At 46.0% G+C, this 288,358-nt stretch overlaps 2 protein-coding genes across 4 annotated transcripts in view; both read left to right on the top strand.

The window, feature by feature from the left end:
- The window catches only part of LOC139275058 (protocadherin Fat 3-like), a 941,319-nt gene extending 932,623 nt beyond the window's left edge, over positions 1-8,696 (top strand). For 2 of the 3 annotated variants that reach the window (XM_070891992.1, XM_070891993.1), the window contains exon 26: positions 5,463-8,696. In XM_070891992.1, coding sequence (XP_070748093.1) covers positions 5,463-6,082 — 620 coding nt within the window. In that variant the 3' untranslated portion in view covers positions 6,083-8,696. Of the gene's footprint in view, positions 1-2,956; positions 2,993-5,462 lie in introns of all 3 variants that reach the window. The other variant, XM_070891994.1, reaches the window with a different exon arrangement.
- Positions 8,697-134,096: 125,400 nt separating this feature from the next.
- On the top strand, positions 134,097-285,731 carry LOC139274612 (melatonin receptor type 1B-like). Its single transcript, XM_070891290.1, has 5 exons — positions 134,097-134,286; positions 281,033-281,885; positions 282,380-282,405; positions 285,245-285,366; positions 285,588-285,731. The coding sequence occupies exons 1-5, from the start codon at positions 134,097-134,099 to the stop codon at positions 285,729-285,731; spliced, it is 1,335 nt and encodes a 444-aa protein (XP_070747391.1).
- Positions 285,732-288,358: the final 2,627 nt, after the last annotated feature.

Here is a 288,358-nt window from a genome sequence, read left to right as displayed (position 1 = left end):
TACATCTCTCCAGCATGTCCGACACATCTCAGCTCATCAGCTGCTAAAATCCATGCCTTCCTTACATCTAGACTCGACTATTCCAATGTTTCCTGGCTGATCTCCCACCTTGCACCCTCTGTAAACGTGAGCACACCCAAAATTCTGCTGCCCATATCTTAACTCGCATCAAGTCCCATTCGCCCATCACCCTATGCCGTTGACCTACATTGGCTGCCAGTCCGGCAATGCCTAGATTTAAAAATGACCATCCTTGTTTTCAAGTCCGTTCATGGCCTCACCCCTCCTTCTCTGTAACCTCCTCCAGCTCTACAACCCTCTCAGATTTCTGCGCTCCTCCAATTCTGGCCTCTTATGCATCCTTGATTTTCTTCGGTCCACCACTGGCGCCCATGACTTCAACTGCCTAGGTTCTAAACTCTTGAATTCCCTCTCTAAACTTCTTTGTCTCTCTATCTCTCTCTCCTCCTTTAAGATGCTCCTTAAAACTACCTCTTTGACCAAGCTTTTAATCACCTGTCCTAATACCTCCTTATGTGGCCCAGTGATAAATTTTGTTTGATAAGGCTTGTGAAGTGCCTTGGGGAGATTTACTACGTTAAAAGCATTATATAAATATGCTGTTGATCCTTGTTCGTGAGATTGCTTTGTCTGCTATTTCACTGGCAGCATTAGCCCATTTATTAATGCCTCTGTTAAAATACAGTGAAAAGAATTTCATGTGAATACGTTAATCATTTATATGCTAATATCAACAAAGTTATTTCAGGATTTTTCATACAATCATTTAGAACAAAAGGATGCCATTCTTTCATCCCATCATGCCTGTGCCAGCTCCTTTGCAAGAGCTATATAATTAGTCTCACTCCCCTACTCTTTTTTATTTTTATTTTACTTTTGGAGCAAAATTGAATAATAGTGGTTCCATCATTAAAGAAACCCCTGAAAATAGAATCTGATGATATGCAATGCAATTCCTTATCAATAAATCATATTGAAACTATTGCCTTAAAATTACTAGCTTCAGTTTCAGACAATTTAACTGCACTGAAGATTTGAAACAATTGCTTTTGAAAAATGTTCATAGTCAATAGATTTTTTAGAACATTATTGTTTTGTAATACACATCTTTGAAGCCTGTCAAAAATGTTTCCTTTTGTTTGAAAATTAGAGACACCTAGCAGTGCATCTCAGCATATGTGCCAGATGCACACGCTCCAAACCTCTGCCACTGACGCCATTAAAGTTTATGGGGTCAGATTAAAATCCTTTCAATTGGCTACACTTTGGTGGACACCGATGACACTAGGGGCACATCTGAGGCACCTGACATTGGGGTAAGCTGGAAAGTCTGGCATATATGGCCTGGGTGGGGGAGAGTGGTTATCTGGGCCCTCTTCCACAGAAACAAAGTACAGCAACCCATTTGTAAGGAGCCTGGTTTAATTTGTTTTTAATGATCCTATCTCCAGATAGTTTCCACATATGCCAGTGGGCCAGCTGGTGCACCTGGTCTCACCAAGCACACTTGCACTGACCATACACCGGGTCCCAATGAAGGCCTGGGTCACAGGAATTCTGACAATAGGAGTCCCCGACTTCTGCCCTCTTGCATCAATAGCTATTTTTGAGGTGGGCCAAGGCACGGTTCCATCAGATCATCCCAAAACCGACAGTACTAGACCAGGCCCTGATGTATCTGGATCTTAACCTCATTTTCAGCTGTTCCAACATACTCTTGCTGAAATTACAGTGGAAGAATGCTGGAACAGCTTTCTCATACAACAATATGAAAAACCCAGGGAAAGGATTTTTGGGGCAGTTTCCTACCTGATAAATAATCTTATGTTAGAGAAACAATTATAGGGAATTAAGAAAACTACAGCAAGATCTTTTTAACTGAACATAAGAGTCACGTTTCTATAAATGAAAATTGACAGAATTAAATAGGATGTAGTCTGAATGTCAATGCAGTGAGATGACTGAAGGGATGCTGATTACATGATACAGTTAAAAAAAAATACAAATGATGTGAACTTGCACTGATCAAATTCAAATATCATACTGTATAATATTTCTAGCAATTTAAGTTTTAAGTCATGTTTTTCAGAATGAACAGTTTAGAGACATCCTTGCTTCACTCTAACATTGCTAATATGGAAATATGTTTTACAGTTTTGGGAACACAGAAGTGTTTAAGCTAATTGTTTTCCAAACAATGGTGTAGTTGAAAATCATGGTGCCATCACTGTTTAAAAACCGACAGCAAACATGACCATTTCTGATTTCTGTATTCCATCAAATTTGATTCAACAAAGAAAAAACAAATTCCACTTTAAACTTGAGGAAAATTAAGCATCAACCAAATTAGCTATTTAGTAGTGACACACCACAAAGTACTATAGAAGGCATTTGTGCTGAAACCCAAGTGCAGCTTATTAGTGCCAATTTCCCTGGTCCTTATATTTATGGCACTAATGAGTTAGAGATATTTTTCTGTTCATATGGAGCAGTCATGTTGCAATGACACCAATACGGTATCCTTCATTTGCTCTAATTCCTATCAATTGGAATACTGGATTCTGATGCTGTACAGTTCATTAATGCATCATCTGATGAAGTTATTATTGACCTATTGATGAGAATCAATAAAAAATGTGCTTAATAAAAAGTACAAATCTGTGTTAAATATTTTCATACTACAGTAGGTTTACCTTTAAAATGGCAAATACAGGCCAAATTTGTAAGGGATCTATTATTTAACTTTTTAAAAAATTCTCAAATGCAGGTAGGAATAGGAGCACCGTCCTTCTTGTTGTTGGGCTAAATGTATGAACAATGTTTTTATTGTGCTGCATTTAAAGCTACTACAGTGTCTACATGCTCTATTTTAACTGATGAGCTTGAGGTATGTTCTTAACAAAACATTCACTTATTTTCACTTTCCACCTAACAGTGTCCCTTATGGAGGAGGGGCAGAACTACAATCGAGGTGACTCCTGAACACTTCCAATCTGCTTGATAATGCTACCCCAGTTCCTTTTTTTAAGTAGCAGTTTGTCTCACGTTTTTGTAACCTAATTCCCCTCTATGTATGCATGCATGCAACAGGAACTGTGAGCGTTACAGTCATTTTTAGCATATAAAATAATCTGCAAGGGCATGGATTTGCACTTGAATACCATATTGTTTATGTTGACCTTCAGGCTGAACTCATTTTGTTACAATAATGAATTTCAACCTTAGTAATTAATTTAAACCAGTGTGCAGCTGTTTAAACACAAAAGTGGTGACTTTAATATTGAAAGACATGAAACGTACTATGTACTTAAACATCAGTTATCACAACTGTCATTAGAAATGTGTAACTACATTGTTTAACTGAAAAGCATCATTCAACAATTTGCTGGTTCAGCCTTATTTTATCAATATGCCGCTTTTACAATAAGAAGTGATTGGCTTTCAAAATGCATGCTGATTTTTGGTTGGCCTTTGCATGAATTTGACATCCTACTTCATTCTGAAATGTGCTGTGATGTGTTCGCCCAGTCAATGTCTTTCTTATACATAAAGCCACAAATACATATACATAATGGGCCCAAATTTCTCCATGAGTTGCACCGTTTTTTCTGGTGTATCTTTTCAGTTGCAAATATGGCCATTTAATTTGCGCCAGTGTAAGTGAGTTAGTTAGGTTTTTTGTTAAGTCAGTTTTTTTTTCAAAAGGGGGCGTTCCCAGCCACTTACACCATTTATGCCAATTTGGCCAGAAAAAAGTTGTACTAAACTAACTTAGGGCAGCGTATGTGTCCACTTTTGTCCGCACAGAAAGACCTTACTTACAGTTAAGGAATCGGCGCAAGTAACTACATTTAAAGCACAACCAAGTGCCAAACAAAAAGTAATAAGCAATTAATTAACAAATAAAATATAAGGAACTCTGCCCCTAAAGTACCAAGACCAAAGTAATAAGCAATCAATAAATAAAAAATAAAAAAACAGAGGGAACCCTGCCTCTAAAGCACCAAAATCAATCAGTAAATAACAAATAACAAAAAGAAGTCTTACCTTAGGGAACGCAGCAGGCCGCCGATGAGGGAGCCCATTCAGCGGCAAGGGGGGGGAGGGGAGGAGGAGGGGGGGAGAGAGGAGAGGGGAGGAGAGGGAGGGGGTAGAGGAGAGGAGGGGGGAGGGGGGAGAGGAGGGAGGTGGGGAGAGGAGAAGGTGGAGGTGGAATTACCCTCCTGCGAAGCATGTCTAGACTGATGTCCGGCATGGCATCAAACACCCGCATGAATCCCCAGTTCATCTGGTCGCTCTTCAGGAGTTTTACAATCAGGTCAGAAGCATCACCACTGGTGGATTCAAGAACCATCATCACAGGCCCCTTCCATGCCAAAGTTCCATCTTGATTTTGTTAAAGTGTTTCCAATCTGTTAATCCCCTAATCCAAGGCTGAAAGGAATCAAATCATCTTTTGACATGAAGGGAAGAAAACAATCAGATGACACAGCCTGCAGAGCACACTCTGGCTGCTGATGAGGGAGCCCATTTGGCCAGGCCCCTCCCACACAGCCTGCAGCGCGCGTTTGCAGAAACGGCCTGCCAGGAGCTACTACACGTGCGCTCAGACTCTAGTGCGCATGTGCAGAGGACCCGGCACTGTTTTCAGCGCCGGGACCTGGCTCCGTCCCCAATCCATTGGGCCATGCTGCGTCATGACCGAGTAGAGGCTGGGGAGCGGCCAGAATATGAAGGTCTTTTTTCGGCGCGCTTGGAAGCGGACAAAAGCGACGCACCTCGAGTGAGGGCGCCAGAAAAACAGGTTAGGGAAATTCTAGCCCATAGTTCTGGGGATAGGCTGCTCAGAAGTTTAAAAAAAAACAACTTCGTGTTCAATATTTGATGGACAATAAATCATGTTTCAGTGCAACTCAAGCACTGATTTTTAATCACTTATTTGTGCAATTTAAAAATTATATAAATCCCGTACAAATTATACAATGGCCACAGAGCTTGTGTTAATTGACAAAGTTTTAATAGAAAGAGAAAGACAATTGTAGGATAAATCTAGAAAAGTTGCAATGCAGAAGTATCCTTTTAGTACTAAAAGGTATACTACCTGGACATTCAAAAACATTATACATACTAAGTAACAAATCAGAAAACTACTTTTGATAACTAGATCTGTGATTAAGTGTATGCACAGTTTAATTGAAAGCACAAATTTTCTAGTTTAAGTACAGGATCTATATATAATATATATGTCTCAACTGTTATCCAATGGGAACAATCAAAATGATCAATCAAATTCCATCATATTAGCATTTCATATTAGCAGCACTTACACACAATGTTTAAACATCTTTGAATAGCAGCACAAAGGAATAATTCCATTGATAGCCTATTCTCAAGCTGTTTGTAATAACAAATGTTACTGTAGCTTTTTCTTTCTATTGCAGCATATCATTGGGATACCTCAGACTGGATGCCAAGCACTCGACTACCTAACATTGAAGAAGTACCGCATTATGAAACAGCTGATACTGCCCCTGTCCATCATGAAAATGCAAGAGCACTCGATACTGACTACTACCTCGGTGGATATGACATAGATAATGACTTCCCACCTCCTCAAGATGAAGAATTCCTGAGCCAGGACCAACTTCCTCCTCCATTGCCAGAGGATTACCAGGATCAATATGAGGTCATCCCACCACCCCAGGCAGCATCCACATTGAACACTTTAAGCTCCAATGGCCGAAGAAGACCGCTCTTCCACCCCAGCCAGTATCTGCCACCTCATCAATTGCCAGCAGAGGGTGAGACTGTTGGTGCCCAGGGTGAGACAGACTATAGTGCATTTCATGCAGGTTCAAACCAAGACTTGGAGAAAGTGATTATTGGCAATATGTCAATGCCCATGCTCACATCGACAAATGCATCATCATCAGATATGTCAACGAGCTGTGGTTTCGATGACTCTGAAGTAGTGATGAGTGACTACGAAAGTGGCGATGAGCTGAATTTTGATAATATTCATATCTCTTTTGTAGAATCTCAATACCAGACACAAGTGTGATGACTGCTATATCGGCCACTTCAGAACGAAAAAATTAATGAACAGTCAAGCAACACTCGGAATAAAATGGTACAGTGACACGAAGTTGAAGACCATTTCATGGCGTATTTACATCCACACGAATTGATGAACAAAATAAATTAGAATGAGTTATTTTCTGCTAATTGGGTACTAATTTCATTATATTATACCCACAACAGACTCCTTCTACTAATATGGCTACAAATAAATGCCTTTTTAATAAATGAAGCCTTTCATGATAGCCATGATATGGTTTCAAGTTGAGTCAACATCGGAGCTGGAAGTGCAGAAAAAATTTCATTTATTATCATTGATGAAATTCTGAAGTATTGTTCCTGTGGAAATTAATTTGATAGTGTAGGTTTAAGTGATCTTCTGATACTATAAACTACTAATCAAACAATTGCAGTCTGTGTAGGTAATTCCAAAATGTAATGTCTAAGGAACGAAGTAACTAGTAATGGCACTTTCTTAAAATGATGATGAAGTAAATCACTGGATAGTCAACTGCATGTATATTGCTACAGTCCAGTAACACACTGATAAGATGTCAGTTGTCTATTCAGTCCTTCCAGGAGAACACGTGTTTAACAATCCATCTTGCATCATTTTAGTTCTGTCAGTTCACTTTCTTACTGGTTACAGTGTAATAATGGAATGTATATTTGTGCAGAGCCCTGAAGTAAGTGACCGACTGCAGTAAGTTAAAGCAATGCAGTGAAGTAGAACAGTTGCCAATAAATGCCTACCTAAAATACTTAACCAAAACCCCCACTCGGATTGTAATAAAATTTTTCCATGACTTATTCCTATATCAAAGATGTGAAACAACAGTCTGCTACATACGCTTGCGTTGGGGTCAGGTTATTTAAATTTTAGAACAGGCATGAAAGGGAGTGGGGGCTTTTAGCCAAGCGCATATATGAGTAAGAAAAATTGCACTGCAGGCTAGAACTGATGTAAATTTGGAATAAATATGCATCTTTTATTGATCTTGCCTAAGGAGCCATTTGACAAGCTTCATGTGTTTTGACTGTGAGGCAGGCACAGTATGAGGTGTATTTGTTTACTGAGAAAAACTAATAAGAAAATCTTTGAACATAATAAAAAAAGGTCTGGCTAGTATTGTGCCTCCATGCTCACAGGTAAAGCCTGCTGTATTTTATTGACAGCTATAACTTTAGAGTGATTGGTAATGTAAGTTCCAAATCTTATGGCATTTCCAATCTAGGGCTTCAAACTGAAATAGGCTTTGTTAGGCCAGAATTCAGGCTGGTCAATATAAAAATCACCTTCGAAAATCTCTCAATAGTACGGAATGCATTTCTATTGCAAATTATTTAAATGAAGCAACAGCAAAGCTGCTTTTTGCTATTTAATAATTGATTCATTTATGTTTTTGGTCTATCAGGGCTGAACATCATTCCCCATGAAGTATTGTCTCTGGTAATACAGTGTTAACCAGTTTGATTGAAGTGTTTTTATAAATGCAGAGAAAATAATTCTCACACAGATTTACAGCTGGACATTTTCACAACTGGGACTTTGATTCAGATCTAGCCTAAGTTATAAGGTTAAAGGTCAGTTCTCTCCATTGAATATCGGAGATCTTGAGTGAAACAAATTTGGTCTGATTCAATTCCTACAAGATGAGTGTACCTCACAAACCTGCTATGTCACAATTCATAACTGGAACAAAATATGAAGAAAATGTCATGCACCTTTACAGTCTGTCCCATGTATTCAAAAAGCTACAATATCATTGATAATCCAATAGTAGGGTTACAGCTGGACTCTCATTCATTCATTTGTATGTAAATTATCTTACAGCAGCAGTGGGTCTATGGCATTGCATTTTAGAAAATTGTGAAATTTGATAAGCCTCAAGATTTCTAAGCTTTTTGTAGTATTGTGTGAAACTGTCGTCCTGTTGTGTATTATTTTTTACCTGCTGTTAACAGGCTTTGTAAAGATGTAAGTTTATGTATTCAAAAAGTTTATACAAAGTGTACATAGATATAGATTGGGTTGTTTAAATTTTGCAAGCTTTTGTAGATATTTAATGTGTTCTGGGATGCCTTGAAATTTTTGCTGATAAAGGTGAAGTATCAATCTAAAACAGAGACTGATGTTATTATTGAAGGACTATTTCTAAAGTAAAGAAATTTAAATTGCTCAACAAAACCATTCTGTTCATTTTGATAACGCAAATACTACTTTTATTGTCACTGGAGTTTTTCAGTCTGGTGAAATCAGAACTGACATTTGCATAATTTCTTGGAATGAATTCAGCAAACCTAACTTTTCATGTATTTTGTGGTCACACAAGGCAATATGCTAAGGATCGTGTTTTTGAATAGCTATTGTGAATGTGCCAAGTCTTTGACAAAAATAGCTATATAGTGCAAAAGGATAAGATTGTTTTTTTTTAAGTGTTAATAAAGGGAAACCAGATGTCAGCAGAACTTGATCTGTTTCAATGATCAGCTGTGTAATTGATGTTATTGGCAGTATTAAAAACTGTAGTATTTTATGATGACTCAATTGTTGCCCATTGTACAGATTGATTTTTAACTGCCACTACATTTCTTAAGTTGATGTAACAATAAAATATGTTTTTAATTATCTATTTGAGTCTTCCACCAAAATACTCTCCTTTGCTGAACTCATCTTGCATAACATGTGCTGTACAAGGCCTTACATTGAACTAAGCCTTTGCATGGTTTAAATTCTGCCAGAACTTCTCAGTAATGTTTATTGTGATGTGGGATGTGGGGAATGTTCAGGTATCATCAAACCCAAGATGGTAAAGTAATAACAAACCGACTTCCACTCATACCATCACAAAGGGAAGTTGACCATTCGGAACGTACACTTTCCTCCTTGGGAACCAAGCATAATGTTGAATTTAATCCCAGGTATTCAAATTTAGAAATCGTGAATCCTCAAGCTGGAGGGCAAAGCATCAGGAGAGGAAACAACTAAATGCACTAATGTGTTGCCCTCATTTTAAGACTGGTGTACCTAATGTAATACAAGCACCTTTCAATCCCTCTACATCAAGAAAGAGATAGTTTGGGCTAGAGTCATATGAGACAGTACTTCCATTTCTAATAATTTCTCAACTTGTGTTGGTGGGTTTCAGCCGATATGAGAACCTTGATAGCATGAGTGATTCTGGTAATAGCTCTCCATGTGACTGAAGGCTTTCTAGCCTTGAACAAGCTAATTTAACACTCGTGAAAAATAATGTTTTTTTTTATCATTTATATGACCTGCTAACAAAATCTTGTGATTGACATCTTTCCTAAGTGCGGACCGGAAAATGCAATTTCATAAACCGCAATGGAAAAATAACTGCTAATCACAACACCTTTATAATTTTGATGTTGAAACATCTGATCAGCTATTTTACCACGGTGAATCATAAAAAATTTGAGAATTCAGCTGTGAATGTGTGAAATGGTTGAAAATGGCTTGAGGGTGGCAAAACAATGTCAGCTTTAAGGAGGGTATGGCAACTACTGATAAAAACCATTATGGAAAAATATGAGAATGATTTTGGTGAGGGAGGCTAACATAGAAACATAGAAAATAGGTGCAGGAGTAGGCCATTCGGCCCTTCGAGCCTGCACCGCCATTCAACAAGATCATGGCTGATCACCCACCCCAGCACCTCCCACCCACGCCCCCTCCACACCCCCCCTCCCCGACAACCCCAGCTGCAAGGACCACATCCAACTCCCTCCCGAACACATCCAATGAACTGGTATCAACAACTCTCTGCGGCAGGGAACCCCACAGGCCAACAACTCCCCATGTGAAGAAGTCTCTCCCAATCCCAGCCCCAAACAGCCCACCCCCCATCCCAAGAGCGTGCCCCCACCCGGCTCCGGATCCACCCAACACCGGAAACACTCCCCCTGCACCCAACCCGCCCCGTCCCGTCAGAATCCTTTCCAAATGCTGAACACCCCCGGATGTCGAGCCCCCAGCCCCGGCTACCCCGGAGCCACGCCCCCGCGATGCCAACCACACCACATCCACCAACCGCCATCTGCACAGTCAACCCGTCCACCCCACTCCGAACACTCCCCGCACCGAGGCACAGAGCCCCCAGGCCCGCCCCTTCAACACACTTCGCCCCCCCAGACCTTCACTGCAATGTGGCCCCTCCTGTCCCCCGCCCTGGGTTTCTCTGCCCCCCACCTCCACCACTCTCCCCTCCATTCCCCACCCCCGTTTCCCCTCATCTTCCCTCTGCCTCCCCGCACAGGCTCCCATCTTGGGGGTGGTAACCTTCTGGGGCAGGGAATTTTAACCCCCAGCGTGGAAGTCCTGCTCCCGCCACAGAATTGGCCTTACCACCCCTCAATGTAACCCCAATAGGTAGAGAAAACCTGAAGCATGACAACAAGCATATTAAATTTGCCATTATTTTGGCAGCAAAATTTGGGCTATTGTCTTTGGTCCCTACCACAAACTCTGTTCACTAGCCACCAATTCCATCACCACCTCTAGCTACTGGCTGAAGCTGAACCAGACTGTTTGTAACCTTGACACGTTATTTGATCCTGAGCTGAGTTTCTGACCTCATATCCTATTCATCACTAAAACATCCTACTTCCTCCTCTGTAATATCACATGTATCTGTCTCTACCTCAGCTGCAACCCGCATCCATGATTTTGTTACCTCCGGGCACAAGTATTCCAATGCTCTCCTGGCTGGTCTCCCATCTCCCATCTGCCGTAAACATAAGCTCATCCAAAACTCTGCTTCCCATATACTAACTCGCACCAAGTCCTGTTCACCCATGACCTCTGTGCTCACTGATCTATATTTAAAATCCTCATCTTCATGTTCCAATTCCTCCATGGCTTCACCCATTCTTACCTCTGTAACTTCCTACAACCCTCCGGGAACTCTGCGTTGCTCCAAATCTGGACTCTTGCCCATCCCACCATTAGTGGCCGTGTCATCTCTTGCCTCGTTCAGAATCTCTGGAGTTTCCTTCCTAAATTTGTCCACCTCGTCCTTGAAGACCCTCCTTAAAACATATCACTTTGAACAAGCCTTTAGTCACCTCTCCTAATATCTCCTTTTTGGAATTGGTGTCAATTTTGGTCTGATTACATTCCTGTGAAGTGCCTTGGGATTTTTTGCTATGTTAAACGTGCTATATATAACTACAAGTTGTAGTAGCTTTCCTCATTTGCCTTTTAATCACTCTTAGAATGGGGGAGATTACTTCCCCCTCCAAAATGCTGAGTAAATATTTCCCTCCTACCCCCTTTCTCACCGCAACCCCACTGATCAAATAGTCACCGATGTCCCTATCCTGCCCCCCCTCCCCCGAGTAATATTCCCCATCTCCCCACCCTGCATGAACTGAGGAAGATGTGCCATGAAAAATACATGCTTATGATATGAATGATAGCGAGTCCAACTAATTAGCGATTATGTTAGAGAAAACTTCTTATCCGGTACCCACACCTCCCCATCTGACCTAAACCCCTTCAGCTGAGCAGGAATCGTGGAACCTTGACATCCACCCAATTACACTGGCCTGAGAAACTGCTGCAGTGATATCCTGGGCTGAGGTACTTGACCAAGGCTCGCCAAGACTTCTTCGACAGCAACTACTTAGAAGGAGAAGGGCAGCAGGAGCAGGGATCACCACCACTTGCAAGTTCACTCCAACTAGTTAAACTATTCAATATAACTATAAATAATCATTGAATAACATAGAAACATAGAAAATAGGTGCAGGAGTAGGCCAGTCGGCCCTTCGAGCCTGCACCACCATTCAATATGATCATGGCTGATCATGCAACTTCAGTACCCCATTCCTGCTTTCTCTCCATACCCCTTCATCCTTTTAGCCGTAAGGGCCGCATCTAACCCCCTTTTGAATATATCTAATGAACTGGCCTCAACAACTTACTGTGGTAGAGAATTCCACAGGTTCACAATTTTCTGAGTGAAGAAGTTTCTCCTCATCTCGGTCCTAAATGGCTCACCCCTTATCCTTAGACTGTGACCCCTGGTTCTGGACTTCCCCAACATCGGGAACATTCTTCCTGCATCTAACCTGTCCAATCCCATCAGAATTTTATATGTTTCTATAGATCCCTTCTCATTCTTCTAAATTCCAGTGAATATAAGCCTAGTCGATCCAATCTTTCTTCATATGTCAGTCCTGCCATCCCGGGATGAACTAATTAAATAAATAAAATAAGACTAGACTAAGATATAGCAGAGCAGGTTGTGTGTCTGGACTGCAGTTTGTTGACAGCGAGACTCTCCCGATAAAACACTATGGGAGTTGTCTCTATCTCATAGAAACATAGAAACATAAAAAATAGGTACAGGAGTAGGCCATTCGGCCCTTCGAGCCTGCACCGCCATTCAATAAGATCATGGCTGATCATTCCTTCAGTAACCCTTTCCTGCTTTTTCTCCATACCCCTTGATCCCCTTTAATATATCCAATGAACTGGCATCAGCAACTCTCTGCGGCAGGAATTCCACAGGTTAACAACTCTCTGACTGAAGAAGTTTCTCCTCATCTCAGTCCTAAATGGTCTACCCCTTATCCTAAGGCTATGTCCCCTGGTTCTGGACTTCCCCAACATCGGGAACATTCTTCCCGCATCTAATCTGTCCAGTCCCGTCAGAATCTTATACGTTTCTATGAGATCCCCTCTCATCCTTCTAAACTCCAATGAATAAAGGCCCAGTTGATCCAGTCTCTCCTCGTATGACAGTCCAGCCATCCCTGGAATCAGTCTGGTGAACCTTCGCTGCACTCCCTCAATAGCAAGAACGTCCTTCCTCAGATTAGGAGACCAAAACTGAACACAATATTCCAGGTGAGGCCTCACTAAGGCCCTGTACAACTGCAGTAAGACCTCCTTGCTCCTATACTCAAATCCCCTAGCTATGAAGGCCAACATACCATTTGCCTTCTTTACCGTCTGCTGTACCTGCATGCCCACTTTCAATGACTGATGAACCATGACACCCAGGTCTCGTTGCACCTCCCCTTTTCCTAATCTGCCGCCATTCAGGTAATATTCTCGAATCTCCCTGGCTCAAAATCATTGAGCTGGAGTGCGAGTTGGAGACACTCTGACACATAAGATAGGGGGAGGATTTCATGGACAGTTTTATCCAGAATACAGTCACACCCCAGAGGAAAGCACAGGCTCAGGAAAGAACGGGTGTGACTGTTAGGTACCGTGGATTTAGGAGAGGTTGAGAAGGAGGTCCCACAGACACTAGTCTTGTCCAACAGGTACAATGTAATCTCTACCTGTGAGGACAAGGAGAAAGACTGGAGGGAGGACAGCCACAATGCAGACCAAGGCATAATGGCTCAGAAGGCCATCCAAGGGGCAGTCAAGAACGAGAATCCCGAAGGGTGTGTTGCCTACCCGGTGCCAGGGTAAGGGATATCTCACAGTGACTAGAGAGGACCTTGGAAAGGGAGGGGATTAATCCAGTTGTCGTGGTCCATGCTGGAACAAACAACATAGGTAGGAACAGGGAGGAGGTCCTGTTGAAAGAGTATCAAGAGTAAGGCTCTAAATTAAAAAGCAGGACCTCGAGGGTAATAATCTCTGGATTATTGCCTGAGCCATGTGCAAATTGGCATAGAAGCTGACAGATCAGGAAAATTAACATGTGGCTAAAGGGCTGGTGTGAGAAATAAGGGATCCTTTTCATGGGACACTGGCACCAGTTTTGCGATAGGAAGGAGCTACATCGATGGGACGGGCTACATCTAAACCGGGATGGGGCCTGTGTCCTAGCGGAAAGGCTAAATAGAGAGTTGGCAAAGGATTTAAACGAGTAAGATGGGGGGAGGGATCTACAAGAAACATAATCAGCCTGAATATCAACAAAATAGGAAAAGAGAACATAGGAAAGAATAACGTAAGGGAGAATATTGATGGCAAGGGAATAAATAGAGTTATAGAACAGGAGTCTAAAAAGGTGGTTAAACATAAAGTTAGAGGAAATCCTATTAAAAATGAATTAAACTGTCTGTACAGCAATGTACACAGTGTCCGTAATAAAACAGGGGAGCGGGAGGTAACCATGCGTTGCGAGGAACAAGACATAGAAGGGATTACTGAGACATGGCTACAGACAAATCAGGACTTGGAATTAAACATGGTGGGGTATAACATATTTAGAAAAGATAGAGAGGGAAACAGTGGAGGTGGAATAGCTGTTCTTATTAGGGATAACATAATGGCAGTAGAAAAAACTGACGCAGCTATCAACAAGACAAAAATAGAATCTATATGGATAGAGATAAAAGATAATAAAGGATCAATCACACTAATAGGTGTAGTCTGCAGACCACCTAATAGTGGAAGAGAGGTAGAGGAAGAACTATATATACCAATTAGGAAAATGAATAAAAAACATAGAATAATAATCATGGCGGATTTCAACTACTCTGATATTAATTGGATAGAAGAGGAAGGTATATCGGATAAGGGAATAGAGTTTGTTTAATGTGTACCGGACTCCTTAATATGTAAAAATCCAGACAAGGGAGGATTCACTATTGGATCCAGTAATGGGGAATGAACCAGAGCAGATAAGAGAAGTAAAAGTAGGGGAACATCAAGGCAATAGTGACCATAATATAATACGCTTTAAGATGATAAATGAGAAGGACGAAAACCAGTGTAATAGATTGGAGAAAAGCTGATTTTGAAGGGCTGAGACTAGAACTTGGGAAAATAAAATGGGCAACAATATTAGCAACAAACAATGTAGAGCAGCAATGGAAAACATTTAAAATGGTGCTCGACAGAGTGCAGAAAAACTTCTGTTATACTCACAATAGATGGTGAGACTGAGTATTGTGTGTCATGAGCAAGTGTGACCTTAGCTCCTTTATTAAGGTGCCAGAGTGCAGGTACCTCGTGGGTGGTCTGCTTATATACTGTGCTCCCAAGGGATGCTGGGATCCCTTGGGACTCCAGCAGGTACACCCACTGGTGGTCAGGTGTAATGCAAGTTACAAAGGGTTAAATACATAACATCACTCCCCCATGAAATCAACAGTACACTTATTTACAAGGTGAGACGATCTGGGGCTTGGCGCTCCCTTATCGATCGTCTTGGTACAAATGCTAGTGTGGGTGGGTTGGTCGGTTATTCACTTGCCAGGCTGCTGGGGATGATGAGTTCGTGGTCAACTATGATGTCAGTTGCCACTTGTGTGTGTGTTGGAAGGTCAAAGTTGGTGGTGTCCTCTTCGGGTTGTTTGTAGCTGTTGGTGAACTGCAATTTGATTTGGTCCAAATGTTTTCTGTGCGTTTGTCCATTGGTCAGTTTGACCTGAAACACCCTACTCCCCTCTTTGGCTGTGATTGTGTCAGCGAGCCATTTGAGACCATGTCCATATTTGAGCACAAACACAGGATCATTGATCTCAATATCGCGTGACAAATTTGCACAGTCATGTTACATACTTAATTGATGCCGCTTGCCATCCACGTGATCATGGAGATCAGGGTGAACAAGAGAGAGCCTTGTTTTTAGCGCCCTTTTCATGAGCAGCTCAGCTGGGGGAATCCCGGTGAGTAGGGTCTGGTGCGGTAGCTGAGCAGCATTTGGGACAACTGGGTCTGCAGGGAGCCTTCCGACACACGTTTCAAGCTTTGCTTGATGGTCTGAACTGCCCGTTCTGCCTGGCCATTGGATGCGGGCTTGCATGGGGCAGATGTGACATGTTTGATCCCGTTGCGGGTCATGAATTCCTTGAATTCAGCACTGGTGAAGCACAGCCCATTGTCGCTGACTAGGACATCAGGCAAGCCATGCATGGCAAACATGGCTCGTAGGCTTTCAATGGTGGCCATGGATGTGCTTACAGACATTATTGCACGTTCAATCCATTTTGAGTAAGCATCCACGACAACCAAAAACATTTTGCCTAGGAATGGGCCCACATAGTCTACTTGGATCCTCGACCACAGTTTGGATGTCCACGACCACAAACTTAGCAGTGCCTCTTTGGGTGCATTGCTCAACTGAGAGCAAGTGTTGCACTGGCGCACGCATATCTCTAAATCTGAGTCGGTGCCAGGCCACCACACGTGAGATCTGGCTATGGCTTTCATCATTATGATGCCTGGGTGGGTGTTGTGCAGTTCGCAAATAAATGTGTCTCTGCCTTTCTTGGGTAATACCACGCGATTGCCCCACAAAAGACAGTCCACCTGCAGGGACAACTCGTATTTGTGTCTGTGGAATGGCTTAATCGCTTCCTGTATCTCCACTGGGACACTGGACCAGCTCCCATGGAGGACACAGTTTTTTACCAAGGACAGTAAAGGATCCTGGCTGGTCCAGGTCCTGATCTGGCGGGCCATAACGGGAGACTTCTTGTTCTCAAATGCCTCCATGACCATGAGCAAGTCCGCTGGCTGTGCCATTTCCACCCCCGGTGGTGGGCAATGGTAGCCGACTGAGAGCATCTGCGCAGTTCTCTGTGCCCAGTCTGTGGCGGATTCCATAGTTGTATGCTGGCAGCATGAGCGCCCATCTTTGGATGTGGGCAGAGGCATTGGTATTAATCCATTTGCTCTCAGAGAACAGTGATATGAGTGGCTTGTGGTCAGTTTCAAGCTCGAACTTGAGGCCAAGTAAGTACTGGTGCATTCTTTTTACCCCGTAAACTCACACCAGAGCCTCTTTTTCAACCATGCTGTAGGCCCTTTCGGCCTTGAACAAACTCCTGGATGCATTCGCAAAATCCCCGAATTATTAACTTGTTGTAACACACACCCGACCCTGTATGACGACACTTCGCAACCTAACACCAACCGTTTACATGGATTATACAGGACAAGCAGTTTGTTCGAACACAATAAATTTCTGGCTTTCTTAAAGGCAGCCTCTTGTGAATTCCCCCATACCCAGTCGTCTCCCTTGCACAGTAGCTCATGTAGGGGTTCTAGCAGGGTGCTTATCCCAGGTAGGAAATTACCGAAATAGTTAAGGAGTCCCAGGAACGATTGCAGCTCCGTCACGTTCTGTGGTCGGGGCGCGTTCTTGATGGCCTCCTTCTTGGCATCGATGTGTCTGATGCTGTCTGCTGTGATTCTCCTTTCTAAGAATTCGACGTCCTGTGCCAGGAAAACACACTTCGAGCATTTCAACTTGAGCCCCACACGATCCAACTGACTAAGAACCTCCTCCAGATTCTTCAAGTGCTCCATGGTGTCCCGACCTGTAACCAATATATTGCCCTGGAAGACCACTGTGCAAGGAACTGACTTTAGCAGTCTCTCCATGTTCCACTAGAAGATCGTCACGGCCGACCGAATCCCGAACGGGCACCGGTTGTAGATAAACAGACCTTTGTGCGTGGTGATGCAGGTGAGGCCTTTCGAAGACTCCTTCAGCTCCTGTGTCATGTAGGCCGAGGTCAGGTCCAGCTTGGTGAACGTCTTCACTCCAGCCAGGGTCGCAAGTAGGTTGGGTAGCGGGTACTGGTCCTGCAGCGAAAAACGGTTAATCATTACTTTATAGTCCCCGCAAATTCTAACTGTACCATCCTCCTTGAGTACGGGGACAATAGGACTGGCCCAGTCGTTGAATTCCACCAGCGTGATGATGCCTTCACGTTACAGCCTGTCCAGCTCAATTTCCACTTTATCACGCCTCATGTATGGTACCGCCTGAGCCTTGTGGTGGATGGCTCGCGTACTGGGAACCATATGGATCTGTACTTTCGCCCCTGAGAAGCTTCCAATACCTGGCTTGAATAACAATGGGAACTTGCTGAGAACCTGGGTACATGCGGCGTCATCGACGGACCAATGCGCTTGGATGTTGTCCCAGTTCCAGCGGATTTTCCCCAGCCAGCTTCTGCCAAACAACGTGAGGCCATCCCCTGGCACAATCCACAGCGGGAATTCGTGTACTGCTCCATCATAGGAGACTTGGTTTAAGTCCTTGGTGTAAGTCCTTAGTTTAGGGTGAATGGGGCTGAGCTTGGGCCTGTGTGCCTTCTTTCCCCACAGTCTGTTGAAGGCCTTTTTAATCATTATGGACTGACTTACCCCCGTGTACAGCTCCATAGATACTGGAATGCCGTTCAGTTCAACTTTCAACATTATTGGTGGGCATTTCGTCGTGAACGTCTGCACCCCGTACACTTCTGCCTCCTCCGTATGAGTTTCCAACTCAGTCTGATCCACTGTGGATCAATCTTCCTCTGCAACGTAGTGGTTTGAAGGGTGTAAGGGGAAAATAGGAAGGCTTCTCCTCCCACGAGCGGGCCCCCTGATATAGAGGGTCGACGCTCGCCCCAACCCGCGTAACAGCCCCCGGAGTTAGCAGACAGAGACGAATGGCAAGGTATATCTTTTATTGCGAACATCCGGGAACACCTCTCATCACAGCTGCCTGTGAGTGGAGATGCTCTCCGAACAGCACAATCATACAACTTTTATACATTTCAAAAACCCCTCCGTTCCCTGGTAAGACCTCCCTAGATCTCTAATTGGACTACCTTATCAGTGCTACCTCTCTAATTGGACTACCTTATCAGTGCTACTTTGGATTGACAGGCCAAGACCCTCGTGACCACCTTAGGCCGTGACTAGAATGACTTCATTAGGTCAGAATTTGTTGATTCTCCTTGATGCCCGTGAGTCTGCCTCAAGCCTCTTCGCAAGGTCTTATCAATGTCTGCTTAGGTTCTCACATCGTATCCTGTCGGAATATTATTGAATTAATAACTTCTGGAGCCTTGGTACAAAGCCAAAGAGAGGCCTTTTACCTCCTTATGGGTCGGTGCAGGAACCAGCACTTTAACCCTTGTTCCGCTGGTACCCCTAATGCCAAATTTTTCTCTTACATTTCACCCCTTTTGGCCCTTGGCTATACGCCAAGCTGGCCATATTTCCCGATAACTATCTCCCTGTAGGCAAGTTCCAGATAGGTCCATTCACCAGGGTGGCCATCTCCCAAGCTTCGGGATCTCCTGAGACTTTTCCAGCAGAGTTATATAAGGTAAGTCCTTCCTGTAGGACTGCTTAAATTTTCATCCCTCATGGCCTTAATCATAGTGTGTGCCCTGACGTATCGTTTGGCCTGTTTAATTCGTGCACAGGTTAACCCTACCAGTACCATCAGGACCAGGCCTTGTATTACTACAAGTGCATGTGATATAATTCTTATCCATGGGTGGATCTGAATATTAAGTCCAATGTTCCACAGTTTTGAGTACCAAGGCTGGTTGGCCAGCATCGTGTTAGTGTCTCTTTGTAGGTTTGTCTATTTCTTCTATCAGCTGGATATTGCACCAATCATTCCTCACTTAATTCGGGTATCTGTTTTTCTTCCGGTTCCCATACTGCCTCCTTGAACCGTTCTCAGAGGGTATCCGTGACCATTCCGTGGATGATTTCCGTTGTCTCGGGATGTATGTGGTATCCATTTATGTCTATTTTTCCCATGGCCTGAAACAGAAGTTAGGGTTGGTGATGACACAGGGAGTGACTCCTCCCCTGGTCTTAATCATCGGGTTGGCTGCTCCTGTGCTCACGCACCAATCTCCATTCCCTTGTGGAGCAGCGATTGTTTCGGAATCGTGTTCGAGAGGAGTGATACTCAGCATGCATCCGTTTGTTTGGTGGAATCTGCAATCATCATTCGTCATTCGTGGCGTACCTCGACATAAAATCACTTGATTATTTTTATAGCAATCGGTTATGTCAATGCCTTTCGTACTAATTTTGGCACCCATGCGTGACTATTCCTTCGTACCTCGCACGTGTTATTCATTGTTAAGTATGCTGTTCGGGATCCAATCTGGTATGTCCCCATGCTGGAGTTGCTCCAAGTTATGTTGTACTTCACTTAATATCCAGGCCCCATACCCGGAGCAAACTATCTCAGCTTGTAATCATTTACTTATGTCGTTCCCCATTGCGTGGATCAAATTTATTGTCTTGGCATGCTTCTGTAATGTATGGGCTACCTGTAACAGTTCCCCTTCCGTGCCATCTCCCAACCGTGCTTGTAGGGCTTGGTTATCCATGTCCCTCCCCAGTAAACCCCTCAAGATTTGTGTTACGTTGTTAACCCGGTCGTCTATTGCATACAGGTCTATGGTGTTCATCATCGTAACCCCTGCCGCATAACCCGTGCTTAATGTTTCCAGTATTCTCCTTTTTGTTCGACCTTGTCCTGTTCCCTTTCTGACATTAAATCTCAGGGTAGTGGATTCCGGACCTTCGAGGATCCGTTGTGTCAGGTTCTGGTATAGACTTATAGTTTCATTCCCACAGAAGTTAGGAAGAATGAGTAGTCGCTGACACACCCCAAATGTTATCCTTTCTTTAGATTCTTTTATTACTAGCCCCCCTTTGGCTCCAGTCTTTATGGACGGGCTTATCTTTCCTCCACACTCCATCCGCCACCCCCCCTTTTTAGGTTGTATTCCTTCTTGTTTGCGCTGCGCACGATCAATACCGGCTTTTTCATGTTATTACCGTGTCACACTTCGGGACATACACCTTATATTCCAGAGACCTCCCTTGGTCTTCATAGTCCACCTCCCTTTGTGCTCCATTCTGTTCCCACCCTTCTGTTTCTCTTGTGGGGTGGATTTGGCTGCTTGTTTGCAGCTTCGTCTGCCCAGGCATGAGCTTCTCGAACTGAAATTCCATCCAGTTGGATTTCTGCGCCCTTCCCCTTTTGGTCCTATGAACTTGCTCCTGTCCTCGGAATCTACTGGCGCCCATGGCATCGGCAGCCTGCTGCATTACAACCTTACTTAATACACTATACATAGCCATGTGTTAAAATAAGTTCTGTCCTTGCTCCAGTCCTTGGCTGCTGAGATGCATATTTCGACAGTTAAATTAAACAAAGCTAGTTCATGTAGTTGTGTCTTTCTTGCGTGTGCTACATCTCTCGTAGTCCATCTGTATTATCCAGTGCTTGCGTGGGCCTTAAGGTTCCCAGTATCCTGAGTCTCCAGAGTCGAGGTAGCTGCTGCGGTCTCATCTCGGTGAGTGTTTTATCTGCAAATTTTAAACAGATAGCCTGGTCGTCACCAGGTGTTAGGTTCTGGTTTACTCATATTTTATCCATGCATGTCGAGGTCACTCTGTGAAATCGGATGTAAGGGTTAGGTTGGGTTTGTGGACTACACTTACCCACCATGGGGTACATTGGCTCTATTGCCATTGGTGATGGTGCTATGGCTGCGCACTGCACTATCCGCCTGGTCCCGTTTAAAAAAAAATCTCTTCCAGCTTATTTATCTTAGTTTTTAACTCTTGAATTTGTTTTGTTTGAGTATCTTTCTTTTATTTGTATCAGGCGAGTATTATTACATAGTCTAGTTCTGTTTTATTTTTATTCCGACTATCACACCATTTCCTCTATCTGTCAGATGAGTCTTTTTTATTCAGAAATCCAAATTAATAATGTCCAATATAAAACAGCTGTCAATGGAAAGGGTTAACTCCCTTACAGGTTTGTAAGAAGGCCTGATGTCATTACGTGACTTTGCGTAATCATCTGAAATTTTTTCCAAGTCTTTGTACCTTCAAAACTTGCTTAGAAATTAGGAATCCGTTAAAACAGCAGAAATCATTAGTAAAACCGTCATAATAAAAGTCTTCTCATCAGGAAAGACAGCATTTTAGATTAAACTCCAATTTTTTCTTAACTTCTAATTCGAGTAATTGCCAAAGAATTTTTTTTTAATTGATTTAAAACGAGACCACATATTTTTAATAGCTATTTTGTTTACTGAAATCCAATTTTAAAATTCAGTTAAGATTTTTTAATTCCCAGTTTTTTTCTTTCTGTGCTGAGTTCGCATAGCTTAGATCTTTTCTCCTTGTTATTTTCAAAACCCTCCTGCTTGTTTAGACTGTTCGGGACTTTTCTTGATAAACAATGTCCATTTTGGAAATCTTTCAAACTGGAGTGAAACTTTCTCGTAACTTAAAATCATTATCAATGGAGAGTGTCTTTTACCTCTTCAAATTCTTTTTTTTCCAATTAAACCAATATCTTTTTCACAGCCGATATCAACTAATATTTAGTAAGTTATGTCTTTTTCCATTGCGAACACCCCTTTTTCAGCACCTATTTAGTATGTTATGTCCTTTTTTTTCAGATCTCCTTTCTTCAAATTAGGTTTTGTATTTTACACGGAGGGCTCGTGTCTCCATAAATTTGTTAATTTAAAATCATCAGATAATTGAAGACACTTTTTCTTTCAAATTCGTTCAATTTGTTTTCTTTCAAAGTTGCGTCTTTATCTTTTTTTTTCATAACTAGAATGGAGTCTAGCATGTAGGCTTTGAGGGCTGCTTTTCGTTATCTCAAATGTTCCAGTTTCAAGGCCGTTACAATGTCCTTTTTTTCTAAACTGCTAAAGCTTGCCGTTTTAATATTTTTTTTTCAAAAGTCCCTTTTACACCTTCGCAGATAGCTCGCCACTCGCCCAGGAGTTTGACCTGATCTTTGAAGGTATTTCTAGATTGTTTCCAAACCTTTAAGTTTTATTCCTCCTTTTTTTTTTAAGAGATCAGATTTAATTTATTATTTTTTTTAGTTTGAATCCATCTCAGTATTTTGCTGTGCCTTCTCTTAATATCTCAAAATCCCAATTCAAATTTTGTAATGCCGTGTTTTCTGTCGACAAGTAAGTGAGCATGTCAAATAAATTCTATTTTTTTTTAAAACCACCGGGACCATGTATTTTTTATCTTTTGCTCAACAAACCTATCTGTGCATTTCCTAGCTCCGTAACTTAACATCCGAATAAATCCACACCTGCGTTTCTAACTTAAAATGTCTTAAAACTTCCGACATACAGGACAACACTACAAAGGGTTAAAAAAACTTTCACCCTGTCTGAAAAAGTGGATGGAACTAAAACAAACAGACAACTCCCCCATTTTTCCAAACAGGTTTTCAGACACAGGAAAAATTCATTCCACAGTCAAAAAATCACACAAGGACTCTCACTCAACGACAGACATTCACAAAAGTCTCTTTTTATTCAACAAAGCTTATTAATTCTTTGGCCGGCTCTATTTTTTTTTGGATCCATATGTCACTTAAGATAGTCACTATCAGCTTTTTTATGGCATTTCGTAGTTACGCAAGTTACAATTAATGATTGGTTTTATTCGTCTTTTTAATAGCCATGTTACCCATCTCCTTCGGGGCTATGAGGGTCTTGGGCACTCCCTTTAATTTGTGTTAGGTATGCAGGACATTATTTATATCTATATGTCTTCCCTTCGTGCCGTACACTTGTACTGCCACGCTTTGGGTCAATATGTCTCGTCCCTGCACCATGCGCCCGTACGGCTTCAGGTCAATAGACCTTCCTCTATATCTTCCCTTACGTCGTACCCTCGCACTGCCGTGCTACCTCCACGCGCACGTTTTAGGATGCACCTTTTGACCCCTTTCCACCCCTAGATCATCCCTGTCCTCTGTCTCCGTCCCTCCTGGACCTGTTACAAATGGTTCTTTGTACAGATGTCCTTCCCTTGCGGTTTGCAATGCCACAGCTCTAACTTGAAGGTGGTAAATTAAAACATACCCCAACAGCTGGGTCATTGTTCCGTTCGCGAAGTCCATACGCTGCTCACAGCGCCAAATGTAAGGGAAAACGGGAAGGCTTCTCCTCCCACGAGCGGGCCCCCTGATATAGAGGGTCGACGCTCGCCCCAACCCGTGTAATAGCCCCCGGAGTTAGCAGACAGAGATGAATGGCAAGGTATAAATGATCTTTTATTACGAACGTCCGGGAACACCTCTCATCACAGCTGCCTGTGAGTGGAGATGCTCTCCGAACAGCACAATCATACAACTTTTATATATTTCAAAAACCCCTCCGTTCCCTGGTAAGACCTCCCTAGATCTCTAATTGGACTACCTTATAAGTGCTACTTTTCTAATTGGACTACCTTATCAGTGCTACATTGGATTGACAGGCCAAGACCCTTGTGACCACCTTAGGCCGTGAATAGAATGACTTCATTAGGTCAGAATTTGTTGATTCTCCTTGATGCCCGTGAGTCTGCCTCGAGCCTCTTCGCAAGGTCTTATCGATGTCTGTTTAGGTTCTCACTTCGTATCCTGTCGGAATATTATTGAATTAATAACTTCTGGAGCCTTGGTACAAGGCCGAAGAGAGGCCTTTTACCTCCTTATGGGTCGGTGCAGGAACCAGCACTTTAACCCTTGTCCCACTGGTACCCCGAATGCCAAATTGTTCTCTTACAAAGGGTTTGCAGCTCGTCTGCACATTCGTTGGAGGTGTCCCATTGTTCCGCAGCCACCGCACGCATAGTGCTTAAAGCGGCATTGATGGGGCCGATGATCACCTCCGCAGCGCCAACAGGGTGTTAACTGCCTCATATTAACAGATGATGGCGGACTCTGGGTCAATTGAGGTCGGGCTACAGCAGCCGGCGTTTACATACTGCCGCGTACATTTCTGCTCAAACTGTACTGACCAAAACGTCTTTTTTCTGCGAAATCTGCTTGGTGTTGTCGCTGGTGGACATAAATGCAGGGCTATTGTTATGGCTTTACTCAGATTCGGAGTTTCTACAGTCAACTGTTTGCGAAGGATTGTCTCATGTCTGATGCCCAGTACAAAAAAGTCTCTGAGCATTTGTTCTAGGAATCCCTCAAACTTACAATGTCCTGTGAGCGCCTTAGTTCAGCAACGTAGCTGGCCACTTCCCGGCCCTCCGATCATTGACATGTGTAGAACTGATATCTCGCCATCAAAACGCTTTCCTTAGTATTTAGGTGCTCCTGGACTAGCATAAATATTCTTTGTAGGATTTTTCTGTTGGTTTTGCCAGGGCCAGGAGATTCTTCATGTGGCCATAGGTTGTTGCCCCACAGACAGCTAGGAGGATCGCCCTTCGTTTGGTGGCGTTCTCGTCCCCTTCCAGCTCATTGGCCACAAAGTATTGGTCGAGTCTCTCCACGAAGACCTCCCAATCGTCCCCTTCTGAGAACTTCTTCAGGATGCCGACTGTTCTTTGCATTTTTGCGCGGTTGTTCGTTACCTCGTCGCCAATTGTTATACTCACAATAAATGGTGAGACTGAGTACTTTGTGTAATGAGCAAGTGTGACCTTTGTTCCTTTATTAAGGTTCCATAGTGCAGGTACCTCGAGGGTGGCCTGATTATATACTGTGCTCCCAAGGGATGCTGAGATCCCTTGGGACACCAACAGGGGGCCCTCTGGTAGTCAGGTGTAATGCAAGTTATAAAAGGTTAACTACATAACATCTTCCTTCCTGGAGCGCTAAAGGACGCCGGCGGGGAGATAGTTGTGTAGCGCTGCACAATGGCTCATGCAGTGCTACCGTGTTCTGAGGCTCCTGCGCTCCCATAAAAGGAATGGCCATCACTCCAGGTTCTGCATTGGGACCATAGAGCTGGTTCTTGTAGGCAGTCACAATCCGGCTCAATAAGTCCAATGTACTGCAGCAGAGCGGGCTGCAAATGATTGATCGCAGCTGAGGAGAAATGAAGAAATTTGAAAAACACTATTGCAGAAATTTTTGTACTTACCTTGGCCACCGGCCTTTTAACTATCACCCCAGAAGCGCCCGGCTTCCCAATCAGCGCCTCCTGCAGCTGATGGTGTTTTGGACTGGCGATGCAGCAGGGGGCGAACCGAAGTTCGGGTCCCAGGTGCTACTGGGGCGATGTGCACGGCAATGTGCACTGCAGCGAAAGAGATCGGGATGCAACTTAGGGCGGTCTTGGGCCAGGGATTTCTAGGTGCTGGTGGGGATGGTGTGCTTTATCAAGGAGGCTTTGCAGGTATACTTGATAACCCTAAAGGGAATAGAGCGTTATGAGGAGCGGGCAGGGAAGTGGAACCAAGTCCATGATCGGACTGGCCACGATCGTGTTGAATGGTGGAGCAGGCTCGAGGGGCCGTATGGCCTACTCCTGCTCCTATTTCTTTTGTTCTTATTTTCTCTGCTCACCTGGAGTTTGCTTGCCGCGTAGGAGTTCCAAGTACAGTGCTTGCTTTGGGAGTCTCGTGTCGGACATGCAGACGATGTGGCCTGCCCAACGGAGCTGGTCGAGTGTGGTCAGAGCTTCGATGCTGGGGATATTGACCTGAGCGAGAACACTGACGTTGGTGCATCTATCCTCCCAGTGGATTTGCAGGAGCTTGCGGTGGCAGCGCTCGTAATACTTCTTGAATATAATATCTCCAAGATTGCAGATGACAGTAAGCTGTGTGGCAGTCTGAGCTGTGAGGAGGATGCTAAGAGGCTGCAGGGTGACTTGGACAAGTTAGGTAAGTGGGCAAATACATGGCAGATGCGGTATAATGTAGATAAATGTGAGGTTATCCACTTTGGTGGTAAAAACATGAAGGCAGATTATTATCTGAATGGTGACAGTTTAGTAAAAGGGGAGGTGCAACGAGACATGGGTGTCATGGTACATCATTCATTGAAAGTTGGCATACAGGCACAGCAGGCGGTAAAGAGGGTAAATGGCATGCTAGCCTTCATAGCGAGAGGATTTTGAGTATAGGAGTGGGGAGGTCTTACTACAGTTGTGCAGGACCTTGGTGAGGCCACACCTTGAATATTGTGTACAGTTTTGGTCTTCTAACTTGAGGAAGGACATTCTTGCTATTGAGGGAGTGCAGCGAAGGTTCACCAGACTGATTCCCGGGATGTCAGGACTTACATATGAAGAAAGACTGGATCGATTAGGCTTATATTCACTGGAATTTAGAAGAATGAAAGGGGATCTCATACAAACATATAAAATTCTGATGGGATTGGACAGGTTAGATGCGGGAAGAATGTTCCAGATGTTGGGGAAGTCCAGAACCAGGGGACACAGTTTTAGGATAAAGGGTAAGCCATTTAGGACCGAGATGAGGAGAAACTTCTTCACCCAGAGAGTTGTGAACATGTGGAATTCTCTACCACAGAAAGTTGTTGAGGCCAGTTCGTTAACTATGTTCAAAAGGGAGTTAGATGTGGCCCTTACGGCTAAAGGGATCAAGGGGTATGGAGAGAAAGCAGGAATGGGGTACTGAAGTGCATGATCAGCCATGATCATACTGAATGGTGGTGCAGGCTCGAAGGGCAGAATGGCCTCCTCCTGCACCTATTTTCTATGTTTCTATGTTTCTATGCAACGTCTTACTGCCTCTGCAAACCTCCCGCCGAAGTTAGCGGGAGCCGTACATCTCGCCACACCTGGTCAGTTAGTCGTTAGCACAGCGTTATTGCCCCCACCCGAGACAATAACGGGAGGTACTGAGGAGGCCAATTTTTAGGCCTATAGAATTAGACTTGTCAATCATCAGTTAATAAAACAACTCAGTCCATTGCAGTAATTAACATGTATTTATCAGTGAAAAATATGCACTGATTATTCAATCAAACTGTACCTGATTTCATTAGTGAATTAATCCATCACTTGTTTCCACCAGCATCAGATACTGGAACCTGAGCTGGCTGCGAAAAGATCGTTTTGGAGTGGGATGGAAAGGGGAAGGGTTGAACATGCATTAAACATCTATTCTCTTTCACCAAAGTATTTGTGGGTTGCTCATTTCAAAAAAACAAAACAGTACTTAAAATAATCTGTATAGGCCATGCAGCATTACAATCACTTCCCATTACCAATTAGTCTTGACAACCTGGTCTTTGCTTCCAAGTAATTTACATTAATTGTCCATAATTACTAGCTTAAAATGTTTGGCAATTCTTTGCTCCTAAAATTCAAAATTGTTCACAGTAATTTGACCATCATCATCGCAAACTTGAGAATATCAGACTCTGAATCAGATTGGACTCTTGCTCTTAGCTACTTTCCTCAGCCGCTGTCACAACTGAGTAGCTGTCTGAGCATTTTATTTCTGTTAATTCTGACTGTCCAATGTAGTTAATTGATTCTTTTATTATTTTACCATCCATGTTACTGTCTGAATTCATGTTGGGCTGAATTTGTAAAAAAAAATTTGCACATGAGCAACTTGATCACAGGTCTTTTTCACCTTATGAGGATTATAGGGCCCAAAATTAATGGCCTTACTGCCCACTACCACCCACTGCCACCGACATTCCGTCTTGAGTTGCGCCCAGTGCCACTTTCAATTTGGGCTGGAGTGGGCGGGAGGGGAGAACTGCCGGGAACTGCACACTGACTTAAGCGGACGGCCGAGTGGTGCAAGTGGATTCCCACCGGCCAAGATGTCATATTGTTGCGGGTGGGAGTCGGCACCAGAACAGGGGTGGACCGCTGGCTGGAGGCTGGTCTGTCCCCGACCGTGAGTGTGAAGATCTGAAAAAAAGGTGAGAAAATATTTTATAATTTTTTTCTTTACAGGGATTTACCTGAATGGGGTCCCCTGAAGATCTTCCGATGGTCTTTTTTTTTATGCTTTTCCTTTTCAGGACTTTGACCCTCTGTGGGCCCGACTCCATCCTCGGCAGCACTTGGGCGGCAAGTACCTTTGCCACCGAGATTGGGAGCTCCCGCCGGCTGCCACCCAAATTGGATGCATAAGTCCCTCTTTTGCCGTCCGTCGACCTTTGAAGGACCTTTTCAATGAAAATTCTGCCCAAAGTACTGTCAGGTACCTCGGTGGTCATCAGCAGTCCTTTGGGCAGCACTTGGGTGGGCAGGGGCCCTCACTAATTTTGGCCCCATAGTTTCCCACATTACAACAGTGACTACACTTCAAAAAGTATTTAATTGGCTGTCAAGCACTTTGGGATGTCCTGAGGTTGTGAAAGGTGCTATATAAATGCAAGTCTTTCTTTTTTCTCTATGTGAATAACCATACACATTTGAAAAAATATATAAACTTTCTATCCAGTGGATCATACTGGTGAAAGAAAATTATTCCTATTGGATGCATAATTATGCATATTCCTGACTCACAGCATTATTACTAATCGCAGATAGGAATGAAGATAGAAGTATAGAAGTATAGAGGTTTAATGTATTTTGTTGTTAACAAATTGAATGTGATATAAGGTCTAAAGTTAACAATAGGTGACCACAAAACACTGTTATCTGAACAGTCTTCAGCGGGATGATTCTTTCACAGTGACACTATTGATATTGCTGATTCTGCTCACTTGGTATATTAAAGCTAGTTTAAGATTAGCTCTGGTTAACAAATGTTACAACTATTCTGCTCATCTTTTTTCTGTTGATGCAATTTAGTATTCTGCTTTTAGTGAAGGAAAAAAAACATCATAAGGCATCCTGCAGGTGATTTTTGTTGTTTTTGAAAAATCCATTTATCGACAGCAAAAATAATTCCAGTGATAGTTGGATTTTAAATCATTACATTTTTGCTAAACACAAATACCTCATGGAATTTAGCAGCACATTGCTGAAAAGTTTTGATAGAATCTTCTTGTAAATAATTGATCTAGTTAGATTATTTAAAGAACATATAATCCACCATATCAATCCTAGATAATATGGAATGCATTTCAGTGTTGTGATACAAAATCATGATCTTAATGTTGTTAACAGTACCATTCTACATCTGTAGTAAATAGGCAAAGTGGTTAAGAACTGGTGCTAGTCTTGCCAAAATGATAATATGCTAATAGCATTAAAAATACAATTTGCATAAATAGTCACAGGCACTATCAGTCCTATGGTGTATGTTAGCAACAGGTGCTTTTATGGCAGGTAGCATAGCTCTGTACCTGTTTCTTTGTTTACTTGTTAAAACAGTCTCCCACAGCCGTTAGGTAGGTGTGGGTGTACCTGCAGATATGATGTATGGGATCTTGGCATCTGGAGCCAATCAAGTTTTGCTGTCTGTTGATCCCCTTGACAAGACTCTTTTGTACTATATGAAGTGTGACGTTCTGTAATTGGGGCAGGCAACTGAAAAAATCATTCAGCGTATTGATTAGACAGGGTTTCACATGTATCTGTTCCATTGTGACCTACCTGGAGTGTTGCTCATTCTCAACCAAATTTCAAAATCCTTAGGACATTGTGAACAATTTAAAATATGTAACGCTTCATTGTGCATACTGTTGTTTCAGTAACTACATTGGCACCTGCACTGATTATTTGAACAGAAATGCATGAAGACAGACTTGGGAGAGGAATTCGGTCGCGTCTCAGTTGAGGCAGTAACCCAGGCGGAGCTGTAATTTTAGCACCTTGAAAAAGTTTGCGCCTCCTGCCGAGAAATTTGTCAGAATTGGGTGAAGAGCTGAAGGTGGCGCAAAATCATCCGTTATACACATGACTTGAAGGTGCGCTAACGAAAGTTCTGCCATTGCGCATGCGTCAAACTCCAATTCAGGCCCCGGGAAAATCCGAGACTTAAAGGTAAGGCAAGGTAAGCTCCAGCTCCACAGGGTCTTCAGAGGGTGAAATGGAGGAGCAAGGAGAATGCCAGCTAGGTCCCCGCTTCTCATCCACCGCCCTTGATGCGTTGCTGGAGGCAGTTGAGAGTCGCTGGAATGCCCTCCAGCCTGGAGGGGGATGAAGGCCACCGCATAGGGTTTGGCAAGGTTGTGGAGGGAGGTGGAACACGGTGGCCAAAACAGTGATGCAATGCCACAATAAATTCAACAACCTTAGTAGGGTCGTCAGGGTGATTACCCTTTCCACTCACCTTCCAATGCCTTCATGTGAACCTCACTGTCTCATACAATGTAAAGACTTTGCAGTGCCTACCCCTTCGATGTCTACCAGGCCATGCTCCTCCTTGCTGAAGCCAGCCTGAGACCTCTCCATCGCCTCAGCAGACATGCCCTATGCCTCTCACCTTCTAGCTCCTTACTCAGCCGGAGTCTACCAGCAGCACCTTTCAATTCTTCATATGCGGTAACAGGCCTAAGCCTCATATTTACTGGTAGTTGCTTGTGCCCCAGACCCACCGTTCACACATCCACTGTGCGATGCCACGCAGGCTGAAATGCCGATATGCACACTTCACGAGTACCCTATTGCAGACACATGTGGCACACCAGAACCTACACAACCACTAACAACTTTTTGTTTTTGTCATTACAGGTCAAACCCATGCACAATATGCACGAGCTGCATCGTAGGGGTGGCGGTGAGGCCTACCTCCAGGACCTCACCAAGGTGGGCGCTCCAGTTGCGGTGGTGGAGGGCGGAGAGGTGGACATCTTCATATAATGGAGAAGATGATGAGGAGGTATAGAGCAGTGTGCCGGCACAGCGCGACACGTCCTCATTGCCAGCGAGTGGGGAGACCACCTCAGTGGAAGAGGCCGTCTTCCTGGGGTTGGTTGAACATAGAAACATAGAAAATAGTCACAGTAGTAGGCCATTCGGCCTTCGAGTCTTCACTGCCATTCTATATGATCATGGCTGATCCTCTATCTCAACACAATATTCCCGCTTTTTCCCCATACCCCTTGATGCCTTATGTTTCCAGAAATCTATCTATCTCCCTCTTAAATATATTCAGTGACTTGGCCTCCACAGCCTTCTGTGGTAGAGAATTCCACAGGTTCACCACCCTCTGAATGAAAACATTTCTCCTCATCTGGTCCTAAATTTCCTACCCCGTATCCTGAAACTGTGACCCCTTGTTCTAGACTTTCCATCCAGGGAAAACATCCTCCCCATATCCAATCTATCCAACTCAGTCAGAATTTTATACATTTCAATGAGATCCCCTCTCATTCTTCTAAACTCTAGTGAATACAGGCCTAGTCGACCCAATCTCTCCTCATACGACAGTCCTGCCATCCCAGGAATCAGTCTGGTGAACCTTCGCTGCACTCCCTCTTTGGCAAGTATATCCTTTCTTAGGTAAGGAGACCAAAACTGCACACAATACTCCAGGTGCGGTCTCACCAAGGCCCTGTATAGCTGTAGTAAGACATCCTTGCTCCTGTACTCAAATCCTCTTGTAATGAAGGCCAACATACCATTTGCCTTCCTAACTGCTTGCTGCACCTGCATGTTTGCTTTCAATGACTAGTGTACAAGAACACCCAGGTCCCTATGTACATCGACACTTCTCAACCATTTAAATAATACTTTGTCCTTATGTTTTTCCTACCAAAGTTATACTGCATCTGCCATGTGTTTGCCCACTCACTCAACCTATCTAAATCACCTAGCAGCATCTTTGCATCCTCCTCACAACTCACAATTGTGTCGTCAGCAAACTTGAACATATTGCATTTGGTTCTCTCATCCAAATCATTTATATATATTGTAAATAGCTGGGGTCCAAGCACTGATCCCTGTGGTACCCCACTAGTCAATGGCCGCCACCCTGCAAAAGACCCGTTTATTCCTACTCTCTGTTTCCTGTCAGTTAACCAATTTTCAATCCATGCCAATACATTACCCCCAATCCTATGTGCTTTAATTTTGCATGCTAACCTCTTATGTGGGAGTTCATCAAAGGCCTTCTGAAAATCCAAATACACTACATCCACTGATTCTCCCTTATCCATTCTATCAGTTATATCCTCAAAAAACTCCAGTAGGTTTGTCAAACATGATTTTCCTTTCATAAATCCATGGTGACTTTGTTTAATCCTGTTGATATTATCTAAGTGTGCCGTTATCACATCCTTTCTAATAAATTCCAGCATTTTCCCTACTACTGATGTTAGGCTAACCAGTCTGTAGTTCCCGGTTTTCTCTCTCCCTCCTTTTTTAAATAGTGGAGTTACATTTGCCACCCTCCAATCTGCAGGAACTGTTCCATAATCTATAAAATTTTGGAAGATGACAACCAATGCATCCACTATTTCCATGGCTACCTCTTTTAATACTCTGGGATGCAGGTAATCAGGCCCTGGGGATTTATCTGCCTTCAGTCCCATTAATTTCTCCAGTACTATTTTCTTACTAATTATCATTTCTTTTAATTCCTCTTGCTCACTAGACCCTTGGTTCCCTAGCATTTCTGGGACGTTATTTGTGTCTTCCTCCGTGAAGACAAAACCAAAGTATTCATTTAATTGTTCTGCCATTTCCTTGTTCCCCATTACAAATTCTCTAGTTTCTGTCTGTAAAGGATCTATATTTGTCTTCACTAATCTTTTTCTTTTTACGTACTTGCAGAAACTTTTGCAGTCAGTTTTTATGTTCCTTGCAAGTTTACTCTCATACTCTCTTTTTCCCCTCTTAATCAATCTCTTGGTCCTTTTTTTTTATTGAATTCTAAACTGTTCCCAATCCTCAGGCTTGCTACTTTTTCTGGCAACTTTGTGTAACTCCTCTTTGGATCTAATACTATCTTTAATTTATTTTGTTAGGCATGGTTGGGCCACTTTTCCTTTTGTGTTTTTACACCAGAAAGGAATGTATAACTGTTGCAATTCATGCATTCATTCCTTAAATGTTAGCCATTGCCTATCCACTGTCATGCCTTTTAAAGAATCTTCCCAATCTATCATAGCCAATTCATTCCTCATACCTTCGTAGTTTCCTTTGTTTAGATTTAGGACCCTAGTTTCGGATTGGACTACTTCACTTTCCATCTTAATAAGAAATTCAATCATGTTATGATCACTCTTCCCTAAAGGACCCCACACAACAAGACTGTTAATTAACCCCTTCTCATTACACAATACCCAATATAGGATAACCTGTTCCCTAGTAGGCTCCGCAACATACTGGTCTAAAAAACCATCTCATACACACTCCAGGAATTCATCTGCCACAGTATTATTACTAATTTGGTTTGGCCAGTCTATATGTAGATTAAAGTCACCGATGATTACTGTAGTACCCTTGCTACATGCATCTCTAATTTCCTGTTTGATGCCGTCCCCTACGCTACCACTACTGTTTGGAGGCCTATAGACAACTCCCACCAATGTTTTCTGCCCCTTGGTGCTCCTTAGCTCCACCCAGACTGATTCTACATCTTGATTTTTTGAGCCAATATCCTTTCTCGCTATTGCTCTGATTTCATCCTTTACTAACAATGCCACACCACCCCCTCTTCCTTTTTGCCTGTCCTTCCTAAATATCGAATTTCCTTAGATATTCAGTTCCCAACCCTGGTAACCCTGCAACCATGTCTCCATAATTGCAACTATATCGTATCTGTTTACATCTATTTGCGCTGTTAATTCGTCTACCTTATTACAGATGCTTCGTGCATTCAGATACAATGCTTTTAAATTTGTCTTTTTAACATTATTAGACATCTTAACATTATTTTGTACTATAGCCCTATTTGTTTTATTGCTATTTTATCTTACCTGGACCCTATTTGTTAGTGCACTCTTTTGTTTGTAGGCTCTGTCCCTTCCTGACATAATCTAGTTATCCTTACCACAATCACTTTCCTGCATTGCTTCCTTTTATTTTCTCTTTAGCATTCTAGATTGCTCTCTACTGTGACCACCCCCCCCCCCCCCACCCACCCCCATTATTTAGTTTAAAAGCCTATCTACCTCGCTAGTTAGTTGGTTCGCTAGAACTCTGGTCCCAGCATAGTTCAGGTGCAGTCCATCCCCACGGAACAGCTCTCTCCTTCCGAAGTATTGGTGCCAGTGCCCCACGAATCGAAACCCACTTCTCCCACACCAACCTCTGAGCCACGCATTCATCTCCCTGATTCTATTGACTTTATGCCAATTTGCTCGTGGCTCAGATAATAATGCAGAGGTTATTACCTTTGTGGTTCTGCTTTTCAATTAAGTCCCTAGCTGTTCAAACTCTCTCAGCAGAGCCTCTTTCTTAGTGCTACCTATGTCATTGGTACCTATGTGTACCATGACAACTGGATCCTCCTCCTCCCACTCCAAGTTCTTCACCAGCCCAGAGGAGATGTCCTTTACCCTGACACCAGGTAGGCAACACAGCCTTCGGCTGCAGAGAACCCTATCTATCCCCCTAACTATACTGTCCCCTACTACAACCACCTGCCTCTTTACTCCCCCCACTTGAATGATTTTCTGCACCAGGTACTTTGGTCAGTCTGCTCGTCCACATTTGTCCTCAAGGGTTGCAAGAACCTCAAAACAATTGGACAAGTGCAGGGACTGAGGCTCCTGCAATGCTACCTCCTGAATCCTGCCTCACTCGTAGTCACACCCTCCTGTCCCTGAAATATTTAATCTAGAGGGTGTGGCTGCCTTCTGGAGCAAAAGGTCCAGGTAACTTTCTCCCTCCCTGATGTCTCGCAAAGTCTGCAGCTCGGACTCCAGCTCCTCAACTCGGAGCCGAAGTTCGTCGAGCCGCAGACACTTACTGCAGATGTAATCGCCCTGGACCAAAACGTCCAGAAGCTCCCACATATTGCAGCAGCAACACATCTCCTGTTTCACTATTATATTATTTAATTAATTAGTTTAGTGCTAATCAAGTATTTACCCTATATAATTTATTAAATTCGTGGCCTGCAGCAATACCCAGCATGAAGGGAAGCTCGGGGGCCAGCTCCCTGGAGGATAAGTTGGCCCATGAGTCTTGCTCACAGACAGGAAGATCTGGACTTGGAGGCTATGTCCAGGGAGTCAATGCAGATGCACCGTGAGCTAATGGGTGCATTGGCGAGGATCCTGTAGAGCGGGGATGCACTTGCTTTGAATGTGGCGGAGCCCGCCTCAACCTTTGCATCTGCGACTCCGGGGCCCATCGAGCCCATCCTTGGTAGATTGCAATGGATGATGGAGGCCACAAGTGACCGTGGGGTCCAAGACATGGCATGGCCAAGGCTCACGTGGCAGTAGCCATTAAATGTCAGGCCGAGGTCACGCAATTCCTACATTCTGCCATGTCATCAATGTGTGGTGGCATCAATGCACTGTGTGCTCCGATGCAGGGGAAAATTGATGCCATGCAAGCTCTGAATGCTGCCATCGTGTCTGGGTCCCCATCAGTCCAACGGGGAGCTAACAGTGCTGAAGTAGGCCAGCAATCTGCACTGCACCAGATTGCTCCAGATGCTGAGGCTCCACCCCAGGGAAGTGGCAGCCAGTCGGTCGAGAAGGAACCTGATGTCCTCTCTCAGGAGGACATCATTCCGGGTTCCACCACTGCCATTCTGCCTTTGCATCCGCCACGGTCTGCACCACATCCATCCGAGACTGCTGCCACTGATTCTCAGGCAGTGCTGTCAGCCGCCAAGCCTTTCAGGACCAGAGCTGGTCCATGGCGTCCTGCTCGGCCTTCCGTCCTGTCTCCCTCAGCACACCTTAGGTGAGTGGGCAAATGCATGGCAGATGCAGTATAATGTAGATAAATGTAAGGTTATGCACTAGGTGGCAAAAACAGAAAGGCAGAGTATTATCTGAATGGTGACAGATTAGGAAAAGGGGAAGTGCAACGAGACCTGGGTGTCATGATACATCAGTCATTGAAAGTTGGCATGCAGGTACAGCAGGCGGTGAAGAAGGCAAATGGCATGTTGGCCTTCATAGCGAGAGGATTTGAGTATAGGATCAGGGAGGTCTTACTGCAGTTGTACAGGGCCTTGGTGAGGCCACACCTTCAATATTGTGTACAGTTTTGATCTCCTAATCTGAGGAAGGATATTCTTGCTATTGAGGGAGTTCAGCGAAGGTTCACCAGACTGGTTCCCGGGATGGTAGGACTGACATATGAAGAAAGACTGGATCGACTAGGCTTATATTCACTGGAATTTAGAAGAATGAGAGGGGAACTCATAGAAACATATAAAATTCTGACGGGATTGGACAGGTTAGATGCAGGAAGAATGTTCCCGATGTTGGGGAAGTCCAGAACCAGGGATCACAGTCTAAGGATAAGGGGTAAGCCATTTAGGGCTGAGATGAAGAGAAACTTCTTCACTCAGAGAATTGTGAACCTGTGGAATTCTCTACCACAGAAAGTTGTTGAGGCCAGTTCGTTAGATATATTCAAAAGGGAGTTAGATGTGGCCCTTATGGCTAAAGGGATCAAGGGGTATGGAGAGAAAGCAGGAATGGGGTACTGAAGTTGCATGATCAGCCATGATCATATTGAATGGTGGTGCAGGCTCGAAGGGCCGAATGGCCTATTCCTGTACCTACTTTCTATGTTTCTATGTTTCTCAAGCGGCCTTGCTGCCGGCACTCAGGACCCATTGTGGAGGAGCAGTAGGTGAGGAGTGGGGGCAGGTGAGGCAGAGGAGTAGGAAATGCCAGTGTAAGACCCACTGAGTAAATGTGTCCCCATGGGACGTTTGTACATATGTTGGAAAGTTTCAGCATCTGTTGTGTTTTTTGAAGGGACGGGTGCTCCATTTTGTTTTATTAGAGAGTGTGGGGTTTTTGGGGTTGTTTAAGGCATGTTTGCAAAATAAAGTGTTTGGTTAACTGTTTCCTTCAGCCTCTGGTGTCATGATCTGAATGGCTGTCAGCAGCCAGGCGCTAACGGTTTGCCTCCCCCGCTAAACCTGTAACGAATTTTCTGGCAGAGCGCTAAAAGCTGCACACCCGGTCACTAAGCTCTCATGCTCGCATTAACACTCCCTATTGGCACTAACTGAGGCTATCGACAATCAAAAATGCAGCTCAAGGGATTTAGAACAATCACTTGTGAACACTGATCCGATAATTCCTTCCTCTCCCTGGCAGCTAGCTGAGTGTTGAAAGGAATGTTAATAGAGGGGGAAAAAAGCACAAATCATCTGGCTTCTGAATACTGACTGGTATGAACTGAAAACCAAGGCGTAATTCCTGGTCATATCGTTTACAACATAAGAAATAGGAGCAGGAGTAGGCCATTTGGCCCTTCGAGCTTGCTCCGCCATTCAATAAGATCATGGCTGATTTGATCTTGGCTTCATCGCCACTACCCCGCCCGCTCCCCATAACCCTTGGCTCCCTTATCATTCAAAAATCTGTCTATCTCCACCTTAAATATATTCAATGACCCAGCCTCCACAGCTCTCTGGGGTAGAGAATTCCAAAGATTCATGACCCTTTGAGAGAAGATATTCCTCCTCATTTCCGTTTTAAATGGGCGACCCCTGGTTCTAGATTCCTCCATGAGGAGAAACATCCTCTCTGTATCTACATTGTCAAGCCCTCTCAGAATCTTATATGTTTCAATAAGATCATCTCTCATTATTCTAAACTCCAATGAGTAGACACCCAACCTGCTCAACATTTCTTCATAAGACAACCCCTTCATCTCAGGAATCAACCTTGTGAGCCTTCTCTGAACTGCCTCCAATGCAAGTATATCCCTCCTTAAATAAGGAGACCAAAACTGTACGCAGTACTCCAGGTGTGGTTTCACCAATGCCCTGTACAGTTGTAGTAGAACTTCCCTACTTTTATACTCTATACCCCTTGCAATAAAGGCCAACATTCTATTTGCTTTCCTAATTACTTGCTGTACCTGCATACTAACTTTTTGTGTTTCATGCACAAGGACCCCAGATCCCTCTGTACCTCTATCTCCTGCTCATTGATTTGAGCAACCTCCATGGTTCTTCTATGAAGACACATACCACTGCTGCATTTGGTGCTAGTCTTGATGCTTTCACTTTCTGGCATGGTCTCCAAACCATTCTGTTCAGGCTTGCCCAGTCGCAGTAGTTGATTTTCTCAATTATGCCCTTTCGCTTCATGCAATGTAAGTCCGCTGATATCTTTTCCTTTAGAGCATTGGAACTCTGAGCATAAAAAAAACGGTTTCACACCTTCCTTCACATTAAAGTGTGCCTGGATACCCTTTGCTCTACCAAGTTTCCACTGAGTAATGAGTACGCCCCCAGATCTTTCAGTGGTCAAATTGTTAATATTGACCCAGTTTACGCTCAGGTCGCCGTCTCCATAGGTCCAGTCAAGTAGGAGGCCCAGCCACCTTCGCCGATGGCTGATGTGGTGGGAAGCCTGAGGTAGGCCCGAATGGCCCGGACTCGTGGAACTCTCAGGGATGGGACTAGGGTAAGAGTTTAGGACCCCCTATTCGGATCTATTAGGCTAAGGGAAGTTTAGACAGCGGGAGGGGGGAGGTTGGGGGTGGAATGTTGCCGATAGCAGAAGGTGAGAATTGTTTAAAAGGGGAGCTCCCTAGGGAGCTGCCACACCGGCGACCATCTTGCTTATGTGGTGAGTACCCTGGCTGTGACCCCCCCTGCCCTCGCATCCTGACCCTCCCAATGCCTGCCCCAACCAAGCCTCGGACCACCGACCATCAAGGGCTCTACCCAGTGCCTAGTCTGCGCCAACATCTCACCGTTGGCAACTAGGCTTATATAGCAGTGCCTGGTCTGCAGTCATCTTGGATCCCCTTGCCACTGGATCATGTTATGTATTGTCCAGGTGCATTAAATGTATAAGTACAATGGTATGCCACAGAGGGCGCTGTGGTGGGAGACCTGAAAGTACCTACAAGACAGAGTATAAAAGGCTGCCCACCATACCTGAGAGGCACTCTGGAGTTACACAATAAAGGACTAAGGTCAGAGCAGTTACTACAACACCAGACTGTGTGGAGTCAGTGATTTAAGTGCTACATACATCACAGATCAAGACCTTGCTCAGCTAAGCCCATGTGGTAGCCGGTGTGCAACGACCACCCCACGTTAAAAGAACTCACACACAGGCATCTTCCACTCTTCTAACATGAAGTTCGGGACCTGGAACGTCAGGACCCTCATGGACAACTCCAACAGTGACAGGCCGGAACGCAGCACTGCCATAGTTGCCCGGGAACTTAGACACTTTGATATGAACATCGCCGCCCTAAGCGAGACCCGGCGGGCAGGGGAAGGCCAGCTCAAGGAACAAGGTGGAGGTTACACCTTCTTCTGGAAAGGGAAATCAGAGGCAGAATGCCGCTTCCACGGAGTCGGCTTCGCCATCAAAAACGAGCTGGTCGACCGCCTCAAAGACTCCCCATGTGGGGCTAACGAACGCCTCATGATTCTTCAACTCACCTTATTCCGGAACCAGTGCGCCACAGTCATCAGTGTGTATGCCCCGACACTCGATGCAACAGATGAGTCCAAAGAGGGTTTTTACTCCAACCTCAAAAAATTCTTGTTCTGCATCCCCGCGGTTGACAAACTGATCCTCCTCGGTGACTTCAACGCCAAGGTCGGCAAGGACACAGACCTCTGGGGAGGTGTGATTGGCAGAGAGGGGGTAGGAAAAGCCAACTCCAGCGGTAACCTACTCCTGACAAAATGTCGAGAGCATGAACTTGTCATCACCAACACCTTGTTCCGCCAGAGGAACAAATAAAAGGCATCGTGGCAACACCCTCGCTCCAAACACTGTCACCTGCTCGACGATGTCATCGTCCGAGCCAGGGATTGCAAGGATGTGCACATCAACCGCGCCCATGACAGGAACTGACGACTGCTGGACGGACCACCGCATAATCCAATCCATCATTGACATCAACATAGCCCCAAAGCGGAGGGGGCAGCAGAAGCAATGCCGCAAAAAAGTCAATGCCGGAGCACTTAAGAACCCAGGTAAGAGAGCCTTATACTGTTGTGTATCTGTAAAGCATGCACTCCCATGTTCCGCCACCAGGGAGTGCATCCCCTGAAGTCCCAAGGGATCCCAGCATCCCTTGGGAGCACTGTATATAAGCCGGCCCCTAAGGTCTGTTCGTCACTCTGGAGTGTCTTAATAAAGACTGAGGTCACTGTTACTTTAAACTCCCTGTGTGCAGCCTCATCTGTGTTAGGAACACAACAACTGGTGAGGAGTATATGAATCCAATGCAAAGATGCAGTAAACTGTGGGCATCCTGGAGAAGTTCTCGGAAGGTGAGGACTGGGAAGCCTATGTCGAACGGCTAGACCAGTACTTTGTAGCCAACGAGCTGGACGGAGAAGGAAGCGCTGCAAAAAGGAGAGCGGTCCTCCTCATGGTCTGCAGGGCACTGACAAACAGCTCATGAAGAATCTTCTGGCTCCGGTGGAACCCACAGATAAGTCGTATGAGGAGCTGTGTACACTGGTTTGGGAGCATCTTAACCTGAGGGAGAACATGCTGATGGCGAGGTATCGGTTCGACACGTGCCAGCGATCTGAAGGTCAGGAAGTGGCGAGCTACGTCGCCGAGCTAAGACAGGACAATGTGAGTTTGATGGCTACCTGGAGCAGATGCTCAGAGACTTTTTTATACGAGACCATCCTACGAAAACTTTTGACTATAGAGACACCGACACTCAGTAAGGCCATTGCGATAGCACAGGCGTTTATGTCCACCAGTGATAATACCAAACGAATCTCTCAGCACACAAGTGCTAGCAATGTTCATAAATTAACTGGAACTGTGTTTGCGAGCAGAAATGTACAGGGCAGAAACCATGAGTCTGCAACTGCCAGCAGGCCTCAGGTGACCCAGATAACTGAGTCCCCAACAAAGGGATGAATGCAAGGCAATTCTAACCTTGTTGGCATTGTGGATGCTTCCATTCAGCCGATTCATGCCGCTTCAAAGGGTATGTTTGCAATAGCTGTGTAACAATGGGGCACCTCCAACGAGCTTGCAGATGAGCTGCAAGCTCTGCAAAACCTGCTAACCAACACGTGGCAGAGGAAGATCGGTCCATGGTGGATCAAAGCAATTTCGAGCCTCAGAGAGGGGGCAGATGCTGAAGTACACGGGGTGCACACATTTTCGAGGAAATGCCCACCTATAATGCTAAATGTAAAATTGAATGGCTTACCCATAGCCATGGAACTGGACACTGGCGCTAGCCAATCCATCATGAGTAAAAAGATGTTTGAGAGACTGTGGTTCAACAAGGCACTCAGACCAGCACTGAGCCCCATCCACATGAAACTGAGAACATACACCAAAAAGCTCATCACTGTCCTGGGCAGCACCATGGTCAAGGTCACCTATGAGGGCACGGTGCACGAACTGCCACTCTGGATTGTCCCGGGCGATGGCCCCAAACTGTTTGGAAAGAGCTGGCTGGGCAAAATCTGCTGGAACTGGGATGACATCCGAGCGCTATCACATGTCGATGAGGCCTCATCTATCCAGGTTCTTAACAAATTTCCTTCCCTTTTTGAGCCAGGCATTGGAAACTTTTCCAGGGCGAAGGTGCGGATTCACTTGGTCCCAGAGGCATGACCCATTCATCACAAGATGCGAGCGGTACCTCACATGATGAGGGAGGGAGTGGAAATCGAGCTGGACAGGCTGCAATGCGAGGGCATTATCTCCCCAGTGGAATTCAGCGAGTGGGCCAGCCCGATTGTTCCCGTACTCAAAAGTGATGGCACGGTCAGGATTTGCGCCGATTATAAAGTAACTATCAATCGTTTCTCGCTACAGGACCAATACCCGCTACCTAAGGCAGCCGACCTATTTGCGATGATGGCAGGAGGCAAGATGTTCACCAAGCTCAACCTGACTTCGGCCTACATGACGCAGGAGCTGGAGGAGTCTTTGAAGGGCCTCACCTGCATCAACACGCACAAGGGACTGTTCATCTACAACAGATGCCCATTTGGAATTCGGTCGGCTGCAGCGATCTTTAAGAGAAACATGGAGAGCCTACTCAAGTCGGTACCACGCACGGTGGTTTTTCAGGATGACATATTGTTCACGGGTCAGGACACCGTCGAGCACCTACAAAACCTGGAGGAGGTCCTCCAGCGACTGGATCGCGTAGGTCTGCGGCTGAAGAAGTCGAAATGCGTCTTCATGGCAACAGAAGTGGAGTTTTTGGGGAGAAAGGTCACGGTGGACAGCATTCAGCCCACAGACGCCAAAACAGGAGCTATCAGGAATGCGCCCAGGCCACAGAACGTCACGGAGCTGCAGTCGTTCCTGGGACTCCTCAACTATTTTGGTAACTTCCCACCGGGGTTGAGCACCCTCTTAGAGCCCCTACATGTGTTATTGTGTAAAGGTGAGTACTGGGTATGGGGAAAAAAACAAGTAATTGCTTTTGCGAAAGCCAGAAACATTTTATGCTCCAACAAGCTGCTTGTATTGTATAACCCGTGTAAAATACTTGTGCTAGCATGTGACGCATCATCGTACGGAATCGGGTGCGTATTACAACAAGCTAAAGTTGCTGGGAAGTCGCCTATGCCTCCAGGAGCTTGTCTAAGGCCGAGAGGGCCAACAGCATGATTGAGAAAGAGGCATTGTGTTCGGTGTAAAGAAAATGCATCAGTACCTGTTTGGCCTCAAATTTGAGCTGGAAACCGATCGCAAGCCCCTCATATCCCTGTTTGCTGAAAACAAGGGGATAAATACTAATGCCTCAGCCTGCATACAAAGGTGGGCACACATGCTATCAGCGTATAACTATACCATCCACCACAGGCCAGACACCGAGAACTGTGCAGATGCTCTCAGTCGGCTACCATTGCCCACCACTGAGGTGGAAATGGCGCAGCCTGCAAACTTGTTGATGGTGGCGCAGCCCGCAGACTTGTTGATGGTCATGGAAGCGTTTGAAAATGATAAATCACCTGTCACGGCGCGCCAGATTAGGACTTGGACCAGCCAAGATCCTCTGCTGTCCCCAGTAAAAAACTGTCTACTGCATGGGAGCTGGGCCAGCATCCCCGTAGAAATGAAAGAGCTAATCAAGCCGTTCCAGCGGCGAAAGGATGAGCTGTCCATTCAGGTAGACTGCCTGTTGTGGGGTAAACATAGAAACATAGAAACATAGAAAATAGGTGCAGGAGCAGGCCATTCAGCCCTTCTAGCCTGCACCGCCATTCAATGAGTTCATGGCTGAACATGAAACTTCAGTACCCACTTCCTGCTTTCACGCCATACCCCTTGATCCCCCGAGTAGTAAGGACTTCATCTAACTCCCTTTTGAATATATTTAGTGAATTGGCCTCAACTACTTCCTGTGGTAGAGAATTCCACAGGTTCACCACTCTCTGGGTGAAGAAGTTTCTCCTTATCTCGGTCCTAAATGGCTTACCCCTTATCCTTAGACTGTGACCCCTGGTTCTGGACTTCCCCAACATTGGGAACATTCTTCCTGCATCCAACCTGTCCAAACCCGTCAGAATTTTAAACGTTTCTATGAGGTCCCCTCTCACTCTTCTGAACTCCAGTGAATACAAGCCCAGTTGATCCAGTCTTTCTTGATAGGTCAGTCCCACCATCCCGGGAATCAGTCTGGTGAATCTTCGCTGCACTCCCTCAATAGCAAGAATGTCCTTCCTCAAGTTAGGAGACCAAAACTGTACACAATACTCCAGGTGTGGCCTCACCAAGGCCCTGTACAACTGTAGCAACACCTCCCTGCCCCTGTACTCAAATCCCCTCGCTATGAAGGCCAACATGCCATTTGCTTTCTTAACCGCCTGCTGTACCTGCATGCCAACCTTCAATGACTGATGTATCATGACACCCAGGTCTCGTTGCACCTTCCCTTTTCCTAATCTGTCACCATTCAGATAATAGTCTGTCTCTCTGTTTTTACCACCAAAGTGGATAACCTCACATTTATCCACATTATACTTCATCTGCCACGCATTTGCCCACTCACCTAACCTATCCAAGTCACTCTGTAGCCTCATAGCATCCTCCTCGCAGCTCACACTGCCACCCAACTTAGTGTCATCCGCAAATTTGGAGATACTACATTTAATCCCCTCGTCTAAATCATTAATGTACAATGTAAACAGCTGGGGCCCCAGCACAGAACCCTGCGGTACCCCACTAGTCACTGCCTGTCATTCCGAAAAGTACCCATTTACTCCTACTCTTTGCTTCCTGTCTGACAACCAGTTCTCAATCCACGTCAGCACACTACCCCCAATCCCATGTGCTTTAACTTTGCACATTAATCTCCTGTGTGGGACCTTGTCGAAAGCCTTCTGAAAGTCCAAATATACCACATCAACTGGTACTCCTTTGTCCACTTTATTGGAAACATCCTCAAAAAATTCCAGAAGATTTGTCAAGCATGATCTCCCTTTCACAAATCCATGCTGACTTGGACCTATCATGTCACCATTTTCCAAATGCGCTGCTATGACATCCTTAATAATTGATTCCATCATTTTACCCACTACTGAGGTCAGGCTGACCGGTCTATAATTCCCTGCTTTCTCTCTCCCTCCTTTTTTAAAAAGTGGGGTTACATTGGCTACCCTCCACTCGATAGGAACTGATCCAGAGTCAATGGAATGTTGGAAAATGACTGTCAATGCATCCGCTATTTCCAAGGCCACCTCCTTAAGTACTCTGGGATGCAGTCCATCAGGCCCTGGGGATTTATCGGCCTTCAATCCCATCAATTTCCCCAACACAATTTCCCGACTAATAAAGATTTCCCTCAGTTCCTCCTCCTTAATAGACCCTCTGACCACTTTTATATCCGGAAGGTTGTTTGTGTCCTCCTTAGTGAATACTGAACCAAAGTACTTGTTCAATTGGTCTGCCATTTCTTTGTTCCCCGTTATGACTTCCCCTGATTCTGACTGCAGGGAACCTACGTTTGTCTTTACTAACCTTTTTCTCTTTACATACCTATAGAAACTTTTGCAATCCGCCTTAATGTTCCCTGCAAGCTTCTTCTCGTACTCCATTTTCCCTGTCCTAATCAAACCCTTTGTCCTCCTCTGCTGAGTTCTAAATTTCTCCCAGTCCCCAGGTTCGCTGCTATTTCTGGCCAATTTGTATGCCATTTCCTTGGCTTTAATACTATCCCTGATTTCCCTAGATAGCCACGGTTGAGCCACCTTCCCTTTTTTATTTTTACGCCAGACAGGAATGTACAATTGTTGTAATTCATCCATGCGGTCTCTAAATGTCTGCCATTGCCCATCCACAGTCAACCCCTTAAGTATCATTAGCCAATCTATCTTAGCCAATTCATGCCTCATACCTTCAAAGTTACCCTTCTTTAAGTTCTGGACCATGGTCTCTGAATTAACTGTTTCATTCTCCATCCTAATGCAGAATTCCACCATATTATGGTCACTCTTCCCCAAGGGGCCTCGCACAATGAGATTGCTAATTAATCCTCTCTCATTACACAACACCCAGTCTAAGATGGCCTCCCCCCTAGTTGGTTCCTCGACATATTGGTCTAGAAAACCATCCCTTATGCATTCCAGGAAATCCTCCTCCACCGTATTGCTTCCAGTTTGGCTAGCCCAATCTATGTGCATATTAAAGTCACCCATTATAACTGCTGCACCTTTATTGCATGCACTCCTAATTTCCTGTTTGATGCCCTCCCCAACATCACTACTACTGTTTGGAGGTCTGTACACAACTCCCACTAACGATTTTTGCCCTTTAGTGTTCTGCAGCTCTACCCATATAGATTCCACATCATCCAAGCTAATGTCTTTCCTAACTATTGCATTAATCTCCTCTTTAACCAGCAATGCTACCCCACCTCCTTTTCCTTTTATTCTATCCTTCCTGAATGTTGAATACCCCTGGATGTTGAGTTCCGAGCCCTGATCATCCTGGAGCCACGTCTCCGTAATCCCAATCACATCATATTTGTTAACATCTATTTGCACAGTTAATTCATCCATCTTATTGCGGATACTCCTTGCATTAAGACACAAAGCCTTCAGGCTTGCTTTTTTAACACCCTTTGTCCTTCTAGAATTTTGCTGTACAGTGGCCCTTTTTGTTCTTTGCCTTGGGTTTCTCTGCCCTCCACTTTTCCTCATCTCCTTTCTGTCTTTTGCTTTTGCCTCATTTTTGTCTCCCTCTGTCTCCCTGTATAGGTTCCCATCCCCCTGCAATATTAGTTTAACTCCTCCCCAACAGCACTAGCAAACACTCCCCCTTGGATATTGGTTCCGGACCTGCCCAGGTGCAGACCGTCCGGTTTGTACTGGTCCCACCTCCCCCAGAACCGGTTCCAATGCCCCAAGAATTTGAATCCCTCCCTGCTGCACCACTGCTCAAGCCATGTATTCATCTGCGCTATCCTGCGATTCCTACTCTGACTAGCATGTGGCACTGGTAGCAATCCCGAGATTACTACTTTTGAGGTAACGTGTAGTGCTACCCAAAAAGGACAGGGAGACGTTCATCTCGGATCTCCATAGCACCACCCGGGTATAGTAATGATGAAAGCGATAGCCAGATCCCACGTGTGGTGGCCCGGTATCGACTGTGACTTAGAGTCCTGTGTACAGCAATGCAGCATGTGTGCTCAGTTGAGCAATGCGCCCAGAGAGGTACCACTAAGTTTGTGGTCCTGGCCCTCCAGACCATGGTCGAGGATCCATGTCAACTATATGGGCCCGTTTCTCGGTAAAATGTTCCTGGTGGTGGTGGATGCTTTTTCAAAATGGATTGAATGTGAAATAATGTCGGGAAGCACTGCCACTACCACCATTGAAAGTTTGAGGGCTACGTTTTCCATCCACGGCCTGCCTGACATACTGGTCAGTGACAATGGGCCATGTTTCACCAGTGCCAAATTTAAGGAATTCATGACCCGCAATGGGATCAAATATGTCACCTCAGCCCTGTTTAAACCAACCTCCAATGGGCAGGCAGAGCGGGCAGTACAAACAATCAAACAAAGCCTTAAACGAGTCACAGAAGGTTCACTCCAAACCCGCCTGTCCTGAGTACTGCTCAGCTACCGCACGAGACCCCACTCGCTCACAGGGGTGCCCCCGGCTGAGCTACTCATGAAAAGGACACCTAAAATCAGACTCTCACTGGTTCACCCCAACCTGCATGATCAGGTAGCGAGCAGGCAGCAGCAACAAAATGTAAATGATGGTCACGTCACTGTGTCACAGGAAATTGATCTGAATGACCCTTTGTATGTGCTAAACTATGGACATAATTACAAGTAGATCGCAGGCACTGTGATAGCTAATGAAGGGAATAGGGTGTTTGTAGTCAAACTAGACAATGGGCAAATTTGCAGAAAGCACCTGGACCAAACGAGGCTGCGGTTCACAGACTGCCCTGAACAACCCACAGCAGACACCACCTCTTTCGAGCCCACAACACACACCCAAAGGATCAACGACACCACCCCGGACCAGGAAATTGAACCCATCACGCCCAACAGCCCAGCAAGGCCAGGCTCACCCAGCAGCCCTGCAGGGCCAACAACATGCCAGCCCAGTGAGGGCACAGCCAACACACCAGAACAGACATTTGTACCGAGGCGGTCCACCAGGGAAAGAAAGGCTCCCGACCGCCTCACTTTGTAAATAGTTTTCACTTTGACTTTGCGGGGGAGTGATGTTGTGTATCTTTAAAGCATGCACTTCCAAGTTCCACCACCAGGGAGCGCATCCCCTGAAGTCCCAAGGGATCCCAGCATCCCTTGGGAGCACTATATATAAGCTAGCCCCTAAGGCCTGTTCCTCACTCTGGAGTGTCTTAATAAAGACTGAGGTCACTGTTACTTTATAACTCCCTGTGTGTAGTCTCATCTGTGTTAGGAACACAATATATACGGTCAGCGCCTCACAGCTAACCTGGCGTGCCTTGATGACCCTGAGACACAGAATGCCCACAGCGGTTGGTCTGCCATCAGGCCTCCGTAACCAGTGCCTGCAAAGAGACGCTCGGTCACTCAACAAGGAAACACCAGCACTGGTTTGATGAGAATGATCAGGAGCTAATAGATCGCAAGCGCAAGGCATTTCTGAGCCTTAAACAACAACCCAATGTGGGATCAGCAAAGCAGCATTACAGACAGCTCAAGGCTGAGGTCCAACAAAAAACCCGGGACCTAAAGAACAGGTGGTGGCTGGAGAAAGCACAGGAGATGCAGCAGTTGACCAACAGCCATGATGTGCAAGGATTCTTCATCGCAGTCAAGGCCACCTACGGTCCAAACACCCAAGGCCCCACCTGGCTGCTGGCCAAGAACGGGGAAACACTCATCAAGGACACCGAGACAATCAGGGCTCGCTGGAAGAAGCACTTCGAAGATCTACTCAATCGAGACTCTGCCTTTGACGAGAGTATTCTCAACCCCATCCCTTAGCATGCTACCCACCACCACCTCAGTAAGACCTCAACACTGCACGAGGTAGAAAAAGCCATAAGGCAGCTTAAAAACAACAAGGCTACTGTGTGGATGGAATCCCTGCTGAAGCATTGAAGTATGGCGGAGAGGCACTATTGGCGCGAATACATCACCTCAAATCTCTCATCTGGAGGGAGGAGAGCATGCTGGGAGATCTCAGAGATGCAGTGATTGTGACCATCTTTAAAAAAGGGGAGAAATCCGACTTCGGCAAGTACAGAGGAATCTCTCTGCTATCAGCCACTGGGAAAGTCGTCGCTTGAGTTCTCCTCAACTACCTTCTCCCTGTGGCCGAGGAGCTCCTCCCGGAGTCAAAGTGCAGATTCCGTCCCCTACGGGGCACAATGACATGATTTTTGCAGCGTGACAGCTACAGGAAAAATGCAGGGAACAGCGCCAGCCCTTATACATGACCTTCGACCTTACAAAGGCCTTTGACACTGTCAACCGTGAGGGCCTATGGAGCGACCTCCTCCGTTTCAGATGCCTCCAAAAGTTCTTTACCATCCTCCGCCTTCTCCACGATGACATGCAGGCCGTGATCCTTATCAACGGATCCATCACAGACCCAATCCACGTCCAGACCGGGGTCAAACAGGGCTGCTTCATTGCCCCAACCCTCTTCTCTATCTTCCTCGCTGCCATGCTCCACCTCACAGTCAACAAGCTCCCCACTGGAGTGGAACTAAACTACAGAATCAGTGGGAACCTGTTCAACCTTCGCCGTCTCCAGGCCAGGTCCAAGACCACCCCAACCTCTGTGGTCGAGCTATAGTACGTGGACGACGCCTGTGTCTGCACACATACAGAGGCTGAACTCCAGGACGTAGTTGATGTATTTACTGAGGCGTACGAAAGCATGGGCCTTACGCTAAGCATCCGTAAGACAAAGGTCTTCCACCAGCCTGTCCTTGTTGCACAGCACTGCCCCCCCAGACATTAAGATCCACGGTGCGGCCCTGGACAATGTGGACCACTTCCCATATCTCAGGAGCCTCCTGTCAACAAGAGCAGGCATTGACGACGAGATCCAACACCGCCTCCAGTGTGCCAGTGCAGCCTTCGGCCACCTGAGGAAAAGAGGGTTTGAAGACCAGGCCCTCAAAACTGCCACCAAGCTCATGGTCTACAGGGCTGTAGTAATACCAGCCCTCCTGTATGGCTCAGAGACATGGACCATGTACAGTAGACACCAAGTCGCTGGAGAAATATCACCAACGATGTCTCCGCAAGATCCTACAAATCCCCTGGGAGGACAGATTCACCAACATTAGCGTCCTCAGCTAGGCCAACATCCCCAGCATTGAAGCACTGACCACACTTGATCAGCTCCGCTGGGCAGGCCACATAGTTCATATGCCAGACACGAGACACCCAAAGCAAGCGCTCTACTCGGAACTCCTTCACGGCAAACGAGCCAAAGGTGGGCAGCGGAAATGTTACAAGGACACCTTCAAAGCCTCCCTGATAAAATGCAACATCGCCACTGACACCTGGGAGTCCCTGGCCAAAGACAGCCCTAAGTGGAGGAAGTGCGTCCGGGAGGGAGCTGAGCACCTCGAGTCTCATCGGCGAGAGCATGCAGAAATCAAGCGCAGGCAGCGGAAAAAGCATGTGGCAAACCTGTCCCACCCACCCTTTCCTTCAACGACTATCTGATCTCCCTGTGACAACGTCCGTGGCTCTCGTATTGGACTGTTCAGCCACCAAAGAACTCACTTTAAGAGTGGAAGCAAGTGTTCCTTGATTCTGAGGGACTGCCTATGGTGATGATGATGATGATTACCCTCAGGCTATACACCAATTATGGCCTTTTCCTTAACTACAATTACAGACAATTGTTTTGTCTGATTTTTCATATATTTACTTGGACGTTTATTTTCCCAAGGACAAGCAATGGGTGTCCAGAATAACTTTTCCGTGAAATGTTTATTTTGCAGCGCAATATTTCCAAAACTTTCCCTCATATACGTTTGATGACATAATAGTTACCATAGCCCCAGTGTCTTATTCTAATTCACATTTATTACATACTTTCCATCTTGACAGGTATGACAAATTTGCAGTGCCCTTTCCTGCTATGGAATGTAGAGGAAAACATGTCTCTTCTTTCATCACACAACATCACATAGAGATTATCTGGTCTTTAACTCATTGCTCTTTGTGGGACCATGCTGTGCGCAATTTGGCTGCTGCATGTTTTACATTACAGCAGTGACTACAATTCAAAAGTACTTCATTGGTTGTAAAGTGCTTTGAGACATCCTGAGATTGTTAAAAGTGCTATATAAATGCAAGTCTTTCTTTCTTTTTAGCTAAATGGCCTGATTCTGTGTTGTTGGCATTTAACCTTCTGACAAAAACATTCGTCTGGATGATGATTATTTTTACTATGTTTAATGTTTAGGCTGGGCAGCAGTGATCAAATTTGTAATCAATGCATATGTTGGAAGGTTGCAGATGTTAAGCAAAATTGTTCTCTTTTTATCATTTATTGCAAGTTCATTTGCCTCAAAATAAAAATGATGTCCTTCTGCATACTCACTGGATAATGGCCTGTTTTGGAACTACATATGTCCGTGTTGAGTGAGAACAGGATAAGGCTCAACTGTGATAGATATCATAGTCGAATGGGTGGTTAACATTCACAATTGAGGCTGATGTTTCAATAATGGCCGTTTGGGTGAAATACCAGAGCAGAGGGAATCCTGGTCAACCTTCCACTCCATAACCCCAAAAATGCTGTGGCTAACTGCAGCATTCGACTGCCAGTCCAATTGAGAGACAGGGATTGACTCTGAAATCTTTCTGATCTGTATGGCTTAACTACTCATTAGATAAACTCACTGAGGCATTGGGGAGGTTTAGTTTTTAAAAAAGGAATTATTCAACAGTATTAATTATTTTTGCTAGTTGTTTATATATTTCCCATATAGGAAAAAATTGTAATTACTAATCGTTTTTTGAAATAGTTCTAAATAGACTACCATAATCTATTTTATCCTATACTCTTTAAAGACCTTAGGGTGGAACTTTCTCAAGCTCCTTCCATAACTTCGACAAAGGATTGGCAGAAACCCCAGAGAAACAGTGTAGGCTGTTTAACTGTTTCTCTGAGGTTTCTGCTGATATTCCACTTAAATTATAGCAGAGATCAGGAGTACCACCATAGAAATTCTACCCCCTTGATTATGTCCCCTATCAATTTTTCCCCAACCAAACAATGTTCAGTTCTATAAATTTCTATTTAGAACTTGAAATCTACTTTGTCATTTGTTTCTGAACCCACCTCATTGCATTAGAGTTGACTTTGGCTGCCAATTCACCTTCAAGTTTAGAATGAATCATTTTCATTCCTTGATTGATCAGCGAGTTAATGTTCTTTTATTGTGGTAGATTCTAACACCAATTAATTATAGCACTTTAATCACATCCCAGATCTTTGTTACATGAGCAAATTTCAATAACTTTGGCCTCAGTCTTCAGCTATGGGAAGTGATTATTATCCAATGTATTCTGTTGGAATGTGCATGTTTGTGGACTTCACACGAGGATAAACTCAGCCTCAGATGCATTATTTCCCACAGTAAAATATCCTGCTGACCTCACAGTCCAAAGGCATGCATTAAGAATTGATTAAGAGGATTGAGTACCAGTGGACAGCTGATGCCCTTGGAAGGGTGCTTTAGTATGAGACATGCATCTTCCGAGAGAAAGTTGATGCAAAAACTTGTTCTAAATTCTAATCCCATGCCCCAAGAGGAATCCTAATTCACAAGTATCTTTTTTGCTAAAAAGCTTTCATTGGACTGAGTATTTTCACTGAATGATTAATAATCATGCCCAAATCCTTTTCCTTTTCCCCTTTGCGAACGGACATCCTTCAATTTGTACACATAGAAACATAGAAACATAGAAAATAGGTGCAGGAGTAGGCCATTCGGCCCTTCGAGCCTGCACCACCATTCAATAAGATCAAGGCTGATCATTCCTTCAGTACCCCTTTCCTGCTTTCTCTCCATACCCCTTGATCCCCTTAACCGTAAGGGTCATATCTAATTCCCTCTTGAATATATCCAGTGAACTGGCATCAACAACTCTCTGCAGCAGGGAATTCCACAAGTTAACAACTCTCTGAGTGAAGAATTTTCTACTCATCTCAGTCCTAAATGGCCTATCCCTTATCCTAAGACTATATCCCCTGGTTCTGGATTTCCCCAACATCGGGAACATTCTTCCCGCATCTATCCTGTCCAGTCCCATCAGAATCTTATACGTTTCTATGAGATCCTCTCTCATCCTTCTAAACGCCAGTGAATAACGGCCCAGTTGATCCAGTCTCTCCTCATATGACAGCCCAGCCATCTCTGAAATCAGTCTGGTGAACCTTCGCTGCACTCCCTCAATAGCAAGAACGTCCTTCCTCAGACTAGGAGACCAAAGCTGAACACAATATTCCAGGTGAGGCCTCACTAAGGCCCTGTACAGCTGCATTAAGACCTCGCTGCTTCTATTTTCAAATCCCCTAGCTATGAAGGCCAACATACCATTTGCCTTCTTTGCCGCCTGCTGTACCTGCATGCCCACTTTCAGTGACTGATGAACCATGACACCCAGGTCTCGTTGCACCTCCCCTTTTCCTAATCTGCCGCCATTCAGATAATATTCTGCCTTCGTGTTTCTACCCCCAAAATGAATAACCTCACATTTATCCACATTATACTGCATCTGCCATGTATTTGCCCACTCACCGAACCTGTCCAAGGCACCCTGCAGCCTCTTAGCATCCTCCTCACAGCTCACACCGCCAGCCAGTTTAGTGTCATCCACAAACTTGGAGATATTACACTGTATTCCTTCATCTAAATCGTTAATGTATATTGCAAAGAGCTGGGGTCCTAGCACTGAGCCCTGTGACACTCCACTAGTCACTGCCTGCCATTCTGAAAAGGACCTGTTTATCCCGACTCTCTGCTTCCTGTCTGCCAACCAGTTCCCTATCCATGTCAGTATATTACCCCCAATACCATGTGCTTTGATTTTGCACACCAATCTCTTGTGCGGGACCTTGTCAAAAGCATTTTGAAAGTCTAAATACACCACATCTCCTGGTTCTCCCTTGTCCTCAAAAAATTCCAGAAGATTCGTCAAGCATGATTTCCCTTTCGTAATCCATGCTGACTTGGTCCGATCCTGTCACTGCTTTCCAAATGGGCTGCTATTTCATCCTTAATGATTGTTTCCAACATTTTCCCCACTACTGATGTCAGGCTAACCGGTCTATAAATACCTGTTTTTTCTCTCCCTCCTTTTTTAAAAAATGGTGTTACATTCGCTACCCTCCAGTCCATAGGAACTGATCCAGAGTTGATAGACTGTTGGAAAATGATCACCAATGCATCCACTATTTCTAGGGCCACTTCCTTGAGTACTTTGGGAAGCAGGCTATCAGGCCCCAGGGATTTATCTGACTTCAATCCCATCAATTTCCCTAACACAATTTCCCGCCTAATAAGGATATCCTTCAGTTCCTCCTTCTCACTAGACCCATTGTCCCCTAGTACCTTCGGAAGGTTATTTGTATCTTCCTTTGTGAAGACAGAACCGAAGTATTGGTTCAATTGGTCTGCCATTTCTTTGTTCCCCATTATAAATTCACCTGAATCCAACTGCAAGGGACCTACGTTTGTCTTTACCAATCTTTTTCTCTTCACATATTTATAGAAGCTTTTGCAGTCAGTTTTTATATTCCCTGCAAGCTTCCTCTCATACTCTATTTCCCCCCTCCTAATTAAACCCTTAGTCCTCCTCTGTTGAATTCTAAATTTCTCCCAGTCCTCAGGTTTGTTGCTTTTTCTAGCCAATTTATATGCCTCTTCCTTGGATTTAACACTATCCTTAATTTCCTTTGTTAGCCATGGTTGAGCCACCTTCCCAGTTTTATTTTTACTCCAGACAGGGATGTACAATTGCTGAAGTTCATCCATGTGATCTTTAAATGTTTGCCATTGCTTATCCACCGTCAACCCTTTGAGTATCCTTTGCTAGTCTATTCTAGCCAATTCACACCTCATACCGTTGAAGTTACCTTTCCTTCAGTTCAGGACCCTAGTTTCTGAATTAACTTTGTTTCTCTCCATCTTAATAAGGAATTCTACCATATTATGCTCACTTTTCCTCAAGGGGCCTCGCACAATAAGATTGCTAATTAGTCCCTTCTCATTACACATCACCCAGTCTAGGATGGCCAGCTCCCTGGTTGGTTCCTCGACATATTGGTTTAGAAAACCATCCCTAATACACTCCAGGAAATCCTCCTCCACCACATTGATACCAGTTAGGTTAGCCCAATCAATATGTCGATTAAAGTTGCCCATGATTACTGCTGTACCTTTATTGCACACATCCCTTATTTCTTGTTTGCATAGTTTGTTGCTCTAATATGCAAGATGTTACATTAATCCACATTTAAATCCATGTACATTTTCTGGGGATTGTTGTAGATCATTGGTGCAGTCTTCAACCATGGTGCCTTACTTACCATGCTCCTGCCTCTGCTCCTTTTCCCCACTGTCCATGATGGTGCAGGCTAGGGCAATGCCTGATAGAAATTTCATTGTAATTTGTTGACCCTCTGAACATGTTGAGAGGGGTTGGGGGTTCAGAAAATATATATTGCTTTCAGACACTCACAGGTCTCAGGATGACAGAAGTGGCAAAACAGAAGAGCTCAGTAACAGCAAAGCAGAAAAGAAATTTGACAGATCAATTCCAGACTGCAGACATGAAACTCCAAAGCTTCTTAGGCTGAGAATCCTGTAAGAGCCCTAAATCATGTTTTTACTAGGTGACCAAAAGTCCATTGCGTCATTATTTTTCAGTTTGAGCATCCATAGTGAAAAAATTAGCATAAATCCAGGAAATTCGCAATCACCATTGTTTTGGATAGCGGCAGGGCTATGTTAATTAACTCTTCACAGCTTGGGCGGAGCGTTGCAAAAGTCCCAGGAAATTATGGCATAGCGTGAATAGGGACGTGCTTCACTTATGCCTGGAAAACGCACTCAATAATGTAGATATGCTACTCCAATGGCTCAAGTTTCCAGGAAATCCCCGCTCATAGATTTGGTGTCAACATTGGTACCTCAGTCATAAAGTTGTGGGGCCCAGAGACTTTGGCCATTTTACTTACCTCGGCGAGCCCGGTGCCAGCAATGTCGGCAGCAGTTTGCTGCCCCCCCTTGCTGGCTCTATCCCACTTCCCTTGATTGGACTTGTTAAGCCCGCCCAGCGTGTTTCCTGGGCCAATTAGAGGAAGCGGGTTTGGTGACATCATTTCATGATGCATCATCAGCAATTTTCCTTAAAAGGACTGTTGACTATTTCGCTAAATGTTCGACTGGGTCTAACAAGTAGGTTTGCAACTAACTTATAAGGTTCATGGATTGGTCAGAACAAAGACACAAATGATTGTAAGTTAAGGCAAGCTAGTTTATTATCATTACCTTAAAGTTACACACATGTAATGCAAAAGCTGTATTTCTACTGAGTATTATATTACCCGGTCTCAGGAGTTGATCAGACTCCGCTCCGGTTGCTAGTTTCGAACTCCTAGCCCGAGGTCCCTCTGTCGGATGTTTCTCCCAGGTCTCCGCTAACCCTGTCTGTGGGGGTCCAATACGGGAAATAGATAGATTGTGTGAGCTCCTGCACATAATTCTGGTGCCTACGTGCAGGAGCTCACACAATCTATCTATTTCCCGTATTGCCTTATAGGTTTTACGGACTTGGTGCCTAAATTTATATCTGTCTTACAGCAGTTCTCACCTCCCTTTCATAGGTTTGGTTTGTGTCAACAGTCTCAGAATGCTCAGATTCAGCACAGTAGTGGTCTTGCTTTCCCTCCCCTATGTCTCCTTCGCAAGACCATGTTGTTTAGAACTCACAGGCTTTAGCCCCTGAAACACACCACCTGGTACTGTGTGATAACATTTAATTGCCTAGGTGGCAGTTGCTTAGCTTATTTCCACAAGGACCATGTTCATTTTATTTTGAAATTTGTGCTGTCAGTGAGGTGCTACAAACACTGACAAGCACTGCACAGAGGTGCAGGGCTGCAGCCAGATTCTCCCCTGACTCCCTCCATATGCTTATGTGGTTGCACATTGCACAGGAGGACACAAGCATGGATGTCATCAGGAGAACTTGGATGCATTGGCGCAAATCTTTCAATAATGTCATTAGATCACAAAATCTTAGTACAAAGCCACACTCACCTTCATCCTGCTGTGCCTCTCATCAGATCCCCATCACTCTGCCTTTCCTATCCTACCCCTGCTCATCCTTACTCACACCAACTTACCTGCACCTCCACCCATTCCTCTCTATCTACATTATCACATCCCCATCTCACTAGCCACCCCTCACACTCACCCGAGTGTAATCATACCAACTAACAACACACAAGAGTAGGCACTTGGGTGTTTTATGCAATGTTCATGTAAAGTTTCTATTAATATGGTGTCAAACATTGAAACCTTTATTTTCAACACTTTCTATTCTTGGACAAATTTGTGTGCACCTTTGAAAATGGCTTAGTGTGTTGCAGTGAATGTTGATACGTAACGGTACACCCCACAATGGTGGTGAGTGTGAAAGGAATGGCTTGGACATTGGTCTGGATTTTCCAGTCCTTTGCACACCGGGTTTCTCTCTGGAGCGGCGTGAAAGGCAGCGTTCAGGTCTCTTGTGCCCCTTTGCGATCTCTGGTCCGTTTTTGAGGCAGCGCAAGAGCTGCGCTGGATATGCAATGCCTCTCGTTGCGACATCATTCGAGTTTTGATTCAGACCCATACGCCTGTTATCGCGCCTTGTAATGACCGCCTGGGAAACCAGAGCAGTCCAGCCATGCCGGCGGTGGTGAGGAAGGTAAAGGTAAGTGCGAGTGTTTGTTCTCTTAATCTTTTTAGCGATTTGTGTTGTGCTGGTGTGGGCAATGTTTTGGGAATGTTTTTGTGGGTTTTTTTAAGGTCACCACCCGGCCCCCCCCCCCCACACCCATCAAGACCTCTATCAGAGCACACACGGCCCGGCACTTTAGTTCGCGAGTTTCCCATTTTTGCGCCTAGAAAGTTGTACAACACCTCCCTTCACGCTGCACACCCTGGCACAGGGCCCAGATGGTGAAAATTCCTTAATAGAGCGCAACCTATTCCCGGCCGGTAACTTTCCCACCCCACCCTTTTCACCCCGAAAACAGAAACGTTTAATATCCAGCCCAAAGTATGGCTGATTTATGGTATTGGTATGGGGTGGTGGCAACCTGGCGTATCATGTGCCAGCCAGGGTGTACTGCGTCAAGTGAAGTAAATGTGGTCATGGTGAGGCTATCCCTGGCCTCCCCGACAGCAATGTGGTCGGTTGCTGATGCCCTGTGTCCTGTGCAGCATCAGGTGATTGTGGAGCAGGTTGGTGTTGTTGGTGGTGCTGCTGGTGTTGGGGCTAATTGTGGCTGGAAGCTGAGGACCAAGGTGAGGCAGTATAAAGGGCACCCATGCTGGGAATAAATGGCAAGTGAAGTACAGATGGCAGAAGCATTGTCAATGGTGAGAGAGTTCTTCCAAAGAGGTAATCCTGCATAGAAAGTGGAAAGCGAAAAGCCTGCAGAATTTACGCTGGAAATAGATTGAGGCTTGTGGCTGAGGAAAGTGACCTGTGAGGTAGGAGCTTTTTCTGCATATTTGAAGCTGTCAAGGAAGCAGCTGGAGCAATGGCCACAGATCTCCTGCCTCAGGTTGATAACCATGGTCCCCGAACAGCGTGGTTCCCATGACCATGAAGTTTAAAAGAAAGAAAAGAAAGACTTGGATTTATATAGCGCCTTTCACGACCACTGGGCATCTCAAAGCGCTTTACAGCCAATTAAGTACTTTTGGAGTGTAGTCACCGTTGTAATGTAGGAAACGTGGCAGCCAATTTGCACTCAAGCAAGCTCCCACAAACAGCAATGGGATAATGACAAGATAATCTGTTACTTTAAGTGAAAAAGTAAATTTAAAAAGCCTGTTAATGATCTGTCAACAAGGCAATAATGAGCTTACTTAGGTCACATGCAGCTGCTTGTTGGTTCTGCTCAGCGTTGACAGACCTGACATTGGGAAAGGTGCGTGGCGATGGGTTGACAGTGGGGTTCTGACCTGCGAAGCTGACATTGACATTCGCTTGCGCTAGCCTCGCAGACCATGGGGCAATTTCCCCCGTGGGGCATTAAGGGGTCGGCGAGGGGTTGCCGTGCATGGCGATGACATCATCTCGGGATGAGCGGCGGCCCAGGGCACTAACAGGGAGCGGGGCGTGGCACTGCTGCAAACTCTCGGGCAATTTCCCAAGAGGCGGTAGCGCTCTCCTTTCCCGGGCAAAAACTGTCTTGCACCCCATTAGCACCCCCCGGTGGTGCTAACGGGGCTATGACAAGGGGCAATTTTGCCCTTGCTATCTTTTAAATGAGATGTTAAACCATGGCACAATCTGCCCTCTCAGGTGGTTGTAAAAGATCCCATGACACTATTTGACAAAGATCAGGGGAGTTGTTCTGGCCAACATTAACTCGTCACTGAACATCACTAAAACAGTTAATTTGGTCATTTAACTCATTGCTGTTTGTTGACCTTGCTGTGCGCAAATTGGTTTCCCCACATTACAACATGACTACCCTTCAAAAGTTACGTAATTGGTTGTGAAGCACTTTGGGAAGTTCTGAGGTTGTGAAAGGTGTTATATAAATGCAAGTTATTTTCTTTCTATTTATTGTAGTTATAACTGTAATTAACCTAATTTTCTATTGGTGTACAAATTTAACATGACTTTGTTAGAGGAGATATCATTTAAAAAAAACACACATGAAGAAAAAATAAATTTTCATGAAAAGTCAAATAACCCTCAAGAGTTGAGTTAGTACGGGAGGTTAGCTGTATCCCCATATCTTTCCTCCCTTCATTTCTCATATCCCACTTTCCCCTTCCCTCCCTTCTCCCTCTTGCCTTCCCGCTCTCCCCTCCTCCCCTCACCCCTTATCTTCGATCCCTCTCCTCTTCTCCCTCATACTCCACTCTTCCTTTCCCTCTTCCACTCTTCCTTTCCCTCTATCCCTTTGCTCTCCCCTTCACTTCTCCTCCTCCCTTTTCCCTTTCTCCCTTCCTGTGCCTGTTTGCATTGACTTCCTTTATTCTTGTCAGACTCAGATGAGGAGTAGGTCTGCTTCATTATTTTTGCTTCCTTTTTGTCGTTGATGGCGCAGGTATCCTTTGCCCAGGTATTTTGGTGGAGCTCTCATCATCTGCAGTCTGAGAAGCTCTGTGTGGTATAGCAGCGGAGAATGGTTAGCTATTGAAACATTGGCCTCAGCTACATCCTATGTGGGAGCATATGCAACAGGGTCTGTCGAGTGCAAGAAAATAGCCTAGTCAGTAAAGTACTTAGCGGGAAAAATTCGGGAGCACCCCATTTGGGGCACTAATTTTTAAAAGTAGAAAAAATTAGCCCCAGGTGCTAATCTTTTTCTGCTTTAAAAAAATTCGGGGGTAGCGCTCCAGGAAGGAATTAGAGCGTAAACTCATGCGCTCCACTTCCTTGCTGGAGTGCAATCTGCAGCAGATGAGGTGGAAAGTGGAGCATCACTTCACACTGGGCCATGCAGCGCTGCTGCATTGAAAGGCTCCTTCCCTCCCTTAAAGGGAAGGGCAATTGCTGCAGGCCCTGCAAAAAAAACTTACATGACGGCAGCCGCGATCCCGCCTGATCAGCCCAATGCACTGAAGCAGAGTGCGGGGCTGATCGATCATGGGCAAAGAAGACCCGCAAGAGAGAAGGTAATTCTTTTTTGCACTTACCTCAGCAACCTCACCTTTAAGTATCGCGCACGGCTTCCCGATGGACGCCTCCTGAAGCTGCCGGTGGTTTGCCCAACGATACTGCAGGGGACAGAATGCAAGTTTGTGTCTGGGGCACTACTGAGGTGATGTGCACGGTAATGATGTCTCAATCTCCGGGCGAAGGAGACGCAACGCCATACTGCTGCCGCAAATCTCCTGCCGAATATGGCAGGAGTCAATGTTAGCGCCACGCCCGGGCAGTTAGCGCCCCACTATTGTCCCCCCTGGAGGCGATAATGAGAGAGATTAATTTCTAGACCTTAAGATCATTAATCTCTTTCACTAACCTTGCAACAATTTGCTTCAGCATAGTCAGCTGCTAACATATTTATTGCCTCCTTTGGACTCTTTGCCTAGGGTCACTTAAAATGTATAAATACAGCACATTAGACCCTCCCGACCTGATCATTGAAAGTATGGGGTTTTGGAGGAGGTTAGGGGCTTAATAAAACCAAAAGAATATAATAATATGATTTAATTCACCCCAGTCCTAACATCCACAGCCACAACGTTCCTATTCTGCCACTTAGCAGAGCTGGTCTCCAGTCGTCTTGGTTAACCCTTGCCACTGGACCAAGACCGAGCTCTGTCAAGCCCGTGTGGTGGCTGGCGTGCAACGGCCACCACACGTTAAAAAAATCCACGCACAGGCATCTTCCACCCTTCAAGATGTAATTCGGGATCCGGAATATTAGGTCCTTCATTGAAACACCTGTGAACTCATCGCTTTTCGGCGTGGAAGCAAGTCATCCTCGTTTCGAGGGACTGCCTATGATGATTCTGCCACATTCATATATAAATATTAGTCCAAACAATATGTATAATTTTCATGGATGTCTCATTCACTATAGAAGCAGTTGACTGTTACCTGAGTTCTAATCCATTGTGGACAATTCTGTGCTCCAGTACTTCGAACAGGAAAGGACACTCTCCGCTCAAAGAGATCGCTCAAACTGACATTACAACAATTAGTGTCTGCTTTCTTAGAAAATGTAATAATGTAAACATTTCTCTGTCCTTCTTATCACATGACACGTTATAGTGGACAACTCACGATAATGGGATTCCAACTGTCTCCACGATTAATAGTGAAGTTAAAATGTTTGAAAGACCACCACGCTGGTAACTATATAAACAACATAGCTGGCGCATATATTGTGGGCTAGATATTGCTGTAAAAATAATGGCGTATTGACTACCCATGGATTTATTAATGTGCAGAGCAGAAAGCAGAAAGTTGTTAATCTCCAGAACCTTTTGGTTGGTTTTCACCCCTCCACTATTGCTTTGCACAAGCGACATCTCATCCTTAGCCTTCCCATTACTTTGAAGAACTCGCTGGATTTGCACATTAATTGCCCATTAAACTCATCACAGAAAGTCAAGTCTGGTAATTAAGAAGAGAACATCCGCTTCACGACTGATAATTGTCAATGCCATGCCAATCAACTTGTCTGGCCCCGAAATTGAACAACTTCAGGTGGTAAATTGTTCTTAGAGATTTAAAAATGTAATTAAAAAAAGTATTACTTTTCCTTTCTGTCTTTCTCTTAATCCAATCTTTTTATTCCTCTCTACATTGCCTTTTCTGTACTTCACCTGACTTTAATTCACAATTTTAAATCACCTTCTTTCTCACTTGTTCCTCTGTTACATAAGAACATAAGAAATAGGAGCAGGAGTAGGATATTTGTCCCCTTGAGCCTGCTCCGCCATTCAATAAGATCATGGTTAATTTGATCTTGGCCTCAACTTCATTTCCCTGCCCGCTCCCCATAACCCTTGACTCCCTTATCGTTCAAAAATCTGTCCATCTCCGCCATAAATTTTTCAATGACCCAGCCTCCACAGCTCTCTGGGGTAGAGAGAAGAAATTCCTCCTCGTCTCCATTTTAAATGGGCGACCCCTTACTCTAAAACTATGCTCCCTAGTTCTAGATTCCCCCTCAATCCATAAATCTCATTGATTAAAGAGATGCACTGTTGGTCCCATCATTTACTAAGGTCCCTGATGTCCTGAGGCCCTCGCTGCGCCGTTATCAGCTCACATTTCCAGCAAGTTATGGTGCAAAAAATTTTGAGCTGAAGGCTGCAGAAAAAAGTTGAACTAACAGGGCACACCTGGAGATTCCCCACTCCAACAACATCAGCCCTTTATATAAAAATAATAGTTGATCCGTTGTTTTATGGGCAGTGACACATTTGAACATGGAAAATGTACAAAAACGGTTTGCTAAATGATGTAACAGATCATCTCAGTCAAGTAATTTGATCAGAACATAAACATACTTACACCTTGTAATCAGCATTCTACTGCCACCAGAGCACGCATCTGTTGGAGTCCCAAGGGATCCCAGCATCCCTTCGGAGCACTGTATAAAAGCAGATCTCCCATGCTGTGCCAGCATTCTGGAGTCAGAACAAAGAGACCAAGGTCATACTTACTCAAGTCTACAGTACTCAGTCACATTGCTTTATTCGATACATAACACTCTTCAATTGAGTTATTTGCCTGGATTACAGCCATTGAAAATATGTGCACATAAATACATATATAAACTATTCAGTTTTAATCATGTTGGATGATATACAATGCAGAATACATTTTAGATATTCTTACTACAATTAGAAATTTAATCAACTTTGCAGTTAATTTGCTTTATCTTTAAAATGCTAGTCACAGCATTTGTTTTATTCATGACTGGACTTCCTTTTATTAACTAGGATAAAAGCCAAATTAAAAGTGAACTGAAGCACTGGTTAGTGGAGACTGAAGTATACAATAGGTGTATATGGGCTCGATTTCCACCCATTTATAATCAAAGGATGAAAAATATAGCCTTGATGATTTTAATGGTAATTAACTGAGGTTTGCAAATATCTACTATTCCCATTGCAAGAAATGGATGGAGATTTGAATGTGCCTACTTATTTTTATGGATATATTTATTCTAGATTATAATCCAATAATGCAATGTACCTTTTATTTGATTGGGTTTTCTCTTGTTCTCATTACCTGGCACTTATGTGGTTACCTGCCACTGTTAGCCCAAGTCTGAATGTTATCCAGGCCCTACTGTAGGCTGACATGGTCAGCTACATTATTGGAGTTCGTATGCAATTCACTGAACAGTTTGAAGTAAGATGTGCAATTTGTGTTGGGATTTGACAAAGTTATGGCCCTGAAATTACTGTGAAATTAACAGTAAGTCTAATGGTGCACACCGTTATTTGTGCACAAATTGGACAGCAACTTTAGACGAGCGCAGTGCAAATAAATGTGGAAATTCAGAAGTTGCTGTCTGAGATGTGCCACTCCACCATAAGCTGGGTGAAAGTGACATCTGGATTTGTGGTTCCCCATTCAAATGTATTGAATTATGTGAATTTCATGTATACGACATAATAGATACAGATTAAACTTGTCACAGAAAGATAAGGCTTGTCTATTTCAGTCTAAGTACCCTTTTTAAATGGCATGATAAGTCTTAATTACTGCCAAACTACCACTCTGGTACTAAAAAATGTACTTTTACAAGTGTCGAGACTCATTCCTTCAGATTATAATTGTTGTTGGTGATTTTTAATAAATGAAATGAAATTTTACTTTATCTTTCTGCCTTTCTTTTTCTCTCTCTCTTAATCCCATTTTTCTTTTCCCCTCTTTCTTAATTTTCCTTTCTGTATCTGATTTGAGATTGGATTCACTATTCTAACTTATACTTCCTGGTTCAGACCCTGCGCTGCCCATTAAAAGATCCCTGATGCTCTGAAGAGTGCAGCGCACCATTTTGATCTCTAACTTATACAACTTCTGGTGCAAAAGGTCAAGTCTGATGAATAGGAGACACCATTTGTTCACTGGCCACAGTAAATTCCGGTCTAATGAAAAATTGAATACTTAAATGCTGATCCTGTTGACATCAATAGTTGAATCTAAAAGAATTCTAGTTTCAATTCTGGAATTGTGTTGTACACAAGTATTGGATTAATGAAGCCAACAACCAAGGTTGATGGAAAATCAAAACTTCTGAACAAGAAACCTAATTAACAAATAATTTGTTTTTCAATGTTAAAATAAAGAGATATTGGTTGGCACAGAAAAAATGTTTTAAGTGCTAATCTTTTAATTTCATCATTTCAATTAAAATTTATGAATATTTGACCAAATAATAAACAACTAAAAAGAATCATTAAATGTGAAATTCCATCGGAGTATAGGGATAGATTTTACACTTTTTTTGCATGCATCATCATCATAGGCAGTCCCTCGAATCAAGGATGACTTGCTTCCACGTTAAAAAGTTCACAGGTGTTTCAATAAAGAACCTAAATTCCAGGTCCCGAACTAAATCTTGAAGGGTGGAAAATGCCTGTGCGTGGATTTTTTTAACATGTGGTGACCATTACACATCAGCCACAACATGAGCTTGACAGAGCTAGGTCTTGGTCCAGTAGCAAGGATTGACCAAGACATGTGGAGACCAGCTCTGCTGCACAGACCTAGTGCACACACATATCGCAGTGTGGACGGACCGTTGCTGTCCCTGGGCCCTCGCCTCTCTGGGCCCCGAACTCACGCCTCTCCTGGGCCCCGATCACGTCCCTCTACAATCTCTCACCACTTCTTCGCCCTGACCTCGCCACTCCTGCTGTATCTGCCCACGCTCCAATCACTGACTTGGATCTTGGTGATGTCCCTTTTTACTGCCGTTGCTTTCCTGCTCATTTACACAGTAGATTCAACTGTATATACAGTACAGCAAACTACACTTTTATGTTCCAACTGTTAATCTTTTTTTAAACTTCAGCAATGTCTTAACTGGTAAATAACTACATAGAGAGACAAACCAAAAATAAAAAATTTTAATTAGTAGGCATTCTGAAATTAATATTTAATACCACAGGTTCAGTCTGTACCTCAAGTTAGGATAATAATACATTGGAGTGTGTCACAAGACAACACCACATCAGGAAGCTCAAATGTTACTATAAACCACAAAAGTGAAGGCAAAGAGTTACATCAAGTGAACCCCAAACTGTTTTACATCCCTGAAGTATAGTCCAACCTGTATTGTTCATATGTAAACATATTTAGAGACACATAGTGTAGTTTGGGAGAGGATATACTTTATTCTGTTTCTAAACATGTTTTTGTTTTCTTTGTTGCTGCCATTGGCTCTCATGACTGACATCAATGGACATTAGGGTCTCACAATCGAATCATGTGATTTGAATTGAAGTGCTATTATGTCAAGTAATTTGAAATGCAATAAAATAAAACCTAATTGCACTGCATCTTATAGGAAAATAAGGAAATGTATATATTACAGTTGTATAATACCCACTGGATAACATTTTTATTCAGAATGGATCTCCCACAGGCACTGTACGATAATCAGTCCAACTGTCAGGAGCTGTGCAGAGCACCACAGCTGAAATCATTTCAAGACCTCACACACTATACCTGACTGAATCCCCTTTTAATCCAATTGTGCATACAAAATGTGAAGTGTGCACTACTTCTTCCCTCTATATATATTTTAACTCTTACACCACCTATGACTGCAGCAATGCTATATAGCTTACAATTTCACAAAATAGATTATTTAAAAAATCTTAACCATGATTGAGAAATTAATAAAATTAGTAAGACAAAATAGTAACTAGGTGATGACATAAAGATAGTGGTGTATACAGTTAATAGTTTAATACTTCCTGGACTATACAGTTTGCTTAAATTTAAACAAACATTTTCCTTTCACCAGCTAGCAAGTTAATAAGGTTCCTCAGAACTTTGATTTATATACAAAGCTAAATTTCCACTGAAGTGGTCCTTGACCTCAATTTATTCTCAACAAGTTATTAGATTTTAGTTATAAAAATATGTTGTATTAATCCTCACTTGATAGGATTTGTCTGTAAGGGGTAGTGAGTCAAGAAATTACTAATTGAAACTGCCCCTCTACCCTATTTTCCAGCTGGCAATCATGGAACTAAATTGTGCTGTGTGGTATTGTGCTGCTGTCAGCAAAATGACAGCGCCTCACTGAAAAATGCTGCACCTGTGCTGGCTATTCCTTTTTGCTGTCAGTTACCAAAGTGGGGGACTTTTTCTAAAGTCTGTGCAGCAGTGTTGCCATAAAAATGTAATTTTACACAACACTGCCTGGGTGATACCACGACAGAGTTTCTGAACATACAGAAGTCTTGGCTACGATCAGGATGAGATTAATCCAGTTACAAGACATCAACTATCAATTTTGTTCTTTTGTTCCTCAAGTGAGGATTATTAAGACTGCAAGAGCAATTTGTTATCTGTGTTTCTCGTGATCATGAGCAAATAACGACCATGTTGGTTGCCTGAAATGAAAGGCTTCAAAGTTATTTCACTTCTAATCTCAAACACTACCAGCTGCATAAATTATGTTTTCATCTCTTCAATCACAGTTTTTAGTACCACGGCATTCTGTTTATGCTCTGGTGCAGCTCTCCTAATAAATATGTGCACCTTTAACACAAGAGGGGGGAAAAATCATCTCGACACAGTGCCCCAAATACTCTTCCAGGCTAACCAATAATGAGCAGTTAGTAGTGTCAAACCATGTGGAAGGTAGGCAGCAGGGTAGGACAGTAGATTTGTAGCATTTGCCTCCTGATTGGATCAGATAGATTGTAGTTTAAGCCCCAATACTGTCAAGCACTCCAACCTACCTACCCCTTTGTCATGCTATTTTACAGCTAGGCAATTAGATGCAACACCTAAAACATTGAAGATAGGAAGGAAGGAAAGAAATTAATAACTGTCCAGTTTACCCCATTTTATTTGCACCTACCAGCACAGATCATGAATACATTCAGGTTGGTCTCACTCTCTCAAATAGATTAGGATACTCGATGTCAAGTAACCTGGAAACGAAACAAAGGATAGAAAACATACTTCGAGGAGCAATAGCTTTTTAATTTGAATGAATGTCATTCTTTTTTTTTAAATAATATATTTTGGTACATTATTTAGGACTTTGGTTAAAAAAAATGTATGTACAGGGTACAGATGAAACTTCGATAGCCGCAAGACAGAAAAATTCTGATTCAATGATTTCTTGAGGTAGCAGTTGGGGTCAAACAATTTGGCCTCATCAATATAGGCTTGTACAAGTCAGGAGCAGAGACGTTCCTGGAGGCTACTGGAGATTCTTTCCACTAAATGAAGTGGACTGTATGGCTTTGGATGTGCCATCATCATGTCAAGCCCTCTGCAGGTTAATGATTCTCCAGGCCCAGATGATCTAATCATAGAAATAATGACAGGTATAATGGACCCAAATTTGCCCAGGAGTGGCTCCGTTTTTTTTGGAGCAACTTGATTTTTCTGGAGTATCTTAAAAATCCCCATTCTGCACATTCAATTTGTGACTGTGAGTTAGTTAGGATTTTTTTAGTTTAGTTTTTCAAAAGGGGGCATTACCAGCCACCTACGCCCGTTTTGGCCATTTAAGACACTTTGCACAGCAAATAGTTGCTCCAAACTAACTTAGGCCAGCGTATCTGGCCACAAAAAACCCTTGCGGAGAGTTAAGAAATCAGCGCAGGTAGGTACTTAATGACTTGACTAAAGAATGTGAATGGGATCAAACAGCTATACAGGACATATGACAAACTTCGCAAAGTTAATTTACTATATAACAGAAGCATTCATGGAAGCTTAAAGTACAAAAATAAAAGAAGTAGAGACAAAACATATTTACATAATTTTTTCAAAATATCTAAATTAAAACAGTTATCTCCTCCCCCACAATCAAAACACTCTCCCCCACCCACTCCCCCGCCCAGGATCTAAACTCTTTCCCTTCCGCATCAAAATTCTCCACCTGCCCCCCCATCAAAACTCCTCCCCTATATCAAAACTCCCCCCCCCATCAAAACTCCCCTCCCCCCACCGATCAAAACATTCTCCCCCCCCCCATCAAAACTCTCTTCCCCCCCCCCCTCCCCAACTCCCCAATCAAAACGCTCCTCACTAAACAAAGCACAACCATGAATAAATAAAAAATAAAACTCAAGTCCTACCTCGGCCCGGGAAGCCAGTGGGCTGGCCGGCCGATGCGGGGCTCTCTCTATGGTGTACAGCAGCCCGGCACGTGTCGTGACGCCACTTGGCCTGGGATAGGGGCTGGACATCGGGTCCCACACTGCAGAGTAGCTACTGCGCATACACGAAACCTCCAGTGCACATGCGTTGAGCTACTGTCACTCTTTTGAGCGCAAGGCCCAAGCTCCGCCCCCGAATTGAATTGCCACGTCGCGCCAAGTCATGGGAGAGGCCACAGAGTTGCCAGAATGCAGGGACAACTTTTTGGCGCCATTTTTATCCTAGGAAGTCGGCGTACCTCGGGTGAGTGCACCAAAAATCGGCATTGGCCAATTTTGAGCCCTAAATAACTAAAACATAATCAGTAAAAAATAATGAAATACAAGTAACAACAGAAATGAAATGCGCTATGCAATGAGGAGGTGTTATGCACAAGGTTTTAACTATTAAAATTCTGGATAATTGGGAAGAATAACTGTAATACATTCTGGTATCCAAATGAATCCACTTTGATCACATTTTATTTGTGCAAGATACTCTGATAATGGGCCATAATTTGCTGTAGCAGTGAATCTAATGGCATCTGTCATGAGTTAGACTTGCCCTTGCATGTTAGGTTTTTAAATTTGGTGTGTGGCAAGTTGCCGATAGTGCAAGCTGCTAACGTGGCATCGAGGGAAATAGGGCATCCGGGATACGTGTGAACAGGTCAAGCAACTGTGTATCTCCTTAACCAATCAGGCTGAAGGATTGTGAAATTAACAGCACAAGGACTGAGAAGGAAGTGTAAATTAGAGTGTGAGTGAATTCAATGCCAAATCAGGTACAGAGAGAGATTGAATTGAGACAGAAAAACGAAACAGTAAAAAAAAACACTTTGGGCTATAAATTCGGAAAATATTGCTATTGCCGTTTTTTGGGCGATAATCACGGCTTTTTTATTTTTAGCGCCGGAATACCGCTATCGCTGGATGCTGCAAAATTCAACAAACAGTGACCAGCGATAGAGGTAAATCCGGCCTTGCACGACTGCATTTGTGCGCCAGAGCTGAATTCATCGATCTGAAAAAAAACCCGGACCTTCTGCGTATGCGTAAATATTTTTTTCCCGCTCATTTTTTCCTTACGATTTTATTTCCCCTCCCCCCAGGATTCTGGTCAGCTGTCAGGGTGCGCCCACGCATGCGCAGTACACCCACGCATGCGCAGTACACCCAGGTCTCAATCTGCCATTTTTCACACATAAAAGATGCAGCTTGATTATAGCAGGCAGAGAGCCAAGAAATTTAGTTCCGATGCCAATGAAGACTGATCACAGCAATTGAAAGTAAATAGGGGGGTTTAATAGGAGGGATCAAAGTAAACCTCCCCCCACCCCACCACCCCAATTATGGCGATTTTGAACCTTTGTTGCTGAGGAGGTTTCCTCAGTTGATAACATTCGCAGAGACTACACGCAATGCAGGAAAAGGTGGAATGACCATTCGAGGGTTGTGAAAGTAAGTAATATTTTTATTGATGCATTCCTTGATTACTTAAATTGTAAATCTGACACATGTTGCTTTAGATAGGCATTTAATGTTGCATCTTATTTTCTATGAAGGATCTTTACATATTATTTAGATGGCTATCTGAGATCTTAAAAGATGTTTCTTCGATGTCTTCTTCATGAACCATGTGTAGCTTCCAGGGCCATTAAAGAGAAGACTGTATTAAATGTACACAGTATGGTATAAGTGCTTTGATGGCTATCTGTTTGTGCCACAAGAACAGAAGGGCACTCTCGTAACCATTCCTATTGTCATTTTTTCAGGGAAAGATGTCCCACAACCGCCGGGAGCAGTGACAGACAGGCGGCGGTCCGCCCCAAACACATCCATTGACAGACTTGGAGGGGACAGTGACAGGTCTAATTGTTGCCTCCAGAATGTCAACTAACCATGCGGGTGCTGAGCCCATGTTCCAAACTGAGAGCAAGTCCTGTAAAATCCCCGGACTGGATTGGGACAATGTGATGTATTGTCTGTGGACTAGGGTTCGGGTAACGTGATGCAGTATTTCGACAACATATAATGCAGCAGTGGTGGTCCTTCAAATAAGCCTGCGCTCCGTGACCTTACTCATGTCACCCTGCCCCCTCCTCTGCTGCTAACCACTCGTCTGTTGTTTTCTATTTTGCAGATGAGGATTCTGAGGTGTCACATCCTCCTATGGAAGCCTCCACCTTAGCCCATCATGTGTGGGTCGAGGAGGCAGATGAGGGCCACGCTGAGACCCTCCACAGGAGGAACAAGATAATGAAGCTGTTGCGGGAGGGGGGGGGTGGTGTGATGCAGTCACCACCTCTTTTAGCTGTGGCCACAAGTTCCTCAGAGGAAGCCACATTCACAGGCTTCGCCCAATCCGAGGAAGCGGGTCCAAGTCATGTGCAGCAACGCACCCCCCAGGGTAGAACCCCGTATGCCGTCTCTTCAGATGTTGAGTCGGCAAAGCCGGTCTGCTGAAAGACAGGCAGACGCACACCTGGATATGGTGGGACTGTCAAGGGACAGCGTTGAACTCAGTTGAGAGCTCCTCCAGGCCCTGGATGGTATTTCCGGCAACATTGCAGCACTATCTGCAGACATGAGGGAGGGCATGTCGCAGATTGTAGCTGCGACCGAGCCTGTCAATGCTCAGTGCAATTGATGGTCTCGACTTTTGGCACTGTAGTCCCCAGTGTCATACCACCCAGACTGACAGCACCAGAGAGTGCTGAGGCTGAGCAAGAGCCTTCCCACCCAGTAGCCGGATCTTTCATAACGCCCACTTAACGTCCATTTTAATGCTGAAATGAGGTGTAACGCCCAGATATCGCCCATTTAGCCACAAAATAGAAACTGACGCCCATTTTTCGGACACCTATCGCCGAGTGTTACTTTCCCCATGTACATAACACCGGGAAAAAAATTAGACTGCACGCCCACTTTTTTTGGGTGGAATCATCAGAATGGGCGAAACCAACGCCCATAATATCGCCAGCGTTACTTTCCACATGTAATTAACACCGAGATTCAATAATACCGACCGCCCACTTTTTTTTGTCATACAGGTTACATTTGCCAAAACTAAAGCCCAGTTTATCGCGCAGCGTCACTTTCACCACCTCGCACACATATCGCCCACAATATTACTTGCCCAAAAAAACGCCCGAAAAAGTGGAACTGTTCTGAACTAATCACAGCGGTGTGGGCACCATTTTTCAAATCACAGGTCGCTTCATTCAAAAGGCTGCTTCAATTTCGGGGGAGTTTAGATTGATCTGGAGTTCTTCTCAGGTGAAGTGATCATCTCAACTTACATATTTTCAGAGTCTGGACGATTGGAGTTTACTGTAGGTGTATTTTAGTGAGGAAATTATTGCTTCTGATCAATCGCTATTATACTTTCATTGCAATGGGGCCAGCCATTTCTCAGCCTGCATCGATGAATACGCAGATGCTGCAGAGTGCAAATGGCTCAATGTCTAATGCACATCATTATGTGCCCAATTTAAGACGTGCCAGAATGAGGAGGAGGTCCAGACCATAGACACCCTGCACTTACAGGGAGACGAGGTCTTACCTCTACGAGTCCGAGCACACCTGCCTTCGGAGATTGCGCTTCCACAAGGTGGTGATCAATGAAATATGTGAGCTCATCAGGCCAGATATGCAGCCTGCCATCAGGACATCACTGTCGGTCGAGGTCAAGGTCACCGCGACACTGTCTTTCTACGTGTCTGGTTCCTTTCGGGCCTCCGCGGTCGAGATTTCCTCTCTGTCTCACCATGCCATGCATCGTTGCATTAGACACGTCACGGAGGTCCTGAATGCACGTAGGATGGACTTTATCAGCTTCCCCATGACCACGGAGGCTCAGACTGACAGGTTGGAGCATTCTACCACATTGCTAAGTTCCCCAGGGTGCAGGGAGCAATACAGTGCACTCACCTCGCCATGCGGGCACCTTCTGGGCCTTCATGAAGGAAGACACAAATAACCTTCCGGGGCATTGTCGGAGGCCTATAAAAAGGCCCAGCAGGCGATCGAGGAGGCAGTCAGTGAGGCGGGAGTACGGGGCAGTGTCAGAGGCCTATAAAAAGGCCCAGCAGGCAATCGAGGAGGCAATCAGTGCAGCTGCAGCAGGGTGAGAAGGCAAAAAAGAAGTAGAAAGAAATCGAAAGGTGACGTCACAACCAAGGGGGTAAGTGATTGACTGGTGATTGGTAAGTAGTTTTTCTTTTCCTTTTGTACATCAGTAAGTAACCTTTTAGCCTTGTTGTTGCCAAATTAAGTTTATCTAGGAGTCAAGTCATGGCAGAAGAGCTCAGACACGTGTTATGCTCCTTCTGTTCTATGTGGGAAGTCAGGGACGCTTCCAGTGTCCCTGACGACTACATGTGCGGGAAGTGCATCCGCCTGCAGCTCCTGACGGACCGCATTGTGGCACTGGAGCTGTGGGTGGATTCACTCTGGAGCATCCACGATACTGAGAATGACATGAATAGCATGTTTAGTGAGTTGGTCTTACCGCAGGAAAAGGGTACACGGCCAGATAGGGAATGGATGCCCAACAGGATGAGCAGTGCAGGGGTCCCCTGTGGTCAGCCCCTGCAAAACAGATACACTGCTTTGGGTACTGTTGAGGGGGATGACTCATCAGGGGAGGGCAGCAGCAGCCAAGTTCATGGCACCGTGGGTGGCGCTGCTGCACAGGAGGGCAGGAAAAAGAGTGGGAGAGCGATAGTGATAGGGGATTCTATCGTAAGGGGAATAGATAGACGTTTCTGCGGCCGCAATCGAGACTCCAGGATGGTATGTTGCCTCCCTGGTGCAAGGGTCAAGGATGTCTCGGAGTAGGTGCAGGGTATTCTGAAAAGGGAGGGAGAACAGCCAGTTGTCGTTGTGCATATAGGTACCAATGATAAAGGTAAAAAAAGGGATGAGGTCCGACAAGATGAATTTAGGGAGCTAGGAGCTAAATTAAAAAGTAGGGCCTCAAAAGTGGCAATCTCAGGATTGCTACCAATGCCACGTGCTAGTCAGAGTAGGAATCGCAGGATAGCTCAGATGAATACGTGGCTTGAGGAGTGGTGCAGAAGGGAGGGATTCAAATTCCTGGGACATTGGAACCAGTTCTGGGGGAGATGGGACCTGTACAAACCGGACAGTCTGCACCTGGGCAGGACCGGAACCAATGTCCTAGGGGGAGTGTTTGCTAGTGCAGTTGGGGAGGAGTTAAACTAATATGGCAGGGGGATGGGAACTGATGCAGGGAGACAGAGGGAAGTAGAATGGGAGCAGAAGCAAAAAATTGAAAGAAGAATAGTAAAAGTGGAGGGCAGAGAAACCCAAGGCAAAAAGCAAAAAAGGCCACATTACAGCAAAATTCTAAAGGGACAAAATGTGTGAGAAAGACAAGCCTGAAGGCTCTGTGCCTCAATGCAAGGAGTATTCGGATAAGGTGGATGAATTAACTGCGCAGATAGCAGTTAACGGGTATGATGTAATTGGCATCACAGAGACATGGCTCCAGGGTGACCAAGGCTGGGAACTCAACATCCAGGGGTATTCATTGCTGGTTAAAGAGGAAATTAATGCAATAGTAAGACAGGACATTAGCTTGGATGATGTGGAATCGGTATGGGTGGAGCTGCGGAATACCAAAGGGCAGAAAACGCTAGTGGGAGTTGTGCACAGACCACCAAACAGTAGTAGTAAGGTTGGGGACAGCATCAAACAAGAAATAAGGGATGCATGCAATAAAGGTACAGCAGTTATCATGGGTAACTTTAATCTACATATTGATTGGGCTAACCAAACTGGTAGCAATGCTGTGGGGGAGGATTTCCTGGAGTGTATTAGGGATGATTTTTGTCATGTATGTAACCTCTATGTAACACCACTGCAATGCTGTATATACTTAAGCAATGCACACCTTGACCACAGGGGATGAACTTGTGGGAGACACTCCTTACCTGGTCATCCAGGTATATAAAGGGAGGTCCCATGCAGGGTCATCATTTCTTGGTCCTGTGAAATAAAGGTTCAGGTCACAGAGTGACCTTGTCCATAGAAGGTGCCTCATGTGGGTTTTGTGCCATTGAGCAAGGACATTACATTGGCGACGAGAAACGGGAATCAACGACCCACGAGAATGGCCACTGGTAGCACAGAGGAATGGTACTGTGTTGGTGAGGACTGGGATGATTTTATTGAGAGGCTCCAGCAAAGCTTTATCACGAAAGAATGGCTGGGAGATGCAATGGCTGACGAGCGAAGGGCCCATCTGCTGACCAGCTGCGGACCTAAGACCCACGTACTCATGAAGGACCTACTAGCACCCGAAAAGCCGGCGGACAAAACCTTTGAAGAGCTGAGCAAACTAATCGGTGAGCACCTCAAACCGGTGAGCAGCATACACATGGCCCGACACAGATTCTATACCCACCGACGTCGTGAAGGACAGAGCATACCGGACTTCGTTGCGGACCTCCGCCGTTTGCCTCATGAACCCGCTGTAAGTTCACAGACGCCTGTAGGGGGGAGATGTTAAGGGACTTCATTATTGAGGGCATCGATCATGCTGGGATTTTCCGAAAGTTAATTGAGGCCAAGGACTTGACTTTGGAAGCGGCGGCGTTGATGGCTCAGACTTTCATGGCAGGGGAGGAGGAAACCAAAATAATATATGCGCGCAATTCTGCCTCTAATGCGGCGGGGGATCAGAGAGTCAATATCATAAGAACATAAGAACATAAGAACATAAGAATTAGGAACAGGAGTAGGCCATCTAGCCCCTCGAGCCTGCTCCTCCATTCAACAAGATCATGGCTGATCTGGCCGTGGACTCAGCTCCACTGACCCGCCCACTCCCCATAACCCTTAATTCCCTTATTAGTTAAAAATCTATCGATCTGTGACTTGAATACATTCAATGAGCTAGCCTCAACTGCTTCCTTGGGCAGAGAATACCACAGATTCACCACCCTCTGGGAGAAGAAATTCCTTCTCAACTCGGTTTTCAATTGGCTCCCCTGTATTTTGAGGCTGTGCACCCTAGTTCTAGTCTCCCCAACCAGTGGAAACAACCTCTCTGCCTCTATCTTGTCTATCCCTTTCATTATTTTAAATGTTTCTATAAGATCACCCCTCATCCTTCTGAACCAACGAGTGAAGACCCAGTCTACTCAATCTATCATCATAAGATAACCCCCTCATCTCCGGAATCAACCTAGTGAATCGTCTCTGTACCCCCTCCAAAGCCAGTACATCCTTCCTTAAGTAAGGCGACCAAAACTGCACGCAGTACTCCAGGTGCGGCCTCACCAATACCCTATACAGTTGCGAAACTCCCTGCTTTTGTACTCCATCCCTCTCGCAATGAAGGCCAACATTCCATTCGCCTTCCTGATTATCTGCTGCACCTGCAAACTAACTTTTTGGGATTCATGCACAAGGACCCCCAGATCCCTCTGCACCACAGCATGTTGTAATTTCTCCACATTCAAATAGTATTCCCTTTTTTTGTTTTTTTCCCCCAAGGTGGATGACCTCACACTTTCCGACATTGTATTCCATCTGCCAAACCTTAGCCCATTCGCTTAATCTATCCAAATCTCTTTGCAGCCTCTCTGTGTCCTCTACACAACCCGCTTTCCCACTAATCTTTGTGTCATCTGCAAATTTTGTTACACTACACTCTGTCCCCTCTTCCAGGTCATCTATGTATATTGTAAACAGTTGTGGTCCCAGCACCGATCCCTTTGGCACACCACTAACCACCAATTTCCAACCCGAAAAGGACCCATTTATCCCGACTCTCTGCGTTCTGTTCGCCAGCCAATTCTCTATCCATGCTAATACATTTCCTCTGACTCCACGTACCTTTATCTTCTGCAGTAACCTTTTGTGTGGCACCTTTGGAAATCTAAATACACCACATCCATCGGTACACCTCTATCCACCATGCTCGTTATATCCTCAAAGAACTCCAGTAAATTAGTTAAACATGATTTCCCCTTCATGAATCCATGTTGCGTCTGCTTGATTGTACTATTCCTATCTAGATGTCCCGCTATTTCTTCCTTAATGATAGTTTCAAGCATTTTCCCCACTACAGATGTTAAACTAACCGGCCCATAGTTACCTGCCTTTTGTCTGCCCCCTTTTTTAAACAGAGGCGTTACATTAGCTGCTTTCCAATCCACTGGTACCTCCCCAGAGTCCAGAGAATTTTGGTAGATTATAACGAATGCATCTGCTATAACTTCCGCCATCTCTTTTAATACCCTGGGATGCATTTCATCAGGACCAGGGGACTTGTCTACCTTGAGTCCCATTAGCCTGTCCAGCACTACCCCCCTAGTGATAGTGATTGTCTCCAGGTCCTCCCTTCCCACATTCCTGTGACCAGCAATTTCTGGCATGGTTTCTGTGTCTTCCACTGTGAAGACCGAAGCAAAATAATTGTTTAGGGTCTCAGCCATTTCCACATTTCCCATTATTAAATCCCCCTTCTCATCTTCTAAGGGACCAACATTTACTTTAGTCACTCTTTTCCGTTTTATATATCTGGAAAAGCTTTTACTATCCGTTTTTATGTTTTGCGCAAGTTTACCTTCGTAATTTATCTTTCCTTTCTTTATTGCTTTCTTAGTCATTCTTTGCTGTCGTTTAAAATTTTCCCAATCTTCTATTTTCCCACTAACCTTGGCCACCTTATACGCATTGGTTTTTAATTTGATACTCTCCTTAATTTCCCTGGTTATCCACGGCTGGTTATCCCTTCTCTTACCGCCCTTCTTTTTCATTGGAATATATTTTTGTTGAGCACTATGAAAGAGCTCCTGAAAAGTCCTCCACTTTTCCTCAATTGTGCCACCGTTTAGTCTGTGTTTCCAGTCTACTTTAGCCAACTCTGCTCTCATCCCACTGTAGTCCCCTTTGTTTAAGCATAGTATGCTCATTTGAGACACTACTTCCTCACCCTCAATCTGTATTACAAATTCAACCATACTGTGATCACTCATTCCGAGAGGATCTTTTACTCGGAGATCGTTTATTATTCCTGTCTCATTGCACAGGACCAGATCTAAGATAGCTTGCTCCCTTGTAGGTTCTGTAACATACTGTTCTAAGAAACAATCCCGTATGCATTCTATGAATTCCTCCTCCAGGCTACCCCCGTGCGATTTGAGTTGACCAATCGATATGTAGGTTAAAATCCCCCATGATTACTGCCGTTCCTTTTTCACATGCCTCCATTATTTCCTTGATTATTGCCCGCCCCATCGTGAAGTTATTATTTGGGGGCCTATAAACTACGCCCACCAGTGACTTTTTCCCCTTACTATCTCTAATCTCCACCCACAATGATTCAACATTTTGTTCATTGGAGCCAATATCGTCTCTCACAACTGCCCTGATATCATCCTTTATTAACAGAGCTACCCCACCTCCTTTCCCTTCTTGTCTATCTTTCCGAATCGTCAGATACCTCTATGTTTGATTCCCAGTCTTGGCCACCCTGCAACCACGTTTCTGTAATGGCCACCAAATCATACCCATTTGTAATGATTTGTGCCGTCAACTCATTTACTTTATTTCGAATGCTGCGTGCGTTTAGGTAGAGTGTTTTAATGCTAGTTTTTAATCCATGATTTTTAGTTTTGACCCCTCCTGCAGCCCCTTTACATTCAGTGGCCCTTTTTGTTTTTTGCCTTGGGTTTCTCTGCCCTCCACTTTTACTCATCTCCTTTCTGTCTTTTGCTTTTGTCTCCTTTTTGTTTCCCTCTGTCTCCCTGCATTGGTTCCCATCCCCCTGCCACATTAGTTTAACTCCTCCCCAACAGCACTAGCAAACACTCCCCCTCGGTCATTGGTTCCGGTCCTGCCTAGGTGCAGACCGTTCAGTTTGTACTGGTCCCATCTCCCCCAGAACCGGTTCCAATGCCCCAGGAATTTGAATCCCTCCCTGCTGCACCACTGCTCAAGCCACGTATTCATCTGAGCTATCCTGCGATTCCTACTCTGACTAGCATGTGGCACTGGTAGCAATCCTGAGATTACTACTTTTGAGGTCCTACGTCATAAACGCGACTCAGAACCCCGCTGGCAGGCAAGGGCAGTTCGACGCACCCCAGGCAGCAATGGACCCCAGAGTAGGTTTTCAACAGAGACAATGGCAGGCTGAACAGACATTTACGCCATCACAGTGGACAATGCGGTCCGGGATGGGGCTATTGACACCCACTAACAGGGTACTCAAGAGCAGTCAAAGGGGAAATCAGCAAGGAATGCCGGGTCATAGCTCCTTTGTTCACAATAATGGGAATCTCAGCTCATGCTGGAGGTGTGGGAGCAAACACTCTGCCAGGACTTGCAGGTTTCAACAATTTGTCTGCAGATATTGCAACCTCAGTGGCCATTTAGGTCGAATGTGTAGGAAGCCTGTAACCAGGCTATTTTACGAGGTGGATGGACCAGAAGAGGGGTCTGTGAGGCAGGATGACTCTTGGGGCAAATCAATGGAGCTGAATTTTAGCGCGTTCATGTGGCAAACATTCACAGCTCATATACCAAAATGCCACCAATGATGATGAAGATTTTATTAAATGGCATCCCTGTATGCATGGAGTTGGACATGGGGTCCAACCAGTCACTTATGAGCGTTCAACAATTCAAAAAGCTATGGCCACTCAAAGCCAGTAGATCCAAACTAGAACGCATTGAGACACAACTACGGACATATACCAAAGAAATCATTCCAGTACTAGGCAGTGCAATGTTGGCCATCACACACAATGGATCGGTGAACCGGCTGCCGTTCTGGATTGTCCCGGGCAATGGTTCCGCACTGTTGGGGAGGAGCTGGTTAGCTGAGATGAACTAGAAATGGGGGGATGTGCACGCAATGTCATCTGTGGAGCGAAGTTCATGCTCACAAGTCCTACAACAATTTGAGCCACTATTCCAACCTGGCATCGGGACGTTCAAAGGTACCAAAGTAGTGATACGCATCACCCCGGACACCAGACCAGTACACCACAAAGCCAGAGCTGTGCCGTATGTGATGCGGGAGAAATTTGAGAGCGAATTGGATCGTTTGCTGAGAGAGGGCATCATCTCGCCTATTGAATTCAGCGACTGGGCGAGCCCCATCGTTCCCGTCCTAAAAGCGGATGGTTCTGTCAGGATCTGTGGCGACTACAAGGCTACTATCAATCGAGTGTCCCTACAAGACCAATACCCGCTCCCGAGAGCGGAGGATCTTTTCGCCACACTGGCAGGCGGCAAGCTGTTTACCAAGTTGGATCTCACTTCAGCCTACATGACCCAAGAACTGGCCGACGAATCCAAACTACTGACCACCATCACTACGCACAAGGGACTGTTCGTTTACAACAGGTGCCCATTTGGCATTTGATCACCGACCGCGATTTTTCAAAGAAACATGGAAAGCCTGCTAAAATCCATTCCTGGAACACTCGTATTTCAGGACGACATCCTCATCATGGGTCGTGACACCGAGGAACACCTCCACAACCTGGAGGAGGTGCTACGCCGACTGGACCGGGTAGGCCTGCGACTCAAAAAGTCTAAATGTGTGTTTTTGGCTCCTGAGGTTGAGTTCCTGGGCAGGAGGGTTGCTGCAGATGGGATTCGGCCCACTGTATCCAAAACAGAGGTGATTCGACGAGCGCCCAGGCCCGGCAACACATCGGAGTTGCGTTCATTTCTGCGACTCTTGAACTATTTCGGGAACTTTCTGACGAACTTAAGCACGTTGTTGGAACCGCTTCACGTACTCCTGCGTAAGGGTTGTGATTGGTTTTGCGGGGACTGTCAAGAATGGGCTTTCAACCTACTTTGTCGAAATAAGTTATTGACCCTGTACGACCCCTGTAAGAAATTGGTTCTGACATGTGATGCATCGTCCTATGGGGTTGGGTGCATGTTGCAGCAGAGTAATGCTGAGGGCCAATTACAACCTGTGGTTTATGCTTCCAGGTCGCTCTCTCAAGCAGAACGGGGATATGGGATGGTTGAGAAGGAGGCACTCGCATGTGTCTATGGTGTAAAAAAAAATGCATCAGTACCTTTTTGGCAGAAGGTTCGAATTAGAAACGGACCACAAGCCGTTAACATCCCTGTTGTCAGACAGCAAGGCTGTCAACGCCAACGCGTCAGCTCGCATACAGCAATGGGCTCTCACGCTGGCTGCTTATGACTACTCCATCTGGCATCGGCCTGGCACCGAAAATTGCGCTGACGCGCTCAGCGGGTTTCCACTGGCCACCACCAAGGGGGCAGCGGAACAAAGTGCTGAGATGGTCATGGCCATTGATGCCTTTGACAGTGTTGGCTCCCCCATCACAGCCCGCCAGATCAAAATCTGGACAAACAGAGATCACCTCCTATCTCTGATGAAGAAATGTGTCCTGACTGGGGATTGGGCGCCCGCACACGGAGCCTGCCCTGAGGAGGTCAGACCGTTTCACAGGTGGATGGATGAACTCTCCATCCAAGCTGACTGCCTACTATGGGGCAGCCAGGTAGTCATGCCCCAGAGGGGCAGGGAGGCATTCATCAGGGAACTCCACAGCGAGCATCCAGGCATCGTGCTGATGAAGGTCATTGCCCGGTCACATGTTTGGTGGCCGGGAATTGATTCAGACCTGTTCGCAGGTGCACGACGTGTGCCCAGCTGGGTAATGCCCCCAGGGAGGCCCCGCTCAGCCCGTGGCCCTGGCCCACCAGGCCATCATCACGTATTCATGTAGACTACGCGGGCCCGTTCATGGGTAAAATGTTTCTCATTGTGGTAGATGCGTACTCGAAATGGATCGAGTGCATCATTTTGAATTCATGCACGACATCCACCACTGTGGAGAGTCTACGTGCGGTCTTTGCAACCCACGGCTTGCCGGACATCCTTGTTAGCGATAATGGCCTATGTTTCACGAGCTACGAATTCCGGGAGTTCATGTCGGGCAATGGCATCAACCATGTCAGGACAGCACTGTTCAAGCCGGCCTCCAATGGCCAGGCGGAATGTGCGGTCCAAATCATTAAACAAGGCATGCTCAGGATTCAAGGACCCTCCCTTCAATGCCGCCTATCGCGCCTCCTGCTGGCCTATAGGTCCCGACCGCACTCGCTCACGGAGGTCCCGCCCACTGAGCTACTTATGAAATGAACATTCAAAACTCGGTTGTCCCTCATTCACCCAGTCCTGACAAACATAGTTGAGGGCAAGCGCCAATCCCAAAACGAGTACCATGACCGAAATTCAAGGGGGAGATGTATAGAAATAAATTACCCCGTATTTGTCCTCAATCATGCCGTGGGGCCCAAATGGCTTGACGATACTGTAATAGACAAAGAGGGGAACAGGGTCATCGTGGTTAAACTTAACAATGGGCAGATATGCCGTAAGCATCTGGACCAAGTAAAAAAAAGGTTCAGCATGGACACTGAGGAGCCCGAGGAAGATCATGAGATGGTGCTCACACCACCGCCAGTGAACGAGGAACAAGAACATTCAGCAGCATGCACAGTCCCGGCGCTCAGCCCGGACAGGCCAGAATCAGCACAGGTGACAGACACTCACGCGAAGGCTCAACAACCAGAGCCCCAACTGCGGCGCTCCACGAGGGAGTGTAGACCACCTGAAAGACTTAACCTATGATCCCAATAAGACTTTGGGTGGGGGGAGGGGGGAGGTGATGTCATGTATGTAACCTCTATGTAACACCAATGCAATACTGTACATACTTAAGCAATGCAGACCTTGACCACAGGGGGTGAACTTGTGGGAGACACTCCTTACCTGGTCATCCAGGTATATAAAAGGAGGTCCCACGCAGGATCATCACTTCTTGGTCCTGTGAATAAAGGTTCAGGTCATAGAGTAACCTGGTCCATAGAATGTGCCTCGTGTGTGTTTTGTGCCATTGAGCAAGGACATTACAGTTTTCTAGACCAATATGTCGAGGAACCAACCAGGGAGCTGGCCATCCTAGACTGGGTGATGTGTAATGAGAAAGGACTAATTAGCAATCTTGTTGTGTGAGACCCCTTGGGGAAGAGTGACCATAACATGGTAGAATTCTTTATTAGGATGGAGAGTGACACAGTTAATTCAGAAACTAGGGTCCTGAACTTAAGGAAAGATAACTTTGATGGTTTAAGGCGTGAATTAGCTAGAATAGACTGACAAATGATACTTAAAGGTTTGACGGTGGATAGGCAATGGCAAACATTTAAAGATCACATGGATGAACTTCAGCAATTGTACATCCCTGTCTGGAGTAAAAATAAAACGGGGAAGGTGGCTCAACCGTGGCTAAAAAGAGAAATTAAGGATAGCGTTAAATCCAAGGAAGAGGCATATAAATTAGCCAGAAAAAGCAGCAAACCTGACAACTGGGAGAAATTTAGAATTCAGCAGAAGAGGACAAAGGGTTTAATTAAGAGGGGGAAAATAGTGTACGAGAAGAAGCTTGTCGGGAATATAAAAACTTACTGCAAAAGCTTCCATGATATGTGAAGAGAAAAAGATTAGTGAAGACAAGCGTAGATCCCTTGCAGTCGGATTCAGGTGAATTTATAACAGGGAACAAAGAAGTGGCAGACCAATTGAACAAATACTTTGGTTCTGTCTTCACGAAGGAAGACACAAGTAACTTTCCAGAAGTCCTAGGGGACCGAGGGACTAGTGAGAAGGAGGAACTGAAGGATATCCTTATTAGGCGGGAAATTGTGTTGGGGAAATTGATGGGATTGAAGGCTGATAAATCCCTGGGTAACGGTTTGAGGCATGAATTGGCTAGAATAGACTGACAAATGATACTTAAAGGTTTGCATCCCAGAGGAAGTGGCCCTAGAAATAGTGGATGCATTGGTGATCATTTTCCATCTATCGACTTGGGATCAGTTCCTATGGACTGGAGGATAGTGAAAGTAACACCACTTTTTAAAAAGGAAGGGAGAGAGAAAGGGGGTAATTATAGACCGGTTAGCCTGACATCAGTGGTGGGGAAAATGTTGGAATCAATTATTAAGGATGAAATAGCAGCGCATTTGGAAAGCAGTGACAGGATCGGTCCAAGTCAGCATGGATTTATGAAGGGGAAATCATGCTTGACAAATCTTCTGGAATTTTTTGAGGATGTAACTAGTAGAGTGGTCAAGAGAGAACCTGTGGATGTAGTGTATTTTGACTTTCAAAAGGCTTTTGACAAGGTCCCACACAAGAGATCGGTGTGCAAAATATACTCACGTGGATAGAGAACTGGTTGGCAGACAGGAAGCAGAGAGTCGGGATAAATGGCAGGCAGTGACTAGTGGAGTGCCGCAGGGTTCAGTGCTCAGACCCCAGCTCTTTAAAATATACATCAATGATTTGGATGAAGGAATTGATTGTAACATCTCTAAGTTTGCAGATGACACCAAACTGGGTGGCGGTGTGAACTGTGAGGGGAATGCTAAGAGGCTGCAGGGTGACTTAGACAGGTTAGGTGAGTGGGCAAATGCATGGCAGATGCAGTATAATGTGGATAAATGTGAGGTTATCCACTTTGGGGGCAAAAATGCTCAGACAGAATATTATCTGAATGGTGGCAGATTAGGAAAAGGGGAGGTGCACCGAGACCTAGGTGTCATGGTTCATCAGTCATTGAAAGTTGGAATACAGGTGCAGCAGGCGGTAAAGAAGGCAAATGGTATGTTGGCCTTCATAGCAAGGGGATTTGAGTATAGGAGCAGGGAGGTCTTACTGCAGTTGTACAGGGCCTTGGTGAAGCCTCACCTGGAATATCGTGTTCAATTTTGATCTCCTAATCTGAGGAAGGACGTTCTTGCTATTGAGGGAGTGCAGCGAAGGTTCACCAGACTGATTCCCGGGATGGCCAGACTGACATATGAGGAGAGACTGGATTAACTGGGCGTTTATACATTGGAGTTTAGAAGGATGAGAGGGGATCTCATTGAAACATACAAGATTCTGATGGGACGGGACAGGTTAGATGTGGGTAGATTGTTCCCGATATTGGGGAAGTCCAGAACCAGTGGACACAGTCTTAGGATAAGGGATTAGCCATTTAGGACTGAGATGAGGAGAAACTTCTTCACTCAGAGAGTTGTTAACCTGTGGAATTCTCTGCCGCAGAGAGTTGTTGATGCCAGCTCATTGGATATGTTCAAGAGGGAGTTAGATATGGCCCTTACGGCTAAGGGAATCAAGGGGTATGGAGAGAAAGCAGGAAAGGGGTACTGAGGGAATGATCAGCCATGATCTTATTGAATGTTGGTGCAGGCTCGAAGGGTCGAATGGCCTACTCCTGCACCTATTTTCTATGTTTCTATGTTTCTCAGGACCCAGAGCTTTTTCGTAAATCTGAAGGTCCAACTAGTTGTCGCCCACAACCAGATCATAATGGCAGTGAATACCAAATGTTCGGGCAGCTTCGATGAGGCTCACATCCTGAGTGAGAGCAGTGTCTCTGACATGTTTAAAAGTCAGCCACAAGGACAATGCTGGATGCTTGGTGCCAACCGATATGGCCTAGCCATCTGGCTGATGATCCCCCTGCGTGACACCCATACCGAGGCCGAGAAGCGATACAACCAGAGCCACAGAGACACACGCAATGTGGTCAAGAAAACAATAACTGTGCTTAAGCAGCGCTTCAGATGCCTGGAGCACTCAGGAGGGGAGTTACAATACAACCCTGAGCAAGTAGGTAAATTCGTGGACGTGTGCTCCATGCTGCACAACCTGGCTAACCGGAGGTTAGAAGAATTGCCAGAAGGGACTGATGGTCCACCTCAGGAGAGAGAGGAAGAGGAGGACGAGGGGCTGGACGCTGAGCTAGTGCCAGACAATCAGGCTAACTACGCAACCATGCCCACGCCCCCCCTCCAGGCCGCAGGAACGGGCCTGTGGTGGCTACCAGACTCTTATGTCAGGAGTTCATAACTGAACGATTTGCCTGAAAGAACGTTGCTGTGATTGACAATGCTGATACATTGCTGTGGGTGTGCAGCTCAGACATCAATGGTAGGCACCACCTTGGTGCCAGTTAAAGTTTAAGTTGATTCAAGTTAAGTTTTATTTCACCCTTTGATGTTAAGTGTGTAACGGTCCAGCTATCCGAGACAATGCGCAACAAGGTTATATTGAATAAAAAACATTTTATACGACCATTGGTCTGAAATCATAACTATCACGGGCAAAAATAGCCCACCCTCACCCCTACCTCTCTTTTTCAACCATTGACATCAATCAAATGGTCGGCATGTCCAGCAACACGGAATACAAATGCAAAGCAGGAGGGTGGCCCCCGCTCCCCATACATTACAACAAATTGCATACACCCAGACGGAGTTATAACACAGCCAACACCTGTGGACATGCACCTCACTTTCTTTCCCCCCTCCCCTTCTTCTCCCCACCTCTACCCCTTCTCTTCCTCACTCAACGCCGCCTGACCATGCCTCATTTGGGAGGGTGCCGAGGTGGGAACATTCTCAGATCCAGAAGCAGGATCTTGGTCCTGCCTCTCATCTGTCGTTGGCAGTGGTGGTGTGGAAACTAGGGGTGGAGTGCCGTGCTCCGTGACCACTGGGAGGCCTGTGCCAGCAGTGTTTCTGGCTATCGCCTCCAGGGCCTCCACTATCCGCGGAACGTACTCAGTCATGGTGGCCAGCTGTCAGGATATGCCCCCCCAATGCATTAAGGATCTGGTCACCAATGTCTACAGTCCTCCTGGACAAGTGTACCATCTCTCCACTCTCATGTGGACCAGACCTGCCGCGTCCACAAAACCTCCGTGGGGTTGGCGTCGTCCTGGGGACAAATCGGGTACCCTGTGGCGAGGTGCTTGGGCCCGGTACCTCCAGAATGGAGGCGGGAATGGTTGGAGGAGCACTAGATGGCCTTGCAAAGGAATGTCTTCTGGAGCGTCGCGATGCAGGTTCCTCGAAGTCAGCGCACTCATCCGTCGAGAACAGACCCAGCGGATTGACAGGTGAGAATCGGAGCTCCTCAGCACAGATGTAGGATCGTCCGGTGAGTCTGGCCCCGTGCCCTCATCTTCTGGCCTCTGTGATCTTGCCTGGAGCTGCGCTGCTGGCTGAGCTGCAAAACACAAATGAGATTAGAGGAGAAGTCGCTGCTCGGGTCACAAGGTGATACCAGCGCTGCACACAGCATATGCATGACAAAGCACCACCGCTATCAAAATCATCACAGACATCACATTTCATGACCATCAACACATTCTGCATTGCAATGATTTTCATGAGGCAAGCATTATTTATAGGACAATTTTAGAAATCATCTATCATATATGATTGTTCGGATATGAGTGGGTGTGGCATCTATTGATTTTACATCACGCAATGGTGCAAACTTCACTCACATCGCACCACTTCAGGGTCTGCAGATGCTTGCGTGGCCTTCCGGGGATGCTTGCCCATGAGTGCGAGCACCTGCTCTTCCATCTCAGTGATGTCACTGGGGACAGGTGGCCCTGCACGGACCTCATCGTCAATAGCTTCTTCTGTAAAAGGTAACAGGACAACTTAGCATGAGATCATTGCGTGATATCATTGCTAGGTAATGTCACAGAGACTGATACAACACATAACCAACAGATATAATCATGATTATTAAGATGATTATCATTCTTTACCTAAAGACATGCACCGTGACCGCAGGCTTTGAGTACAACATTCCCGGTAAAAGTGAAAGACCTCACACCTGATGATAGTTACTTTTGACTCTTACAAATCAAATTATATATATACGTAAGTACGTGTAAATAAATGTAATACTTACTCTTGCGGATCCGACAAGGTCATTCCATCGTTTGCGGCATTGGTTGCCCTCACGCACCTCGTTGGTCGCTGACGAGACCACCTCGGCTATCTCGGTCCATATCTTCTGGTAGGCCTTTGAGTTGGGCTTCCCACGCCCTCCCTGGGTCAAATCACCCCAGCTTAACTTGACCTCCTGCAGGAGGGAGGCATTTGCCTCGTCCGAGAACCTCCTCACTCTTTTGCGCCTTCCAGCTCACTGCTCTCGCCAGCATCAGGCTCCACAGCGTACTTTGTCGCCTCCTCCTCTCCCTCCATTATAGGCACCAAATTCGGGAAAATATCTGGCTGGTAACAGCTAATTTTTTTTTCCCCAATTTGCTGAAACCTCGAAACTCTCCCTCCTTTCTCCCAAAGCCGCCACACCACACCTACACACGCCTTCCCTCCCTCTCAGCTCCCTCTCTGTCTCCTCTTCAGCGCATATCATGATGACCCTTGACCTCCTGAATCGTGACAGTCAAGTGATGCCATGCCGTTGCTAAGGATGGCGACACTTTACTGCAGATGGTCAGAGAGATTTAATGCTACCACCCATTTCATATCGCTCGCAGTAACGCCCACTTTCAAAAATGGAGACTAGGGGTTTTGAGAATGGGCGACAAGCCGGCGATCTGAAAACCCATTTTTACCACCCACACTGGAAATACCGCCCATTTTTGGGCAATCTGCACAAAAGTGTAAAATCTAGCCCATAGCCTTTCATCGCATGGAAAGAGGCAATTCAGCTCATTGGCTGCGATTGGGCCCAGTGCAGTCGAGGTAGGTGGCGGGTTGCGAATCCACTCCTCGCTCCATCCCGCTCTGTGAGATGAATTTTCCGTTGATGGGGCTTGTTAAGCCCACCCTGCCAAGTTCCCGGCCAATTAAAAGGAAGTGGGTCTGATGACATCATTTAATGACGCATCATCAGCCAGTTTCTTTAAAGGAATCATCTCCACATTGATTTTAACAGTTGTGTTGTCAGTGTTCTATAGCATTGAGGTGCTGCAAACACTGATAAGCACTGCACACAGGCTGTACCCAGGCTCTCCCATGACTCCCTCCATATGCTTATGGAGGGAGTCACAGCATGCTGGGAAGTTCTCTTACCTTCCAATGGGTGGAAGAGACCTCCCCAGGAGACTAACGCAGCCTGGTTGCACATTGCACATGAGGGCACAAGCAGGGGTGTCGTCAGGAGGACCACACTGCAGTGGCATAAACCTTTCAATTATCTCAATAGGTCACAAAACATTACTGCAAAGCCTCACTCACCTTCACCCTGCTGTGCCTCTCATCACATCCCCATCACATTGCTTTCCCTATCCTACCCCTGTACATCCGTACGCACACCAACTTACCTTGCACCTCCACCCATCCCTCTCTATCTACATTATCACTTCCCTATCTCACTCGCCACCCTCATACTCACATGAATCTTCGTGCATTCATACCAACTATCAACACACAAGAGTAGGCACTTGGGTGTTTTATGCAATGTTTGTGTAAAGTTTCTATTAATGTGGTGTCAAACATTGAAACCTTTATTTTCAACTATTTTTGTTCTTGGACAGATTTGTGTGCACCTTTGGAAGTGGCTACAAAGAATCATATAAGTGTGAACAGCTTCGGTGAGGCGAGCGTGGGGAGGCCTATAAAGGCCCAACGTCGGCGGGAGGCGGCAGTGCGAGCAGCGTTGGTAAGGCGAGCTTGGGGAGGCCTATAAAGGCACAGCCGGTGCAGCTGCAGCAGGGAGGCAAAAAAGAAGTAGAAAGAAATTGAAAGATGACGTCACAGCCAAGGGGGTAAGTGATTGGCTGGTGATTGGTGAGTAGCTTTTCTTTTTTCTTTTCTATATCAGTAAGTAACCTTCAGCATTGTCGTTGCCAATTTAAGTTTATCTCGGGGTTAAGTCATGGCAGGAGAGCCCGGACACGTGTTATGCTCCCCCTGTACCATGTGGGAACTCAGGGATGCTTCCGGTGTCCCTGACGACTACGTGTGCGGGAAGTGTATCTGCCTCCAGATCCTGACGATCCGCATTGCGGAACTGGAGCTGAGGGTGGATTCACTCTGGAGCATGCACGATGCTGAGAACGATGTGAATAGCACATTTAGTGAGTTGGTCTTACCGCAGGTAAAGGGTACACAGCTAGATAGGGAATGGAAGACCAACAGGAAGAGCAGTGCAAGGAAGGTAGTGTAGGGATCCCCTGCGGTCATCCCCCTGCAAAACAGATACACCGTTTTGGATACTGTTGAGGGGGATGACTCATCAGGGTAGAGAAGCAGCAGCCAGGTTCATGGCACCGTGGCGGGCTCTGCTGCACAGGAGGGCAGGAAAAAGAGTGGGAGAGCGATAGTGATAGGGGATTCAATGGTAAGGTAAATAGATAGGCGTTTCTGTGGCTGCAACCGAGACTCCAGGATGGTATGTTCCCTCCCTGGTGTAAGGGTCAAGGATGTCTCAGAGCGGGTGCAGGACATTCTGAAAAGGGAGGGTGAACAGCCAGTTGTCATGGTGCATATAGGTACCAACGATATAGGTAAAAAATGGGATGAGGTCCTATGAGATGAATTTAGGGAACTAGGAGTTAAATTAAAAAGTAGGACCTCAAAAGTAGTAATCTCAGGATTGCTACCAGTGCCACGTGCTAGTCAGAGTAGGAATCGCAGGATAGCTCAGATGAATACGTGGCTTGAGCAGTGGTGCAGAAGGGAGGGATTCAAATTTCTGGGACATTGGAACCGGTTCTGGGGGAGGTGGGACCAGTACAAACTGGACGGTCTGCACCTGGGCAGGACCGGAACCAATGTCCTAGGGGGAATGTTTGCTAGTGCAGTTGGGGAGGAGTTAAACTAATATGGCAGGGGGATGGGAACCTATGCAGGGAGACAGAGGGAAATAAAATGGAGTCAGAAGCAAAAGATAGAAAGGAGAATAGTAAAAGTGGAGGGCAGAGAAACCCAAGGCAAAAAACAAAAAGGGCCACATTACAGCAAAATTCTAAAGGGGCAAAGTGTGTTAAAAAGACAAGCCTGAAGGCTCTGTGCCTCAATGCGAGGAGTATTCGGAATAAGGTGGACGATTTGGCTGCGCAGATAGCAGTTAACGGATATGATATCATTGGGATTACGGAGACATGGCTCCAGGGTGACCAAGGCTGGGAACTCAACATCCAAGGGTATTCAGCATTTAGGAAGGATAGACAGAAAGGAAAAGGAGGCGGGGTGGAGTTGCTGGTTAAAGAGGAAATTAATGCAATAGTAAGGAGGGACATTAGCTTGGATGATGTGGAATCGGTATGGGTGGAGCTGCGGAATTCCAAAGGGCAGAAAACGCTAGTGGGAGTTGTGTACAGACCACCAAACAGTAGTAGTGAGGTTGGGGACAGCATAAAACAAGAAATAAGGGATGTGTGCGATAAAGGTACAGCAGTTATCATGGGCGACCTTAATCTACATATTGATTGGGCTAACAAACTGGTAGCACTGCGGTGGAGGAGGATTTCCTGGAGTGTATTAGGGATGGTTTTCTAAACCAGTATGTCGAGGAACCACCTAGAGGGCTGGCCATCCTAGACTAGGTGATGTGTCATGAGAAGGGACTAATTAGCAATCTTGTTGTGCGAGGCCCCTTGGAGAAGAGTGACCATAATATGGTAGAATTCTTTATTAAGATGGAGAGTGACAAAGTTAATTCAGAAACTAGAGTCCTGAACGTGAGGAAAGGTAACTTCGACATTATGAGGTGTGAATTGGCTAGAATAGACTGGCAAAGGATACTTAAAGGGTTGACGGTGGATAAGCAATGGCAAACATTTAAAGTTCACATGGATGAACTTCAACAATTGTACATCCCTGCCTGGAGCAAAAATAAAATGGGGAAGGTGGCTCAACAGTGGCTAACAAGGGAAATTAAGGATAGTGTTAAAGCCAAGAAAGAGGCATATAATTTGACTAGAAAAACCAACAAACCTGAGGACTGGGAGAAATTTAGAATCCAACAGAGGAAGACTAAGGGTTTAATAAAGAGGGGAAAAATAGAGTACGAGAGGAAGCTTGCAGGGAACGTAAACGCTGACTGCAAAAGCTTCTATAAATATGTGAATTGAAAAAGATTAGTGAAGACAAATGTAGGTCCCTTGCAGTCGGATTTGGGTGAATTTATAATGGGGAATAAAGAAATGGCAGACCAATTGAATAAGTACTTTGGTTCTGTCTTCACGAAGGAAGACACAAATAACCTTCCTATTGTACTAGGTGGCAGTAGGTCGAGTGAGAAGGAGGAACTGAAAGATATCCTTATTAGGCGGGAAATTGTGTTGGGGAAACTGATGGGGTTGAAGGCCGATAAATCCCCGGGGCCTTATAGTCTGCATCCCAGAGTACTTAAGGAAGTGGCCCTAGAAATAGTGGATGCATTGGTGATCATTTTCTAACAGTCTATCGACTCTGGGTCAGTTCCTATAGACTGGAGGGTAGCTAATGTAACACCACTTTTTAAAAAGGGAGGGAGAGAGAAAGCGGGTAATTATAGACGGGTTAGCCTGACATCAGAAGTGGGGAAAATGTTGGAATCAATCATTAAGGATGAAATAGCAGCGCATTTGGAAAGCAGTGACAGGATCGGACCAAGTCAGCATGGATTTACGAAAGGGAAATCATGCTTGACGAATCTTCTGGAATTTTTGGAGGATGTAACTAGCAGAGTGGACAAGGGAGAACCAATGGATGTGGTGTATTTGGACTTTCAAAAAGCTTTTGACAAGGTCCCACACAAGAGATTGGTGTGCAACATCAAAGCACATGTTATTGGGGGTAATGTACTGACGTGGATAGAGAACTGGTTGGCAGACAGGAAGCAGAGAGTCGGGTTAAACGAGTCCTTTTCAGAATGGCAGGCAGTGACTAGTGGAGTGCCGCAGGGCTCAGTGCTGGGACCCCAGGTCTTTACAATATACATTAACGATTTAGGTGAAGGAATTGAGTGTAAATGTTCAAGTTTGCGGATGACACTAAACTGGGTGGCGGTGTGAGCTGTGAGGAGGACGTTAAGAGACTGCAGGGTGACTTGGACAGGTTAGGTGAGTGGGCAAATGCATGGCAGATGCAGAATAATGTGGATAAATGTGAGGTTATCCATTTTTGGGGCAAAAACACGAAGACAGAATATTATCTGGATGGTGGCAGATTAGTAAAAGGGGAGGCGCAACGAAACCTGGGTGTCATGGTTCATCAGTCATTGAAAGTGGGCATGCAGGTACAGCAGATGGTGAAGAAGGCAAATGGTATGTTGGCCTTCATAGCTAGGGGATTTGAGTATAGGAGCAGGGACGTCTTAATGCAGTTGTACAGGGCCTTAGTGAGGCCTCACCTGGAATATTGTGTACAGTTTTGGTCTCCTAATCTGAGGAAGGACGTTCTTGCTATTGAGGGAGTGCAGCGAAGATTCACCAGACTGATTCCAGGGATGGCGGGACTGTCATATGAGGAGAGACTGGATCGACTGGGCCTTTATTCACTGCAGTTTAGAAGGATGAGAGGGGATCTCATAGAAACATTTAAGATTCTGATGGGACTGGACAGGTTAGATGTAGGAAGAATGTTCCCGATGTTGGGGAAGTCCAGAACCAGGGGACATAGTCTTAGGATAAGGGGTAGGTCATTTAGGACTGAGATGAGGAGAAACTTCTTCAGTCAGAGAGTTGTTAACCGATGGAATTCCCTGCCACCGAGAGTTGTTGATGCCAGTTCGTTGGATATATTCAAGAGGGAGTTAGATATGGGCCTTACGGCTAAGGGGATCAAGGGGTATGGAGAGAAAGCAGGAAAGGGGTACTGAGGGAATGATCAGCCATGATCTTATTGAATGGCAGTGCAGGCTTGAAGGGCCGAATGGCCTACTCCTGCACCTATTTTCTATGTTTCTATGTTTCTATGTTAAATAAAATGGTTACAGCATGGAGGAAGGCCATTCGGCCTGTTGAGCCCATGCCAAATCTCAGCTAGTCCCACTCACGTGCCCTTTCCCTGAAGCCCTGCAATTTTTGTTCCTTCAGATACTTATCCAACTCCCTTTTGAAAAATAAAATTGAATCTGCCTCCATCACCCTTTACGGCAGTGCATTCCAGATCCTAACCACTCGCTGCGTAAACATGTTTTTTCTTACATCTGCCTTCCCTCCCCTACCTCTGCACATCCTTCTCACACCAACTTATCTTGCACCTGCACCCATCCCGCTCTATCTACATTCTCACCTCCCTATCTCACGTGCCACCCCTCACACTCACCCTCATCGCCTTCGTGCGTTGCAGTGAATGGTGAGACATAACGGTACCCCCCTCAATGGTGGTGAGTGTGAAAGGAATGGCTTGAACATTGTAGGTATGCTTTATGATGTTGGTGTAGGATGGTGCCAACATGGCGCATCATGTGGCAGCCACAGTTTACAGCATAAGGTGAAATAAATTTGGCCCTGGTGAGGCCATCCCTGGCAGCAATGTGGTCAGGTGCTGATGCCCTGTGTCATGTGTAACATCAGGTGATTGCAGAGCAGGTTGGTGTTGTTGGTGATGCTGGTGTCCCTGGTGATGTTGGTGTTGGGGCCGATTGTGGTGGGATTCTGAGGACCAAGGTGAGATGTTTTGAAGGGCACTAATGCTCTTGGAATAGATGGTAGCTGAAGTTGAGATGACAGAAGTGATCTGTCAATAGTGAGTGAGGTTGCTCCAAGGAGGTGACAGTGGATAGAGAGTTTACTCCAAACCCTTTCAACCTGCATAAAGCTGATAAGTCTATTCTAAATCCTGAGGCTCTAGCTTCTAACATTGAAAAGGGAACAGCTGGGAAATAGTCACTTTCATACCACTTTTGCAGCTGTCTCCTACTCAGAAGAAGGAAAAGTCATTGAAAACCCAAACTACTTACCTGATGTGATCCCCGAGCTCTTTGAAACTTGTCAGAAAGATGAAAAAATGGTATGTACATGGTAAAATGCTGTTTAAGTACCTTTTAACAAGCTCTTAACAATTCCAATTGGCTCCCCCACCACTTGATGTCAGGTCTGTAAAGCGCAGGCAGACCCGTCACTTGGGAAACTGACGTGGAGGCGGGTTCACAGTGGGCTGCCAATCCGCTGTCAATCTTTTATATTTTGACAGCAGACCCGCCTCTGAACCTATGCTCTGAGCGCCAGCAAAATTCCACCCATTGTGTCTGTGTGGGCTCATTGCTTGAGCATTTCTAAACTGATCCTAGGGCCCTGCTCTAAATCAAAAGAAAAGCTGGAATAATACAGCAGGTCAATCAGCAGTTGTGGAGAGAACTGACAGTTGGCATTTCAGGTTTGTATCCTGCTTCAGAACTGACAAATAAGAGACAGGTGATTAATAGGATCAGAAAGAGGAGGAAAGGCAGGGAATATAAATATTAAAAACAAACAGACAAACACAGAGAAGAAATGTCACTAGGTGATTGCTGAATGACGTAACAGGTCATCTGAGTCAAGTAATTGAAGCATTAAAGAAGCAAAACAAATGAAAGAAGAAAAGGATGTGTGAATAGTTAAGGCAGTGAAAGGCCTGTAAAAATGGGAAAGATGAAAAACTTTGAAATTCTTCGATCAAATTTGAAATGAATAAGTAAAATATTGCAGATACTAGAAATCCGAAACAAAAACAGAAGATGCTGGAAACACACAGCAGAGGAGTCAATACCTGTGGAGAGAACAGAAATATTAATCTAATCGGTACGAGCCATTTTTCAAAACTGTCTTGAAATTAAAACAGGTTTGAAATTTAAACAGATTGTGCCAGTAAAAGCTGCAAAAGGAGAAAGAACAGTTAACATATAGGGTATAGTGTCCCCCACCAGTGCTGTGTTCTGACAAAAGATCTGACTTCACCCAAACACCAAGCTCTCATCTCTCCCAGCCCTGAACACCAATAGACCCTGCCCGCATCATCAGCAACCCCTGACATTTAACAAATGGAGCATATAGCTAAAGTCAATGTTCAGACCAGAGGATCGCAGAGTGCCTAAGAGAAAGATAATACACTATTTAATACAGTGTAAAAGGCCAAGGTCAGAGAGGTCATCGTAGAAAAGGGAGGTTGAGTTAAAGTGAAAGGCCACAGACAGCTTGGGATCACCTGCTCTGGCCTCTCCCCATAGCCCTCTACCTTCAACTTCATAAGAACATAAGAACATAAGAAATAGGAGCAGGAGTAGGCCATATGGCCCCTCGAGCATGCTCCGCCATTCAATAAGATCATGGCTGATCGACCTCAACTCCACTTTTCCATCTGATTTCCATATCCCTTCATTCCCCTAGATTCCAGAAATCTATCTTTCTCAGCCTTGAAGATATTCAGAGACTCAGCATCCACAGCCCTCTGGGGCAGAGAATTCCAAAAATTAACAATCTTCTGAATGAAGAAATTCCTTCTCATCTCTATCTTAAATGGTCTACCCCTTATCCTGAGACTGTGCCCCCTAGTTCTAGGCACACCAGCCAAGGGAAACACCCTCTCAGCACCTACCCTGTTAATCACCTTCAGAATCTTGTATGTTTCAATGAGATCACCTCTTAATCTTCTAAACTCCAGAGAGTATAGGCCCATTCTACACAATCTCTCATCATAGGACAGCCCTCTCATCCCAGGACTCAATCTAGTGAACATTTATTGCACTGCCTCCAAGGCAAGTATATCTATCCTTCCTTAGATAAGAAACCAAAACTGTACACAGTACTCCAGGGCCCCGATATTGGTGGCCTTACCGCCTGCTGCCGCCGACTGCCGCCAAGTTTTGCTGCTGTTTTCCTCTCCTCGCCATTTTCTACTTGGGCTGGAGCGGGCGGGAGGGGAGTACCGCCGGGAACCGCCCGCTGATGTCCTCTGGTGACCAAGTCGCGTAAGTGGCCTCCCGCCCGCCGAGATGTCAGATTGGTGCGGGCGGGAGTCGGTGGGAGTCAGCTCCAGCAGGGGGAAGGACCGCTGTGTGGAAGCTGTTCTTACCCTGATGGTAAGTATGAAGACCTGCAAAGAAAGATTTGTGAACATCTTTAAAAAAACATTTTTACAGCGACTTACCTGGATGGGGTCCCCTGAAGATTTTCCAGTGGTCTTTTTTTTTGGTAAAGTTTTTTACTTTTCAGGCCTTCCACTGAGCCACTTCCTCTCTGGGCCTGACTCCATTCTCGGTGGCATTTGGGAGGCAAGCTCATTTGCCGCCAAGATTGATGCTCCCACCTGCTGCCACCCAGATTGACAGTATAAGCCATTATTTGGTTGCCGGACGGTACTGCCACCTCTTTTAGAGGAATCTTTCAGGCAAAGTACCGCCTGGTTTCTTGGCAGCCATCGGCGGTCCTTTGGGCAGCAAATGGGCAGGTCTTGCAGCTCATAAAAACCGGGCCCAGGTGTGGTCTCACCAAGGCCCTGTACAATTGTAGCAAGACTTCCTTACTCTTATACTCCAACCCCCTTGCAATAAAGGACAATATGCCATTTGCCTTCTTTATTGCTTGCTATACCTGCATGCTAACTTTCTCTGTTTCTTGTATACTAATACATTACCTCCAATCCCATGAGCTCTTATCTTGTGTAATAATCTTTTATGTGGCACCTTATTGAATGCCTTTTGGAAATCCAAATATACTACATCCACTGGTTCCCCTTTATGTACTCTGCTAGTTACATCCTCAAAAACTCTAATAAATTTGTCAAACATGATTTTCCTTTCATAATACCATGTTGCCTCTGCCTAATCATGTTATGATTTTCCAAGTGCCCTGTTATCACATCCTTAACAATGATTCCAGAATTTTCCCGATGACTGATGTCAGGCTAACTAGCCTGTAGTTCCTCATTTTCTCTCTCCCTCCTTTCTTGAATAGTGATGTTACATGTGCTACCTTCAAATCCATTGGAACCGTTCTAGAATCTAGGGAATTTTGAAAGATCACAACCAATGCAATTACTATCTCTGCAGCCACCTCCTTTAGAACCCGAGGAGATAGGCTTTCAGGTCCAAAGGATTTGTTGGCTTTTAGTCCCATTATTTTCTCTAGCACTTTTTTTCTACTTATATTAATTACATTAAGTTCCTCACCCTCATTAAACCCTTGGTTCCCGACCATTTTAGGTTTGCTTTTTGCGTCTTCTACCATGAAGACAGATACAAAATATTTGTTTAACGTTTCTGCCATTTCCTTATTTCCCTTAATAATTTCTCCTGCCTCAGCCTCTAAGGGACCAATGTTTACTTTTGGTAATCTCTTTCTTTTTACTTACTTGTAGAAGCTCTTACATTCTGTTTTTATATGTCTTGCTAGTTTTCTTTCATATTCTATTTTTTGCCTTTGATCAATTTTTTGGTCATCCTTTGCTGGTTTCTGAAACTCTCCCAAACCTCAGGCTTACTATTGTTTTTTGCAACATTATAAGCTTCTTCTTTCAATCTAATGCTATCCTTAACTTCTTTAGTTAGCTATGGATGGATCACTTATCTTGTGTAATTTTTGTTTCTCAAAGGAATGTATTTTTGTTGAGAATTATGAAATATTTCTTTAAATGGATATTTTCCCTTAAAAGATACAATAATCTCTGCCTGATCTATTACCTGTGACAAAACATTCTTGATTCTACAACTTTCTATGTAAAGAAATTACTCCTAACTTTCCCCTTCAGTCACTTAGTGCCAATTTTAAAATAATAACTCCTTGTCATTTACCCCCTAACCAGAGCAAATAGTCTTTCCTTATTCACGCTGACAACATCCTTCATAATTTTAAAAGTTCTATTAAATCTTCTCTTATTCAGTTTTCAATCCTCTTCACCATCCCTGACTTCATCCCAAATAAGTTATTTTTTATTTTACTGACGTTTGATTCTGAAAAAGAAAATGACTTGAAATGAATTAGTATTACAAGCAAAGTGTTACATCCAAAAAGTTGAACATTGGAAAGTGATTTACACAGTAATTTATTTAAAGAATCATTTACTGTCACTCACTGTGTCACACATTAGTCAGGGGTGGGTTTGGCCTGTCTGGTTCCAGAAAAGAGAGCAGACTTTCCTAAAGAAAGGACTTAAAGAATTATATTTTGAATTTCCCTTCATTTCTTTAGGAAAGCCTGCTCTCTTTTCTGGAAGAGGATTTTGTTAAGGGCTATGATGCTGCTGGAATAGATGGCAGATGAGGTTAAAATAACAGAAGCAATTTGTCAATGGTGAGAGAGGTTGCTCCAAGGAAGTGACAGTGAATAGAGAGTTCACTGCAAACATTTCCAACCTGCAAGAAGCTCAAAAGTTTCTTCCAAATCATGAAGGCTTCATCTTCTGACATTGGAAAGTAAACAGCTGTGAAATGGTAGCTTTCATTCCACTTTTGCAGCTGTCAACTTGCCAAACCAATCGAGAGTCACTGAGAAAACTGACTCCACTTACCTGGCGTGTTCTCTGAGGGACGGCAAACCCATCAAAAAGTTGGTTACATTGTAAATGCCTGCTTTTAATACTTTTAAATAGCACTAAACTACCTGGTAAGTACCTTAATGAAGTGGCCCGCTGCTTGGTGTCGGGTCTGCAATCCGCATGCAGCCCTGACAGCTGAGAAACTCACATGGAGGTGGGTTCAGAGCGGGATCTCGACCCGCTGTCAATCAGGGCCATTTTAACAGCGGACCCATCTCCAAACACGCACTCGGAGGGCTGGGAAAGTTCCGTCCCATTTGTGGAATATGTAACTGTGCAAATTGTATTACTTACAGAGGCAAGAATGTCACCTCAGGTATTGACACAGGAAAAGGAAGGCAAGATGCTGGTGAGTGTTAAAAATGGCAGGTTTATCTCTGTAAAAAATGTAAAGTATATTATGACATATTACACTGTAAGAGATAGCTGCTACTAAGACTCCTACTATCATCATTTAACTAAATGGGGACTGAATTCCTTTGGACTTCTGCTCCGGGGAGAGTTTGGCGGGACGCTTGACAAAAAGGCAGGGCCCGAGGATTTATTATTGGACCACTTATGCAGGATGCCCAAGTGGGAATAGAATGAGGCATCGGTGTGTGGGGGTGGGTGGGGAGGATAGGGGAAAGGCTGTCTCCCCCTCGATTGGTCATGAGCATTCATGTTTCTGGCAGTGTGGGGCAAGCAGGTGCCCAGGTGTTCGCCAGCCCATGGGAGCAGAGCTCCTAGATTTACAGCCCATGGATTTTCTGCTCCATGGAGTTAGAACTTGAACCATAGAAATTCTATGGTTCAGAAATACGCAGAGGATAATCAATGGTAAGAGGTAGATTCACAACAATTAATATTGCAATCTGACCAACTGCAGTTTAACTTGAACCTTGTGTATCATGTTCATTAGTTCTCAGTACTTACCACTTTCATTTTGACAGTAACATTTGAGGAAGCTCACAGCTTATCTCTCTGTCCCACATCCATGCTGTCAGTTTTAAAATGAGCTGGGACTGTATGTTACTACAAGAATGTAATATAATTCCTGATTATTTCATTATAGACTGTAAATTGGTAAACAGAAATGAGTGGGGCTTTAATAAGAGAATAGAGGTGGAGGCTTTAATGCAGAATGAGGAGTAGAGCTTGAGTAAGAGAATGGGGAGTGAGGCCTTAGTAAAACTGTGGAGAGCGGGGTCTTAATACAGAGCAGGGAGTTGGGTTTAATACTAATGAGAGTGGGATTTAAATATGAGAATTGTGGTGGGGCTTTAATAAGAGAACGGGAAGTTGGGATTTAATAATGTGTGTAGAGCAGGAGTTTCGCACAGGTTGAGGCTTGAGCTTTATCACAAAGTGGGGCGCCTGGCATTAATACAGGGCAGGGAGCATCGCTTCAACATGGAATGAGGTTCGGGTCTGCAATACTGAGGCGGGAGAAGGGAGCAGGGCTTCAGTGCAGGAAGATGGGCTTTAAAACTGAAAGAGCTGTGATGTTAACATCAGCCCGGGAGTTGGGTTTCAACACAATGATTGGGGGTTGAGCTTTCGCGCAGAGAGAGAAGGTGGACTTCAGCACAGACCAGCATGCAATGCTTCAAAAATGTTAGGAGACACGGCGCTTTAATATGAGAGGAGACAGGCAGCTAGGCTTCAATGTAAGTCAAGCAGTTAAGCTTTAACACAGAATAGAATTCCAATAGAAATCTCTGACTAGCCATGGGTATGGGTGCACAATTTTAGATACTTGCCCTCATTTTAGTAGAAAATGTCTTATTTACCTGCATTGTGTCAGTGTATGTATGTATATTTACTTAACAAAAACCTACCACCACACAGTGTCAAATGCCCAACACTGTCAGTGGCTATTAGTCATCAAGACTATTAATTTTTATGTATTCAGCTCCTTTGAGGTTAGCAGAGGGTTATCTGCAATGTCTGTTTATAGATCTATCAAGGAGGTCACAGTTGGATTTTTCAGCAAGGCCAAGAACGTCTTCACTTTGGCCACTGACCAACAGCAGCAATATGATGAGACAACACAATTCTATCAGTTAGCTGGCTTTCACAGGCCCCAGGGAGTCACTGATTGCACCCATATTGCCATTCAAGCCCCTGTGCACAATTCTTATACCATCTATGAAATGAATGGGATTTTATTCTCAATGTCTAGTACAGAATCATGCAGATCAATGTCTGCTTCACTGAAACATATCCTAGAGCTTCGATTTTAAGGAAAACAACCGTGCCATCCTTATTTGAAGGGCAGGTGGATGGCTCCTGGGAGACCAGTGCAGCCATCTGCAGCCGTGGCTCATAACACTGTTTTGACAAATACAGACAGAAGCAGAACAGAGGCTTCTACTATTATCAGAACGATTATCAAAAATACAATTTGGATCTTAAAATAGTTTTTCAGATGTCTTTACCAATCAGGGCAGCCTTACAGTACAATCCGTCCGGAGGTTTAAAATAATTTTTGCCTTGCATGATCCATAACTTCACTTTCATTTTTTTTTGCGTTTTCGACCGTTTCTGGGCGCAATTCGCGGCGGAGTGAAAAATTTAGCAGCGGGATAACGTTAAAGCCAGAGCAAGCAACTTTTGCCGAATGAAAGTTCACGAGCAGTGTTAGTGTTAATTCTGGCATTACATAGAAACATAGACATAGAAACATAGAAAATAGGTGCAGGAGTAGGCCATTCGGCCCTTCTAGTCTGCACCGCCATTCAGTGAGTTCATAGCTGAAAATGCAACTTCAGTACCCCATTCCTGCTTTCTCGCCATACCCCTTGATCCCCCTAGTAGTAAGGACTTCATCTAACTCCTTTTTGAATATATTTAGTGAATTGGCCTCAACAACTTACTGTGGTAGAGAATTCCACAGGTTCACCACTCTCTGGGTGAAGAAGTTTCTCCTCATCTCAGTCCTAAATGGCTTATCCCTTATCCTTAGACTGTGACCCCTGGTTCTGGACTTCCCCAACATTGGGAACATTCTTCCTGCATCTAACCTGTCCCAACCCATCAGAATTTTAAACGTTTCTATGAGGTCCCCTCTCATTCTTCTGAACTCCAGTGAATACAAGCCCAGTTGATCCAGTTTTTCTTGATAGGTCAGTCCTGCCATCTCGGGAATCAGTCTGGTGAACCTTCGCTGCACTCCCTCAATAGTAAGACTGTCCTTCCTCAAGTTAGGAGACCAAAACTGTACACAATACTCCAGGTGTGGCCTCACCAAGGCCCTGTACAACTGTAGCAACACCTCCCTGCCCCTGTACTCAAATCCCCTCGCTATGAAGGCCAACATGGCATTTGCTTTCTTAACCGCCTGCTGTACCTGCATGCCAACCTTCAATGACTGATGTACCATGACACCCAGGTCTCGTTGCACCTCCCCTTTTCCTAATCCGTCACCATTCAGATAATAGTCTGTCTCTCTGTTTTTACCACCAAAGTGGATAACCTCACATTTATCCACATTATACTTCATCTGCCATGCATTTTCCCACTCACCTAACTATCCAAGTCGCTCTGCAGCCTCATAGCATCCTCCTCGCAGCTCACACTGCCACCCAACTTAGTGTCATCTGCAAATTTGGAGATACTACATTTAATCCCCTCGTCTAAATCATTAATGTACACTATAAACAGCTGGGGCCCCAGCACAGAACCTTGCGGTACCCCACTAGTCACTGCCTGCCATTCTGAAAAGTCCCCATTTACTCCTACTCTTTGCTTCCTGTCTGACAACCAGTTCTCAATCCATGTCAGCACACTACCCCCAATCCCATGTGCTTTAACTTTGCACATTAATCTCTTGTGTGGGACCTTGTCGAAAGCCTTCTGAAAGTCCAAATATACCACATCAACTGGTTCTCCCTTGTCCACTCTGCTGGAAACATCCTCAAAAAATTCCAGAAGATTTGTCAAGCATGATTTCCCTTTCACAAATCCATGCTGACTTGGACCTATCATGTCACCTCTTTCCAAATGCGCTGCTATGACATCCTTAATAATTGATTCCATCATTTTACTCACTACTGATGTCAGGCTGACCGGTCTATAATTCCCTGTTTTCTCTCTCCCTCCTTTTTTAAAAAGTGATGTTACATTGGCTACCCTCCACTCGATAGGAACTGATCCAGAGTCAATGGAATGTTGGAAAATGACTGTCAATGCATCCGCTATTTCCAAGGCCACCTCCTTAAGTACTCTGGGATGCAGTCCATCAGGCCCTGGGGATTTATCGGCCTTCAATCCCATCAATTTCCCCAACACAATTTCCCGACTAATAAGGATTTCCCACAGTTCCTCCTCCTTACTAGACCATCTGACCCCTTTTATATCCGGAAGGTTGTTTGTGTCCTCCTTAGTGAATACCGAACGAAAGTACTTGTTCAATTGGTCCGCCATTTCTTTGTTCCCCGTTATGACTTCCCCTGATTCTGACTGCAGGGGACCTACGTTTGTCTTTACTAACCTTTTTCTCTTTACATATCTATAGAAACTTAATGTTCCCTACAAGCTTCTTCTCGTACTCCATTTTCCCTGCCCTAATCAAACCCTTTGTCCTCCTCTGTTGAGTTCTAAATTTCTCCCAGTCCCCGGGTTCGCTGCTATTTCTGGCCAATTTGTATGCCACTTCCTTGGCTTTAATATTATCCCTGATTTCCCTTGATAGCCACGGTTGAGCCACCTTCCCTTTTTTATTTTTACGCCAGACGGGAATGTACAATTGTTGTCGTTCATCCATGCGGTCTCTAAATGTCTACCATTGCCCATCCACAGTCAACCCCTTAAGTATCCTTCGCCAATCTATCCTAGCCAATTCACGCCTCATACCTTCAAAGTTACCCTTCTTTAAGTTCTGGACCATGGTCTCTGAATTAACTGTTTCATTCTCCATCCTAATGCAGAATTCCACCATATTATGGTCACTCTTCCCCAAGGGGCCTCGCACAACGAGATTGCTAATTAATCCTCTCTCATTACACAACACCCAGTCTAAGATGGCCTCTCCCCTTGTTGGTTCCTCAACATATTGGTCTAGAAAACCATCCCTTATACACTCCAGGAAATCCTCCTCCACCGTATTGCTTTCAGTTTGGTTAGCCCAATCTATGTGCATATTAAAGTCACCCATTATAACTGCTGCACCTTTATTGCATGCACCCCTAATTTCCTGTTTTATGCCCTCCCCAACATTATTAGTACTGTTTGGAGGTCTGTACACAACTCCCACTAACGTTTTTTGCCCTTTGGTGTTCTGTAGCTCTACCCATATAGATTCCACATCATCCAAGCTAATGTCCTTCCTAACAATTGCATTAATCTCCTCCTTAACCAGCAATGCTACCCCACCTCCTTTTCCTTTTATTCTATCCTTCCTGAATGTTGAATACCCCTGGATGTTGAGTTCCCAGCCCTGATCATCCTGGAGCCACGTCTCTGTAATCCCAATCACATCATATTTGTTAACATCTATTTGCACAGTTAATTCATCCACCTTATTACGGATACTCCTTGCATTAAGACACAAAGCCTTCAGGCTTGTTTTTTTAACACCCTTTGTCCTTTTAGAATTTTGCTGTACAGTGGCCCTTTTTGTTCTTTGCCTTGGGTTTCTCTGCCCTCCACTTTTCCTCATCTCCTTTCTGTCTTTTGCTTTTGTCTCCTTTTTGTTTCCCTCTGTCTCCCTGCATTGGTTCCCATTCCCCTGCCAAATTAATTTAACTCCTCCCCAACAGCACTAGCAAACACTCCCCCTAGGACATTGGTTCCGGTCCTGACCAGGTGCAGACCATCCGGCTTGTACTGGTCCCACCTCCCCCAGAACCGGTTCCAATGCCCCAGGAATTTGAATCCCTCCCTGCTGCACCACTGCTTAAGCCACGGATTCATCTGCGCTATCCTGCGATTCCTACTCTGACTAGCACGTGGCACTGGTAGCAATCCCGAGATTACTACTTTTGAGGTCCTACTTTTTAATTTAGCTCCTAGCTCCTTAAATTCATTTCGTAGGACCTCATCCCTTTTTTTACCTCTGTCGTTGGTACCAATGTGCACCACGACAACTGGCTGTTCTCCCCTTTTTAGAATGTCCTGCACATCACAGATTTTGTGCGCTTGAGCCGAAAGTTCCGGTGTTGGCACAATGTGCTGTTTTGAGCATACGCTTTTTCCCCCCCCGCGCTTCCACCTTCTGGTTTCCTGTTGCAAATGCTAATGTAGGGCACGGCTACATCCTGCGTGTGTATGAGCAGTACAACAGGGCCTGAATCAGCCATTTCACATTTTGAATTTGATGATGGAGGAGGATGATTGCAGACAGCGTGCCAGGCGCTTCAGCCACAAGACTAACAAAGCTTTAGTGGGGGTTGTGGAACAGAGATGGCAGGAGTTGCATCTTCGGGGTGGTTCTAGACCACTGCCATCCATATTTAAGAAATTTGGAGAGAAATCGCTGAGGAGATTTCTGTCTTGGACACAGTGGTGGGGATTCACACACAGTACCAAAAGAAATTTAATGATCTCACCACAGTCGTCAGAGTGAGTACCATCTTCATTCATGCACTCCTTCATTACTGCAAGGATAAATCTGACTATTTGTTCTCATGCTGTTGGTGCCTCTCAACACTCTGTGGGTTGCCTCCTAAAATGCATGACATATAGTTCAGCACCCTATTTGCCATGAATGATCGTTACACATTATTAAGATTGTTTTCTGAGATCTCATAAGGTGGCTCCCCACTTCGATGTTCTCCTGATGAACCATGTGCAACTTCCAAGGCCATTAAACAGAGGTATATTACATTCAGACAGCATGGCATAAGTGCTTTGGTGGCAATCTGTGCCACAAAAGCAAATGGGCCCTCTTGTAACCATTCCCATTTTCATCTTTGCAGGCAAAGAAGTCTCATAATCGGCGCGAGCAGATGTGGACATGCGACAGTCCGCCTCAGACTCTGCCACTCAGGGGAGAGAGTAGCAGGACTCATGAGTATCACAGGTTGGGCAGCTGTCACTAGGGGTGCCGACCCCTGCTTGGATACTGCCTGGGATAGGTTGGGGCAATGTCCTGCACACTCCCTGGGAGAGGTTGGGGCAATGTCCTGCAATGCCTCTGGACCAGGTTGGGGCAATGTCCTGCAGTGTCTCTGGACTAGATATAATGGAGTAGCGGTGGTCCTTCAAATGAGCCTGTGCTATGCGACCTTCCTCATGTCACCCTGCCCTCTCCCCTGCTTTTAACCACTCATCTGTTGCTTTCTACTTCCAGATGACCAGACACAGATGCAGCATCCCCCACGAGGCCCCTCCACATCAGGCCATCGTCTGGAGGAGGAGGAGGAGGAAGAGGAGGATACAGATGAGCCTACTCCGGCACAGTATCAATCGACCCCTGCTCCATTATTGGCACTCAGCCCTCTGAGGATGACGTGACTTTCTCGTGTTTGAGGAATTTGAGGCTCCTGGGACCAGTGGCATGCAGCAACGCAGTGCTGGGGTTGAATCCAGCAGGCCATCTCTCCAGAGGGTGAGTCAGCAAAGTCGGTCTGCTGACAGACAGGCAGATGTGGAAGTGGACATGGTGGGAATGTCCAGGGAGAGCATCCAAATCAGCCGTCAGCTCATTGATGTCGTGGGTAGGATTCCCGCAAGCATTGACAGTCTGAAAATGGCAATTACGGAGGTAGGGTCACAGGTTGTCAATGCAAGCCGTGATACCAACGAGACCATCAATGGCCACACAATGCTGGTGGCCTCCAGCAGTGACAGTGGAGTCCTGGAGAGTGTGGCGTGAGCCCTTGTAGAATATGGCACATCACTGGCACAAGCTCTACTTCAGCTTGGGCAGGTGATGCAGTCCATGCCTGCCACCATACTCTCTGCGTCCCCCACTGTCACATGGGGAAGTAACGGTTCCGAAGCAGGCCAGCAAGGTGCTCCGGTTGCTAGGAGCCAGCCCACGAGCCTCGAGCTGGTCCAGTGCCTCCCTAGATGCTGTCTCCATTGTCTCTCCCCCCCAGAACAGCAGCGCTCTGGCAGCCTTACTGTAAGCCTAGCTGCCACTTTGATTAAGAGCAGCAGGCAAGGGAGGGGGATGAAGGGAAGTGGGGCAAAAGACAGTGGGAAAAAATAGCAGGGCAGGAATTGATGTTATAGTATCACACTGCTGGATTATGTTCTTGATGCTGGATACAGCTTATTTATGTTACAGTATCACACATCTAGATTATGTTCTGATAATGTTCTGGAATTATCACACTGCTGGATGCAGTTCATTATTTTATTTTATATAAGTATCACAATGAAGGTTGCAAAGTTTACAATGTTACAATGTTTAATACATTTTTTGTTCGCCTTAACCATTCCTGTTTAGTGTCTCATTAGCAGAATAAGAGGGGGAATAGTCAACGGCCAGGCAACGATCAACCCTGCTGTTCACTCTTCAAGAAAAACATTCAATTATGAACTGCCGATGTAAGGCTTTTGCAGTGGCAAAATGTCCACGATGTCTCCCCTGTGGTTGTGGTGGTGGTGGTGGTGGTGGCATGGGTTCCTCGCCAGGCTGTTCTTCCTCGTCTTCCTCCTCCTCCTCCTCCTCCTCCTAAGGTGGTCCTGCAATCCCCATTGGCAATTCCTGTCCCATCATAATGGCTAAGTTGTGTAGCATGCAGCACACCACAATGAACTCAGAGGCCTGCTGAAGGGAATATTGCAGGGAGTCTCCAGAGTGATCCAGGCATTGGAAGCACTGCTCGAGCTCTCCAATTGTCTTTTTCACGATGTTGCGTGTGGCTGCATGGCTCTAATTATAGCAATGCTCGGATTCTGTCTGAGGGTTCCCGAGGGGGTCATGAGCCAAGTGGCGAGGCCGTAACCTTTGTCCCAGAGCAGCCAGCTCTGGCCTTGTGGTTGACGCTGAAACATAAGAACATAAGAAATAGGAGCAGGAGTAGGCCATTTGGCCCCTCGAGCCTGCTCCACCATTCAATAAGATCATGGCTGATCTGATCATGGGCTCAACTCCACTTCCCTGCCCACTCACCATAACCCTTTACTCCCTTATCGCTCAAAAATCAGTCTATCACTGCCTTAAATATATTCAATGACCCAGCCTCCACAGCTCTCTGGGGCAGAGAATTCCACAAATTTCTGAGAAAAGAAATTCCTCCTCATCTCTGTTTTAAATGAGCGACCCCTTATTCTGAAACTATGCCCCTTGGTTCTAGATTCCCCTATGAATGGAAACATCCTCTCTGCATCTACCTCAGCCCCCTCAGTGTGTTATATGTTTCAATAAGATCACCTCTCATTCTTCTGAACTCCAATGTGTATAGGCCCAACCTACTCAACCTTTCTTCATAAGTCAACCCCTTCATCTCAGGAATCAAGCTAGTGAACCTTCTCTGAACTGCCTCCAATGCAAGTATCCCTCCTTAAATACGGAGACCAAAACTGTACGCAGTACTCTAGGTGTGGCCTCACCAATACTCTGTACAGTTGTAGCAGGACTTCTCTGTTTTTATACTCCATCCCCCTTGCAATAAAGGCTAACATTCCATTTGCCTTCCTGATTACTTGCTGTACCTGCATATTAACTTTTGGGTTTCATGCACAACGATCCCCAGGTCCTTCTGTACTGCAGCATTTTGTAATTTTTCTCTATTTAAATAATTATTTGATTTTTTATTTTTCCTGCCAAAGTGGATAATCTCATACTTTCCCACATTATACTGCATCTGCCAAATTTTTGCCCACTCACTTAGCCTGCCTATATCCCTTTGCAGATTTTTTGTGTCCTCCTCACAACTTGCTTTCCCACCCGTCCTTGTATCATCAGCAAACTTGATTACATTACACTCGGCTCCTTCATCCAAATCATTAATATAGCAACAATCCTTGTGGCATCCCACTAGTTACTGTTTGCCAACCGGAAAATGACCCATTTATCCCGACTCTCTGTTTTCTGTTAGTTAGCCAATCCTCTAACCATGCGAATATATTATCCCCAACCCCGTGAACTTTTATCTTGTGCAGTAACCTTTTATGGGGCAGCTTCTCAAGTGCCTTCTGGAAATCCAAATACACCATATCCTCCTAATCCACCCTGCTCTTTACACCTCAAAGAACTCCAGCAAATTTGTCAAACATGACTTCCCTTTCATAAAACCATGCGGACTCTGCTTAACTGCATTAGGCTTTTCCAAATGCCCTGCTACTGCTTCCTTAATAATGGATTCCAGCATTTTCCCAACAACAGATGTTTGGCTAACTGATCTATAGTTTCCTGCTTTCTGTCTGCCTCCTTTTTTAAATAGGGACGTTACAGTTGCGGTTTTCCAATCCACTAGGACTTCCCCAAAATCCAGGGAATTTTGGTAGATTACAACTAATGCATCACTAACTCTGCAGCCACTTCTTTTAAGACCCAAGGATGCAAGCCATCAGGTCCAGGGGACTTGTCGACCTTTAGTCCTAGTATGTTACCGAGTACTTCTTCTTTAGTGACGGTGATTGTTTTAAGTTCCTCCCTCCCTATAGCCCCTTGATTATCCACTGTTGGGATGTTTTTAGTGTCTTCTACCGTGAAGACCGATACAAAATATTTGTTCAAAGTCTCTGCCATTTCCTCGTTCCCCATCATTAATTCCCCAGTCTCATCCTCCAGGGGTACCAGCATTTACTTTAGCCACTCTCTTCCTTTTTATATACCTGTAAAAACTCTTATTGTTATATATGTGGACTTGTATTTACTCTGTACAGCCACCAGAGGGCTCATTGCCCGGAATGCCAAGGGATCCCATAATCCCTTGGGAGCACAGTTATTTAAGAAGGCTTCACAGGTTGGAGAGGCACTCTGGAGACCTGCAATAAAAGACTACGGTCACACTTCACTGAGCTCACAGTGTTCAGTCTGACTCTTTCTCCATACACAACACTTACTAGCTGTTTTTATATTTCTTGCTATTTACTTTCATAATCTATTATCACTATTATTTTTTTAAGTCGTTCTTTGCTGGTTTTTAAAAGTTTACCAATCCTCTGGCTTCTCACTAATCTTGGCCACTTTATATGCCATTGTTTTCAATTTGATACCATCCTTTATTTCCTTAGTTAGCCACGGATGGTTTTCCCTTCTCTTAAAGTCTTTCCTTCCCATTGGAATATATTTTTGTTGAGAGTTATGAAATATCTCCTTAAATGGCTGCCACTGCTCATCGACCGTCCTATACTTTAATCTATTTTCCCAGTCCACTTTAGCCAACTCTGCCTTCATATCTTTGTAGTCTCATTTATTTAAACCCCTCCAATACTGCTACCTCTTACCACCATGACTGCCCCTTATGCCTAAACCTCTTTTCACGCATTATCTTAACCTCTTATACCTACATGGTGGTACCTCAGTGTCAGGAGGTTTTGAGGTTCAAAGCTAGGACTGATGTAGTCCTTGATGACTGAGGTGTTACCCTTCACGGTCAATAGTCCCAATTAAACACTGAAAGATCTGAGCTAGAGTGCTCTTCAATCCATATATGGAAGCAGTCATTCCTGACACCTTGAAGCTGTATTGAGCTCCTGAACTGCTACAGTCACCAGGGTGTGACTCATGTTATGCCATACCTCCTGCATTGTATGGCGGGTTGTGGACTTTTCCAACTTATCCACCATATGAGAATAGACTGTCTCCATTACCTGCACATGAGATCTATGCTCCTGAATCTTTGATCTTTTAAATATCGAGCCCCTGAGATCTTGGTCCTTGGGGTACTCAGCTGAGGGCAGCTAATTCTGCCCCCACTGGGAGTGACATCTGGTTCCTCGTCATTCCCTTGCAGCTCCTCCTGCTCACTGGAGCTCTGTGAATCACGCAGCTTTAATGGTCCTTTTTCTTGGCATCCCGGGTGAGAATCATGTGACAGTCATAAATCGTGTCGATACCTGATGTCCTGCGCCATTTCTTTAAAGTCTAAATAACTGCAGTGAGATAAGTGGGGTAAATCAAATAAACTCACAATGGCCATTCACTTGATTGGTGGATGGAGCTGGGATAATTAACTTTTTGAGGTTTTAGTGAGTATTATCGGCAGAGTGGCACAGAACTCCCAGGAAATGATGGCGAGGCTTGAGTAATAACATTACTCCAGTCTAGGTTAATGGGATACGCGTAGATGTGTCATTAAAATGCACAGATTTCCAGGAAATTCCGACTACTCTATTAAATCTATCCCATGTGACTTGCCTTGAACAGATCTAGCAGTGGAATGGTGCATGACTGTCTGATTAATGGCTTTAACAAGGATTTAACACACACAAAACACCTTTTCTCCTACCTTGTCACTAAGATTTGCACTCTTGCTCCTCCCCGGTACACAAAGATTCCTCCCAAGGCTGAGGTCGTCTCGTTGCAGCCACCGGGAATCCTGCCCCCAAGGATCCCCGGCCGCCTACAGTAAAACCTGCAAAGCAGGTTAAAGTAGAGGCTTCAGGCCTCATTATCATATTTAAATTGCCAACCCGCCTCCTGGCAGTGGGTTGGCAGCCCACCCCTCTCCCCTGTCCCTTCTGAGTAAACGGGGAAAGTGGGCAGGTTGGCAACTTTCACTTTCCCCCACGCCTCCAACCCACCCGTTCTTACCCCGAAAAAGTATTTTACAATAAACCATCTGTTAACGTGGCAAAGATACTCAGAGCTGTAGATGAATATGGCTTTTTAATTTTGGTTAATGCCCCAAACTATAAGCAACTTTCAGTGTATCACGTAAAATGTTACCAGTTATTAGAGAATATATTTTCACTAACTTTAGTAAAAGGATAAATGTAAGTATAAAGTAAAGAGTCTCACAGACTGCCATTCTGTGGTGCAGTGAATTAATGCCATAATATGCTGTGTCACCAGGGTTGCTGAATTGTGCCAGGATGGAAATATACCCTAATGCTTCCAATATACACAGCAAAAAAAAATCTAAAATCTGGTCATAACAGCCTCCAATAAGAAATAACAATCTAAATATGAACAAGTGACTGACTTTGTTCTGGTCTATTGGTTCTTTTAAAAAGAAAGTAGCTGCTACCAGAGCTAAATAGACAAAACTAATGTGAAGGGAAGTATTTTCCAAGGATTTATCGGCTTTAAAAGTACACAAACATGTCCTTGACATAGTTTAACATTTTCCATATTACCACAATGTCACTGCAGTAATTCACTGCTCCACAGATTGGCAGAACGCAACAGATCCTTTATGGTTCCCTATGGTGTTTTCACAGTCTCAGCTTCGATGGCCTGTGGAGTTGCCAAGTAGTGAAAATTGGAGCTCAATTCAATCCACAATGCTCCTGTGTATTTTTTATTTTGCAGCTGGTTTGGAGCAGCAATACTGGAGCTGTGAGCCTCTAATTTGTATATAATGCAGTACAGGGAGCCTTAAACCAAGGAGAAATTATATTACAAAACTGGGGTTGGGATGGGAATGATAGCAGAATTTGTATATCAAATATTACCATTTAGTGATACGTAATTGTTAATTTAATAAAAACAGCAGGGGAAATTTTAACTCCCAGGCAGGAAGCTGCCGGGACTGTCTACCAGGAACAGCAGTGGGTGGCCTGGTCTATCTAATAGCTGGGACTCATTAACAGCCTGCTAGCTAGCTGCCCACCTAAAACTGGCATCCTGAGGCAGCTCACCAGCTATGGGCCTACAAATTACAGGTGAGGTCAGGAGGCCAGAAATCAGGTAAGTTGGGAGGGTTTCAGGGCTGATAAGGCTCAGGACAGCAGTAGCCCGGACTTTCTTTGTGAGACGCAATGGAGCACTTCTGCTCCTCCAAGCTTCACAAAGATAAGTTATACCTTACAGGGCCTCTGCTGGAAGTCTGCTAGGTTTTACACTGAGTGGGGAACCAGCTGTGGGCGCCCCGCTCAGTAGCCATTTAAAATAGCATTGGGGGTCCTATCTAAATGATCCTGATTTGTATTTATTTCTGAGTCAGATTGGCGATTCAGCTGCCCAGGAGCCAGCATTAAAATAGCCATGGGGTGGAGGGGAGGCAACGAGCGGTAAGTGTATCGCTTGGATTTTAACTTCCGTTCTGCCCAGTTTCTGCCTGTGTGGGAAAATAAAATCCTCCCTGCTAACTTGAAACTTGTCATATTTTAAAAATTGCTTGTCAGTGCAAGGTATCATCTTCAATAATATACTTATTAGCCCAGAATTTCTGGTCAGTGGCGAAACAAAGGCGTTTGCCGCTGACCCTGAAGTAAGCTTCCCACAAAGATCTTGCAATCTCTGTGGTGAGAAGTTCGGCTTTTCTAACGTGCAGTTGAAATGAGCACAAGTTAATGGGGAATCCCTAACACGAGCTGCTGAGACATCAACAATGTCTAAGCAGCCAATCCCAATGCCGAATTCACACAGACTGAGAACCAGGAAGTGAGTAAGCGCCTTTGATTCTAACTTTTAAAAAAATGTTATAGAGCAAAACCAAGATTGGGGCTCTCACATGGGGCAAAGATAAACCAGAAATAAAACGAACAAACTTTTTAATAAAATTATTCTTTTTAAGTGTCTTAAAAATTGTAATTTTTATTAAAATGTATACATTTGACTGTACATGAAATTAAAATTAGTTTTTCAAGGCCATAACATTTGTTTAGCAGTCAATACGCTGTTAACACCCCAATTGCAAAAAGCCTAGGGGGAGAAATTCTGTAGCACTCCGTTTGGGGCATTAACTTTTGAAATGATGAAAATTTTGTGCCAGGCGCTAATGATTCTGAACTTCTGCTAAATTGGATGTTAGTGCCCCAGGATGGAAATGGAGTATGAAATCAAGCGCTAATGACCTCAGTAGGCTGCGACAAAGGCACTAACAGCAGAGCGATAATGAATTTCAGGTGTAATGCATTCAGCAATGATCCTTCACACTGGCTCCTTACAGCCCTTAAGAGTAGTTGTACCATTGTACAGATCCTCATTTGCAGCATTGCTGGCTCTGAAGATAACCTGCGAGCAATTGAATCCCCTGATGGCAATGACTGATCCCACTCCTAGGGAGAGAGATTGTCATTTCATAGACGTGGCATTGGAGGCATTGATGGCTGGAGTGGAGTGAATGAGGGCAGTGCTGTTCCCGGCCACTGATTAGAAGCCATTGCCCTGGGTCTTCAGGGCAATGTGGAGGGAAGTGGCAGAGGAGGTCTTGGCCAGTAGTGGTGCAATGCAGCCTGACACAGTGCCGGAAGAAATTCAATGATCTCAGTAGGGTGGTCAAGGTGAGTACATGCTTCAACAGGTCCTACAAACCAGCATCTGAACCTCAGTCTGTGCACACTGTGCAAAGCACCACACCACCACCACTTACCCACCAAACATCTGCACCTACTCAAACTCACATCCACAGCTCAGGCCTTGCCTACAATCACAACTATTCAACGATGGCAGGCATATCTCCCAAACACATAGCTGCACTCTGACTCACACACATTCGTTTCTTTTGCAGGCCAAGATGGCCCACAATAGGAGGGAGCAGCAGAGAACAGGCGAGGGCGATGCTCGTCTTCAGCAGCTCAGAGATCTTGAGGAGCGAGTGCTACGACTCATTGGGCAGCAGGTGGTGGGCACTGTGAATGTTGACGATGTGGACCCCGCTGGGAGCAACAATTGTATCTCTACGCTCTCCCTTTTCTCATCCCACTTCCCCCTCACAGCGCAAGCCTTCATCATTTTCTAGTTGCTGATAACATCTGCATTCTTTGCTCCTTTACTGCTCTCCTGCCCTCACCTTATCACAAGTCTGCTGCCTTTATGCTTTCAGATAATCAACAAGCCTGTCCCTGAGCCCCTCACTGAGAGTGAGGAAGGAGAAGAGGAGGAACAAAGCACCGCTTCACTGCAGCTCTCACCCACAGGCACCTCCTCAGAGACTGGCACTACACTATTGTTAGAGGTAAACATAGTAGAGGAGTTTGCATTGGGTGATGCACCGGGGACGAGCGGGATGCAGCAAGGCCAAGGGGAAAGGGTACCTCAGGATCCAGCTCCCCACGAGGACAGTTCTCGCGCAAGTTCTGCTGCACAGGACTCAGATGAGGACTTCGATGGGAGACGTTCACAAGAAACGTGATGGCCATGCACTCTGAGATGCTAGGTGCAATGGCAAGGATGCCCAACAGCCTCTTGGCAATGGTAAGGAGCGTGGAAGAGTCTGCCTACAGCATTGCACAGAGCTCTGCACACTCCATGGAGCCCATCTTTTCCGCTCTGCAGAGGCTGGTGGACTCCCAGAGAGACTGTGCGGATCCAGACGTCATGATGCGTGCCATGGGTGATGTGGCAGCTTCCATTGCAGCACAGGCGGAAGCCACGCAACATCTTAGTGCTATTATGCAGACAATGGTTGCTGGCATCCAATCTCAGCTGGATGCCATGCAAGCTCTGACTGCTGCCATCATTGCTGGGACAACCACAGTCAACCGGGGATCTCATGGAGTTGCAGCAATCTTTGCTCTAGCAGAATGGTAGGGTGCTGAGGTGCTGCCACGGGGGAGTGACAGTGCGTCAGTGGAGCAGGAACCTGCTGTCCTCCCTCAGGGTGACAGCATTCCTGATCCCACTACTGCCACACTGCCATTGCACTTGTCGTTGGCGGTCATCCAGCCAGTCAAGACTGCCACCGCCCATCCTGAGATGGTGTAATGTACAGCCGGGCCTTCCTGGCCCAAAGCTGATCGAGAGCGTCCTTCAAGGCCAATTGTAGTCTCTGGCACTGACACTCAGCAGCCTTCCACCAGCCCTGCTGCAGTTACTGGAGACAAACTACATAGGAGCAGTAGATTAGGAAAAGGGGCTGTAAAGAGGAGGTAAGGGTTTGCACAAGGGTGAATAGTTAATTTTGTTTTTGTATATCAGAGCATCTCTACCAAAAAGCATCTCCTCCTTTCCCTGCATTCTTAGCTCCAGAGTTCCCAAGAGTCTTGGCCTGCCCTCCTTTTACTTTTCTCCATACTGCTACTTCGTGACATCATCCACACATATCTGATCAGCTTGCACATGTACGTTAATGACAACCACATTACCTCTCTAAACCCCTTCACTGCTTGTTTGACAAATGGGTGGGAATTTTAACCTAAAAATGTGGGTTAGGATCGTGGGGGTAGTTAAAGTGCTAAAAATTTGAATCATGAACTGAACCCACCTCCAACCTGTACACTTGCAGTTTTAATGGAGGCAGGACGGGAGGCGGGGCGGGGCAGGGCGGGCAGCCAACCAAGTGCCAGGAGACGGGATGTCAATTTAAATATTTTATTGAGGCTGGAAACTTCTTCTTTAACCTCCATTTTGTATTTAATTGTAGCTGGTCAGGATTTACACACGCCATAAAACCCGGCAGTTACAGCAAGGCGACAACTGCTGCATCCAGGAGGTAACTGTCATTACACTTTTCTCCTGAATCCAGGGTCCCTGCTTAACACAACCCCTGCAATCAAGACCACCTTGTAGGCCTTCGATCCTCCTCCATCCTCCGGCCCTTCCCATCCTGTGTCTCTGTCCCCCAATCCTCTTTAGACACCCCCCATTGATATTTTGCCTGATCACCCACTCGATCCTCTTCTCGGCCTGACCTGACCACCCGGATCCTCATCTTTGGCCCGGCTCGACCACCGATCCTCTTCCTGGCCGGGCTCAACCTCCCGATCCTCTTCCCGGTCTGGCCCGGCCTGACCCCCTGATTTTCTTCCCAGCCCGGCTTGGCCCAACCCCAATGTTCCTTATGGCCTGGCTCGAACCCCCAATTTTTCTCCTGGCCCGGCTCGATGCCCCAATCCTCGTCCCAGCCCAGCTCCCATGCAAATCCTCCCTCCCTCCTCTTTTTGGCCTAGTGCCGCAGGCCTACCTGCCTGGAGCCAGCCAGCATCTCAATCTGGCTGACTGCGGTGGGAAACAGAGGCTTTGCATGCAAATCAGGCCCAGCCGTTAAAATCGGTAGGGCCTGCGGGAGACCAATTCTTCCAGGTTTCCCGACTGCCTCGGAGACACCCCCTCCCCCATCCAACCCGCCATCCCCATTAAAATTCAGCCCTTTGTCTTGGAGGAGCTGCAATTTCCTCTAGTTAAACATTGGGAAGATTGAAGCCCCCTCCATGAGCTTCTACCCTCGCCACCGATTCCATCAGCTATTGTCTCAGGCTGAGGGAGATTGTTTGCAACCTCAGGGTCCCCGGGCTTAATTTTCAAACCTATATCCTCCCCATCACAATGATCATCTACTTTCACCTCTGTGACATTGTCCAACACCTCATCTGTCTGAGTCCACCTGCTGCTCAAATGCTTATCTGTGCCTTTATCTCCAGAGTGGACTATTCTAAAGCGCTCCTAGATGGCCTCCCATCCATCATCCTCTGTAAACTTCAACTCATCCAAAACTGTGCTTCCCATATCTTATCATACACTGGGTCCCACTAAGCCATTATTCCTATCATCACTGACCTATATTGGCCCTCTGTCTCCCAAGCCTCAGAGTTAAAATGATCATCCTCATTTTTCAATTCCTCCCTGGCCCTTCCCCTTCTGTAACCTCCTCCAGCCCTACAAATCTCAAAACTCACTGTTCCCAATTCTGGCCACTTGTGTATCCCCCTTTCCTTTGCCCCATCATTAGTAGCTGAGCCTTCACCCGTTCTCTGAAATTCCATCCATAAATCTTTCCACCTATCCACTTCCATCTCCACCTTTAAGATCATCCTGAAATCCCATTTCTTTGGCAAAGCTTTTGGTCATCCCTCCTGATGTCTGTCCCATTCTTTGGCTTGGCTTTAAGGTATTTTGAGTATGGCTCTGTGAGGTATTCGGCATATTTTGAAGTCAAGGTTCATATGCCATCTGATTAGCAGATTGTTTTTGGATGACTACATAGATAATACTTAACAATGTTACAAATCATCACAAGAATTGACAGTGGGTGAAGATTTGACACATGATAATGATGGCAAATAAAATAGGTAGTTCATGCAGAACCCACAGGAAAAGTGGTCCAACCGTGGCTAACAAGGGAAGTTAAAAATAGTATTAGATCAAAGGAAGAGGCTTATAATGTTGCTAAAAAGAGTACTTCGTCTGAGGATTGGGAGGATTTTAGAATTCAGCAAAGGAAGACCAAGAAATTCATAAAGACAGGGAAAATAGAATATGAGAGTAAACGAGCGAGAGACATAAAAAGAGACTGTAAAAGCTTCTATAGGTATGTTAGAAGGAAAACCTCCACCTCGGTGGGGCCCGCCCAAACACCTCCTTACCGGCTGGGCCTTGCCCGATGACCTCCTGGACGGGGCCGGCGACCCGAACAGCTCCTCAGAGAACAACCCCATCGCCCCCCCCTTCTGACATTCTGAAATCTGGAAATACCCAAACCTGGGCTCGGGTGTTTCCAGATTTTGGACGTCAGAAACACGTTCTGAAGTCCGTAAAAACACAAAAACCGCCTTGGCCTCGGTCCCGAGGTTGCTGGATTCGGGACGCTCAACTGTACATCAATGATTTGGATGAGTGGACCAAATGTAATATATCCAAGTTTGCTGATGATACAAAGCTAGGTGGGAATGTAAGTTGTGAGATGGATGCAAAGAGCCTTCAAGGGGATATAACAGGCTAAGTGAGTTGGCAAGAACATGGTAATGTGGAGAACTGTGAAGTTATTGACTTTGGTAGGAAAACAGAAAAGCAGAGCATTTTTTAAATGGCGAAAGATTGGGAAATGTTGGTGTTCCGAGGGACCTGGGTGTCCTTGTACACGACTCAATGAAAGTTAACATGCAGGTACAGCAAGCAATCAAGAGAGCAAATGGTATGTTGGCCTTTATTACAAGAAGATTTGAGTATAAGAGTAAAGACATCTTTCTGCAATTATATAGTGCCGTGGTGAGACCATACCTGGAGTATTGTTTGGAGACTAAGAGGTGATCTCATTGAAACTTACAAAATTCTTACAGGGCTTGACAGGGTAGATCCAGGGAGGATGTTTCCCCTGGCTGGGGAGTCTAGAACCGAGGGTCACAATCTTAGAATAAGGGGATGGCCGTTTTGGACTGAGATGAGGAGATATTTCTTCACTCAGAGGGATGTGTATCTTTGGAATTCTTTACACCAGAGGGCTGTGGAAGCTCAGTCATTGAGCAAAATCAAGATAGAGATAGATAATTTGGATATTGAGGGAATCAAGTGATATGGGGATAGTGCACGCAAGTGGAGTTGAGGTAGAAGATCAACCATGATCTCATTGAATGGTGGAGCAGGCTTGAGGGGCCAAATGGCCTACTCCTGCTTCTATTTCTTATGATGAGACACTAGAATAAGCTATTGAGTTTTTTTCACATCAAACAGTTCTGCTGTTATTTTAATCAAGAAAATAACCCCAGTCGATCTTTAATTAAATGTAGCATACACTACCACAAATTCAACATTTTTGAATCAAAATTCATATGAACCTTAAATACTGATTAAATTCATTGAGATAACCTCTCCAAGAAAAGCTTGCAGATATACAGATTAAATTTTCTCTGTTAAGTTATGATTATGCAATTATTTCTTAATTACCACACTGAGCTCTAAAATTAATTCCAAACTTAGAATAACACTAAAAACATCAGATCCATTATGATAAGTACTGATATCATATATTGTAAAACAGAAGCACCATTGAATAATTCATGCAAGTATCACAGTATTAATTGATATATATTTCATCAAGACTTTTACTTATAAGTAGGTAAACAAACTACTAATGTGGAATCTGTTGGCACAGATTATGGAGAGCCTAAAACGTCTCCAAAAAAGTCGGGTTGATTTTCCTCTGTGGATCCCATCTAGGCACCTGACAGGCGCAGTTTTAGATGGAGATTGACCCACTATAGGGCTGGATGTATTTCAGGCATCTTTGGGGAGCAAGAAAAAATGGGCCCTTTTTGCCCCTGATTTCCCCCCAGGATATGGGTGCGATAAGGACCAAGATCTTCCCTTATTTCCCTTTTCCACCATTCCACTAATTGCACACAAGCCAGCCTATCTCTACAATGAACTCAGCAACTATTCCATGACCAGCTCACAGTGCAGCACGTATGTATTGCACAACATCTGTCTTCTGTCATGGTGAATTCCATAAAATTAGGCCTATTACTAAATAGCAACTTATCATATTGAATAATTCTCACAGACAGCAAACCAGGAAATAAAATGCATTGATTATCCTTCACTTTTTATAAATGTTATAGAGAGCAAAATAAAGATTGGGCCATACACATGGGATTAATGTAGAAGATGAAATATCATAAACAAACTTAAAAAAAATGATTTTTAGTATATTAAAAACTTTGGAATTTTTATCATGATATAAAAATTTGACATTCCACAAATATAAAATTGGATTTTCAGGGCCAGAGAGATTGTTCAGCAATAGTTATGATTTAATATGCTGTTAAAAACCCAGTTACACCTCATTCAAAAGGTATTTTCGGGGGGTTTTAACAGTGATATTACAGCGTAAAAGAAGTTCTCATCAGTTTAGTGATTTCTAAAGATTGCTGCCTGTAGGGACTTCAACAGTGCACCCTGTGGAGGAGCAGGGAATCACTGACAGCAACTTCTGGATTCCCACATTTAACTGCACATGTGCAGAAGCCGAAGTTGCTGTCAGTTTTACACAGCAATGATGCAAAATCCGGGTCATAGAATGTTCATCAACATGTGATATAAATAAGATACAGGACAGCTGTCAAATCATTGGCCTCATGAATTATTTGAAAAGTAAGCAGTGCTCTGCCTTGTCTTTGGTAATACTGAAGGTTTCTCCGCAACAATATGAGTGTTTCATCAATATAGTTCAATAATTACATAAAGGGCTTCAACAGCAATTGGTATATTCTTTTAATTCTTGTAATATCCACTTTTCTATTACATTTATTTATTGCTATGCACAGAAATAGCCACAATTTGCAATTTTACATCTTTCTTAGAACCTTGTGTACATTTTGATAAACATTAGGGGGAAAAATGTGTGTGTTTTGCGCCACACATTAGCACCAGGAGATGGTGCTGGAATGCCATTGACAGCTGTAAAAACAGGTGATGACGGTTCCAACGCCGCCATATCGGTCGTGTCAGTAACGCTGCCGGTAAACCCTAGCATCAGGGAGCTCGCCATTATGGAAATTGTGATGTCAGTGAGTGTGCAATGCTCACTGGATGTTCGATCTCCAACATTGGATTGAACCACATACCTTAATGGCAGTGCAGAACAATGACAGGGAGAGCTGGCGTATCCAAGCAGAAAGCTATCTGACAGGGAATTGCAGTTTAAGTGCCTGTTTGCTAATTCCTGCAACTGAAACAGCTCTCTTCAGTTATTTCAAGATTTTTTTGTGACGGAGTGTTCATTCAAGTGCAGAAGTCACTCATTATTTGTTAAAGGTTTCTCCTCACAACACTTCCTCACAGTCATAGGGGATGCGGGAGTGCGGCATTTCTCAGGAGGACGACAAGGCAGAGGAGAACAAGGAGGAAGAGGATGTGAAAGAGGAGGACGAGGAGGAGGAGGACGAGGCAGAGGAGGATGAGGTGGAGGTCGAAGATGTGGCAGAGGAGGAAGAGGATGAGGAGGACATATCTGACTCATCAGGGTCCGATTCACATGAATGAAACCCCAGATCCCCATAGTTCACCACATCCTCATCATACAATCCCAGTCTCATGGCATATCACAGCATCCTCTTGGGTGTAAAGGTGAAATGAGAGACATCACAAATTATTCCAAATACCATTAATAAATTCATCTATAAACATATCATCTGAATTCTAATAACTAATGATCTTGGTGTCTGCCATAGTTGAATAGCTGTCATTGTGTGCAAGGTGTGAGATGTGGGTGTGAGTGTTGCTAGGTAGAGATTGTTGGTAGGTGAGTGCTGGAGGTGTGGCAGCAGTCTGAACAATGTGTGAAGCTTGTGGTACAGATATTGTATGTAGTATTTGTGGAAACCTTCACTCACCCTGACCATCCGTATGAGTTTGTTAAACTTCCCCCTGTACTGTGTGTGAGACCTGGGGACCATCATCATCATAGGCAGTCCCTCGGAATCGACTCCTGAAGTGAGTTCTTTGGTGGCTGAACAGTCCAATACGAGAGCCACATACTCTGTCACAGGTGGGACAAATAGTCGTTGAGGGAAGGGGTGGGTGGGACTGGTTTGCCGCACACTCTTTCCGCTGCCTGCGTTTGATTTCTGCATGCTTTCGGCGTTGAGACTCGAGGTGCTCAGCGCCCTCTCAGATGCACTTCCTCCACTTAGGGCGGTCTTGGGCAGATACTCCCAGGTGTCAGTGGGGATGTTGCACTTTATCAGGGAGGCTTTGAGGGTGTCCTTGTAGCGTTTCTGCTGCCCACCTTTGGCTCGTTTTCCATGAAGGAGCTCCGAGTAGAACACTTGCTTTGGGAGTCTCGTGTCTGGCATGCGGACTATGTGGCCTGCCCAATGGAGCTGATCGAGTGTGGTCAGTGATTCAATGCTGGGGATGTTGGCCTGAGTGAGGACGCTGATATTGGTGCGTCTGTCCTCCTAGGGGATTTGTAGGATCTTGCGGAGACATCGTTGGTGCTATTTCTCCAGCATCTTGAGGTATCTATTATACCTGGGAACCACATTGCCCCCCATGACGTGATGTGCCACCTCCCTCCACATAGATCGGCAGGCTTGTGGCGAGGGCCTCCTGCCAGTTGGTACAGGACCGCCCACCTTCTCCATACTGCTAAAACCAATGCCTCCAAAGCTTCCTCGGAAAACTCTGGGCTCTCTCCCTGGGGTGACGATCTGCAATCAGTATTTGTAAATAAGTGCTCCTTCTCTTTTTCCTTCTGCTTATGGTTGTTGAGGCAGCTGTACACCCACCAATGCTGAGAATGAGGTACTGCTGCATCAATGAACCTCCTCTTTAAGCAGGGAAAAAAGCTTGTGGCAATCATTACTTGCGTTTAAAATTCCCCCCGATATTGGTACATCTTTTCAGTGTAACACCAATGAGCTTGGGTTTTTAGACTAGATTTATGGCTCCAATCATTTTAATGAGGAATGAGACCAATTTTGCATGCAGTCTAGACGATTTTCAACTGTTGCTAATTCACCATTTTTAGTCTAAACACTGTCCATTCCTTGGCTATAACGAATTTATAGTCCTAGTTGTTCTCCAAATGAACAAATTGACAATCTGTCTTCCTGTAATGGTGCCCCATTTCTTGTACATTCCAATTTTTTTCTGTTTACTTGTCTCAACATTTTTATTTGTTTTCCACTCTTTCTGTTTCCCACACTCTGCTTTTCACACAGTTTTTCTTTTGTTATTTCTTTATCTTTGCAGTTGATGATGTTGCATTAATGAATTACTCAGTTGTCTCATTTTACCTCTTTTAAAACACCAAGATAACAGCAAACATTTGATTGATTATTTACTTGTGGTAAGGTGTCACAATTCATACATTTAGATACATGATGCAATTCTTTTTCTTTAATTAATTGTGTCTGTATTACAGTTTAATATGCTTTGTTTGTATTGTAATTATACTGTGATGATTGGAGTGACTCTTTACCTTTTATAATTTGTTAAACTACACACAGCAGCCCCACCCTGGGGTTGTGGTCTCCTGTCATCTTTGCAACCTGTGAGTAGGTTCCTGAACAGCTTGTGGATCCACTGTGTTGCTTCACTGCTTTGTCCTGAAAACATTCATTTCCCCTTTAAGCTGCTTCTAGCCTTTAACATCCTGCAGCAACACCAGATTTCCTGCCTCCTAATCTGTGAGGTGGCAAATACTTGTTCATATTAGGCATTCCAATTCATTCTACAGGTCACATCCTCTAAACACTGCTGGAGCATTCCTACATTGGGACCCATTCGCTGGCAACATTGTTAAAAAAAGACAACCTCCCTTTGAGATTTTCAGTGACAATGTGACGCAACTATACCTGAGGTGTCCCAATGTAACCTACCTACTATATACCTTAGAAAAAGCAAGTCTCAGCACTGCAGTTTAAGCATACTCTCTTCTCATGCCTGTAACTGACACCTGTCAAATTTAAAACTGATGCTAAGAATCTGAAATAAGTGCTGGAACCATTCTGCAGGTTCCACCAACAAAGTTAATGGGGGGAATTTTAACCTAAAAAAATGGGCGGGTTTGGAGCATGGAGTAGTGAAATTGTTAAAAATCAGAATCCTAATCTGAAGCTGCCTCTAATCCACTCACGTCTGGTTTTAACCCAGGCAGGATGGGGGGACAGCAGCCAACCCGCTGACAGTAGGCAGGATGTCACTTTAAATATTTTAATGATGCTGGAAGCCTTTTCTTTAACCTTCATTTTCGCTGTAGCTGGTCGGGTGTTACACACCTCGTAAAACCCAACAGTTATAGCGAGGCAAGGATTGCTCTATCCAGGAGGTAAGTGTCATTACATCCATGTCCTGGATCCAGTGTCCCTGCTTAGCTTACTCCCCATCATTGAATAGCCCCCCTCCCCCCCCATGAGGCCTCCGACCGCCTTCCTGGGCCCCTGACCTCACCAATGATCCTAAAGCCGGCCCCGATTCTCTAGTGGCCAGCACCCCTCCCCGCCCACCAACATCCACGATCAACGAACCACTGGTTACCATCCACGATCTTCTCTTCCCTACCCCCTGCACTCACCCTCCCCCTGCCACACCCGTTCTTCCTTCTTTTCTCCCTGATCTTCCTTCTTCTCTCCCCGATCCGCTGGAGACCCTGATGATCCTTCCACCCCCCCCCCCCCCCCCCACAACCCTGCAATCCTCTGGAGGCCAGCACCAGTCCCCACTTGATCTCTCCCTCCCTGCTCCCTGCCCTGTGCGGCCTTGTGCCACAGGCCTACCCATCCGGTGTCAGCCAGCCTCTCAATCTGGTTGGCTGCGGGTGGGAAACAAAGGCTTCAGATGCAACTCAGACCCTGCCGTTAAATTCAGAAGGGCTTGCGGGGTCCTGTCGGGTTTCCTGCCCGCAATGGAGCTCCCGCCTCAACCCGCCTTCCCCATGAAAATCCAATGTTTCAGGTTGATGACCATTCATCAAATCTATCAAGTGCATTTCTACTGAAGTTGTGCAACCCCTTGTATATAATAGCAATGTTTTTACTATAAAAATTAACTCAAATGCAGGGGTGGATTTTAATTAGCATTTCCAGTGCAGGGCATTTTGGGATTGGGGCACATATCGGGAGTTCTGACAATAAGGTCACTGTGCCGCACACAACTTTCTGTCCTTTAAAACATATTGATGAAAAATTGTGCTGTGCACATTGATCTCCGCATCTCAATTCTCTATGTGTGCTCCTAATTTATGAGTCTTTTTCCCCAGCGTGCTAAATCAGATTGTTTACATAGTTCCAAAGTTTGTGCTTAGTCCATTTTGCTTTTTTCATATTTGCCAAACACTGTCCGCAATGCTAGAGCAATCATAGAGCAATCTTAATATTTTATTCCTCTGTCCCCTCCTAAATTTTAATCTTCTGTCTCCGTCACAACCACATTCCCTAACCACTGACTCCATCCTGCTCCCGAGCATCAATCTGAGGGTGAATAAGACTGTTCGCAATCTAGGTGTCATAGTTGACCCTGAAATGAGCCTTCGATCACATATCCGCGGCGTAACTAAAATCGCCTTTTTCCACCTCCGTAACATTGCCCGGCTCTGCCCCTGCCTCAGATCTTCTACTGCTGAAACCCTCATTCATGCCTTTGTTACTTCTAGACTTAACTAATCCAACTCACTCCTGGCCAGCCTTTCACATTCCACACTACGTAAACTTGAAGTCATCCAAAACTCAGCAGCCTGTATACTAACCCGCACCAAGTCAAGATCACCCATCACCCTTGTGCTTTCTGATCTACATTGGCTCCCAGTTAAACAACGCCTCAGTTTCAAAATTCTCATCCTTGTTTACAAATCATTCCATGGACTTGCCCCTCCCTATCTCTGTAAATTTTTTTCAGCCTCACAATCTCACAAGATGCCTGTGCTCCTTAAATTCTGGTCTCTTGAACATCCCTCATTATAACTGCTCAACCATCGGTGGCCATGCCTTCAGCTGCTTGGGCCCTAAGCTCTGGAACTCCCTCCCATACCTCTCTACCTCTCTTTCCTCCTTTAAGATGTTCGTTAAAACCTACCTCTTTAAACAAGCTTTTGATCATCTGCCTTAATTTCTTCTGTGGCTCGGTGTCAAATTTATCTGTTTGTCTGTAACACTGTTGTGAAGCACCTTGGGATGTTTTTCTACACTAAAGGTGTTATATAAATAACATTTATTATTATTATTTTATTATTATTAAATGTGCTGCATGCCTCAAAACAAATGATGGAGTCAATTTTGATCTCCCAGCAGGAAACCGGTAAGAAGTTGACGAGGACGGGATCAACAACTACCCGAAGGAGTCAGAAGAGGACCAAACCTAATTTCTGGGTCACGCTGAATTTGCATTAGTCAGACAAACTGCCAGCAAGAAGAGTTCCAGCAAGGCCCTGAGGTTTTCTGATACAACCATGAAGATGCTGGTGGATCAAGTTCAGAATAGAAAGGAAGTCTTCTTCACCTCAGATACTTGTGGATGCCAAGGCATTGTGAGAAGTGGCACAACATATGAATGAGATCAGCATTGTCTCTAAGAACTGGTTGCATTGTAGAAAAAAATTAACGATTTCACCAGGAATGCCCGTGTGATGTAAATAGTGAGTTTGAAAGGACTGCATTGGGGAATTTATCGAGCACAAGTGTGCAGCTTCTGAGGATCCCTAAGACGGGTTATAAGCCAACTGAGCAGGGGATAGCACTTGACTCCAAGCAGTCAACATGAGGACAAACACTTGGTAGATAATTGATTGATGCAGTATAAAAGCATCATGGCAGCTGCCAAGAAAGTGGGTGCAGACCTCAGTGATCCATAGCTGGTAACAATGCACCAGTTGCACATTAATAGAGAGGAATACTTTGTAATTCATAAAGTGGTCTCCAGGGTCCTGTGGGTGCAGGCAATGATGACCTGGATTTGGGGGAATCCTGCAAACTGCATGAACCCCAGAGCCCGATCTTACTAGGAGCCTCAAAAATTAAGTGCAAAATCATTTACAAAGAAACCATGCAAAATGATTTTTTTTCTAAAGTTCATGGGGCCGAAATTGCCCCTTTTTATTTGGCCTTTGGCTACCTGAAAGTGGCGACCATGGGACAATGCGGACTGGTTGCCAAGACTCTGCAGAGGCGCCGCCATTTTAGATATTGCCCTCCTTGGAGCGGTGTAGTGGACTGCTGCACCCATTTTCCCGCCGTGTCATGCACTTGCCGACCGAAACCCACCGTCTTTCCAAAATAGCCCCACGAAGAATTGCCCCTTTCGAAAATTGCCTCGCGAGAGTGGCGCTGCCACTGGTCGGTGCCCCTGACAGCTTTTGCTGTTGGTACCCTTTCTGTGGCTGGCAGCACGACTGCCCTTAAAAGGAAGGGGGCGCTGCCGGTGACTCCATTTTATTTTTTATTGTTGGTCAACTGCCAGGTCGGGCTGCCAATTATGCCTGGGGTTTCGGCCGGGCTGCCAATAGGCAGCTTGGCATCCCCTCTTCGGTGCCAGGCTGCTGGCCTGACCGAAACCTCCCTGGTGCTTCAGTGTTTGCCACTAAAGTGGCTGCAGAGTTTGCAGTGGCCCTCCCCTTTAACTGAAGGGGAAGGACATTGTGACGTGCCAGCGCGATGACATCATCAGCACAGCGCTGATGCCTTGTAGCGTCGGCCACTCCGAGCTGCCCCCACTCCCGCCCCACTAGTGGTGGCTACTCTGACCCAGCCGCACTGCCACCCGACGATGACGCCACTTCCACCCTGCTCCAAAAAACCCCACGAAGTACTGAACTTATACGGATTGTTTCGGTCGGTGCATCCCGTTTTGGGCGGAGGGCATTTACAGCCCCCACATCTTAATTGTCAGCTAAGTAGATTTCCCACTGTTCTGGTAAAACTCACGTTATGGTTCTCTATATATTACCACAATGAAACAATGCAATGTGCCTTAAGAATCTAGCATAAGCCTTCCGCAGCTGTTGATCAAGGTTACCCCTGTTTTAAAGTCGGGCAGATCTTAGGGCAAATATTATGGAATTTAGGGTGGATTATGTCATCTCGGTCTAAACCTTTCATTTGCATAAAAGCACTCTTGTTGGGAGGACACATCTTCTTGCTGGATTTACAACAGAATTTAAATCAGTTACAAAAGCAGGCAATCCAGTCTAAGCCCCACATTTTGACCCCCACCTCCCCCAAATAGATTTGTTTGGCTTCTGCCTAACTGAACCATCAGAATTTTGTGGATATTGTATCTAACAATTTCATTTGCAGAACCTCTATTAGTAATGATTGTTTGGGGAATAGAAAATATATCCTCAGGAGTCACATTACAACATATTCCAGAACTACAAAAGTACGGAAATACTTGTTAAGATTATTTGTTTTTATTTAAGAGTGTGCGCATTCAACAGAGGTGTAAGAAATCATACTGGGAGATCAAACACAAGCTATTGATTTTGAGATATGCGGAGATACGAATCAGCTGGAATTTATCACAACCAGAAGTATCTATTTCATCCAGTTAAGACTACAGTTGGATGTTAGGCTATGGGAAAAGAGATTAGTGCTTCAGTTGTGATTGAAAAGACATGCAAAATTTCTATTCTTGCACCATTTGAACTTTTAGAAACTGCAACAAATATTTTGCTGCAGAGAATTATCTTTTAAAATTTGCACTTAAATTGCCAGCTAAATAGATTTCCCACTGATCTGGGAAAACTCACACTTACATTTGCTGAATTGAATGGATTTTGCAAAAATTAGAAATAATTTCTCTCTCTATGCTGCCTTTTAACTGATTGCTTCTTGTTCTCCAAACTGTTGAGCATTGTGTTTATTTAAGCAGGGAAGACAATGACCCAGAAATCCTGGCCGGCTGCTTCCCGTGGGCAATCGGGTAAAAAACTTAAAAAAGAAGCTCACTTAACTGAAGCTGCTGCGCCCATGCGAGTTCCCGGTCCTGAGGCCTCCAATGACTGCACATCGCAGTGCGTGCACGTCAGGACATGCACAGGGCTGGAGCTGCATCACATGGTTCTGGGCAGCCAATCAGGTAAAGTATGTTTTCATTCATAATAATGGGAGCTCCATAAGTTGGAGTTTCCATTATTATGAATGAGAAACCCCCCGCAAACACACAAAACATTAATAAAAAATAGAAAAAATACACTACATATTGAACATTAATTTAAATTAAAGTTATTTAGAAAAATATTTTTTCAATTTTTCAAAAAGTTTTTTAATTTATCTTTTAAAATAAATTTAATATAGTGGGCAGGGTTTTTAAAAATAAAATGTGTTTTTTAAATTTTATTTTTTATGTTTGAAAATATAGAAACATAGAAATTTACAGTGCAGAAGGAGGCCATTCCAGCCCATCGTGTCTGCGCCGGCTGACAAAGAGCCACACGGCCCTTGGTCAGCAGCCCTAAAGGTTACATATAAACCTATGAACAATGATGGAAAGGCAAAGAGCACCCAGCCCAACCAATCCGCCTCACCACAACTGCGACACCCCTTATACTAAAACATTCTCCACTCCACCCAACCGGAGCCATGTGATCTTCTGGGAGAGGCAAAAACCAGGCCAATTTAGGGAGAAAAAATCTGGGAAAATTCCTCTCCGACCCATCAAGGCAATCGAAACTAGTCCAGGAAATCACCCTGGCCATATTCTATTCCCTGCAGTACTTACTATTATATCTGCTCCGTCCAACAAAAGGTAATCCAGTCCAATCCCAATTACCAGCTCTAGGTCCGTAACCCTGCAGGTTACTGCACTTTAAGTGCCCATCCAACCATCTCTTAAATGTGGTGAGAGTTTCTGTATCCACCACTCTTCCAGGCAATGAGTTCCAGATCCCCACAACCCTCTGCGTAAAGAAGCCCCCCTCAAACCCCCTCTAAACCTTCCACCAACCACCTTAAAACTCTGTCTCCTCGTTATAGACCCCATCCACCAATGGAAATAGACCCTTCCTATCCACTATGTCCAGGCCTCTCAATATTTTGTACACCTCAATGAGGTCTCCTCTCAACCTCCTCTGTTCCAATGAGAATAAACCCAGCCTATCCAATCTGTCCTCATAACTAAGATTCTCCATTCCAGGCAGCATCCTAGTAAATCTCCTCTGCACCCTCTCTAGTGCAATCACGTCCTTCCTATAATACGACGACTAGAACTGCATGCAATACTCTAGCTGTGGCCTAACCAAAGTATTATACAATTTAAGCATAACCTTCCTGCTCTTATATCCTATGCCTTGGCCAATAAAGGCAAGCATTCCATATGCCTTCTTAACCACCTTATCCACCTGTGCGTTTTAAAACTCTTACGCCTGTAAAAGTAGGCCATGCGCCTGCTTTTTCAGGCGCAAGATTTTTCAGGACATTTGCTGGGCAAGATATGGGTAAATATCGCAATCTTGCCCATGCAAATGTCCTGGATGCTGAGATAAGGAGGCTGTGTCAAGCTTGACAGATCGGAAAAGCCGGTTTTCAGCGCATGTGCATTGTGCGCTGAAAACTGGCTTTTGCGATGCCTTCCCAGGTCCGTAAACACTCAGTACGGAACAGGAGGCCGGAATTTCTGCCCTTATTATTTGTATTATATTCACACCTTTTCTTTTCTTAGCATTTTTTTGTTTTAAGTACGGTTATGAATGGGATGTTACCGAGATACTCATCAGTTTTACACAGCAACATTATTGAACAGATGTGATCAACAAAATGCATTGACCTATTTATTCAGTTCCACAAACAAAACAAAAAAATCAAAAATCCCTTATCATTTCATATTGACATTAAACAGTAAATCTGTTTGGAATATTCCTGACCACCAATGTTCCCTGTAAATGTTTTTGGCCCTGTGCTGCCCCTTTAAATGGCTGCCCCTTTAATATCTCCAAGTTTGCAGATGACACTAAGCTGTGTGGCAGTGTGAGCTGTGAGGAGGATGCTAAGAGGCTGCAGGGTTACTTGGACAGATTAGGTGAGTGGGCAAATGCATGGCAGATGTAGTATAATGTAGATAAATGTGAGGTTATCCACTTTGGTGGCAAAAACAGGAAGACAGAATATTATCTGAATGGTGACAGAATAGGAAAAGGGGAGGTGCAACGAGACCTGAGTGTCATGGTACATCAGTCATTGAAAGTTGGCATGCAGCTACAGCAGGCGGTGAAGAAGGAAAATGGCATGTTGGCCTTCATAGCGAGAGGATTTGAGTATAGGAGCAGAGAGGTCTTACTGCAGTTGTACAGGGCCTTGGTGAGGCCACACCTTGAATATTGTGTACAGTTTTGGTCTCCTAATCTGAGGAAGGACATTCTTGCTATTGAGTGAGTGCAGCGAAGGTTCACTAGACTGATTCCCGGGATGGCTGGACTGACATATGAAGAAAGACTGGATTGACTAGGCTTATATTCACTGGAATTTAGAAAAATGAGAGGGGATCTCATAGAAATATATAAAATTCTGACGGGATTGGACAGGTTAGATGCAGGAAGAATGTTTCCGATGTTGGGGAAGTCCAGAATCAGGGGCCACAGTCTAAGGATAAGGGATAAGCCATTTAGGACCAAGATGAGGAGAAACGTCTTCACAGAGAATTGTGAATCTGTGCAATTCTCTACCACAGAAAGTTGTTGAGGCCAGTTTGTTAGATATATTCAAAAAGGAGTTCGATGTGACCCTTATGGCTAAAGCGATCAAGGGGTATGGAGAGAAAGCAGGAATGGGCTACTGAAGTTGCCTGATCAGCCATGATCCTATTGAATGGTGATGCAGGCTTGAAGGGCCGAATGGCATATTCCTGCGCCTATTTTCTATGTTTCTATGAAGGCCATTCAAAATACCACGCATGCAGGGTTTTAACATTGAAAAGCTGGCTGTGTGGGTTCCCTGGAGCTATGCAGCTGCAAAGCTTAAACGGAGCATTGCTGACCACCTGCTAGAAAATCTGTAAATGCCAACTGTAGATCTTGACTAATTCTAGTGTAACCTCTGGGGAGCTTCAGACAACCTGAGATGAGTAATTCTCTGATAATGCTCCAGTGAAGCGCCTTTGAGATATTTTCTCCACTTAACAGCACTATATAATTGCAAGTTGCTACTGTTAAACAACAACTTGCATTTATATAGCACCTTTATCATAATAACATGTTCCAAGGAGCTTCACAGGAGTGTTATCAGACAAAATTTGACACCGAGCCACATAAGGAGATATTCGGGCAGGTAACCAAAAGCTTGGTCAAAGACGAAGGTTTTAATGAGCGTCTTAAAGGAGGAGAAAACTGGCACAGAAAACTCATTCAAAAACTGGCCGGCGCCATTTACAAGAGTTTAGAACAATTATTTACAGCTGCAAAACTCGACCACTCATAGTCTGAAATGAATTTTAAAGCACCGATCTGCAGCTCACTGGTATAATAGCCCCAAGTGCGATCATTTTATCCCGGGTTTATTTCACTTGTTTACTTCTATTCCGCTGCGAGTCGGGAAGCGGGCAGAACTCTTACTCATTGCGGAAAAAAATAAGACAGTAAATCCCATTCATTATTTCAGTGCAGCCCAGCCAAAGCACTTCTGTGAATGGAAACGGGATGTGCGCGGCGGGCTATGAAACATAAGTAGTTAAAGTAGATTGTACCCTATCACCAAAATCTGCGGAACTGTTACCTGGCAGTGAGAGCTTGACTGACTGTAATGGGGAAGCAGATTGACAAGGATTTTTAATCAATCACGCACATTTTTACCTGTCAGATTTCCTTCTTGCCGCTATGTAAAACATTTTTCTTTAGCTGTAAAGGTGATTTCTGCCAATGGAAAGGATTCGTTTCTTTAGCTTTGTGGGGACTGACGTGACAGTACTGGGGGGACGCGGAGATAGCATTTTGTGTTTATTTACTATTCACATTCCTCTACTTCTATAATTAAAGTGACTGAAATGCACCCGCTGGTTTTCAGGTCAAGATCTCGTATCACAAGTGTTAATGCCGCGGGAGCCCCCATCACTGTGATAGACACCATACGGTCAGACTATAGAGTGACAGCTCCCGGGACAGTGTGACTCGCCTTTCTTTGCTACTGGTTTTACCCATCCAGTGCGACTCGCCACTGGGTCCTTGCTCTCTTTCCGATGGCCATTTCAACTGATCGCTGCCCTTAATTCCTCATTCTGTCAGCAGAACCAGAGGTTTGCTTGGCACGCAGAGAGAGACAAAGAGAGAGAAAGAGAGATGAAGGATGTGGGTGCCTACGCCCACCTCGCTCTAATCAATAGTGAATACATAACTAGCTGGCGTAATAGATTTCCACCCATTAAAAACCTCGCCACTCCAGCGGGCTGAGTCCTTTCCAAATGGCACCAAGACGGAAAAGATCCGGCTATTTCTAAAAGTATCAGTTATTTTTGTTTTGCCTGGTGCTAAAAGCTGTCGGAGGTGTGAGCAAAAATTTCCAGACATGCCAGAAAATGTCACGTTGAAGAATGATTCGGCTTTCGCCAGGTCTCCCACATTGGAAGGGACTTCTCGCCCGGCCTGGGCAGTGACTGCTCTGTCCAGCGTGCTGATCTTCACCACCGCGGGAGACTTGCTGGGCAATTTTATCGTTATCGTGTCCGTCTTCAGAAATAAAAAATTGAGAAATGCGGGTAAGTCAAACTGTGCTTTCCACCACTGTAAGGTTACATCCGATTTTCTTTGCAAACTTGATATGGACTAGCATGTTGGCAGCATAGCTTGGCTCAGTGCTAGTGCACTACTGGTAAGGTGACTGCGAGATACATTTTTAAAAACTTTTCTTAAGTGAAGCTGGAACATCTTGTTGTTGCGAATATAGATCGAATTTTTAGATCCCAGGTCTAAGTACAGGTCTACAGCTGTTATTTTAAATAGAAATATACAAATTATAGTTGTTTTAACTATCACTTGCCAATGATTGGAACATCTAAACTGGGGTTTAATAAGTAACTGATAGCAAGAGCTGGACTTATGGACAATTTGTGTAAATAATGACAAACCTAACTGGTTTGCATATATAAAAACTCTAATAGCCGAAAGTATCGGAACAAGTAGAAGACTCCAGCGAGAGAGAGATGCCATACTTCTGGCAAATATTTTAGCTCAAGTTCTATATTTAAACACATATTCGATGTTAACCATTGTCTCTCCTGCACTGTCCCTCGGGCCCTGTATCCCAATTTTTCTCACCGGCCTCCAACTGAAGAGGACTGCTGCTTCTGCCAGTTGTCAATCTTACACCGTGAAACAATTTCGAGCATTTTACTTTTTAACACGCTCGGATAAACGTCTGCAATGTGTTACGCAACCAGATATAAAGACAGCTATAAATTTCAGATTCATTAATGAACCTTATTGAAATGATGCTGATTCTTCTGTAATAGAATTGCAGTGACTAGTATCGGAAGCCTCAAGGTGTGAAAACTTACCGCAGGTCCACCTGCCTTGCTTGCCTGCAGCAACCTTGTATTGATCAGGTGTTAATTGTAGTTCCCACTTTTTTGTAACGAAGGTTGGCAATATTGCAGAACAAAACTATTATTTTAAAACCCATGTTAATGTGGTGACTCAGTGTGTTAGGTGAATAATTTACCAACGTGTTGTACAATGGAATGACAGGACTCAATTCCTGGTCGTTTCTTATATGGCGAGCTCTTGATCTCAAATCAAGCCATCTGAAGGAAACGCCAAGCAACTATAAGTTGCTTCTTCACAGGAAGAACAGAAACATTTGAATATGATTGTACCCAGGCGGAACACCTTCATTCAGGGTAATTGTGACCCTGAGCTTCCGATCGCCTGTCACTTTAATTCTCTACTCCACTTCCACTCCGATATCTCCGTCCTTGGACTTCTGCACTGTTCCAATGAAGCTCAATGCAAGCTCGAGGAACAGCACCTCATCTTTCATTTAGGCACTTTACAGCCTTCTGGACTCGACATCAAATTCAACAATTTTAGAGCATAACCTCTGCCCATATTTGGCTCCCTCCCCGCCATATATATTTTTCGTTTTTTTCTTTTTCTCTTCTTTTTTTCTCTTTGTCTCCAAATGGCAGCTGGTCATTATTACACCATTCACACCCTATCCAGATGAACCTTTTTCTAACTTCTGTCATTTCCATTTTAATTCAGCCCATCATCCCTTTTGTCTCTAATCTCTCCTGCCTTCCATCCTATCAGAGACCTTCCCTTTTATTCTTCTTCCCCTCCCCCTTTCAGTGCTTAAGAATGTGCTCTTATTGAACATTCGGCAGTTCTGATGAAGAGTCATCAACCCGAAACGTTAACTCTGTTTTTCTCTCCACAGATGCTGTCGGACTGGCTGAGATTTCCAGTATTTTCTGTTTTTATTTCAGTTTCCAGCATCCGCAATATTTTGCTTTTGTCGTAATGTTTAATACACTGCCACTTCTCTTCTAGGAATGCCCACCTTGAAGATGTTCTGCTCCTCCCTCAGATGGGATTTCCATTTGTCTCTTTTACCTTGTTCATCTTCTTTGATTTCTGTTTCCCTTCTCGTGTTTGATCAAGTATCTGCCAAGACTCGCTTTCACAGTCACATTTATTTCCTCATTAACTCTCTCCATCTCAGAATTAATCCATGTGGATTTCAACTGAAATTTCATCCTTCATGTTTTGGATCCGCCCAGGATTACATATATCGCCGAGATACTCAACGTTCCTCAAACCACTGCTCTCATTACATCCTGAGATCCATACTCAACACTATGTGCCACCACATGCATGGTCTCAACCTCTCTCTTCAGCAGCACTGACTATCTCTATCTCTAAGCTGTCCTGGTCCACAGTTCCATTTCATCCTTTGCCTCATCCGACGCTTTAACCAAGAACTTTTTTCCTTCCTTTCAGGTGTCAAGGATCGTAAACTTCAACAACTCTTGGACACCAACGGCCCTCCGGAACCTTCTTCCCCTTCACTTCCCTCTGATCCCATCCTTTCAATCTCACCCCCTGCCATGTTTTCACTATCCCCTCTGACCTTCCCCTCTCTAACTCCGAACGATCAGTCCTCAGCAAAGGTATGAGCTTCATCCCTTTACCTCACTCCAATGAATTTCGAGCTCGGCATGATGCTGAGCTCTTTTTCTGCCGCCTTCACCTCCATGCCCATTTTTTCGGCCAGGAGTCTTCCCCTCTCACAGCTGATCATTTCTCACATTTTCAGAATTCTCTGAACCCCTGGTCTCTTGCCCTCTCTAGACCTCTTCATTGCAAACTCATGACGGGACATCGGCCGTCTCAATTTCTCTGCTCCCCTCACTCACTCCAACCTACCTCCCTCTGACCTTGCAGCACTCCGCTCGCTCAGATCCAACCCCAACCTTGACATTAAACCTGCTGACAAGGGTGGTGCTGTTGTTGTTTGGCGAACCGACCTCTACCTTGCAGAGGCTGATTGCCAACTCTCTGACACCTCCTCCTACCTCCTCCTGGACCATGACCCCACCACTGAACATCAAGCCACCATTTCCCAGAGCGTCACTGACCTCATCTCCTCTGGAGATCTTCCCTCCACAGCCATCAACCTCATAGTTCCCCACACAGCCCACTTCTACCTCCTTCCCAAGATCCACAAACAGGACTGCCTCGGTAGACCCATTTCAGCCTGTTCTTGCCCCACAGAACTTATTTCTTCCTTTCGCGACTCTATTTTTTCTCCCCTTGTCCACCCTCTTCCCACCTATATCCGAGACTCATCCGACGCACTTTACCAGTTTCGAGTTTCCTGGCTCCAATCTTCTTCTTTTCACCATGTATGTCCAATTCCTCCACACTTCTAACCCCCACCAGGATGGCTTGAGGGTGCTTCACTTCTTCCTCGAGCAGAGGCCCAACCAATCCCCATCCACCACCACCCTCCTTCGCCTGGCTGAACTTATTCTCACATTGAACAACTTTTCCTTTAACTCCATTCATTTTCTACAAATTAAAGGTGTTGCTATGGGAACCCGCATGGGTCCTAGCAATGCCTGTCTTTTCGTGGGATATGTGGAACATTCCTACTTGGGTCCCCTCACTCATCTCTTTTACCAGTACATTAATCCCTGTATCGGTGCCGTTTCCTGCTCTCACCCTGAACTAGAAAATTTCATTCACTTTGCATTCAATTTCTACCCTTCCCTCACCTTCACATGAGCCATCTCTGACTCTTCCCTTCCCTTTCTTGACTTCTCTCCTCTCACCTCGCATCCTGTAAGAACTCCATTCCATTCTCCCAGTTTTTCCATTTCTGTGACATCTGTTCTGACGATGCTACCTTTCACACCAGTGTCTCTGACATGTCTTCCTTTTTTCTCAACCAAAGATTCCCCTCCACCATGGTTAACATGGCCCTAGACCATGTCCATTCTATTTCCCACACCTCTGCTCTCACCCCTTTCCCTCCCTGTCAGAACCATGACAGGGTTCCCCTTGTCCTCACCTTTCACCCCACCAGCATTCACGTTCAATGGATCATCCTCCACCATTTACACCACCTCTAGCATGATTCCATCACCAATCATATCTTCCCCTCCCCTCCCCTCTCAGTATTTGAAGGGACTGCTCCCTCCGTGACACCCTGGTCCATTCTGCAGTTACCCCCAGCATGCCCACCCCTTCCCACGGCACCTTTCCTTGCAAGCGCAGAAGATGCAACACCTGCCCTTTTACCTCCTCCTTCCCCACTATCCAGGACCTCAAATACTCCTTCCAGGTGAAACAGCAATTTATTTGTACTTCTTTCAATTTAGTATTACTGTAATCGCTGCTCACAATGTGGTCTCCTCTATATTGGGGAAACCAAGCGTAGATTGGTTGATCGCTTTGCGGAACACTTCCGTTCAGTCTGTAAATGTAACCCAGAGCTCCCGGTCGCTTGTCACTTTAATTCTCCACTCCACTCCCACTCTGATATCTCCATCCTCAGACTTCTTCACTGTTCCAATGAAGCTCAACGCAAGCTTGAGGAACAACACCTAATCTTTAGGCACTTTACAGCTTTCTGGACTCAACATCAAGTTTAACAATTTCAGAGCACAATCTCTGGCCAGCTTTGGCTCCCCACCCCCCGCCCCCGACCCCCACCCCCATCTTATGTTTCTTTTTCCTTTTTTCTGCTTCTCTTCTTTTTTTCTCTTTGTCTCCAAATGGCAGCTGGTCATTATTACGCCATTCACACCCTATCCAGATTAACCTTTTTCTAACATCTTCCATTACCATTTCAATTCGGCCCATCATCCCTTTTGTCTCCTTAATCTCTCCTGCCTTCCACCCTATCACAGAACTTCTCTTTTGTTCTTTCTTCCCCTTTCCCTCTCAGTGCTTCTTATGAATGTGTTCTTTTCGAACATTTGTCAGTTCTGACGAAGGGTCATCGACCTGAAACGCTAACTCTGTTTTTCTCTCCACAGATGCTGCCTGAGATTTCCAGTATTTCTGGTGTTAATACATTGTTCTGCTGTGAATGGCCATCTGCATTCTTGCATGCATGTCAATTAAAAGCTTGCTTCTGCTTGGTTTTATATGCACCATATATATTATTTATATTCTGTGATCATTTTACAGAAATGAGTACATACACACATTGATTGAGTTCAAGTAATTCATATTTCATGCAATGAAAGCAGAATACCAAATTTATTAATACAATGTGTGCATGTAGAATTGCTTTCTTTTCATACTGTCTTAAAGTACTCTATTATACAGCAGGGTAGACTTTACAGCAGCAATGTGTCTCTGTAAGTATTTCTGCACACACATCCTCAAATGCTCCAAACAAATCCTTCCATCTAGTGTAACAGGATGATGTGTGTACATGTAATCACAAACAAGCTGGGCTTTTCAGGAGAAGACTAGATAACATGAGGTAGAGAACTCGCACAGGAGGAGCACTCAATCTACATCCAGTTACCCCATATATAGAAGTTGCCCTGGAGATTCTAGGTTGAAAGGCCATTGAGGTAACATCACTATTTAAAAAAGGAGGCAGACAAAAAGCAGGAAACTATAGACCAGTTAGCCTAACATCTATGGTTGGGAAAATGCTGGAGTCTATTATTAAGGAAGCAGTAGCAGGACATTTGGAAAAGCATAATTCAATCAAGAAGAGTCAGCATGGTTTTATGAAAGGGAAATCATGTTTTACAAATTTGATGGAGTTCTTTGAGGATGTAATGAGCAGGTTGGATAAGGGGGAACCAGTGGATGTGGTGTATTTGGATTTCCAGAAGGCATTCGATAAGGTGCCACATAAATGGTTACTGCACAAGATAAAAGTTCACGGGGTTGGGGATAATATATTAGCATGGATAGAGGATTGGCTAACTAACAGAAAACAGAGTGTGGGATAAATGGGTCATTTTCCAGTTGGCAAACGGTAACTAGTGGGGTGCCGCAGGGATTGGTGCTGGGTCCTCAACTATTTACAATCTATATTAATAACTTGGATGAAGGGACCGAGTGTAATGTAGCCAAGTTTGCTGATGATACAAATATGGGTGGGAAAGCAAATTTGAGGAAGACCCTTATTTTAGAGGGTTGTAAATCTGTGGAATTCTCTGCCCCAGAGAGCTGTGCAGACTGGGTCATTGAATATATTTAAAGCAGAGATAGATAGTTTTTTGAGTGATAAGGGAATACGGGGTTATGGGGAGCAGGCAGGGAACTGGAGCTGAGTCGGTGATCAGATCATCCATGATATTAAATGGCAGAGCAGGTTTGAGGGGCCAAGTGGCCTACTCCTGCTCCTATTTCTTATGTTCTTACATTCTTATCGGAGATGGAGAAGTAAGAACTTACCCACAGCTTATGGTTAGTGTTATGTATTTAACCCCTTGTAACCTGTATCACACCTGTCCACCAGAGGGCCTACCTGTTGGAGTCTCAAGGGATCCCAGCACCCCTTGGGAGCACAGTATATAAGCAGGCCACCCACGAGGTACCTGCATTCTGGAACCTTAATAAAGGAGCTAAGGTCACACTTGCTCATTACACACAGTCTCACCATTTATTATGAGTGTAACAATTGGCGATGAGGTAATAAACAACCACGCGAAAATGCAAAGAACAGTCGGCATCCTGGAGAAGTTCTCAGAGGGGGAACAATTGGGAGGTCTTCGTGGAGAGACTCGACCAATTCTTCGTGGCCAATGAGCTGGAAGGGGACGAGAACGCGTCCAAACGAAGAGCGATCCTCCTGACTGTCTGTGGAGCAACAACCTATGGCCTCATGAAGAATCTCCTGGCCCTTGCAAAACCAACAGAAAAATCCTACAAAGAACTGTGTATGCTGGTCCAGGAGCACCTAAATCCTAAGCAAAACATTTTAATGGCGAGATATCGGTTCTACACATGTCAACGATCGGAGGGCCAGGAAGTGGCGAGCTACGTCGCCGAACTAAGGCGCCTTGCAGGACATTTTGAGTTTGAGGGATTCCTAGAACAAATGCTCAGAGACTTTTTTGTACTGCGCATCAGACATGAGACAATCTTTCGCAAACTCTGAATCTGAGTAAAGCCATAACGATAGCCCAAGCATTTATGTCCACCAGCGACAATACCAAGCAGATTTCGCAGAACAAAGAAGTTTCAGCCAGTACTGTGCATAAAGTAATGTCAGTTGTGAGCAGAAATGTACAGGGCAGAATGTATATGCCGGCTGCTGTGGCCCCACCTCAATTGACCCAGAGTCCGCCATCATCTATTAACGCGAGGCAGTTAGCACCCTGTTGGTGTTGCGGGGGTGATCATCGGTCCCATCAATGCCGCTTTAAGCACTATGCGTGCAGTGACTGCAGAACAATGGGACACCTGCAATGAATATGCAGGCGAGCTGCAAACCCCGCAAACCAACACGTTGCAGAGGAAGATCGATCCACAGTGGATCAGACAGAATTGGAAACTCATACTGCGGAGGCAGAGGTGTACGGGGTGCATATGTTCACGACGAAATGCCCACCAATAATGTTGAAAGTTGAACTGAACGGTGTTCCAGTGTCTATGGAGCTGGACATAGGGGCAAGTCAGTCCATAATGAGTAAAACGGCCTTCGACAGGCTGTGGGGCAAGAAGGCACACAGGCCGAAGCTCAGCCCCATTCACACCAAACTAAGGACTTACACCAAGGAACTAATTCCTGTAATTGGCAGTGCTGAAGTCAAAGTCTCCTGTGATGGAGCAGTACACGAACTCCTGCTGTGAATTGTGCCAGGGAATGGCCCCACGTTGTTTGGCAGAAACTGGCTGTGGAAACTCCGCTGGAACTGGGATGACATCCAAGCGCTTTCGTCCGTCGATGACACCTCATGTACCCAGGTTCTAAACAAGTTCCGTTCGTTATTCGAGCCAGACATTGGAAGCTATTCGGGGCTGAAACTACAGATCCATTTAGTTCCCGGTACGTGACCCATCCACCACAAGGCTCGGGCGGTACCGTACATGATGCGTGAAAAAGTGGAAATTGAGTTGGACAGGCTGCAACGTGAAGGCATCATCGCGGCGGTGGAATTCAATGACTGGGCCAGTCCGATTGTTCCAGTACTTAAGGACGACAGTATGGTTAGAATTTGCGGGGACTATAAAGTAACGATTAACCGTTTTTCACTGCAGGATCAGTACCCGCTACCCAAGTCAGACGACCTATTCGCGACCCTGGTTGGAGGGAAGACGTTCACCAAGCTGGACCTGACCTTGGCCTATATGACACAGGAGCTGGAGAAGTCTTCGAAAGGCCTCACTTGCATCAACACGCACAAAGGTCTGTTTATCTACAACCGGTGCTCGTTCAGGATTCAGTCGGCTGCAGCAATCTTCCAGTGGAACATGGGGAGACTGCTAAATTCGGTTCCTTGCACAGTGGTCTTCCAGGACGACATATTGGTTACAGGTCGGGATACCTTGGAGTACTTGAAGAACCTGGAGGAGGTTTTAGTCGGTTGGATCGCGTGGGGCTCAGGTTGAAATGCTCGAAGTGTGTTTTCCTGGCACAGGACATCGAATTCTTCGGAAGGAGAATCGCAGGAGACGGCATCAGACCCACCGACACCAAGACGGAGGCCATCAAGAACGTGCCGCGACCTCAGAAGGTGATGGAGCTGCGGTCGTTCCTGGGACTCCTTAACTATTTCGGTAATTTCCTATCTGGGTTAAGCACCCTGCTAGAACCCCTACATGTGCTACTGCGCAAGGGAGACGACTGGGTATGTGGGAATTCACAAGAGGCTGCCTTTAAGAAAGCCAGAAATTTATTGTGTTCTAACAAACTGCTTGTCCTGTATAACCCATGTAAACGATTGGTGTTAGCTTGCGATGCGTCGTCATACGGGGTCGGGTGTGTGTTACAACAGGCTAATGAATTGGGAATTTTGGAACCAGTTGCGTATACATCCAGGAGTTTGTCCAAGGCTGAAAGGGCCTACAGCATGGTTGAAAAAGAGGCTCTGGTGTGCGTTTACGGTGTAAAAAAAATGCACCAGTACTTATTTGGCCTCAAGTTCGAGCTTGAAACTGACCACAAGCCGCTCATATCGCTATTCTTGGAGAACAAAGAGATTAATCCCAATGCCTCTGCCCGCATGCAAAGATGGGCGCTTACGCTGTCGGCATACAACCATGTAATCCGCCAGACCGGGCACAGAGAACTGTACAGATGCTCTCAGTCGGCTATCATTGCCCAGCACTGGGATGGAAATGGCACAGCCAGCGGATTTGCTCATGGTCATGGAGGCATTTGAGAATGAGAAATCTCCCGTTATATCCTGCCAGATCAGGACCTGAACCAGCCAGGATCCTTTACTGTCCTTGGTAAAAAACTGTGTCCTCCATGGGAGCTGATCCAGTGTCCCAGTGGAGATGCAGGAAATGATTAAGCCATTCCACAGATACAAAGATGAGCTGTCCCTGTAGGAGGATTGTCTTTTGTGGGGCAATAGCGTAGTCTTGCCCCAGAAAGGCAGAGATACATTTATTTCCGAACTGCACAACACTCAACCAGGCATCGTAACAATGAAAGCCATAGCCAGATCCCACGGGTGGTGGCCTGACATCGACCCAGATTTAGAGTCATGTGCGCGCCAGTGCAACACTTGCTCTCAGTTGAGCAATGCAACTAGAGAGGCACTGCTAAGTTTGTGGTCATGGCCATCCAAACCATGGTCGAGGATCCATGTAGACTATGCGGGCCCATTCCTAGGCAAAATGTTTTTAGTTGTCGTGGACGCTTACTCAAAATGGATTGAATGTGCAATAATATCTGTAAGCACATCCATGGCCACCATTGAAAGCCTACGAGCCATGTTTGCCATACACGGCTTGCCTGATGTCCTAGTCAGCGACAATTGGCCGTGCTTCACCAGTGCTGAATTCAAAGAATTCATGACCCGCAACGGGATCAGATATGTCACATCTGCCCCGTTCAGGCCCGCATCCGACGGCCAGGCAGAACTGGCAGTTCAGACCAGCAAGCAAAGCTTGAAACGTGTGTTGTAAGGCTCCCTGCAGACCCGGTTGTCCCGAGTATTGCTCAGCTACCGTACCAGACCCCACTCACTTACCGGGATTCCCCCAGCTGAGCTGCTCATGAAAAGGATGCTTAAAACAAGGCTCTCTCTTGTCCACCCTGATCTACATGATCACGTGGAGGACAAGTGGTATCAACAAAGTGTGTATCATGACCGCGCAAATTTGTCACGCGATATTGAGATCAATGATCCTGTGTTTGTGCTCAATTATGGACATGGTCACAAATGGCTCACTGGCATGGTCACAGCCAAAGAGGAGAGTCGGGTATTTCAGGTCAAACTGACCAATGGACAAATGCACAGAAAACACTTGGACCAAATCAAATTGCGGTTCACCAATAGCTACGAACAACCTGAAGAGGACACCACCAACTTTGACCTTCCAACACACACACAAGTGGCAACTGACATCACAGTTGACCACGAAGCCGAACTCATCATCTCAAGCAGCCTGGCAAGGCTGGCTGCCCAACAGCCCAGTGAAGAACTGACCAACCCACTCACACCAGTATTTGTACCGAGACGATCGACAAGGGCGCGCAAAGCCCCAGATCATCTCAACTTGTAAATAATTGTACTGTTGACTTTATGGGGGAGTGATGTTATGTATTTAACCCCTTGCAACCTGTTTCACACTATCACCAGAGGGCCTACCTGTTGGAGTCCCAAGGGATCCCTTGGGAGCACAGTATATAAGCAGGCTACCCACGAGGTACCTGCACTCTGGAACCTTAATAAAGGAGCTAAGGTCATACTTGCTCATTGCACACAGTACTCAGTCTGACCATTTATTATGAATGTAACAGTTAGTACTAGCTTTCTCCTATTAATTCTATGGAGTCACTGACTGGCATCAACATTTTTTAATTAATTCTCAGGATGTGAATATCACTGCCTTAAATATCTTGGGCTCCAATGTTCAACAGTTCTCTTTGCTAGCTTAGATAGGTTTGAGAATTGAATGCTCAAATCTTTTCTCATGCAGGTCTGTGAACATGGTGAGTCTGTGTCTGGCAACAGGAACAGAGGGAGAATGGGCAATGATGATAATACTATCTTTCAGGAAGGCAACATACAAGGATCCTCTCACTACCTTCCTCTGATGGCTGTACATATGCAGAAAGTAGACAGAGCTTGGTATCCCCATTGCCCCACAGCTATAGAAGTAACAGGCCCAATATTTGGGCCAGGCCAGGACCTAGTGCACTCAGATCAAGGGTCACCTCAATCCAAAGAAGCTCTCAAGGACACATATCAAATAACTCCACAAATCCTCCTCCCACTGGAGAAGCACAATGAAGAAGCACTAGGTTAAGTTATAGAGCACATCAGGCACATAAGTGGAAGCACCAGGTTACTAAACACTACGCAGAAAAACACTTTACGACCTTGAGATCCCGGCCTCCCCGAGTCCGTACGGAGTGTCTACGGACCTGGGAAGGCATCACAAAAGCCGGTTTTCAGTGCACAATGCGCATGCGCTGAAAACTGGCTTTTCCGATCTGTCAAGCTGGAGCTTGACAGTTCCAATGCATATCGGGAGCGAGGACTTTGCGGTATTTACCCATTTCTTGCCCAGCAAATGTCCTCAAAACTCTTGCGCCTGATAAAAGCAGGTGCATAGCCTACTTTTAAGGCATTTCTGAGTTTTAAAACATACAAAAATATAATAAAATTAAATGAAAAAACACATTTTATTGTTAAAAACCCTGCCCACTAAGGCAAGTTTATTTTTAACCCTAATTACAAAACTTTTTTAAAAAATCAAAAAAAATTTTTTTTTCTAAGGTATTTATTAACTTTAATTTCAATTAATTTTAATTATGTGAGGTGTATTTTTTATTGTGGTGTTTAATGTGTTTTTTTCTCATTAATAGCAAGGAGAACTCGTAGATACGGAGTTCTCATTGCCATTAATGGGAAAGCTGTGGAATACAGTACCTGATTGGCTGAGCAGTCACACGTGACTGCATCTTCTGCATGGGAAAATGGAGGACGGGAGTGCGCTTCGCAGAGCGAGAAGAGAAAGCCTCCCCAACGTAAACCCACATTCCTCGGAGGCATCCTTTTTAGGAAGCCTCCGACCGCAATTTCTGGGCCCACATTTAAGATAATAAAATTTGGGTGTACTGAAGTTTAAATGTGCTCAGAAAGATTTATTTTTATGGTTTTGGATAATGTATCAGCAGGTAACAGGAACAGGATATTTGACAGACGAATAGGAGTTAATAATAATGGCTAGGTTGCTGTTTTTTTCAACACCATATCGTCCAAAACCTGAGGAAATAGTAAAAGTGATTACTGTTAATCTACTGCTTGTATTTTGGACAGTTCATTTATTTATTTACTGATCAATAAATCATTCTCATAGTTTATAAATAAAGCCATGATCTGATAAAGCACTTTTTCTTCAGCATACCAAAGGCAAGAAAATCAAATGAGGGCACCTGGTGTACCCAATATGTCAGAATACAGTGATGAGGGATTCTCTGTTTGACCCTGGGCTTCTTATCATTACAGAGACATCAGTGCCATTAAATTGATTTTGAATATTAGCATTCAGACATTTAGCATTCTAATATGAAATTCTTTTGTCTCCAATTTAACTGAGGCATTAGTCTATTGATTTAAATCAGTTTCAGGGTACAAATGTTTTCATGAAAAAAGGTGAAAGCCATGCCAGTAAAGCAGCTACCTTTTGCTGCTGTGGATGTAAAAACACCTTCAGTCCCTAACCAACACAAGAGAAAAAAATGCAAAAATTGTGAGCCGAAACATCACATTACCACTGTGTGTGAATCGCCACCAACAAAAGCTGCTCCCTAACAACCGAGGCAGCTCGAGCCTGGAGCCACAACAGACCTGTCAAGGGGACAAAATGAGAAATATAAAGTAATAAAATTATGACATCACAAGGATGGAGGATGGTGATTGGTTCTTTCATATTAATTAAATCACTGGACAGGGAATGAATCTTATAGAAAGCTAATAAATGATTTAATTTGCATTAAATGTTGATTTTCTAATTTTTTACACTTCCTTCTCCCACTTTTTCTCTCGTTCCCTCAATGGTCAATATCTAATGTGTTGTAAAATAGTTGTGAAGCACCTTGGGATGTTTTACTATGTTAAAGGCACTATACAAATAAAAGTTATTATTATAATAATAAAAGCAGCAAAGTAACTTCTGTGTAAACCTATGGAAACTATGCCAATCAGTTTCTGTAGATTTTGTAGCAGCAAAAGTGAAATGATGGATAGTACCTGTGTAATGTAATGGAAGTGTCATAAGCCTGAAGCTTGGTGCAGGATATTTTATAAATATCATGGGATATATGATAGCCTACAAAAAAAACAGAGATATAAGTCTATTAAACTGAAAGCATATACTGGGAGTGAGATACTTGTGATGGGCCAATGTATAATGACAGTCAAATACAAAACAAAGAAACAAAATGCATTGCTTATTGTTACCTTCACTGATGCCCAATCTATGCTAGGGTTTAAAGAATGTGAAAGAATCCAATTGATGAAACAAGTATTGGACGTAGATGCTGAGATGCTTACACTACAGGAAACCTTAGCTTCAGTGTGCAACTTCAGTGCTCAGTGTGTATAATGATTTATTTCAAAGATTTTAGTTATTTTCCAGGACAATATAGCATCAAACTATGAAACAGTGCACAGACAGGAGCTGAACATTGCCAAAAGGAGCTATTTGTTCTCCTCTCCTCCCAGTCAAAACAGAATTGAAGTGCATGGAATCGGTTGAGAAGAATACAACATCAATGAGCCTACTAAATAGAAAACTCGCTAATGAATAAACATGAACCAAATGGACAAATATGTGTGCAGATTAATTCCTATAATATGAACAAGGTTGTACAAAGAGAATATGACAAATAAGCTATATGAGAAGAAATTAAGTCACAGATTGCTGGAGCTAAGGTGATTTCTAAATTGAATGCATTCAATGGATTTTGGCCATAACAACAGACGTTTACTGCCTTTGTACCTGTGGTGTGCCTTTTGCATTGAAATGTATGACTAACTTTGCAATATATTTGAAATTTCCAATGCTGCTGAATATTATATCACTGATTCACTGTTTGAGCATATGGCTGGATCATTATTAGGAGATTCATTCAGCCGGAGCATAATACCAGATTCAGGCAATTGCTAGCAATTGGAAGAACAGTTTGAATTTCAATGTGTTCAGTGTAAATGAACTCACTTTGAGAGTAGATTGTCTCCAGGCTAGGACATGAAGCATATTCTGTAGTAAGTAATATGGACAACCATACATTAAAAATGGATCTACAATGATTTTTCTTAAAATTATAATTACTCACATTCTAGATTGGTTTAACCAGATTAGACCCTCTTAAGAATTTTGCTATAAAAGAACACCCAATAATTATGGTAACACAAGCAGCGAAAATTCTGGCAGGAGTTGAAAAGTTTCATTTTGCAGGAACTAGTGTTTAAGTTTTATGAAATAAAATAAAAATCAATAAAGATCAGTGTAAATTCCAGACATGTGAACTGCATTGCTCCAAAACATAATGACTGTAAAGTGACAGTCAGCGCATCTCACTCAGTAACATAAATATACAGAGAAGGAATTACATTTGCTTGTGAAATTATATGAATACTTCCATAATCTTATATATGCTCATCAATCTCCCGTGGCATTGTACACCTACATTCTCACCAATATGGGCCAGTTGATTACAAATTGTCTGCTTATTATGGGCCAGCTGATCCCAAATAGCCTGGGTTACTATGGGTCAGCTGATCACAAATGTTCTTGCCAATGTCCTTGATCTCCTGTCTCATGGAGACAAGAGAGTCAAGTTACCTGCCATGCTCAGTATCCATTGTTCGCCTCACTTCTTGACTAAATAAGTCCTCTTTCAAATCGCCACCAACCTGGGCATGACCTCCACCCTGTCTTACAGGAGACAAGGCAACATCTATTACACTCCCAGAAGTCCCTCACCCCCATCAGGTCAGACTCAGAAATCACATTTCCTCCCACAGGCTCTGTGGCAGCAGCTTGGTGCCTGCCTGTGAGAAGGGAGTCATGTGTGCCTCACACAGAGACAGAGGGGCCAGGAGTTGGAGAGGTGGTGAGGTGAGGCTCGTCATGGACAAGTGGTCTGGCACATCAGCCTCCTGACAGTGCCACGTAGGGTTAGGAGTGACACTTTGTCTTCCCTTACACCTAGGTGGGCACCCTTTCTCTAGATGCCTCCTCCGATCTTCCACCTCCTCCTTCCCTTCACTTACTGTGTCACTGCCCTCTGCAGGCCTCACCTCACTGCCCTCTGCAGGCCCCGTGTCAAGCCCTCTGAAACCAGTGTGTCCAAAGACAGCTGTGCATCCGTGGGAAGGAAAATCAAAAAATGTTACAATGGTAGCAAATGTTCATCTGATACATCACAGAAGCTCATATGCTGCACATTCATAATTTAATCTTTTTACACTCTGCAGCTAACAATTACATTTAAAACATGCCGCTGGCCAAAGCAAGAACATGACACTCATCTTTCCTTACTTCAATGTCTGTTTGGAAACCAGATACTGAGCTGATAATGATGCCCACCCACTGACATGCTCTTTCTTTGTGTTAATTCATCTCCTTTAGAAAGGCTACACCAACACCAGTCTTCGACAGCTCATGGGCTGTGTGAGTCATCTTGCTCTCTACACAGACATGAATAATAAAAATTAGTTTGTGCTTATTTGTTGGTGTTAGAGAGACAAGTTGATGCTTTGGAGGCAGGATGGAATTCATTAATTCCAATTTCACACCTCAAGTCTCTTGAGTACAGCTAAAAGATCTTTAGAAGCACTTGGTGAGGCCCGTCTCTGATGACAACTGAGTTTTATGACCAGTTGACTTTAGGTTGAACCCTGACCACAACACCCATAAACCAGCTCTTCGATATTCATTGCATCAGTAAGAGTAAGGACTTTAATAAACATTCTTAATTTTAAAATTTCTAATAATCCGCACAAACTCTAGCAGATCAAGTTAAATCTTTCATTTTTTGCGGCATAATACCATTGTCCGTGGCACGGTGCAGTTAGCACTCAGAACCTGTGTCACCTCCTTCCATGCCAACCTGCTAACTTTCTGTGGCATCCTACATTTCATTGCCACCACGCACCACTCTTTGTGGAGTGTGCAAAGGTGTTCATCTTCAAAGTTGTGACACTTCTTCTCATCTATCTTTTGCTCTGCCATTATTTATATGTGCGTGGTCTTTTAAAAACAGTTTGTTACTTTGTACACCTTTTTAAAACCTATTTTTTACTTTGCTCTGCTTTTTACATAGAAACTTTTCTAATTAAACTAACTCTTAAACATGTAAAGACTACTCACCTCTCTTTGACAGTCCTGGCTGAATTGGTGGGCATGTCTTATCTTCACTGTCCCATGTGATCAGACTTGCTGCCCAGATCCCCTGGAGAGGACACCATGATGAAATGACTCTCCAATTCAAAAAGTTTGTGGTCAGCTGTGAGCGTGATGAATGAGTGCCATTCCTTCGCCGCTGACTGCAAAATCCAGGCCATAAATTCAAAGACTATAGTCATCCTCTTACTTGTCTCTGCGGTCCTCGTGTTGCTCTTTTTGTCTCTGCTCTGCCTCTGTCTTTATCTCTTTTCTCTTCTGCTTCTCCCACCTTAACATTTCTTTTTACTTCTCTCTCTTTTCTTTTTCTTCTTTCCTTTGGGAGGTGGTGAACGATATGACGCTGAAAGGAGCAACCAATGGCTGCAGGCTACATTTCCTATGGGGGTTGCAGGGAAAATGTGGCCCACATTGGTTCCCTCCTAATCCCTTCCCCCAGTCATTTGTGTATCCCCTCACTGCCTGGCTTGCATCAGGTTCCCTTCCCCTTCATCTTCCCCCTACCCATTTCCCTCCTTACCACCCCTCACTCCCTTGACTATCCCTATCTTTTCCCTTATCAACGATCCACTCAGACCCCTACTATGTTGTAATTCACCTTACTGTTAACCCTCCTCCACTCCCACTTTGGTGCCCATTATGGCCCCAAGTTTCCACATGATTTGCTCCTGATTTTTAGAAATCGGAATTCTCCACATTTAGTTTGCTCCAGTTGTAGTCAGGTAGAACAGTTTCACTTTGGAACAGAATTTTTTTTCAAAAGGGGGTGTGTCCGGCCACTTACGCCTGACTTCAAAGTTTCGTGAGTGAACATTTACTCCAAACTAACTTAGAACAGAGTAAGTGAAGATTTTTGTACGCTCGAAAAAACCTTGTCTACACTTTAGAAAATCAGGCGTAGGTTACAAATCAGGTACAGGGAATGGGGGGTGGGGGGGGGGGGCGATGTTTAAAGGGAAGTTTACAAACATTAAACACTTCAGTTTTACAAATAAAGAGTCATCATCAATAATAAATGATAAATACATCAATAAATCAACCAATAAATCAATCAAAAGAATTAATAAGAAATATTTTTTTTTTTAAATCAATAAATTAAACATTCTCTACTTACCGACTGCAGCACCGGGAGCCCTCCAACAGCGTGCTGGGATGCCCCCCTCAGTGTGTCTCTGTCAGTGTCTCTATCTCTCTGTCTGTCTATGTGTCTCTCATTCTCTGTCTGTCAGTGTCTGTGTTCCTGACAGCGAGGGGAGGGGGAGGAGGGTGGTAGAGGGAGGGAAGGGGGAGGGAAGGTGGAGAAGGGGGAGGGGGGAGAAGGGGGAGGGATGGGGAAGAAGGGGGAGGGATGGTGGAGAAGGGGGAGGGATGGGGGAGAAGGGGGAGGGGGAGAAGGGGAGAAAGGGGGAGGGGGGAGAAGGGGGAGGGGGGAGAAGGGGATAAAGGGGAGGGGGAGAAAGGAGATGGGGGGAGAAAGGAGATTGGCGGGGGAGAAGGAGATTGGGGGGAGGAGGAGATTGGGGGGGGAGAAGGAGATTGGGGGGAGAAGGAGATTGGGGGGGAAGGAGATTGGGGGGGTGGGAGGGAAGGAGATTGGGGAGGGGGGAAGGAGATTGGGAGGGGTGGGGGGGAAGGAGAAGGGGGAGGGAGGTTGAACGGGCCGGGCCCGAGACTTCAGGCAGGGCCCATCCCCAGCACCACATTTACAGGTAGGTGGTGTTGGGTCGGGTCGGGGGGGTGGTGGGAGGGAGGTCGGTTCGGTTCGGGTCGGGGGGAGGAAGAGAGGGAGAGGGAGGTCAGGTCGGGGGGGAGGGAGGTCAGGTCGGATCCAGTCCGGAGGCGGGGGGGGGGTGGGAGCGGGTGTCGGGTCCGGTCCAGGGGCGGGGGTGGGGGGCGGGAAGCGGGAGTCGAGTCGGGTCGGGAGGAAGCAGGAGCTGGCCGTGGGAGGAGCCTTATTCACGCAGCCCCAGTGAGGCCATTCGGCCAGGGCTAGGGGCTGCGTGCTTCGGGCCCCTCCCACACAGTTTCGGGCGCCTGGAGCTACTGCACTTGCATGTCCACTGTAGCGCGCATGTGCAGAGCTCCCGCAGGGTCCTAGCTCCGCCCCCTACAGCTCCTGCTGTGCTGCGCCGAGGGCCAGAGGACCTGCAGGGAGGTGGAGAATATGGAAGTTTTTTTAGGCGCACTTTGTGGCGCGAAAAACGGGCGTCCAGGTTGGGACTGCGCCGTTCTAGGCGCGGCTCGAAACTTGGGCCCTATATACCTGTAAAATGGATGCAGGGCCATCAAATATCTAGGCCATAGTGTCAGCAAATTTGAGAATAAGCTGAATAGATATTTGGCAGAGAATAGTGTTTGAACAGTTAGATTTCCTCAGTGGTCTCTTCTGATTTTGTACATCACTATTGTTTCTATGTGTTCCAACCTCAGTATCATTTTCTACCTAATGAATAGAATAAATCAAATATACAGATAGCATACTGAAGAATGTCCAAGTTCTTTACCTGTGTGTTTATCTCCTTGGTAATCCTATCCCTATTCTGATTTTCTTTTGTTATTTATGTGTCTGTAGTATATTTTACTTTTTGTTTTTATACTCCTTGATAATTTAATTCCATAGTTCCTCTTTGCTTTCCTAATATTTGTTTTACTTCTTTCGTAACCTCTTTGTATTCCCTTTTGTCATCCTCTCCTTTATTGTCTATGTACTTTAGTGTATTCTTTTTTCTTAAGTTTCAATTTTGCCCTTATCTCTTTATTCATCCTTTATTCCCCTTTAGCTACCACATGTTGCCAGTTTATTTACAGGTAGTTGAAATCGCCCATGATTTAGGGGGCAAAATTTCTCCTTTCCAAAAGCCCTGTTGGCACCTCCAGGAGACGCGGCACATCCACGTTGCGTTGACATCATCAGCGTTTCAGCACGGCACTGATTGTCATCGAGCCGCTTTCGCCCATCTCCCGCCTCGTTACCGCCCTGCATAGGCGCAGAGTGCCTCCAACACCATCCCGGCCATTTTCAAAAGTTAAAGACCCGAATTCTGGGTCACTTTTGTTCCCTTGGTGCCGGACAATACATTTTTATTTAATTCAAATTAAGCGCCCCCTACGGGACACTTTCACTCCTAGAATTGCCTACAGATTTCTTCCTTCACTTCCCTTTCACCATTAGTTGGTATGTAGTATACCCCATTATCATGATTGATCTCTTATCCTTTGTCTCAATCCATATGAATTCTGTTTCTATCTCTATTTTAGTTATGCTACTTTTTTCTACTATCATTATGCTAACTCTAATTAGTACAGCTGCTCCAGCCTCCCTTCTTCCTCCCCTATCCTTTCTAAATGTTTAGATCCTGCAATATTTGACTGCCAGTCATGTTTTGTTATTAAGTTATGTTTCAGTTATCTCTTCAACATCTGGCTATGAATTATTGCCTCTGCTTCCCCATTTTGTTTTGGATGCTGTGTTCATTGTCACAGGAAATTTAATTTGTTGTTATTAATTGTCCAACTCACTTTATTTTTAACAGTCATTTTGTACTAATGTTCTAGAACTGTTCCTTTTCCCCAACCATTTATATTACCCTTATTCCTTACCTTGGTCTGATCTTTACTCTCATCTCCTATTTCTTTTATCTTCAGGCTTAATTTTTATTTTCACCAGATCCCTCCCCCATCTTATGAGTTTAAAGTACTATCAACAGCCCTATTTATCCATTTCACGAGGGCATTGGTCCCATTCCAGTTCAGGTGGAGCCAGTCCCTGCAGTACAACTCCTTTCTGTCCCAGTACTGCTGCCAGTTGGATGTTAAATGATACAGAATGTACATTCAAAGTATTTTGATTGCTTAAAGTAGTAATATTAAAGATGGCAGGCTGCAAACTTTATGTGACAGGCTGGAGAAAAGGTTGTTGTTATGGTCCATATCCAAAGAACATAGGTTAAGAATTCAGTATAGCCTGGTTTGAGGCTAACTTTAACGCCATGCAATGTTTACTGCCTCCAACTACGATATTGAATTTTAGAGCCCCAAGAGGGGAGTGGAGTTCTAAGGGAAGCGTTCCACACACCTCTTAGGACGCTGACCCTGATTTTTGGGGTGCTATCATGGGAGCGCTGCTGAAGTTCTGCCGCTTGGAAACCGGCATCCGAGCGTCTGAAGGGGAGGTCAGCTGGACCACCCGAAAACTGAAAGAAAATGCAAGGGAGATTAGCAACAGTGTTGAACACCTAAAAAAGATACATTAGTACAAATACATTTCATTTTAACCTGTGGAAATATCACCACGGCAGCTTCTTCGGGACGCCTATTTTCCTTGTCGGAATTAGCGGCAGGCGCTACGGCAGGCGAAAGCTTCAATTTCGCGACCACGGTGCTAATGGGGCATTGCACACTCAGTGACATCACCAAGTGGGTGGCACTAGAGAGTGCAGTGTTAACTCTTAGCGCTGCCGGTAAACCTCCACTGAAGGTCGCAGGAGGCGTTGCCAGTGCAGTGCTTGATCGGTAAGAGCTTAGCAGCCTATTAGTGCCCCTCTTGTGCGCTAACGGGTGGGGCTAAGCAAATGAATTTTTAGCCCCATGTTTGTTATGACAGTATCAATTTGTTTATGTTTGCTATTACGAGGAGCTTGTGATTCAAAATGAAAAATGCTGTGTGATTAATATAACAGAAGATAGAAATGATCAATAAATTGGAATAGTCAGCGTGTTTAATAAGCTAATTGAGAGATGAATGTGGTAGTGTTTTGGAATGGTTCCTAAGGATGTAAAAGAAGAGAAAGGAGTATTGACCTGAGTAAGATAATTTAAGGTAAGTAGAATGAAGACCAGCATGTGAAATATAATGTGGAACACCTTATTCATTGTAATAAAAACAGAAAATGCAGGAAATACTCAGCAGGTCAGGCAGCATTTGTGGAGAGAAACAGAGTTAACATTTCAGGTTGATGTTGACCTGAAACTTTAACTCTGTTTCTCTCTCCACAGATGCTGCCTGACTTACTGAGTATTTCCAACATTTTCAGTTTTTATCTCAGATTTCCAACATCTGCAGCATTTTGCTTCTGTTTACAATGGGGCTGAATTTGCGGTTGGAGGCTACCCGCAAGCGCATGCCTCCGACCAGCAAAAAATCTACGCAGTTACCTTCTGCTTTGGAGACTTGCGCTCCTGGGCCTCTACGTGCAAGCCTGCATAGAGGCCCACGTATCCCAGGGATGCAGGTGGTTCGCAAGCGCCCCTGGGATCACACGGGCCGGCCCAATCAATGAAAAACAGGAATCCCCAATCATGCTTTATGGGGATTCCATAGGTACAGAATCCCCATAAGTATGAATGGGAATATCCCAAAAATACATGTAGATGTCAAATAATTTTTTTTTTTAATTATATATTTAAAATGATTTAAAATGACATCTAATTAAATATTTAAAACAAGAATTTAATTTTTGGGAAAATAAATTTACAAGCTTTAACGGGGCTGAAATTAAATGTAACCTATTGCACAGTGTTTTTAATATATAACTGATTGATAACATTTTAAAGTTTTTTTTAAACTCTTACACTGGTAAAAGCAAACCTTACGCCTTCTTTTACCAGGCATAAAAATTTCATGGGCATTCGCCGGGCAGAATTTTGGTAAATCACCAAAATCTCCGCCCACAGATGCCCTTTTCCCGGGGATGCAGAGGATCTGACTAAAACCGGAACTTGTGCACCTTGTACATAGGGGCTGCAAATTATGGCCTATTATTTATTGTAAATGTTTTCTATTTTTCACTTTAGTTAATAAGAATTGGATTTTTTGTAGCTATTTAGTTGCATTTTTACAAATTATGGGCCTGCAATTCGGCCCCTTAGCGTCAGCTGTTAAGGCTGGTTTCGTGGAAAAATGGTATGCGGCAAAAGTGGATGGTGAGAGCAAAAAAAGAGATGTTGTTTAGATTCGTCTGAAGCAGGCATTAGGTTATCAACATATTCAAATAAGGGGCCTAATGCTTGCTTATGCTCCCTCTTGCAAATTCAGCTTCAATCAGAGGGACACAGCATCAGCGATGTTTGCTCCTGGGAAAGCAAACGTTAAACATCACTGACTGCAAAAAAGGTAAATGCTTCCATTATCGTCCACAATTTTGCTGACCTCAGTAGGTCCATGGCGGATAACGTTGCTGACGAGTCCCGACCTTGCTGCTGGCTCCAACCCACTCTGTAAAATGAATTTCCCCTGATTGGGCTTGTTAAGCCTGCCCAGCACGTTTCCTGGCCAATTAGAGGAAGTGGCTCTGGTGGTGTCATTTGATGATATGTCATCAGCCAGTTTCCTTAAAGGGACAATGTCCAAATTTATTTTGACATTTGTGCTGTCTGCATTCTACAGCACTGAGGTGCTGCAAACACTGACAAGCACTGCACAAAGGTACACAGCTGCACCCAGGCTCTCCCACAATTCCCTCTATAAGCTTATGGAGGGAGTTGCAGCATGCAGGGAGGTCCTCTTCTCTTCCCATGGGCAGAAGAGACCTCCTCAGGAGATCAACACAACCTGGCTGCACATTGCAGAGGAGGGGACAAGCAGGGATGTGTTCAAGAAGATTTCAGTGCAATGCTGCAAACGTTTCAAAGATCTCAGTAGATCCACTAAACGTTAGTACAAAGCCACATTCAAACTCATCCTGCTGTGCCTCTCATCACACCCCATCACTCTGCCTTCCCTACCCTATTCCTACACATCCTTACTCACACCAACTTACCTTGGACCTTCAGCCATCTCTCTCTATCTATGTTATCACATCCCCATCTCACTAGCCACCCCTCACAGTCACCCTCATCCTACTGCAATCATACCAACTAACAACACACAAGGGTAGGTACTTGGGTGTTTTATCCAATGATCATGTAAAGTTTCTGTTAATATGGTGTCAAACATTGAAACCTTTATTTTCAACACTTACTTTTCTTGTACAGATTTATGTGCACCCTTGAAAGTGGATTAGTGACTTACAGTGAGACATTTTGTGACTGGAAGGCTGTTTAGAAACATAGAAACATAGAAATTTCCAGCGCAGAAGGAGGCCATCTCGGCCCATTGTGTCTGTGCTGGCCGACAAAGAGCTGCATGGCCCTTGATCAGCAGCCCTAAAGGTTACATATAAACCTATGAACAATGACGGAAAGACAAAGAGCACCCAGCCCAACCAGTCCGCCTCACACAACTGCAGCACCCCTTATACTAAAAACATCTACACTCCACCCCAACCGGAGCCATGTAATCTCCTGAGAGAGGCGAAAACCAGATAAAAACCCAGGCCAATTTAGGGAGAAAAAAAATCTGGAAAAATTCCTCTCCGACCCATCCAGGCGATCGAAACTAGTCCAGGAGATCATCCTGATTACGGTGGGTTCCACAGGGCTCAGTACTAGGTCTCTTGCTTTTTATGGTATATATTAATGAGTTAGACTTGAATGTAGGGGCTATGATTAAGAAGTGTGCAGACGATGCTAAAATCGGCTATGTGGTTGATAATGAAGAAGAAAGCTGTAGACTGCAGGAAGATATCAATGAACAGACCAGTGGCAAATGGAATTCAATCTGGAGAAGTGTGAGGTAATGCATTTGGAGAGAGCTAACAAGGCAACACACCTTAAATACACATTAAATGGTATGATACTGAGAAGTGTAGAGGAACAAAGGGACCTTGGAGTACAGGTCCACAGATCCCTGAAGGTAGCAGGCCAGGTAGATAAGGTGGTTAAGAAGACATATGGACTGCTTGCCTTTATTAACCGAGGCATAGAATACAAGAGCAGGGAGGTTATGCTTGAACTGTTAAAACACTGGTTAGGCCACAGCTAGAGTACTGTGTGCAGTTCTGGTCACCACATTACAGAAAAGATGTGATTGCACTAGAGAGATTACAGAGGAGATTTACGTGGATGTTGCCTGGACTGGAGAATTTTAGCTATGATGAAAGATTGGATAGGCTGGGTTTGTTTTCTTTGGAACAAAAGAGGCTGAGGGGAGAACTTATTGATGGGTATTAAATTATGAGGGGCCAAGATAGATTGGATAGGAAAGACCTATTTCCCTTAGCAGAGGGATCAACAACCAGGGGGCCATTAAAGTCATTGGTAGGCTTAGAGGAGATATTAGGGAAAATGTCTTCACCCAGAGGGTGGTAGGGGTCTGGAACTCACTGCCTGAAAAGGTGGTAGAGGCAGAAACCCTCACCACATTTAAAAAGTACTTGTATGTGCACTTGAAATGTCATAACCTAAAGAGCTATGGACCAAGAGCTGGAAAATGGGATTAGGCTGGATAGCTCTTTGTCGGCCAGCACGGACACAATGGGCCAAAATAGCCTCCTTCCCTGCCGTCAATTTCTAAGATAATGGTTAACTTCGCAATGGTGATGAGTATGAAAGGAATGGCTTGGGCATTGTAGAGATGCTTTACGGTGTTGGTGTGGGGTGGTGCCAACCTGGAGCATTATGTTGCAGCCATGGTGTACAGCATCAAGTGAAGTAAATCTGGCCATGGTGAGGCCATCCCTGGCCTCCTGGGTAGCAATGTGGTTGGGTGCTGATGCCCTGTGTCCTGTGCAGCATTAGTTGAACATGGAGCAGGTTGGTGTTGTTGTTGGTGCTGCTGGTGTGCCTGGTTCTGTTGTTGTTGAAGAGCATCATGGTGGGATTCTCAGGACAAGCTGATAGAGTATAAAGGGCAGCAATGCTGATGAAATAGATGACAGGTGAAATAGAGCTGACAGAAATGATCTGTCAATGATGAGAGGGGTAATGAGGGCAGACTGGATTGGGACTTGTGTAAAGACTTGGTGCATGGTGAATCTGTTGTGGAAATGGTTTGCGGTTGAGGGAAGATATTTCTGTAAGTTGGAAGTTTTAATTCACATTTGAAGCTGTCAACTCAAAAGCTGATTCAATGGCCACTGAACTCCCACCTCAGCTTGATAGACGTGGTCCCTGTGGGCAAGCTGTCAAGTGCAAAAGCTAAGCTGAAAATCATTTTTAAGTGGCTCTACACAAGCCACTAATTGCCTGAATTGGGTCCCCTGGCACTTTGTTGGGTCTGCTCAGTGCTGACAGACCCAACATTGGGCAAGGAGTGTGGCAGCAGGGTTCCGCCCCGCTTTGAAAAAAAACACTTTCCCACCCGACACCCTGGAAAATTCTGTTCATCATTTCCGCCCTCACACCCGATGCTGACCCTGAGTCCCGATGGCCCTGACCTGCCCCCCTCCAATGCTGACTCTGACTCCCGATGATCCTGACCTCCTCTCCTCCAATGCTGACCCTGACTCCCGATGATCCTGACCTCCTCTCCTCCAATGCTGACCCTGAGTCCCGATGGCCCTGACCTCCCCTCCTCCAATGCTGACCCTGAGTCCCGATGATCCTGACCTCCCCCCTTCCAATGCTGACCCTGAGTCCCGATGGCCCTGACCTGCCCCCCTCCAATGCTGACTCTGACTCCCGATGATCCTGACCTCCCCTCCTCCAATGCTGACTCTGACTCCCGATGATCCTGACCTCCCCTCCTCCAATGCTGACCCTGAGTCCCGATGGCCCTGACCTCTCCTCCTCCAATGCTGACTCTGACTCCCGATGATCCTGACCTCCCCTCCTCCAATGCTGACCCTGACTCCCGATGATCCTGACCTCCTCTCCTCCAATGCTGACCCTGAGACCCGATGGCCCTGACCTCCCCCCCTCCAATGCTGACCCTGAGTCCCGATGGCCCTGACCTGCCCCCCTCCAATGCTGACTCTGACTCCCGATGATCCTGACCTCCCCTCCTCCAATGCTGACCCTGAGTCCCGCTGATCCTGACCTCCCCCACGCCAATGCTGACCCTGAGTCCCGATGGCCCTGACCTCCCCCCCTCCAATGCTGACCCTGAGTCCCGCTGATCCTGACCTCCCCCACTCCAATGCTGACCCTGAGTCCCGATGGCCCTGACCTCTCCTCCTCCAATGCTGACCCTGAGTCCCGATGGCCCTGACTTCACCTCCTCCAATGCTGACCCTGAGTCCCGATGGTCCTGACCTCCCCCCCTCCAATGCTGACCCTGAGTCCCGATGGCCCTGACCTCCTCTCCTCCAATGCTGACCCTGAGTCCCGATGGCCCTGACCTCTCCTCCTCCAATGCTGACCCTGAGTCCTGATGGCCCTGACCTCCCCCTCCTCCAATGCTGACCCTGAGACCCGATGGCCCTGACCTCCTCTCCTCCAATGCTGACCCTGAGTCCTGATGGCCCTGACCTCCTCTCCTCCAATGCTGACCCTGAGTCCCGATGGCCCTGACCTCTCCTCCTCCAATGCTGACCCTGAGTCCCGATGGCCCTGACCTCCTTTCCTCCAATGCTGACCCTGAGTCCTGATGGCCCTGACCTCCTCCAATGCTGACCCTGAGTCCTGATGGCCCTGACCTCCTCTCCTCCAATGCTGACCCTGAGTCCTGATGGCCCTGACCTCCCCCCCTCCAATGCTGACCCTGAGTCCCGATGGCCCTGACCTCTCCTCCTCCAATGCTGACCCTGAGTCCCGATGGCCCTGACCTCTCCTCCTCCAATGCTGACCCTGAGTCCCGATGGCCCTGACCTCCCCTTCTCCAATGCTGACCCTGAGTCCCGATGGCCCTGACCTCTCCTCCTCCAATGCTGATCCTGAGTCCTGATGGCCCTGACCTCCTCTCCTCCAATGCTGACCCTGAGTCCTGATGGCCCTGACCTCCCCCCCTCCAATGCTGACCCTGAGTCCTGATGGCCCTGACCTCCTCTCCTCCAATGCTGACCCTGAGTCCTGATGGCCCTGACCTCCCCCCCTCCAATGCTGACCCTGAGTCCTGATGGCCCTGACCTCCTCTCCTCCAATGCTGACCCTGAGTCCCGATGGCCCTGACTTCCCCTCCTCCAAGCCCCGTTTACTGGCTTTATTGAATTTCTAGACCTATATTTATTACTTCTTTGTAAAAAAGAACCACATTTATTTCTGCTATTTGTTATCTGCTACTCTGCTTCATGGTGTTAATATTGTAGCACACAATTCTGCACTTTTTGAAAGTGTTGCTAAACGTTTTAACTACTCTGCTTCAAATTGAATTTCTCCAGTTATTGGAGAGTTTTAGTAGTCACTTAAATAAAGCAATGCACTGACAAGTGGAAAATTGCATAGCCGTCAGGAACGTCTAGCTTGTAAGGCGGCATTTACTACTGTTCCTTCAAACAGTGCTAGGTCAGAGAATCAAAGAGCACTGTGGATGCCAGTATGCTGCAGTCTTTACAATAAATTGATTCTGAATGGTTTCAAATGTGTTTATGGTTTGAATCCGTGTCAGAGCAAGTTTAGCATAAAATTACTATGAACTTGACTGCCTGTTGCTTTCTTTGATTCTGTGAGCTGCTGCTATTGCAAGTTAAGAATTGCATGTTGAAATTTTCTGATAAAATGCTTGTACACATATAATGACAGTATTTATTTCTAGTAATACCCATAATATACACAGAGCTTTATGGGACAGACCATGGCCTCAAAGTCCTATGTTAATTATTACGTACAAAAACAAATTTGAAGAGAATTTAAATTCTGCAAACTGTTAACAATGACTCCTTAATTGAAGATTCAGGTCATAAAATAGAATTTAATGACAAAGTTGAATAATACAAGTTTCAGTTTGAAATTTTATTATACAGTAATATATATATAAGAGCCAGTGGCAGCCATGTAGTTTCCCTCGCCCCCTTGTCAATTTTGTTTGCTAATTTTCTCCCGTTCCCTCTTCTAAAGATATGAGGGGTAAATTGGTATGCATTGAGCTCATTTTTCAGGCATAAAAAGGGTGTAACGGATACCAATTTAGCAATGGAATTACCTGCTCCCAATCTAGGCAGGCGCTCGGGCCATTGCTAAATTTGTTGGGCTCATTTTTAGCCGATCAAGGCACCCACTCTTAACAAGCATTAGGCCCCTTGAATATGTTAATTAGGAGCATAATGCCTGTTGAAGGACCCCTCTGTAAAATTAGTGTTCAACAAGTGAAGCAGGCGTTGGGTCTGCATTGCTCAGAATTATTTAGTGGCCCCTGGAGCCACCAGCTAAAGGTAAGTGTTTTTAGAATTTTCATTTAAAAGGTACCTTCTGTGGAGTCAAGAAGAGTGGGAGTGTTCTCCTTGTTTCCAATCTCCCCCGTTTACCCCAGTTCCCTGTTCAGCCTCTCTTCTGGGACTTACCTTTGGGCCACTGCCGACGAGGCAAACGATCTGACATTCAGCACTTCCAATTTGCGAGCTGCCTGTGGAGGAACAACAGGCTGACAGCTTGTGCATAAAATGTTAATGAGGCCCATGGAAAATTTTGAGCTGGCCTGGGTCCTGGTCCAGGTGCACGCTGCCTCCGCAGCGCCAGGTCTGGTATGAACATGGGCCTCGGTGAAAACCAACCCTATTGATATCTTACTGGGCACAGTTCCCTGATGCCTTACCAGAAAATCATTATTTTGGTGTTAGCCTTGACAATATGCATCAGCAGGTCATTCACCTGAGGACATCACACCTGAGTCCAATCCTCTTCTGACCCAGTGTTGACACTGAAGACAATTCAACCACAGGTTGCTGGATAACCATAAGGAGCAGTAGCTTTAGTGGTGAGAGCTGATCAGAAAACATGAGTCTTTTTCAAATGGCACTAACTGACATCGAGAGATAAGTAAGATTGGTTGGATTGACTCTCCCTCCGATTTTTCCTATTGAATGTTTTGTCTCCGCTTGGTAACTTCCTGCAGTGACACAGCTAAGATTGGAACTTGGTATGCAAAAACATGGAATCACAAACATGTGCCCCCTGTCTACCATTCCATGGCACGTTTTGTTCGAAACCCAACTGGCTTGCCACTGCAATGCTCTAAGCAGCAATATTATTCTTATTAAAACTGAGTCTCTTTTCCTGATTTATGGAATATTAGCTGGCACCACTAAATAATTGTTTTAAATAATGAGGCTTGGCATTTCCTCCTTGGGCACAACCCAGAAGTTAGACCGGAAATGCTTCCAATGTTATGACTATTTTGCCAATGTCAAGTTAGGCCGAAGTATTTCCCCAAATCTCTTGAGAATATACCGAAACTTAAAATAGGCGTAAATCAGTGTAAGCAATTGGGGCCCCAAGGGAAACACCAAACCCATACCACTATATTTCTTTTTTAAGTATCAAAAATAAACTTTCAACTCATTTGACCATCATTCATGCACATCAGGCACAGCATATTTAAATATCTGCAATCAGATTTTTCAATTTTAATGCAACTTGTGCTTATACCATAAAAGTCCCTTTAAAGATACAAAAAAAACAGAGCAGTTCTCAGTAAGGGTAATGTTTTAGAAAATACTCAAAGAATTGCAATAAAACACCAGAAGAATGGTATTCTTTCTTGCTGCACCTGAAAATCTGGTTGCAATGTTAAGAAACAGTTTTCTTGTGATAAGGTATTGATGTTATCATCCAAGATTGAAGAGAACCTCTATATTTAAAGCCTTTTTCAGTATAATAATGGATGTAGTACATAACAGTATGTTGCAACAGTAAGAAAGAATAATAACCTTTTTAGTTTCATTGACAGCTGTATAATTTAACAACAACAACATAGAAACATAGAAAATAGGTGCAGGAGTAGACCATTCAGCCCTTCGAGCCTGCACCACCATTCAGTAAGATCATGGCTTATCATTCACCTCAGTACCCCTTTCCCGCTTTCTCTCCATACCCCTTGATCCCTTTAGCCGTAAGGGCCATATCTAACTCCCTCTTGAATATATCCAATGAACTGGCACTAACAACTCTCTGCGTTAGGGAATTCCACAGGTTAACAACTCTCTGAGTGAAGAAGCTTTTCCTCATCTCAGTCCTAAATGGCTTACCCCTTATCTTTAGATTATGTTCCCCGGTTCTGGACTTCCCCAACATTGGGAACATTCTTCTTGCATCTAACCTGTCCAGTCCCATCAGAATTTTATATGTTTCTATGAGATCCCCTCTCATCCTTCTAAACTCCAGTGAATAAAGGCCCAGTCGACACAGTCTCTCCTCATATGCCAGTCCTGCTATCCCGGGAATCAGTCTGCTGAACCTTCGCTGCACTCCCTCAATAGCAAGAATGTCCTTCCTCAGATTAGGAGACCAAAACTGAACACCATATTCCAGATGAGGCCTCACTAAAGCCCTGTATAACTGCAGTAAGACCTCCCTGCTCCTATACTCAAATCCCCTAGCTATGAAGGCCAACATACCATGTGCCTTCTCCACCGCCTGCTGTACCTGCTTGCCAACTTTCAAAGACTGATGTACCATGACACCCACATATGTAGTTGTCAGGGACACTGGAAGCGTCCCTGACTTCCCACATAGCACAGGAGGAGCATAACATGTGTCCGAGCTCTCCTGCCATGACTTAACCCTTAGATTAACAATTTGGCAACAACAATGATAAAAGGTTACTTACTGATAAAGAAAAGAAAAAGAAAAACTACTCACCAATCACCAGCCAATCACTTACCCCCTTGGCTGTGATGTAACGCTTCTATTTCTTTCTACTTCTTTTTTGCCTTCACTCCCTGCAGCTGCACCGGCTGGCCTTTTGTAGGCCTCCCCACACTGCCACTCCGCCTCCCCGAACTCCCGCTGGTTCCCGACGACTGTTGGGCCTTTTGTAGGCCTCCCCACACTGCCACTCCGCCTCCCCGAACTCCCGCTGGTTCCCGACGACTGTTGGGCCTTTTGTAGGCCTCCCCACACTGCCACTCCGCCTCCCCGAACTCCCGCTGGTTCCCGACGACTGTTAGGCCTTTTGTAGGCGTCCCACGCTGCCGCTCTGCCTCCCCGAACTCCCGCTGACTCCCGACTTGCCTTTAACATATTAAAACATCCCAAGGCGTTTCACAGGAGTATTATTAGACAAGAAATTTGACTCTGAGCCTCATCAGGAGAAATTAGGGTAGATGACCAAAAGCTTGGTCAAAGAGATAGGTTTTAAGGAACGTCATAAAGGAAGAGAGTTAGAGATGGAAAGGTTTAGGTAGGGCATTCCAGAACTTATGGCCGAGACAACAGAAGGCACGGCTACCAATGGTTGAGCGATTATAATCAGGGATGCTCAGGAGTGCAAAATTAAAGGAGTGCAGATATCTCAGGGGCTTGTGGGGCAGGAGGAGATAGGGAGGGATTTGAAAACATGGGTGAGAATTTTGAAATTGAGGTGTTGTTTAACCGGGAGCCAATGCAAGTTAGCGAGCACAGGGGTGATGCGGGAGCAAGATGGCCGCCGGAGTGGCAGCTCCCTAGGGAGCTCCCCTGCCAAACAACCTTATCTTTGCCATCTGTTGCCATCTGTTGCCACCTTTTCACCCCCAATCGCCCCCAATCTCCTCCCTTCCACTGTTTAAACTTCCCCTGGCCCTAATAGGGGGTACATTTCTTTACCTAAAACCCTAAATCCCACAAATTTGGCCCCACCTCAGGCGCGAACCTTCCCTCCGAACCTCCACCTCCACCTATCAGCGATGGCCAGACTATCCTCCAACCAGCGGCGACCGAGCCTCCTGCAGCGTCCGAGCCTCTTCCCTTCAGTGGCGACTGGACCTACTCTCCTTCAGCGGCATCTGGACCTCTCCTCTTTACCTTCATGCTCCTCACAGGCTTTCCTCATGCTTCCAACTGGACGTGCCCGACTCAGCTGCCTCATCCGAACCCTGACGACGCCCGATGAGCTCGGCCAACTCAGCTGCTCTTCCAATGGCGATCGGGCCTCATCCCCTCCAACGGCGATTGGGCCTCCACCGTTTCAGCGACAACTGGGCCTCTCCTTCTCCACAGATGACCTGGCCTCTTCTCCTCCAGTACGTGGTGAGCACAATGGCTGTGACCACCCTGACCTCCTTCCACTCTAAACACAAGTGGACCACTGACCCTCCTAATGCCTGCCTCCAGACAAACCTCAGATCACCTACCATCTCAACGAAGGGCGCTACTCAGTTCCGAGTTTGTGGCTAACATCTCGCCGTAGGCAACTAGGCCCATACAGCAGTGCCTGGTCTCCAGTCATCTTGGGCCCCCTTGCCACTGGACCAAGACCTTGCTCAGCTAAGCCCGTGTGGTAGCCGGTGTGCAATGGCCATTCCACTTTAAAAGAACTCACGCACAGGCATCTTCCACTCCTTTAGCATGATGTTCGCGACCTGAAACGTCAGGACCCTCATGGACAACTCCAACAAAAACAGACCGGAACACCGCACCGCCATAATTGCCCGGGAACTTAGACACTTCGATGTCGACATCGCCGCCCTAAGCGAGACCCGGCGGGCAGGGGAAGGCCAGCGCAAGGAACATGGTGGAGGTTACACCTTCTTCAGAAAGGGAAACCAGAGGAAGAACACCGGCTCCATGGAGTCGGCTTCACTATCAAAAACAAGCTGGTCGACCGCCTCAAAGACTCCCCCTGCGGGGTTAACGAATGTCTCATGATTCTCCGACTCACTCTATCCCGGAATCAATGCGCCACAGTCATCAGTGTGTATGCCCCAACACTCGATGCGACAGTTGAGACAAAGAGGGTTTTTACACCAACCTTGAAAAATCCCTGTCCTGCGTCCCTGCGGATGACAAACTAATCCACCTCGGCGACTTCAGTGCTAGGGTCGGCAAGGATGCAGCCCTCTGGGGAGGCGTGATTGGCAGAGAGGGGCTAGGGAAAAACTCCAGCGGTACCCTACTCCTGACAAAATGTCTAGAACATGACCTTGTCATCTCTAACACCTTGTTCTGCCAGAGGGACAAATAAAGGCATCATGGCAACACCCTCGCTCCAAACACTGGCACCTGCTCGACTATGTCATCGTCTGAGCCAGGGATCGCAAGGATGTGCGCATCACCCGTGCCATGACAGAAGCTGACGACTGCTGGACGGACCACCGCCTAATCCGATCCATCATTGACATCAATATAGCCCCAAAGTGACGATGGCAGCAAAAGCAGTGCCGCAAAAAAGTCAATGCTGAGGCACTCAAAGACCCAGCTAAGAGAGTCCTATACAGTCAGCGCCCCATTGCTAACCTGCCGTGCCTTGATGACCCCGACACGCAGAATGCCCACAGCGCTTGGTCTGCCCTCCAGGCCTCTATAACCAGTGCCTGCGAAGAGACGCTCGGTCACTCAACTAAGAAACACCAGGAGTGGTTTGATGAGAAGGATCAGGAGATCCAAGACCTAATGGATCGCAAGCGCAGGGCATTTCTGAGCCTTAAACAACAACCCAACTCGGGAGCAGCAAAGCAGCATTACAAACGGCTCAAGGCCGAGGTCCAACAAAAAACTCGGGACCTAAAGAACAGATGGTGGATGGAGAAAACACAGGAGATACAGCAGCTGGCCGACAGCCATGATTTGCGAGGATTCTTCACCGCAGTCAAGGCCATCTATGGCCCAAACACCCAACGCCCCACCCCACTGCTGACCAAGAACAGGGAAACAATCATCAAGGACACCGAGGCAGTCAGGCTGGAAGGAGCACTTTGAAGATATCCTCAACTGAGACTCTGCCTTTGACTCGAGTGTCCTCGACTCCAAACCGCAGCATGCGACCCACCACCACCTCAGTAAAACCCCAGCCCTGCACAAGGTTGAAAAAGCCATAAGACAGCTTAAGAACAGCAAGGCTACAGGTGTGGATGGAATCCCCGCTGAGGCACTGAAGTATGGCGGAGAGGCACTGTTGGCACGAATGCATGACCTCATCTCTCATCTGGAGGGAGGAGAGCATGCTGGGAGAACTCAGAGATGCAGTGATCGTGACCATCTTTAAAAAAGGGGACAAGTCCGACTGCAGCAACTACAGAGGAATCTCCCTGCTATCATCCACTGGGAAAGTTGTCGCTAGAGTCCTCCTCAACTGTCTTCTCCCTGTGGCTGATGAACTCCTCCTGGAATCACAGTGCGGATTTTGTCCCCTACCGGGTACAATGGACATAAGTTTTACAACGCGACAACTGCAAGAAAAATGCAGGGAACAGCACCAACCCTTGTACATGGCCTTCTTTGACCTGTCAACCACGAGGATCTTTGGAGCGTACCCCTCCATTTCGACTGCCCCAAAAAGTTCATCACCACGACAGCATGCAAGCAGTGATCCTTATCAACGGATCCATTGCAGACCCAATCCACGTCCGAACCAAGGTCAAACTGGGCTGCGTTATCGCGCCAACCCTCTTCTCAATCTTCCTCGCTGCCATGCTCCACCTCACACTCAACAGGCTCTCCGCTGGAGTGGAACTAAACTACTGAACCAATGGGAACCTGTTCAACCTTTGTCGTCTCCAGGCCAGATCCAAGACCATCCCAACCTCTGTCGTCGAGCACATAGAGAGGCTGAACTCCATGTCATACTCAACGTATTCACTGAGGCGTACGAAAGCATGGGCCTTACACTAAACATCTGTAAGACAGAGTTCCTCCATCAACCTGTCCCCGCTGCACAGCACTGCCCCCCAGTCATCAAGATCCAAGGCGCGGCCCTGGACAATGTGGACTATTTCCCATACCTCGGGAGCCTCTTATCAACAAGGGCAGACATTGACGACAAGATTCAACACCACCTTCAGTGCGCCAGTGCAGCCTTCGGCCGCCTGAGGAAAAGAGTGTTCGAAGACCAGGCCTTCAAATCTGCCACTAAGCTCATGGTCTACAGGGTTGTAGTAATACCCGCCCTCCTGTATGGCTCAGAGACATACCAGTCATTGGAGAAATACCACCAACGATGTCTCCGCAAGATCCTGCAACTCCCTTGGGAGGACAGACGCACCAACGTTAGTGTCCTCGACCAGGCCAACATCTCCAACATTGAAGCACTGACCACACTCGATCAGCTCCGCTGGGCAGGCCACATTGTACGCATGCCTGACATGAGAGTCCCAAAGCAAGCGGTCTACTCGGAATTCCTTCATGGCAAACGAGCCCAAGATGGGCAGAGGAAACGTTTCAAGGACATCCTCAAAGCCTCCTTGATGAAGTGCAACATCCCAACCGACACCTGGGAGTCCCTGGCCAAAGACCACCCTAAGTGGAGAAAGTGCATTCGGGAAGGCGCTGAGCACCTCGAGTCTCATCGGCGAGAGCATGCAGGAACCAAGTGCAGACAGCGGAAAGAGCGTGTGGCAAACCAGTCCCACGCATCCTTTCCCTGAACAACTATCTGTCCCACCTGTGATAGGGACTGTGGCTCTCGTAATGGACTGTTCAGTTACCTAAGAATTCATTTTTAGAGTGGAAGCAAGACTTCCTCGACTCTGAAGGACTGCTGATGATGATGTGGGAGCAGGAAGAGAAGCCATTGCAGGTGATTCTCTGGCTATGATTCAGTAGATAAGATTGGAACCAGGCGAGTGCAGTCCCACCCACCTGGGCGAAGGTGGAGAGGCGCTGGAGGAGGATGGAATGGTCAACCATGTCAAAGGCTGCAGACAAGTCAAGAAGGATGAGGAGGGATAGTTTACTTTTGCCACAGTCACAAAGGATGTAATTTGTGACTTTGATGAAAGGCGTTTCGGTGGTCAGCAATTTGGAGGACATGAGGGGAGATTGTAGAGAAACTGGAGAAAGATGTGAGTCCAGAGCTAGGGCAGAGGGTGACCTTAGAGGAAATTTGAGCTTATGGTCTAGGGGAGGGAAGGAAAGTGGGAGAGGTGGCTAAACGGATGACCTCAATCTTAGAGACAAAGAAGTCCATGAGCTCCTCACACTTGTTGTCGGAGGTGAGGGTGGAGGAGACAGGGGGAGAGGGGTTTAAAAAGAGAGTGGAGAATAGAAGCCGGTGTTTATCTTTGTTTTCCAGAATGATTCTGGAATACTGAGCAATTTTGGCCGACAAGAGCAGGACCCGCTCGGGCATTATGTGGTTCAGCTAATTTCTAGTGGTGAACGGTTAAATCAGTTGCCTGCCATATTCGTTCAAGTATGTGTCACTTAGACTTAAGGGAGCATAGGTGAGGGCCATACCAGGGGAACAGGCAGGGTGAGAGAGAGTCATTGTTTTAATAGGGATTAGGGCATCAAAAGTGGTGGTGAATATGTGGTAGAGCAGATCGGTAGCTGCAGAAATATTATGTTAAATGGAGGGCCAAAGGCTGGACAGTTGGGATTTTGTAAATGCAGTTGTAAGAGAGTCGGGAGAGAGTTATTTCCAGGGACGATCACAGAAGGAAATAGGTTTTGAGATGCGGGGGAGGGTGGCAGTGGGAAGGGGAATGTGGGTGCAGAGCAATACAGGGAAGTGGTCAGAGATGGCCTTATCTATAATTGACACGATGGGAGTAGCGAGGCCACAAGAGATGGCAAGGTCGAGGGTGTGGCCGTGAATATGAGTTGGGGACTTTACGTGGAGGGAGAGAATAAGGAAGGATAGGAGGCTAGTGAACTCAGAGGAGAGAGAGCATGATGAATTGAGATGGAGTTTGAAATCACCGAGGATGAGAAGTCACTTGGTGCAGAGGCTGAGGGAGGAAAGCACTGAAGATATCTCGGTGATAAAATATTATGGTACTTGGTTGGGTGGTAAAGAACAAGAATTTTAAATGAGAGTTGAGAGGGGTGGAATAAGATGAGGTGCTCAAAGGAAGAGAAAGTACTAGAGAAGCAGGGGTACAGACCACCACCACGGCGGTCTGAGCGGGCCAATTAGTGGAAAGTGTAGCCAGGTGGGGAGGCTTCATTGGATTTTCGGCGTTTTGGATTTTGGGGTGTTAATCACGATGGGGCGTAAAAGTTTGCACCTGAAAATAGTTTTGACAAAAAAGTCATCTGGAGGAGCATTGGTGTTAAGTCAGGCATCGCACGTCTGACTTTGAGCACCCGAGCCAAAACTTTTGGCGTTAAAGGAGGCGGCCATTTTGCGCAAGCGCAGTGATTTTCTTTTGCATCTCCGGTGACAAACACTAATGCAGGGCGTGGCAGCTTCCTGTGCGCATGCGTATATAAACCGCCCAACTTCAGCCACTTTTGCTGAGATGGAGGATCAGGAGGGAAGGCAGCGTGCCAGGCACTTCAGCCATGAAGCAAATGAGGCCTTAGTCCACACAATGGAGAGGAGGTTGGCCTCACTCCATCTTGATGGGGGAACCAGACCACCCCCTCCTGTGTTTAAGTGAATATGGAGGGAGATAGCGCAGGAGGCGTTGCTGCAGACATTGTGTCCAGGACTGGCAAACAATGTCGAAAAAAGTTCAAGGACCTTACGAGGACATCAGGGTGAGTACCATTTGTATCTATGTTTGCCTCCATGAATTCCAACACTAATCTCACACACTATGTGAAGTTTACCATACATATAGTCCCTCTCAACACTCTGTGGGGTGGCTATCACAATGCATAATAAAGATGAAGGCTTACTTCGGCACCCATTGGTTTTTAAAGATCCATGCACATTAACTGCTGCTGTGCCTTTCTGAAAGATCACTTACAGCCCCCATGTTAGATCCCTCAAACTTGCAAACAAATACGAAGCACATGCAACATCCAAACAGAAGCAACAATAACATTCATACAGTATCACCTATTGTACTCTTGTAGGCATATGTGCCACAACAGCAGAGAAACCCTGTCTAAACCCTTCCTATTTTTCTCTTTGCAGTTCAAACACTCCCATAATAGAAGGGATCAACTGCGAACAGGCGGAGGTCCGCCTCAACCAAACCCATTGATGTGGAGAAAAGGGTCTCGGCCCTCATCGGAGTCCCAGCTCGGGCAGTTGCCGGGGGTGATGCTGAGCCCCATTCAGGTAGTGAGGGTATGTAAATGGATGGCACAACTCAACATACTGCATTGAGCGATATTATGGAGTTGCGGCAGTCCTTCAAATGAACATGTGCAATGCCACCTTCCTCATGTCACCCTGCCCCCTCTTCTGCTGCTAAGCACTCCTCTTTTGTTTTCTACTTCCAAATGACCAACCAGACGTGCACCATCCCGTGAGGGAGGCTTCCATGTTAGGCCATGGTGGAGATGACGAGGGAGTGGAGGAGATTGCTCCTGTGGAGCATCACAGCCCACGTGTTGCCCCATTGGGGCTAAGTTTATCTGGGGACAAAGCTGACTTCCCGGGGTGTGAGGAGTTGGAGGATCCTAGTCCCAATTGCGTACAGCAATGTAGTGCTGGGATGGAATCCCACAGGCCAGCTTTCCGGAGGGTGAGTCGGCAAAGTCGCTCTGTTCAAAGAGAGGCAGATGTGGAACTGGACCTGGTGGAAATGTCCTGGGCAACCAAAGTTATGCACTGTGAGCCTATGGATGCATTGGGATGGATCCCAGTGAACATTGACAAGATTATTGCGACTGTTGCGGAGGCAGCGCCGTAGATTGTCGTTGCGAGTCATGATTCCAGCGAGGCCATCATTGTACACATAGAGGCTGGTGGTCTCCAGCAGTATCAGTGGAGTTCCAAAGTTTGTGGTGCGTGCCCTTGATCACGCCGCAGACTTGGGTGCATCACAGGTACAAGTTTGGCTTCAGCTTGGGCAAGTGGTGCAGTTCATGTCTGCTTCCATACGCTCTGCTTTCCCCACTGTCCAACGGGGAAGTGAGGGTGCCAAAGCAGGTCAGCAAGCTGTGGGGATACATCATACTCCGGTTGCTAAGGCTCAGCCTCATCAGAGAGTCAGTGGCTCCACGAACCTGGCAGTTGGCCCACAAAATAAAATAACATGGTGACCTCGGCAGTGTGCCCTCCCCTTTCAGGGCAGCCCCGTGTCACTCTTTCACAGAGAGTGCACCGACACAAAAAGCTGTCAGGGGCACTGACTGATGGCGGAGCTGCAACCGTGTGGCAATTTCGGGTAAGGGGCAATTTCGCGAGGGGGTCCCTGCCAGACGGTAAGGGGTCGGCGTGTGCACACTGCGGCGGGAAAACGGGCGGAGCAGTCCTGAAGAAGGGCAATTTCTAAAAGGGCGGTCCCTCCACGGAGAGTCAGCGGCCATTCCGTGCCACACCGTGGCCGCTGCTTTCCGATGGTCAGAGGCCTTATTGAAAAGAATAGTTTTGGCCCCATTGTCTTTAAAGATTGCATAGTTTGGGGATTTGGGGTGGGGGGGTGGGGAAATTGCAAAAGTTGCATTTCGATAAAATGTTTGTTTGCCCTTTGCCATTGGTGTCTTGTGTCTCATTCGCTGAATCAAGTGTCGAATAGCCAGCATGGTGGCATAGAGTAGCGAGTTATTGCTGCAAGCCCACCTTCCCCATCCAACCAAACCAGTCAACGATGATCTGCCGACGTAAGGCTCTTGCTGCGCCCACTTCTCCACACTGCCTCCCCTGTGGTTGTGGAGGATGCGCAATGGATTCCTCGCCAGACTCCTCTTCTTCGTTCTCCTTCTGAGGTGGTCCTGCAAACCCACTGGCAATGCTTGTCCCCTCATGATGGCTAAGTTGTGTAACATGCAGCACACCACAATGAATTCGGAGACTTAATGAGGGGAGTACTGAAGGCTGTCTCCGGAGTATCGGAAGTGCTGCTTCAGCACACCAATTGTCTGTTCAATGATGCTGTGGGTGGCTACATGGCTCTCATTATAGCGCTGCTTGGCTTCTGTGGCAGGGTTCCGGAGGGGGATAATGAGCCAGGTGGCCAGGCCACGCAAGATGAAAGCATCATGTGCACGCCCTGGATAGCGGGCATTCACTATGAGGATGCGCTGAGTGTGGTCACAGACCAGCTGTACGTTTAGGGAGTGGTATCCCTTTCAGTTCCTGTCGACCTCTGCATTGTGTGATGGTGCTTGCAAGGTCACGTGTGTACAGTCAATGGCATCTTGAACCTTGGGGAAACCTGCAAATCGTTCAAGCCCTAGAGCTGTCTCATTCTAGCTATCCCTGTACATTGGGAACTTTATGAAGTCCATTCTGTGTGTGTACAGTGCCCTTGTAACCTGGCGAATGCAGCAATGTGCAGCGTGCTGCGAGATGCTGCATATGTTCCCTGCTGCTGCCTGGAAGGAGCCGGAGGCATAGAAGGCCATCACCACTGTCACCTTCACTTGTGTCATGTACCTTACATTATTACATATAACTGTATCCTAACATGCTATACATGACTGTAATAAGATATGACCTGTAACCACCAGCATACCTTACCACCAGGGGTATAGTTGCAAGAGACAGGCATATAAGCACAGGTCTCAGGCAAGTGCAGCATTCCAGAGCTATGAAATAAAGGTGCAGGTCCAGAGTGACCTTGACTTCACTACATGCCTCGTGTGAATCTGTACTGAGGGGACAGGACTTTACAACCTGGATGGGCAGCACAGTCCTGTTGGTGCTGGTAGGCTGTAGGTCTGCCTGTAGGAGCTGGCATATCTCTGTTGTGAAGTGCCTTGGGATGTTTTACTACGTTAAAGGCGTTATATCAATAAAAGTTATTATTATTATAGCACTTCTTTTCGGAAGCTCAGCCTTCTAACGCACTGCACCTCAGAGAGCTGGAGGTATGAGCGATGTTCCCTGTAAACCCGTGGGGGGTAAGTCTCCTTCCCAAACGTCTGCAACCTCTTCGATTCCGTGGCCCAACATGGCCAAGAATCTTTCTTCCAGCTTGAAGCCGACTGCCAATAGCTACCAGCATGATACGTGGCGAACTAATATTGCCTCCATTGAAATCTCTCACTGACCTTGTAAGCAAAGCGTCATGGCACATAAAAGTGCCGTTTGCAACTCGGAGCCTCACGCAGCATTCTGCACTCAACCGTAGCAATCACTGACAACTTCGATACAAGATCCTCCAGCCTGTGTTTAAATATGCCGCCAATAGCGCTTGCTGCACCCTGGGACCACCTGGTTTTCTCAGTCGTTTTCTGGGGTGGTCATTAAATGAGACGTTAGGGCTGAATGTTCCATCTGGGGAGCCAACGAAGCCTTGCACGACGATTTACGTCATGCTGTTGGTCAAAATGGAGGGCGGGGCGGTAAGTTTTGCACCGCCGCAAAACCATTTATGAAACTTCCGGCCGGGCGCTAAATTCTGGATGCCCGTTTCACACCCAGAAACAGCATTTACCGCTCCACCGGGGTGCAAAACGAGACGTAAAAGAACGGAAAATCCAGCACCCAGTGTCCTCACCCCTCAGCCAAGTTTTCATCAGGACTATGATGTCGATTCACGAGAAGCTCATGGATGGCAAGGGCTTTGTTTCCATGACTACTTCTGTTGCCTAGTTATTGACCAAAAAATTCTAAACAATGTTCAATAATGAAATTATCCATTCACCTACATCTGATTCAATAGCATAATAGCTTCCCCTGTAGAAAAAATATCCATTCAATTCATTTATTCCGAATACTTTCATGGCCTAGATTGGTTATTGTTCAATTTATATAATAGTGGCCACCTATTATGCCATTTGTTCTTGGAACAATTTATCGTGCTTAAAAATATAGAGCTGAAATAATAAAGCATTGAATTTAAGCCATACCACCCAGCAGGAACCAGGCAGGTGGGGGGTTAGAATCCCTTCTTGTGGCTCCTGCTCCCTGCTCCATTTTCCCATCCTCCATCTTGCTGCAGTTTTTGGATTTGAGTAAGGTGCCACATCAGACAAACAGTGTTTCTCTACTTACTATGGCTGTGTTATTGCTTGTTTGTTCTGGATGGAGCAAGACTTAGAGGAGGAGCAGCAGCAGCAATCACCAGCACCTGGGCCTCTCAGGTGAGGGTGGCCTGCACACAGAAGGCCATACCCAGGACAAAGGGTCTACAGGCATACAGACCATTCTTGGACCATTCTGAGGAGCAGTGTGGGAGTCAGTTGTGCCTCTCCAAGCCAGCTGTCGCAGACTTTTGCAACCTTCTGCAACAGGACTTGTTGCTTGTCGGACAAGGGGGGCCTGCCAGTGCCCCTCAAAGCCACCATGCCCTGAATTTTTAGGCCACTAGGTTTCAATGGAAATGAAAATCGTGAGAGATGTATAATGGATGGTGAAGCCAATATCACCCATTTTACATGATCACCCAAACTCCAAGTTATCCGCCTTAAGTGGAGAGCCATCATCATCATAGGCAGTCCCTCAAAATCGAGGAAGACTTGCTTCCACTCCAAAAGTGAGTTCTCAGGTGACTGAACAGTCCAATATGGGAATTACAGTCTCTGTCACAGATGGGACAGACAGTCGTTGAAGGAAAGGGTGGGTGGGGAATCTGGTTTGCCGCACGGTCCTTCCGCTGTCTGCGCTTGTTTTCTCCATGCTCTCGGCGACGAGACTCGGGGTGCTCAGCGCCCTCCCGGATGTTCTTCCTCCACTTAAGGCGTTCTTTGGCCAGGGACTCCCAGGTGTTGGTGGGGATGTTGCACTTTATCAAGGAGGCTTTGAGGGTGCCCTTGAAATGTTTCCTCTGCCCACCTGGGGCTCGCTTGCCGTGTAGGAATTCCATGTAGCGCGCTTGCTTTGGGAGTCTTGTGTCAGGCATGCAAACAGTGTGATCCGCCCAACGGAGCTGGTCGAGTGTGGTTAGTGCTTCGATGCTGGGGATATTGGCCTGGTCGAGAACACTAATGTTGGTGCATCTGTCCTCCCAGGGGATTTGCAGGATCATACGGAGACATCATTGGTGGTATTTCTCCAGCGATTTGAGGTGTCTGCTGTATATGGTCCATATCTCTGAGCCATATAGGAGGGTGGGTATCACTACAGTGCTGTAGACCAAAAGCTTGGTGCCAGATTTGAGGGCCTGATCTTCGAACACTCTCTTGCTCAGGCAGCCGAAGGCTGTGCTGGCGCACTGGAGGCGGTGTTGAACCTCGTTGTCGATGTCTGCCCTTGATGCTAATAAGCTCCCGAGGTATGGAAAGTGGTCTATGTTGTCGAGGGCCGCTCCACGGATCTTGATGACTGGGGGCAGTGCTGTGCAGCGGGGTCAGGTTGGTGGAGGATCTTTGTCTTACGGATGTTTAGTGTAAGGCCCATGCTTTTGTACACCTCGGTGAAGATGTTGACAATGACTTGGAGTTCAGCCTCTGAATGCACGCAGACGCAAGCGTCATCCGCGTACTGTAGCTCGACGACAGAGGATGGGATAGTCTTGGATCTGGCCTGGAGACGACGAAGGTTGAACAGGTTCCCACTGGTTCTATAGTTTAGTTCCACTCCAGCGAAGAGCTTGTTGAGTGTGAGGTGGAGCATTGCAGCGAGGAAGATCGAGAAGAGGGTTGGCGCGATGACACAGCCCTGCTTGACCCCAGTCCGGATGTGGATTGGGTCTATGGTGGATCCGCTGGTCAGGATCACGGCTTGCATGTCATCGTGGAGCAGGCGAAGGATGGCGACAAACTTTTGGGGGCAGCCGAAATGGAGGAGGACGTTCCATAGTCCCTCATGGTTAACAGTGTCAAAGGCCTTTGTAAGGTCAAAGAAGGCCACGTAAAAGGGTTGGGGTTGTTCCCTGCATTTCTCTTGCAGTTGTCGCGATGTAAAGATCATGTCCGTTGTACCCTGTAGTGGATGGAATCCGCACTGTGACTCTGGGAGGAGCTCCTCAGCCACAGGGAGAAGACGGTTGAGGAGGATTCTAGTGACGACTTTCCTAGTGGCTGATAACAAGGAGATTCTTCTGTAGTTTCCGCAGTCGGACTTGTCCCCTTTTTTAAAGATGGTCACGATTACTGCATCTCTGAGATCTCCCGGCATGCTCTCCTCCTTCCAGATGAGAGAGATGAGGTCATGCATTCGTGTCAATAGTGCCGCTCCGCTATATTTTAGTGCCTCAGCGGGGATGCCATCCGCTCTCGATGCCCTCTTGTTCTTGAGCTGATGGATGGCTTTTCTACCTCGTGCAGGGCTGGGGTTTTGTTGAGATGGTGGCGGGTAGCTTGCTGCAGGATGGAGTCGAAGACATTTCGGCCCCCCTCCCCCAAAGTAAAAGTGGAGAGCAAGACATGGTTAATTGACAGAAGTGATATTCGTGTGAGACAATAGGAGACATAATGGGAAAAATCAAAGAAAAGACACAGTGGGGGCTATTGTTGTCAGCTTACCACCCTGTTCACACTAAAAAATGGGCGGCCCGCATTCCCGTCCGAAACAGATGGGAGCACTTATTTTAATAGTCAACTCAGGATCCTACATCCAATAGTTAATAACCTGTGTAGCTCCAATTTACTCATTGTAGTGCAGATCTGATGTCTGTAGATGTTTCACTACCGCAGGCATTTGTCTTTTTATAAAGTTGTAAGTGTTTTTTGTTGCAACACATGGGTGTACATTCGATCATTGGCTTGGGTAGTATATAATTTATGTGATTCAGATGAACATAAAACAGGGATACAAGTGATAGGGAGTGAAACTTGCTTTGCAGTTTATGGACAGTGCAGAAAGCTGGTTCTGCCGAATGGAAATAATGGCAACTCTGGGCTGAATTTCCTTGTGTTTCCATTGGACTTCTGTGGTAACTTCAGTGGGAATCTGGGAAAATGGCTTGGAAAAAAACTGATACGAGATACACTGGGTCCCAACATCATTTAGGGTTTCAAATTGCCCTTGTTTCTCACTATGCTTTACATAATATGCTCCCTTGATGCATTACAACTCTTTTCTCATCATGTGATAGTGAGAGAATCACATCCATTTTAAAAATTATTCTACGTCAGTCATGTGATTTATAGCATATAATAGGATTGCACATACAATGATTTAAGACATTCAGGTAACTTTCCAACTTTGTGATCTCACTGGGAACTTTGCCGCGAAGAGTGCAGAATATTGGCTCTGTGTATGCGTGAATGTCTGACTGGATTATTCAGCCCCTCTACCCCCTGTGTCAAAACATTCTGTTGTGATGTAAAATTCAAAAATTAGCCCTGTTAGATCATTTTGGTTGATCTTACTCCATAATTTTTAAACTAGCTTCCTATTTTTCTTATTTGTTTTTTACCCTGTAGTCCCTAGGTTAGTTTTGGAAGAATCAATTAGGCGCAGTTGGTCGTATTCAAGCCTTTAAGTTAAAATGTTCTGGGTTAAAGCCCCGCTCCTGAATTTGAACTTATAGTATAGACTGACCCTCCAATGCAATATAGAAGGACTGCTACATTGTCAGAGGTACTGTGGACAATTTTAGTCTAAAAAAATGTAGCAATTAAAGATAATTTACTTGGTTGGCATGAATGTTATGATAGTAATTAATCAGCATTTTCAATCACCTATTTCCACCTGGGACAATATCCTCGACTCCGAGGGACTGCCTTCGATGATGATTGTAGATCAGTAACCTTTCTGTCAGTAGTGATCCAGTTGCTAGCAGGATTGGGGAAACTTAATTTCTTCAAGTCCTACTATAGTCCAAAAGTCACTCTTTTTTAAGTCAGTTTTCCTTTGAGTACAGTTAGTTTCACAAACACTTACAGTCTTCATGCCCTTGATGATCTGCTGACCTATCTGCTCTTCCTCAGGGAAGATGCTGACATTCCAATTCTCACCCTTTCGAAGAAAAGGTTTTACTCTGACATTCGGAACATCTGTCTCCCTTCCTTGTTATGTGCTGTAAGGTTTATTTAATCACATTTACAATGTTTCAGTGATAAATGGTTCTTTTTCGCGAAGGCTCTTATGAAAAAGAACTTCCTTTCTAGTTAGGCGACCAATATGTGGGTCCTCGTCTGATAGTTCAAAGGTTTTAGTCGTATGATTTTATGGCATGAGAGAAAAGTCATCTTGCTACAAATGATAATGCACAGAGAACAAGTATTTGTCTCACATGTTCCATTTGTTCTTAGATTGGTTTTGTTCTCGCAGATTGTAACTAGCTTTAAGCAATCTAATTAAAACAAAACAATTACTTTTGATGATATAAAATAGATATAAAATATAATTATACAGTTTATTATGCACTACAACATAGCGATGCACTCGTTCGATACCTGAAGCCTAGATGAGGCCTGAGCTGAATATAGGTCGGGCCTCCCTACCCTGGCTTTGGGCAGGTGGCACTAAGGTTCTCAATCCTTCAGGAATGACTGAGACTACCCCAGAATCGGGGTTCCTTCACCGAGGACTGACTCCAGCAGTGAGAGATAAACAATTTAAATTTCCCACTGGAGTGCTTTCCCTCTCCTGCGCTCCCCACTCCGTGACGTCACTGGAGAAGCTTCTGGCTCAGTGACGACATCTGTAGGGAGCCGCTATCGCGAGAAGTCAGGAGGGGGCCAAAGAGCCGGCGAAACCACAAGCAAAAATATTAACTTACAGGGGACCCAACCTTAATAAGGTAAATGCAGTAACATTTGTAGAAGTCATGTGATCAGATGTCACATGATGAGGCATCACATCGTCAGATATCATATGGTCAGAATGCCATGTGATCAAATCTCCAGGACTCCTTCCAATCAGAGTTGGCGACCCTAGGTGCACAGCGGCTCTGCCAATTTTGCCCCATTTTGATGGAAGTCCAATGTCTTCCATACTATCTTTTGATGAACATAACAACATAAGAAATAGGAGCAAGAGTAGGCCATTTGACCCCTCAAGCCGACTCGGCCATTCAATAAGATCATGGCTGATCTGATCATGGACTCAGCTCCACTACCCAACCACCTTCCCAAAACCCTTTATTCCCTTATCACTCAAAAATCTGTTTATCTCCGCCTTAAATATATTCAATGACCCAGCCTCCACAACTCTCTGGGACAGAGAATTGCACAGATTCCTCCTCATTTCAGTTTTAAATGGGCGGCCCCTTACACTGAGACAATGCCTCCTAGTTTTAGTTTCCCCTATGAGTGGAAATATCCTCTCTGCATGCACCTTGTTGAGCCCCCTCCTTATCTTACATGTTTTGATAAGATCACCTCTCATTCTTCTGAACTCCAATGAGTATGGACCCAACCTACTCAACCTATCTTCATAAGTCAACCCCCTCATCTCCAGAATCAACCTAGTGAACCTTCTCTGAACTGCCTCCAAAGCAAGTATATCCTTCCTTAAATGCAGAGATCAAAACTGTATGCAGTACTCTAGGTGTGGCCTCACCAATACCCTGTACAGTTGTAGTAGGACTTCTCTGCTTTTATACTCTATCCCCCTTGCAATAAAGACCAACATTCCATTTGCCTTCCTGATTACTTGCTGTACCTGCATACTAACTTTTTGTGTTTCATGCACAAGGACCCCCAGTTTCCTCTGTACTGCAGCACTTTGCAATTTTTCTCCATTTCAATTATAATTTGTTTTTCTATTTTTTCTGCCAAAGTGGATCATCTCACATTTTCCCATATTGTACTTCATCTGTTTGCCCATTCACTTAGTCTGTTCATGGGCTAGAACCTGCACTGTTTTTACATGCTTAACGCCCAAGTAATGCTCATTTTATCACTGAAATGACGTATAAACCCATATATTGCTCATTTTGGCACAAAATGGAAACTGACGGGCATTTTTAGGAAACTTATCGCCGAGCGTTACTTTCCCCATGTGCTTAACACCGGGAAAAAATATTACCGCCTGCCCACTTTTTGGGGGCGGAATCATCAGAATGGGTGAAATAAATGCCCATAATATCCGCACGGAATTAACGCCGAGATTAAATAATACCGCCCGCCCACTTTTTTTTGTCGTAAAAAGCACATCTGGTGAAACTAATGCCCAGTATATCGCCCACCATCACTTCCACCACCTCGCACACATATCGCCCACAATATCGCTCGCCCATAAAAATTCCCAGAAAAAGTGGAACTGTTCTGAACGAATGCCAGCGGTGTGGCTGGCATTTTTCTAATCGCACTCTTATGTGAGGAGCTCATATCTAAACGATTTACCTGAAAGAGCGTTGATGTGATTGACAATGCTGACACACTGCTGTGTGTGTGCAGCTCAGACATTAATGATGTCCATCAGCTTGGTGCCAGTTAAAGTTTATGTTGATTGATGTTAAGTTGTATTTAACCCTTTCATGTTAAGGAATCACCAGTGTGTAACGGTGCAGCTATCTGAGACAATGCGCAAAAAGGTTATGTTCAATAACAAAAGTTTTATACCAACATTGGTCTGAAATCATAAGTATCACAGCCAATAAGACCCAACTCCCGTGCACACCCCACTTTTTCCACCATTGACATCAATCAAATGTTCAACATGTCCAGCAACACAGAATACAAAGGCAAAGCAGGAGGCCTGTGGCAACAGTGTTCCTGGCTATCGCATCCAGGGCCTCCGCCATCTGCGGAATGTACTCGGTCATGGTGGCCAGCTGTCGGGATATGCCCCCCAATGCTTCAATGAGCTGGTCACCAATGTCTACAGTCCTTCTGGACAACTGTACCATCTCTCTGCTGTCATGTGGCGCTCGTGGAACAGACCTGCTGCATCCATGAGACCTCTGCGGGGTCGGCGCCATCCTGGGGACAAATAGGGTGCCTTGTGGCGAGATGCTTGGGGCCGGTACCTCCAGAGAGGAGGCGGGAATGACAAGAGGACCACTAGATGGCCTTGAGGTGGAATGGCTTCTGGAGCGTGGCGATGCAGGTTCCTCGAAGTCCGCGCTCTCTTCCGTGGAGAACAGACCCAGCAGATTGATGGGCGACAATCGGAGCTCCTCAGCATCAGATATTGGATCGTCTGGAGAGTCGGGCCTCGTGCCCCCACCTTCTGGCCTCTGTGGTCTTGCCTGGGGCCGTGCTGCTGGCTGAGCTGCAAAACACAAATGAGGTTGTTAGAGAAGGGGGTGCTCGGGTCACAAGGTGAGTCCAGCGCTACACACAGCATATGCACGACAAAAGCACCACCGCTCTCAAAATCATCACAGACATCACATTTCATGATCATCAACACATTTGCATTCCAATGATTTTCATTAGGCCATCATTTTTTCAATGACAATTTTAGAAATCATCTATCATATATGATTGTTCGGATATGAGTGGGTGTGGCATCTATTGACTTTACGTCACGCAATGGTGTAAGCTTTATTCACGTGGCATCACTTCAGGGTCTGCAGATGCGTCCGTGGCTGTCCGGGGGTGCTTCCCCATGAGTGCGAGCACCCACTCCTCCATCTCAGTGATGTCGCTGGGGACTGGTGGCCCCCCCTATCCGTTCGCCTCTGCATGGACCTCATCATCGATAGCTTCTTCTGTAAAAGGTGACAGGACGTCATGGCATGAGATCATTACGTGGTATCATTGCTAAGTACTGTCATAGAGACTGATACAACACATAACCGATAGATGTAATCATGATTATTATGAAATTATCATTCTTTACCTAAAGACGTGCAGCGTGACCGCAGGCTTTGAGTAAAACCTTCCCGGTAAAAGTGAAAGACCTCACATCTGATGATAGTCACTCATGACTGTTACAAATCAAATTATATAAATACGTAAGTACATGTAAATCAATGTAATACTTACTCTTGCAGATCCCACAAGGTCGCTCCATCGTTTGCGGCATTGGTTGCCCTCACAGACCTCGTTGGTCGCTGACGAGACCACGTCAGCTATCTCGGTCCATATCCTCTGGTATGCCTTGGGGGTGGGCTTCCCATGCCCTCCCTGTGTCAAATCACCCGAGCGTGATTTGACCTCCTGCAGGAGGGAGGCATTTGCCTCGTCCGAGAACCTCCTGGCTCTTTTGTGCCCACCAATGTGCTCCTCTCCCACCTCACTGCTCTTTTCAGCGTCAGTCTCCATAGCATGCTGTGATGCTTCTTCCTCTCTGTCCATTATAGGCCAAATTCGGGCAAATATGTGGCTGGTAACAGCTACTTTTTATTTGCCTACTTGCTGTGAAGCTCTAAAGTCTCCCTCCTTTCTCCCAAAGCAGCCACACCATACCCAGATACACCTTCAGTCCCTCTGAGCTCCCTCTCTCTCTGTCTCCTCTTCTGCACATGTCATGATGACCCTTGACGTTCTGAATTGCGGGAATCGAGCGTTGCTAAGAATGGTGACACTTTACGGCAGAAGGTCAAAAAAATTTAACGCTACCGCCCATTTTATATTGCTCGCGGTAACGCCCATTTTCAATAATGGAGACTAGATGCTTTGAGAATGGGCGAGAAGCCGACGATCTGAAAACCCTTTTTTAACGCCCACATTGGAAATATCACCCATTTTTGGGCGATATCTACAAATGTGGAGGTTCTAGCCCCAGATCCCTTTGCAGATTTTTTGTGTCCTCCTCACAATTGCTTTCCCACCCATCTTTGTATCATCAGCAAACTTGGCTACATTACACTCGATCCCTTCATCAAAGTGTCGAAATCTCGACTCCCGATAAATGACTCAGACACCTTCAGCTCCGGCAGAAGTTGCTTTAATTTACTTACAGCAAGGGGGAAGGTCTCACCCAGTCAAAGGCTAGGTGGAGACCCCCTGAAATGGTACAATTTCACGAGATATTTATACAGTAAAACCCAAGTTATGGCCTCTCCCTGTGTATTGGCTCTGTCTCGCAGTCAGTGAATACAGATAAAGAGTTAATTACTACATCCTTGTCCTGACATAGTTTCCAGATATTTCATTTTGTCAGGGTTATTAGTTGGCCAGCTGGCCATCACTCGATGAGAGTGTGGTAATGAGCTATTACCTGCATTGCATTGTGTCAGGATTGTCCAGTTTCCTGGTCAGTTATCTTTTTTCATCAAATGGATGAGGTCTCTACAAGAGATAATGGCTGGTGGTTTGAGTACTTCGAAAAAGGTGGGGTGGAGTGGAACTGGTGTCGTATAGATAATAGGAGAGCACCATGGGTGGTACTTGTCTCAGCAGGACTTGCCTGCCAGCTGTCTGGTGGCTATCAGCCATTTCAAGCCAGGTTTAGCTGTTTATGCAAACCGACTGCTTGTTGCAGAAATTTCTGGAAGGACCAGGACTCCATTTTGTTTTATATTAAAAAGGACACAAAAATACAGTGTAGTACAGCTTAGATAAAAATACATTTCCACAGAATTCATTAATATAGATTGTAAATAGTTGAGGCCCCAGCACCGATCCCTGTGGCACTCCACTAGTTACTGTTTGCCAACCAGAAAATGACCCATTTATCCCGACTCTCTGTTTTCTGTTGGTTAACCAATACTCTATCCATGCTAATATATTACCCCCAACCCCATGAACTTTTATCTTGTACAGTATCCTTTTTTGTGGCACCTTATCGAATGCCTTCTGGAAATTCAAATACATCACATCCACTGGTTCCCCCTTAGCCACCCTGCTTGTTACATCCTCAAAGAACTCCAGCAAATTTGTCAAACACAATTTCCCTTTCATAAAACCATGCTGACTTTGCTTGATTGAATTACACTTTTGCAAATATCCTGCTACTGCTTCCTTAATAATGGACTCCAACATTTTCCCAACGACAGATGTTAGGCTAACTGATCTATAGTTTCATGCTGTCTGTCTGCTTCCTTTTTTAAATTGGGGCATTACATGAAATGTTGATCTGAGCCCCCCATTGCGTATTCAGGTGTACATTAAAAATCGCATGGCAGTATTTGGAAAACAACAAATAATTTTACTGCTCTTTTGGCTTACATTTCTCCAGCCAATATTTCTCATAAACTCCATCACCAAAAAAAACGCTCAAATAGATAAACTAATCATTCATCTTATTGCTGTTTGTGGGTTCGTATTGGGGCCAAAATTGCCCCTCTTCATAGCCCCGTTAGCGTCTCTGGGGGGTGCTAACTGTGCGCAATGGCCTTTTTGTCCGGGAGAGGGCGGCAGTCGTATTCCTGGGGAAATTTTGGGTGCGATGTACCAACAGTGGCATGTCCTGCGATTTGCGCCCCGGGCCGGCGCGCAACCGCCAATGATGTCATCGCTGTGTACGTGACGCTTCACCGCCCCACGCCGACCCCTTTGCGCCCAGCGAGGGAAATTGTCCCGCGAGCCACAAGGCTGGTGTGGGTGGCTATCAACGCTGGCGGACATCCGCCGCCGTGGTGCCCCTTAAAGGGGAGGATTTAGTGCACCGGGCCACCATTTTATTTTGTTGGCCGACTCTTCTGTCAGCCCGACAATGGCGGCCTCATGTCGATTGGGCCACCATCATGCAGCCCAGCACACCAATTTGGGTGCTGGGCCGCTGGCCCGGTTGAGTGCGTCCCTGGTGGCCCACTGGTCGCCACCAAAGGGCATGCAGAGTGCACAGCAGCCCTCCTCTTTAACTGAAAGGGAGGGGCATTGTAGCACATCAGTGCTACGTGAAACATCCGTGTAGCGCTGGACTCTTCAGCGTGGCACTGGAAGCATCCGCTTCGTTTCAGGAGCGCGTGGCCCAATTCCACGCCAAGGCCGGGACTTCCGGCCGGGTAATAAAAATCCTGTCTCTGTCAGGTTACCGCCCCCAATTGGGACGCAGGCCAATTTTGGCCCTATTGTGTATAAAACGGCTGCCACTTTTACCTGCAGAATGACAACCAGCACACTTTAAAATAATTAATTGTACGTGAAACACTTTTTTGAAACATTTCTGAGAGATGTGAGAATGTTTTACATAAATTAAAGTTTTTCTACAGATTTAAAAATGGTGTAAGCTATTTGATGTTCTTTGTATACTGAGATAAGGGAAAGATCTCTTTTAAATATCTTTCTGAATTGGAAAATCTACTGTGAACATATCACAACTGAACTCCATCGGGACTCTATATTGTGTGAGTAATTTGAGAATTCCGACTCACTCTTGGCAATTTTCCCCTCTAATTTTAGAAGAAACTGATGCTCAAATATGGAACAATTTCAAAGCAACTGGCAGTGAACTTGGATGTAAACACTTTGCAATTTGCATTGAATTCAATCGGCTAATAATTTCAGTCTGCTGGAAACCTGTCGCCCGTCGAGAAAGCACCAGTATTTGGTGCTGCCTGCTAATTAACATCAGCGATGCGGAGAATTCAGCAGGAGGTCAAAGGTCGGGTCTGTGTCCCGCTTGCAGTGAAGGAGAACAGGGAAGAAAGGAGCGAACCTGTCAGCTATGTACGGAACAGTTGCTGTACTTGCTACAACAATATTACCTGCCACCCGATTATTAACTATGTTTGTTGATATTTTAATATTTCATGAAATGAATGCACCTGTGTTCTCTGTAACACTAATCTTTCCCTAATGGTTACTCTTGAAAGTGTTTAAGTGTGTAGTAATCATGCCAGCTTTTAGTGGGTCTTGCATACTCGACACAAACTAATGTCCTTTAGGGAAAGAAATCTGCCGTCTTACCCGGCCTGGCCTATAGGTGAGTCCAGATGCACAGCAATGTGGTTGGGGCCGAAATTCAGTCCCGCCAGAAAGCTGGTGGTGTTAAGGCCTTTTTTCCGCAATTAGCGCCACAATGTTTTTGATGGCCATTGGAACCAAATTCAGCTTTTTGACCACAAAAAAGGGTTCCAGTCTTATTAGCCCTTCAAACCTGAAAGTTAGCAGTCTTAATCTCGTGTCGGGCATGCAGACGATGTGGCTCGCCCAGTGGAGCTGATCGAACATAGTCAATGCTTCGATGCTGGGGATGTTGGCCTGGGCAAGAACACTGATGTTGGTGCGTCTGTCCTCCCAATGGATTTGGAGGACCTTGTGGAGGCAGCGTTGGTGGTACTTCTCCAGTGCTTTAATGTGTCTGTTGTATATAGTCCACGTCTCTGAGCCATACAGGAGGGCGGGTATCACGACTGTCCTGTTGACCATAAGCTTGGTGCCAGATTTGAGGTCCTGGTCTTTAAACACTCTCTTCCTCAGGCAACTGAAGGCTGCACTGGCACACTAAAGGCAGCGTTGAACCTCATCATCGATGTCTGCCCTTGCTGACAGTAGGCTCCTGAGGAATGAAAAATGGTCCACGTTGTCCAAGGCCTCACCGTGGCTTTTGATAACTGGGGGGGCACTGCTGTGTGGCAGGGCTAGGTTGGTAGAGGACTTTTGTCTTATGGATGTTTAGTGTAAGGCCCATGCTTTTATATGATCGGTGAAGGTGTTAACGATGGCTTGGAGTTTGGCTTCCGAGTGTGCATAGATGCAAGCATTGCCTATGTACTGTAGTTCGATGACAGAGAATGGGACGACCTTGGATCTAGTCTGGAGGCAGCGGAGGTTGAACAGATTCACATTTGTTACCACGCAGAATGCTGAGCTGGGGTGACGTTTCCAGTCTGAGCCCCTGGATTGAGATTTCAGTTTTCTCTCTGTGAATCCCTGGATCTCTATTTCTCTCTCGCTCTCTAGTTTTTTTTCCCATTTTCTCTTTCTCTATTCCTATTTCTCTCTCTCCGGATCAAATTTTCTCTTTCTGTTTCTCATTCCCTTTCCTCACTTCTATCTCTTTCTCCTTTCTCTTTTGCTCCCTTCCCTCTCTCTCTCACCTTCTCTCTCTCACCCTCTCTCTTTTCCTCTCCCTCTCTCCCTCCCCCTCTCCCTCTCTCTCTCTCTCTCTCTCAACCTCTCGCTTTCCCTCTCCCTCTCCCTCTCTCCCTCCCTCTCTCTCTCTCCCTCTCATCCTCTCTCTTTCCCTTTCCCTCTCTCCCTTCCCTTGAGTGCGGATTCTGTGCTGAACTCCTCGGGTTCATTGAAGAGGCTCCCGGACTTGCGGAGCTGGCTCTGGGATCTCGCCCCATCTGGAGCTCGCTGATTTCCCCCAGATGATCTCTTACTGTACTTCTCTGCTGCCGACTCAGCTGCTGTTGTCAGCTAAACCAGCTCCTAAATCTCTGCCATTGTGCACCGGCCCTAAAAGCTGGTGGGGCCACGTCAGCGAAAGGGCCAGCTTCTTAATGGTAAAAATGGGTCCTGGTGCGGAGTGGCAGTGGTGTGCACTTTTACCACGTCACTACTGCCGCAAGTCTCACACCGCCATGAGAGTCGGTTGATCGCGGCGGTGGCCCAAAACGTTACAAGCCTCCCAGGTCGAATCTATGTCGAGGTGGCCTGTTGTGCCTAAAGCGGCAGCCATTCGGTTTTAAAGAATGGCTGCCGCAAACGGGGAGTAATGATCCTTCCTGGGACCGTGAATTTCGGGGCCGTTAACTCTTACCTGCCCTCTGAAATGGCCTAGCAAGCCACTGAGTTGTAACAATCGCTACAAGAAACAATAATAAGAATAAAACTGGATGGACCACCCGGCATCGACATCGTCACCGGCTTCAGACACGACAACGGCACACCTAGCTCAGTCGACCCTGCAAAGTCCTCCCCACTAACACCTGGGGACTTATGGCAAAATTGGGAGAGCTGTCCCACAGACTAGACAAGCAACAGCCTGACATAGTCATACTGACAGAATCATACCTTTCTGCCAATGTCCCAGACTCCTCCATCACCATCCATGGGTATGTCCTTTCCCACCGGCAGGACACACCCTCCATGGATGACAGCACAGTGCTATACAGTCAGTAGGTAGTGGCCCTGGGAGTCCTCAACATTGATTCTAGACCCTATGAAGTCTCATGGCTTCAGGTCGAGCATGGCCAAGGAAACCTCCTGCTGATTACCACCTACTGCCCTCCTTCAATTGATGAATCAGTACTCCTCCATGTTGAACACCACATGGAAGAAGCACTGAGGGCAGCAAGGGACAGATGTACTCTGGGTGGGGGACTTCAATGTCCATCACCAAAAGTGGCCCGGTCGCACAACTACTGATCAAGCTGGCCAAGTCCTGAAGGACAGAGCTGCCAGACTGGGCTTGCAGCAGGTGGTGAAAGAACCAGCACGAGGGAAAAATCTACTTGACCTCGTCCTCACCAATCTACCTGCCGCAGATGCACCTGTCCATGACAGCATTAGTAGCAGTGATCACCGCACTGTTCTTGTGCAGATGATGAAGACACCATCCATTGTGTTGTGTGGCACTACCACCGTGCTAAATGGGATAGATTCAGGACAGATCCAGAAGCTCAAAACTGGGCATCCATGAGGCGCTGTGGGTCATCAGCAGCAGCAGAATTGTATTCCCCCACAATCTGTAACCTTGTGGCCCAGCATATCCCTCACTCTACCATTACCATCAAGCCGGGGGACCAACCCTGGTTCAATGAAGAGTGTAGAAGAGCATGCCAGGAGCAACACCAGGCGTACCTGAAAATGAGGTGCCAACCTACGTGCATGATAAACAGCAGAAGCAGCATGCTATAAACAGAGCTAAGCGATCCCACAATCAACGGATCAGATCAAAGCTCTGCACTCCTGCCTCATCCCGTTGAGAATGGTGATGGACAATTGAACAACTAACAGGAGGAGGAGGCTCCCTGAATATCCCCATTCTCAATGATGGCGGAGCCCAGCACACGCATGCAAAAGATAAGGCTGAAGTGTTTGCAACCATTTTCAGCCAGAAGTGGCGTGTGGATGATCCATATCGGCCTCCTCCTGACATCCCCACCATCACAGAAGCCAGTCTTCAGTCAATTCGATTCACTCCACGTGATATCAAGAAATGGCTGAACGCACTTGATACAGCAAAGGCTATGCATCCTGACATCATCCCAGCTGTCGTGCTGAAGACTTTTGCTCCAGAACTAGCCAAGCTGTTCCAGTAAAGCTACAACACAGGCATCTACCCGACAATGTGGAAAATTGCCCAGGTATGTCCTGTTCCCAAAAAGCAGGACAAATCCAATCCGGTCAATTACCACCCTATCAATCTACTCTCAATCAGCAGCAAACGGATGGAAGGTGTCATCAACAGAGCTATCAAGCGGCACTTCCTTACTAATAACCGCTCACCGATGCTCTGTTTGGGTTCTGCTAGGACCAATCGGCTCCAGATCTCATCACAGCCTTGGTCCAAACATGGACAAAAGAACTGAATTCCAGCGATGAGATGAGAGTGCTGGCCCTTGACATCAAGGTAGCATTTGACTGAGTGTGGCATCAAGGGGCCCTTGTAAAATTGAACTCAATGGGAATCAGAGGGAAAAATCTCCACTGGCTGGAGTCATACCTAGCACAAAGGAAGATAGTTGTGGTTGTTGGAGGTCAATCATCCCAGAACCAGTACATCGCTGCAGGAGTTCCTCAGGGCAGTGTCCTCAGCCCAACTCTCTTCAGCTGCTTCATCAATGACCTTCCCTCCATCATAAGGTCAGAAGTGAGGATGTTCACTGATGATTGCACAGTATTCAGTTCCATTCACAACTCCTCAGAAAATGAAGCAGTCCATGCCCGCCTGCAACAAGACCTGGACGACATTCAGGCTTGTGCTGATAAGTGGCAAGTAACATTCGTGCCACACAAATGCCAGGCAATGATGATCTCCAACAAGTGAGAGTCTAACCATCTCTCCTTGATATTCAACTGCATTACTATCACCGAATCCCCCACCATCAACATCCTTGGGGTTACCATTGACCAGAAACTTAACTGGACCAGCCACATAAATACTGTGACAACAAGAGCAGGTCAGAGGCTGGGTATTCTGCGGCAAGTGTCTCACCTCCTGACTCCCCAAATCCTTTCCAGCATCCACAAGTCACAAGTCAGGAATGTGATAGAATACTCACCACTTGCCTGGATGAGTACAGCTCCAACAACACTCAAGCTTGAAACTATCTAGGACAAAGCAGCTCGCTTGATTGGCACCCCATCCAGCACCTTCAACATTCACTGCCTCCACAACCGGCGCACCGTGGCAGCAGTGTGTACCATGTATAAGATGCACTGCAGCATCAAGCCATGGCTTCCTCGACAGCAGCCCCCAAGCTCGCGACCTCTACCATCTAGAAGGACAAGAGCAGCAGGCATATGACAGCACCATCACCTGCAAGTTCCCCTCCAAGCTACACACCATCCTGACTTGGAGCTATATTGCCGTTCCTTCATCGTTGCTGGATCAAAATCCTGGCACTCCCTCCCAACACCACTTTAGGAGTACCTTCTCCACAAGGACTGCAGCGGTTCAAAAAGGCAGCTCACCACAATCTTCTCAAGGGCAATTAGGGATGGGCAATATATGCTGGCCTTGCCAGCGACACTCACATCCCGTAACGAATTGTGAAAAAGTAATTGCTTATGGAATTAAAATCTTACGCAATTGAGTCCAGATTTGCTAGGGGGTGATGTACTGGTGACGTTATCATAAAGATTAGCAGAAATGAGCTTCAAACAGTGAAATGCAGTTCTAGGCAATCTGATGCTCTTTAGGAGTTTTTATATTATTTGCTGGGAATCCGCCTGGGGATTTGCAGTTTTGTACAGGTGTTCAATTCTGATCTAAAAGTTTGTTTCCCAGGTTTTCACACATTCAGCTACTGACCCACAAACACTAGACATCCCGGAAAGCCACCAGAAAATGCAACCCCAACCTCCCCCCTCGACCCGCCACCCCCACCCCACTGATGGGCAAAAAGTGAAAGTATAAAAGAAGAACCTTGGCAAAGGAGGCATTTGAATTCCGGCATCCATCTGAAGTGTTTTCCACTTGTCAGCTTCCATTTTCATCTAAAATCTGCCAAGTCCTGCCAGTCCTGGCTGTCTTACATGCGACAGTTGAAGTATCCTCATGGCTGTTAACGTTGCTGAACGCATGGGCGTGGTTTAGAGAGGGCGGCAAGACGAGTGGCGATATCCAAAATGGATGAGCGGACCTCAACTCAGTGTTGCAAGCCGATTGACCTCATGCTCCGACTCATTACAATACTTTCCCGGGAACGCAGGCAATGGCAACGCTGCCAACCTGTCAAAAATGGCGGCTGCCCTGGGACCCATCGCCAGTGGCCGAAAGTGTAGCGGCCGCCATTTCTTTCCCAGATTCGGGCGGTAACAGCCTGCGGTAAGATCTTGAAATTTTAGCCCTCAGTCTTTCACTTTGACTGAGCAACAAAGCCTGTGGCTAAACTATTGAATCTTTCTGACACATCCAACATGATTTATATGGATGTAAAAATACATCATCGGCAACTGAGATGTTTATGCTCCTAACAATTACAATAAGTTCTATTTTGAAATATATCTCATTACATTAAGAGAAGCACTTTGGCAGAAACAAGTTTTGCTTTCTTGTGCTTGAACCAGTTGTCAGTTAGCTTTAGAACCTAATAGAAATGATGCCTGTAGAAATGCACTGCGGAGTTGGAGCTGAGGGTGGATTCACTCTGGAGCATCCACGATGCTGAGAATGACGTGAGTAACACATGTAGCGAGTTGGTCGTACCGCAGGGAAAGTGTCCACAGCCAGATAGGGAATGGAAGACCATCAGGAAGAGCAGTGCAAGGAAGATAGTGCAGGGGTCCCCTGTGGTCATCCCCCTGCAAAACAGATACACTGCTTTGGGTACTGTTGGGGGGGATGACTCATCAGGGGAGGGCAGCAGCAGCCAAGTTCATGGCACCGTGGCTGGCTCTGTTGCACAGGAGGGCAGGAAAAAGAGTTGGAGAGTGATAGTGATAGGGGATTCAATTGTAAGGGGAATAGATAGGCGTTTCTGCGGCCGCAACCGAGACTCCAGGATGGTATGTTGCCTCCCTGGTGTAAGGGTCAAGGATGTCTCGGAGCGGATGCAGAACATTCTAAAAAGGGAGGGAGAACAGCCAGTTGTCGTGATGCACATTGGTACCAATGACATAGGTAGAAAAAGGGATGAGGTCCTACGAAACGAATTTAAGGAGCTAGGAGCTAAATTAAAAAGTAGGACCTCAAAAGTAGTAATCTTGGGATTGCTACCAGTGCCACGTTCTAGTCAGAGTAGGAATCGCAGGATAGCGCAGATGAATACATGGCTTGAGCAGTGGTGCAGCAGGGAGGGATTCAAATTCCTGGGGCATTGGAACCGGTTCTGGGGGAGGTGGGACCAGTACAAACCGGACGGTCTGCACCTGGGCAGGACCGGAACCAATGTCCTAGGGGGAGTGTTTGCTAGTGCTGTTGGGGAGGAGTTAAACTAATATGGCAGGGGGATGGGAACCAATGCAGGGAGACAGAGGGAAACAAAAAGGAGACAAAAGCAAAAGACAGAAAGGAGATGAGGAAAAGTGGAGGGCAGAGAAACCCAAGGCAAAGAACAAAAAGGGCCACTGTACTGCAAAATTCTAAAAGGACAAAGGGTGTTAAAAAGACAAGCCTGAAGGCTTTGTGTCTTAATGCAAGGAGTATCCGTAATAAGGTGGATGAATTAACTGTGCAAATAGATGTTAACAAATATGATGTCATTGGGATTACAGAGACGTGGCTCCAGGATGATCAGGGCTGGGAACTCAATATCCAGGGGTATTCAACATTCAGGAAGGATAGAATAAAAGGAAAAGGAGGTGGGGTAGCATTGCTGGTTGAGGAGGAGATTAATGCAATAGTTAGGAAGGACATTAGCTTGGATCATGTGGAATATATATGGGTAGAGCTGCAGAACACCAAAGGGCAAAAACGTTAGTGGGAGTTGTGTACAGACCTCCAAACAGTAATAGTGATGTTGGGGAGGGCATCAAACAGGAAATTAGGGGTGCATGCAATAAAGGTGCAGCAGTTATAATGGGTGACTTTAATATGCACATAGATTGGGCTAACCAAACTGGAAGCAATACGGTGGAGGAGGATTTCCTGGAGTGCATAAGGGATGGTTTTCTAGACCAATATGTCGAGGAACCAACTGGGGGGGAGGCCATCTTAGACTGGGTGTTGTGTAATGAGAGAGGATTAATTAGCAATCTCATTGTGCGAGGCCCCTTGGGGAAGAGTGACCATAATATGGTGGAATTCTGCATTAGGATGGAGAATGAAACAGTTAATTCAGAGACCATGGTCCAGAACTTAAAGAAGGGTAACTTTGAAGGTATGAGGCGTGAATTGGCTAGGATAGATTGGCGAATGATACTGAAGGGGTTGACTGTGGATGGGCAATGATAGACATTTAGAGACCGCATGGATGAACTACAACAATTGTACATTCCTGACTGGCGTAAAAATAAAAAAGGGAAGGTGGCTCAACCGTGGCTATCAAGGGAAATCAGGGATAGTATTAAAGCCAAGGAAGTGGCATACAAATTGGCCAGAAATAGCAGCGAACCCGGGGACTGGGAGAAATTTAGAACTCAGCAGAGGCGGACAAAGGGTTTGATTAGAGCAGGGAAAATGGAGTACGAGAAGAAGCTTGCAGGGAACATTAAGACGGATTGCAAAAGTTTCTATAGATATGTAAAGAGAAAAAGGTTAGTAAAGACAAACGTAGGTCCCCTGCAGTCAGAATCAGGGGAAGTCATAACGGGGAACAAAGAAATGGCAGACCAATTGAACAAGTACTTTGGTTCGGTATTCACTAAGGAGGACACAAACAACCTTCCGGATATAAAAGGGGTCAGAGGGTCTAGTAAGCAGGAGGAACTGAGGGAAATCCTTATTAGTCGGGAAATTGTGTTGGGGAAATTGATGGGATTGAAGGCCGATAAATCCCCAGGGCCTGATGGACTGCATCCCAGAGTACTTAAGGAGGTGGCCTTGGAAATAGCGGATGCATTGACAGTCATTTTCCAACATTCCATTGACTCTGGATCAGTTCCTATGGAGTGGAGGGTAGCCAATGTAACCCCACTTTTTAAAAAAGGAGGGAGAGAGAAAACAGGGAATTATAGACCGGTCAGCCTGACATCGGTAGTGTGTAAAATGATGGAATCAATTATTAAGGATGTCATAGCAGTGCATTTGGAAAGAGGTGACATGATAGGTCCAAGTCAGCATGGATTTGTGAAAAGGAAATCATGCTTGACAAATCTTCTGGAATTTTTTGAGGATGTTTCCAGTAGAGTGGACAAGGGAGAACCAGTTGATGTGGTATATTTGGACTTTCAGAAGGCTTTCAACAAGGTCCCACACAAGAGATTAATATGCTAAGTTAAAGCACATGGGATTGGGGGTAGTGTGCTGACATGGATTGAGAACTGGTTGTTAGACAGGAAGCAAAGAGTAGGAGTAAATGGGTACTTTTCAGAATGGCAGGCAGTGACTAGTGGGGTACCGCAAGGTTCTGTGCTGGGGCCCCAGCTGTTTACACTGTACATTAATGATTTAGACGAGGGGATTAAATGTAGTACCTCCAAATTTGTGGATGACACTAAGTTGGGTGGCAGTGTGAGCTGCGAGGAGGATGCTATGAGGCTGCAGAGCGACTTGGATAGGTTAGGTGAGTGGGCAAATGCATGGCAGATGAAGTATAATATGGATAAATGTGAGGTTATCCACTTTGGTGGTAAAAACAGAGAGACAGACTATTATCTGAATGGTGACAGATTAGGAAAAGGGGAGGTGCAACGAGACCTGGGTGTCATGGTACATCAGTCATTGAAGGTTGGCATGCAGGTACAGCAGGCGGTTAAGAAAGCAAATGGCGTGTTGGCCTTCATAGCGAGGGGATTTGAGTACAGGGGCAGGGAGGTGTTGCTACAGTTGTACAGGGACTTCGTGAGGCCACACCTGGAGTATTGTGTACAGTTTTGGTCTCCTAACCTGAGGAAGGACATTCTTGCTATTGAGGGAGTGCAGCGAAGGTTCACCAGACTGATTCCTGGGATGGCGGGACTGACCTATCAAGAAAGACTGGATCAATTGGGCTTGTATTCACTGGAGTTCAGAAGAATGAGAGGGGACCTCATAGAAACATTTAAAATTCTGATGGGGTTAGACTGGTTAGATGCAGGAAGAATGTTCCCAATGTTGGGGAAGTCCAGAACCAGGGGGGACACAGTCTAAGGATAAGGGGTAAGCCATTTAGGACCGAGATGAGGAGAAACTTCTTCACCCAGAGAGTGGTGAACCTGTGGAATTCTCTACCACAGAAAGTTGTTGAGGCCAATTCACTAAATATATTCAAAAAGGAGTTCGATGAAGTCCTTACTACTAGGGGGATCAAGGGGTATGGCGAGAAAGCAGGAATGGGACACTGAAGTTGCATGTTCAGCCATGAACTCATTGAATGGCGGTGCAGGCTAGAAGGGCCGAATGGCCTACTCCTGCACCTATTTTCTATGTTTCTATGTTTCAATGTTAACGGTAGGGCCTGATTTGTATGCAAGGGCTCTGTTTTCCACCAACAGCCGGCCAGATTGAGAGGCTGGCTGGCTGCGGTGGGTAGACCTGCGGCACTAGGCCGCATGGTGGATGGAGGGATGGTGGGGGTCCGGAATCAGCTAGAGGAGCATGGGGCGGGGGGGGGGGGGGGGGGGTGGTTGCTTAGAATTGGGGGGTGGGGTTGCGAGGAAAATTAGATGGCAGTTGGCAGAGGACCGGGGGCCGGGTGTGAGGCTCATCGGTGACTGGGTTGCAGCCAGAGAAACAAGGGGGGATGGTGTCTACCAAGGATCGCAGGGTGATGGGCCACGGGGCAGCCAGAGGAGCAAAGGAGGTGGTTCTGTTGAAGACCGGGACCGTGAGGAGCACAGGGCAGGCCGGAGGACCGAGGTGAGGCTTCGAGGATGGATCGGAGGCATGGGGGGTGGGTGGCGATCGGAGGCCTGATGAGGTGGGGTCTATGATCACGGTGGGTGGGTTAGACAGGGACTTGTATCCAGGAGGTAGATGTAAAGGCGCTTACCTCCTGGATGCAGCAGTCCTCACCTTGCTGCAACTGCCAGATTTTATGAAGTGTGTAAAACCCAACCAGCTACAGTTCAACACAAAATGGAGGATAAAGAAGAGGCTTCCAGCCTCATTAAAATATTTAAATTGACATCCCACCTCCTGGCAGCGGGTTGGTTGCCTGACCCTTCCCGCTTCCCGTCCCGCCTCCGTTAAAACAAGAAGTGGGCGGGTTGGAGGAATGTTCAGGTCAGGTTTATGATTTTTAACAATTTAACTATCCCGCACTCCTAACCCACCCATTTTTTAGGTTAAAATTTTCCCCTTAATCTCGAAAATGTTCTGCTAGTTTCATCCTGCCAATAAAGGTAATGTGGGCTGAGCTCCAAACTATTGATGTAACTTTGCATTGTACATTATTTAAGCTTAACCAGTTACTTTCCATGGCCTCATATATCTGGGGTGTTAGGAACTATCATGGTCCACATAGCATTTAATCTTCAAAGACTGTCTTTATCCTTTTAAGCCTTATTTCTACAATAATCAGCTATATCCCAATTGTCATTAAATTATTAAAGTGGATGGATTATCGCATCCAAGTGGATACGTCAATGAATTAACTCATGGTGGCAACCTTTTCTGGTTGGCAAATTAGTGCACAGTTAATCGACTTGTAATTATGAGTTGAATAATTGTTACCAAATCCACCAAAGTTACCAATTACCATTGGAAGATTTTGCAGGAGGAAGAAGTGGGTGGGGGTAAGGGAGAAGTCCGGGGGGGTCGGGGGGTCGGAGATCGGATCATGGCGGGGAAAGATCACCAAGGAGGAGAGATTGCGGAGGGGAGGGATTGTGGGGAGTGGGGGTGGTGGGGAGATCAGATAATGGGGGGTGGGGGGGTGCGTGGTGAGATAGCAGGGGATGGGAGAGATTCTGGCAGGTTTGCTTGAAGGGCCAGGGGGAAGTACTCCTGTTCCTTCTGGCCCACAAGCGGTACTGGAAAAAGCATTTACCTTGTTGGATCTGGCAGCTCCTGTCACCCTTTAGCTGCCGGTCCCCATGCCCCGGGACATCCGTGCTGGAGGCATTAATTCCAAATCGCTGGCAAAATCTGAGGTCCGGAGCCTAGTTTAACTTTTATAATGACCAACCCGCCTCTCCAGAACTGGTCACTTGGCCAAACCCATACCCACCCTGGTTGAATTGAAAGTGGGCATGTTCATGTTGGTTTGGGGTCAGGTTTCCTATTTTTAACAATTTAATCCCACCAACATTGTCCTGCCCATCCTCCCTTTAGTCAGTTAGATTAGGCACCTTTGCTGAACCTAGCTTTGATATTGTATAGGAGAAAATCTGCATTCAACTGAGAATTGTTCATTACTGTATTTACTGGCTTTGTCATCACTGGATGGATAGAGATGCTCTCATTTCAAGTTCAAGCAGTTAGTCTAATTTAGAATTTTATCCATAGTTCTATTTAACCAAATTTGTCCCTGATTGGCTGGCTGTTGGCAATTGAAAACCTTCTAATACTCCCCCCAAGAAATTTCAGGTTGAGTGGCCCAGAATTTGCAGCCAGCAGCGAAGCGAAGGCGTTTTCTGCTGGCCCCGAAATATGTAACACACAGGGATCTTGCAATCTCTGTGTTGAGAACTTCAGGTTTTCCGACCTTGAATTCAATGCAATGGAACTTAATGGGACTCCCTTGTGCAAACTGCTGTGACATTAGCAGGCTGTCTAAGCAGCCAATCTATAGGCAGAATTCTCAGACAGCGAACAAGGAAGTGGGTCAGCTCTTAACATTCTAAGGGGGCGAAATTAGGCTCCTTTGCGCCTCCCATTAACGCCTCAGGCGGGGGTGGGGGGGGATAACTGGGTGCAAATGGGTTTGTGACCGGGTGCGGCAAGATCAGCGACCCCCGCTAAATTTGGTAGGAGATTTGCGGCAACGGTAAAACGTTGTGTCCCAATCTCCTGCACCTGGATATCGTGACATCATTGTTGTGTGCAGCGCCCCAGTAGCGTCCCAGGATCTAAAATCCCTCTCGCCTCCTGCTTGTGCGCCTGCTGTTAACAATGATGGGTAGAGGAGGCAGCTTTCAGTTAGATGTCGGCTGGAGGAGAGGCGTTAACATTTTAGTTTTAATCGCTCAACAATGCTGCTTTTACTTTCACATAGGCAAACAGATCTTATGACCGATTTGAGCGTTTTGGAGTTTAACGAGTGTTCTAGCTCATAAAAATTCTTGAGTTTCATTGAGGGGAGGTTTGAAACTGCAATATTTGGATCCTTTCATGGGGGCTGTACTGGCACTGGACCTTGCCCTCCAGTGTCAACGTCGGAGACAACTGAGGCACAGAGAACGAGTGCAAAATGTGGCCAGAGGTATGAGGGCCAACAGGGCTCTTAACAGGAGACCTTACCCACCCAGGGTATTCTGGCAGCAGTTGTGCTACATCAATTTCACTGAGGAACAGTGTGTTTGAAGGTGCTGTTTCAGCAAGGATGTGGTCACAGAGCTCTGCCACCTCCTGCAGCCACACCTTGAGCCTAAGATCAGGGTGACCACGGCTCTCTCAGTAGCAATCAAGGTCACCCTCCCACTTAATTTGTATGCCAGTGGATCCTTCCAGGGTGCAACAGGTGACATAGAAACATAGAAACATGGAAATCTTCAACCTTTCCCAGTTTGCCGTCCATTGCTCCATCCGGCAGGTCACAAATGCTCTGTATAGGAGAAAGGACTACGTTTCCTTCCCCATGACCAGAGAGAAGCAGCACGAGCATGCAAGTGGCTTTGCCAGGATAGCGGGTGTTATATATGTGGACATGTATTTACTCTGTACAGCCACCAGAGGGCTCATTCCTCAGAGTCCCAAGGGATCCCATAATTCCTTGGGTGCACAGGTATTTAAGAAGGCTTCACAGCTTGGCGAGGCACTCTGGAGACCTGAAATAAAAGACTACGGTCACACTTTACTTTGAGCTCACAGTGTTCAATCTGACTCTCCATACACAACAACTGATGACAAGATACAGATAGCGAACCCAAAGATGCAGAGAAAAGTGGGCATCCTGGAGAAATTTTCAGAGGGCGATGATTGGGAAACTTTAGTGGAGCGACTCGACCAATAATTCGTGGCCAACGAGCTAGATGGGGAAGAGAATGCTGCCTAACATAGAGCGATCCTCCTCAACGTCTGTGGGGCACCAACGTATGGCCTCATGAAGAATCTGCTCACTCCAGCAAAACCCACGGAGAAATCGTATGACGATTTGTGCACACTGGTCCGAGAGCATTTGAACCCGAAGGAAAGCGTTCTGATGGTGAGGTACCAGTTCTACACCTACAAAAGGTCTAAAGGCCAGGAATGGTGAGTTATGTCGCTGAGCTGACACCTTGCAGAACATTGCGAATTTGAAGGACATTTGACGCACATGCTGAGAGACTTTTTCGTACTTGGCACTGGCATGAAACCATACTTCGCAAACTTTTGACTGTCGAGACCCCAACCTTGAGATAGCCCAGACGTTTATTGCCACCAGTGACAATACTAAACAAATCTCTCAGCATACAGGTGCTGCTACAAGTAATGTGAACAAAGTGATGTTGTTTTCAAATCATAATGTACAGGGCAGGTCACACATACCTGCAGCTACACGTCCGCAGATGTCTCAGAGTCCACCATCAAGAGTGATGAATGCAAGGCCATTAACACCTTGTTGGCGCTGCGGGGGTGATCATCGTTTCCATTCATGCCGTTTCAAAGGAAACATTTGCAAGGGCTGTGGAACAATGGGACACCTCCAACGAGTGTGCAGGTGAGCTGCTAAGCCTGTTAAACTTGCAAACGACCACGTTGCAAAGGAGGACAGATGCAGGGAGGATCACTACGAACCAGAGCCTCAGATAGAGGAGGCAGAGGTACAGGGGTGCACACATTCACCACGAATTGTCCCCTGATAATGCTGAATGTTGAACTAAATGGACTCCTGGTGTCAATGGAGCTGGACACGGGCGCGAGCCAGTCCATCATGGGCAAAAAGACTTTCGAAAGGTTGTGGTGCAACAAGGCCTCAAGGCCAATCTTAACTCCAGTTCGCACGAGACTAAGAACATACACTAAAGAACTGATTCCTATCATTGGCAGTGCTACCGTAAAGGTCTCTATGATGGAGCGGTGCACAAGCTACCACTCTGGGTGGTACCGGGCGATGGTCCCACGCTGCTCGGCAGGAGCTGGCTGGGAAAGATACACTGGAACTGGGATGATGTCCGAGCGCTATCGCCTGCTGATGACACTTCGTGTGCCCAGGTCTTAAACAAATTTCCTTCGCGGTTCGAACCAGGCATCGGGAAATTCCAAGGACCAAAAGTGCAGATCCACTTAATTCCGGGGGCGCGACGCATCCATCACAAAGCAAGAGCAGTACTGTACATGATGAGAGAAAGGGTAGAGATCGAGCTAGACCAGCTGCAACGAGAGGGCATCATTTCACCGATCGAGTTCAGAGAGTGGGCCAGTCCTATTGTCCTAGTCCTCAAGGGAGATGGCACCGTCAGAATCTGTGGCGATTACAAAGTAACTATCAATCGTTTCTCCCTGCAGGACCAATACTCACTCCCAAAAGCCGACAACCTCTTTGCAATGCTGGCGGGAGGAAAGACATTCACGAAGCTGGATCTGACTTCAGCCTACATAATACAGGAACTGGAGGAATCATCGAATGCCCTCACCTGCATCAACAAACACAAAGGTCTTTTTGTTTATAACAGATGCCCGTTTGGAATCCGATCAGCGGCGGCGATATTCCAGAAAAACATGGAAAGTTTACTGAAGTCGGTCCCGCACACCATGGTCTTCATGGACGACATCTTGGTCACAGGTCGGAACACAGTCGAGCACCTGCAGAACCTGGAGGAGATTCTTAGTTGACTAAACCGCGTGGGGCTCAGGTTAAAATGTTCAAAGTTTTCCTGGTGCCTGAAATGGAATTCCTGGGAAGGAGGATTGCAGCGGACGGCATCAGGCCCACCAACGCGAAGACAACCCAGGCCACAGAACGTGACGGAGCTACGGTCATTTCTGGGACTCTTGAACTACTTTGGAAACTTCTTACTGGGTCTCAGCACCTTAGAACCATTACATGTCATACTACGAAAAGAGGGCGAATGGGTTTGGGGCAAAAGCCAAGAAAATGCCTTTGGAAAAGCGAGAAAATTGTTATGCTCAAACAAATTGCTTGTGTTATATGATCCATGTAAGCGTTTGGTACCAGCATGTGATGCGTCGTCATATGGCGTCGGGTGTGTATTGCAACAAGCTAATGATTTCGGGAAACTGCAACCGGTTGCTTATGTATCCAAGAGTCTGTCTAAGGCCGAGAAAGCTTACAGCATGATTGAAAAAGAAGTGTTAGCGTGTGTCTATGGGGTAACAAAAATGCATGAATACCTTTTTGGGCTAAAATTCGAATTGGGAACTGACCATAAGCCACTTATGTCCCTGTTTTCCGAGAGTAAAGGGATAAATACCAACGCATCGGCCTGCATCCAGAGATGGATGCTCACGTTGTTCACATACAACTACGCCATCCGCCACAGGCCAGGCACAGAAAACTGCGCCGATGATCTCAGTAGGCTGCCATTGCTCACCATGTGGGTGGAAATGGCACAGCCCGCAGATCTAGCCATGGTTATGGAAGCATTTGAGAGTGAGCAATCACCCGTCACTGCCCAGCAGATCAAAACCTGGACAAGCCAGGACCCCTTATTGTCTCGAGTCAAAAGCTGTGTGCTTCACGGGAGCTGGTCCAGTGTCCCAGTGGAAATGCAGGAAGAGATAAAGCCGTTCCAGCAGTGCAAAGATGAAATGTCTATACAGGCAGACTGCCTTCTGTGGAGCAATCGAGTAGTGGTCCCCAAGAAGGGCAGAGATACCTTCATCAATGACCTCCACAGTACCCACCCAGGCATCATAATGATGAAAGCGATAGCCAGATCCCATGTGTGGTGGCCCGGTATCGATACGGAATTAGAGTCCTGCGTTCACTGATGTAATACATGCTTTCAGTTAAGCAACGTACCCAGGGAGGCGCCGCTAAGCTTATCGTCTTGGCCCTCCAAATCGTGGTCTAGGATACACGTCGACTATGCAGGCCCGTTCTTGGGTAAAATGTTCCTTGTGGTTGTAGACGCGTACTCCAAGTGGATTGAATGTGAGCTCCATTGAAGGTTGGCATGCAGGTACAGCAGGAGGTTAAGAAAGCAAATGGCATGTTGGCCTTCATTACGATGGGATTTGAGTACAGGGGCAGGGAGGTGTTACTACAGTTGTATAGGGCCTTGGTGAGGCCACACCTGGAGTATTGTGTACAGTTTTGGTCTCCTAACTTGAGGAAGGACATTCTTACTATTGAGGGAGTGCAGCGAAGGTTCACCAGACTGATTCCCGGGATGGCGGGACTGACATGTCAGGAAAGACTGGATCAACTGGGCTTGTATTCACTGGAGTTCAGAAGAATGAGAGGGGATCTCATAGAAACGTTTAAAATTCTGATGGGTTTAGACAGGTTAGATGCAGGAAGAATGTTCCCAATGTTGGGGAAGTCCAGAACCAGGGGTCACAGTCTAAGGATAAGAGGTAAGCCATTTAGGACCGAGATGAGGAGAAACTTCTTCACCCAGAGAGTGGTGAACCTATGGAATTCTCTACCACAGAAAGTTGTTGAGGCCAATTCACTAAATATATTCAAAAAGGAGTTCGATGAAGTCCTTACTACTAGCGGGATCAAAGGGTATGGCGAGAAAGCAGGAATGGGATACTGAAGTTGCATGTTCAGCCATGAACTCATTGAATGGCGGTGCAGGCTCGAAGGGCCGAATGGCCTAATCCTGCACCTATTTTCGATGTGTCTATGTTTCTATGTTTCTATAATGTCGGCTAGCATGCCCGCTGTCTGCAGGCCATGTTTGCCATACACGGCTTACCCGATGTCCTGGTGAACGACAACGGGCCATGTTTTACCAGTGCTGAGTTCAAAGAATTCATGATCAAACATGTCACATCTGCCCCGTTTAAACCAGCGTCCAATGGTCAGGCAGAGAGAGCAGTGTAAGCCATCAAGGAAGGCTTGAAGAGGGTAACTGAAGGCTCACTGCAGACTCGTCTATCCCGAGTCCTGCTCAGCTACTGCACGAGACCCCACTCACTCACTGGGATCCCACCTGCTGAACTGCTCATGAAAAGAGCACTTAAGACAAGGCTCTCGCTAGTTCACCCTGATCGACACGAACAGGTAGAGAGCGGGCGGCTTCAACAAAGTGCATATCATGATAGCGCAAATGTGTCATGTGAGATTGAAGTCAATGACCATGTATTTATGTTACATTATGGACAAGGTCCCAAGTGGCTTCCCGACACTGTCGTGGCCAAAGAAGGGAACAGGGTGTATCGGGTCAAACTTTCAAATGGACTCATTCACCGGAAACACTTGGACCAAATCAAACGCAGATTTACAGACTATCCTGAGCAACCCACCTTGGACCCTATCTTTTTTGATCCCCCAACACACACATCAGTGGCAATCAGCACCACGGTTGACCACAAAGCAGAACCCATCATCCACAGCAGCCCAGCAGGGCCCAACGCACCTGGCAGCCCAGCAAGGCCAGCTGCACAGCAGCCCAGCGAGGGTCCAACAAATGATTCAACAACACCAGCTTTCACACCGAGACGATCAACCAGGGCAAGAAGGGCCCCAGATCGACTCACATTGTAAATAGTTACACTATTGAATGTTGGTATATATGTGGACTTGCATTTACTCTATACAGCCACCAGAGTGCTCATTCCCCGGAGTCCCAAGGGATCCCATAATCCCTTGGAAGCACAGGTATTTAAGAAGGCTTCACAGGTTGGAGAGGCACTCTGGAGACCTGCAATAAAAGACTAAGGTCACACTTTACTTTGAGCTCACAGTGTTCAGTCTGACTCTTTCTCCATACACAACAGCGGGCTTTCCCCATGTTGCAGGGACACCATTGACTGCACCCACGTCACTTTGCAATCCTGTGATATTCCGTAACCGCAAAGGTCACCACTCACTAAATGTGCAGTTGGTGTGCGACTACACACGGCGAATCCTCCCTGTCAATGCCCACTATCCTGGCAGCAGCCATGATGCCTTCATCCTGTACCAGACCAGTGTGCCAGATCTCTTCCAGCAACCACATGAAACTTGCAGCTAGCTGCTAGGAGACAAGAGCTATCTGCTCTCCTCCTAGCTCATGACTCCCCTTTGCAACCCCAACACTTGTACCCAGCACTCATATAAATAGAGCCATGCTACCACCAGTATATCATTGAGCAGACCATCAGAGTGCTGAAGTCCTCCAGTACTCGGCTGAACGGGTGTCCCATTTTCGTCGTCGTCTGCTGCATGCTGCACAACTTGGCCATCAGGAGGGCGCAGTCATTGCCACCAGGCATAGCTCCACCACCTCAGGAGAAGGAGAAGGAGGACAAGGACCTGGAGGAGGAGGAGGAGGAACAGAAGCATGAACATCAGCGACGGAGGAGGCAGCCATTCAATCAGCCCTGTGGAAGGGCGGTCTGTGACCATCTCATCAGACTTCGGTTTCAATGAATTACAGGCCACTTTCCGATTGCTCACCACGTCCCCATCATTACATCTATTTCTCATTCCATACCACAGCCCAAAACTGAAATGATAGACAACACCAAATCTGCAATATTCCAGTAATAAATTTATCAAAACACATTGACCACTTATATACAACAACAATATTGACTAATCACCCTTGTGCAAACCCTTACCTCTCCTCTTCACAGTGCCCTTTCCTACTTTACTGCTCAAAGTGCAGTGGCTGCAGCAGGATTGGTGGAAGGCTGAAGAATATCGGTGCCAGAGACTACAGATGGCCTTGCAGTACGCCCTCAACCAGCTCTGGGCCTGGAAGGCCTGACTGTAGACTGCACCATCTCAGACTGGATGATGGCAGTCTGGGCTGGCTGGATGGCAGGCAGTGACAAGTGTAATGGCGGAGTGGCAGTGGTGGGATCAGGAATGCTGCCATTCTGAGAGAGGATCCTGTTTCAATGACCCACTGCCACTCCCGTGGGAGAGCACAGAATGGTGGCCTGCTGCGTCACCGTGAGATCCCCAGTGGACTGTGATGGCAGCAGTCAGAGCTTGCATGGCATCCAGCTGAGACTGCATGAGAGCAGTCTGAGATTCGATGCCAGCAACTACTGACTGCATAAGAGCACTAAGACGTTGCGTGGCTTCTGCCTGTGCTGCAATAGAAGGTGCCACATCGCCCATGACATGTGTCATGAGGTCTGGATCTGCACAGTCTCTCTGGGAGTCCACCATGCTCTGCAGAGTGGAAATGGTGGGCTCCATGGTGTTTGTAGAGCTCTGTGCAATGTTGGAGGAAGACTCCTGCATGCTTCTTTCCATTGCCAAGAGGCTCTCAGGCACCTTTGTCATTTCATCTCGGAGTGCATGGCCATCACCCTTCTTGTGAACACCTCCCCATCGAGGTCCTCATCTGAGTCCTGTGCAGCAAAACTCACACACTAACTCTCCCTCCGGGGAGCTGGCTCCTGAGGTACCTTTTCCCTTTGGCCTTGCTGCAGCCCGCTCGTCCCCGGTGCATCACCCAGTACAGATCCATCTACTAAACTTACCTTTAAAGATTGTGTAGTGCCAGTATCTGAGGTGGTGCCTGCAGGTGAGAGATGCAGTGACGTGATGCTTTGCTCCTTCTCCTCATCTGGTTGCTTATTATCTGAAAGCATAAAGGCACAAGACTCGTGTTAAGGTTAGGGTAGGGAGGCAGGAATGGAGCAAGGAATGCAGCCAGTATGAGGCACTAGAAAGGCTTGTAGTGTGAGAGGGGATGAAGATACCTTTGTTGCCCCCAACGAGGTCGACGTCACTGAAGGCCACGACGCCCACCACCTGCTGCCCAATGAGCTGCAGCGCTCGTTCCTCAAGATCTGAGAGATGCTGGAGACGCGCATCATCCCCGCCTGTTCTCTGCTGCTCCCACCTATTATGGGCCATATTGGCCTGCAAATGAAACAAATGTGTGTGAGTCACATTCCAGCTATGTGTTTGAGAGCTATGCCTGCCATCATTGAAAAGCTGTAAGAAATCATGAATCCAAAGAAATTGCGAATTATAATAGAAATATGGATTTTATAAAAGAAGTACCTATGCCAGCTCAACAGACACAGAGAGCTAAGGTCAGGTCAAATAAAAACAGGCTTTGACAGCATAGCTATGCTGATAAAAAAAGCTGTCTTTAGAAGAACAAGACATTAAGAACAGAGATAAGGAAAAAGCTAACCTCAGGAGGATGGGAGGAGGCTGTCAGAGATACTCACTTCCCTGTAATTGTACAGTGGAATGGGTAAAAATGATTAACACCAGGTATCCCCCAACCCATTGAAATAAGGAGGTGCGAAATTGCCCCTTTTTCAGAGGCCCGTTACACTTTTCTGCCGGGGTGGATGGGCACTTCCGGCTCCCGGGAAAATGCCCAGGAGTTTTCCCCAGCCACCGTGCAAGCAGCGATGATGTCATCGTTGTGCACAGCGACCCCTCAACGCCATGCGACGACCCGTATCGTCCCCCGGGGGATATTGCCCCGCAACCCACGAGGCTGGTGTGAGCGGGTGTCACAAAGCTGGCTGATATCCGCTCGCAGGGAGGTTGCCAGCCCCTCACACCGCCATCTTTGATTTTTTTGCTGACTCTAACTTGTTTTTTTCCGTGGACCAGGTTGCCATCGTGCAGCCCGGCACTCCGTTTTGGGTGCCGGGATGCAGTCCCGGTACCATGCTGCCCTGGTGTTCCAGATTAAGCGAAGGGAAGGGGCGCGGAGCATCTGCGCAGCGCTGCACTACTTGTCCCAGGACATGCTTCTAAAGGAAGTGGAATGCCCGAGATTGCACTCCACTTCCCTTGAGGGGTGGTAAGCCCAATTCAGCAGTCGGGGTGGAACTTCTGTGCCGGGCACAACAGGTTACCGCTCCAATCGGGGCGCAGGGCAATTTCGCCCCCAAGGTATATAAATGGGTGACTGAGAGAGCGAGAAATCAGGTAGTTAGGGGGAACAGCTTCCCTGAGGTGGATGCATGCTGGCTACGGCCTAACACCTCGGTCAAGCTTAACCTCTGAGGTGGATCGATGCTGACTGTGGCCTAACACTTCCAACAGCTTGAGGAATGACCAAACAGAAGTAACCACTGCCACAGGCTTCAGGGATCCATCCATTCTGAGACCACCTTTCTGCCTCACCGTTCTTCTGTCTGGTCATTCCATTCTATTCCATCCCAGGGTCATAGGTAGTTCTCATCTGTCAAGGGTTGTATGTCTATTATATCTATCTTAATTGCTTGTTGTATCTGATTATGTTTAAATCTGTCGCTCTTTAATAAAACGCCTTACAACTCCTAAGACCCTTTGGGTAATCTGTGTGTGACCTGTGATCCAAATGTGATTGTAGGCAAGACGTGAGATGTCGATGTGAGTTTGAGTAGGTGCAGATGTTTGGTGGGTGAGTGATGGGGGGTGGGGTGATTTTTATTAAAATGGACAAATTTCACATTGTACAAAATTAAAATTAGTTTTCTAGGCCCTTAACATTTGTGTAGCAGCCAATACGCTATTAAAACCCCCAGTTACACCTAATCCCTTTGGGTGTAACTGTTAGTGGAGAATTTAACGGTGTACTTACTGTGGGAGTGCTGAAGTTTTCGACAGTTTCAATTAATGATGAGATCTCACTGATTGCTGGCTCTGTGGGGGTGAGTGGATGTGGGGGCGCAGGAATAGCGCAGACAGTTACGGAGCTGTTATTGGCAGACCACAACTTTGGGATTTCCAGTGCAGGTGCCAAATCCCGAAGCTGCGGTCACTTTCAAAGGCAGTATGACAGTGTATTCTGAGAGTATGAACATACAAACATACAAAATCAATGTACAAGAAAAGACCTCTGTTGTGCAGAGCCTGCCCCATACAACGGTGTCTCCTGGAACATGATGATTAGACACTCATACCTACCAGCTCACATACCCACCAGCTCACCATGAGTCATGTAGTCTCGTGGGAGAGGCAAAAAACTAGGAAAAAAACCCCCAAGGACAATTAAGAAAAAAAAATCTTGGAGATTCTTTTCCAGCCCCCTGAGGTGATCAAAACTAACGCAGGAGACCATATAGACCATGTATATAGCACCTTGTAGTTTCCCTACCTTTTATAAGATAAGATCTTCTGCCCAATCAGGATCTGGTCCAGCATTCTCTTGAAGGCAGGGGAGAGTCTGTACTCATAATATAAGCTGGTAAATTGTTCCACAGGTGTATCTAACCTAGCCATACACTTGCAAAGCTTATTTGCATAACCTCTGGTCTTCCCCAACATATCTAGTTCAAATAGCATCTCAAGCGGAGCACAATTAAGCCATTTAACAACTTTGAATACCGCTATCAAATCCTGAAATCTATTCATTTCCAAAGGGAATGGACCCTTTAAGCCTTTCTGAATAACTAAGGTATTTTAGACTGGGGATCATCCTCGTGGCCCTCCTATGGGCATTTTCCGAAGCTCTATAATGCCCACCATGTGAGGAGACCAAAACTGAACACAGTATTCCAAATGTAGTCAAACCAACGTCTTGTAGAAAGACAAGATGGTGTGTTTTGTTTTGTCTTGAATAGTTCGATTTATGCAGCCTCATACCTGTTTGTTTTGGCTATGACTTCTCAGCATTATGCTTGATTTTTAAAGAGCTATGAACAATAATGCCAAGATCCCTTTTTCTCTCAAACTGATTAAAACTTGATACCATACAGTGTGTAAGTGCACTTGGTATTGGCCGTGCCCAAGTGCATTACACTGCATTTATCTATCTAAATTAAAGACCAGCTGCCAGAGTTTGGCCCATTACCAAACGTTAGTGGGAGTTGTGTACAGACCTCCAAACAGTAGTAGTGATGTTGGGGAGGGCATCAAACATGAAATTAGGGGTGCGTGCAATAAAGGTGCAGCAGTTATAATGGGTGACTTTAATATGCACATAGATTGGGTTAACCAAACTGGAAGCAATACGGTAGAGGAGGATTTCCTGGAGTGCATAAGGAATGGTTTTTTAGACCAATATGTCGAGGAACCAACTAGGGGGGAGGCCATCTTAGACTGGGTGTTGTGTAATGAGAGAGGATTAATTAGCAATCTCGTTGTGCGAGGCCCCTTGGGGAAGAGTGACCATAATATGGTGGAATTCTGCATTAGGATGGAGAATGAAACAGTTAATTCAGAGACCATGGTCCAGAACTTAAAGAAGGGTAACTTTGAAGGTATGAGGCGTGAATTGGCTAGGATAGATTGGCGAATGATACTGAAGGGGTTGACTGTGGATAGGCAATGGCAGACATTTAGAGACCGCATGGATGAACTACAACAATTGTACATTCCTGTCTGTCGTAAAAATAAAAAAGGGAAGGTGGCTCAACCGTGGCTATCAAGGGAAATCAGGGATAGCATTAAAGCCAAGGAAGTGGCATACAAATTGGCCAGAAATAGCAGAGAACCCGGGGACTGGGAGAAATTTAGAACTCAGCAGAGGAGGACAAAGGGTTTGATTAGGGCAGGGAAAATGGAGTACGAGAAGAAGCTTGCAGGGAACATTAAGACGGATTGCAAAAGTTTCTATAGATATGTAAAGAGAAAAAGGTTAGTAAAGGCAAACGTAGGTCCCCTGCAGTCAGAATCAGGGGAAGTCATTACGGGGAACAAAGAAATGGCGGACCAATTGAACAAGTACTTTGGTTCGGTATTCACTGAGGAGGACACAAACAACCTTCCGGATATAAAAGGGGTCGGAGGGTCTAGTAAGGAGGAGGAACTGAGGGAAATCCTTATTAGTCGGGAAATTGTGTTGGGGAAATTGATGGGATTGAAGGCCGATAAATCCCCAGGGCCTGATGGACTGCATCCCAGAGTACTTAAGGAGGTGGCCTTGGAAATAGTGGATGCATTGACAGTCATTTTCCAACATTCCATTGACTCTGGATCAGTTCCTATGGCGTGGAGGGTAGCCAATGTAACCCCACTTTTTAAAAAAGGAGGGAGAGAGAAAACAGGGAATTACAGACCGGTCAGCCTGACATCGGTAGTGGGTAAAATGATGGAATCAATTATTAAGGATGTCATCGCAGTGCATTTGGAAAGAGGTAATATGATAGGTCCAAGTCAGCATGGATTTGTGAAAGGGAAATCATGCTTGACAAATCTTCTGGAATTTTTTGAGGATGTTTCCAGTAGAGTGGACAAGGGAGAACCAGTCGATGTGGTATATTTGGACTTTCAGAAGGCTTTCGACAAGGTCCCACACAAGAGATTAATGTGCAAAGTTAAAGCACATGGGATTGGGGGTAGTGTGCTGACATGGATTGAGAACTGGTTGTCAGACAGGAAGCAAAGAGTAGGAGTAAATGGGGACTTTTCAGAATGGCAGGCAGTGACTAGTGGGGTACCGCAAGGTTCTGTGCTGGGGCCCCAGCTGTTTACACTGTACATTAATGATTTAGACGAGGGGATTAAATGTAGTATCTCCAAATTTGCAGATGACACTAAGTTGGGTGGCAGTGTGAGCTGCAAGGAGGATTCTATGAGGCTGCAGAGCGACTTGGATAGGTTAGGTGAGTGGGCAAATGCATGGCAGATGAAGTATAATGTGGATAAATGTGAGGTTATCCACTTTGGTGGTAAAAACAGAGAGGCAGACTATTATCTGAATGGTGACAGATTAGGAAAAGGAGAGGTGCAACGAGACCTGGGTGTCATGGTACATCAGTCATTGAAGGTTGGCATGCAGGTACAGCAGGCGGTTAAGAAAGCAAATGGCATGTTGGCCTTCATAGCGAGGGGATTTGAGTACAAGGGCAGGGAGGTGTTGCTACAATTGTACAGGGCCTTGGTGAGGCCACACCTGGAGTATTGTGTACAGTTTTGGTCTCCTAACCTGAGGAAGGACATTCTTGCTATTGAGGGAGTGCAGCGAAGGTTCACCAGACTGATTCCCGGGATGGCGGGACTGACCTATCAAGAAAGACTGGATCAACTGGGCTTGTATTCACTGGAGTTCAGAAGAATGAGAGGGGACCTCATAGAAACGTTTAAAATTCTGACGGGGTTAGACAGGTTAGATGCAGGAAGAATGTTCCCAATGTTGGGGAAGTCCAGAACCAGGGGACACAGTCTAAGGATAAGGGGGAAGCCATTTAGGACTGAGATGAGGAGGAATTTCTTCACCCAGAGAGTGGTGAACCTGTGGAATTCTCTACCACAGAAAGTTGTTGAGGCCAATTCACTAAATATATTCAAAAAGGAGTTCGATGAAGTCCTTACTACTAGGGGAATCAAGGGGTATGGTGAGAAAGCAGGAATGGGGTACTGAAGTTGCATGTTCAGCCATGAACTCATTGAATGGCGGTGCAGGCTAGAAGGGCCGAATGGCCTACTCCTGCACCTATTTTCTATGTTTCTATGTTTCTACCTCTGCACATTTAAATCCATTTGCAGAAGTTCTTTCTCCTGCGTAGTCTTGACACTCATATAAATTTTAGTGTCATCTACAAACTTGTGGACCATTCCCCCAACACCTGCATCTAAGACATTTATGAAAATAGTAAAAAGCAATGGCCCCAAGATTGATTCTTCTGGGACACTACTAGTAACCAAACTCCAAGCAGATCCATAGCCATCAACCACAACTTTCTATTGATGGAAATGTAGCCAATTCCAAATCCATTGTAACAGCTCCCCGTCAAAACCTGTTGTGGGATACTTTATTGGCTTTTTGGAAGGCCGTTCTCTATCAGGATGCTCTCATCCACTAATCTTGTAACTTCTTCAACAATTCCAGCAGATTAGTGAGACACAAACTCCTTTCCTATAGACTGGAGGGTAGCTAATATAACACCACTTTTTAAAAAGGGAGGGAGAGAGAAAACGGGTAATTATAGATCAGTTAGCCTGACATCAGTAGTGGTGAAAATGTTGGAATCAATTATTAAGGATGAAATAGCAGCGCATTTGGAAAGCAGTGACAGGATCAGTCCAAGTCAGCATGGATTTATGAAAGGGAAATCACGCTTGACAAATCTTCTGGAATTTTTTGAGGCTGTAACTAGTAGAGTGGACAAGGGAGAACCAGTGGATGTGGTGTATTTGGACTTTCAATAGGCTTTTGACAAGGTCCCACACAAGAGATTGGTGTGCAAAATCAAAGCACATGGTATTGGGGATAATGTACTGACGTGGATAGAGAACTGGTTGGCAGACAGGAAGCAGAGAGTCGGGATAAATGGGTCCTTTTCAGAATGGCAGGCAGTGACTAGTGGAGTGCCGCAGGGCTCAGTGCTGGGACCCCAGCTATTTACAATATACATTAATGATTTAGATGAAGGAATTGAGTGTAATAACTCCAAGTTTGCAGATGACACTAAACTGGGTGGCGGTGTGAGCTGTGAGGAGGATGCTAAGAGGCTGCAGGGTGACTTGGACAGGTTAGGTGAGTGGACAACTGCATGACAGATGCAGTATAATGTGGATAAATATGAGGTTATCCACTTTGGGGGAAAAAACACGAAGGCAGAATATTATCTGAATGGTGGCAGTTTAGGAAAAGGGCAGGTGCAATGAGACCTGGGTGTCATGGTTCAACAGTCATTGAAAGTTGGCATGCAGGTACAGCAGGCGGTGAAGAAGGCAAATGGTATGTTGGCCTTCATCGCTCGGAGATTTGAGTATAGGAGCAGGGAGGTCTTACTGCAGTTGTACAGGGCCTTGTTGAGGCCTCACCTGGAATATTGTCTTCAGTTTCATCTCCTAATCTGAGGAAGGACATTCTTGCTATTGAGGGAGTGCAGCGAAGGTTCAACAGACTGATTCCTGGGATGGCTGGACTGACATATGAGGAGAGACTGGATCAACTGGGTGTCTATACACTGGAGTTTAGAATGATGAGAGGGGATCTCAGACAAACATAAGATTCTGACGGGACTGGACAAGTTAGATGCGGGAAGAATGTTCCCAATGTTGGGGAAGTCCAGAACCAGGGGACACAGTCTTAGGATAAGGGGTAGACCATTTAGGACTGAGATGAGGAAAAACTTCTTCACTCAGAGAGTTGTTAACCTGTGGAATTCCCTGCCGCAGAGAGTTGTTGATGCCAGTTCATTGGATATATTCAAGAGGAAGTTAGATATGGCCCTTACGGCTAAGGGGATCAAGGAGTATGGAGAGAAAGCAGGAAAGGGGTACTGAGGGAATGATCAGTCATGATCTTATTGAATAGTGGTGCAAGCTTGAAAGACTGACTGGCCTACCTCTGCACCTATTTTCTATGTTTCGATGTTTCTATGTTTTCCAGAAGGCGTATTCTGTGTTTTTGATGATATCCTCCCTTTCCAGGTGATCATAGAGAGCATTTCTTACAATCTCTTCAAGCATCTTGATGCGTTCATAATAAAGGATGAAACTGAGTACTGTGCACAATGAGCAAGTGTGACCTTAGCTCCTTTAATAAGACTCCAGAGTGCAGGTACCTCGTGGGTGGCCTGCTTATATACTGTGCTCCCAAGGGATGCTGGGATCCCTTGGGACTCCAACAGGTAGGCCCTCTGGTGGTAGTGTGATACAGGTTGCAAGGGGTTAAATACATAATATCACTCCCCCGTAAAGTCAATCATACACTTATTTACAAGGTGAGACGATCTGGGGCTTTTCGCTCCCTTGTCGATTGTCTCGGAACAAATGCGGGTGTGGGTGAGTTGGTTAGTTCTTCACTGGGCTGCTGGGTAGCCGGCCTTGCCGGGCTGCTGGGGATGGTGAGTTCGGCTTCGTGGTCAACCATGATGTCAGTTGCCACTTGTGTGTGTGTTGGAGGGTCAAAGTTGGTGGTGTCTTTTTTGGGTTGTCGTAGCTGTTAGTGAACCGCAATTTTATTTGGTCCAAATGTTTTCTGCACGTTAGTCCATTGGCCAATTTGACCTGAGACACTCTACTCCCCTCTTTGGCTATGACCATGCCAGCGAGCCATTTGGGACCACGTCCATAATTGAATAAAAACACAGGGTCCTTGACCTCAATATCGCGTGACAAATTTCCGCGCTCATGGTAAACACTTTGTTGATTCCACCTGCCCTCCACGTGATCATAGAGATCAGGGTGGACAAAAGCGAGCCTTGTTTTGAGCCTCCTTTTCATGAGTAGCTCGGCTGGGGGAACCCCGGTGAGTGAGTGGGGTCTGGTGAGGTAGCTGAGCAGCACTTGTGATAGTTGGGTCTGCAGGGAACCTTCTGGCACGCATTTCAAGCTTTGCTTGATGGTCTCAACTGCCTGTTCTGCCTGGCCGGTGGATGCAGGCTTGAACGGGGCAGATATGACGTGTTTGATCCAATTGCGGGTCATGAATTCCTTGAATTCAGCACTGGTGAAACACGGCCCATTGTCACTGACAAGGACATCAATCAGGCCGTGCGTGGCAAACATGGCTCATAGGCTTTCAATAGTGGCCGTGGATGTGCTTGCTGACATTATTGCACATTCAATCCATTTTGAGTAAGCATCCACGAACATTTTGCCTCGAAATGGGCCCGCATAGTCCACATGGATCCTCGACCACGGATTGGAGGGCCACGACCACAAACTTAGCGGTGCCTCTCTGGCCGCATTGCTTAGCTGAGAGCAGGTATTGCACTGGCGCACGCATGACTCTAAATCTGAGTCGATACCGGGCCACCACACATGGGATCTGGCTATGGCTTTCATCATTACGATGCCTGGGTGGGTGCTGTGCAGTTCACAAATGAACGCAACCCTGTCTTTCTTGGGCAAGACCACGTGATTACCCCACAACAGACAGTCCGCCTGCAGGGACATTTCGTCTTTGCACCTGTGGAATGGCTTAATTGCCTCCTGCATCTCCGCTGGGACACTGGACCAGCTCCCATGGAGGACACAGTTTTTTTACCAAGGACAGTAAAGAATCCTGGCTGGTCCAGGTCCTGATCTGGCGGGCCATAACAGGGGACTTTTCGTTTTCGAATGCATTCATTACCATGAGCAAGTCCGCAGGCTGTACCATTCTCTGTGCCCAGTCTGTGGCGGATTACATAGTTGTATGCCGACAGCGTGAGCGCCCATCTTTGGATGCGGGCAGAGGCATTGGTGTTAATCCCTTTGCTCTCAGAGAACAGCGATATGAGCGGGTTGTGGTCAGTTTCAAGCTCAAACTTGAGGCCAAATAAGTACTTTTCTTGCACGGCAGAGCCTCTTTTTCAATCATGCTGTAGGCCCTTCGGCCTTGGACAAACTCCTGGATGCATAAGCTACCGGTTGCAAAATCCCCGATTCGTTAGCCTGTGGTAACACACACCTGGCCCCGTATGATGACGCATCGCAAGCTAGCACTAATCGTTTACAAGGGTTATACAGGACAAGCAGTTTGTTTGAACACAACAGATTCCTGGCTTTCTCAAAGGCAGCCTCTTGTCAATTCCCCCATACCCAGTCATCTCTCTTTCGCAGTAGTGCATGTAGGGGTTCTAGCAGAGTGCTTAACCCAGGTAGGAAATTACCGAAATAGGTAAGGAGTCCCAGGAACGACCACAGCTCCATCACGTTCTGTGGTCTCAGCGCATTCTTGATGGCGTCCAGCTTGGCGTCGGTGGGTCTGATGCCGTCTGCTGCGATTCTTCGTCCCAAGAACTCGACCTCATGCACCAGGAAAACACACTTCGAACATTTCAACCTGAGTCCCACGCGATCCAACTGACTAAGAACCACTTCCAGATTCTTCAAATGCTCAATGGTGTTCCGACCTGTAACCAGTATGTCATCCTTGAAAACCACAGTGCGAGGGACCGAATTTAGCAGGCTCTCCATGTTCTGTTGGAAGATTGCCACGGCCGACCAAATCCCGAATGGGCATCTGTTATAGATGAACAGACCTTTGTGGGTGTTGATGCAGGTGAGGCCTTTCGAAGACTCACAACTCCTGCGTCATGTAGGCTGAGGTCAGGTCCAGCTTGTTAAACGTCTTCCCTCCAACCAGGGTCGCAAATAGGTCATCTGCCTTGAGTAGTGGGTACTGGTCCTGTAGTGAAAAACAGTTAACGTTCTTTATAGTCCCCACAAATTCTGACCGTGCGGTCCTCTTTAAGTACCGGGACAATCGGACTGGCCCACTCGTTGAATTCCACCGGCGCGATGATGCCTTCTCGCTGCAGCCTGTCCAGCTCAATTTCACTCAGAGAGTTGTTAACCTTTGGAATTCCCTGCTGCAGAGAGTTGTTGATGCCAGTTCATTGGATATATTCAAGAGGGAGTTAGATATGGCCCTTACGGCTAATGGGATCAAGGGGTATGGAGAGAAAGCAGGAAAGGGGTACTGAGGGAATGATCAGCCATGATCTTATTGAATGTCAGTGCAGGCTTGAAGGGCCGAATGGCCTACTCCTGCATCTATTTCCTATGTTTCTATGTTTCCACTTTCTCATGCATCATATATGGTACCGCCCGTGCCTTGTGGTGGATGGGTCGCGTACCGGGAATCAAATGGATCTGCACTTTCGCCCCCGAGAAGCTTCCAATGCCTGGCTCGAACAGCAGTGGAAACCTGGTCAGACCCTGGGCAAATGAGGCGTCGTCAACGGATGAAAGTGCTCGGATGTCGTCCCAGTTCCAGCAGAATTTTCCCAGCCAGCTTCGGCTAAACAATGTGGGGCCATCCCCTGGCACGATCCACAGCAGGAGTTTGTGCACTGCTCCATCATAGGAGACTTTGACTTCTGCAATGTCAATTACGCAGATTAGTTCCTTATCTCTAAGCATTTGTTCTAGGAATCCCTCAAATTCGCAATCTCCTGCGAGGCACCTTAGTGCGGCGACATGAGAACATAAGAACATAAGAATTAGGAACAGGAGTAGGCCATCTAGCCCCTCGAGCCTGTTCCGCCATTCAATAAGATCATGGCTGATCTGGCCGTGGACTCAGCTCCACTTACCCGCCCTCTCCCCGTAACCCTTAATTCCCTTATTGGTTAAAAATCTATCTATATGTGACTTGAATACATTCAATGAGCTAGCCTTAACTGCTTCCTTGGGCAGAGAATTCCACAGATTCACAACCCTCTGGGAGAAGAAATTCCTTCTCAACTCGGTTTTAAATTGGCTCCCCCGTATTTTGAGACTGTGCCCCCTAGTTCTAGTCTCCCTGACCAGTGGAAACAACCTCTCTGCCTCTATCTTGTCTATCCCTTTCATGATTTTAAATGTTTCTATAAGATCACCCATCATCCTTCTGAATTCCAACGAGTAAAGACTCAGTCTACTCAATCTATCATCATAAGGTAACCCCCTCATCTCCGGAATCAGCCTAGTGAATCGTCTCTGTACCCCCTCCAAAGCCAGTATATCCTTCCTTAAGTAAGATGACCAAAACTGCACGTAGTACTCCAGGTGCGGCCTTACCAATACCCTATACAGTTGCAGCAGGACCTCCCTGCTTTTGTACTCCATCCCTCTCGCAATGAAGGCCAACATTCCATTCGCCTTCCTGATTACCTGCTGCACCTGCAAACTAACTTTTTGGGATTCATGCACAAGGACCCCCAGGTCCCTTTGCACCTCAGCATGTTGTAATTTCTCCCCATTCAAATAATATTCCCTTTTACTGTTTTTTTTCCCCAAGGTGGATGACCTCACACTTTCCGACATTGTATTCCATCTGCCAAACCTTCGCCCATTCGATTAACCTATCCAAATCTCTTTGCAGCCTCTCTGTGTCCTCTACACAACCCGCTTTCCCACTAATCTTAGTGTCATCTGCAAATTTTGTTACACTACACTCTGTCCCCTCTTCTAGGTCACCTATGTATATTGTAAACAGTTGTGGTCCCAGAACCGATCCCTGTGGCACACCACTAACCACCGATTTCCAACCCGAAAAGGACCCATTTATCCCGACTCTCTGCTTTCTGTTCGCCAGCCAATTCTCTATCCATGCTAATACATTTCATCTGACTCCGCGTACCTCTATCTTCTGCAGTAACCTTTTGTCTGGCACCTTATCGGATGCCTTTTGGAAATCTAAATACACCACATCCATCGGTACACCTCTATCCACCATGCTCGTTATATCCTCAAAGAATTCTAGTAAATTAGTTAAACATGATTTCCCCTTCATGAATCCATGCTGCGTCTGCTTGATTGCACTATTCCTATCTAGATGTCCCGCTATTTCTTCCTTAATGATAGTTTCAAGCATTTTCCCCTCTACAGACGTTAAACTAACCGGCCTATAGTTACCTGCCTTTTGTCTGCCCCCTTTTTTAAACAGAGGCGTTACATTAGCTGCTTTCCAATCCGCTGGTACCTCCCCAGAGTCCAGAGAATTTAGGTAGATTATAACGAATGCATCTGCTATAACTTCCACCATCTCTTTTAATACCCTGGGATGCATTTCATCAGGACCAGGGGACTTGTCTACCTTGAGTCCCATTAGCCTGTCCAGCACTACCCCCCTAGTGATAGTGATTGTCTCAAGGTCCTCCCTTCCCACAGTCCCGTGACCAGCAATTTTTGGCATGGTTTTTGTGTCTTCCATTGTGAAGACCGAAGCAAAGTAATTGTTTAAGGTCTCAGCCATTTCCACATTTCCCATTATTAAATTCCCCTTCTCATCTTCTAAGGGACCAACATTTACTTTAGTCACTCTTTTCCATTTTATATATCGGTAAAAGCTTTTACTATCTGTTTTTATGTTTTGCGTAAGTTTACCTTCGAAATTTATCTTTCCTTTCTTTATCGCTTTTTTAGTCATTCTTTGCTGTTGTTTAAAATGTTCCCAATCTTCTATTTTCCCACTAACCTTGGCCACCTTATACGCATTGGTCTTTGATTTGATACTCTCCTTTATTTCCTTGGTTATCCATGGCTGGTTATCCCTTCTCTTGCCGCCCTTCTTTTTCACTGGAATATATTTTTGTTGCGCACTATGAAAGAGCTCCTTAAAAGTCCTCCACTGTTCCTCAATTGTGCCACAGTTTAGTCTGTGTTTCCAGTCTAGTTTAGCTAACTCTGCCCTCATCCTACTGTAGTCCCCTTTGTTTAAGCATAGTACGCTCATTTCTGACACAACTTCCTCACCCTCAATCTGTATTACAAATTCAACCATCCTGTGATCACTCATTCCGAGAGGATCTTTTACTAGGAGATCGTTTATTTTTCCCGTCTCATTACACAGGACTAGATCTAAGATAGCTTGCTCCCTGTAGGTTCGGTTACATACTGTTGTAAGAAACAATCCCGTATGCATTCTATGAATTCCTCCTCCAGGCTACCCCGTGCGATTTGAGTTGACCAATCGATATGTAGATTAAAATCCCCCATGACTACTGCCGTTCCTTTTTCACATGCCTCCATTATTCCCTTGATTATTGCTCACCCCACCGTGAAGTTATTATTTGGGGGCCTATAAACTACGCCCACCAGTGACTTTTTCCCCTTACTATCTCTAATCTCCACCCACAATGATTCAATATTTTGTTCAATATCGTCTCTCACAACTGCCCTGATATCATCCTTTATTAACAGAGCTACCTCACCTCCTTTCCCTTCTTGTCTATCTTTCCGAATCGTCAGATACCCCTGTATGTTTAATTCCCAGTCTTGGCCACCCTGCACCCATGTTTCTGTAATGGCCACCAAATCATACCCATTTGTAATGATTTGTGCCGTCAACTCATTTACTTTATTTCGAATGCTGCATGCATTTAGGTAAAGTGTTTTAATCCTAGTTTTTAAACCATGATTTTTAGTTTTGAACCCTCCTGCAGCCCCTTTATATTCAGTGGCCCTTTTTGTTTTTTGCCTTGGGTTTCTCTGCCCTCCACTTTTACTCATCTCCTTTCTGTCTTTTGCTTTTGTCTCCTTTTTGTTTCCCTCTGTCTCCCTGCATTGGTTCCCATCCTCCTGCCATATTAGTTTAACTCCTCCTCAACAGCACTAGCAAACACTCCCCCTAGGACATTGGTTCCGGTCCTGCCCAGGTGCAGACCGTCCGGGGTTTGTACTGGTCCCACCTCCCCCAGAACCTGTTCCAATGCCCCAGGAATTTGAATCCCTCCCTGCTGCACCACTGCTCAAGCCATGTATTCATCTGCGCTATCCTGCGATTCCTACTCTGACTAGCGTGTGGCACTGGTAGCAATCCCGAGATTACTACTTTTGAGGTCCTACTTTTTCATTTAGCTCCTAACTCCTTAAATTCGTCTCGTAGGACCTCATCCCTTTTTTTACCTATGTCGTTGGTACCAATGTGCCCTATGACAACTGGCTGTGCTCCCTCCCTTTTTAGAGTGTCCTGCACCCGCTCCGAGACATCCTTGACCCTTGCACCAGGGAGGCAACATACCATCCTGGAGTCTCGGTTGCGGCTGCAGAAATGCCTATCTATTCCCCTCACAATTGAATCCCCTATCACTATTGCTCTCCCACTCTTTTTCCTGCCCTCCTGTGCAACAGAGCCAGCCAAGGTGCCATGAACTTGGCTGCTGCTGCCCTCCCCTGATGAGTCATCCCCCTCAACAGTACTCAAAGCAGTGTATCTGTTTTGCAGGGGGATGACTGCAGGGGACCCCTGCACTATCTTCCTTGCACTGCCCTTCCTGCTGGTCTTCCATTCCCTAGCTGGCTGTGGACCCTTCACCTGCGGTCAGACCAACTCGCTACACGTGCTACTCACATCATTCTCAGCATCGTGGATGCTCCAGAGTGAATCCACCCTCAGCTCCAATTCCGCAACGCGGTCCGTCAGGAGCTGGAGGCGGATACACTTCCCGCACACGTAGTCGTCAGGGACACCGGAAGTGTCCCTGAGTTCCCACATGGTACAGGAGGAGCATATCACGTGACCGAGCTCTCCTGCCGTGACTTAACCCTTAGATACCTTTAAATTGGCAACAACAATGTTAACAGATTACTTATTGACATAGCGCGCCACTTCCTGGTCCTCCAACCGTTGACACATGTAAAACCGATATCTTGCAATCAAAACGTTTTCCTTAGGATTTAGTTGCTCCCGGACCAGCGCACACAATTCTTCATGGGACTTAGCTGTTGGTTTTACCAGAGCTAGGAGATTCTTCATGAGGCCATAGGATGTTGCCCCACAGACATTTAGGAGGATCGCCCTTCGTTTGGCAGCCTTCTCATCTCCTTCCAGCTCGTTGGCCACAAAGTATTGGTCAAGTCTCTCCACAAAGGCCTCCCAATCGTCCCCTTCTGAGAACTTCTGCAGGATACCAAATGTTCTTTGCATTTTTGCGCGGTTGTTCATTACCTCGTCGCCAATTGATGCGTTCATAATAAAGGATGAAACTGAGTACTGTGTACAATGAACAAGTGTAACCTTAGCTCCTTTAATAAGACTCCAGAGTGCAGGTACCTCATTGGTGGTCTGCTTATATACAGTGCTCCCAAGGGATGCTGGGATCCCTTGTGACTCCAACAGGTAGGCCCTCTGGTGGTAGTGTGATACATGTTGCAAGGGGTTAAATACATAACACAACTTACCTATGATTTCCATCAGACTTATGGACATGTTGTTCCTTGGCTCTGACTTGTCACCTTTTTCAAAATTGGCACCACATGAGCATCTTTTCAATCTTAAACTCCACCGAGCTGATAAAGGAAAGGACTAGGGGCTTGTAAATCATATGTTCCAACTCCTTATTCACCCTTGAGTGGATGTCATCTGGATCCGCAGCCTACTTTAAAGCACAAATACATATTATCAGTGCCAGAATGAGGAATGCAGGAGAAGTGTGTGAGTTGATGGCTACTGCCTCAGAGTCTGAATTAACAGCTTGTGTGAAGAGATTCAGTATCTTGGAGAAACCGCCAGGTGCATCTGAATTAGATTCTGAATCAAATGTAGAGAAGTGGGCTGAGGACAGTTCTACTGAGGACTAAATAAAGATAAAGTTGTTCCAGTTCAATAATGATGGTAAAGAGTTCCTTGTGTTTGTCCTTGGTGAGTGAGTGCTTTATAAAAATTACTCATTACATGGCATGTGCTTTTGTTTCTATGTGTTAGGCATTTGTTTTTGTATTTTGTTTTGTGTACTAATGCACTGCTCAAACAATATGAGATAAGTATTTCTACCCAGTTGAGTCACTTTATGGTCAGAAACTGATAGGGCTAGAAATTGGGTGCTAATGGGGCGGAAATGCCTTTGCGACTGGGCGTGACGATGACATCAACTCCCACTATATTGGGCGGGAGTTTAGCGGCAGCACTACGGCATTGTGCCGCAATCTCCTGCGCCCGGAGATCATTACGTCATCGCCGTACGCATCGCCCCCTTAGTGCTCCGGACCCAAACTTAAACACTAGCAGCTGCAGGAGGCGTGGATCGGGCTGCCGCCGCTACCGGGGTGATGATTAAAGGTGAGATGGTTAAGGTAAGTTAAAAAAAACGTCCCTTTGTTGTTGCGTTTTTTTCGCGTGTTCCTGCGATCATTCAGGCCGGCACTCTGCTTGAATGGCGGGCTGATCGCACGGGTTCGCTGCTCCCTTGGTGGTCCAGGTAGGTCAGTTTTAAATTGCAGAGCCTGCAGTGATGGCCCTTCACTTTAAGGGAGGGATGGGTCCTTTGAACGCAGCAACGCTGTATGGCCCAGTGTGTAATGTTGCTGAGGTTTCTGCCCCAACTGCTTCTGTTAGCGCTCCAGGAAGGAAGTGGAGCACTTGATTTAGCGCTCCACTTCCTTCCTGGAGAGTTGAAGCCAATTTTTTGAGAACGGGGAAATATTAGCGCCTGGCGTTAGTTTTCCCAGCTTTCAAAAGTTACCACCCCCCAAATGGGTTGATAATGAATTTCTCCCACATTTTCTTTATTTGTTTTTCTTCCTTTGCAAACAAAAGTTTCCAATCTATTTCTACTTCCCTTTTGCTTGTTTAGTGGAATAGTAAGGCGTTGAACTATTGGCATGAATTTGGATTTAATCTGAGGTGAATTATACTTTGTGATCAAGTTTTCAACCTTCTGCTGAAATCTTTTTGAACAGCTTCATTTCTGCCCTCAACTCTTAACCTCATCATTGTTAATGTCAGGCAGACTGGAAAACAGTAAGACAATTTTCTCAATTAATAAGTGCATTGGAGATGAAGTGGTAAATTCTTTCACTGGGGAAGTCAAATAGTTCACAGCTGTTGGTGTAAGTAGGGCAATTCACATTCTTAAATTCCACCCCACTATGTTAATAGCCAGATCCTGCATTTTATACAAATGTGAGCGACAACTCTCTCTATGTCTATAAATGTTACATTGTTAATTTAAGCAGAGCACCTAGAATTGTGACTTCATTTTCATCCAGCTCAAGATCACAAGTCTATGGTTGAACAAATCAATGCGTACGGTTCTAATTCCTGTTTTTCAGAAGAATTCCCAAATCAACTTCTCTGGATTAAATCTGACTTCAAGCATCACAAATTCATTGGAGATACAGATTAATCATCCCATCGCATGACAGGCAAAATGGTCAAGTGATCATTTTTAAAGTGAAACAACACTTTCTTCACTATTCTAGTCTAGGAAGAAAAATGCACAAAATATTTAATTTAGCTGAGACAGTTTATTTATTTATTTAACTGTAAAGTGTAGAGAATGTTATTTTCCATGAAAACAGTGTGAAATTTGACTTTTGTGTAATGATGAATGGTCTGCCAAGGCTGATCTCAGTAAGTCTTTTGCATGCTGTAATGTATTTGCTTCATGGGTTCTTTGCTTAAGCATTCATAGCAACACATTGCTATTAAGAACTAGTTGGTTTATGAACATCGGTTTAACAATCAAACTACACATTACCAATTCAGCCACTTGGCTCACAACTGCATGCTTCATCATGGATGACCTAGACCCAACTGACTGGGGTTTTATTGAGTCTTGTGAACATCTTGTGACTGGCAAAGCCATTCAAAATGCAACAGCTCTACAAACCCATCAGCATACTCACAGGTGCATACATTACACATACAACATAAAAATATTTAAGTGAATTCTTGCACTATATGTGTGTGAGGTGGTGCTTGCCCTATATGTGTGTGTGGCGGTTGCTTTGCAACAAAAACTTTCAATACTGACCAGAGATTGCTGTCAAAAACTGAGGCAGTAAGTGTAGATTAATTGATGTTCAATCCCTCCAGTGAACCTAATAATCTTTCATGTCAGGATCAGTTCATAGAATCATAGAATCATATAAATTTACAGCACAGAAGGAGGCCATTTTGGCCCATTGACAACAAGAGGCTATCCAGCCTAATCCCACTTTCCAGCTCTAGGTCCATAGCCCTGCAGGTTACAGTATTTCAAGTGCATATCCAAGTACTTTTTAAGGGCCCAAGTTTCGGGGCGCGCCTAAAACGGCGCAGCCCGGACCTGGACGCCCGTTTTTCGCGCCACAAAGTGCATCTAAAAAAAACTTACCTATTCTCTTGCTCCCTGCAGGTCCTCTGGAGCTGGGCGCGGCGCAGCACGAACTGTTGGGGGCGGAGCCAGGTCCCTGCGCTGAAAACAGTGCCGGGACCTCTGCACATGCGCTACAGTGGGCGCGCATGTGCAGTAGCTCCAGGCGCCCAAAACTGGGAGGGGCCCGAAGCACGCAGCCCCTAGCCCTGGCCGAATGGCCTCACTGGGACTGCGTGTATAAGTGCTCCTCCCACCTGACCCGACCCCTGCTCTACCCCCCGCCCCCCTCAGTGACCCGACCTGACCTCCTCGCCCCCCCCACCCCCCCGGACCTCCGTGACTCTCTTCCCCCCCCCCCCCCCCACTGGACCTCCGTGACTCTCTCTCCCCACCCCCCTCGACCTCCGTGACTCTCCCACCCCCCCCCCCGAGCTCCGCGACTCTCTCCCCCGCCCCCTCCCCGGACCTCCTCAACTCTCCCCCCCCCCCTCCGACCTCCGCGACTCTCCCCCTCCCCAGACCTCCGCGACTCCCCCCCCGAGACCCGATGCCACCTACCTGTAAATCCAGCCCAACGTCTTGGGCCCGGCCGTTCAGCCTCCTTCTCTCCCTTCCCCCCCGCTCTCCTTCCCTCCCTCCTCTCTCCTCTCTCCTTCCTTCCTTCATCCCGCCCTCCTTCCCTCCCTCCCTCTCTCTCTCCTTCCCTCCCTCTCTCTCTCCTTCCCTCCCTCCCTCTCTCTCTCCTTCCCTCCCTCCCTTCTCCTTCCCTCCCTCCCTCCTCCTTCCCTCCCTCTCTCCTTCCCTCTCTCCTTCCCTCCCTCCCTCCTCTCTCCTTCCCTCCCTCCCTCCTTCTCTTTCCCTCCCTCCCTCCCTCCCTCCCTCCTCTCTCCTTCCCTCCCTCCCTCCTCTCTCCTTCCCTCCCTCCCTCCTCTCTCCTTCTCTCCCTCCCTCCTCTCGCCTTCCCTCCCTCCCTCCTTCTCCTTCCCTCCCTCCCTCCTCTATCTCTCCCTCCCTCCCTCCTCTCTCCTTCCCTCCCTTTCTCTGCTTTCCTTCCGTCCCTCCCTCCTCTCTCCTTCCCTCCCTCCCTCCTCTCGCCTTCCCTCCCTCCTCTCTCCTCTCCTCCCCCTTCTCCGCCCCCGTCTCCCCCACCTTCTCCCCCCCTCTCCCCCCTCTTCCTCCCCCTCTCCCTCCCCCTCTCCCCCCCCTCTCCCTCCCCCTCTCCCCCCCTCTCCTCGCCCCTCCTCTCCTCCTCCCACCCCCTTCTCCCTTCTCCCCCTCCCCCTTCTCCCCTCCCCCTCATCCCCCTCCCACCCCATTCTCCCCCTCCTCTCGCTGTCAGAAACACAGACACTGACAGACAGAGAGTGAGAGACACACACACAGACAGACAGAGAGACACTGACAGAGATACACTGGGGGGGCCATCCCAGCACGCTGTTGGAGGACTCCTGGTGCTGCAGTCAGTAAGTAGAACATTTTTTATTTATTGATTTTTAAATTATTTTTTATTTTTTATTAATTTTTTTTGATTGATTTATTGGTTGATTTATTGATGTATTTATCATTTATTATTGATGATGGCTCTTTATTTGTAAAATTGAAGTGTTTAATGTTTGTAAACTTCCCTTTAAACACCCCCGCCCTCCATTCCCTACGCCTAATTTGTAACCTACGCCTGATTCTCTAAAGTGTAGACAAGGTTTTTTCGAACGTACAAAAATCTTCACTTACTCCATTCTAAGTTAGTTTGGAGTAAGTTTTCACTGCCTAAACTTTGAAAACAGGCATAAGTGGCCGGACATGCCCCCTTTTGAAAAAAAAATTGTGTTCCAAAGTGAAACTGTTCTAACTGACTAGAACTGGAGCAAACTAAATGCCGAGAATTCAAATTTCTAAGATATTCCATTCTAAACCAGTTGCTCCAAAAAAACAGGAGCAACTCAGGCCCAAACTTGGCCCCTAAATGTGGCCAGTGTTTCTTCCTCCACCACCCTTTCAGGCAATGAGTTCCAAAACCCCCACAACCCTCTGGCTGAAGAAAGTTCCCCTCAAATCCCCTCTAAACCTTCTAACAATGACTTTAAATTTATGCCCCCTAGTTGTTGACCCCTCTACCAAGGAAAATAGACCCTTTCTATCCAATATATCTAGGCCCCACATAATTTTATACACTTCAATGAGGTCTCCCCTCAGCCTCCTTTGTTCCAACGAAAACAAACCCAGCCTGTCCAATCTGTCCTCATAGCTAAGATTCCCCACTCCCGGCAACATCCTCATAAATCTCCTCTGTACCCTCTCCAGTGCAATCACATCCTTCCTGTAATGTGGTGGCTGGAACTGCATGCAATACTCTAGCTGTGGCCAAACTAGTGTTTTATACAGTTCAAGCATAACCCCCCTGTCATGTATCTTACATTATTAGAAATAACTGTATCCTAACATGCTGTACACGACTGTAATAAGATATGACCTGTAACCACCAGCATACCTTACCACCGGGGGTGCACTTGCAAGAAACAGGTATATAAGGACAGGTCTCAGGCAAGTGCAGCATTCCAGAGCTGTGAAATAAAGGTGCAGGTCCAGAGTGACCTTGACTTCACTACATGCCTCGTGTGAATCTGTATTGAGGGGACAGGACTTTACACCCCCTGCTCTTGTATTCTATGTCTTGGCTAATAAAGGCAAGCATTCCGTATGCCTACTTAACCACCTTATCTTCCTGGCCTGCTACCTTCAGGGATCTGTGGACATGCACTCCAAGGTCCCTTTGTGCCTCTACACGTCTCAGTGTCCTGCCATTTAATGTTTATTCCCTTTCCTTGTTAGCCCTTCCCAAATGCATTACCTCGCACTTCTCCGGATTAAATTCCATTTGCCACTGTTCTGCTCACCTGACCAGTTGATTGATATCTTCCTGCAGTCTATAGCTTTCTTCTTCATTATCTACCACACAGCTGATTTTAGTATTATCTGCAAACTTCTTAATCATAGCCCCCTATATTCAAGATGAGTTCAGAGAGATCAATTCAGACATACTCTTAAAATCAACAACCACAGCCCTGAAAATCCACAAAGCCATTTATGTTCCAGTAACATTAATAAAGAGGGATGTCTGTTGCTGGTGTATTGCACCACTGACCCTGCCATCATTTGTAGGGTCATCTCCTGCTTGGGGCGGGGTGGGGGGTTGGGGTTGGGGGTTGCAGGAAGTAGGAGAAAACTTGTTGCTACAGAAGAAGGCCAGTTCAGAATTTCTCAAATGCCAACCTACGGGATCCTTCAGAGAACAGGTCGCCTAGTGGGTTCACAGGAAAGGAGGCCACCAAAAGCAATGACCAGAGTCATGTGGTGGGGGGTGGCAGAGGTACTGAGTTCCACCTCCCTCCCCCCCCCTCCCCAGGACAGCAGAACAATGCTGGGAAAATTACAATGGTCTGATGAGGACAGGCAGAGTAAAAGAACATCGACCGTCCCCTTTTCGTTTTGAGACCATGGAACCCCATTCACTGATCACCCTCACTTCATAAGTGGAATGACCAATCTTCATTCACAGTGAATCATGATTCAATGGATCTATAACTCTTCTTGGAACAGCATTGGGAAGTCCTCTTGTTCTTGCATGTTGTCCTTCACAACTCCAACCTCTCATGCTGAAGGATATTTCAAACACATGTCCTCCATTTTACACCAGCTGCCTGATTCTACGTGTTAGCTTCATCTAACATTGTTAATATTGCTCCAGAGAAGCTGCCACATAATGCCCGAGAGATGTCGGATTCCAGTGGAGAGACCCCAGATATAAAGGAGCTCACCAATGTTGAAACAGATTGTGGCCTTTCAGTCCCACGGGGGTCACTTTTGCCATCACTGCCGCGGCAGCAGTCTGGCAGAGCAACATACCGCCCATTACAGAACCCACCCCATTGTTTTGCCATTTAAGTTAATAGGATGAAAACGAGGCAGGTTCTACAGTGAGAAAACAATCCTCTTTATCAGCATGTTATCAGCCAGTCAGTAAAAGTGAAAATTGTCTTCCATGAATTTATCAAACCAACTTCAAATATTTTAGTTTTCTCTCTATTGATCAGTCTCAAAAGCAACAAAAACTTGCATTTATGTAGCACCTTTAACATAGTCAAATGTCCCAAGGCACTTCATAGGCATGTTAGCAAAGAAAAATTTGATACTGAGCCACATAATGAGATATTAGGACAGGTTGGGCAAAGAGGTAGGCTTTAAGGTTCATCCTAAAGGAGGAGAGAGAAGTAGAGAAGCGAAGAGGAATAGGTAGGGAATTCCAAAACTTAAGGCAGTTGAAAGCACAGCCGTCAATGGTGGGGCAATGGAAATCGGGGATGCACAAGAGGCCAGAATTGAAGGGGTGCAGACATCTCGGGGGGGTTGTCGGGCTGGATGAGATTACAGAGATATGGAGGGGCGAATCCATGGAGGGTTTTGAACACAAGGATGAGAATTTTGAATTTGAGGTGTTGCCAGACTGGGAGCTAACGTAGGTCAGCGAGCACAGGGGTGATGGGGGAACAGGGCATGGTCCGAGTTAGGACATGGGCAACCGTGTTTTGGATGAGTTGAAGTTTATGAAGGATGGAAGGTGGGAGGCCAGTTTAGAGAGCAGTGGAATTGCGGGGACTGGAGGTAACAAAGGGTTTCAGTAGTCGATGGGCTGAGGCAGGGGAGGAGACAGGTAATATTATGAAGGTTGAAGTAGGCAGATGGAATGGATATGGGCTTGGAATCTCAGCTCAGGGGCAAATAGAGCACAGAAGTTGCAAATAGTCTAGTTCAGCTTCAGAAAGTGGCGAGGGAGAAGGATGGAGTTGGTGACTAGGGAACGGAGTTGACCGAAGACAATGGCTTTGGTCTTCCTAGCATCATGCTGAATGGGTATGTGAGCAACTTTTTGCCAGGCTTATGCCAATAGAACCATATAATCAGCTGCTGGATATACTGCAGGGCCTGAGTTGAGGCCCTCTAAATTTCCTTAACTTTGGAAAAGCACACCACATTCTGCTTGTTACCACCTTTGTTCCTGGGATGCGGCATCGCTGACAAGGCCAGCATTTATTGCCCATCGCTAATTGCCCTCGAAAAGGTGGCGGTGAGCTGTCTTCTTGAACCGCTGTTGTCCCTGTGGCAGGTTTTATTCTTATTGTTGTTTTCTGTAGCAGTTTGGTACAACTGAGTGGAGACAGTAGCTTGCTAGGACATTTCAGAGGGCATTGCTGTGTGTCTGGAGTCACATATAGGTCAGACTAGGTAAGATGGCAGATTTCCTTCCCTGAATGACATTAGTGAACCAGATGGGTTTTTACAACAATCCAATAGTTTCATGGTCACAACTACTGATACTAGATTTTTATTGCGGATTTTTATTTAATTAACTGAATATAAATTCCCCAGCTGTCATGGTAGGATTTAATTTTACGTCTCCAGATCATTAATTCAGGCCTCTGGAGTACTAGTCGTGTAACATAACCACTATGCTAACGAAAGTTTACCTGATATGGGACTCAATGGGCTGAATCTTAACCCACAAAAATGGGTGGGTTGGGGGTCAGGAGAGATGTTAAATTTAAAACTCTCAAACCTGACCCCAACCCGCCTCCAACCCAACACACTTCTGGGTTTAACGGAGGTGGGACAAGGGGTTGGCCAGTTAAATATTTTAATGTGACTGGCATCCTCTGATTTAACCTGCTTTGCAGGCTTAACTCTAGCCGTCTGGGTTTCCCTGACCTCAGGAAACCCAACAGCTGAAGGGAAGGGAGGACAGCTTCAGGGAGGAAGTAAATGCTTCCCCCCTGGCCTCCAAAACCGCCCCATCAAAACCCCCTCCCCCTGCAGGGTTGGGGATCGAACCCTCCCCCCACGCTTCCACTAGTAGCAGCAGGAGACTTACCTGTGACTGCGGCTGTGGCCTCCTCCGGGGTACTCCCTGCCCAATTGGAAGCCGAGCCTGCCAATCAGGTTAACTTCCAGGTGGGGAACCTGTCAAAGCAAAACTATGCATGATGTGGAGCCAAAACTCTACAGCATGCGGTGAAACCCAAACTTCCTGACAGAAAGAATGTTCCGCCTCCGCCTAGCAGCCTGTCTCTGTCAAGTTTCAGTTCAATGTGTCGAGAACGGCAGGTTGAAATCTGCTTTCTGTCACTCCATGGCGCAATATGTTGGTCTTTTTGAAGAATTAATTTGCTTCAGCACGTATAATGTGCCCTATAGTCAGCTGATAAGCAGAGCAGAACAGAAGACTTAACCTATTTGCAAATCAATTATATCTCTGGAAGGTGGCCAGCACACTGGAGTTGAATATTCCACAGGAGTTGAATGCTCCAATAACTTTAGAAGTATAAAAGAAAATTACTGTGGATGCTAGAATCTGAAATAAAAACAGAAAATGCTGGAAATTTCAGCAAGTCAAGCAGTACCTGTGGAGAGAAACAGAGTTAACATTTCAGGTCTGTGACTCTTCAGCAGAAGTGGAAAAGTTTGTGATGTAACAGATTATTTAGAAAGTGCAGGGGCAGTGAAAGGGGGAGGGGAGGAAAGAACAAACCGGAAGGTCTGTGATAGGATTGAAGGCAGGAGTGATTTAAGAATACAAGTTCAAGCTCCCTTATCCAGCACCCTCGGGACCTGGCCAATGCCGAATAAGGGATTTTGCCGGATGAAGGGAGGTCATGTGTTTGCAACCTACTCCCAGCCTCAAGCCACTTTGGGGCTCGCCGGCCCGCTGACACCTCTGTGCTCTGTGCTCACACACATTGTTCACACTTGGCTCTACTGAGCACAATGGGTTAGACAAGGTGAGAGTGAATCTTCCTGTTTGATTTGTCCCTGTGCCAGTTGTGGGAAGACTCCAGAAACGACTCCGGGAGTGGGACCAGCAGCAACGAGAGTTCATGCTGGAGCAGCGGTTCCTCATCCCCTTCCCCACCAACTCTTACACCAGCCCTGGGCACGATGCTGATCGACACCTCACACATCCACTGCTGGTCGAGGAGCCAGCACCACGCAAAAGGAAGGTGAGTCAATGGAGTCAGCGGGCTAGCGGGCCCCGAGGTGTCGGCAGGCCCCAAGGTGTCGGCAAATCGGCAGGCCCCGAGGTGTCAGCAGGCCCTGCGATGTCGGCTCCAAAGTTAGGTAAATTTATTGTGGGTCTGTTGCAATATACCGTGCAAGTGTAAATGGCCACGTTTTTTTTTTACATTGAAAGTTTTTGAAGATTTTGACTGGTCGCGTTCTGCACTTGCGCCACCCGACAGCCGGGAATGGTGCGGGACGAGGGGTGTTGTCGGATAAGGGAGTCCCGGATAAGAGAGGTTCAACCTGTACAATGTACAACTTCTCCTTTGACTCCACTCACTTCCTCCAAATTAAAGGTGTTGCTATGGGAACCCAGATGGGTCCTAGCTATACCTGCCTTTTCATGGGAGATGTGGAACATTCGTTGTTCCAGTCCTACTTTGGTCCCCTCCCTCATCTCTTTTTCCGGTTATTGATAACTGTATCGGTGTCATTTCCTTCTCTCGCCCTAAATTAGAGAATTTCATTCACTTTGTATCCAATTTCCACCCTTCTCTCACCTTCATATGGTCCATCTCTGACTCTTCCCTTTCCTTCCTCGACTACTCTGCCTCCATTTCTGGGGATAGTCTATTGACAAACATTCACTATAAGCCCACTGACTCCAACAGATACCTTGACCACACTTCCTCCCACCCCGCATTCTGTAAGGGCTCCATTCCATTCTCCCAGTTTCTCCATCTCCGTCGCATCTGCTCTGATGACACCATCTTCCACACTAGTGCCTCTGATATGTCTTCCTTTTTCCTCAACAGAGGATTCCCCTCCGCCGTGGTTAACATGGCCCTCAACTGTGTCCGTTCTATTTCCCGCACCTCTACTCTCACCCCTTCCCCTCCCCCCAGAACCAAAACAGGATTCCCCTTGTCCTCACTGTTCACCCCACCAGTCTCCACATTCAACGGATCATGCTCCACCATTTCCATCATCTCCAGCGTGAACCCACCACCAATCATATCTTCCTCTCCCCTCCCCTCTCAGCATTCTGAAGGGACCGCTCCCTCCGCGACACCCTGCTTCACTTTGCAATCACTCCCAGCACCCCCTCCCCTTCCCACGGCACATTCCCGTGCAAACACAGGAAATGCAACACCTGCCCTTTTACCTTTTCCCTTCTCACTATCCAGGGCCCCAAATACTACTTCCAGGTGAAACAGCGATTGACTTGTACTTCTCTCAATTTAGTATACTGTATTCTCTGCTCACGATGTGGTCTCCTCTACATTGGGGAGATCAAACACAGATTGGGTGACCGCTTTACAGAACACCTTCATTCAGTCCGTAAGCATGACCCCGAGCTTTCGGTCGCCTGTCACATTAATTCTCCGCTCCACTCCCACTCCGACATCTTCATCCTCTGCCTCCTACACTGTTCCAAAGAAACTCAATGCAAGCTCAACGAACAGGACCTCATCTTTCATTTAGGCATTTTACAACCTTCTGGACTCAACATCAAGTTCAACAATTTCCCTTTCCTCCCTTTTTTCTTTACAAAAACCTTGCCCCTTTTTTTCCCATGGCAGCTGGTGATGATTTGGCCATTCACACCCCATCTAGACACATCTTTTGTTTCCTAACTTGTGCCATTACCGTCTCATTTTTGCCCATCATCCCTTTTGACTCTTAAATCTCTTTTGCCTTCCACCCTATCACAGGCCTTCCCGTTTGTTCTTTCCTCCGCTTCCCCTTTCACTGTCCCTGCACTTCCTTAAAAATCTCTTACATCTTGAACTTTTCCAGTTCTGACGAAGGGTCATAGACCCGAAACATTAACTCTGTTTCTCTCCACAGATGTTTCCTGACCTGCTGAAATTTCCAGCATTTTCTGTTCTAACTTTAGAAGTATGCTGTGTTATTTTAAGGGTATGACCTACATTCATTGTCACCTTGCAAAACAGTATGGCTGATGATTTAATTGCAATCCTGAATTTTAGAATTTTAAAGGGATAACTTTGAAATAATCGTGCTACCACATTGGCTAATCATTTCAAAGTTCTCTCCACTGCCAGATTGGAATTATGGGGTAGACATTAGACCTTGTTGCACCAATCTGTGCAAGGGTGAGAAAAAATTGACAGAATGTGCTAATTACACATCTGCTGCAGCTTTTGTTTCATGCTCTTTGAATTTCATAAAATGTATTATACAGAGAGAGGAAATTATGGTGAACGACAGAGCGTGAGGGAAAGGTTAGAGAGAGGGAGGTACAAATTTCCCCCCGCCTGAAATGGGGAGCTCCGACTCAGTTTCGGTGGTTTTTAACCTCAGCTATGGTTCAAGTCGACTTTTTCACGAAATTGTGAAATTGCGCTGTTTTTTAAAAATTTTGATCCGGAAGTTGGTGTAAATGGGGGCGGCGACTACACCTGAGGGGCAAAGATGCGGCGGTGACAGCAACTGAGGGGTGGAAGTTGGGGTTGGTGCGGAGTCACTGCAGCAATGATGTCATCACAGCGCCGCATCACCACGGCTCTCCCCTTCACTCAAAGGGGAGAGCTTTCACAATTTTTAAACTTCGACCCACTGCGCCACCAGGGAGGGTTTCAGCCGGGCCAGCGGCCTGGCACCCAAGACGGGGTGCCAGGCTGCCTGTTGACAGCCCTGCCAAACCCGGGGGCAAAATTGTTGGCCCGACATGGCAGTTGGCCAACAAAAAAAACATGGCGGCACTGGCAATGAGCCCTCCCCTTTAAGGGAAGCCGCACCGCCACTGCAGAAGGCCGCAGCCTCACTGGGGAAAAGGTTGTTTTGGCACCACCGGGCAGGCCAAATATTTTCTGAGGGGAATGTTGCTGTCGGGGGGGTTAGATCAGCAGTGCGCATGGTGTTGACGTGCTTAACACTGATCGGCAGCAGCAGAGCGGTAAGGGGGGGATTAGGGCACCACCAGGAAAACTCGGGAAAGCAATTGGGCTATCAGCAGCCATTCCACCAAAAGTCTGCGGCCAATCCACTCCGCAGCGTGGCCGTCGATTTGAAGTGGTAACAGGCCTTAAGGAGAGGTGCAAGTTCGATCCCAGGGTGAGAGAGAGAGATAGGTGTGAGGGGGGAGACATTTTTCATTGAGCAACCTGATTGATTTCTCTTTTTTATGAGTGGATATAACCATTACAGCATTGCCAAGATATTGCGTCTGCGCACTGGGGGCTCTCTCTCAGTAGTAGCAATTCCACTGGGAGCCTGCTGTGCATCAGAAATGACCACCAACCCAGGGAAATGATCAGGAAGGCTAATGGAATCTTGGCCTTTAATGCAAACGGGATGGAAATAAAAGCAGGGAAGTCTTGCTACAGTTGTACAGGGTATTGCTGAGGCTACACCTGGAATACTGCGTACAGTTTTGGTTTTATATTTTAGAAAGGATATACTTGCTTTAGAGGCAGTTCAGAGAAGGTTCACTAGGTTGATTCCAGAAATGAGGAGGTTGACTTATGAGGAAAGGTTGAGTAGGTTGGGCCTCTACTCAACGGAATTCAGAAGAATGAAAGGTGATCTTATCGAAACATATAAGATTATGCGGGGCTTGACAAGGTAGATGCAGAGAGGATGTTTCCACTGATAGCAGGGATTAGAACTAGGGGGCATAATCTTAGAATAAGGGGCCGCCCATTTAAAACTGAGATGAGGAGGAATTTCTTCTCTCAGAGGGTTGTACATCTGTGGAATTCGTTGCCTCAGAGATCTGTGGAAGCTGGGTTATTGAATACATTTAAGACAGAGATAGTTTCTTCACCGATAAGGGAACAAGGGGTTATGAGGAGCGGGCAGGGAAGTGGACCTGAATCCATGATCGGATTAGCCATGATCATATTAAATGGCAGAGCAGGCTCGAGGGGCCATATGGTCTACTCCTGCTCCTATTTCTGATGTTCTTAAGTTCTTATGAAATCGGTTAGGCTTTATAGAGACAGATCAAACTCGAAGAGAAGAATATAACTCATTGGGGGTAGTTTTCAATGGGCATCCGTCCATTTTATATCGATAAAATGGACACTAAGAACTTGAAAACTGGGTCCCTGCCTCGTCCACTTGTTCCATGCTGGACGCGTACAGGTATTATGCCATTTTAGGATGAGCCTCCCCTGAGGGCATGCGGTATACCCAGCTGAAATCGGTGTGCACCTATTTAATTCATGCAAATGAGGATCCTGAGCTAGTTTAAGGACCTAAATGCCATTTCCAACAGCTCTAGCATACTATTCCTCAGTTCTATCATAGATCAACAAGTCGTAGACAGAAACAAAATGTTCCCTGTCAATCCCTCTACCTCTACACCCCCTCTCCTTCTTTAAAATCCACTTCTTTGACCAAGATTTTGGTCCCCCTTCACAATATCTCATTCCTTGGCTCAGTCTCCATTTTCCTCATGTCTCTGGGAAGCACTTTGGGACATTTTTCTACTCTGCAAATGCAATTTGTTCACTATTTAGAGTGAAATTTTCTATAAAAAACAAACTGAGAAAATCTTCCCCCCTCCTCTGATGCGCAATCACTGACTTAACTTCATGGCAGTGCATTTTAAGAGTTCCACTGCAACATGGGCCCACTGCTTTTGTGACAGAAATATATTAAATGCTTGATTTGGATTCTTTATTTTTAGAACCATCATGTAAGGGATCAACATAGAGTCGCACAACCACAGACCAGACATGGCTCATTACTTCCTGCAGCATGGAATTTATGTTACAAAAAGAGATCACTTCAGATGCATCATCATAGGCAATCCTCGGAATCAAGAAAGACGTGCTTCCATTCTTAAAATGAGTCCTTAGGTGGCTGAACAGTCCAATACAAGAATCACAGTCTCTGCCACAGGTGGGACAGACAGTCGTTGAGGGAACGGGTGGGTGGGACAGTTTTGCCGCACGCTCTTTCTGCTGCCTGCGCTTGATTTTTTCATGCTCTCGACGATGAGACTTGAGGTGTCAGCGCCCTCCCGGGTGCACTTCCTCCACTTAGGGCAGTCTTTGGCCAGGGACTCCCAGGTGTCAGTGGGGATGTTGCACTTTATCAGGGATGCATTTTTCAGATGCATTGTTCTTAAGAAACACTTCTTCTTGACATCTTGCTGCTTAAGCGTCATTTTATTCAATTTGCTCAGCTTGACACTTTGGGCACAGATAGAAAAGCTATGAGGTGTCTTCATAATTTACTGAAAGTGGCAATTGTGTTTGGGTTGACGAACAATTCCAGTAATTGATAACCTGTTAATCTAATGAGAAAGACAGTTGCCTGTTGCATTTTGTCCCAGCATACCTTCAAAGAATTTTGAATTATATATCTGGCCTGACCTCATACTAATGGACAATCAGTTTCCGGTGAGATGGCCTGCTTTTCTGTTAACAGAGGAACTATATTTTAAAATGTACCATATTTCACAGCATAGGAAGAGCACTTTTTGTTGAAGTCTTAAATATAAAATGAGAGAATAAGTGGCATCTTTATTAATTTATGCATCAAGGAAACTAATAAAGTGTATCATGGCACTAGGGGTGACTTTTGGAGAGGAAAAAGAGTGGGAGAGCTATAGTGATAGGGGATTCTATTGTAAGGGGAATAGATAGGCATTTCTGTGGCCACAAACGAGACTCCAGGATGGTATGCTGCCTCCCTGGTGCAAGGGTCAAGGATGTCTCGGAGCGGCTGCAGGGTATTCTTGAGGGGGAGGGTGAACAGCCAGCTGTCATGGTACATATAGGCACTAACGATATAGGTAAAAAATGGGATGAGGTCCTACAAGCTGAATTTAGGGAGCTAGGAGTTAAATTAAAAAGTAGGACCTCAAAGGTAGTAATCTCAGGATTGCTACCATTGCTATGTGTTAGTCAGAGTAGGAATAGCAGGATAGTTCAGATAAATATGTGGCTTGAGGAAGGGTGCAAGGGGGAGGGATTCAAATTCCTGGGATATTGGAACCGGTTCTGGGGGAGGTGGGACCAGTACAAACCGGATGGTCTGCACTTGGGCAGGACTGGAACCGATATCCTAGGCAGAGTGTTTGCGAGTGCTGTTGGGGAGGGTTTAAACTAATATGGCAGGGGGATGGGAATCTATGCAGGGAAGCAGAGGGAAGTCAAAAGGGGGCAGAAACAAAAGGTAGAATGGAGAAAAGTAAAAGTGCAGGGCAGAGAAATCAAGGGCAAAAATCAAAAAGCTCCACATTACAACATAATTCTAAAAGGACAAAGAGTGTTAAAAAAATAAATCTGAAGGCTCTGAGTCTCAATGCGAGGAACATTCGTAATAAGGTGGATGAATTAACTGTGCAGATAGCTGTTAATGGATATGATGTAATTGGGATTACGGAGACATGGCTCCAGGGTAACCAAGGCTGGGAACTCAACATCCAGGGGTATTCAATATTCAGGAAGGATAGACAGAAAGGAAAAGGAGGTGGGATAGCGTCACTGGTTAAAGAGGAGATTAATGCAATAGTAAGGAAGGACATTAGCTTGGATGATGTGGAATCTGTATGGGTAGAGCTGTGGAATACCAAAGGGCAGAATATAGATTGGGCAAGCCAAACTGGTAGCAATACTGTGGAGGAGGATTTCTTGGGGTGTATAAGGGATGCTTTTCTAGACCAATATGTCAAGGACCAACTAGAGAGCAGGCCATCCTAGACTGGGTCTTGTGTAATGAGAGAGGATTAATTAGCAATCTTGTTGTGCGAGGCCCCTTGGGGAAGAGTGACCATAAAATGGAAGAATTCTTCATTAAGTTGGAGAGTGACACAGTTAATTCAGAGACTAGGGTTTTCCTGAACTTAAAGAAAGGTAACTTCGATAGTATGAGACGTGAATTGGCTATGATAGACTGGCGAATGATACTTAAAGGGTTGATGGTAGATAGGCAATGGCAGACATTTAAAGATCACATGGATGAACTTCAACAATTGTACATCCCTGTCTGGCATAAAAATAAAACAGGGAAGGTGGCTCAACCGTGGCTAACAAGGGAAATTAGGGATAGTGTTAAATCCAAGGAAGAGGCATATAAATTGGCCAGAAAAAGCAGCAAACCTGAGGACTGGGAGAAATTTAGAATTCAGCAGAGGAGGACTACAGGTTTAATAGAGAATGAGAGTAAGCTTGCAGGGACCATAAAAACTGACTGCAAAAGCTTCTATAGATATGTGAAGAGAAAAAGATTAGTGAAGACTAATGTAGGTCCCTTGCAGTCAGAAGCAGGTGAATTCATAATGGGGAACAAGGAAATGGCAGACCAATTGACCAAATGCTTTGGTTCTGTCTTCACTAAGGAAGACACGAATAACCTCCTGAAAATACTAGGGGATCGAGGGTCTAGCGAGAAGGAGGAACTGAGGGAACTGAGGGAAATCCTTATTAGTCAGGAAATGGTATTAGGGAAATTGATGGGATTGAAGGCCGATAAATCCCCAGGGCCTGATAGTCTGCATCCCAGAGTACTTAAGGAAATGGCCCTAGAAATAGTAGATGCATTGGTGGTCATTTTCCAACATTTCATGGACTCTGGTTCAGTTTCTATGGATTTGAGGGTAGCTAATGTAACCCCACTTTTTAAAAAAGGAGGGAGAGAGAAAACAGGGAATTATAGACCGGTTAGCCTGAATCGGTAGTGGGGAGAATGCTGGAATCAATTATTAAAGTTGTAAAAGTAGCGCATTTGGAAAGCAGTGACAAGATTGGTCCAAGTCAGCATGGGTTTATGAAAGGGAAATCATGCTTGACAAATCTTCTAGAATTCTTTGAGGATGTAACTAGTAAAGTGGATAAGGGAGAACAAGTGGATATAGTATATTTGGACTTTCAAAAGGCTTTTGACAAGGTCCCACACAAGAGATTAGTGTGCGAAATTAAGGCACATGACATTGGGGGTAATGTATTGACATGGATAGAGAACTGGTTGGCAGACAGGAAGCAAAGAGTGGGAATAAATGGGTCCTTTTCAGAATGGCAGGCAGTGATTAATGGGGTACCGCAAGGCTCAGTGCTGGGATCCCAGTTATTTACAATATATATTAATGATTTGGATGAAGGAATTCAATGTAATATCTCCAAATTTGCAGATGACACTAGGCTGGGTGGCAGTGTGAGCTGTGAGGAGGATGCTAAGAGGCTGCAGGGTGACTTGGACAGGTTAGGTGAGTGGGCAAATGCATGGCAGATGCAGTAAAATGTGGATAAATGTGAGGTTATCCACTTTTGTGGCAAAAACAGGAAGGCAGATTATTATCTGAATGGTGACAGATTAGTAAAAGGGGAGGTGCAACGATACCTGGGTGTCATGGTACATCAGTCATTGAAAGTAGACATGCAGGTACAGCAGGCAGTTAAGAAAGCAAATGGCATGTTGGCCTTCATAGCGAGAGGATTTGAGTATAGAAGCAGAGAGGTCTTGCTGCAGTTGTACAGGGCCTTGGTGAGACGACACCTTGAGTATTGTATGCAGCTTTGATTTCCTAATCTGAGGAAGGACATTCTTGCTATTGAGGGAATGCAGCAAAGGTTCACCAGACTGATTCCCGGGATGGCAGGACTGACATATGAGGATAGACTGGATCGACTAGGCTTATATTCACTGGAAGTTAGAAGAATGAGAGGGGATCTCAGAAGCATATAAAATTCTGACGGGATTTGATAGGTTAGATGCAGGAAGAATGTTCCTGATGTTGGGGTTGTCCAGAACCAGGGCCACAGTTTAAGGATAAGGGGTAAGCCATTTAGGACCGAGATGAGGAGAAACTTCTTCACTCAGAGAATTGTGAACCCGTGGAATTCTCTACCACAGAAAGTTGTTGAGGCCAGTTCATTAGATAGATTCAAAAGGGAGTTAGATGTGGATCACAGATTGCTGGCCTGCTGAGACACCGTGAAAGCCCCAGTTGATGGTGGTAGACCCAGTCAGGAAAGCATCATTCAGAGCTTGCGTGGCATCAAGCTGAGAGTGCATGAGAGCAGTCTGACATTGGATGTCACTAAACATAGCCTCCATTACAGAACTAAAATGTTGCATGGCTTCCGCCTCTGCTGCAATGGAAGCTGCCAGAAGATCGCCTATCACATGTGGCATGAGGTCTGGGTCACCAAGGTTTCTCTGGGAGTGTATCATCCTTTGCAGAGTGGAAATGATGGGCTCTATGGCATGCACAGAACCTTGTGCAATGTTGGAGGTGGACTCCTCCATGCTCCTTATCATTGCAGAGAGGCTCTTGGGCACCCTTGCCATTGCACTATCATCTCTGTGTGCATGGCCATCACTCTTCTTCTAAATGCCTCCCCATCAAGGTCCTCTTCTGAGTCCTGTAGAGCAGAACCCCAGTGCAAACTCCCCCTCTGGGGAGCTGGCCGCCGAGCTACCCTTTCCCCCTGGCCTTGCTGCAGCCCACTCATCCCCGGTGCCTCATCCTGTGCAAATCCCACTACTATGCTAGCCTTTAAAGAATGCGTAGTGCCTGTATCTGAGCTGGTGCCTGCGGGTGAGACATGCAGTGACGCGGTGTGTTCTTCCTCCTCCTCTTCTCCGCCTCGCTCTCTACGGTGCCCTCAGGGACAGACTGCTCAAGTACTTGCTGATTATCTGAAAGCATAAAGGCACAAGAGTTGGGTTAAGATGAGGGGGGGGACAGGAAAGGCGAAATGTATGCATACAGCATGATTAGCTGGAAAGTGTGAAATGTGTGTGGGGTGAGGGGGAAGTGGGATGTGAGAAGAAGGAGTAGGGATGAGCATATCATTGTTGTCCCCAAGGGGGTCAACTTTGCCAGTGACCACAGTGCCCACTACCTGGCACCCAATAATCTGCAGCACTCTAGTTTCCAGCACGGACATTGGTTGGGTGTTGGCTTGTACCCTGCCTATGCGCTCCTGTTCTGAGTCACCTTGGCCTGCAAGAAAAAGGAAAGTGTGTGAGTGGGTGTGGAGCAATGTGTTTGGATGATGTTCCTGCCATAGTTGAATAGCTGTCATTATATGCAAGGTGTGAGATGTGGGTGTGAATGTTGATAGGTAGAGATTCTTGGGTGAGTGCTGGGGGTGTGGTTCTTTGGGCAGTGTGTGAAGACTGTGGTTCAGATGATAGTATGTAGCATTGGTTGAATCATTCACTCATCATGACCATCAGAGTGAGCTTGGTAAATTTCTTTCTGCACGGTGTGTGGGTCCTGGGGATCACAGTGCTGCCCGAGATGTGCTGCACTACCTCCCTCCACATGGTGCGGAAGATTTGAGGCGAGGGCCTTCTGCCACTTGCCAGGTAGCGCACTGCCCTCCGTCTCTCCACGCCAATGCCTCCAATGCTTGGTCACAGAACCTGCAGTCTCTCTCCTTCTCCTTGACCTGCTGCTGCTTGCTGAGGCAGCTGCACAGCCAACAATGGTGAGAATGAGGTCCTGCAGCATCAATGAACCTCCCCTTTAAGAAGTGGAAAAAGCCTGTGGCAATGGTAACTTGCGATTAGACTGCACCTGATATTGGACCACCCTTTGAGTGTAACGCTAATGAGCTTGCATTTAAAGACTTTGGAGGAGAAACTCGGCTGCTTTTCACCTCCTGTTAGTGCCTGTAGGGGGTGGCAACAGGGTACTAAGGGGTTACCAATGCGGTGTGGCGAAATCAACAACGCCCGCAAATTTCCTTGGTGGTTTTGCGTTGGCACTGACACTTACTGTCTCACTCTGTTGCACCTCATAGAACATGATGTCATCATGTGTGTGTTGTGTATGTATAATATAAGTATATACCCTGTACACTCAATGTACAGTTACATAAGACCACTGAATGTATCTTCATGTTGTATACACTATGTCTGTACCACCAGAGGGTGCAACTGGTGGAGACCTAGGGGTCACCTGTACACCGCAGGTAACCAAGAATAAAAGGGAGCTCACCTTACTGTACCCTCATTCAGGAGCTGCAATAAATGGACTCAGGTCACAACAATTCAAGTACAATACCTTACCTCCTGGAGTCATTACTAGAGTGCTTACAGACACAATAACTGGCGACGAGATTACGAATTTCCACGCAAAAAATGGCTAACCGTGGCAACTTTCAACAATTCACTGATGGGGAAGATTGGGAGGCCTTTGTGGAAAGGCTTGAACACATTTCCATCGCGAACGACCTGGCTGGAGACACACTGACCTCGCTGGCTGATAAGCGTAGAGCCATCCTGCTCAGCAGTTGTGGGCCTATCGTCTATGGCCTTGTCAGGGATTTGCTAGCCCCAGAGAAGACGACAACCAAAACGTACGTGGAGCTCGTAACAATGATACAGGAATAGCTCAAACCTAAAGAGAGCATCCTCAGAGCCAGACATCGGTTCTACATACACCGATGGCCCGAAGGCCAAGAAATCGCAAAATATGCTGCAGACCTTAGACAATTGGCTGCACCATGTGATTTTGGCGGCCACCTCACCGAAGCATTGAGGGACATCTTTGTTATTGGAATTAGCCAAGAGGGCCTCCTCCACAGGCTGCTCTCTGCGGACACCAAGGTCACCCTGCAGAAGGCAATTAATATCAGCCAGGTGTTCATGGCCTTGGCCTGCGATTCTAAGAGGATGATGACTCACCCCCAGGGCTCTAACCCGTCAAGTACCATGAACTGACTGGTGCCCTTTAGAGGCAAGACAGCTAGCCCGAGTCCCGCAACCCTGAGTCCGCCACATGGGGCCAACCAGCCAGCCCCATGCTGGCGCTGTGGAAGAAATCACAGGGCCCACCAGTGCCACTACAAAGACTATACTTGCAAAGGCTGCAACGCGAAAGGCCATCTCCAGCGAATGTGTAAGAGAAATTTTACTCACCGAGTTGCTGAAGAGTTGGCCGATCACCTGGGCTCCAGCGCTGATGAATATGAAGAGAGAGTCCAGGAGGCTGCTCAGCCCCAGGAAGAGGTGTACGGCGTGTTTACCTGCTCCACCGAGAGTTCCCCGTTGAAAATGGAAGTTGAAATCAACGGTGTCCCAGTCTCGAATAAGGTCCATACAGGGGCGAGCCAATCATTGATGAATCAAGCGGCCTTCGAAAAACTCTGGGACAATCCTATCGAACGACCTAAAATGATCCCGATCCAGGTGAAGCTGCTCACCATTCCAGTCGTTGGCAGCGTGGATGTCCAGGTGTCCTACGGCGGCACGATGCACAAGCTACCTTTGTGGATCATTGCTGGTGATGGTCCAACGCTGCTAGGAAGAAGATGTATGAAACAAATCCAAATTTGTTGCAGCTGGAAAAGCCTCCAGGCCCTGGCAATCGACGTCCTATGTGGCCCCAAATTTGGATCCATCACAGCACCTGAAAATCCAACCGTCCAACTCAACTGCGCAGAACCCACAAAGACCGCACAACCCAATGGCGAGATGATCCAACCCAAATGACCAGACCTCACCTTCCAGGCTCCAGTGGCAGGATTTCGGAGGAAGAAGATCGGCGCAGAAGGTAACTTCCCTGTTTGCATGGCAGAACCTGGGGAGAAAAGGATCACCGCAGCCTACCTCGTGGAGAGAAAGAAAATGGCGCCCGCATCACGAGATGAAGCGCCTGAAGTCAAGATAGCCGCGACCAGACCACGAGGGGCAGCGTTGAGGGAGCAACATGTGATGCCGAGCAATGAACCACATTGGGGTAAAGATTGCAAGGCCCTCTTAAAGGAGACCGGCAACTCAGCACAATTAAAGGGACAGTTCCACTCTTTGTACAGCGATGCCAGTGATACACATGTAAAAGATGAAATTGACAAATGCAAGTATCTAAATATAACATTGTACAGCCATACCGGTAGTACACAGGGAAAAGATGTAATTGACAAATGCGAAGATGTAAGTGACAAATGCAAATATGTAAAGACAACTAACAATGTCGAATCGGGTGATTGCGGTCGCAGCCAAAGTATCATAAATGAAGAATTGATGTGCAATGCCGGGTTCTACATGTACGCCGACAAAACAAAGGGCAACCTCCCGTCAGAAGCACCCAGGTCCAGTGGGCTACCTGATCATGTAGCCTGGGCCTCCAGGACCAATATGATGCCCCAGGGAGTTTGGCCACACACAGAGGGAGCATACCCACTGCAGGGCCAGCGATCAGCGGACGGCAAAGGCACCACTACTGGCACCCTGCCCCAGATCAGCCCTACCTCTACCAGAATGACCAGGCTCCCACTATCGCTGAAGGGCAACAGGGAGACACTGCAGCCCTCAAAGGAGGACAGGAAGGCCACACATTCCTGTGGCTCTGCCCACCACTAGGCAATGGCAAAAGCCCTGAGACTCAGCCAGATGAGCGATCCGAGCCCATCCAGCTGGCAGGGGGTGCAGCACCGCCATCAGACAACCTGGACACAGTCCGGTTACTCTGGAACTAGCGTCCTCACCCACTTGCACCTACACCCCAGGGGCAAGACTGTAATACCACGTATGTACCTTACCTTAAAATGTACTTGTTCCACTACTGCAGAACCCAAACAGTGATGTAACTAATGCTATTTCTTTTTCTCTGTATATGTATACAATGCAGGTATTGAGCCACACACATGGTCTATGTATCGGGGGCGGGGGGTGGGGGGGTGGAATGGATGTATGTAGCCATGGACACACATGGATCACACCCAGAACCCACACAAACCCCCACTGCAACCTCCAACCGTCCACTGCTGATCATTTCGCAATGTTGTGGCAATAAGGACTTGGGGGTCTACAGGGAGAGAGCCATTCCCAAACACAGACAAGGTGCAAGGGCTTTGGGTACTCAAGTTGAGGGCCAGAGCACACAGTGCAAAGGCCAGTGGCACAAGACTTAGGGGGGATGATGTTCTGTATGTATAATATAAGTATATACACTGTACACTCAATGTATAGTTACATAAGACCACTGAATGTATCTTCACACTGTATACACTATGCCTGTACCACCAGAGGGTGCAACTGGTGGAGACCTAGGGGTCACCTGTACACTGCAGGTAACAAAGTATAAAAGGGAGCTCGCCTTACTGTACCATCTTTCAGGAGCTGCAACAAATGGACTAAGGTCACAACAGTTCAAGTGCAATACTTTACCTCATGGAATCATTACTACAGTGCTTACAGACACAATAGTGTGCATCGCCCCATTATTGCCCCACATGTGATATTTGCTCCCGGCCCCTGCTGCATCATCGGGCGTCAACAACGACAGCATCAGGAGGCCGCTTGGTGAGCAATAATTAAAGGCAGTGGTGGTTAGGTAGGGCAAACTTTATTTGTTGCACTTGTCTGGTGTCTGCTGAATGTTTTTCACGCTCATTGCTGCGCAATGCTGCAGCCATCTATTCTGCGAGTGATTGGGGCTGTAATGGAAGTTGTGCAGGTCCCCAGGCCTCACAGAATTAAGAAGAATGTTGTGAACCATCACTGGCCCTTCCCATTAAGCGAGGAAAGCAGCCTCTGATGCTGGCAGCACAACACTGAATATTCTTCCGCTACCGCCCCTCTCACTCTCTTTAGCACTCTAAGAAAAATGATAATGCTTGATTTCGCGCTCCACTTCCCTCTTGGAGTGCCAAAGCTGAAGTTCCCGAGATGAAGAAAGGAATATCGTCTGGTGATACTTACTTCACTTTTCAAAAGTTATCACTTCAAACGGGGCGCAACAAAATTTCTAGCCCTTGAATTAGGACTCCAATCATTTGTAGCAAATTGCTGTGAATTGCAAAAACTACAGAGCTGTAATAGTGGGGGATTTCAACTACCCTAATATCAATTGGGGAAATAGTAGTGTAAATGGTACAGAGGGAATGGAATTCCTAAAATGCATTCAGGAGAACTTCTTAAGCCAGTATGTAACAAGCCCAACAAGGGAGTTGGTTTTGGGGAATGAAGAGGGGCAGGTGGAAGGGGTATCAGTGGGAGAGTATTTTGGTGCTAGTGATTATAATTCAGTAAGATTTATGGTAGTTATGGAAAAGGACAAAGATGGACCAGGAATAATGGGTCTAATTTGGGTTAAAACAAATTTTGCTGAGCTGAGATGGGATTTGGCCAAATTGGACTGGAAACGGCTCCTTGATGGTAAATTAGTGTCAGAGCAGTGGGAGGCATTCAAGGAAGAGATCCTAAGGGTACAGAGCAAGTATGTTCCCTTAAAAATAAGAGTGGGACTAACAAATCTAGAGCCCCCTGGATGTCAAGGGACATACAGGGCAAGATAAAGAAAAAAGGGAAACTCATGACAGATACCGAGAACTCGATACTGCAGAGACTTTAGAGGAGTATAAGAAGTGCAGGGGTGCAATTAAAAAAGATATCAGGAAAGCAAAGAGAGAGCATGAAAGAATGTTGGAAAATAAAATCAGGGAAAACCCAAAGATGTCTTAAAATACATTAAGAGTAAGAGGATAACTAGAGAGAGACCAGAAAGAAAATCTGTGTGTGGAGACAGAAGATGTGAATATGATTCTTAATGAATACTTTGCATCTGTTTTCATAAAAGAGAGAGGCAATGCAGACTTTGCAATGAAGGAGGAGGTGAAATATTAGACGAGATAAACATAGTCAGAGAGAAAGTGTTCAGTGGCTTAGCAGTTTTGAAAGTCAATAAATCCCTAGGCCCAGATGAAATGTATCCCAGGCTGTTAAGAGAAGCAAAGGAAGAAATAGCAGAGGCTCTGACCATCATTTTCCAATCCTCTCTGGTTACAAGTGTGGTGCCAGAGGACTGGAGGACTGCTAATGTTGTATCTTTGTTTCAAAAGGGAGAAAGGGATAGACCGAGTAATTACAGGCCAGTCAGCCTAACCTCAGTGGTGGAAAAATGCTTGGAAAAAATCCTGAAGGACAGAATAAATCTTCATTTAGAAAGACATGGATTAATCAAGGACAGTCAGCATGGATTTGTTAAGGGAACGTCGTGTCTGACTAACTTGATTGAATTTTTCAAGGAGGTAACCAGGAGGGTCGATTAGGGTAGTGCGTATGATGTAGTGTATACGGATTTTAGCAAAGCTTTTGATCAGGTACCACATGGCAGACTGGTCACAAAAGTAAAAGCCCATGGGATCCAGGGCAAAGTGGCAAGTTGGATCCAAAATTGCCTCAGACGCAGGAAGCAAAGGGCAATGGGTGATGGGTGTTTTTGTGACTGAAAGGCTGTTTCCAGTGGGGTTCCGCAGGGCTCAGTACTAGGTCCTTTGCTTTTTGTGGTTTATATCAATGACCTGGGATTAGATTTTACACTTTTGTGCAAATCGCCCCAAAATGGGCATTATTTCCGGCGTGGGCGGTAAAAATGGGTTTTCAGATTGCTGGCTTCTCGCTCATTCTCAAAAGCACCTCGTCTCCATTTTAGAAATTGGGCGTTATCGCTGGGCGGTAGCGTTAAATCTCGTTGACCTTCTGCCGTAAAGTGTCGCGTCCTTAGCAACGGAATGGCAACGCTTGATTCCCGCGATTCAGGAGGTCAAGGGTCATCATGACATCCGCAGAAGAGGCGACAGAGAGAGAGGGAGCTGAGGAACTGAAAGTGTGTATGGCTGTGTTGTGTGCTTGTTTGGCTGTTGTGGGAGGCACGAGGGAGATTCACCAGCAGCAAAAGGCCTACTAAACACTGAGAACACAGTTGGCACCGAGTTTTTGTCCGACAAATAAGATATAACATGGAAGGGATGGTGGAGGCCCTGAAGCTGGTAGCCAGGAACACTGGTAGCAGAGGGCTCCCAGTGATCCCAGAGCACGGCACTGCACCCCAAGGTGCCGCACCCCCTTTGCCAACTACACATGAGAGCTAAGAGCAACATCTTGCTTTTGACTCATAGCAAGTTCCCACCTCGGGACCGTCCTCTCCCGTATCCGTGCAAACAGCGGTTCGGCCGTCATTCCCCCCCCCGCCCCCAATGAAGCATCACCTGAGGAGCTCCTCGGCCAGGCGTCTTGGAGTCAGGAGGGGAAGGGGAAGGGGTAGAGGTGGGGTAGAGAAGCGGGGGTGGGGGGAGAAGGGTTGGTTTTAACAAAAATACTAATGATTTCAGACAACTGTTCGGTTTAAATTTATTTAACAAAACCTTGTTGCGCATTGGCTCAGATAGTTGCACCATTACATGCTGGTGATTCCTTAACATCAAAGGGTATAATTACACTTAACTTCAATCAACTTAAACTTTAACTGTCACCAAGGTGATGCCCACCATTGATGAATGACCTGCACACCCAGCAGTATGTCAGCCTTGTAAATATCACCAATGTTCTTTCAGACAAAGCGCTCATTGATAAGCTCCTGACATGAGGCTCTTGCAGCTATCATGCTACCATGAGCCCTTTCATGTGGTCTACAGGGGGGCGGGGGCATAGCTTCAGCATCAGCCTGATTGTCTGGGCCGATGTCAGTGTCCGCCTCCTCGTCCTCCTCTTCCTCTCTCTGGTGAAGTGGACTGTCAGACTCATCAGGCAATTCTTGTCCCCTCCTGATAGCCAAGTTGTGCAGCATGGAGCACACCACCACGAATTGAGCTACCTGCTCAGGGTGGTATTGGAGCTCGCCTCCTGAGTGGTCCAGGCATCTAAAGTGCTATTTCAGCACTCCAATGGTTTTCTCCACGATATTGTGAGTTGCTCTATGGCTCTCGTTGTATCGCCTCTCAGCTTCGGTGTGGGTGCCATGCAGGGGGGTGATCAGCCAGGTGGTGAGGCCATATCCTTTGTCACCAAACATCCAGCATTGACCTTGTGGCTGATTGTTAAGCAAATGTCGGCAGCTGTGGCCTGAAAAGAACCCGACGCATAGAACGACAGTGCTGCGGTAACTTTAACCTCGACGGACAGTGCAGTACTGATGGTGCTGGCAGGCTGCAGATCTGCCCTTATCAGCTAGCATACCTCAGTGATAATCTCTTTGTGGAAGCGCAGTGTCCAAAGGCAGGTGGTGTCAGGCAAGTCGAGATAAGACTGCTTGTCCCTGTACTTGCGGGGGTGTAACGTCTGGTCCTCCTCATCAGTCTGGCACGTCTTACATTGAGCACATAATGCTGTGGAGCGTACCTTCGCCCATCTCGAATCTGCAGCATATAATTGGTCATCAAGAGAGGGTGAGAAAGGACAGGCTCCATTTCAATAGCGCTCTGTTTTCTGCCGATTGGTCACAAACAATGAATGTCCTAACTGTTATATATGTAAATCTGTAACTATCTTGTTAAACCACCAGAGGGCTCATTCCCTGGAGTCGCAAGGGATTCCACGAGCCAACGAGCTGGGAGGTGAAACGAATGCTGCCAAACGAAGGGCGATCCTCCTCACCGTTTGCAGGGCACCAACGTATGGCCTCATGAAAAATTTGTTTGCTCCAGCGAAACCCACAGAGAAGTCGTACGATGATTTGTGCACACTGATCCAGGAGCATCTAAACCTGAAGGAAAGCGTTCTGCTGGTGAGGTACCGGTTCTACACGTACAAAAGATCTGAAGGCCAGGAAGTGGCGAGCTATGTCGCCGAGCTAAGCCGCCTTGCAGGACATTGCGAATTTGAAGGACACTTGGAGCACATGCTCAGGGACTTCTTTGTACTTGACATTGGCCATGAAGTAATACTTCGCAAACTTTTGACTGTAGAGACCCCAACCTTGAGTAAAGCCATAGCGATAGCCCAGGCATTCATCACCACCAGTGACAATACCAAACAAATCTCTCAGCACACGAGTGCTGTTACAAGTACTGTGAACAAAGTAATGTTGTTTTTGAATTGTAACGTACAGGGCAGGACTCACATGCCTGCAGCCGCACGTCCGCAGATGTCTCAGAGTCCACCATCAAGGGTGGTGAATGCAAGGCCAATAACACCTTGTTGGCCCTGTGGAGGTGAGCATCACTTCCATTCATGCTGCTTCAAAGGATACGTTTGCAAGGGCTGTGGAACAATGGGACACCTCCAACGTATGTACAGGCGAGCTGTAAACCCTGCTAATACTGCAAACCACCATGTTGCAGAGGAGGACAGATCCACGGGGGATCACGATGAACCAGAGCCTCAGACTGAGGAGATAGAGGTATATGGGGTGCACACATTTGCCACAAAGTGTCCCCCGATAATGCTGAAGGTTGAATTAAATGGACTCCCGGTGTCAGTGGAGCTGGACACGAGCGCGAGCCAGTCCATAATGAGCAAGAAGACTTTCGATAAATTGTGGTGCAGCAAGGCCTCAAGATCACTCCTGACTCCCATTCGTACTAAACTGAGAACGTACACAAAGGAACTGATTCCCATAATTGGCAGTGCTACCGTAAAGGTCTCCTACGATGGAGCGGTGCACAAATGACCACTCTGGGTGGTACTGGGCGATGGCCCCATGCTGTTCGGCACGAGCTGGCTGGGAAAGATACGCTGGAACTGGGATGACGTCCGAGCGCCCTCGTCCGGTGACGACACTTCATGTGCCCAGGTCTTAAACATGTTCCCCTCGCTGGTCAAACCGGGCATTGGGATGTTCCAAGGAGCAAAATTGCAGATCCATTTGATTCCGGGGGCGCGACCCAACCATCACAAGGCAAGAGCAGTACCGTACATGATGAGAGAGAGAGTGAAGATCGAGCTGGACCGGCTGCAACGAGAGGGCATCATTTCGCCGATCGAATTCAACGAGTGGGCCAGTCTGATTGTTCCAATCCTCAAGGAAGATGGTACCATCAGAATCTGGGGTGATTAGAAAGTAACTATCAATCGTTTCTCCCTGCACGATCAATACCTACTACCAAAGGCAGATGACCTATTTGCGATGCTGGCGGGAGGAAAAACGTTCACGAAGCTGGACTTGACCTCGGCCTACATGACGCAGGAGCTGGAGGAATCATCGAAGGGCCTCACCTGCATCAACACGCACAAAGGTATCTTCATTTTCAACAGATGCCTGTTTGGGATTCAATCAACCGCGGTGATATTCCAGAAGAACATGGAAAGCTTGCTGAAGTCGGTCCCGCGCACCATGGTTTTCCAGGATGACATCTTGGTTACAGGTCGGGACACCGTCGAGCACCTGCAGAACCTGGAGGAGGTTGTTGTCAACTTAATTGTGTGGGGCCCAGGTTAAAACGCTCAAGGTGCGTTTTTCTGGTGCCTGAAGAGGAGTTCCTGGGGTGAAGAATCGCGGTGGACGGTATCAGGCCCACTTATTCGGAGACGGAGGCAATCAAGAATGCACCGAGACTACAGAACGTGATCGAGCTACGGTCATTTCTAGGATTCCTGAACTACTTTGGTAACTTCTTACCGGGTCTTAGCACACTGCTAGAACCACTGCAATCTTTACTGTGCAAAGGAGATGAATGGGTATGGGGTAAAAGCCAAGAAAATACCTTTGAGAAAGCTAGAAAACTGTTATACTCAAAAAAATTGCTTGTGTTGTATGATCCATGTAAGAGTTTGGTACTAGTCCTGCGGTGTCGGGTGTGAATTGCAACAAGCTAATGAATTTGGGAAATTGCAACCGGTTGCTTATGCATCCAGAAGTCTGTCTAAGGCCGAGAGGGCCTACAGCATGATCGAAAAAGAAGCGTTAGCGTGTGTTTATGGGGTAAAGAAAATGCATCAATATCTGTTTGGGCTCAAATTTGAATTGGAAACTGACCATAAGCCACTTATATCCCTCTTTTCTGAAAGTAAGGGGATAAATACGAATGCATCGGCCCGCATCCAGAGAATCGCGCTCACATTGTCCGCATACAACTACACCATCTGCCACAGGTCAGGCACAGAAAACTGTACCGATGCTCTCAGTAGGCTGCCATTGCCCACCACAGGGGTGGAGATGGAATAGCCTGCAGATTTAGTTATGGTAATGGAAGCATATGCGAGTGAGCAATCACCTGTTACCACCCGATAAATCAGAACCTGGATGAGCCAGGAGCCCTTACTGTCCTTAGTAAAAAACTGTGTGCTCCACAGGAGTTGGTCTATTGTCCCGTTAGAGATGCAGGGAGAAATAAAGCCATACCAGCGGCACAGAGATGAAATGTCCAGTCAGGCAGACTGCCTCCTCGGGGGTAATCGGGTAAAGATGCCAAAAAAGGGCAGGGACACTTTCATTAATGACCTCCACAGTACCCACCCAGGCATTGTAATGATGAAAGCGATAGCCAGATCCCAAATGTGGTGGCTCGGTATCGATGCAGACTTAGAATCCTGCTTGCACAAATGTAACACATGTTCACAGTTAAGCAATGCACCCAGGGAGGCGCCACGAAGTTTATGGCCCTGGCCGTCCAAACCATGGTCCAGAGTCCATGTTGACTATGCAGGCCCATTCTTGGGAAAAATATTCCTTGTGGTTGTAGATGCGTACTCCAAATGGATTGAATGTGAGATAATGTCAGTAAGCACGTCCGCTGCCACCGTTGAAAACCTGCGGGCCATGTTTGCCACGCATGGCCTGCCTGATGTCCTTGTGAATGACAATGGGCCGTGCTTCACCAGTGCCGAGTTCAAAGAGTTCATGCCCCGCAATGGGATCAAACATGTCACATCTGCCCTGTTTAAACCAGCGTCCAACAGTCAGGCAGAGTGAGCAGTGCAAACAATCAAGCAGAGCTTGAAGAGGGTAACTGAAGACTCACTGCAGACTCACCTATCCTGAGCCCTGCTTAGCTACCGCACAATACCCCACTCGCTTACTGGGGTCCCCCCCGCTAAACTGCTCATGAAAAGGGCACTTAAGACAAAGCTCTCGTTAGTCCATTCTGATCTACACGAACAGGTAGAGAGCAGGCGGCTTCAACAGAATACATATCAAGATCACGCAAATGTATCACGCGAAATCGAGATAAATGATCCTGTATTTATGTTAAACTATGGACAAGGTCCCAAGTGGCTTCTCGGCACTGTCGTAGCCAAAGAATGGATTAGGGTGTTTCTGGTCAAACTTTCAAATGGACTCACCTGCAGGAAACACTTGGACCTAACCAAACTCAGATTAACGAACTATCCAGAACAACCCACAATAGACTCTACCTTTTTCGACCCTCCAACACACACAAGTGGCAACCAACCCAGCAGTTGACCACGAAGCAGAACCCATCACCTGCAACAGCCCAGCAGGACTCACCACACCCAGTAGCCCGGCAAGGCCAGCTGCGCAGCAGCCCAGTGAGGACCCAACAAATGACTCACCAAAACCAGCATTTGCACCAAGATGATCAACCAGGGAAAGGAAGGCCCCAGATCGACTCACATTGTAAATAGTTACACTATTGACTTTGGAGGGAGTGTTGGTATATATGTAAACCTGTAAATTCCTTGTTTTACCACCAGAGGGCTCATCCTCTGGAGTCCCAAGGGATCCCACAATCCCTTGGGAGCACCTGTACATAAGGAGGCCTCAGAGGCTGGAGAGGCACTCTGGAGACCTGAATAAAGGACTACGGTCACACGTTACTTTGAGCTCACAGTATCTGGTCAGATTCTTTATGCACGACATAACACTAATGAAGACACCTATTAAATTCCAATCGGTCACAGTATGGTCAAGATGTTTTTACAGATATTCACATCAACTCCAACGACCTGCAGAGTACATCCGAACTCCCCCGAGGTTGAAGCTCAGCAGCCTTTAAAAGGATGCGACATGTGATGTAGAACATGGCGTCCATAACACTGTGATTAGTTCCGCTTAGTTCCACTTTTTTCAGGCGTTATTTTGGGCGAGCGATGTTGTGGCCGAGATGTGTGCGAGGTGGTGAAAGTGACGCTGGGCGATCTCATGACCGCTAGTTTCGGCAAATATGATCTTTACGACAAAAAAAGTGGGCGGGCGATATTATTGAATCTCGTCGTTAATTCCTTGCAGAAACTAATGCTGGGCGATATTATGGGCATTGATTTTGCCCATTCTGATGATTCCGCCCAAAAAAAGTGGGCGGACGGTATTATTTTTTCCCGGCAATACGCACATAGGGAAAGTAACGCTCGACGATAAGTTTCTGAAAAATGCCTCTCAGTTTCCATTTTGTGGCTAAATGGGTGATTATATGGGCGTTATATGTCATATCAGTGGTAAAATGGATGTTAAGTGGGCGTTAAGCATGCAAAAAATGTGGAAAATCTAGCCCCTGGACTTGAATGTTGTGGGTATGATTAAGAAGTTTGAAGATGATACTGTGTGGTTGATAATGAAGAAGAAAGCTGCGGACTGCAGGAAGATATCAATGTACTGGTCAGATGGGCAGAACAGTGGCAAATGGAATTCAATCCGGATAAGTGTGAGTTAATGCAGTTGGGGAGGTCTAACAAGGCAAGGGAATACACATTAATTGGTACGACACTGAAAAGTATCAAGGAACAAAGGGACCTTGGAGTGCAGGTCCATAGATTCCTGAAAGTAGTAGGTCAGGTGGATAAGGTGTTTAAGAAGTCATTTGGAATACTTGTCTTTATTAGTTGACGCATTGAATACAAGAGCAAGGAGGTTATGCTTGAACTGTACAGAACACTGGTTAGGCCGCAGCTGGAATGTTGCATGCAGTTCTGGTCACCACATTACAGGAAAGATGTGATTGCACTGGAAAGGGTACAGAGGAGATTTACAAGAATGTTGCCTGGGCTGGAGAATTTTGGCTATGAGGAACGATTGGAGATGCTGGGTCTGTTTTCTTTGGAACAGAGGAGGTTGAGGGGAGACCTGATTCAGGTGTATAAAATTATGAGGGGGCTGGATAGAGTGGATAGCAAGGACCTGTTTTCCTTGGCAGGGGGATCAACAACCAGGGGGCATAGATTGAAAGTAATTGGGGTGAGGTATAGAGGAGATATAAGCGGATATTTCTTTACCCAGAGGGTGGTGGGGGTCTGGAACTCACTGCCTGAAAGGGTGGTAGAGGCAGAAACCCTCACCACATTTAAAAAAATACTTGGATGTGCGCTTAAAGTGCCATAACCTACAGGGCTACGGACCAAGAGCTGGAAAGTCGGATTAGGCTGGATAGTACTTGGTCGGCCTGCACAGACACGATGGTCACCTCCTGTGCTGTAAATTTCTGTGATCCTATGATTCCATGAATTCTTTGAGCACTGAGCACAAATTTTGCATGCAATCTAAAGCATTAGCACCTGCCGCTAATTCTCCAACTTTTTGAATTATACCATCTGTTCCTGGGTTATTAGGCATTTCTAGCCCTTTACATCCAATGCAGTCCTTTTGAAGTGCAGTTACTGTTTTAATGTAGAGAAATGTGCAATTTACTCACAGCAAGGTCCCACAAACAGCAATGAGATAAATGACCAGATAATCTGTTTTATTAATGTTGGATAAATATTGGCATGGATAATGGGAGAACTCACCTGCACTTCTTTGAATAGTTGGATGGGATTATTTACGTACACCTGGGTGAGCAAACAAGGCCTTTGATTTAACATCTCCTCTGAAAGTAAAGCACTCCCTCTGTACTGCACTGAAGTACCAAAGAGAAAAGACATGATAAAGAGAGTACAGCAGATAGAGAAACATAGAGAGTAAAAAACACATATGATAGTTCTTCTTACCAAATGCTCTGACATATTTTTATTCCAGAAAATGTGATTGTACAGATAAGTTTATAGTAATTTAGCGAGAAGCCAGATGGCACCCGAAAGGACTTCTCAAAAAAATAGTTGAAGCAATTCATCGCAGGTTAATTCATCGCCTTCTCTTTTTTAGGTAACTTTTAATGAATGTTAATTATTGATTGACTTCATACATCTTTAGTAGTTTTCTTTAGAAGTCTGTGAATTCACTGCCTGATTTTTGATTGGTTAATATCCTACCTGTTCAGTGTGATGCAAAATTCGAACACATACAAATGTGATGCCTGTAACGTCAGACCCAAATATTATGCAACAAAGCAGACACTGGCTACAATACTTTTTTTATACATACAAAACAACACCAACTAAAATAAAAATAAAATTCACTTTTTTAGAAAGCAAGTCTGGTGAGCTGTTTAATTCTTGGTGCAACATGTTGCCGTTATTGATTACATTGCTGCTGCTGCCGATGAGATAACTTTCCAGCAGTAAAGGCTTTCTGGTTGATGTGAGAGGTTGATCAGCAACCAATCAAAGTCCACTTTTTGTGGCGATTGCTCCCACCTTCAAAATAGATAATATGTGCAAGAAGGAAAGGCCAATAAAGTAGCTTAAGTGCAAATCTTAGGACAACAAGGATCTGTCCGTCAGTACACAATGAGGTTTGGGGGGAGGGGAGTGGAGAAAGGTGGGGAGGGGGGAAGATTTCCTCTATGCATTATTTGCAGCTAAATCATAACAGCATTCTTTTACAGCTTTATCAGCTGGTGCTTCCACTTCTAAAGATTTGTCTGTGAGCCCCGTAGGACTCTCTGCTCCTCTACTCTTTCTAAGGTTTTTTTATTTAGTGTATACCTGGTTGCACAATGTCCTTCCACAAATACTTTACAGTCTTTATAGATAGGGACCAGAGGAAATATTCTCCCTCTGTAAGGAACTGAATTTGTTTTTTGTTTTCAAACTGAATCTATTGATTTAATGATTAAATTAAAATTCTCTGATTTTTTACGTGCCTCAGGAAATTGATATTGATGTCCTTCACATCAAACTCTGAAGCAAAGCAAAATTGAATATTAGAGATCTTTTATGTGCTCAATGTTAAATTCCATTGGGCAGAGTGTGTGCTCACCCAGCAGACCACCAAAATTGCACAGGGTTCCTCAATACGGTGTAGGAGCCCGATTTAAATATTTTAATGAGGCTCCAGTCTGTTTCAGACAGGAGCACTGGCCGCCTATTTTGAGTCCGAGTCAAAAATTGAGTTGGGCAGGCCTCAGGCGGCAAGTGAACAGCAGGTGTTTTCTTTTTCATTTTTTCTGCCTGCTGGCCGTTCACAATAACAAATGGGGTGGTGGGCAGACAGAAATCACCCTCAGTCTGTCAGACCAGAATCATGTCACACTTCAATAATCTTAAGGTCTCTAATACATAGGAACATACCTTTCTTAGTTCTTTGAATCATTAACTATAAACACTCTTGTAATAGCTTTTATAAATATCTGAATAGCTTCTAAGCTTTTTATCAGCAAGTCTGTATTATATAGAATATATAGAAATTAGGGCACAGAAATGGCTGTTGGGCACAATTGGTCTGCGTTGATGTTTATCCACCATACGAGCAGTAATCCTAATTCTCTAAGGGAGAAATTCATTACAGCCCAGGAATAGACAGTAACTTGAGAAAAGTTTGAGATTTAGCGTTAGGCGCTAATGAATCACGCTGTATGCAAAATTAAGTCTCATTGCTCAAAGAAAGAATTGAAGCACCAAATCAAGTGCTAATGGCCTAGCTCAGTGACGTTACACTCAAAGCACTAAGCAATATCAGGTGCAGTCTAATCACAAGTCATCAATGCCACAGGCTCTTTCCAGTTCTTAAAGGGGAGGCTCATTGGGCCCAAGTTTCGGGCCGCGCCTAAAACGCGCAGCCCGGACCTGGACTAACGTTTTTCGCGCCACAAGGTGCGCCTAAAAAAAACTTACCTATTCTCCGGCTCCCTGCAGGTCCTCTGGAGCTGGGCGCGGCGCAGCACGAGCTGTGGGAGGGCGGAGCCAGGTCCCTGCACTGAAAACAGTGCCGGGACCTCTGCACATGCGCGCTACAGTGGGCATGCATGTGCAGTAGCTCCAGGCGCCCAAAACTGTGGGAGGGGCCCGAAGCTCGCAGCCCCTAGCCCTGGCCGAATGGCCTCACTTGGGCTGCGTGGATAAGGCTCCTCCCACCTGACCGGACCCGACCCGACCCGACCCCCGCTCTCCCGCCCCCCCCCCCCCCCCGGCGACTCGACCTCTGCTTCCCCTCCCCCACCCCCCCCCGGGGAACCGACCCCCACCCCCCCCCGACGACCCGTCCTCCGCTCCCGCCCCCCCGACCTGACCTCCGCGCACCCCCCCCCCACCCCGGACCTCCGCGACTCTTCTCCCCGCCTCTCCCGCACTTCGACCTCTGTGACTCTTCCACCCCCCCCCAATCTCCGTGACTCTCCCCCCCTGGACCTCCGTGACTCCCCCCCCCGGACCTCTGCGACTCTCCCCCCCCCCCCCGACCTCCGCGACTCCCCCCCCCCCGGACCTCCACGACCCCCTCCCCCCCGAGACCCGACGCCACCTACCTGTAAATCCAGTCCGAAGTCTTGGGCCCGGCCGTTCAGCCTCCTTCTCTTCCTTCCCCCCCCTCCCTCCCTCCTCTCTCCCTCCCCCCTCCCTCCTCTCTCCCTCCCTCCCTCCCTCCTCTCTCCCTCCCTCCATCCCTCCTCTCTCCCTCCCCCTCTCTCCTTCCCTCCTTCCCTCCCTCCCTCCTCTCTCCCTCCCTCCCTCCTCTCTCCCTCCCTCCCTCCTCTCTCCCTCCCTCCCTTCCAGCTCCCTTCCCTCCCTCTCTCCTTCCCTCCCTCCCTCCTCTCTCCTTCCCTCCCTCCCTCCTCTCTTCTTCCCCCCTTCTCCTCGCCCCTCCTTTCCTCCTCCCACCCCCCCCTCATCCCCCACCCCCCTCCTCCCCCCCCATCCCCCTCCCCCTCCTCCTCCTCCTCTCCCCTTCCTCCTCCTCCTCCTCTCCACCTCCTCCTCCTCCCCCTCCTCCCCCTCCCAACCCCCTTCTCCCCCTCCCCGTCTCACCCTCCCCTCGCTGTCAGAAACACAGACACTGACAGACAGAGAGTGAGAGACACCCAGACAGATAGACAGAGAGATAGAGACACTGACAGAGACACACTGGGGGGGCCATCCCAGCACGCTGTTGGAGGACTCCCGGTGCTGCAGTCGGTAAATAGAAAATGTTTTATTTATTGATTTTTTAAATTATTTTTATTTTTTATTAATTTTTTTTGATTGATTTATTGATGTATTTATCATTTATTATTGATGATGGCTCTTTATTTGTAAAACTGAAATGTTTAATGTTTGTAAACTTCCCTTTAAATGCCCCCCCCCCCCACCCCTCGCATTCCCTACGCCTAATTTGTAACCTACGCCTGATTTTCTAAAGTGTAGACAAGGTTTTTTGGAACGTACAAAAGTCTTCACTTCATTCTAAGTTAGTTTGGAGTAAGTTTTCACTGCCTAAACTTTGAAAACAGGCGTAAGTGGCCGGACACGCCCCCTTTTGAAAATAAAATTCTGTTCCAAAGTGAAACTGTTCTAACTGACTAGAACTGGGGCAAACTAAATGCCGAGAATTTGAATTTCTGAGATACTCCATTCTAAACCAGTTGCTCCTGTTTTTTTTTGGAGCAGCCACTAAATCAAGTGCTAACCACTTCTCTTAGGCTGCTAAAGTTCGAGAGCGGGGTGCTAACGGCAGAGAGCTGAACAATTTTCAATACATTGCTAACAACATCAGAGGCTGCTTCACTCCCTTAAAGGGAAGGGCCAAAGATGGTGCACAACCTACTTGTCGGCAGCTCTGCATTGCAAGGCTACCTGTACGACTGCCATTACAACCACAAACACTCGCAGAAAGTGGAGGGCTTGGACATCTTGCAGCAATGAAACATCAAAAACTTTCAGCAGGCACCAGACTGGTACAAATAATAAAGTTTGGCCTACCTGAAAACTATTTCCTTAAATTAGCAATCCCCAAGTGGCCAGCCAAATTGACAATACCTCCTCTCCCTGCTGTTGTTCACGGCCATGAAAACACAGCAGGGGGCAGGAGCCAATTTCACATCTGGATGGTAATGGAGTGCTGCGCAATTTATGATATAATCTGTGAGGCACCAGGTGGTAAGAGTTAGCGCCAGTGATATACTGGCACTGAAGTTCGCGGGAGTCGCTGCATTCGCGCGCCTAGTGACAAACCTCCTAACGGCCCATTAGCGCCGGAGGTATTAAGCAAACGAATTTCTCCCCCAAAATCTCTTACATTTAGGGGAGAAATTCGGCATGTTAGCCCCCTGTTAATACCTGGCAGGGGCGCTAACATGCTTATGCAGTAGTGCTGCAGCGGGTCGAATCCCATGCCGCATGGCAAATTCGAAGACCCCATAGCACCGACGATAACAGTTAGCGCCTTTTGCCATGCAGAGTGTGATGTCAGTGAATGTCCAATACTCGCTAGGCACCCAATCTGCAAACTTCAGTAGTGCCACCCTCCCACTTTACCGCCTCGTGCCGATAGCGCCAGGGAGCGGAGGCGTGAACCAGCCAGTTGGCTGCTGGTGAGGTGCTAGTTAAAGGGATGCGCCCCAGTGGACAAGGAACTTTCATTCCAAAGGTCAGTTATGAGTGGCAGAGAGCGCAGGATGTATCTGCAGCTAAATAAAGGCTGCTTAGTCCCCAGATTGTTGCGGGCCGTCAAAGGCCTTTGCATTTCATCCCACAACATATCGCTGTTCTGCAATCCCCGAATCATTGGGGGCTGGTGTGCAGACTCCAGTGGCCTTCATTTTTAATGGCTGGAAGGCACTTTCGCCAATGCTCATGCCCGATTACACAACACATCATATTTGTTATCGCTTGGAGCCTAATGTCACTCACCTACGTCATTAACGCCGGATTTAGCGCTCTCCTTCATTCTTTGAGCACTGAGACTGAATTTAGCAGGCAGTGAGATTGATTAGCGCCTCGCAATAAACTTCCATTTCTCAAAAGTTAACGCTCCAACCGGGGTAATACCGAATTTCCAGCCCTAATTAATCTTAAGAACATAAGAACATAAGAAATAGGAGCAGGAGTAGGTCAATTGGCCCCTCGAGCCTACTCTGCTATTCAATAAGATCATGGCTGATCTGATCATCGACTCAGCTCCACTTCCCTGCCCGCTCCCAATAACCCTTATCGCTCAAAATCCAGTCTATCTCCACCTTAAATATATTCAATGACCCAGCCTCCACAGCTCTCTGGGGCAGAGAATTCCATAGATTTACAACCCTCTGAGAGAAGAAATTTCTCCTTATCTCAGTTTTAAATTGGCGACGCCTTATTCTGAGACTATGTCCCCTAGTTTTAGTTTCCCCTATGAGTGGAAATATCCTCTCTGCATCCACCTTCATGCACAAGGACCCCGGGTCTCTCTGTACTGCAGCACTTTGCAATTTTTCTCCATTTAAATTATAATTTGCTTTTCTATTATTTCTGCCAAAGTGGATAACCTCACATTTTCCCACATTATACTCCATCTGTCAAATTTTGGTCCATTCACTTAGCCTGTCTATATCCCTTTGCAGATTTTTTGTGTCCTTCTCACAATTTGCTTTCCCACCGATCTTTGTATCATCAGCAAACTTGGCTACATTACACTCGGTCCCTTCATCCAAGTCATTAATAGAGATTTTAAATAGTTGAGGACCCAGCACCGATCCCTGCGGCACCCCATTAGTCACTGTTTGTCAGCCGTAAAATGACCCGTTTATCCCGACTCTCTGTTTTCTTGTATCTATGCCTGCTTGTTCTAAGCCCCTGAACCACGGAAACAGTCTACTTTTATCAATTCTTTCCCATCCCTTCATAATTCTAAGTGAGTGGGCAAAAATTTGGCAGATGGAGTATAATGTTGGAAAGTGTGAGTTCTTGCACTTTGGCAGAAAAACATCAAAGAGCAAGTTATTATTTAAATGGAGAAAGATTGCAAAGTGCCGCAGTACAGCGGGACCTGGGGATACTTGTGCATGAAACACAAAAGGATAGTATGCAGGTACAGCAAGTGATCAGGAAGGCCAATGATATCTTGGCCTTTATTGCAAAGGGGATGGAGTATAAAAACTGGGAAGTCTTACTACAGGTATATAAGGTATTGATGAGGTCACCCCTGGAATACTGCGTGCAGTTTTGGTTTCCATATTTACGAAAGGATATACTTGCTTTGGAGGCAGTTCAGAGAAGGTTCACTAGGTTGATTCCGGAGATGAGGGGGTTGACTTATGAGGAAAGGTTGAGTATGTTGGGCCTCTACTCATTGGATTTCAGAAGAATGAGAGGTGATCTTATCGAGACATATAAGATTATGAGGGGGCTTGACAAGGTCGATGCAGAGTGGATGTTTCCACTGATGGGGGAGACTCGAACTAGAGGGCACGATCTTAGAATAAGGGGCCGGCCATTTAAAACAGAAATGTGGAGAAATTTCTTCTCTCAGGGGTTGTGAATCTGTGAAATTTGCTGCCTCAGAGAGCTGTGGAAGCTGGGATATTGAATAAATTTAAGACAGAAATAGACGGTTTCTTAATCGATAAGGGAATAAGGGGTTATGGGGAGTGGGCAGGGAAGTGGAGCTGAGTCCATGATCAGATCAGCCATGATCTTATTGAATGGCGGAGCAAGCTCGAGGGGCCGTATGGCCTACTCCTGTTCCTATTTCGTATGTTCATATGTTCTTAAATATCTCAAACAAATCACCCTGTAATTTCCTTTTTTTATAATGAAAACAGCCCCAATTATTCTAGTCTTTCTTTAAATTTGTATGTCCTCATATCATGGGGCAAGGGTAGAGAGTAGACTTGGTGAGACATTGGGCATGAGTGGATGAATCAATCACTGACAGCCCGGGCAGAAAGGGACTGCCTGGTTGCCTCATCCCTTCTGCTTCCTCCTCTTCCACTTCCTCCTTCTCCTCTTCCTCCTCCTCCTCCTCTTCCACTTCCTCCTCCTCTTCCTCCTCCTTTTCCGCTTCCTCCTTCTCCTCAGCTGGTCGCCATATGCTTGGTGGCAAGGTCTGGGCTCTCATGATGGTGACATTGTGGACCATGCAGCAGATCACCACGAATCTTGAGATGAGCTCTGGTGAGCTCTGGTGCGGGGCTCCTCGAGAGCTGTCCAAGCAGCGGAACTGTTGCTTCAGCACCCCAATAATCTGTTCTATGATATTTCATGTAGCAGCATGGCTCCCATTGTATGCCTGTTGGCCACATGTGGTTGGCTTGCGGAGTGGAGACATAAGCCGGGTGGTCAGCGGATCGCCCTTGGCACCCAGCAACCTCTGGCTTGACATGGTGGCTCGAAGACTGAGGGAACACCAGACTGGCGCAGAATAAAAGCATCATGTCTGCTGCTAGTATACCGGGCATTCTGCATCGTGATGTGCTGAGCATGGTCACACACCAACTGCATATTCAGGGTGTGGTAACCTTTGCGGTTGCAGTATATTTCAGCATTTAGATGCGGTGCCTGCAAAACCATGTGCATGCAGTCGATGGCGCCCTGCACCATGGGGAAGCCTGCCATCTTGGAAAAGCTACATGGATGCTTTCCCTGCTTCTCTCTGGTTGGAGAGAAGACAATGAGGCCCCCTCTCCTGACATAAAGAGCATCTGTCACCTCTCTTATGCAGCAGTGGACAGCGAATTGGGAGATGTTACCAATGTCTCCTGTGCCAGCCTGGAACGATCCTGATACAAAGAAATTCAGGGCCACGATCACCTTCACAGACACTGGCAGTGCTGTCTTTGCCCTGGAGTGAGGCTGCAGATTTGCTTGCCAGAGATGGCAGAGTTTTTTGAGCACCTCCTTCGTAAAGTGCAGATGCCTCACACACTGTTCCTGGCTCAGGCTGAGGGAAGGGAATTGCTCTTGAAAGAGCCTAGTTGGGTAAGGTCTCCTGCTAAGAACCCTTCTTCCCCTTTTCATCCTCCCTCTGGGAGCAGCTTATCCTCTTCTTCGCTGCCTCTACTCCATCTTCCTGTCATGTTGCAGGCCAAGGGATTGACAACTAGTGAATCTGTGACTGGGAGAAAGTGGTCTGACCAGACCTGATGTCAGAAACAAGGCCTCCTCAACTTGCAGCACCACTCCCTGTCAACTCACCAACTTTAAAGAACTCTTGAACGTTGCAAACACTTCCACAAACTTACACAGAGCCAGTAGAAATCAATCAGCAACTAACTGTAGAATGGTTGATGATCCCTTTAAATATCGCTGGTGGGGGATCCTTGCTGATGCTGAACATATGTTTGGTTGTGCGAAGTTAACACAAGACGTTAATTACAATGATGCCGATGAAAATGGCGGTTCTGGCATCACATCATGATTTGCACACTCTGTGTACTTCCAGCACACGCTCCTAACGCCCGCCCTACTGCCTTCACCAAAATAGCATCCTGCGCAACGCACATAAGAATTGTGCGTGCGCAGTGCGGACGCCACCTTCAGCACAAAACGGCACCCGTGCGCTGGAAAATTGGACACTACGGAGACTAATTTTTCAGCCTGTGCCTCTTGCCATAAAGTCCAGAATTCCATGAGACATTTTATGTCTTTATCCACACTTTTGATGTGCCGTGAACCTGAATCCTTCTGATCTTCGACAACACCAAACCTTTCCTCCAAACCAAACCAAAGTATAATGACATTTTGTATCAAAAAGTACCGGGGTAGAAATTGCCCCCGGCCTGAAACGGGGCGCTCCTACTCAATTTCGATGGTTTTTATTGCAGCTGCGGTTCAGGTCACCTCTTGAGCGACATTTGGCATTTTGTTTTTTTTTGTTTTGATCCAGAGGTTGGTGTAAATGGAGGCGGTGATTACACCTGAGGGACAAAGATGTGGCGGTGACAGCAACCGAGGGGCAGAAGTTAGGGGCGGAGCGGAGTCACCGCCGTGATGATGTCATCACGAAGCCACGTGACCACGGCTCTTCCCTTCACTTAAAAGGAGAGCCTTCGCGATTCAAAAACTTTGGCCCACTGGGCCACCAGTGAGGGTTTCGGATGGGCCAGCGGCCTGGCACTCAAAAGGGAGTGCGAGGCTGCCTGTTGGCGGCCCAGCCAAACCTGGGGGCGTAATATTCTGGCCGACATGGTAGTTGGCCGACAATAAAGAAAACATGGCAACAGCGGCAGTGCACCCTCCCCTTTAAGGGAAGCCACACCGCCGTTGCAGAAGGCCACATACTGGGCTGTCGCCGACGGGGGTTCGGGGCAGGTGGGGGTGGGGGGGTTAGATCGGCGGTGCACACAGTGATGACACGCTTAAGACGGATTGTCAGCAGCGGAGCGGTATGGGGCTGAAACTCGGGAGAGCAATTGGGTTAGCAGCAACCATTCCACCATAAGTTGGCGGCCGTTCCACTTTGCAGCATGGCCGCAGATTTGCAGTTGGAACAGGCCTTAAGAAAAGGGGCAATTTCGCCCCCATCATGTTCATTGACATTAAATTCCCTTTTCCTGCTGCATCATCTTATCAATATCCCCTTTGCGGCTTCCTTTGGTGCCATTAATAATACATAATACATAAGAACATAAAAGATAGGACGAGGAGTAGGCCACCTAGCCCCTCGAGCCTGCGCTGCCCATTAATAAGATCATGGCTGATCTGATCATGGACTCAGCTCCACTTCCCTGCCCGCTCCCCATAATGCTTTATTCTCTTATCGCTCAAAAATCTTTCTATCTCCACCTTAAATATATTCAATGACCCAACCTCCACAGCTCTCTGTGGCAGAGAATTCCATAGGGTGATTAGATTGTGGCAAATTAGTTTGCAATTAAATCGATCTGTCGACAGCTATTTTGAATCTTAAAAAGGAAGGAGGGTAAATTCGATAAAGCCTGAAAACGCATCACGATCCCTGCGCCCATTGAACGCAATGCAAGCAGCAAGCGAAATTCATGCTGTTGGCTAATTAACATGATTGAAGAGCTGAGCCCAGCACTGAACGTGCTGCTGGTTGGCTCAGCATTCAGCAGAGGACACAATTTTGTGGGAAGTGTGATCTCTATTTAGAGGTTGCCTGTAGAGTGAAACACTGTCTGTACTTCTTGAAGGGGAGGTGCTTTCTGAAAGAATCACCTCATTGTTAGTGGAGCTAAGGAAAGCGGATGGTACCAATGGCGCAACGGCAGAAAAAGGGTACCTTGGTTCTCAGATGCAGCACTGGAGGTCTTAGTCCAGGGGGACGATAGGAGGAGACATGGCTCTAGCACAGGGGGCCAGGAGGCCTTCAAGACAGACTGTAAGAAGGCTGTGAGAGCAGATTGCTGAAGTGGTCAGTGCCACCAGTCCTTCCCCAGTATTGGATCCAGTGCAGGAAGAAGTTTAAAGAACTCATATGAGTGGTCAATTTCAGTGAATGCATCTTCAAATGTCATATCCCACCAAGTGCACCACTAGTCTTACACACTGCTCAATGCACCCCACCCCCCATCACTCATCTACCAACAATCTCTACCAATCACGACTTATAGAAACATAGAAACATAGAAAATAGGTGCAGGAGTAAGCCATTCGGCCCTTCGAGCCTGCACCACCATTCAATATGATCATGGCTGATCATGCAACTTCAGTACCCCATTCCTGCTTTCTCTCCATATCCCTTGATCCCTTTAGCCGAAAGGGTCACATCTAACTCCCTTTTGAATCTATCTAATGAACTGGCCTCAACAACTTTCTGTGGTAGAAAATTCCACTGGTTCACAATTCTCTGAGTGAAGAAGTTTCTCCTCATCTCGGTCCTAAATGGCTTACCCCTTATCCTTAGACTGTGACCCCAGATTCTGGACAACCCCAACATCGGGAACATTCTTCCTGCATCTAACCTGTCAAATCCCATCAGAATTTTATATATTTCTATGAGATCCCCTCTCATTCTTCTAACTTCCAGTGAATATAAGCCTAGTCGATCCAGTCTTTCTTCATATGTCAGTCCTGCCATCCCGGGAATCAGTCTGGTGAACCTTCACTGCACTCCCTCAATAGCAAGAATGTCCTTCCTCAGATTAGGAGTCAAAAACTGCGGACAATACTCAAGGTGTGGCCTCACCAAGGCCCTGTACAACTGTAAGACCTCCCTGATCCTATACTCAAATCCCCTCGCTATGAAGGCCAGCATGCCATTTGCTTTCTTTACTGCCTGCTGTACCAGCATGCCTACCTTCAATGACTGTTGTACCATGACACCCAGGTCTCGTTGCACCTCCCCTTTTATTAATCTGTCACCATTCAGATAATAATCTGCCTTCCTGTTTTTGCCACCAAAGTGGATAACCTCATATTTATCCACATTATACTGCATCTGCCATGCATTTGCCCATTCACCTAACCTGTCCAAGTCACCCTGCAGCCTCCTAGCATCCTTCTCACAGCTCGCACTACCACCCAGCTTAGTGTCATCTGCAAACTTGGAGATATTACATTCAATTCCTTCTTCTAAATCATTAATGTATATTGTTAATAGCTGGGGTCCCAGCACTGAACCCTGCGGCACTTCACTGGTCACTGCCTGACATTCTGAAAAGGACCCATTTATTCCCACTCTTTGCTTCCTGTCTGCCAACCAGTTCTCAATCCACTTCACATGTTACCCCCAATACCATGTGCCTTAATTTTGCACACTAATCTCTTGTTTGGGACCTTATCAAAAGCCTTTTGAAAGTCCAAATACACCACATCCACTGGTTCTCTCTTATCCACTCTACTAGTTACATCCTCAAAAAACTCTAGAAGATTTGTCAAGCATGATTTCCTTTTCATAAATCCATGCTGACTTGGAGCGATGCTGTCACTGCTTTCCAAATGCGCTACTATTACATCTTTAATAATTGATTCCAGCATTTTCCCCACTACCGATATCTATAATTCCCTGTTTTCTCTCCTTCTTTTTTTAAAAAGTGGTGTTACATTAGCTACCCTCCAATCCACAGGAACTGAACCAGCGTCCATGGAATGTTGGAAAATGACCACCAATGCATCTACTATTTCTAGGGCCACTTCCTTAAATACTCTGGGACTATCAGGCTCAGGGGATTTATTGGCCTTTACTCCCTTCAATTTCGCTAACATCATTTCCTGGCTAATAAGGATTTCCCTCAGTACCCCCTTCTCGCTAGGTCCTTGGTCCCCTAGTATTTTCGGGAGGTTATTCGTGTCTTCCTTAGTGTTTGTTCAATTGGTCTGACATTTCCTTGTTCCCCGTTATGAATTTCCCTGATTCTGACTGCAAGAGACCCACATTAGTCCTCACTAATCTTTTTCTCTTCACATATTTGTTAAAGCTTTTGCAGTCAGTTTTGCTGTTCACTGTAAGCTTACTCTCATACTCTATTTCCCCCTCCTAATTAAACCCTTAGTTCTCCTCTGCTGAATTCTAAATTTCTCCCATTCCTCAGGTTTGCTGCTTTTTCTGGCCAATTTATATGCCTCTTCCTTGGATTTAACACTTTCCCTAATTTCTCTTGTTAGCCACGGTTGAGTCACCTTCCCATTTTTATTCTTACACCAGACAGGGATGTGCAATTGTTGAAGTTCATCCATGTGGTATTTAAATGTCTGCCATTGCCAATTCACTGTCAACCCTTTAAGTAGCATTCTCAAATCTATCCTAGCCAATTCACGTCTCATACCGTCGACGTTTCCTTTCTTTCAGTTCAGGACCCTAGTCTCTGAATTAACTGTGTCACTCTCCATCTTAATGAAGAATTCTACCATATTATGGTCACTCTTCCCCAAGGGGCCCCGCACGACCAGATTACTAATTATTCCTCTCTCGTTACACAAGACCCAGTCAAGGATAGCCAGCTCTCTAGTTGGTTCCTCGACGTATTGGTCTAGAAAACCATCCCTTATACACTCTAGGAAATCCTCCTCCACAGTATTGCTACCAGTTTGGTTAGCTCAATCAATATGCAAATTAAAGTCACCCATGATAATTGCTGTACCCTTATTGCACGTGTCCCTAATTTCCTGTTTGATGCCATCCCCAATCTCCCTACTGCTGTTTGGTGGTCTGTACACAACTCCCACGAACGTTTTCTGCCTTTTGGTGTTTCGCAGCTCTACCCATATAGATTCCACATCATCGAAGATAATGTCCTTCCTTACTGTTGCGTTAATCTCCTCTTTAAACAGTAACGCTACCCCACCTCCATTTTCTTCCTGTCTGTCCTTCCTGAATATTGAATACCGTTGGATATTGAGTTCCCAGCCTTGGTTACCTTGGAGCCATGTCTCCGTAATTCCAATTACATCATACCCATTAACAGCTATCTGTGCAGTCAATTCATCCACCATATTATGAATGCTCCTCACATTGAGACTCAGAGCCTTCAGCCTTGTTTTTTTAATCCTTGTTTTCCTTTTAGAATTATATTGTAATGTGGCCCTTTTTGATTTTTGTCCTTGATTTCTATGCCCTCCACTCTTGCTTTTCTCCTTCCTCCCTTTTGCTTCTGCCCCCTTTTAACTTCCCTCTGCATCGCTGCATAGATTCCCATCCCCCTGTCTTTTTAGTTTAAACCCTCCCCAACAGCACCCTGCCTAGGACATCGGCTCCGATCCTGCCCAGATGCAGACCGTCCGGTTTGTACTGGTCCCAACTCCCCCAGAACCAATTCCAATGTCCCAGGAATTTGAATCCCTCCCCCTTGCACCATTCCTCAAGCCACGTATTCATCTGAGCTATCCTGCAGTTCCTACTCTGACTAGCACGTGGCACTGGTAGCAATCCTGAGATTACTACCTTTGAGGTAGCTCCCTAAATTCAGCTTGGAGGACCTCATCCCGTTTTTTACCTATATCGTTGGTAACTATGTGTACCACGACAGCTGACTGTTCACCTTCCCCCTCCAGAATGTGCTGCAGCTGCTTCGAGACATCCTTGACCCTTGCACCAGGGAGGCAACATATCATCCTGGAGTTTCGTTTGCGGCCGCAGAAACGCCTATCTATTCCTCTTACAATAGAATCCCCTACCACTATAGCTCTCCCATTCTTTTTCCTGCCCTCCTGTGCAGCACAGCCTCCCCTGGTCCATGGACTTAGCTGCTGCTGCCTTCCCCTGATGAGTCATCTCCCCCAACAGCACCCAAGATGGTGTATGTGTTTTGGAGGAAGATAACCGCAGAAGACCCCTGCACTACCTTCCTTCCATAGCTCTGCCTGATAGTCACCCATTCCCTATCTGTCTGTGTAACGTTTGCCTGTGGTGTGACCAACTCACTAAATGTGCTATTCACGACAATCTCAGCATCGCGGATGCTCCAGAGTGAATCCATGCGCAGCTCCAGTGCCGCAATGCGGTCTGTCAGGAGCTGCAGCTGGATACACCTCCTGCACATGTAGTCACCAGGGCCACTGGAAGCATCCCTGACTTCCCACATAGCACAGGAGGAGCATGACATGGGTCTGGGCTCTCCTGCCATGACATAAGCCTTAAATTAATCAAATTGAAAATAATGTCAAAGGTTTCTTACTGATCAGAAAAGAAAAAGAAAAAGATTAAATACTTACCAATCCACCAGCCAATCACTTACGCTCTTGGCTGTGACATCACACTTCAATTTATTTTTACTCCTTTGTTTACCTTCTGCCCCTGCACCAGCTGACTCCTCCGACTTGATCACCTTGAAACCACGTCTCTATAATAGATGCTTTCCTGTGACGTCACGCGTTGATTTCTTTTTACTTCTCTCCCCTCACAGGTCTGTTTGCGCTGATCCCAGTTAGCTCCTTTATCTCCCCTCCGATCTTGCGCTGGTTGAATCTCCCGGGTTGGCTCTTGCTCATTTATCTCCCCTCCGATCTCGCGCTGTCATACTTCACAATCAAAGCTTCACCACAACCTCACACACTTATCATTTTTGTGAGCCTCGCACCTACATCTCACACCTTGCATACAATGCCAGCTATTCAATCATGACAGACACATCACCATAATGCAATGCATCACATTCACTGACATACTTACCTTTCTCTTGCAGGCCAAGGTGGCTAGGATTGCTGAGGCACTTCCTCAGGGGAATGGCAGTGGTTCTATGTCTTTTTAAAGAATAACAGCCTTTGTACTTCCACTACTACTACTTCGCTAATGCCCTTACAGTTGCCTGTTAGCCTGCCAGCCCAGACTGTTGTTGCCCTTGCCAACGTGGTTCAGTCTACAGCTGGGCCTTCTAGGCCCAAAGCTGCTCAAGGTCATCCAGCAGGGTTATCTATAGTGTTCCCCATGAAAAGTCAGCAACCTTCCACCAGCCATGCTGCAGTCAATTGGGAAGCACTTCATAGGAACACTATGACAGGCACCCCAATGTTATGCATGATGATGTTCTTGGTGGAAATATGGCTGTCATTATATGAGTGCTGGCAATGAGTGGTGGGTTGCGGAGCGAAGTCATCAGCCATGTGTAGAGCGGATAGCCCTTGGCGCCGAATAGCCACCCTCTGGTTCAACACTGTGGCTGGAAGATGCTGGCACAGCAGAGTGGCGCAGGTAAAGGCATCAGGACTGCTGCCAGGATACTAAGCATTCACCATCATGCTGTGCTGGGCGTGGTCGCACACCAACTGCACATTAAATGAATCTTAGCCTTTGCACTTACAGTACAATTCAGCATTAATATGCGGCACCTACAAAAGCCACGTGTGTGCAGTTGATGGCGCCCTGCACCATGGGGAAGCATGATATCTTGGCAAAGCCACGTGCGCATATCTCCTGTTTTGACAATGAGATCCCCTCTCCTCGAGTACAGAGCCTCTGTGACCTCCTGGATGCAGCAATATGTTGTGTATAGAAGAACTCAACGAGGCTGAGTACTGTAAGCTAAACTTAGTGTGACCTTAGTCTTCGTTATTACAACTCCAGAGTGCCTAAACAACATGGCAGCCAACCTTTTATACTGGCCCTGCACGTGTGTGCAGGTGACCATTAGGACTCCAACAGTCGTGCCCTCTGATGGCAAGTATTACATAGTTACATACATAACATCACTCCCCCCCAAAGTCTTCGGTACAAGTTATTTACAAGTTGAGGCGATCCGGAGCCCTTTGCTCCCTGGTTGATCGTCTACGTTCAAACCCTGGCGTGTGTGAATTGGCTGGACCATTGCTGCACTGCACCGCGGCTGGTCTGACCAGACTGTCAGGAATGGTGGGTTCATCCTCGTGATTGACAGCGAGGTCGATTGCTGGTTGAGTGTGTGTTGGTGCATCGTCGATGATGATGTCCTCTTCAAATCATTCCTGGTTGTCAGTAAATCGCAATTTGGTCTGATCTAAATACTTTCTGCACGTTTGGCCATTTAACAGTTTGATTATAAATACCCTATTTCCTTCCTTGGCCAAAACAGTGCCAGCAACCCACTTGGGACCATGACCGTAATTCAGGACAAACACAGGGTCGTTAACATCAATGGCACGTGAAACAGCCGCGCGATCGTGGTACATGTTCTGCCAGTGTCGCCGGGTTTCCACATGATCATTAAGATCCGGGTGGACTAGGGAGAGCCTGGTTTTGAGGGCTCTCTTCATTAACAATTCTGCTGGGGAAACCCGGTGAGTGAGTGGGGTTGCGTCCAGTAACTGAGCAGAATGTGAGACAAGCAGGTCTGCAGGGAGCCGTCTGTCACGTGTTTCATGCTCTGCTTGATTATTTGGACTGCCCGCTCCTCTTGACGATTGGACGTGGGCTTAAATGGAGCAGACCTGACAGACCGCACCTGGAGTACTGCGTGCCGTTTTGGTCACCTTAATTAAGGAAGGATATACTGGCTTTGGAGGGGGTACAGAGACGATTCACTAGGCTGATTCCGGAGATGAGGGGGTTACCTTATGATGATAGATTGAGTAGACTAGGTCTTTATTCGTTGGAGTTCAGAAGGATGAGGGGTGATCTTCTTGAAACATTTAAAATAATGAAAGGGATAGAAAGGATAGAGGCAGAGAGGTTGTTTCCACTGGTCGGGGAGACTAGAACTAGGGGGCACAGCCTCAAAACACGGGGGAGCCAATTTAAAACCGAGTTGAGAAGGAATTTCTTCTCCCAGAGGGTTGTGAATCTGTGGAATTCTCTGCCCAAGGAAGCAGTTGAGGCTAGCTCATTGAATATATTCAAATCACAGATAGATAGATTTTTAACCAATAAGGGAATTAAGGGTTATGGGGAGCGGGCGGGTAAGTGGAGCTGAGTCCACGGCCAGATCAGCCATGATCTTGTTGAATGGCGGAGCAGGCTCGAGGGGCTAGATGGCCTACTCCTGTTCCTAATTCTTATGTTCTTATGTTCTTATGTTCTTATTAATGTTGTGGAAGTCCAGAACCAGGGGTCACAGTCTAAGGATAAGGGGTAAGCCATTTAGGACCGAGATGAGGAGAAACTTCTTCACCCAGAGAGTGGTGAACCTGTGGAATTCTCTACCACAGAAAGTTGTTGAGGCCAATTCACTAAATATATTCAAAAAGGAGTTAGATGTAGTCCTTACTACTAGGGGGATCAAGGGATATGGCGAGAAAGCAGAAATGGGGTACTGAAGTTGCATGTTCAGCCATGAACTCATTGAATGGTGGTGCAGGCTCGAAGGGCCGAATGGCCTACTCCTGCACCTATTTTCTATGTTTCTATGTTTCTATGCCATTGCGGGTCAAAAACTCGTTGAATTCCGAGCTGATGAAACACGGTCCATTGCCGCTGACAAGGACGTCAGGCAAGCCAAGGGTGGCGAACTTGGCCCAGAGGCTTTCAATGGTGGCTGTGGACGTGCTGGATGACAGGATTACACATTCAATCCATTTGGATAAGCGTCCACAACAACTAAAAACATCTTTCCTAGAAAGGGGCCGGCAAAATCTAAGTGGATCCTGGACCACGGTTTGGAGGGCCATGACCACAGACTCAGTGGAGTCTTCCTTGGTGCATTGCTCAGTTGTGAGCAAATGTTGCACTGATGCACACATGACTCCAAGTCCGAGTCAATGCTGGGCCACCAAACATGCGATCTGGCAATTGCCTTCATCATGACAATGCCTGGGTGGGTACTGTGTAGGTCGCGTATAAACTTTTCCCTGCATTTATTTGGCAAAACCACATGATTACCCCATAAGAGACAATCCAACTGGATGGACATTTCATCTTTGTGTTGGTGAAAAGGCTTAATTTCATCTTACATTTCCCGGGAACGGCCAACCAGTTCCCATTTAGGATGCAACTCTGTACTAATGATAGCACAGGATCCTGGCTGGTCCAGGTCCTGATCTGGCGAACTGTGACGGGTGACCCCTCACTCTCAAAAGCACCCATGACCAGCAGCAAGTCTGCAGGCTGCACCATTTCAACCCCACTGGTGGGTAATGGTAGCCGGCTGAGAGCATTGGCACAGTTCTCAGTGCCTGGTCTGTGGCGGATAACATAGTCATAAGCGAACAATGTTAGTGCCCATCTTTGGATGCGGGACGAAGCATTGGTATTTATACCTTTGCTCTCTGAAAACAGCGAAATGAGCAGCTTGTGGTCAGTTTCATGCTCAAACCGAAATCCAAATAGGTATAGGTGCATTTTCTTAACCCCATATACACATGCTAACGCCTCTTTCTCGAACATACTATAGGCTCCCTCAGCTTTAGACAGACTTCTAGACGCGTATGCAACTGGTTGGAGGTTACCCGATACATTGGCTTACTGTAACACACAGCCGACCCCGTACGATGAGGCGTCACAACCTAGCACTAAATGTTTACATGGGTCATAGTGTGCAAGTAACTTATTTGAACATAGCAGGTTCCTGGCCTTCTCATAGACTGTGTCTTGAGATTTGCCCCAAACCCAGTCATCACCCTTAAGTAGCAACATGTGCAAAGGCTCTAACAATGCGCTCAACCCGGGTAGAAAGTTACCAAAATAGTTGAGGAGCCCCAGGAACGAACGCAGCTCTGTCACATTCTGTGGTCTGGGTGCATTCTTAATGACCTGTCTTTGAGTCCATGGGCCTGATGCCGTCTGCTGCAATCTTTCTCCCCAAAAATTCGACTATTGGCGTCAGGAAAACACACTTGGAGCGCTTCAGCCTGAATCCCACTCTGCCTAGGCGATTTAGAGCCTCTTCCAGGTTGTGTAGATGTTCGATGGTGTCACGACCAGTGATCAGGATATCGTCTTGAAACACAATGGTGCGCGGAACAGATTTCAGCAAACTCTCCCTGTTTCTCTGGAAAATGGCTACAGCTGAGCGAATCCCATAAGGGCACCTGTAGTATATAAACAGCCCTTTGTGTGTGTTGATGCATGTCACCTTTTTCGAAGATTCAGCCTGCTCCTGTGTCATGTAGGCAGAGGTTAGGTCCAACTTGGTGAACGACTTCCCCCCCGCTAATGTTGCGAACAGGTCATCTGCCTCGGGCAGCGGGTACTGGTCCTGTAGTGAGACTCGGTTAATCGTTACCTCCGTTACCTTAGTCTCCGCAAATTCCGATTGTGCCATCGCTTTTCAACACCGGAAAATTTGGACTGACCCACTCGTTGAATTCGACTGGCGATATGATTCCTTCGCATTGGAGTCTGTCCAGTTCGATCTCGACCTTCTCCCTCATCATGTACAGAACCGCCCGAGCCTTGTGATGGACAGGCCGTGCATCGGGGCCTAGATGGATCTGTACATTGGTGCCTGTGAAGTTACCAATGCCTGGTTTGAATATCGATGGAAATTTGCGCAGCACTTGAGCACACGAGGCATCATCCACTGAAGATAGTGTTTTGATGTCATTCCAATTCCATCTAATCTTTTCTAGCCAGCTTCTGCCGAACAGCGTTGGGCCATTGCTTGAAACAATCCACAATGATAGGTCTTGCACAGCTCCATCATACGATACCTTTACTGCCGCACTTCCAATGACTGGTATGAACTCTTTGGTGTAGGTACGCAGCTTTGCATTAATCGGGCTCAGTTTGTGCCTTTGTGCTTTATTGCCCCACAGTTTCTCGAAAGCCTTCTGGTTCATTACTGACTGACTTGCACCCGTGTCCAACTCCATGGATACTGGAACTCAATTTAATTTGACTTTCAGCATTATTAGGAGGGCTCTTGGTGGTGAAGGTATGTACCCCATATACTTCTTCCTCGGGTTGAGTTGCCTGTGCTGCATGATCCGCGCCGGATCGATCATCCTCTGCCGTGTGGTATGTCGCAGCACGTTTGTACATTCGCTGGAGGTGCCCCATCGTTGCGCAGCCTTTGCACACGTAGTGCTTGAATCAACATTGATGGTCCCCTTACCCCCACAGCGCCAACACAGTGCTAATGGATTCACATTCAACCCCGATGGCGGTCTCTGAGTCATCACAGGTCTTGCAGCCGCAGACGTATAAGCCCTGCCATATGCAGTATGGCCTGCTAGCGACGTCATTTTATGCACAGTGCTTGCCGGTGAGCTTCGATGTTGAGAAGATATCTGTTTGGTGTTATTGTCCGTGGCCATGCATGCCTAGGCGATCGCGATGGCCCTGCTCAGGTTTAGGGTTTCGACAGCCAGCAGCTTTCAAAGAATGACCTCGTGGCTGATGCCCAGCACGAAAAAGTCCCGCAGTATTTGGCCCAACGCAGCTCCAAAATCACAAGGTTCCGCGAGGCATCTCAAGTCAGTGACATAATCCGCCACGTCCTGACCCGGAGCGATGGTGCGTGTAAAAATTATATCTGGCCATGAGGATACTGTCCCTCGGCTTGATGTGGTCCCGAACCAGCGTGCACATCTCTGTATATTCCTCCTCCTTTGGTTTTGTCGGTGTGAGCAGATTCTTGATGAGGCCGTATATTTTAGGCCCACAGACGGTGAGAAGAACCGCCCTGCGCTTGGCCGCATTATTGTCTCCTTCCAGCTCGTTGGCCACGAAGTACTGGTCGAGATGCTCAACGAAGGTTTCCCAATCATCACCCTCTACGAATCTCTCTAATATTCCAACGGCAGCCATGGTTGCGTAAAGGTTCGTGTTCTGTTACTCGTCGCCAATTGTTGTGTATAGAAGAACTCCATGAGGCTGAGTACTGTGAGCTAAACTTAGTGTGACCTTGGTCTTCTTTATTACAACTCCAGAGTGCCTAAACAACATGGCACAATGGACTGTGAAATGTTAGCTATGTCACTTGTTCTAACGTGGAAGGATCCGCTGCTGAAAAAATTCAGGGCCCCAGTCATTGAAGGCAGAGCCATCATCACCCTGCTCTGAGGCTGCACATCTGGTTCCACGAGGTGAAGCGGAGCCCCCGAACACACTGCTCCTGGCTTAGGTGCAGGTAGGAGAAGTGCTCACTGAAGACCCTCGGTGGATAAGGCCTCCTGCTGCGTGCCCTCCTCCCTATCATCCACCTCCCTCTGCAAGCAGCTTGTCTTCTTTGTTGCCTCTGCTCCATCTCCCTGTCATGCTGAAGCACGATGGGACTGCAATTAGAGCCCCCATGACTGGAAGCAAGTGGTGTACTCAGAGGCCTTTCAGGAGCAGCCAATGTCTTCCGAATGCCCTACAGCACTCCCTGCACACTTCAACAACAATATCTTACAGCAAGCCAGTATTCATATAAAATCTGCAAGAGTCAGTACAAGAGATAGGGGGAGGAGGAGCAGGGGGGGGCGGGGGGGGTGTGGTGGCGGAGGGGGGGCAGGGTGGGGGTCCCCTCATGCAACACACGTTCAGCTGTACATGTTTAGGAGACGGCGTGGAACGACCGGCAAAATCCAAAAATGCAGCTCATGCATCAAATCAGCATTGCAAGCTGACTAACATCACGATCTGCTTACTCTGCTGATGTAGGAACATCCCACCCACGCTACCAAGATGGCGAATAGCACAGGCCGTGCCAGAAGTTGCCGTAAGTGAGGCTACCATTTTTTTCTCCAAACCGGCCCAAATACCAACGCTAAGGTGCTGTATTTTGCAGCTGATATGTTTTATCTTTGTAGAGTTTTACATAGAATATTTGTGATCAGTATGACTGTGAAATGTACTGCCGATAAAATAACGTCAGGCTCAAACTGAATCAGTTGCATCAGCCATGTGCTTAACCCCTTCTCTTTTTTCACCTACTGCTGATGTTGTCCTGAAATAAACTATATTTGATGTTCCTATATTGTTGATATTTGCATAGTTTTTAGAATATTAATTTGTTATTAGTTACATTGCATTTTGTGTATACAAATTCTTTTTTCATGTAAGAGTGATCAGCCGTTCCAAAAGGTAATCTATTTTAAGCTGCTACCTTCCCTGGCTTGGGCTGTCAGTTCAGTTTTTGAATGTGCTATTTGGAAATTTCTAAAAGGGTGCATTTTCAGAAAGTTTACTTGTAGTATGAAGTCTTGCTTGATGGAAGCCCAGATTAGAGAATCAGACACCGAGGTCAGTGTAACTGACATCATTTATATAATTGCTGTTGGAGTCAGTGATTGTTGTTTGATCTGCAAATATGGCAGCCATTCTGCACCAGCAATGTCCTGCATCAATGAGATGAATGACAAGTTAATCTATTTTTCATAGTAAAGTCACTGTAGAATGCAAGTTTATTTAGGGGTAAATAGTGCTTGAGTTTGGTTTAACAGCTATTTCTCTTATTCTCTTGCAGGTAATGTGTTTGTTATAAGCTTGGCATTTGCTGATCTTGTCGTGGCTGTGTATCCATATCCACTGGTGCTCTTTGCAATTTTTCACAACGGATGGTTCCTTGGTGATATTCACTGTAAAGTGAGTGGCTTTTTGATGGGTCTAAGTGTGATAGGTTCAATTTTCAACATCACAGCAATTGCAATAAACAGATACTGCTACATATGTCACAGTCTGACGTATGACAAATTATATAGCTATCGAAACACATTGATCTTTGTGTTTCTGATTTGGGCATTAACAGTGCTTGCACTAGTACCAAATTTTTTTGTTGGATCCTTACAGTATGATGCCCGTGTCTATTCCTGTACATTTACTCAAACAGTTAGTTCCTCTTATACTATTGCTGTGGTGGTAGTTCACTTCTTAGTTCCTATCACAGTCGTTTCATTCTGTTACCTGCGGATCTGGATTTTAGTTATTCAAGTAAGAAGGCGCGTCAAAACGGATTTGAGGCCAGGACTGAAGCACAGCGACTTCAGAAACTTTCTGACTATGTTTGTAGTATTTGTGCTGTTTGCAGTATGCTGGGCACCTCTGAACTTCATTGGCCTAGCCGTGGCTATCAATCCTCAGAAGATTGCACCAAAAATCCCAGAGTGGTTCTTTGTTCTAAGTTACTTCATGGCCTATTTTAACAGTTGCCTTAATGCAATTATATATGGACTGTTGAACCAAAACTTCAGGAAAGAATATAAAAGAATCATAGTTTCCTTGTGGATGCCACGTTATTTGTTTCAAGAAACTTCAAGAGGAGGAACCGAGGCACTGAAGACAAAACCATCACCGGCAATAAATAATAATGATCAGATTAAAGCAAACACTTTGTAAAATCAATCATTTACCTAAATGCGCTGGACTGCAGTTTCAGATTACTTATGTTTAGAAGTATGTTCTTGTTGAAAAAATAAAATATTCCAAGGTGTTCTTTCATTTTAATTACTTCTTTGTTATAATCACTATTGTACAATTTTCTTTTCTTTTCCAATACTAAAATGATGAGTGGAGGTCCTTATTGTTGGTAGAGTTGAACATCGAATTGTATATAAATGAATATTTATATCATGCTAATACTTGCAGTTACCCTAGCATTGAAATCTCAGCTCAAATACTTTCCCATATACAAGGGAAAAATTCCATCCTCCAGCCATTCAATTACTTCTTCAATCTTGTCAAACTGTGACTAGCCCTTCATTGTGTCTAAGGGACATATTAATTCCAGAAATGTTGATTAATGATGTCAGCAGTTAAGTGTTACTTTAATTCTAGAATTTCTTTGGGAATTCTCCTGCTCCACCTTAGTAATTTTGATGGAGGTTTTGTGGCAACCCCAATGTTTGCGCATTTAAACGGGGTTTCTGTCGAAGTTATGGTGGTGGAATTGGTGAAGGGCCGAGGGCATTCACCCCCAAGATATAAAATTTGTCCTTGACACTATTCAAACTCTGTTAGTCAGTTTTAAAGGCAATCAGCCCCTGGACTCTAGATTTTCTGCAGTAAGCCTAATCAAACTTAGGTCAATTTTGTACAGTGCCATGGTACTATCAATATAACATGTGCGCATCCACACACACACAGAAACATACCTTTATACAAGAATATTGTAAGCGATTAAGTGTTAGTTTCAAGTGCAGCTCTGATGGCAAGATTAACAAAACTGCAAATGTTAAAGAACAGATGATACCATCCATGAAATACCTCTCACTTTATTTTGATTGACTTCAAATGAAAACAAAGATCGGGTGAGGTGTTTAACAAGCAGCTGAGCCAATATTGGCTGTAATTATTTGCTTTGTAGGTTCTTTGCTTAAGAAGTCATAGCAACACATTGCTATTAAGAACTAGTTGGTTTATTAGCTAAGGTTTAACAATCACACGACACATTACATGCCTCATTGTGGATGACCCAGACCCAACTGACGGGGGTTTTATTGAGTCTTGTGAACATCATGTGCCTGGCTAAGCCACTGACAATACAACAGCTCTACAAACCTGTGAGCATACTCACATGTGCATACATTACATCTCCCATTTTATATTATTGTCAAAACTCAAAATTATTCCAGATATTTATGTTAAAGAACTGACACCCGTTTAGGTATTTTATGGTACTTCAAACAAAAGGGTTGCAAAAGCAGTCTTTTCAGACTAGGGGCATTACTGAAATAAACTGATCTCAATAAAAATCAACTGCAACAATGTAAGATATTTAATATAAAATAAACCACTTTGCCATACAGTACAGGGTACTTTGATACTAATTTGTTAATCAGAGTTTCTGAACATGCAAGTGTCATGTGATACGGTGCTATGCTGAACTGATTTGCATGAACAATTATTAACAATAGCAATCAAACAAGCAGCAGCTTTGCTTGATCTGGTTCTGAATTGTAAAATGCATCTTGGAAGTTCATTACTTATCTACTTCAGAATAGCTGAGATTGACTGGACTAATATTTTTTGTGATTTTAACAGTGACATGTGTGCGAATTACAAATACACACACACTTATATGTAATTTTGCCTTAATTTAACCTTTTCACTGTCATATAACATTAATATAATTTAATACTGTCCAAGACTAAATATGGGTTTTTGAAAGGTGGAAACAAAATTAATTTCCACCTGTGTGTATCTTTCTTTTGTGCAAATGTAACACCTTTGTGCAAAAATGATAGTCCAAAAGTTATTGCAGCTTAAATATTGCCTCTTAATAAAAGCTTCAAGTAAAATAAAAAATTGCATTTTTATGTTCATCCCTGCTTAGTAACAATGCAAATATTAACCAAAGTATTTTGAGGTGAAGAGCTCAGACCACTGAACCCAGTGTAGTTGATGTTTAATTCCATGCTGCAGTAGTTGGTGTTCTCCACAGTAAAATTACTAACATCTTTATTCATGCCAAGCTCTACATAACAACCAATTAATAACAGATAAAGTAAAACTGAAAGCTTTTACGTAACAATTTCTCCCCTCTGATGTTCTAGTTCTTTTTCTTTTTTTCACATGTATAACTGATTCGTACTGATTTTGCTCAAATCTTCTTTTGTGCAAAGAAATCTGATCTGTCAAATACCAGTTTTAACATATGCAGTGGTGTTAAGGACTATAGCAGTTACATAATGTGCCTAATAAATAAATCTTATATAACTGTACCCATTAAGTATAACAGTACATTTTCTCAAGCTCTTCTACAATGAAGTTTTGCATGCAATAGATGTAAATAAAATGTGCGCTACTAAACATTACCAGAAAACCATATACAAACACGGCCATGAGTTTTAAAAGTCACCAAAGTTCCTGCATCATCTACAAAAACTTCAGAGACCATTCCAGACTCAAGGTAGTTGGTACTAAATTGTGAACTACAGTTTCTGTTGGTCTGTGTTTCAATGTAATTGTCAAACTGTTGAACAAATCTTGCTACTGTATTGGAGTACTGTACCTAGTAACTTTTGCAATCAATGTTTTTACATCACAGCTGTAATTTTGTAGCAGATGGAAAATATGCCACATTGTATGTGATAATGAATTATGGCATGCTGAGTTATATTCAAAATGTTGCTTTATTAAAAATATTTTATCAAAAATAAAATGTTCACTTTTTTCCTGTGGAATGTATAAAACACTTAATTAGAATGAATCTTTTACAGGCCTGAATGGCTTCAGATACTTGACATGATTAACAGCTTGTGGCTTTCTTGCAGGATAGTTGTGCTGTGTGATGAGATTGCCTGGAGAAAGTGCATTAATTGAAAAGATATATTTAGATTCTTGTCCACCAAAACCTGTCTGTCAACGCAGAGCAGAAATATAATTTTTTAATTATAGCTGATATCAGTTGCAAAAACCTACCAGGTAAGAGTTTTTCATCATATGCCCGATCCCGCTTTATCATACTGTGGCCGAATGGGATAACATTGACAAGATTTTGAGCAAGGAATATTGTAGAAAACAATTAAATACAAATTTAAAACACAGTTAGCTATGTCTCCCAGCATCTCTGGAACATAATAATACCACAAATGATTTGATACTTTGGTGTACTGAGAATTTTAGCCCTGAATTGTGACATATTTGTTTATATTCATTCGATGCACGTCTAACTTTAGCCATATAAAACTTTCCGCCCTAGAAATTTGGTTGCACAGCGCCTGTTATTTGGGCACCACAGGTGGTGAATTTGGGCCAAAATGGCGTCCAAGCAGCGCGCGCACACGTCTGGTGCGGACTGCATCGGATAGCATCTTGGTGAGGGCAGTGGGGCGGCTGTTAGGAGTGTGCGCTAAAAGTATGGTAGGTGATGTCAATCAGTGTGCTAGGCTGATTTGATACAAGCGCTGTCATTTTTGTTATCATCGCTGGATCAAATGCCCTTTGTTAACCTCGCACAGCTGAACATGCGTTCAGCAGCAGGAAGAATCCCCCACCAGCGATATTTAAAGGGATCATCAACAACTTTAAGGTAACTTGCTTTTTGATTTCTGCTGGCTCTGTAAGTTTATGGAGCTTTCTAGCGTTCTCTACGCTTTACAAAGGAGGTGCCCGCAGAACTTTGCCACCTCTTGCAACCAGACTTGCAGCCTCACACCAGGGCATGGACAGCGCTGCCAGTGGCTGTGAACGTGACCGTGGTCCTGGATTTCTTCATGTCAGGATAATTCCAGGCTGGAGCAGGTGACGTTAGTAATACCTCCCAGTTCGCTGTCGACTGCTGCATAAGAGAGGTGACAGGGGCTCTTTATGCCCGGAGAGGGGAATTCATTGTCTTCTCTTTGATCAAAAGAGGAAGAAGACAAAGAGGAGGAAGCAGAAGAAGAGGAAGCAGAAGGAAGGATGCAACCCAGACAGCGCCTTTCTGGCCGGTATATCCGTGATAGAAATATCCACCTGTGGTACCAGTAACCACAATCCTAATTCCCCTTTCAACATTTGTCCCACACCATCACAGTGTCCTCTTGGCCACAGTGCTGAAATAAAAATCACCACAAATGAAAAATTCCAATCCAACTTCATCCATCTATCCATCCAATTTTATTACAAAAAATCAACTAATCACCCTTGTGCATTCCCTTGGTGACTGTCTTGAATGTGAATTTGCATATCCTAATGCTTCTATGCAGTGCTACCCCATGGCTGCAGCATGACTGGTGGTAGGCTGCTGACTTCCAGTAGGGGATCCTGCAGATGGTCTTGGAGGACAACTTCAAAGAGCTCTGGGCTTTGGACTGCATCAGTTTAGTATGGGTGGCAGCAGTCTAACAAGTTGGCTGACAAGCAACAGCAAGGGCACTGGCAGAGTGGCAGTGGTGGGAGGACGAATGCTGTCATCCTGAGTGCCACTTTCTAGGTCAGCAATCTAATAATCTGATGGAGTACAGATTGCTGGATTCCTGTGACACCCTATAAGCCTCTTTCCACACTGGTAAGCACAGCAATGATGGCAGCAGTCTGAGCTTGCATGACAGCAAGCTAAGCTTGCATGATTTCTGTTATATCTTGAATAAAGAGTCAGACTAGATACTACAAGCTCAAAGTAAGTGTGACCGTAGTCCTTTATTACAGATCTCAGAGTGCCTCTCCAGCCTGTGAGGCTTCCTTATATACAGGTGCTCCCAAGGGATTGTAAGAACCCTTGGGACTCCAGGGAATAAGCCCTCTGGTGCTTAGACATGGTAATGACAGGTTTACATATATAACAACACTCCCGCCCAAAGTCAATAGTGTAACTATTTACAATGTGAGTCGATCTGTGGCCTTCCTTTCCCTGGTTGATCGTCTCGGTGCAAATGCTGGTGTTGGTGAGTCATTTGTTGGGCCTTCGCTGGGCTGCTGCGCAGCTGGCCTTGCAGGACTGCTGGGGGTGATGGGTTCTGCTTTGTGGTCAACCGCTGGGTCGGTTGCCACTTGTGTGTGTGTTGGAGGGTCGAAAAAGGTAGAGTCTATTGTGGGTTGTTCTGGATAGTCCATAAATCTGGGTTTGGTTTGGTCCAAGTGTTTTCTGCAAGTGAGTCCATTTGCAAGTTTGACCACAAACTCCCCTCTTTGGCCAAAACAGTTCGAGCAATCCACTTGGGACTTTGTCCATAGTTCAACACAAATACAGGATCATTTATCTCAATTTCTCGTGACACATTTGCGCGATCATGATATGTATTCTGTTGAAGCTGCCTGCTCTCTACCTGTTCATGTAGATCAGGGTGGACTAACGAGAGCCTTGTCTTAAGTGCCCTTTTCATGAGCAGTTCAGCAGGAGGGACCCCAGTGAGCGAGTGGGGTCTTGTGCGGTAACTAAGCAGGACTCAGGATAGGCGAGTCTGCAGTGAGCCTTCAGTTACCCTTTTCAAGATTGTTTGAACTGCTCGTTCTGCCTGACCATTGGACGCTGGCTTAAACGGGGCAGACGTGACATGTTTGACCCCATTGCGGGTCATGAATTCCTTGAATTCGGCACTGGTAAAGCATGGCCCATTGTCACTTACAAGGACATCAGGCAGGCCATGCGTGGCAAACATGGCTCGCAGGCTTTCAATAGTGGCAGCGGATGTGCTTGCTGACATCACACAGTCAATCCACTTGGAGTACGCATCTACAACCACTGAAAACATTTTTCCCAAGAATGGGTCTGCATAGTCGATATGAACCCTAGTCCACAGTTTGGAGGGCTAAGACCATAAACTTAGTGGCGCCTCCCTGGGTGCATTGCTTAATTGTGAACATGTATTACATTTGTGCACACAGGACTCTTAGTCTGCCTCGATACCGGGCCACCACACGTGGGGTCTGGCTATCGCTTTCATCATTACAATGCTTGGGTGGGTACTTTGGAGATCACTAATGAAAGTGTCCCTGCCCTTTTTTGACACAACTACCCGATTACCCCATAGGAGGCAGTCTGGCTGTATAGATATTTCATCTTTGCATCGCTGGTACGGCTTTATTTCTTCCTGCATCTCTAACGAGACATTAGACCAACTCCCATGGAGCACACAGTTTTTTATTAAGGACAGTTAGGAGTCCTGGCTCGTCCAGGTTCTAGGTGATTGCTCATTCTCGAACACTTCCAGTTCCTGCATCATGTAGGCCCAAGATCAAGTCCAGCTTCGTGAACCTCCCGCCTTTTCCTCCCGCCAGCGTCGCAAATAGGTCATCTGCTTTTGGTAGCGGGTATTGATCCTGCAGTGAGAAATGATTGATAGTTACTTTGTAATCACGACAGATTCTGACGGTGCCATCTCCCTTGAGGACTGGAACAATCGGACTGTCCCACTCATTGAATTCGATCGGC

Source organism: Pristiophorus japonicus, chromosome 10 (genome assembly GCF_044704955.1).
Source record: "Pristiophorus japonicus isolate sPriJap1 chromosome 10, sPriJap1.hap1, whole genome shotgun sequence".
In the NCBI taxonomy this organism is placed as follows: Eukaryota; Metazoa; Chordata; class Chondrichthyes; family Pristiophoridae; genus Pristiophorus; species Pristiophorus japonicus.
Note: the sequence above shows the minus strand (reverse complement) of the source record. Positions and strands in the feature narration are given on the sequence as shown.

What these genes read in the sequence shown, in the direction of transcription:
- LOC139274612 (XM_070891290.1), top strand. Translation starts at nt 134,097, where the DNA reads ATGCCAGAAAATGTCACGTTGAAGAATGATTCGGCTTTCGCCAGGTCT. An exon ending in AATAATAATGATCAGATTAA is followed by an intron (nt 281,886 to 282,379) that starts AGCAAACACTTT and finishes CTTAGTAATTTT; the next exon opens with GATGGAGGTTTTGTGGCAAC. An exon ending in GGTTTTGTGGCAACCCCAAT is followed by an intron (nt 282,406 to 285,244) that starts GTTTGCGCATTT and finishes TGGGCACCACAG; the next exon opens with GTGGTGAATTTGGGCCAAAA.